This window comes from Pleurodeles waltl, chromosome 1_2, assembly GCF_031143425.1.
Source record: "Pleurodeles waltl isolate 20211129_DDA chromosome 1_2, aPleWal1.hap1.20221129, whole genome shotgun sequence".
Classification (NCBI taxonomy): Eukaryota; Metazoa; Chordata; class Amphibia; order Caudata; family Salamandridae; genus Pleurodeles; species Pleurodeles waltl.
In genome coordinates this window covers 1,294,056,463-1,294,326,663 of record NC_090437.1, presented here as the reverse complement: position 1 = coordinate 1,294,326,663, position 270,201 = coordinate 1,294,056,463, and the positions used below count along the sequence as shown (strand labels likewise).

At 45.6% G+C, this 270,201-nt stretch overlaps 1 protein-coding gene across 5 annotated transcripts; it reads left to right on the top strand.

Annotated features, from left to right (window-relative positions):
- The first annotated feature begins 127,849 nt into the window (after positions 1-127,849).
- ADAM33 (ADAM metallopeptidase domain 33) lies at positions 127,850-236,902 on the top strand. 5 transcript variants are annotated; one of them, XM_069205138.1, is made up of 14 exons: positions 127,850-127,930; positions 133,343-133,449; positions 150,348-150,424; positions 181,174-181,252; positions 182,762-182,838; positions 186,186-186,345; positions 194,946-194,999; positions 195,075-195,146; positions 199,472-199,641; positions 203,912-203,996; positions 225,177-225,313; positions 226,741-226,846; positions 227,501-227,546; positions 227,972-236,902. In XM_069205138.1, exons 2-14 carry the CDS (start codon positions 133,357-133,359, stop codon positions 228,142-228,144), a joined length of 1,329 nt encoding a protein of 442 aa, XP_069061239.1. In that variant the 5' UTR covers positions 127,850-127,930; positions 133,343-133,356; the 3' UTR covers positions 228,145-236,902. The 5 variants fall into 5 exon arrangements, with proteins under 5 accessions (XP_069061239.1, XP_069061258.1, XP_069061233.1 ...); XM_069205132.1 differs by lacking the exon at positions 127,850-127,930 and adding an exon at positions 128,232-128,486; XM_069205147.1 differs by lacking the exon at positions 127,850-127,930 and adding an exon at positions 128,233-128,486 and having other exon boundaries at positions 236,715-236,902.
- The last annotated feature ends 33,299 nt before the right edge of the window (positions 236,903-270,201 follow it).

Genomic DNA, 270,201 nt, shown 5'->3' with positions numbered 1-270,201 from the left:
TTCCTGCTGGTAGCAGCTTGTGTAACTGGTGTCGGGTGTGAGACAGGTGTCTGGGCTGGTAGCAGCCTGTGTGACTGCTGTTGGTGTGAGACAGGTGTCTGGGTTGGTAGCAGCCTGTGTGACTGCTGTCGGGTGTGAGACAGGTGTCCGGGCTAGTAGCAGCCTGTGTGACTGGTGTTGGGTGTGAGTCAGGTGTCTGGGTTGGTAGCAGCCTGTGTGACTGGTGTCAGGTGTGAGACAGGTGTCGGGCTGGTAGCAGCCTGTGTGACTGGTGTCAGGTGTGAGACAGGTGTCGGGCTGGTAGCAGCCTGTGTGACTGGTGTCGGGTGTGAGACAGGTGTCTGGGCCGGTAGCAGCCTGTGTGACTGTTGTCGGGGGTGAGATAGGTGCCCGGGTTGGTAGCAGCCTGTGTGACTGGTGTCAGGTGTGAGACAGGTGTCGGGCTGGTAGCAGCCTATGTGACTGGTGTCGGGTGTGAGACAGGTGTCTGGGCTGGTAGCAGCCTGTGTGACTGCTGTCAGGTGTGAGACAGGTGTCGGGCTGCTAGCAGCCTGTGTGACTGGTGTCGGGTGTGAGACAGGTGTCTGGGCCGGTAGCAGCCTGTGTGACTGTTGTCAGGGGTGAGGTAGGTGCCTGGGCTGGTAGCAGCCTGTGTGACTGGTGTCGGTGTGAGCTAGGTGTCCGGACTGGTAGCAGCCTGTGTGACTGGTGTCGGTGTGAGATAGGTGTCCGTGCTGGTAGCAGCCTGTGTAACTGGTGTCGGGTGTGAGACAGGTGTCCGGGCTAGTATCAGCCTGTGTGACTGGTGTTGGGTGTGAGTCAGGTGCTGGGGCCGGTAGCAGCCTGTGTGACTGTTGTCAGGGGTGAGACAGGTGTCCGGGCTCGTAGCAGCCTGTGTGACTACTGTCGGTGTGAGGCGCGTGTCCGGGCTGGTAGCAGCCTGTGTGACTGGTGTCAGGTGTGAGTGAGGTGCTGGGGTCGGTAGCAGCCTGTGTGACTGTTGTCAGGGGTGAGATAGGTGCCCGGGCCGGTAGCAGCCTGTGTGACTGGTGTCATGTGTGAGACAGGTGTCCGGGCTGGTAGCAGCCTGTGTGACTGCTGTTGGGTGTGAGACAGGTGTCCAGGCTGGTAGCAGCCTGTGTAACTGGTGTCGGTTGTGTGAGACAGGTGGCTGGGCTGGTAGCAGCCTGTGTGACTGGTGTCGGGTGTGAGACAGGTGGCTGGGCCGGTAGCAGCCTGTGTGACTGGTGTCATGTGTGAGACAGGTGTCCAGGCTGGTAGCAGCCTGTGTAACTGGTGTCGGGTGTGAGACAGGTGTTCCTGCTGGTAGCAGCTTGTGTAACTGGTGTCGGGTGTGAGACAGGTGTCTGGGCTGGTAGCAGCCTGTGTGACTGCTGTTGGTGTGAGACAGGTGTCTGGGTTGGTAGCAGCCTGTGTGACTGCTGTCGGGTGTGAGACAGGTGTCCGGGCTAGTAGCAGCCTGTGTGACTGGTGTTGGGTGTGAGTCAGGTGTCTGGGTTGGTAGCAGCCTGTGTGACTGGTGTCAGGTGTGAGACAGGTGTCGGGCTGGTAGCAGCCTGTGTGACTGGTGTCAGGTGTGAGACAGGTGTCCGGCTGGTAGCAGCCTGTGTGACTGGTGTCGGGTGTGAGACAGGTGTCCGGGCCCGAAGCAGCCTATGTGACTGATGTCGGGTGTGAGACAGGTATCCAGCCCGGTAGCAACCTGTGTGATTGATGCCTGGTGTGAGACAGGTGTCCGTGCAGGTAGCAGCCTATGTGACTGGTGTCAGGTGTGAGACAGGTGTCTGGGCTGGTAGCAGCCTGTGTGACTGCTGTCAGGTGTGAGATAGGTGTCAGGCTGGTAATAGCCTGTGTGACTGCTGTCGGGTGTGAGACAGGTGTCCGGGCTGGTAGCAGCCTGTTTGAGTGCTGTCGGTGTGAGACAGGTGTCGGGGCTGGTAGCAGCCTGTGAGACTGGTGTCAGTGTGAGATAGGTGCCCGGGCTGGTAGCAGCCTGTTTGACTGCTGTCGGTGTGAGACAGGTGTCGGGGCTGGTGGCAGCCTGTGTGACTGGTGTCGGTGTGAGATAGGTGCCCGGGCTGGTAGCAGCCTGTTTGACTGCTGTCGGTGTGAGACAGGTGTCGGGGCTGGTAGCAACCTGTGTGACTGGTGTCAGTGTGAGACAGGTGTCCGGGCTGGTAGCAGCCTGTGTAACTGGTGTTGGGTGTGAGATAGGTGTCTGGGCTGGTAGCAGCCTGTGTGACTGCTTTCGAGTGTGAGAAAGGTGTCTGGGCTGGTAGTCGCCTGTGTAACTGTGTTGGGTGTGAGACAGGTGTCTGGCCTGGTAGTAGCCTATATGACTGGTGTCGGGTGTGAGAAAGGTGTCCGGGCTGGTAGCACCCTGTGTGACTGGTGTCAGGTGTGAGATAGGTGTCGGGGCTGGCAGCACCCTGTGTGACTGGTGTCAGGTGTGAGAAAGGTGTCCGGGCTGGTACCAGCCTGTGTGACTGGTGTCAGGTGTGAGACAGGTGTCGGGCTGGTAGCAGCCTGTGTGACTGGTGTCGGGTGTGAGACAGGTGTCTGGGCCAGTAGCAGCCTGTGTGACTGTTGTCAGGGGTGAGATAGGTGCCCGGGCTGGTAGCAGCCTGTGTGACTGGTGTCGGTGTGAGCTAGGTGCCCGGGCTGGTAGCAACCTGTGTGACTGCTGTCAGGTGTGAGACAGGTGTCGGGCTGGTAGCAGCCTGTGTGACTGGTGTCGGGTGTGAGACAGGTGTCTGGGCTAGTAGCAGCCTGTGTGACTGCTGTCAGGTGTGAGACAGGTGTCGGGCTGGTAGCAGCCAGTGTGACTGGTGTCGGGTGTGAGACAGGTGTCTGGGCCGGTAGCAGCCTGTGTGACTGTTGTCAGGGGTGAGGTAGGTGCCTGGGCTGGTAGCAGCCTGTGTGACTGGTGTCGGTGTGAGCTAGGTGTCCGGACTGGTAGCAGCCTGTGTGACTGGTGTCGGTGTGAGATAGGTGTCCGTGCTGGTAGCAGCCTGTGTAACTGGTGTCGGGTGTGAAACAGGTGTCCGGGCTAGTATCAGCCTGTGTGACTGGTGTTGGGTGTGAGTCAGGTGCTGGGGCCGGTAGCAGCCTGTGTGACTGTTGTCAGGGGTGAGACAGGTGTCCGGGCTCGTAGCAGCCTGTGTGACTACTGTCGGTGTGAGGCGCGTGTCCGGGCTGGTAGCAGCCTGTGTGACTGGTGTCAGGTGTGAGTGAGGTGCTGGGGTCGGTAGCAGCCTGTGTGACTGTTGTCAGGGGTGAGATAGGTGCCCGGGCCGGTAGCAGCCTGTGTGACTGGTGTCATGTGTGAGACAGGTGTCCGGGCTGGTAGCAGCCTGTGTGACTGCTGTTGGGTGTGAGACAGGTGTCCAGGCTGGTAGCAGCCTGTGTAACTGGTGTCGGTTGTGTGAGACAGGTGGCTGGGCTGGTAGCAGCCTGTGTGACTGGTGTCGGGTGTGAGACAGGTGGCTGAGCCGGTAGCAGCCTGTGTGACTGGTGTCATGTGTGAGACAGGTGTCCAGGCTGGTAGCAGCCTGTGTAACTGGTGTCGGGTGTGAGACAGGTGTTCCTGCTGGTAGCAGCTTGTGTAACTGGTGTCGGGTGTGAGACAGGTGTCTGGGCTGGTAGCAGCCTGTGTGACTGCTGTTGGTGTGAGACAGGTGTCTGGGTTGGTAGCAGCCTGTGTGACTGCTGTCGGGTGTGAGACAGGTGTCCGGGCTAGTAGCAGCCTGTGTGACTGGTGTTGGGTTTGAGTCAGGTGTCTGGGTTGGTAGCAGCCTGTGTGACTGGTGTCAGGTGTGAGACAGGTGTCGGGCTGGTAGCAGCCTGTGTGACTGGTGTCAGGTGTGAGACAGGTGTCGGGCTGGTAGCAGCCTGTGTGACTGGTGTCGGGTGTGAGACAGGTGTCTGGGCCGGTAGCAGCCTGTGTGACTGTTGTCGGGGGTGAGATAGGTGCCCGGGTTGGTAGCAGCCTGTGTGACTGGTGTCAGGTGTGAGACAGGTGTCGGGCTGGTAGCAGCCTGTGTGACTGGTGTCGGGTGTGAGACAGGTGTCTGGGCTGGTAGCAGCCTGTGTGACTGCTGTCAGGTGTGAGACAGGTGTCGGGCTGGTAGCAGCCTGTGTGACTGGTGTCGGGTGTGAGACAGGTGTCTGGGCCGGTAGCAGCCTGTGTGACTGTTGTCAGGGGTGAGGTAGGTGCCTGGGCTGGTAGCAGCCTGTGTGACTGGTGTCGGTGTGAGCTAGGTGTCCGGACTGGTAGCAGCCTGTGTGACTGGTGTCGGTGTGAGATAGGTGTCCGTGCTGGTAGCAGCCTGTGTAACTGGTGTCGGGTGTGAGACAGGTGTCCGGGCTAGTATCAGCCTGTGTGACTGGTGTTGGGTGTGAGTCAGGTGCTGGGGCCGGTAGCAGCCTGTGTGACTGTTGTCAGGGGTGAGACAGGTGTCCGGGCTCGTAGCAGCCTGTGTGACTACTGTCGGTGTGAGGCGCGTGTCCGGGCTGGTAGCAGCCTGTGTGACTGGTGTCAGGTGTGAGTGAGGTGCTGGGGTCGGTAGCAGCCTGTGTGACTGTTGTCAGGGGTGAGATAGGTGCCCGGGCCGGTAGCAGCCTGTGTGACTGGTGTCATGTGTGAGACAGGTGTCCGGGCTGGTAGCAGCCTGTGTGACTGCTGTTGGGTGTGAGACAGGTGTCCAGGCTGGTAGCAGCCTGTGTAACTGGTGTCGGTTGTGTGAGACAGGTGGCTGGGCTGGTAGCAGCCTGTGTGACTGGTGTCGGGTGTGAGACAGGTGGCTGGGCCGGTAGCAGCCTGTGTGACTGGTGTCATGTGTGAGACAGGTGTCCAGGCTGGTAGCAGCCTGTGTAACTGGTGTCGGGTGTGAGACAGGTGTTCCTGCTGGTAGCAGCTTGTGTAACTGGTGTCGGTGTGAGACAGGTGTCTGGGCTGGTAGCAGCCTGTGTGACTGCTGTTGGTGTGAGACAGGTGTCTGGGTTGGTAGCAGCCTGTGTGACTGCTGTCGGGTGTGAGACAGGTGTCCGGGCTAGTAGCAGCCTGTGTGACTGGTGTTGGGTGTGAGTCAGGTGTCTGGGTTGGTAGCAGCCTGTGTGACTGGTGTCAGGTGTGAGACAGGTGTCGGGCTGGTAGCAGCCTGTGTGACTGGTGTCAGGTGTGAGACAGGTGTCGGGCTGGTAGCAGCCTGTGTGACTGGTGTCGGGTGTGAGACAGGTGTCTGGGCCGGTAGCAGCCTGTGTGACTGTTGTCGGGGGTGAGATAGGTGCCCGGGTTGGTAGCAGCCTGTGTGACTGGTGTCAGGTGTGAGACAGGTGTCGGGCTGGTAGCAGCCTGTGTGACTGGTGTCGGGTGTGAGACAGGTGTCCGGGCTAGTATCAGCCTGTGTGACTGGTGTTGGGTGTGAGTCAGGTGCTGGGGCCGGTAGCAGCCTGTGTGACTGTTGTCAGGGGTGAGACAGGTGTCCGGGCTCGTAGCAGCCTGTGTGACTACTGTCGGTGTGAGGCGCGTGTCCGGGCTGGTAGCAGCCTGTGTGACTGGTGTCAGGTGTGAGTGAGGTGCTGGGGTCGGTAGCAGCCTGTGTGACTGTTGTCAGGGGTGAGATAGGTGCCCGGGCCCGTAGCAGCCTGTGTGACTGGTGTCATGTGTGAGACAGGTGTCCGGGCTGGTAGCAGCCTGTGTGACTGCTGTTGGGTGTGAGACAGGTGTCCAGGCTGGTAGCAGCCTGTGTAACTGGTGTCGGTTGTGTGAGACAGGTGGCTGGGCTGGTAGCAGCCTGTGTGACTGGTGTCGGGTGTGAGACAGGTGGCTGGGCCGGTAGCAGCCTGTGTGACTGGTGTCATGTGTGAGACAGGTGTCCAGGCTGGTAGCAGCCTGTGTAACTGGTGTCGGGTGTGAGACAGGTGTTCCTGCTGGTAGCAGCTTGTGTAACTGGTGTCGGGTGTGAGACAGGTGTCTGGGCTGGTAGCAGCCTGTGTGACTGCTGTTGGTGTGAGACAGGTGTCTGGGTTGGTAGCAGCCTGTGTGACTGCTGTCGGGTGTGAGACAGGTGTCCGGGCTAGTAGCAGCCTGTGTGACTGGTGTTGGGTGTGAGTCAGGTGTCTGGGTTGGTAGCAGCCTGTGTGACTGGTGTCAGGTGTGAGACAGGTGTCGGGCTGGTAGCAGCCTGTGTGACTGGTGTCAGGTGTGAGACAGGTGTCGGGCTGGTAGCAGCCTGTGTGACTGGTGTCGGGTGTGAGACAGGTGTCTGGGCCGGTAGCAGCCTGTGTGACTGTTGTCGGGGGTGAGATAGGTGCCCGGGTTGGTAGCAGCCTGTGTGACTGGTGTCAGGTGTGAGACAGGTGTCGGGCTGGTAGCAGCCTGTGTGACTGGTGTCGGGTGTGAGACAGGTGTCCGGGCTGGTAGCAGCCTGTGTGAATGCTGTCAGGTGTGAGACAGGTGTCGGGCTGGGAGCAGCCTGTGTGACTGGTGTCAGGTGTGAGACAGGTGTCTGGGCCGGTAGCAGCCTGTGTGACTGTTGTCAGGGGTGAGATAGGTGCCCGGGCTGGTAGCTGTCGGTGTGAGCTAGGTGTCCGGACTGGTAGCAGCCTGTGTGACTGCTGTCGGGTGTGAGACAGGTGTCCGGGCTAGTAGCAGCCTGTGTGACTGGTGTTGGGTGTGAGTCAGGTGTCTGCGTTGGTAGCAGGTTGTGTGACCTGTGTCAGGTGTGAGACAGGTGTCCAGACAATGTAGGGAATGTGTGCCCTACTCTTTCTGTCTGTTGGAATAAAGGTGTGACTGTAGCAGGGACGGTGAGTGACAGGAAGGCGTGGCTTGGGTATAACTTTCATTTGGGCTTCATCCCATTTTGGATCTGTGGGAGGTCCTGTATAGGAGAACCTCTGACCTTTGCCCTTTCCTTTTTTCCCCTGCAGGGTAATCAACGAAGCCACAAAACTAAGACCTTCCTCTTGTTTGTAAATTTGAATATTGATGACTTACCACTGTGTTCGGCCATTTGTTTATTACGCTCTAAGCTACCTCAAATGTGCTGAAGGAAATTCCTTCCTAACAGGCTTTCAAAAAACAGTTTTTTCATCCTCAGTATCTGAATTTTCTCTCTTGCTTCCTTGTACACATTTGGAGATGTTTGGGTGATACATTCCTCGATTGATCCGCTTATTTCCACATCAGACCAAAAGAAACATTAGTGTATTCCCAGTACTTTGTGTCAAAACATCAGTAATCATGGAATCGATAATAATAAGCATTACATATGTTTCCCCAAATCAATCTATCTATCTATCTATCTATCTATCTATCTATCTATCTATCTATCTAAACACATAGATGAAAAATAGGAGGCAAGGAAATCTGGGTAGTTCTCAAGTTTAGGTGGAGAGCAGCTCCTGTATAGAGCACCCTACAACACCAGCGACACTCTGAATCTGTTCACCTCAAATGTCAGTTTTTCTAGCAAAGTTTTAGGCATAGGATTAGCCCAGTGTCATCCACACCAGCTAGAAGGTGACAAAGTATTTTTCAATTTTTACGGAAGAGTCAAAAAGGAATTTCTAGGTTTTTTTTAACGTTAAGTAATATTTTACCACCATAGCCAATTCCCCCACCGTGCACAGCCTTTCGTCATGCTTGGCAGGGGGTTGGCCACAGTGTCTGGCCACACAGAGACAGTAAACCCCACTCCAGGTACAGCCTTTGGCCATGCGTGGCATGGGTTGCCCGCAGGAACTGTCAGGCCCTACGTGCAGCCCCACCACCACAGGCAGCCAACCACATGCTCACAGGGCCTTCGGGCTTGCACAGCATTGGGATGGTCACAGGGCCTGGCCTGCAGCTAGGATCTGTAGACAACCCGCCCGCAGACAGACAGCCCCTCACTGTGCACGGTCTTTGGCGTGCGTGAGATAGGGTTGGCCTTCCCCCGGAGCATTTCTTTTTAAAGGGAAGGACATTGTATGGTTCCCCCTCCCCGAACCACTTCAGGCTCTGGGGGATACATTCCTTGGGGCCGAATTCTAATAAAGAGAGTACGGGTGCCACGCACCTCCCCCTCCTCAATCCGATTGTAGTAGGGTGATCAGATGTCCCAGATTTTGAGAGACAATCTCGGTTTTCAGTGGACTGTCCTGGTCTCCAGATACATTTCTTCATTTTAAATACATGTCCCCATTTTTGGAACAAAGGTCAGGTAATTGTAATTGAAAAAGAGAATTGAAAGGTATTCTCTCCTTACACAGGCACCTCAGAAGACTGAAAAAAGTTAAGTAATTTATTGAGTTTCTGTCATGCAGCACCGGAGACGTTAGGCTGCATCCTCCCAGCAGAGGGGAGACAGGGTGGAGAGAAGGGCAAGGGGCTCAGGGTGGAGGTCCTGCTATCCCAGGTGGAGGTCCTGCTATCCCGCCATAGGTAATGTTAAGTAAATGTAGCCTAGCAATTGTGTGCTTTTTTATGTAAATATGCACATATTATAAGGCTATATAAAAACTGCGACAGCCCAGACAAAGAAGTAAGACCAAAGGCTTTAATCCTACTTTTATTTCTGGCCTGGACTGTTTTTTTGTTCCCAAACGTAGTAACCCTATATTATGGGCCCCCGGATCCCATCTCCTGGGGCTGCATGTTAATATAAAGGGGAGTACCACACTGGGGGCCGTGGAGGGAACCCAAGGGTCCCCGTGGCCCAGGTCGGCTCCCCGCATGGTGAGGGAGCCGGTATTGCTCCAGTCCAGAGCAAGCAGCTGTTTTTTGTATGCTTCCTGCAGGCAATATCTCACACCGGACAGGAGCATGTTTAAAGCTCCCGCCGGGTGGGAGCAGACATGCCTTCCCTGGCTGCACTCCTGCAGGCAGGGAAGGCATGCTTGTTCCCACCTGGCAGGAAATTTAAAAATACTCCTGCCTGGCAGGAGCAAACATATGTTTTCCTGCCTGCGTTGGTGCGGGCAGAGAAACTACTTTGTCCCAGGGCTGGGCTCCCCGAGACACAGTAACTGGGCTTTCCCTGGTGGATGGGGTCCCCTGGGCCTTTAGAGGGCTACGGTGGGAAGCTGTGTCCCCTCTCTCCCTTATAAGTTTTGTTCTGGCATGGGGGATAGGGTCCCCAAGGCCTTTTTAGCCCAGGGCCCCATACCTTTTTTTTTTAAATCATTTTGCTGCTCCCTCCATTTTGTACCTTAGTCATGGGGGATGGGGACCCTGGGGCATCACTGAGGCTCGGGGAGGGGGCCACATGCCTCCTTCCCCAAAGTAAACATTCCGCAGAACCCATGCCCAGCCCACCCTGGAGTGGAGGTATTATTTGGTAAAAAGAAGTGTGGAAGACACACTTAAAAAAAAAAAAGTAAAAAAAAAGTTTGCAGGGGACTTGCGGATCCTCCACAAAATCACTGCAAAATTATTTTTTTTTACTTCAGGCAGGGTCCCTCCGTGAGTCCACCAGGAGCACTAGGTGTCAGGTTATCTCTACCCTTATGTATGTTTTTTGCTTTTTAGGACTCTGGACTGATCCGTGATATTGTGGTTGCAGGCCAATCAGATCTGAGCAGGACATCTTTTGGATCTGCAGAGACTTGTGAAATATACAATGTTTTTGAGCATTAACTGCTCAAAAACTACTAAACGGATTTACACCATATCACAAAAGCATTCTTTTAGGGCCAAGATCTAGCTTTCTGCCAAATTTGGTGTAAATCCGTTCAGCAGTTTGCGCTGTAGCTGTGTCTAAAGTTCCTATGAAAAAAATGAAGAGGGAAAACATGTTTTTTCACTCAGCCCTCACTTGACGGAACCCCCAAGATGTTCCAGGAAGGACCCGAGGTGAAAAAAAAATTCTAGAAAGTTTTACAAAGATTTGTCAAATGGTACCAAAGATATAAGCAAACCAAAAAATTGATTTCCTACGGAAATAGGATCCTAACTCTAACGAGCCAATGGCAACCTCTAATATTGTGCTTGGAATGGTAAAATGCCTTTGTAATTTTTCAGCTTGGTGTGTATAGCACCAGATAATACTATGATTACGGACTTTGCTGAAGAAATTACAAAATGCTTTGTTACTTTCCTGGCTCAGTGTGGGTAGCATTGTGCTATTCCAAAGGTTAAAATGGTGGCCAGAAAATCAAACATTTGAGGTGGGCAGATTTAGAGTGCTGCTGGTGTTGTAGATGTGCTGCGTAAACACAAGAAGCTCTCCACCTAAATCCAGAAAGCACCCAGGGTCCCTGACTTTAATTTCCATATACATACATATGTATGTTGCACAATGAATGTTGCAATTGCGTAATTATACTTCAGCCACATTCTATTAAAAGTGCATTGCTTGATTTGCCTAGAATTCTGGTACCCTTACATAGATCTGCACTAGACTTATCAATTCGTTAGGGCATGCAGCTATGGTCTGGCATTCCCATTTCAGGCAGTTCCGTGCAGGCGAAAAAAAAGTTATGGTGGGGTCTCTCAAAAATAATGCATTTTTAATATTTCTCATGAGTTTTAAACTGATTTTCACTAAAACTGTTTTAAGTGAAAATATATTGCATTGAAAATGCATTTTATTTTTCAGATCAGGTTGTTTGAAATATTACCAGTGATATCACATGCGAGGTCGTGATACACAGCAGGGCCCCAAGTTATAATTGTTGTGTTTCAGGGCTATTAAGGTTTTGGCAATGAAAATTGAACCATGGCATCACTTTAGATATGTTTCAGCCAATGTGTAGTTAGAGGTAGGTCAGAATTTCCACTGAAAAGTTGTTGTTTGCTTTGTTAATATCTTGAGGGCGCTTGAGAGATCTGCATGGAATCTTCTTAAAGAGCAGTTTAGCATTCCACGTTGGGTTCAAATTTGTCCAAGGGGGGAGGGGTTTGAAACTAAAGGATAAGTGAGAGGTGAAAAGCTTTATTTAACTTCCTTAGGATTCTTTGCTCTCCACTGCAGAAGAAAACACTGAACAGAAATAACCCAAATCTGCTGTGAATTCAGAACTTAGCTTGGTTTGGTGCAAGTCTGCCCAGTATTTATTTTAGAAATTAGCTTTACAAAAGGTGTGTTGGGTTTGCATCAAAGGGTTAAAAAAGTTTGAGCTATCTTGGCAGTTAAAAAGATTTATTTTTATTTGCCTATAAGTTTAGCACTGTTTGATGAATTGGCAGGAAATTTGACAGATGCTTAGCATGTTCAGCTTATTCTTGGTATGCTTAAATTTGTGCAGATTCGTTAAAAGGGGGTCAAAAGCATTCACTTGCTGTAGAGTAATTTCACAAATCCACTTGAAACGTGGCAGACACTTACCATGTTTAGGTTTGGCATGTTTTGTGCAGATCCATCAGGGGAGGGCAACATTAAAAGGCAGGAGAGAACATTTTTATGGGCTAATAAAATTGGTGTTGTTTAATATATGTCCTGGATTTTGACAGGCTTTTAGTAAATTAAGCCCACTGTGCGAATCTCAGGTTTTAAGAAGGGGGCAAAGTTAAAGGGAGGGTAAAAAAATAATAATTAGTTAATAGCTTTAGCACAACACTTGGTAGACACCATATTGAGCTATGCCTTCATATTTTGAATTTCATACGTACGCATCTTGGGGGAGGGGGTGGTACTCCTAAACGTGTGGTCCTACAATTCAGTGTTTCTCATTTCGACTCCTACAGGAATATTTGCTCTCTACTGTATTAAAAAGACTGAATGGATTTATAGAAAACTTGGCATGAACCTAGGCTGTTCTTCTAATGTTGCTCGGCATGTTTGTTGTAGAGCAGTGGTTATTAACCTTTTGCATTCTGTGGACCCCCATTTAATTATTACTGGAACCTAGCGACCCCCACTTTACCATTATTGGAATCCAGGGATCCCCAAGGACTCGTGACTCGAAGCCGAAGACCTCATCCTAAGCATTTTTGATGATTTGAACAGGAAAAACAATACACACAAAAAAATACAGAAACAGGCATTCATCAAACAAATACACAATAGTGAGACAATTTACCTAATTCACAAACAAATAAAAAAATAAAAATAATGGGAAGGTTGGAGCTTTTCTAAACTCATTGTCCATACTATGTTACGTATGATGCACGTCCACTGCTCCCACAAATAAACCTGAGGAAATTAAGCAAATTTTTAGCCTTCGAATTTCTTCACTTTTACAGGACATTTCAAAAGGTTAAATTTTACGTTTTGCTTCTTTATACACATTGTATTATTATATTAATATTATTTAACTTTCCTAACCAGTCGCGGACCCCCTTACAAGACTTTGCACACCCCCAAGATCCCCGGACCACATGTTGAGAACCACTGTCCTATACAAATGCCATAGACAGACATACATACATACTCATGGATGTGTCTTTGCTTGGTTTTGTGTAAATCCATTCAGTATTTTTCAAGAAATTAGCATTACAATAATGTAACCTGGGTTTGTAGACTATCTGGGGACATAAATGTAAAAAATAAAAGGCCCCTACTGCATGACGGCTCCTGTCACCCATTTTGCGTCGGCAGTGCCACATTTGGGTCCACTGAACCGAAGACTCTGGCTGGTTGGCTGTAACAGAAAATGTTTTAATTGCAACTGTAATTACAGGATGTAGGACTCGGTCCCTGTGTCCTGGAAATAGAAATGAGAGGCTAAAGGATACACAGTTTACACCTTATGACTCAAGTGGGTCATGTGTGGGATGATGTTCCAAAGGACAAGCCCTGTGGCCCTGCGGCCCATGCTGAGCATGAACATAGGCTGTGTGTGGTGGGAGGTAGCCATCCGCAGGGGTTGGGCACAGGGCATGACTGCAGGCAATGCCCTACGGCCAACCCCAAACCATGCACGGCTGAAGGCTGTGAGCCACCTTACTTTGCATTAAAAACACCCTAGATATTTACTGAACAAAACAAAAAGTGAAATGATGTTATAGCTGGGTATGGCAATAATATTTTACTCTACATTAAGAAAACCTTAAAAAAAATACTGAAACAAACAAAGGTTGTTATAGTTGGGTGAAAGTGTCAGTTTAAACAGAATATTTTAATCTAAAGATATTGAAATTTAGCAGTTCTACCTAACTGACGTAGCTGTAACTCGCACCCTCACCATGCACTGCTTATGAGCTCACATATTACATTACCTATGACATATTCTGTGACATCATTGATAATATCACTGACGGCATCTGAAATTACATAGTTGATGAGAACACTGCGCATGGCAATGGTGGGAGGTATAATTTTAAGTTTTCTCGTCTCGTGCTGGGCGGGAGCAGACCTCGGTTTCCTGCTCACAAGGTCATGGGCAGGGAGTTCAGGTTCTCTCTGCCCACGACCTTGTGGGCAGGAAACAGCAGGGAGTATCACCGAGGACACTGCATGGTGCACCTCTCCCCACAAAAATGTATTTGGACCTGGGAATAGGATGCCCGGTGCCTTCTGGGGGCCCAATGCCCCCTCCCCACAAAATATTCAATGGCCCAGGGTTATGGAGCTCTCCAGAAGGCTTGGGACTGGGCCCCTTTCCATTAAAAGAATACCAACCCTGAAGGATAAGGTCCCAGAGGCCTTGAAGAGCCTCAGGGAGGAGGACTTCTCGCCCCTCCTTAAAATGTTATCAGGCCCCATGAGATGGGGTTCCCAGGGATATGGGGAGGGAGGGCGCATTCCCCGCTCCTGATAATAAAAAATAATAAAAAACAGTGAATGTGAAATGAGCAGAGTTGTCACATTCAATGCTCCAGCTGGGGCGCGCCACATAATGCCTTGCAAAGGCTTTTTGGAAATATTTTTTTATTCTGATGGTGTCCTAAGAAGGGGCGGGGGAACCAACTAGCTTTTGTTTTTAAATACTGTGAGGGGCAGCAGTTCCCCTAACAATATTTAAAAAATGCAAGAAGTCTCTAGGGTCATTGAACCCATGACCCCAGGCGAGTCTACCAAAAGTTTTAAAGCACCATAAGCGGAGCTGTATACTCTTTAGCTGGCGTGTGGGGACTCCTTGTGGTAGGTTCTGTGGCTGCGTCAAAAAAGATTAAAAACCACTCAAAATCATGGTAATGTCTTTTAAAATGCTTTATTGAAAATAAATTGTGACAACCACTATTATTAAACATTGCAATGTATGAATTTATAAAATATACATTTGAATATATTTATTGTGACTTTTAGACAAAGACAAAAGGCCTGCTTTATATATGTTATTGTGCTGACAACTTAATAAAGCCAATAGATCACCTGTGGAGGGTTGGGTGCTGGAGGGGTTGGCGGTCCACGAGGGGTTGGTGGCCAGGCCCTGTACCCCTCACCAAAGGCCATGCGTGGCACCGTGCGCCAAACCCCTCGCCATAAACAGCAATGAATATTTTACTTTACATTGAAGAGATGAAAGTGACATTATATTTAGGATTTGTAAGAATATCTTACTTTACATAAAAATCCTAGAAATTCACTGAAAAAACAAACAGCATTAATTTTAAGAGCAAGTAAAAAGCCACCTTTTGAGCACTCAAGGTATCTCTACACTTTCATTTTTCGATGCCCATACAACACAGTTTTCAAACACTAACATCTAATATAAGTTAGTGAAGAGACTTATAACAAAACAAACACACCAACAGCAATTATTTGAAGAAAGTTCTAATTTCATGTCAAGTTTGTTGTAATTTATTTCAGAGGTTTTTTGCTGTAGGGGAAAGCAAAGGTTTCTATGTGAGCTGCAATGGGAAATACATCTTTTTTACACCACCTTAAGGATTTGTGCAGATTCATCAATTAGTGCCAATGTTATTAGCAATCAAAAATGCATATAATGTAATATACATATTAACTCAAAAAAGTAGGAAAAGTGAAATCACTGTTATAACACATATAAAATGCTACAGCTTAGTGTATGGGTTTCTGACAATACGTTTGTGTCTGTACAGTGGAGTCGATGCTGTGTGTGTCAGAAGTTGATGAGGCTAATATGCTACTTGTTCCTGCTTGGTCTGCTTTTACTAAATGAAGAATTTTGGTTTAAGGGTTTTATTTCATAAAGGTGATTTCTCTTCTGATCCAGGTCATCTGTTATGTTACATGAGTGTGTTTTTATTTGACGGTGTATCAGCGCCTTGAGACCCTCACGGGTGAGTAGTGTGCTTTACAAATACTCTGATTGATTGATTGATTGACGGTAGGGTATGCTTTATTATGCTGATTGTTTCATGTTTAATCTTCAGTAGAGAACTAGTTAGTTTCATACAATTCTTGGACCATGTTTTGGAAAATGCTGTAGTCTGTCTGTTTCAGGGGGTTTGCCCCATGCCCTGTGCTAGGCTAGGAATCAGCTGTTGAGGCTTCTCCACTTTTTAGGGTCGAGCCTGCGTTGCATGCGCTCGCGCATGCGTATCGCAGCAAGACACTTTTGTATTTAGAAAAGGGCTCTGAACCCTGTCAACTTCACGTCAGTGTTTTTTATTGGTTCGTGGGCTTGCCTAATAAAATCTGCTTGCTTTCATTAGTCGAAGGCACGCATACGTTATGCTTTTTCCTGTGGCTAGCCCTCCTCGAGCGCAGCGACCAAGTACAGAAAACATGCGAGGCTCGCTGTTTTCCATCGGGCCCGTGGACTTCTTTTTCTCTAATTTACGAGCGCGATCTCGCTTGGCAGAAGTCGAGCGCTTTACATAGTTAATTTCACTTTTTCGGGTTATGTACATAAATGCACTTTTGCCCGATAGGTGAAAAGTCGGGTTAGGAGTTTACAATGCGATCAGCTCTAACATGAGCAAACGCGAGACCCGTTGCATTGTAATTGCTTGTTACTCATTGTATTTAGATAACTCTTGTAAATGCAGATAGCGTAGCAGCTATCTTAAATTACATGAATTGAGTATTTTTTTAAATTTGTATTTCAGTGACCTATTGTGCAGTTCTGCCCTTCCACTGTGACTAGCGTGCTTTTAGTCTCTGTTTATAGGGCCAGCAGAGTAAAACAAGGTTGTATGACGGAACCCCGCACACATTTACCCAGCATGGCTTTACAACGCATTCACTACCACGACTACGACGTTACCATGCAAGTCGCTACAACTCTAGACTTGGGAATAGTATAAATTACTATTACAACTCCAGTCTAGGCAACCCTAGGAAAGGTGTTGGACTTAAAAATCCAACACCAGTCCGACTTGCGTGGTAAAGTAATTTGTGGTAATGTTGCAGTCGTGGTAGTGACTGAGTTGTAATTCTGTCTGTGGGGTAAAACAAATTAATTCATTGGCTGATTTTAATTTCTTAGTTTCATACTCAGCATTTAATGTAACATGGTTATTGCGCCTGTGTGTTTTTTCCTGGTCATTTCCTAGGGCCTCATTTAGACTATGGCGGGCAGTCGTCGGTCCATCAATGTGATAGAAGTAATTACCTCTGCCTCCGTAGCTCAACTACTGCTCACTATACATAGATATCCTGATACCCTAAGGAGATGTCTGTTTTCAGAGGAGGAGCTTCACGGCGTAGATTTAGCGATAGTGGAGCCAGCAGGGCACCGCCATTGGAAAATGATGGTCCGCCCCACTCAAAATAGGGTGGGTGGATCTTCAGTTTGGTGGAAAGGACAGTGTGCCATGTTTGTTGTAGAGTACCTTGTCTGCTAAACTCTAAATCAGGCTCTTAGTACAATGGGGACAGCCGCTCAGACATCAGCTTTCCAGCCTTCTTGGCTTTTCCCCCTTGGCTCAAGGCAGGCTGTGGCGAGGGTCTGTGCGCACATCGTCTCAATTTCTGCGCATTATCAATAATATGTAGTTCTAATTATATATTGTTCATCGAAATTCTCAGAACTGCTTCCATTCCAGTAATGTTTTTTTAATAGTAAAACTTTTGAAATATTAAATATAATCGTAATCAAATTTATTTTGAGAACCGAATTACTTCCTAGTATGTTAATCACATTCTTAGGTCAAGAGAACCGAGTAGTCATGCATGAGCTGAGCCAGCTTCTTCGTAAGACTCATTGGGTATTGAACTAAATAATCCATCAATGGTTTGCGATTTTGGTTTATGTAAAGATTATGTAAAGACAGAAATTAAAATGGGCCTGGCTTGCAGAATGTATTTAAATTGTTGGAAATCTACTAATGGTAAGTTTACTCCTAGGACTTTAGTAGTCTTCTGACTGTTTGGGGATTCAGAAAACTCCTTAGGTGTTGTAAGGAAACTCTACACATGTCCCACTATGCTTTCATTCAAGAAATTCGAATAGGGAGTCCTTCTGTCTCCACCAGGAAATATTTTGTTAATTTCCCTGCACCCCATGAACTGACCCAGTGAATTGGACCTTTTCACCCTATTTGCTCATTATCTATAATATTTTCTTATTGAATATAAGATTACAAAAGGAGAGGAAAACCATTTGGAAAATTTGTTAAAACGTCCAAAGAGACACCTTTGTGGATGTCTACGCCCTTCCAAAACACTCACCAGCCCGCACCTGGGAACACCCATGCCCCCCAGCCCTAAACCTCCCACTGCAGAAGATGCAGAGGAGTGACGTATTTTCTCTCACATTAAGGGGGTCATTACAACCCTGGCGGACGGTGTTAAAGCGGCGGTAAGACCGCCAACAGCCCGACGGTAACATTTTTGCAATTACAACCGTGGCAGAAACCGCCAACAAAGACAGCCACTTTAACACTCAGACCGCCACAGCGGTACAGACAAACAGCTTGGCGGTCACCGCCAACAGACAGGCAGAAGCCAATGTACTGCCCACAGTATCACAACCTACCAATCCGCCACCTTTTCCGGGGCGGATTCCCCGCGGATAAAAACAAGGCGGAAACAGCCATTGCAAAAGGAAAACGCTCACCTCTACACACCCCACGAGGAAAGCTGACACCATGGAACCGGAACTCCAAATACTTCCTGCGATAGTCTTCCTGCTCCTATACGACCATCATCAACGCCGGCGGCGAAGACAACGATGAGTACTGCACCTACGACATAGGGGAGGGGGAGGCAAAAGTCAGGGACACACACACGCAACACCCCCACCCCCACCCCGACCCTCACCCACTACAACACACACACCAATGCATATCCAAACATTACAGTAACAACCCCCAACCCCCCCGGAAGAATGCAAACACAAAAGGAAATGAGTTCAACCAATGTAATATATCAAAATACAGTAACCAAATATATACAGATATAATTACACATTCAACAAAATATACATCACGAGTAGTAGTGCAGGTAATGCACCATTCATTGTCCGTGGACTACTGGGCCCAAAATGCATGGGCGAGGCTCACATCAGATACCTGATCAAAACGGAGAGAACACTGCCGGGGCATCAGATAGAAATACAACAGGCACCTCAGGGGAAAGGGAAGGGGGGGCACCTCAGCCGGATGAGTGCACCACGCCAGATCCACGACGGGGCTCCATGCCCATTGATGTATCCTTGGGAGTGCAAAGCCACAGTCTCTCAAGTCTCTACAGTGGGTGGTTTGCCCACTGTTCCATCCTGGGGAGTGCAAAGCCACAGTCTCTCAAGTCTCTACAGTGGGTGGTTTGCCCACTGTTACATCCTGGGGAGTGCAAAGCCACAGTCTCTCAAGTCTCTACAGTGGGTGGTTTGCCCACTATTACATCCTGGGGAGTGCAAAGCCACAGTCTCTCAAGTCTCTACAGTGGGTGGTTTGCCCACTGTTCCATCCTGGGGAGTGCAAAGCCACAGTCTCTCAAGTGGATAACAGTCTCCACTGGTTCTGGTGGGGGACTGGTGCCCAGAGTGCTTCATCCTGTTAAGGACAGACTGAGTGGATGCATGTCTCCACTGGTTCTGGAGGGGGACTGGTGCCCAGAGTGCTTCATCCTGTTAAGGACAGACTGAGTGGATGCATGTCTCCACTGGTTCTGGAGGGGGACTGGTGCCCAGAGTGCTTCATCCTGTTAAGGACAGACTGAGTGGATGCATGTCTCCACTGGTTCTGGAGGGGGACTGGTGCCCAGAGTGCATCACTCTTTCCGTGATGGTCCCAGTTGTGTCACTGCCCCTGCCGCTCATGGGCTAGAGGTGCTTGAGTTGGTGGTGCTTGCCCTGTTCAGCGGTGCTTGCCCTGTTCAGCGGTGCTTGAGTTTGCAGTTTCTGACCTGTTCAGCGGTCTTTGCCCTGTTCAGCAGCGCTTGCCATGTCGGTCTTTGCCCTGGTCAGCGGTACTTGCCATGGCGGTCTTTGCTTTGTTCAGCGGTGCTTGAGTTTGCAGTTTCTGACCTGTTCAGCGGTCTTTGCCCTGTTCAGCGGTGCTTGCCATGGCGGTCTTTGCCCTGTTCAGCGGTGCTTGAGTTTGCAGTTTCTGACCTGTTCAGCGGTCTTTGCCCTGTTCAGCGGTGCTTGCCATGGCGGTCTTTGCCCTGTTCAGCTGTGCTTGCCATAGCAGTGTTTGCCCTGTTCAGCGGTGCTTGAGTTTGCAGTTTCTGACCTGTTCAGCAGTCTTTGCCCTGTTCAGCGGTGCTTGCCATGGCGGTCCTTCATTGCCCAGCTGGGCTGGGGCTGGCGGTCCTTCATTGTGCAGCTGGGCTGGGGCTGCCGGGGCCCTCCTGGGCAGCTGGGCTGTGGCTGGTGGTGGCCTCCTGGCCAGTGACGATGGGGCTGGCGGGGGCCTCCTGGGCAGCGGGGATGATGGCGGTCTGCTCCGCCGTGCTGCTCCTTCCAGACTTTGGTGATTTCTTCTGCCGCTTCCCCACCTTGGGTGAAGTCACAGCTGAGTGTACACTCCCCCCGGGACCCTTGTGAGCGGCTTTGCTGGCTGGAGTCTTCCCCCACTCCCGCCGGGCACTGTCCAACTTCTGGTGCTTCACAAGGGGGGGGGACTGGCTGTGCTGTGGCTCCGTGTCACACTGGCTGCCCTGGTGCCCGGTGCACTCCACATACCTCTAACAACAGACACCACTGGTCCCGGAGATTTTTTGGCTGAGGTGCTAGTACGGGACCTATGAATTGGAGGGGGGGGGGAAGAGGTCCAGTTTGGTCAGGAAAAGTTTCTTAGGAACACTGGGACGGGTAGCTGGAGGGGGTCTGGGAATGGAGGAAGAGGAGGTGGTTGTAGGAGGTGTAACTTTTGTGGCTTTGGGTGCAGGTGCATGCGCTGGAGGCTGTTGTGATGTGGATGTATGTTGTGTGGGTGTGTGCCTGCGTTTGTGTACTTTGGGAGGGGGCGTCACAGACACACTGGGAGAGGACACAGGGGACGTGTAAATGGTAGTGGGGGTGGTGAGTGCAGGTGAGCGGGGTGTGGTGGTGGGTGTGCTGGTGCGGGACCTAGTGGCTGTAGTGGTAGTGCATGCAGGTGAGAGTGTAGACGAGACTGGGAGGGAGGAGCGAGACGACGAGGAGGGGGACACAGTGGAGGCAGTGGATGTTGCTGTGTCTGTATGTGTGTGATGCTTGCATGAGTGCCTGTGGGATGTGTGGTGCTTATGTTTGCCTGAGCTTCCCTTGTGTGTTGACGTGTGTGCATGCTGGTCTGATGGTGTGCTTGGGATAGGCTGGGGTACAGGGGATTGAGTCTGGGTGGAGGATGTTGGAGGGGGAGGCTAGACACAGGGACAATGGCTGCCATCAGTGCTGAGGCCAGAGTTTGCAGGGTTCGATGAAGGGCAGCCTGACCAGAATGAATGCCCTCCAGGAATGCATTTGTGTGTTGCAACTCCCTTTCTACACCCTGGATGGCATTCAAAATGGTAGACTGCCCAACAGTGAGTGACCTGAGGAGGTCAATGGCCTCCTCACTGAGGGCAGCAGAGGTGACAGGGGCAGGGGCTGAGGTGCCTGGGGCGAAGGTGATGCCCACTCTCCTGGGTGAGCGGGCACGGGGCGAACACTGAGGGGCTGCTGGGAGGGCGGTGCTGGTAGGGGGGTGGCGGCTGTACCTGTAGAAGTGGGGGGCACAGATTTTGCCGCCACCACAAGGGAACTTCCATCGGAGGACGAGTCAGTGTCGCTGGTTGCAGATCCTGTGACCGCCGTGAAGCTCCCCTCGCCCTCTGTCCCACTGGTGTATTCAGAGTCCGTGGTGTGGCCCTCCATGGCCATGTGGGATGCAGCTCCCTTGTGCTCCGGTGCCACTGTACCTCCGCCTGATGATGCTGATGCACACAAGAACAGGGTGACCAAAAAAAGGGGGGGGGGACAGAAGAAAGACAGGTTGAGTGCATGGCTTACCGCTACTGTTGGCGGACAATACAGACACAGCAGCCCCCTGCACTACGCCGCGCTCTTGGGCTCTACAGATGCAGTACCTGGGATATGGCCTACATGGCTATGGTGGACATCTGCACACATAGATGACACAGGGGCATGTATACCTGTACTTGGCACTCTACAGAGGTGGGGTGGAGTGCCACATGGCCTGCATTGCGGAGGGGCCTAGCCTACGGAACTCGCCCTGGCCTAGGGGAACCCACAGCCCTCCTCCCCCACCCAGACACCTTCACTGCGCGCAAAGTCCGCAGAATGATGTTGTACTCACCCCCTTGTGTCTGCTGTGATGCCCTCAAGCTCCCATCCAACTCAGGGTAGGCCCACGCCAGGATCCTGAACATCAGGGGGGTCATGGTTCGACGGGCACCCCTCCCACGTTGGGAGGCCATCCCCAGCTGAGCCTCCGCCGTCTTCTTGCTCCAGCGGTGAATGTCCTCCCATCTTTTCCGGCAGTGGGTGCTCCGTCTGTGGTGGACCCCCAGGGTCCGGACGTCCTTGGCGATGGCACACCAAATATCCTTCTTCTGGTGGGCACTGACCTACATGAAATGTACAGGGGAAGAAGAGAAGTCATTAGCAACTGCACCGTCGAAGTGAGTGGCCCACATCCCTAGCCTTGCCATGTGGCACATGCAGTCACAGTCCTTCATGCACGCAGAACTGTGTCCCCTTCCTTCTTACAACCAGCCCTCTACACTCAGGCATAGCCCATACAACGTGCTCCCTGTGTACTTACATGTTGGTCTGGAGGACCGTAGAGTAGGGTGTACTGGGGAGGACCCCGTCCATGAGCTTCTCCAACTCCTGTGCAGTGAAGGCAGGGGCCCTTTCCCCAGACGCACGAGCCATTGTCTCTTCCAGACCGAGGTCACAGCAGCACTTGCAATGTAGGTCCTCTCCTGTCGAAGGTCAGGTATCGAGTGATTCAACAGATAGAAAATGGCGGTCACGTCCGCGGCGGTGACGTCCGTGGCGGAGCGTATCATCACCTTCGGCGCACTTCGTCATTGGCTCCTGGGACCCATAGGGTCCACTGTTAACCAATGCAGCATTGCGCCGCGGTCTTCGTCCGCCTACCGCGATGGTGTACAACGCCAGCGCAGTTACCTCACATCTCATTGTCCCACTTTAGAGGTCAGGCAGCCGCCATTTCAGGGTCCCACATGGCTTCATTTTCAACTGCGTCACACATACCTAGGCCTAGACTCAACACACATACAGGCAACCTTTTGGATTATGTTTTGTGTTCTTTGTAGACTGTGGGTACATACCTCTGAGTTGTTTGACTCTGTGGTCGCTGTTGTCCTTCCTAGGCACCGTCCGCTGGGACATGTGAGGAGATGGCGGAATCCTCCGGTGTACCGACCGCTGGTGGACCTGTTGACAATGGAGGAGCGACATTTAATCATCACCTACAGGTTTGACCGTGCCACAATCCAGGAACTGTGTACCCAGTTGGAGCCTGACCTGATGTCAGCAATCCGCCATCCCACAGGGATCCCCCCTCAAGTGCAGGTGCTATCAGTGCTCCATTTCCTTGCAAGTGGGTCATTTCAAACAACAGTGGCTATGGCATCAGGGATGTCCCAGCCTATGTTTTCCAACGTGTTGTCCAGAGTGTTGTCTGCCCTGCTGAAATACATGCGGAGCTACATCGTTTTCCCTCAGGTGGAGGATTTGGCTACAGTTAAAGGTGACTTCTATGCCCTTGGACATATCCCTAACATCATAGGTGGCATTGATGGGACCCATGTAGCTCTGGTCCCCCCCCACAGGAGTGAACAGGTGTACAGGAACCGTAAGAGTTATACATTTATGAATGTACAGATGGTCTGTTTGGCAGACCAGTACATCTCCCAGGTAAATGCTATGTTCCCTGGCTCTGTGCATGACGCCTACATCCTGCGGAATAGCAGCATCCCTTATGTGATGGGTCAACTCGAGAGGCACCGGGTGTGGCTATTAGGGGACTCTGGTTACCCCAACCTGTCATGACTACTGACCCCAGTGAGGAATCCCAGGACCAGGGCAGAGGAACGCTACAATGAGGCCCATGGGCGGACTAGGAGGGTGATCGAACGCACCTTCGGCCTCCTGAAGGCCAGGTTCAGGTGCCTCCATATGACAGGCGGTTCCCTATTCTACTCACCAAGGAAGGTGTGCCAGATCATCGTGGCCTGCTGTATGCTGCACAATCTAGCTTTGCGACGACAGGTGCCTTTTCTGCAGGAGGATGGTTCAGATGACGCTGTTGTGGCAGCTGTGGAGCCTGTGGACAGTGATGAGGAGGAAGCAGAGGAAGAAGACATTGACAACGGGGACTCAGTTATCCAGCAATATTTCCAGTGACACACAGGTGAGAACACATTCCTGCCTACTACAAGTACTTTCACACTTCTACCTCTATCCTGTCTGTCGATTTCAACCAGTATATGGTAACTGAGTTGTACATTTCCATTACGGTTTCACAGGTGTGGTTACCAACGTGTGTCATCTGCTTAGATTCCTCATGGACGTGAGATGTGTGACATAGGTATGTTGACATTACATTTGAGGACAGATTTTTTCACTGTCATTGCTAATACACATTTTCATAATCACAGACTGTTTTGTGCTTCAAGGGTGTTTATTGAAGTGGAATATTGGAGGGGGGTTGTAAAATGGTGATGGGTGATGGTGGAGGAATGTCCATGGCAGAGTCCAGTCTATTAGTCTCACAGGGGCACTGCCCATATGGGCGTAGGAAGTGGAGCTGGGGCAGTTCCAATATGGACAGGGTTACAAAGTGGGACAGTGGGATGACAATCAGGGTGGTCTCATTTCTTGGCGGGGGTCTTGGCATCGTGCTCTGTCCTGTTCCTGGATCTCTGGGACCGCTTGCGGGGTGGTTCTCCGTCTGCAGGGGGTGGGGTGCTGGTGTGGTGGTCCTGTGGCGGTGCCTCCTGTCCACTAGCGCCGGCGGAGGTGGTGGGCAGTTCTTCGTCCATGCTAGTGTCAGGGGCCCCTTGGAGTGCCACGGTGTCCCTCCTGGTGTTAAGCATCTCCTTCAGCACCCCTACGATGGTGCCCAGGGCGGAGCTGATGGTTCTGAGTTCCTCCCTGAAGCCCAAATACTGTTCCTCCTGCAGGCGCTGGGTCTCGTGAAACTTGGCCAGTACCGTTGCCATCGTCTCCTGGGAGTGGTGGTAGGCTCCCATGATGGAGAAGAGGGCCTCGTGGAGAGTGGGTTCCCTCGGCCTGTCCGCCCCCTGTCGCACAGCAGCCCTCCCATTTCTCCTGTGTTCCTGGGCCTCCGTCCCCTGGACCGTGTGCCCACTACCACTGCCTCAGGTCCCTGTTGTTGTTGGGGTGGTGGGTTATCCTGGGTTCCCTGTAGTGGTGGACACACAGCTGATTGACGTGTCCTGGGTACGGAGGTATGGGCCCGCTGGGTGGGTGCTGTGCTGGTGTTACCAGAGGGTGGAAGATCTGTGGTGGCCTGTGACTGGGTGTGGGGAACCGACTGTCCCGAGGCCCACGATGGTCCGAGCTGGTCATCTGGATCCAGTTGGATAGAGCTGCTGTCATCACTGTGGGCCTCTTCTGTGGGTGGGGTGGAGATGTCTGGACCCTCCTGTCTGGTGACGTTGGGTAGTGGTCCTACAGGGGTATAAAAGCATGATTATTGCATCTGTGTGTGTCATGATGTGAAATAGGTGGGTGACCGTGTACCCCAGTGCTAGCATTCCTGTGTGGGAGCTTGTGTGATGATTGTTGAGGGGGGTGTATGGGTATGTGCAGTGAGCATGCTTTAGTGATGGGTGTCCATGCTTTGTTGCTGCATGCAGGGCTTGGTGTTGGGATGTGTGGTTTGTGTTATTAGTACATTAGTGAGGAGTTGGAGTGATAGGGGAAGGGTGAGGGTGGGGGTCTGTGATAGCATGCAGGTAGGGTGGGGGATATGATAGTTAAGCTTTGACTTACCAGAGTCCATTCCGCCACCGACTCCTCCGAGGCCCTCAGGATGCATAATAGTCAAGACCTGCTCCTCCCATGTTGTTAGTTGTGGGGGAGAAGGTGGGGGTCCGCCGCCAGTCCGCTGTACCGCGATGTTGTGCCTGGAGACCAAGGAATGCACCTTCCCCCGTAGGTCGTTCCACCTCTTCCTGATGTCGTCCCAATTTCTTGGGTGCTGTCCCACTGCGTTGACCCTGTCGACTATTCTTCGCCATAGCTCCATCTTCCTAGCTATGGAGGTGTGCTGCACCTGTGATCCAAATAGCTGTGGCTCTACCCGTACGATTTCCTCCACCATGACCCTGAGCTCCTCCTCCGAGAACCTGGGGTGTCTTTGCCGTGCCATGGGGTGGTGTAGGTGATGTGTGGGGTGGTGTATGGGGTGATGAGTGTGGTGATATGTAGTGGTGTGTGGTGTTTTGTGCGCGGAAGTAGTGTGGGTGATGGTGTTGTGTGCCTCTGTATGGTGTGGTTGTCTATGCTGTGCTGTTTCTCTGGCCTTCGTCTAAATTTTGGGTTGTAGGGGTTTGTGGGTGATGTGGGTGTGTGTTTTATATAGTATTGATTGTGTGGGAGTGGTGTGTGTATGTGTATCAGGTGTGTGTATTTGGAATTGTCCAATGTGGCGGTGTTTTGGAGATGTGTGTGTATTTTGAGCACGGCAGTGTGTACCGCCAATGGAATACTGCGTTTGAAAGACCGCCGCGTGGATTCGTGGGTCGTGATAGCATGGGCGTGTTTCTGTTGGCGTGACGGTGGAGGTTTTGTTTTCGCCAGTTTATCACTGACCTTTGGTGTGGCGGACTTGTGTGTGTGTCTGAATTTTGGCGGATTCCGAGATGTGGGTCATAATAGCTGTGGCGGAATTCCGCGGCGGTGTGTTGGCGGTCTTCTGCACAGCGGTAAGCGGCTTTTACCGCCAATGTTGTAATGACCCCCTAAGTACCAGCTGCAGGCATAAATGTGCGATGCTCTCATTTTTATCATCAGGGTGTACATATTACACCCGCAGATGGCTTTCTGTGTGCACCTAAATTGAACTTACATAGGTAAAGAAATGTGGGAGACAGGGCCAGTGACTCCAGTTGTACCAGACATCAGTCTCAGTCCTCCTTAGAATTGTTTTTCAAAGTCCCTGTTTTGAAAATGTTTGAATGATAGATTTTTCATTGAATTCTTTTGTGTTTTTCTTCAATGCTACAAACATGTAAAGTCGTGGGGACCAACTAACAAAGGCATTTATGAGTATGTGATGTAGTACTGCAGGGTGGAGGTGGGCGACCAACCAGAGCCACTGAAAGCTGAAGCCAGGCTCAACCCAGATGCTGCCTCAGGCTAAGCTCGAGGTCATCCTGGAACTTCGAGCCCTGAAGATGCTGAGCTTTTAGAGGAAGTGATGTGGCCTAGTAGTTACAAACCCTGCCCATATGATGCGGGGAACCAGCTTCTAAATCCCAGCGGCTCTGCACCCTGTAAATCCTGGCAAACCTCCCCCTGTCATAAAACAATGTGCAAAGTAGTCTGTGTCTACTATGAAGTGTTGATGGGCAGCTGTTAAAACTACACTTTGAATTCTGCCTGTCACCTACCTGCTAATCTCTTCCAAGAATGAAAGCCACGCCATTAATCGTTGATGCCAGAAAGGGATATTGATCTAGTGGCTGAACTGTGCAGCATAAAACTGTTAAAATCTGGGCTCAGTCCCAGCTTCTGTACATAACAAAACTGTGTGATCCTAGACAAATATTTTGTCACTGAGCCTCCTTCTTGTTGATTAATACACATCACATCACCTTCAAATGCACAAGCCCAGGATGTGCACTTCACAAATATCTCACATGTGTTTGATTTAATTAACTATAATGCTGCTCAGTGTATAAGACTCTAGGCCACATATAGGGTACCCATGACAACTGACGTGCCTCTTAGTTCAATAATAGCATTGTAGGCATGGTGGGGGCAGGAGTGTTTCTTCAACTATCACTTTTAATAAATCCTTCATCCACTATGGTGAAAAGGTTCTTTGTGTTAAATAAATATACTTTTTATGGATTTTAAGTACACTTTAGCATCTTCTAACATGATGTTTGTTGAATAATGTACATGCTAAATATTTTCAGGCTCGGCTTGTGCACAGGATTTTAGAGCCAGAGCTGACTCTTGCTTCGACTCCGGCTTGGCTCTCCATTTTAATTTGTTGGCTCACCCACCTCTACTACAGGACTACTATTTCACATCCTCATAATTGCCTTTGTGATTGGCCCTGCAATGTCCATCTTTGTATTAGTGAAAGTGCAAAGTGTAGTGGAATGTTGCTTGCACCTCCTGGGGACTCCAAGCCACAGAATCCACAAGTGCCACGAGGCGCCAACGTGAGACGGGGGAGGAGCCCTTATTGCTGGAAAGTGCCTCAAAGCTTCCGCAGCGCGAGACGAAAGAACTGCTGTCGGCACCTCCTGGGGACTCCACCCTCCAGAATCCCTCAGCACCAACAGGTGCCGCCTGAGAGGCAGGGGGAGGAGCCCTTAGCGCTGAAAAGCGCCTCAGCGCTCCTGTAGCTTGGGACGTGCCTGAGTGAAGCCAGGGCCAAGGGCAGGCGTGTCCACACCCGTCAGAGCCCAGAGGAGGTTGGGCTGGGCCATCCCTCTTTGGCCTTGATTCTGGAGGCATCATTTTATATTCTTTTCCTTTGTAATGTGATCATTAACATTTGTAGGAGTTGGCAGGTGAAAAGCTGAAGGAGGCCTCTCTATCTCTACCCCACCTGCGAAAAGTACCTTGATAGACTGGATGCTACAGAGAGTCCTGGGGTTATAAGTACTGAAATTGAACTAACAAAAAGGAGACCTTCTCTTTGCTCTGGCCCTACTCCAGGTGTTAATGTGGGTCTCTTTTCAACTAGTACACTAGGGCAGTGGTTCCCAACCTGTGGTCCGGGGACCCCTGGGGGTCCACGAAGTCTTCTCAGGGGGTCCGTGACTGCTTAGAAAATAAAAAAATATTAATAAATATTGACAAATTAGGTCCCAAGCTTCCAGTAATGATTCAGTGGGGGGTCCCCGGATTCAAATGATGATTCAGTGGGGGTCCCTGGGGTCCATTAATGATCAAGTGGGGGTCCACAGAAGTCAAAAGGTTGGGAACCACTGCACTAGGGCCAACACCCATGGCCTCTCCCTTTGTGAAGAGTGGGTCTGAGCCAGCTGATAATGCGCCCTTTGCTGTTGAGACCTTGAGCCTTCTGTGACTGATAAACGGCCCAGGCGGGTGCCCTGGAACCAAACTGCAGAGGTTGCTAGCTAAACTAGTCTCTTTTCCACGCTATCCACCTTGGTGCAGCCATCATTATCGCTCATGGAGGGTTTTGAGGGAGTATCTGTGCACAAACCTCCCTGGATAGTTCAATTGATGGAGGACTGTATTGCTAAAGGTTTTTTCTAGCAGAATTATCTTCCACACTGCTCGTCTGACAGCTATTGAGCATGCATTGATTCCCATATGTCACTTGCAGATTCCAGCTGCTGCATATGTATGGCCCCAAGAGTAAATCAGGACCAGGTGGATAGTCAAAGTAACCTTTCCTGTGCAGCAGGGTCTGTGCTACCCATGGGATCCTTACTGGATCGCCCCTGCCCTGACACAACATGTCCGATTTCAGATAGGAAATGTTCTCGTCTGCCTTTTCCTTCACCACAAGGTGGAAGTACGAGCCATTTTGAGGGGTACATATCACATAAATTCACTTGTTTGGGATAGTCGGGCCAGTAGAATTTCATGGAGCTCTAGTCAACCTGTGGTGAATCTTCCTCCTGACTGCCGTCCCTATGTGACAATATCACCTGGAGCCCCTTCCTTGCGTATGGACCAGAGGGAATTGAATGAAGAACTTTTTAACAAAACTTTGAACTGGCTGGTACACTACAGGGGTATTCCTTTCTCTCTGGCAAGCAACATTATTGACTCATAGAGTGGGTTGGATCAGGCCAGGGCCTGTGGATCCTTCTGGCAACAATGTCAACTGTGTCGTCAACAGGCAACTGACCTACCACCTGGAGGAAAACAACACTCTGGACCCGACCCAATCTGGCTTTCGCAGCAATCACTGCACCGAGACCGCCCTCAACGCTGCCACCGACGACTTCAGGACCTTCCTGGACAAAGGCGAAACCGCAGCCCTCATCCTCCTTGACCTCTCGGCTGCCTTTGACACCGCTGCCACCACACCCAGCGCACACGCCTACACGACGCAGGGATCCTGGACTGACTCACATCCTTCCTCTCCGACAGAACACAGAGAGTCCGCCTCCCTCCATTCTGATCTGAACCCACCCAGACCATCTGCGGGGTACCACAGGGCTCCTCCCTCAGCCCGACACTCTTTAACATCTACATGGCACCGCCTGTCAAAATCATCCGATCTCACAAACTCAACATCGTCTCATATGCCGACGACACCCAGCTGATCCTCTCCCTCACCAAGGACCCCGCCACCGCCAAAACCAACCTCCACGAAGGTATGAAGGCCGTCGCCAACTGGATGAAGGACTCAGATAAGACAGAGGTCCTCATCCTCGGCCCCACCCCCTTCGCCTGGAACATCTACTGGTGGCCCCCCACGCTGGGAGCCGCACCAACGCCCACCAACCACGCCCACAACGTGGGTTTCATCCTTGACTCATCGCTCTCCATGACCCAACAAGTCAACGCCGTCTCATCCTCCTGCTTCAACACCCTCCGCATGCTCCACAAACTCTACAGGTGGATCCCTACCGCAACCAGAAAGATGGTCACCGAGGCCCTCGTCAGCAGCAGACTAGACTACGGCAACGCTCTCTACATGGGAACCACTGCCGCTCTCTGTAAAAGAGTACAACGGATACAGAACGCCTCCGCACGCCTCATCCTCGACATTCCCTGCCACATCACAGCCTACCTGAGAGACCTACACTGGCTCCCCGTCAACAAAAGGATCACATTCAAACTCCTAACCCACACCCACAAAGCACTCCACAACGCCGGACCAGTATACCTCAATGATCGTCTCACCTTCTACACCCCAAACCGTCAGCTCCCTTCCGCCTTCACCCTCGCCACTGTCCCATGCATCCACAGGTCAACAACCGGCAGCAGATCATTCTCCTACCTCGCTGCCAAAACCTGGAACACCCTCCCTATCCACCTACGTCAGACTAAGGACCTACTGACCTTCAGGAGACTCTTCAAAACCTGGCTGTTCGAGCAGTAGCAGCTCCCCCCCCACCCCCACCAAGCACCTTGAGACCCTCATGGGTGCGTAGCACGCTCTACAAATGCAATGATTGATTGATTATTCATTTTAAATCTCCACTGCTGGTGCAGAGCCTGCTTTTCGGACACCTGAGTAAACAGAAAGCCAGGAGCAATATTGCATTATTGCCATTAGGTTACTTTTATAAACCCAGTCAACATCTCCAAGCGGCCCCTCTTAGGCAGAAACAAGGGGTCTGTATGCCAACAGTGCCTGCCTGTAATAACCCCTCTCCCATGTGTAACCCTGATGTCTTTAAACTCTCCACCTTTGATGTTTTAGAAGGGGTGGACTGACTAATGCCATCCAGTCTCCCCCCCCCAGTGGTAGTATAATGGGAAGAGGCACTAGGGGTGCTCCTCTCATGGGCCCTGGGAGGGGGCATCTGACCACCACTATCCACCGTGACCATAGCATAAGGCACAATCCCAGTAATTGGTGCCAGACTAGGTAGGAAGATGTTATTTGTCAAGGACCAGTTGAGCCAGAGACCCCTGGTATTAATGCTCCCCTAATCATGCCAGAAAATGGCCCTAGAACATCCACGATGGGTGGGGAAGCAAATCCAACATGAATTATTTAATCAAAAGGTAACAGCAGAGCCTAGGTCTGATCTTGCTAATAGAAAGGTGTCCAGATCTACCAGGAATAGCGGCAGCCTTTCCTTGCTATCTGAAGCAATAGAGAGTGGGGGTTTACCTCCCTGTTCTGGTACGGATGAGGATCCTGTTACCAGCTACAAAGCTTGCTCCACTAAGTTAGTATCGTGGAACATAGCAGGGCTATCTTCTAAATTAATCTGCTCACAATGGGGTCAATTTATTGACAAGCGCGACCCCTGTCTTTGCGAAGAGATTAAGGGCCTGATTTAGAGTTTGGCGGACGAGTTACTCCATTACAAACGTGACAGATATTCCATCCGCTGTATTACGACTAACATAGGATATAATGGGATCGTAATAAGGCAGACGGGATATCTGTCATGTTTGTGGCAGAGTAACCCCCTCCACCAAACTCTGCATCAGACCCTTGGTCTTTGAAGCCCCTGTTTCACTTAGGTTTTGTCAACTTTAGCCAGGAAGCTGCAACAACTGGGAGGGGTTGGCCTTCGGGGGGCTCTCGATCTGGGTAAGCACTACCTTAACCTGTTTGGCCAAGGTGATTAAGATGGACTCTCCTGATATTCTGTGCATCAGCTCGACCTTCCCGAAGAACATAGTCTACAGCGTATATATAATGTGTATTGCAGACCAGTGGGAAACAAAACCTAGTCCCCGGTTATAGAGCTTTTGAACTCCCGTCTGACAGTACTACACATTGGGTTAATAAAAATCATGGGAGGGACCTTTAACTGCCAATATGAACCACTAGATGAATCACTAGATGCCAAAAGTGAGACCTTCGCCCTTGAGGAAGATAGTTCATGCTCAATTCTGGGACTAGTAATCCCACCTATTAAGAAATGGTTGCTACTGGCAGTCCAGTTGAATGCGTTTACACTTAATCAGGGTTTACGAGCCTGTAATGGCAGAGCAATCTCTTATAGATTGGGAAAACCACACATTTAATCATATATAAAGTGCTAGCCTCATAGATTATATATTGCTTGATGTAAGGATGTGACCCCACTTAATTGATATGACCGCAGTGCCCCATCACGATAGCGACCACAATGCTCTTGCTCTCAGGCCTAGCCATATTAACCGTGCAAAGTCAGGCCATTCGATAGAAGGCTGAGAATGACTAATAATCGGTGGCATGACACAGTCTAAGGAGCTAATTGCTAAGATGTATGAGTTATTGGCTGACAGTATTGGGGGCTTACTCCTGGTGGATCTGTCGCTGAACCAAGGGGAGACGCTGGGCAATATTAACATTATACATAATTGGATGCTCCTGGGATTAATGAAACTTTTCTATGTGGAGACCAAACAGTAGGAAGGGTAAGTCCCCTCACCTGGTACAATATGCAGTGTAGAAGTGCCAGGGCAGCACTTACTGATGCCATGAAGCAGCAAAATAGATAACTGATACAAGCCACTAGGGGACATATACAAATACTATTTTAGTAACAAAAAGAGACTGGGAGCTAGGGAGATGGAAAGGCCTGTTGATCGCAGCAAGAGGTGTCGTAGTTTGGACTCATGCTCTGGGCAAGACTGCTGGTTCAAGGATGACAGTACTTATGTTTGTAGGTGACTATGCCTATCCTACAACAAGTCGCAACTGTAGTCCCAACCCTTCCTGCTCACTAGCAGTACCTCACCAACAACCCAAACAGTTAAAGGTGATTTGTGGCAGCCTTCACGCATGGAGTGTTGTGGTTAAACGGAGATCACCCCTTTCTCCCAGATATATTATGTCTCAACCAAACACAGGTAATAACGAAGATGCAGTAATGTTTCAATAGTTTTTATTTAATACAATGCAGTAAATCATATTAGCTGCAATGATCAGGATAATGAACAGTACAAGAGATAGAATTGTAAAGATGAGGGTCATGATTATGAAGAGCCCCCCATGTTGTATTAGAATAGAAAGACAAAGTGTATCATATGTCCGTGTACCCTATCATACTAGGTCTAACCTTCTACCTAGAGGAGAGCTGGGTATGTTAAACCTAATCTGCCAATGCCATGTCCCTAGAAGGAGCCCCCAACCCTGGTGCCCTTGAATGAGGTCTTGAGCTCAGACTTCGCCAGAACACGAAGTCCGGGTCAGAGTCAAGGCGACATGCAGCATCGATAGCAGTGATGGGATCTGGTCGGAATCCCTCTGATTATCTGCCTAAACTGTGATGTATTTATACAGATCTACTTGGACCCCTGACGTAGGTTGTTCCAAAACAATAGATAACGCTGCATGGTTGGGACAGTAATTTCTAATGTGAGCACCTACAGTTTGTTTATCTTTGTTGCATGAGTTGACGCCTTAGCGCGGTGACACTGATAACATAACTCTAAACAAAAGGCCTAACTATAAACACGGCAGCCATCTTAGAAGATTTAATTAAATAAATGGTCTAAGACAGAGCAAGCTAAGTAGGTTAAAAGTCACTAGGTGATGGGGGCACGAGTCTGCAAGCCAAAGGCTAAGCTAACTCCCGTTATCCCATTAAAACAAACTAGGATTCACTACAGAGGCGGGGACCATCGATCCTTCTGGAATATTGTGTCCACGGGTAGCCAAGATGGCTTCTACCCCATCGAAAACCATATTGCAGCGTCCGACTATGTGGCTCACTTCTGTTGCTTGTGTTCCTCGCTGGGAGAACTCAAGGAGCCCAAAGCGACCTGGCAGGTTTAAAGGCATCAAGGCGGCCTTGTAGAGGCTTACCAGTAGGGATGACTTGAACAAGCAGATCCATTGAGTTGGGCGTATGTCTAGAGACACACTATATTTCATCTATGGAAATAAGTAAGGTCATCAAGAAAATTGCCTCTAACAAAGTGCCAAGTTTAGACAATATCCCTGGGGACCTATTTCTTGATGAGATTGACATCTGGAGTAGTTCATATTTTGTGCTGATTTTTAATGCTATCATAAAAGAGGCACCCATCCCTCCGTCCTGGGCCGGGATTTAAATAATACCTATTTTTAAAAAGGGCTCCTGAGCGCTTTCAAATAATTATAGATCTATAAGCCTCACAGATAGCGCCCAAAAGCTATTTAGTAGGATTATTTTGGACAATTTGCTGGAACGGATAATCACAAAAGAGATTTTGACTCCCCTGCAAGCTGTTTTTTGGGAACGCACTATTACCCTTGACCAGGTGTTTTGACTCCAGCTCTGATACTGAAAAACGGTCTTTTAGGGGGTGGTCGCCTATATGGGGTATTCGTGGACTTACTTTCTGCATTTAATTTAGTACCCAGATCTTCTCTCTGGCGGGTATGAGCTGAAATGAGGATCCCTCAGTACCTTCTGGACATCATCATCAGGACACATGAAAACAATTATGTAAAGTTAGATGTGGCCAATAGGGTGAATTGTCTGATCCGCTCCCAAATAATAGAGGGGTAGGACAGGGCTGTGTCCTCGCCCCCACCTTATTTACATTGTATATCAACGATCTAGTAGCCTACCTGGAACAATGTGAGAATGATGCACCAAGTCTGGAATACATTGGGTTTCCTGCTCTAATGATCTCAGATGATAATCTTTTGCACTCTAAATCACCAATGGGGCTGCAAGAAATATTAGATCACTTTGAATGTTTTTGCAGACAAAGGGGCCTGGAGATTAACGTAGAAAAACTAAGTATATAGTTCTTAATCCATGGAATTCCACAAGACCTAATCTTACACTAAGAATATGGGCTGCCCTTGGGGATGCTTGTGTGACCTCTAAACTATTGGCAATATAGAAATGGGAATCCTGCAGAGGCAGACTAATTTGGGTCCCCTTACAGACGCCTTCCTTATGTTGAAAGAGTTTTGTGGAAGAACAGCTCCTGGATGAGACTGAACCTGTAGTTGGCAGCAAGTTGTTTCAGAAATTTTGGTATGGGACTATGCAGCTCCATTCCTTCACTTCTAATTGGGCACCCTATCCCAGGGCAGCACATTGGCAGTGCCCTTCCTGCAGAGAAACAAACAAAATGGCTGAGCACTTATTCTTCTGCCCCGCCTATCAGAGCAGCAGGAAGAAATGGGTGTTATCGCTGTGCAGTGCTTAATTTGTGAATAAAAGCACGGCGGTGCCCAAAGCTTTTCTTTGAAACACGTGGCTGCTGCAATTAAATGTGTGAGCACAGAATACTGAGGCAGTGTAATCCTGAAGCCATCTCAGGCCTCTTTAAGCCATTTACAGCCACTCCCTGCCCCTGCATCTCACTCTTGCAGCTTTCTGCTTTCTCCTTTGTGACACCTTTTCTTTTATCTCTTCCTTAATCTTTCCCATATGTGTCTTTTAATCGCAGTAAATGCCTGATGCAGAAAACTAAGTGCTGGCCCTTAAAAATAAGTGCTGATGCCCACACCGGAAACCACCGGCTCAAATTAAGCACTGCCACTGTGCCATAATCTGGGTGTCACAGAACACAAAGGAGCACTAAGGATTCTAAAATCAGATACAAGGCAATGTACAGTCTTAGTAGTTTCTCGATTTCTGATGTCAATGTGGAGAGTTAAATAGAAGCTGAGTACCCCACAAGTAAAATAAAGCATGTATGTTGTTCTAATATTGTGCTGTATGCTTTATTGCCATTGAACACATCACTTTATTGAGTGCGGATATATTCATGCACACTATAGCAGTGGGGGCTCCTCCACTATGGCAGAGGAGCGTTGCCCCGCCGGCAGCAGCAGCAGCTGCAAAAGCTTTACAATAAAACGATAATAAACTGAGTTTATTATCGTTTTATTGTAAAAAGGTGCGGGCCACGGGCTATGACGAGCATGTATGTTTGGTTGGCCACCACGGGCCGGTCTAACACACACGCGCACTCTGCTCTCTCCAGGCTTTGTTGCATCAATGTTTGGATTGGCCGCAGGGCAGGCTGGGAGCCGGGGCCTGCTACTGCAGTGGAGGCCGACGGGCGGCGTGGTGGAGGTGGCAGCGGCGGGGAATCAGATAAGTGTTTTTTTTTTAATACATTTTTCTAGATTTCCCCCCCCCACCACGCGCCACCCCGCCCCTTCAACGCACCGCAAGCCGCTCCTGCCCTGTAGCCCAATTATGAATTTTGCATAGATTTTACAGCTGTTGGAGTTGCCTATAGCTGCATTTTGTGGTTCTATTTTTATATAATTATTCTAGATCCATTCTATTTATTGCTCAGTTTTTATTATTATGCATGGGTGTGATTTTATAAGTACTTTTATGGCAAACTGCCGAAATAAAGTATGAATTGTTGTTGCAAAGAATGCTCAGTGCGTTATATTCCACCGAATATTCCCATTTTTAATGTTCGGGATCAATTTACAAAGACATTTATGAGTACTTGAAGAAGTACTACAGGAGTACTATTTCAGGTACTCACACATGCCTTTGTTAACCGGCCATGCAGTGTCCTGCGGGGCACGCATTTGTGTTTTTGATAGTTTCCTAATCTAGTTTATTTCTTTGGCTGGTATAAGGGAATTTACTGTAGCCTTAAGTGCCTTCGCATAAATTACTTACAGTGCATACGTGTACGTGTTTCTTAAATGCATAAAGCTGGAACGTTTGGAGCATGCTTGCAAATGATAAATGGTTTGACATTCCACGAGCCCCTGATGGTTCACCGGCGAGATAGGAATCTTGGAGTTTTTCTGACGTCATCTCCTTAGAAGTGGAATGGCTCGTGCAGCCCTGTTTTGGAGAATATCCAGTCTGTTTTGCCGTCCACCCTTGGGGGGGAATGTGAGTGGAATGAACAGGTCTTGCTGCAGGCATCCCACAGATGCCTGCCTCGTGGGAGGGTTGATTGACAGTGTTGTGCGAGGGCGGCTCAGTGATTGTGTGTCCTTCCCTCTCTCCATCACCACAGGTCCTGGATAGGACAGATCCCGCACGCAGTTTAATTCATTTGTCGGATGCCTCCTGTACAAGGAAAACATCTCCCTCTTGATTGTTTACTGCGAGTAGAGCCTGATTTCGAGCAATACGGTTGGCCAAAAACTAGGAGAAAGACCACCCGTGCCTCCCTCCACCAGTATAAGCATCCCACAGACGCATGGCGGTGAGCATCACCTGGAAGAAGCACCTCTGGCTCGGCCAAGATCCGGATTGGACTCCCACGGACCTGATGGCAGAACTGCTGCCCAATCAAAGGTGACTGGTCCTCCAACTCAGACTGCTTGAAATAGTCACGCTCTCGTGACGTATTGATGCTGTCGATCCGGTTTGTTGTCATTGGTGTACTGGGGCAGGACCACATCTGATTTGCAAACGGCTTGTCCTTTGTCTGTAGTGGCACAGTGAGCGAAAAAATGATGGATTGGAATGAGGTTTAGCGTGATTACCAGTTACTGAGATCAATTTAAACACTACACCCACAACTTTTTTATTCTTTGCTTGCCATCGCTATCATACACCCCGGCCTGAAGACGTCTGCAAAACATTTTTTTATTCAAGATCAGATAAGCTAGAATGGATCGACTACTGGGCCTGCACCATTTAGTATTAGAGACTGTAGCACATGGATTAGCACAATTGGTACTATTTGGAAAACCAAAACTACAAGTAAAAAATGTAATAATATAGAAAATAAAAGTTCATAATTCCGAACACGTTATCCCAACAGGCTGCTGATGTCATGCCTTCCTATAGCACCAGTTAATTATCTGCAAACCCACCAGAGACCCCAGTACAGCCAATGTAGCCATCAAAGTGTCATTTTTGGCGCTACTTGTTTGTTGTTGGAAGATCTGGTGTGTACAACACCAATACTTACAGTGGAATATGGGCAGCTCATTACTTATCATTGGATGGCTTTCTTGTCAATCTCATTTGCTTTCTTCTTATTCAGTGGCTATACTTTCCTGAAGCATAGTCTCTCTAACATCCTTTTGATTGGATGAACTGTATCCTTCCACTGCTTCTACTCAGGGAACTACTATGTTTCTGTACTTTAACCACTCCAGGTGCTTGCCTACTCTCTTCCGTACATGCTGCTTGTCCTTTCACAGACCCCTCCCCATCCTTTCCTGCCTCCAATTTATTTGTTGCTTCTCCCGTCCCTTCCGGTTCCTTGCAATTCTTTCTATACCCCCTCACCTCCCAGGCTCCTCTATCGGTCACTGCTCCTCCTTGGTTACTGCTGCTTGTCGACAGCACTGGAATGCTTCCCCCCCACACTGCTGACAATGTTCGGCATCTGCAATATGCATTGGCGAAGGCAAAAGGGGATCTACCACCTTTCAAAGGTGAGACCTATTGGCTTTGCCAATTCGTTCAAACTTGTGATACAGTTAATTACTCACTGAAATGAGTGCAGAGCTTTGAGCCAAATTTACATTTAGGGATGGTCGTCGAAGGAAATGTGTGTGTGTTTTTTTAAAATTTGTCGGTGAAATGAGGGTTTGACATAACTTAGGGCCATATGTACGAACACTTTTTCCCTTAGACACAGAATGGGTAAAAACCTTTGCTACATCTGGCCCTTATTGAGGGAGCTACATTGTTCTACTTCATTACATATTACATTTGCCCTTTTCAGATGGTCTGCAGCACAACTTTTAATCTCCTCTCAGATGGAACAGATAGTTTGGCCTTCCACTTGATCTTGCGTGCCCTGCCTTTAGGTGGTGTCTGGTGTTGTCCGCACCTGTTCTAGTGGTGGTCACTTTGCTGGTGAAAACTCCACTTTCGCTCTTTTGAACTGTCCTTCTGGTGGTACTTTCTTCAGGTGCAGCCTTCATCCATGTGGTCTCCTGCACTTGCTCTTCAGATGCTCCTTGCTGGGGCCAATTTTACCAATACATCTTCTCTACATGAGATCCACATACATTTCTGACCCATCTCACAGGTGTCCGCAACCTCCCCTGGCATATGGCCCTCAGTGTTTTTATGGCCTGTCCTGCCAGTGGCTCCTCCCATATGTGGTCCATTAAGCTTCCCTGAGTTGCCCAGCCAATGACTATTTGCTCCAGTGTGTCCTCCTTCGCCGACTCCCCGGGAGACCCGTCCATGCATGCGGTCATGCTGCTCTTCTGACCAATTCTGCCAGCAGCCTACTGTCTCTAGCTCCATATTGCAGCAAGGAGTAACCAAGTTCCCTCATTGTCTCAACAAGAATGCAGAGCACCACTCACACACATCCCAAAACAACAGGAAAAATCACCCGGATTACCCCAGGGTAGCAAAGGGGTTGCTTCTTGTCAACTACTTTGAAATAAAACAAAAAGTATGGATTAAAATGGGAGAAGTTAATAGTTTAGCTAAGGTTTATGGCAACAATGGGGAAATCTCAGGTTTGGGCTCAAACCCAGCAATCTTGGGTTTTAAATGGGACCCACATAGGCAATCACAGGCCCAGGAGATATACGTTTGAGAGCAGACGTTGTTCCAACTGCAGCTACCATTAACATTAAGTGGCACCTAAATTATAAGCGCAATTATTTATTTGTAATCACAAAGTCAAAAATATTATATTGCACAATATTGGAACTAGTGACCTTGAATGTGGTACTGAGAGTCTACAATGCCCTTGAATGTGCAGATGATTAGGAGAGTCTGACATTATTGTCAAACATTTGAGATCCCTTGTTGCAAAATACTACAAGGATTTAGATCACACTGTTTCACACTTGAGAATATAGATTGCAGAGGTTTTCAAACTTTTTTCAAGGGGTGGCAACAGATTTGGATGATTCACACACAGAGATACTTATATTCTTGGAGTCTTTTTCAGCCAGAGGTTTGACAGATATTAGGATGATAGCTTTTACCTAATTCCATATAAGGAATGTGGTATCATTGGGCTTATCCAGGCATGATTCTCGTCTGAGGCTTTAATTGTGCTTGACGTCCTACTTCCACACAAATACTATATAACACCGAAGAACAGAGATTGGCAGAGGCGGTTCTCATTTACCCTTGATCTCTAAGATGTGCAGGGGTATCTTTCAGCAAAAGGAAAGTAGATCAGGAAATGTATCTAAACACACACTTGGAGGCCTATTTATGAGAAGATGAGACAGTATGCAGCACAGTATGTCTCCTTGCTACGCTGTCCTTCATCACAGGGAAAGGGCAGGAATGTGGCTCATCCATGCAGTACAGCTCATCCATGTCCTTTCCCACTGCACTGGTGCCATTTTGGCTGCCTAGCACCAACACGCACCCATGAACCATGCTGCAAGGGTGTCTGTGCTGTTGGCAGGGTTGCTTTTGTGCAGGAAGCACCACCTTCCTGCACAAAAACAATCCTGGGATGCTTTTTCCTCTTTCTATGTGTGCTGCTGAAATGAAGTATTAACATTCAGTACTATGGCTGGCACAGGTGGACACCTGGGGCTTATGGCAATATCTTTTCAGGAACATCCCCTACTGTCATAACCTGGCTGGATCAGATATGTGCTCTTCTTCAGTTGAACATATATTTGCATAATAATTTTCATGTGCAGGTTTCGCTGCCATTCTCACTGTAGTTTACTGTGGTACCTTCTTCGAGGAAATCTTGGATCATACTTTGTCCCCCCTTGTATTGCTGAACAAAATCCTCCTAATGGGTAAATATAACTTTTGGATGGAGAGCTAAAGCATTAAGCAAGCCATTGTGTGAAGACATAATCCTGGATTCCTATTGCTTTAATGCCAATATCACCTTACATCGGTATATCACAATATGCATGGATATATTTTATAATTAAATATTAATGTTATTTTCTTAATAAGTTGAAGCACCATTTATTTTCCATGTACTTGTTAAGTTTCATGACTTTAGTAGGCCTATAAGCCATTTTATTTACAGTAGTGCGTTTGCACATTTCCTGCATCTTGTAGTAAAGCCTAGCCTTGCTTTCGATGTTGGCAACTGGAAGCAGGATTTAAAGAAATTAATGAATTCAGGAATCTGTCCATGTACTGTACCTCTGCTTCATGGACTTCTCACATTTTTTCAGTGAGAAGATCCTGCCACCTGCTCTTTAGATAACGTTACCTGAAAGTAACAGGTGTCTGTCATCTTTGCGCCCCATAGATGCACTTTGAGGGAAAAAATGTATATAAACCATCCAAATGTGAGTGCATTTTAGCATTATATGCTCCAGCTGGCCATTTTGAGCAAGAGCTCTGTACGCTGGAAATGACAATTTCCTCTTGATTATTTGCTGTGTTGCTCGCTCTTTTTCCATGAAACGCATATTGGAGAGCTCAGGGCCTTTACTGGCTGGTAAAAGCCCGGAGCGTCAACACTCCAATGTTCTTTGTTCACAGCAACAGCTGTGAACAGAGGCCTCACATAGCCCAACGGGATTGGGGATTGTAATCCCCTGAGGCTCCGTGAGGAATTTGTTTTAGTTATTAGAACATTCTGCCCTCTAGTGCCAGAATGTTCTAATAGCCTTGTAGCCCTTCCTAGCTGGACTGTACCTACAATTAAAGTCCCGCTCCCTTGTTAAAGGCTGTCACCTTCGTCTCGGGCCTTTAATGCTGGAGCAGGCCTTTAATGGCCAGTATAGCATGCCACTGCGGGCTCTAAGGCTATATTAGAACATTGGAATGTTGGGAGCTCCATTGAAGACAATGGAGTAGCCCTGGGCTTTTAATGGCTGATAAAAGCCCGGAGCTCCAACATTCCAATGTTTGTCTTTCACACCTGTTGCTGTAAAGAAAGACCTCACGGAACCCGAGGGGATTTCTACCCCATCGGCCTCCATGAGGACTTTATTTTACTAATTAGAACATTCTGCCTTAATGAGGTGATATGTTCTAATAGCTTTATAGCGCACTGTAGCTGGGCTATACTGGTCATTAAAGGCCCTCTCCCTTGTTAAAGGCCTTTGTCTTCGGCTCGGGGCTGTAACTCTGACGCGGGCTTTTAATGGCTGGAATAGCCCGACACGGCAGGCTATAAAGCTATATCAGAGTTTTGGCTTCCAGACGTGTTGTGTTCTAGTTTAGCACAGTGGAAGTAGGTGACAGCCCAGAAACCACTATGACTCATCCAACTGCTTTTAGTGCCAACCATTACAGCAGATTCAAGTCTGCTTAGGTGTCCCCAAGGGTGTGATGGGCCTTATGGATACACGAGTACATAAATACAGTCATCCTGTAAATAAAGATGAGTGGGAAAATGACAACATTATTGCTAGTCAAGCAACTTTAACAAACATTAACTCCATTTGAGGAAAGAGAAGAATTGTTGCAAAACTGCTTAAGTGGCAGCAGACGCATGAATATATGTTTCTAAAGTATTCTCAAAATATTATATTATAGTTATAATAAGGATATGAGTATAATGCTGTGGGGTAGAATCTGTCACCAATCCCCACTCTCCAGGTGTTGCCTGTTCCATTAGCCCTGGAGTGCGTGACATGTTGAAACTTTGAATTTTGCTCATTTATAACACTGACTTTCCCTCACAGCCTCTGTTCAGCAGAGCTTTAAATTGTTTACACAGGTATAATTTACTTAGCATGCTCAGAGATGTTTTAAGGCATGGGCAAAGTGGTCTCTGGCCCAGGGCCCCAGCCTTTATGGGGGCCCTGATAGAGCCAGTTCTGTTCTACAGAGTCCTTCCCTGATCACTTTAAATAATTCTTAAACAGATTGTTTTAAATACCATTTTCCTTTGAGGTTTTTTTAATGTAGGTGATGTGTGAGTCTATTACAGACATTTTGGAGAGAAAGGTTGTGTTTATGCAACATCCATAAAAAAGTTTATTTTTGATCAAAACATGACCTCACCTATGAGAAATGGGAGATTGTCACAGAGGTTATTTGCAGTCATATTAGTGAGCTGCTGCACGAGTTGCAATTTGAAAACACACATCACTATCCTTGAATATTAGATGTAAACATTTTTAGAATTTTGACTGGTGTGCCTATGCACTGTCAGTGATCTGGCCAAAGAGGGCATGAAAGGCTGAAATTGGACCATAAATTCAAAACTGTTGCGAACAGGGGCCCCCAAAAGTCTAAAGATGTCCCTGAACATACCCCATACTCCTCAGCATTCTGCCTGTAACAACCTCTCACAATGCCAGGAGACTCTTCATGGAATATCTCATAGCTACTTAAAATTATTTATGGGCCTGATTTAGAAGTCGCAGAGGGAATACTCCATCACAAACATGACGACATCCCGTCTGTCGTATTACAATCCCCATAGGGCGGACAGGTTGTGACGGAGTATTCCCCCCGCCAACTTCTAGATCAGGCCCAATGTGTGCAAGGTACCAACGTACAGCAGTGGTTCTGCTTTCCTCCATGAAGAACAAATAGATAATGCTCACTCTGTTGTGGGTCCGTGGTCCGAGGGCGTATATGATGCTCTCACAGTGGCCGCATTGCACCCTATATGAAGCCCCCATAGTGTCCGGATTTCACCCCGCGTGGCCTGAATACACCCTGCATGAAGCTTTTACAACGGCCACATTGCACCCTATATGAAGCTCTTGCAGTGGCCATAGTGTTCCCTGTGTGAAGCTCTCACAGTGTCCGGGTTGTATCCTATATGAATCTCTCACAATGGCTCCATTGCACCCTATATGAAGCTCCCGTAGTGGGCGGATTGCATCCTGTATAAAACTCTCACAGTGGCCTGATTGCATCCTATGTGAAGCTCTCACAGTGTCTGAGTTGCATCCTATATGAATCTTTCACAACGGCTCCATTGCATCCTATATGAAGCTCTGAGAGTGGCCACATTGCACCCTATATGAAGCTCTTGCATTGGCCATAGTGTACCCTATGTGAAGCTCTCACAGTGTCTGAGTTGCATCCTATATGAATCTCTCACAATGGCTCCATTGCACCCTATATGAAGCTCCCGTAGTGGGCGGATTGCATTCTGTATAAAACTCTCACAGTGGCCTGATTGCATCCTATGTGAAGCTCTCACGGTGTCTGAATTTCACCCTACAGTGTCCTGATTGCTTTGTCTGTGAAACGTTCACAGTGGTCGCAATGCGCCCTATTTGTCCGGGTTGCATCCTTGAGTGGCTTGATTACCGTGGCCACAGTGCACCCTATGTGAAGCTCTGCCATCACTGGCCTGAGTGCAACCTATAGGAATCTGTCACAGTGGCTGGATTGCACACTATGAGATGCTCCTATAGTGGCCGGGTTGCATCCTATATGAAGCTCTCACAGTGGCCTCACTGCATCCTATATGAAACACTCATAGTGTCCGGATTCCACCCTGCAGTGGCCTGATTGCACCCTTTATGAAGCTTTGCCAACGGCCACATTGCATCCTATATGAAGCTCTCACAGTGCCCTCACTGCATCCTATATGAAGCTCTCACAGTGGCTGCATTGCACCCTATATGAAGCTCTTGCAGTGGCCACAGTGTAGCCTATATGAAGCTCTCACAGTGGCCGGGTTGCACCCCTTATGAAACTCTCACAGTGGCCTCATGCATCCTATGTGAAGGTCTCACAGTTACCGTGGTGCACCCTATATGAAGCTTTCACAGTGGCCTCATTGTATCCTATGTCAAACTCTCACAGTTGTCGGGTGGGACCCTATATGAAGCTTCCATTGTGGCCGGGTTGCACCCTATATGACTCTCTCACAGTGGCTGCATTGCACCCTACAAGAAACTCTCACAGTGGCCTCATGCATCCTATGTGAAGGTCTCACAGTTACCGTGGTGCACCCTATATGAAGCTTTCACAGTGTCCAGATGGCACCCCGTAGTGGCCTCTCTGTTGTTGTAAGGAATAACAGATTATCACATGGGTGGACATGTGTGTGCAGAGGAATGAATAACAAGTTGACTGGGTGGAATGTTGGGTACATAACTGAGGGTGTAAGGATGCATGCGCGGAGAAAGCCATTTCCAAATACATTTGTCTGCTATTGAGTCACTCATTATAAAATGACATGCATATGGGGGGAAATGGGTCCCACCACCTCCAGAATGTGCCACACCACTTTGTCCTGGCCAGCGAACCGATGATCTAGCAAATCAGCCCCAATCTGCCACCAGAAGGTGTGCCAGACAAAATATGATGTAAGGCCATTAGGGACCTATGGAAAGTGATGAAACTAGCACTCAAAATCCAAACAAACTACCAGACTCAGGACAGACCTAAAGGCTGCATGTTTTGAAAATATCTTCGACCACAAAAGCTGATGACACAACATCCTCTATCTAACCACAAAGGACTAAGCCCACCGAGCGAGCAGAACACATACAACAGGTCCAAAACATGAAGCCATGACACTGAAGAATTACATGTCATTCAAAATGATTGCCACTTAATGCTGGTGGGCGGATGATTGTGTTCAGGAGGTGTAGCTTTGGAGATTGTGGCAATAGGATGTGTTGTGGATTCTTGTATCACAGACTATTCAGGTGTGTGGGTGCATCAGAGGTAATGTACAAGGAGGAATGCTCAGAAGTGTTGAGGTTTTTGTCTGTGGCGCGGTGTTTGCGAGTAGATATGTTGCACAAGGTGTAACTGGGGGCTACGAGAGTAGTCCCTGAGAGGAGGGCGCTTTCAGAGATAAAGAGAGAGACAGGGAGAGAGATGGAGAATGATTTTGATGACTTTCTCTCATCTGAAGCCAACAGTTATGGTTTTGTGCCAAGCAGTTCATTTTGGGAGGTGTAAAACAGGTTTGTTCTCTGGTCAGTAGTGAGTGGCTGCCATCAAGTATGTAGTAAGTAGACACACCGAGGAAGTGGCTTCCAGGAGGGCTCTGTGTTTGCTCCTTGATAGTATTTTAGTCTGTGCAGATGTTGGGGTAGCTTTGTTCCAATTTACAGTTCTGACTACCTTGATTTATGATGTCATTGTGCTGTCTGATGTCATTTGCTAGGGGTGTGTGTGGCTATGAGGAGATGGTATGAGTGGAGGGTGAGTTAGAGGTGTTATAGTCAGAGGTAGTAGGAATGACATCTTTGTTAAAGTCCCTAGCCATGGTGGAGTCTTTTAGGGTCTTGTAGGTAGCACACAACGTGGTGAAGATGAGGAGGTTGGCTTAGAAGGACTGGATGATATTCTTTCCATTTTAATACAGGCTGATGTGTAGCTGATGTTTCTGATTATGGTAATATGAGAAAGTTAAATATTTGCTATAGTGCTGTTTTGTGTTCATTGAGACTAGAGTAAAAAAGTATAGTCTGTCTGTCCAGAAAAGTGTGCCAATGAGAAAAGAAAACGTGTATGCCAGTTTTAATGGTCTGATATCTGAGAATATGGGATTTGTCACTGGTTAAGATTTTTGAATTGACCATCAGGGCTTGTCAGTGGAGGTAGTTGGGGTGAGTTTTAGAGAGGCTTGGGGTGACTAGACTCTCTGTTGTGTTGTTACCTGCATTCTAAAGTCTGATCTGAAGCTCTCTGTGATTTAGGTTTGGTGGCGATAATAGGATCACGCAAAGCCTGTGTAGTATTGATACTGAGACGCATCATTATACAACAACAACAATGTGCAGCCATTGTGCCCCACACAGCACAGAGGACATGCTGTAGTAAGATGTCTCATTAGAAGGGATGGTTGTGCATCAGCATGACATCTCATCTTGTTGACATCACAATGAGAAGCAAAATGGCCATTGGAGCATCATTGTTATGTGTGTGGCGCCATTTTAGAACACAACTCACATTCATGCGTAAAATCACTTTTACACCTAAAGTCAGGCTTGCAGTAAAGTAAGCAGGTACCACATTTATGAGCTACACCACATTGAGTTGCAAAGTGAAATTTATGTTCAAAGTCAACGGAAGTTTGGGAACACTTTTTGGAGTGAAAATCACATTTATGTACAAAAACATTTAGCTAAAAAACACCTTTGGACAAAGTCAGTGGAACATCTTTTAAAACCACAAATCCAATTAGACACAAAAAATACACTTAGGTGCAAGATCAGTGGTATGTGCAAATCAATATTACGTGAAAAATCACTTTTAGCTACAGAGTCACCCTTAGTGGAAAATCAGATTTAAGTGTAACACAAAGAAAGACCTGTCACTTACACAAAAAAATGAAACATTTGTATCATTTGTGCACTCTTTTGTGCTCTTGTTATACATTGCCTTCAATTCAATTGTAAAGAGCTTGAAGGAAACAGTTCTCGGGACAGAAAACATTACAAGTTTGATCCCTGATCAACAAAAATCATATAGGAATGTTTTGAGGTAATACTTTGCAAAAACATATTGTTAAACACCAAGCTGATCACACAATAATTATGAGTTACTAGTTCTCTTGTATGTGAGATAAGGTTCCCCCAAGTGTCTATTATATGGATATTGTAACTCTCTATGGTGTTCCATTGCCAAATACAGTTATGAAGGCACAAGCTGAGCTCCTTTATAAAGGCATACCCTGGAGGCTTTCCTCACGTTTGTGTGCATCTAGAAGCAGGAAATAGCACAGGACACAAAACTCTGCATCATTGGTCCTAACCTTGTGTTCCAATAGGGGGAGTGAGCAGAGACTGGGAATTATAAGTTACAGAGCTGTGGATGACTCTGGGTACTATAAGGAGCCAATGGGTGGGATGATTCCTGGATGAGGGATTGGTGGATGGCTGCACACCTGGTGAGGAGGTGATGCAGGTTCAATCCTTAGCTTCTCTGCAGAGGATATTGAAGTGAGCTAGACATAGGAGTGAAGTACAATCGTGTGATTAATTCTAGATCACCCTGGATAAAACACTCTCTGAATTTCTGGTGCAATACTGAAGTCTCCCAGCCCATCTCTACTACACACGTTTGGAATGAGAAGCTGTAGTCAGCATACAGTGCATTCCACATACTCATTCGTTCCTTGACATTGTAGGTATAATTTTACACATGCAGAACTTCCCTGGTGCTAACATGTTTCCTGAGGGACGAAGGAACAAATATGAGGAACAGTATCACACATATAAATGTGGAAAGAATATTTAAATGTAATTTTCACCCATCTTAAATCACATTCCTCTCTGTTGTAGTTTATGCAATAATCATGGTAGGAACTCACTCAAAGTGAAAACATCTTAAAACTAGGATGTTTCCTTGGCTAGAACATTTAAAACGTATACTGATCTCTGTCACTGAGTTAGTAAAAAACTCCAGGAATGAGGCGGCTGCCACTTCCTGAGGCTTCGGAGGAGGGTGAATGGAGGAGGAGAAAAAGGGAAGATGTAGTAGGCAATGCCCGCACAATCGAGGGCTCACGCATTATGCTTGCAGACACACAGGCAACTGGTCAGCAGTGTCCGATTGGACTATTTCCCACACAAATGGGCAATATTTTCCCATTTGTGCAGGGTAAAAACACTCCAGGCGGCTGGTCTGATTTAAGCTCTGTGTGGCCCTTTGTGCGTAAAATTTGTGAATGCGTCATCGTCTGATGCTCAATGTGTTCTAGGCACACTATGATGATCTGCTCAGCCCACTGACATGCTTGGCAGATTTTGAGACCCACCCCAAGCTTAATGCTGTCCAAGTCCAAGTCCAAATTCAGTCCAACACAGACTGGTTTCAGCCCAGAGATCATCCCAAAGCCGCAACCCTCAATATATGCAAAACAGCCTTCAGGAAACATTTTAAGCAGAATTCTAACTTCTGTTCAATATGCCTATAGTGGGAGGAGGTTCCATGGGCACCTATGCACTTCTGCAATCATGTCCCAGTTCTATTAGTAACTACTGATTCTGAAGATTGGTTCCCACTATGACCTAACTTTTACTTCGGTCACCACAAATCCAGACCTGAACCTGCCACTGATGAACAAAAGCAACCCATGTTAATGAATCCCAAGTGCAGAAACACTGAAACTCTTTAAGTAATGTCCCTCCTCAAAAAGGACATTTAATGCATTTCATGGATCTTACAGGATTAACACTACACAATGAAACACATATGAAGTAACCACCTTGGGTTAAAGCAATTCCAGCACAACTTGTTTGGCAAGTTGCATCTAAGGGCCCCCTCCTGCCCGTTGAAATGTACACGAAGGCCAAAAAAGGAGATAGTTACTTACCCTGAATATTCCCCAGCCCGCCAATCCAAAGTCCTTCACCATGGCCCCCCCTACTGTGACACTAAAAGATACACAGGATTAATGTCATTGCCTTTGTGTTTCAGAAAAAGCTAGACTAAAACTCCCAGTTTTGCCAAGAAGTGGATGGGTTTGTTTGGGGACCAAATGAAAAATGTTGAAGCAGAAAAGAAAAATACCCCTTTCAAAAACCTTAGGTGATACCGTACCCCAACATCTCAATATTAACATTCCTTCAAGTCTGATGACACCCTCATCACTCCCCTTACCCCATTCAATTCCATTCTCCTTCATCATTGGCACTGTGGGGGTCATTCTGATCCCGGCGGTAGGGTCGGCGGGAGCACCGCCGACAGGCCGGCGGTGCCCCGCAGGGCATTCTGACCGCGGCGGTTCAGCCGCGGCCAGAAAGGGTAAACCGGCGGTCTCCCGCCGGTTTACCGCTGCCCTTAGAATCCCCCATGGCGGCGCAGCTTGCTGCGCCGCCATGGGGGATTCTGACACCCCCTACCGCCATCCTGTTCCTGGCGGTTCGCCCGCCAGGAACAGGATGGCGGTAGGGGGTGCCGCGGGGCCCCTGGGGGCCCCTGCCGTGCCCATGCCAATGGCATGGGCACGGCAGAGGCCCCCGTAAGAGGGCCCCACAAAGTATTTCAGTGTCTGCCTAGCAGACACTGAAATACGCGACGGGTGCAACTGCACCCGTCGCACCTTCCCACTCCGCCGGCTCAATTCTGAGCCGGCATCCTAGTGGGAAGGTTGATTTGCCCTGGGCTGGCGGGCAGCCTTTTGGCGGCCGCCCGCCAGCCCAGGGCAAATGTCAGAATCACCGCAGCGGTCTTTCGACCGCGGTGCGGTGTTCTGACGGCGGTACCTTGGCGGACGGCCTCCGCCGTCCGCCAAGGTTAGAATTAGGGCCTGTGTGTCTCTCATATCACCACTGACCAGTGCAATCTCTTTAGGCTGTGTAGCCCTTTTACACCCATCACGTACCCACGGCGTTAGGTGGAGCAGGTCCCAACATTGACTTTCAGATGGGTCACTAAAGGGCCCTATATTCATGTCCTGAAAATTCCATGTCAAAACCATTGATCAATTTCTCAGTAATGACTGTAAGAAACCCTAAGGTAATCCATACTAGCAACACAGTTCCTGTTTACATTTTTCCTTCATTTTCATTTCACCCTCCTTCACCTAAGAGTATTTTCTTTTTCCAGGTGTGTTTCTGCAGTTTTGTTTTCGTGCAGTGTATGGCATTTGTAGGTGTATATTGTGAAATGAGTCCCCTCCAGGTGTCTGGGTGAGTTCAGGGTGCGGGTGAATGTGTATGGTGGGATACGATAAAAAGTCCTGAGGCTGAAAGCAGTGTGTGTTTCTCAGTGCTAGCCAGTGGGTCATTAAGAGGTTTAGACTATGTCCAAATCCAAACCTTGTCCTCTCTGCAGAGCACAAAGAATGATGGGCACATGTAAAGTGAACCCGTGCAGCCGGAATCTGGGTTAAAATCAGTTTCATATGCCCATCTGGGCAAGGTGTGGCCCGGGCAATGGGGCCCTTTTTCTCAACCACCTCTTTCTAAAATCTTCTATCTACATTTCTCACATATCATCACTTTCCTCCTCAGCACCAGGCATTCACTCTCTCCTTGTTTATGTATTCGCTTTCAACAGTGCAGGATTTGATGGGGACCCAGCAACAGTAAGTAGCATTTATTGAGCCTGGTCTAGGACAGGGATAGTGAAATATGTTGAATTTTTCCTGGTGTAATTTGCAGGCACTAGGGCTGATTCAGCAGCAATTGTAACTTACCTGCTTACCTTTCAGAGCAGCAATCTCTAGACTATAAGAGGGGCGGGTCTTATTTTCACTTCCAGCTGGAACCAACACAAAGACCTGACTTAAGCAGCCACCAGCCCTCCTATTGATGATGTCTCATCCCTGCTGGGAGCTATTTGGACTTTGCAGGGAGAAAAAGTACACATTTTGTTATTACTTCACAAGTGCTTACAGAGACTACGATTTGGAGGCAGGACTTTGTTTTTTTTTAACCCTTGTATGAGAGGTATGCAGGCGCTATACGAATGTCCAATGTGTCTCTCTGAATCAGTAATTACTTTAGTAATAACTTAAATTGTACTTTTTATGTAATTTATTTTGTAACGCTACTCATCACAGGACAATGGTACAGTGTCAGAGCATTTTATATCACACACATATTACAAAATGGATTATAGAAAAGTGTAAACCAACTTACAGGGAACATTACATAAGAGAATGAGGGTTACAAGCTGTATGAGTCACATATCATCAGCACGATTGTAACTTAAAAACCTGAAGTTACAAGATGTGTGCTCTGCAGTAGGCACATTATTTCTCTGTGCTACTTTATAGTGAATCAAACCTGTTATTAGACAAAAAACACATTTTTGCACAAGTTGGATCAACCAACAGATTTATCTAACTGCTATTATTAATCTTCTTTCATCTCATACTCGGCCTCAAGCACGGCGTGTGACATAAAAGAGGAGAAGGAGAAGAGACTTTCTATTTCAGGCCCAGTGGGTGTGAGGTTTGACTCTCTTCCTAAGCACAAGTCACACTGTTACTGGTGGATAGGGTCGTCATCATCAGCGTTTTCATGCACTGAATGAGAATGACAGCCCTGCCATGAAACACCACTGGTGGGCGGTGCCAATGATGACACAATTATTTACATTAAGGTGCATGATGTGCCCTAGTGCCTTAATGTTACTATTTGTGCAATTATTGTATGTGCACCCATGATAGGCTCCTGCTGCCTCGGAGTTTGGGATCTAGGAGGGAGTTGGCCTGAGAGTATGGAGGGCAAGCAGAGGAGGGCTTGGAGAGAGAGAAAAGCAGCATACTGAGCTCAGGAGGCAGTGTGTATATTAAGAGCACTGTGCAATTACTTTAAGACAAGGGCTATTTCTTAATAATTGTATCATTGTGTGGTGTAAATCTACAAGATCCACTCAATGTTATTTTTGGGGCCCTAGTACTGAAATGGCTTTGATGTTCCCGTTCTTAGATTTCATTAAGGTGGATTATAATTTTCTCTTATAGAGTTAACTCAGGAATGCCAGGTTTGAGTTTGAATCTGTGGCAAGGGAAGTGCGAATTAGAAGGCCACAGTGTTCACTGATCTTGAAAATGAATAACTATTAAGAGAATTTGAGCATAAGTGCAGAAGTGTATAGGTGCCCAATTAACCTCCTTCCATACAATGTATATTAAATAGAATTTCGAATTTTCCTTAAACATTTTCTGAAACCTATCTTTGCATAGTAAAAGATTTGTGACCTTTGGGGCTTGTACTGGGATGAGTTGGATTGAATTTGGGTTTGGACTTGGGACAGGTCTCAAAATCTTGCAATAATGCAACTGGTTACCCAAGCCCAGCACCGCGTGGAGTTTAAGGCGTGACCCCGTTTGTACAGGATGCAGGTGTTTGCAGGCCTTATCAGAAGGAGGCAATCGAGGCATGGAGGGTCCTCTGAGCTTTAGAGACGGCTTTGCTACTGACACCCCCAGGGACAACAGGGAACCCTCAAGAAGTAAGGCAGAAGGCCTTTCCAAGGACAGTTTCTGCAAAGTGAGTGTGGAGATGGCTTGTACGGCAAGCTGCCTAAGAAAACATGAGAGGGAAATGGTCACAGTGTCTCCCTTTTCACATACATGGATGTATTTGGGGAGGCAAGCACTAGTTTTAGGGGACTACCTGGCTGTGCTATGATGAAGAGTTCAGTTTGTTAAATGGGAAATACAGCAGTTTTGTTTGGGGGAGATGGACCCTAACTTGTGGCTACACCTGGTGGCACTCACAAGAGGCGGTAGTGATGGCAAGTGGTCATTTGGCCACTGTCTTTATGCCCTTTCCAGGAAGTACCACTCAGGGAGGAGTGTGTTTGGCTACAAACAGGATTGCAGTCCACTGGGGCTTGCTAGTCATACCACTATAGTGTACGTGTGAGGCATAGGTTCTGCTATGGGAGGAAGCATACAGTGCTGAGGTGCATTAACGTGGCAAGAGGTGCTCACACTGGAGACAGGGGAACAAGGGGGTGAGCTGGGATCTTTCAGAAAAGACTCCTACACTTATTAAATTGGATGTCCTTTACTGCCCCGTAAGGGAAGGAGCAGCATATTTGGCTGTAGGGTTTTTCTGTGGCCACAGGATACCCGGGTCCATCAAAGGGCTGAGAATTCTGTGTCACTGTTCATAAACGAGAGCTTAGGATTGTTTACATTAAAGGTGGGTGAGCTAGAAAATGTATGAGAAGACCCGAACAAGAGCCAAGCCAGGGATCCGACTTGTCTCTAAGAGCCTTAGTACGAGCTGACCCCGCAAAACAAAAACAATCTGGAAAGAAATCAGGATTTTTTTGCAAATCACAGAAAATATGTACAAAAAAGTCAAGAGTCCTTAACATATTGAAAATAAATGTTTATTCGCTGAGCATTTGTGTTTCAGTGTTGTTCAACAAATGCTGCAGCTTGCTTGTATCGAGGTAATCTCTTCAACATGTGAAGGTTTTAGGCATTTTGCAAGTATACGTATGTATATGGTATTTCTATAGCGCAAACCTAGCCAACATGAGCGGAGCGCTATACAGGGTCAAAGAGAAGCACAGAGTCAACAAGTAAGAGGAGACCAATTTTTTAATTTCTGTGAAATGATTAGAACTATTACGTACAAGTTTGCTTCATGTCATGGCTCAGGACAAACATGGTGGGTTAAATGAAATTTACAAATGGTCTCCTGCCTGGGTGTTGGTGCGGAGCTGCCTATCACTCATGAAATGGAGAGAAGTCAATATCGAGAGAGTTGCATAGCTCTCCACCTGGTGTCTGCTGTGTTTGCTCTGCTGAGCCCTATACAAATGGGCATGTCTCTTGGTGGCTGGCTGCAATGACTGACATGCATTATTGTCCTTCTGTGTCACCGTGATCATGAGTAATTCATCAGCTTTTGTCTTGGTGTGATGGTTCAGCTGCCGCCCACTTCCTGCCTACACAGTACTCGATGATCCAGTTGTATCATTGGTGAAGACCCTTGGCGCGACGTTAGGCATTATCAGGCCACTATTACTGTCTCACGTCTTGTCTCAGGTAGTTTTGTAGTTCTTCTGCGTACAATTCTGAACTGCAGATGTGCATTTAACATCACGAAATTGACGATCATCCTATACATTGAAAGTCTATGTTGTATCTAAATTAAGTCTAAAAACGTATCCTCCTGTATTTCCACTTGCACTTGCTACCATAATCATTCCGGATTCACCACCAGACAGATCTTTTCTCCCCTGTTTTGTAATTATTCATGTAGATAAACAAACAAATTCTGAATTCACCAATGTGCTTGCACAACTAGCGTGAACAAGCAGTCTAATGTTTTGGGATTCCCATGCTCTAAAGGGTCATCCAGTTTCGGGTTTGTTGTGTTGCGAGGCACCGACATCCTAAACTTAGGGAGTAAAAAAACATCTGCCCTACATGCTTGGGGAATAAAACCAGGGTACAGGCAAACTAGACACAGAAAAATACAGTTTTACAGATTTTTGAGCGTATACCAAGAAAAAAAATCCAAAAATCAGACAATGTCATATTTATAAAATGCTTAATCACAAAAGGAATTCCAGGCATTCTATAAAATAACTAATGTTTTGTCAACATTTCATAGGTGTAATTAGGATTTTATAATGTGCCCCCTAGTAACAATTATTTACACACCCAGACCTGCCAACTCACACGGCGCCACCCTAGGTCACAGGCACTTATTTTGGGGGACTGGTACTTTTTGGGAATTTTTGCGTTGGCCTGGTCCCAGTCTGCAGAGCAGCAAGAGACGGCAGATGATCAGTCTCTCTCTCATTTCTATTAAAATCATGGACACAGAAGACGGGCAACCAGTACAGTGACCATCCACAGATCACACGGTGGCAGGGACGATGGGTTAGCAACCACTGCAGAGAGTGGCTTTCCAGCTTGTCTTTGGAGGCTGTAAGCGGTCGTTGCCCATTTAATTATGCTAAAACACCCCAGGATAACGGGGCCAGCCTCAGTGACACTTTTTTTGGGGGGGGAGAGGAGAACAAGGGGGTTGGTGCTGTGCAGACTGCCTTTAAGTATTTCTTGGCATTAGGCTCTACCCATTCAAGGCCAAACCCTCATCACACAGTGAAATGTATTTTCAAGTTGGTAGGTCCAAACACCCCAAACACCCAGTTATTTATCTGCCCTTTAGAAGGTCATATACTGTAGAAGGCCTGTCAATCATGCTATCTTACTGATTTGGACAAAGCTTCAAAAAATGAATGAATAAATAAATAAATACATAAAAATTGTAAACAGCACAGTCGTTACCCAAGTTGGGAGTCCTTGTACTCGCCGAAGTACAGGATAGAGAAACACAGATGCAGTAGACATACAAAGGTGAATTAAAGACAGTGCTTAATTTGAGCCGGCGGTTTCCGGTGCGGGCACCAGCACTTATTTTGGATGGCCGGCACTTATTTTTCTGCCTCAAGCATTTCCGGTGAGCAAAAGATACATACGGGAAAGATGGAAGAAGATGGAAGAAGAATAAAACGAAAAAACGTCACAAAGGGAGAAAGCATAAAGTTGCAAGAGTGACCTGAAAGGGCAGGGAGTGGCTGTAAGTGGATTAAAGAGGCCCGAGATGGCTTCAGGATTGCGCTGCCTCAGTATTACGGGCACGCACATTTAATTGCAGCAGCCACGTGTTTAGGAGGAGGGCTTTGGGCACCGGCACGTTTTTATTTACAAATTAAGCATTGCATAAAGAGCGGTTTTAACGTTGTTCCTGAAAAAGGATTCCGTCCTCATGTGGCAGAAATGAAAAGTGAGTACCAGAGAGAAGACGCCAAGAAACCAAAAGGACCTACCTAACCCAAATTCTAGATTCAGCTCAGAACACTGACAGAATAAGACATGGAAGTTCTCAACTCTCAAGCTACGGGAAGGTACATAATGCAGAAAGAGTTTTTGAATATAAGACGAGCCTTGAAAACACAACAGAAAGACTTAGGGTCATATTTATACTCTGTTTGCGCTGAATGTGCGTCATACATTTTGACGCACATTCGGTGCAAACCGTGCACCATATTTAAACTTTGACGCCCGAGCCCGCGGATGTCAAAATTCCTCTGTGTGCGTAATTTTTTGGATGCGGGAAACTGCCTTGCGTTAATGAAATGCATGGTAGGTGTTCCCGCCGAAAAAATGACTTTAAGGCATGTGCGCCTTATTTATACTCCAGCGTAATTTTGACGCACGGGAGGGGGCGGGCCTTAAAAAACGGCGCACAGCCTGATGTGCACCGTTTTTTAACGCCTGGGTCAGGGCAGGCGTTAAGGGACCTGTTGGCTCACTTACAGGGTCTCTGACCATGGAAGGAGCCCAGAGGTGCCCTTCCCTGCCCCCAGGGACACCCCCTGCCACCCTCACCCACCCCTGGAGGACACCCATGGATGGGGGAGACCCATCCCAGGTAAGTACAGGTAAGTTGAGGTAAGTATTTTTTATTTATTTTTTCAAGTGGCATGGGGGGACTAATTTGGGCCCCCTTGCATGCCACTTTGCCCAATGGCCATGCCCAAGGGACAGATGTCCCCTGGGCATGGCCATTGGGCAAGGGGGTATGACTCCTGTCTTTGCTAAGACAGGATTCATTTCAATGGGGGTTATGCGTAAAAAAATGGCGCAAGTCCGGTTTGAGGCATGATTTTTGCCTCAAACCTGACTTGCACCATTTTTTGACGCACAACCCCTATTTTCCCCTATGCCGGCGCTGCCTGGTTGGAGTCATTTTTTTTTTACTCTGGCCATTCCTTAAATAAGGCACCCGTATGGTGCGTAGGAATGGCGTTAGCCGGCGGTAAAGTTTTTGACGCAAACCAGCGCCGGCGCTGGTTTGCGTCAAAAAGTATAAATATGGGCCATAGACCCGTATTTATGCTGTTTTAGCGCTGCATTTGGGCCGCTTTTTGATGCAAAAGCGGCGCAAACGTACAAAATACAATTGTATTTCGTAAGTTTGCACTGCTTTTGCGTCAAAAAGCGGCGCAAATGCGGCGCTATTAAAAGTATAAATATGGGCCTTAAAGACTTACAAGAAGCCAGTGAAGTCCATGCGCAAACAACCTTATCTCACTGACGTTCCCTTTCGCTTAAAACAACACTTGGTAGCATTTACCGTGGTGGAAATATCAATATTCTTCTTCGACAGCCTCTCAAACTGGAGTGGGGACCCGCCCTTCAGTTCTGTGGCCCAAACAGCCCCTTGGACATCCGTCTGGTAGATGGTTAACATTCCATAATTCAAGTGGAATAGCTATTGTCTGTGCAGCAGGTGCAGTGGCACCAATGCCCAGTGGTGTGCGGGCCTTGGACAGGAATTCTTACTATAAGGAGAAACTCGCCGCCACTACTGAATTACTTGTTTGCAGCTGGGACAGGTGTGCTATATTGAGTTCAAAATGTAGGGCATAATTTGTGCTGGTGGTTGCCAGTAGCACCACAGGCACATATGTTGGTGGGGGTACTTTTTGGCACCTTCTGCATTGCAGTGGTCCCTAGCAGCAGACCAGCAACAGACAGCAGACCGTCAGTCTCTTTTCCATTCATGTTAAAGTCATGGAAACAGAAGAAGGGCCACCAACACAGTGGTGGCGGAGAATTCCGCATATGGTAGCCCTTCCCCATACAAGCCAACAGAGGTGATTCAGGCGGGAGATTCCCGATTTCTAAAACCAAAAATGGCTGTAATTTTGTTTTCTCCTGACTGAAGTTGCCCCTCCTTCAATGTAAGCAAACGGCGCAAATAATTTCCCCATCCTGGTTTTTATTTTTAAATCTTCCCCCTTTCTTTCATCCTTGACATGTATTCAATAACCTATAATGGAAATAAAAGAATGATTTCCCCTCCCTAGAATGCATGATAGGCGACCTCATTTGACAAAATACACGCTGTAGAATAGCACTACTTAAACTCTGCCTCCCGACACGCAGTGGTGGACTCAACATACCCAACTTTGAACACTACTGCCTGGCTTCCAATGGGTATCACGCTGGTTTGTGGGTGAAAACCTTGTAGGCGCTGCCATGTTACTCCCCTCCTGGGACCTGGAGAGCGTATCACACTTATTTCACCCGTTGACCAAGGCTCCACTACCACACATTCCTCTTCTTAATGTTGCACGAACATGCTATCGCAGGGCATCATTTCTTACCCAGTCAGTCACGCCATGTGCCCCTGTACTGCCCATCTTTGGCATGCCATGCGGCCAAGTATATACTACCCTCACAGAACTGACAGCATGGCACGCGGTGGGCTTTCACAGTGTAGGTGACCTTTACAGTGACGGTTCTTTCCTGTCCATGGACAAATTGATGGCTAGCACTGAACTCCCATCGGGCGGGTGTTTATTGCATGCCTCCATCATTGACGTTTTGACTCAGTCATGGCAGTGAAATGCATTAGGAACTTCTGCAACACTTAGGCCCTCATTAGGAGTTCAGTGGGTGGAAAAGGCCGACGGCCAAACTCCTGCAGGTCAGGAGACCGCCTGCGCGGTCTCCTTCCCGCTGGCCCTATTACAAGCTTCCCGTTGGGCCAGCGGGAAATGCACAACAACATTGACGCCAACTCGTCAATGCTGTTATGCGTCGTGTGCACCAGCACCTGTCGCACAAATCACTGTCTGCTTGCTCAACGGGGCTGGCCTGGGGGGCCCCCGCACTGTCCATGCCAAGTGCATGGGCAGTGCGGGGTCCCCACATCTCTGCTGGCATTTACATGGCAGTGAAACCACCATTTAAACACCAGCGGAGGGGGGACTCATAATCCCCAGTGTAGCGCTGCCCTGCTGGATTAAAACCGCCGGCACCGCCAGGATGTCAGCTGGCAAAAAAGTGGCAGTACTGGCGGTCCGGTCATAATGTGAAGGTCAGACCGCCACATTTGCGGCGGTCCGACCGCCACCGCAAGTCTGGTGGTCCTAAGACCACCTGACTTGTATTGAGGGCCTTAGTCATGCAATACTTCATATATATTACATATATACATATATTGGGCACGGGCGGACATCAGACCTGGTGGATCAGCGGCTCTCTGCGCTCTCACACAGCTTAACCCTCTACACACAAGCGGAGGGCGCAATACTGAACAGAGAGGATGTCAAGGGACTCCGCAAATACCCTGTCTCAGAGGCATGGGAAGCCCTCCTGGAGAAATTCTTTGACGGGGTTCCGACCACAACACCCACTCCTTTACCATATATGCAGACCGTGCCCCTTCCCACCGCCTTCTATCCTCTTCCGGCCTGCTTGCCCCCCCCACCTCCCCTCCCCACCTGTTGTTCCCCTGCTTTGCCACACGTGTGTTGTACTCTCTCAAGCGCCCTGAACTAGTGCATTCACTGTTCCAGGTTCCTTTGTTCTTTTTCTTATTGGGGGGGGGGGGGAGGGTTCTCTTGTTTTTTTTCTCACACATTTCAGTTATTGTATTGAACTATTCACCCCTATTGACACCCTTTAATATTACTTTGACTCTTATTTTCACAGCGAACAACCACAAGAGTGAAATGCTCCTTGCCACCTCAGTTGGTCTTGGCCATGCACAGGTGGCCCACATGCTTGCACTGCAGTGTTACATGCTGTTCTGCTGGCTTTCCATTCAATTCTCATGGAAACATGATCAGTACACAGACTGTATGACACTGTGCTTATTATACTGTACCGACTGCATCAATAAAAGGATGACTGTTATACCCTGGGACATCTTGCATGCTGATCCCACTGGCTGGCAGCTATCAGGTGTGGTAAGGGCCACAGGCAGTAGTAGTACTGGACCTTACCAGCCAGAAAATGAGGAAGGTAGGGCCTGCCTCCCTACTTTTCGGGATCAGCATTTACCTTTTTACAAATTAAACACTGGGTATATTTGTGCATGCAGCCCAGGAAGGCATGATTCCTGGTTTCTATGCAAAAGAAACCAGGAATCATTCCTTCAAATACCACTTTGTGCTTAGTTTACGGTGCACATGCAAGCACGCCAAGCCTACAAGCATCTCCATGGTAGATCTAGGAACAGGGAGTCCTTCTTTACAGCACTCTTCCGTAGGTTGGTGAACCTCACCTGGTGGTTACGGAGTAACTACCACATGAGACGGAGGGATGAAGACAGTTAGGTAGAATTCCTAGTACGGAAACCGAAAATAAGGTGTTAGTAACATAAATAACCACAAAGAATTAATTATGCAATACAACACAGTAATCCCTAATCATGTGAACGAATACATCTTGGCAGTGGAATGTAAACAACAAACATTCTACTGGGACATCCTGCTGCCAGGCTGAGGTGAGTCCTAACTCCACCCCCTAGCCTGATTGGCTACTCTAGCCCCTCCCTATCCTGACTGAGTCCTCTACTCCCCTCAGGAAGCTGGAAACTGTAGGCCCTGCCCCGTGGCATGCCTCCCTTCCGGAGGAAGCACAAATGCCAAATTTTCAGATCGCTCATGTGAGAGGTTTCTGTGAATTCTGTCTGGCTTTCAGTGACTTTGTACTGTCCAGTGTTTGACACTTAAAGTGACACTTTCTCACAAGTAAACCAAAGCAACTACTAGTATTTAAGTATCTCTCTGTAAGTTTTCAGTCACTGTATCCAGATATATATAACACAGCAATGAACATATGCACAAACCCAGCCAGACCTAGACGGGTCATCAATGCTTATTAGAACAGTCAGATCAATGTGTAGAAACAATGATTTTTGTTAATAATTAGAATCGAAAATGTTTCAATTCTGAAAATATTGGACTGTAGATTGATCAATCCTACGTCTGTGAAAGGGGAAATGGTATTTAGAGTGTCACAATCAAACCTGGTCTTCCTTTCTCACCATTTACCTCTGCAGTTTCTCACTTTGTTAACCACTTACCGAGCTGCACCCTACTGTGCTGATTGCAGGGAGGCTGACGCCATTACCACCGCCAAGACAGCCAAGGTCAAAGAACATATCAAAAGAGCAAGCTGGTTCATGGAGGAACTGCACTCCTCCAAATGGAACTGCAAACAACTTGAAAGGAAGTGGTGCATCAACGAAAAAACAACCGCACCTCCTTTAGGACCAGTACCACTGCCTCCTGAAAGAGACCAAGAATGCACTACCAGACCGCATCAAAGCCAGCACAAACCACAGCAAAGAACTCTTCGCCATCGTGAAGGAGTTCACCAATCTCGTAGCCACCGAGAACGCCCTCCCAGGAACTGTGACAACCTTGCGGGCTATCTACGAAAACTTCGAACACCAACCCTCCGCTGCAGCTCACATGCACAAACACGACCCCAGAACACCTTCTCACCCACTGGAAACTCCTCACTACGCAGGACACTATCTCCATCATGAACTCCGTACACGCTGGAGCACCCACGGACCCTTGGCCTACCACGACCTCAACCTCAGAAGCAAGACAATCAGGGACGAGCTCAGGAAGGTCCTGAATACCTCCATCACTGCGGTCTCCTTCCCGGAGGTCTGGAAACACACTGAAGTGAAGCCCATCCTGAAAAAACATCAGCCGATTCAGCTTTACTGAAGAACTACCGGTCCATCTCTCAGGCTTCCCTATCCAGCAAAAGTCCTCAAGAAAGCGATCAACCAGCAACTCACCCAACACCTACAAGACCACAACCTCATGGGCCCCTCCAAATTGGGATTTCGAGCTAACCACAGTCAGGAGACAACCCTGATTGCAGCTACAGATGACATCAGAGCCTTCCTGGACCATGGGGAAACAGCAGCCCTTATCCTCCTGGACCTGTCTGCCATGTTTTACACCGTCTCCCACCACATCCTGATTAAGAGACTCCAGCACATCGGGATTCAAGGAAACATCCTTAAATAGATCACTTCGTACCTCACTGGCAGAACCCAAAGGATCAGTCTCCCACCGTTAACCTCAGAGCCCAAGACGATCATCTTTGTAGTCCCCCAAGAATCGTCCCTTAGTCCGACCATCTTTGACACCTGCATGACCCCGTCGGCCGTCACAGTCACATCACATGGACTCAACATCATCTCGTACGCTGATGACACACAGCTGAACCTCTTACTGTCTGAAGATCCCTCCACCACAAAAGCTAACTTCCACAGATGCATGATGAACATAGCGGGCTGGATGAAGGACAACTGTCTCCAACCCAACACCGCAAAAAATGGAAGTCCTCATCTTTGGGAACAACACCTCGCCATGAACTGACACATGGTGGTGGATACAGAGCTCGGCAACACCCCCCACCCCCCAACCAGACCAAGCTTGCAATCTCAGCATCATCCTGGATAGCAAACTATTCTTGAAGAAACAAGTTGACACAGTCTAATCGGCCTGCTACCAGAACATTCACATGCTGCTCAAGATCTGTCACACAGGCCCTCATAAGCAGCAGACTGGACTATGGTCTTTCACAGCACGCCTCCTGAAGACTTCAGACAATACAAAACTCAGCTGCAAGACTCGTACTTGACTGCCCCAGAAGCCCCAGAAGCACCCATATCACACACCAGCTCAAAAAACGACACTGGCTCCCATTTCAGAAGAAATGCCAGTTCAAGAAGCTGACCCACGCCTAACAAGGCCCTGCACAACGAAGGCCAAGCATACAGCACTTCTAACAGCCGTTGACGACATACGCGCCACATTAGACCATGGAGGCACGGCCGCACTCATCCTCTTCGACCTCTCTGCCACATTCAACACCGTACCCCCCTCCATGCTCTGCACTTGACTCTACTACGCCGGCATCCGCAATGAAGCACTGGAATGGATCAGGTCCTTCCTCACCGGAAGAACACAGAGTGTCAGACTACCACTGTTCACATCAGAACCCAAATAAACATGCTGCTGCATGCCCCAAGGATCATCACTCAGCCTGATCTTTTCAACATCCACATGGCCCCTCTCACTAAGATCATCAAACAACACGGGCTAAACATCGTCTCCTATGCCAACGATATCCAACTGATCCTCTCCCTGTCTGATGACCCTGAAAAAGGCCAAGAGAAATTTCCACAATGGGATGAGAGCAGTCACTGCCTGGATGGAAGCCAGCTACCTCAAACTCAACTCAGACAAGATGGAGATCCTTGTAAATGGCTCCAACCCTTCCACCTCGAATGACTTCTGGTGGCCTACCACACTGGGAAATGCCCCTGCTCCCACAGACCATGCACGCAATCTGGGCATCATCCTAGACTCCTCTCTGTCCATGACCCACTAAGTCAACGCCGTCTCGTTGTCATGTTTCCACACCCTCTGACTCCTTGGAAAGATCTTCAAGTGGATCCCCTTTGACATGAAGGAGACAATCACCCACTCACTCATCACTAGCAACTGGACTACGGCAATGCACTGTGTGCCGGCATCACCAAGAAACTGCAACCAAGACTACAAAGAATCCAGAATGCAGCAACCAGGCTCATCCTGGACATCCCCCTACACAGCCACCTCAGAGACCTACACTGGCTCCCAGTCAACAAGTGAATCACATACAAACTTCTGATCCACACCTACAAGGCACTTGACAACATAGGACCGGCATAGCTCAATCACCGCCTCACCTTCTACGTACCCAACATCCGTAAAAGCACAGTAGGAGGAAGATCCTTCTTCTACCTCGCAGCGCGGACATGGAACACGCCACCTCTCAAGCTCAGGCAGACGCATCACTGAGGCAGTTCAGGCAGGACCTCAAGACCTGGATTTTCAATTGAGCAGCACTCCCACACACAGTGGCTTGAGACTCTATGGGTGATTAGCTGCGCTTTAGAAATATTGATTGTATTGTTGTTGTATCAACAAATGCCTGACCTTCCACAAACCAACCAGACACCTATGATAAGCATCAGCTTCACTGCCTCGTGACCCTCACGGGTGACTTGCCACACTTTGATTGATTGATTGATTCATGTCAGCAAGTTCATCAGTCTCAAGCGGCTGAAATGATATCTTTAGGGTTGCCATTGGGGCAGGAGGGACAGTAGATCGGACTCACTTGAGCAAGGGGAAAAATACATCCTGCCAGCATGACCTTCTCCACAGCAAGAAGCACAGTGAGGGCTGTGAGTGGCACGGCCACTTCTCTAGCAGGCATGCAGCTGGCTGTGCAGAAGAAAGAGCTGTCACCTCCTCTGAGCCAATCATCTGCTTCATGTGTGGTGGGGCAAGGTGCCTTGCTGGAAAACGTCAGAAGACAAGATGTCACCAGACCAACCCACGTGGGGCTGAAGTGCCGTCCATCTCATCTGCACGGCCGTAGTCAGTTACTAATTCAGTAGCACTAGTCACCATTCCTTGCTGACCAGGACATCTGCCCAGAGAAACTTAGGCAGGCTGGGCTTTATCGAAAGTCGAAGCCGAGCCTTTTGCCTCTTACTGTTAAAAAACAAAAACAGTGCAGTGCTCACAACCCCTAAACTAGCCCAGGTCAGGGTCAATGAGACAATTCATTTGCTCTGGCCAGGCTACTGCAACAGCCCAGCACTGACAGCAAGCCAATTTAAAGCGTGCTGGCTGCTTTTGTTATGCAGCCTCGTTAGCGCCTCAACTGGGTCCAGGAGCTATAATGCGTGACTAAAGCATTTTAGTGCAGTGATGCAGACACCAGAACTAAAAGGTATTAGTCCCACCCTTGATGTGTGGTATTTGGAAGGGCTACAGAAATCACATCGTCGGCACCATAATACTTGCTTGAGCCCATGTAAACTTCTAATCTTTGTGAAGCCAAGCACCATTGTTAGCATTTAGAGAGAATGGATTTCAATCTAAGAAGATTTGTGTATTAGTGCTAACAAATACTTTCTATGCCTTCTCTATTGAAATGTGAAGCAACTGTAGGAAAGTACCATCTTGCCTGGCATGTTACCCCCATTTTTCACTGTATATATGTTGTTTTAGTTGTATGTGTCACTGGGACCCTGCCAGCCAGGGCCCCAGTGCTCATAAGTGTTCCCTGAATGTGTTACCTGTGTTATGGCTAACTGTCTCACTGAGGCTCTGCTATCCAGAACCTCAGTGGTTATGCTCTCTCATTTCTTTCAAATTGTCACTAACAGGCTAGTGACCAATTTCACCAATTTACATTGGCATACTGGAACACCCTTATAATTCCCTAGTATATGGTACTCAGGTACCCAGGATATTGGGGTTCCAGGAGATCCCTATGGGCTGCAGCATTTCTTTTGCCACCCATAGGGAGCTCTGACAATTCTTACACAGGCCTGCCACTGCAGCCTGAGTGAAATAATGTCCACGTTATTTCACAGCCATTTTACACTGCACTTAAGTAACTTACAAGTCACCTATATGTCTAACCTTTACCTGGTAAAGGTTGGGTGCTAAGTTACTTAGTGTGTGGGCACCCTGGCACTAGCCAAGGTGCCCCCACATTGTTCAGGGCAAATTCCCCGGACTTTGCGAGTGCCGGGACACCATTACACGCGTGCACTACACATAGGTCACTACCTATGTGTAGCTTCACAATGGTAACTCCGAATATGGCCATGTAACATGTCTATGATCATGGAATTGCCCCCTCTATGCCATCCTGGCATAGTTGGCACAATCCCATGATCCCACAGGTCTGTAGCTCAGACCTGGGTACTGCCAAACTGCCTTTTCCGGGGTTTCACTGCAGCTGCTGCTGCTGCCAACCCCTCAGACAGGTTTCTGCCCTCCTGGGGTCCAGCCAGGCTTGGCCCAGGAAGGCAGAACAAAGGACTTCCTCAGAGAGAGGGTGTTACACCCTCTCCCTTTGGAAAATGGTGTTAGGGCTTGGGAGGAGTAGCCTCCCCCAGCCTCTGGAAATGCTTTCATGGGCACAGATGGTACCCATTTCTGCATAAGCCAGTCTACACCGGTTCAGGGACCCCTCAGCCCTGCTCTGGCGCGAAACTGGACAAAGGAAAGGGGAGTGACCACTCCCCTGACCTGCACCTCCCCTGGGAGGTGCCCAGAGCTCCTCCAGTGTGCTCCAGACCTCTGCCATCTTGGAAACAGAGGTGCTGCTGGCACACTGGACTGCTCTGAGTGGCCAGGGCCAGCAGGTGACGTCAGAGACTCCTTCTGATAGGCTCCTTCAGGTGTTGCTAGCCTATCTTCTCTCCTAAGTAGCCAAACCCTCTTTTCTGGCTATTTAGGCTCTCTGCTTTGGGGATTTCCTTAGATAACGAATGCAAGAGCTCATCAGAGTTCCTCTGCATCTCTCTCTTCACCTTCTGCCAAGGAATCGACTGCTGACTGCGCTGGAAGCCTGCAAAACTGCAACAAAGTAGCGAAGACGACTACTGCAACTCTGTAACGCTGATCCTGCCGCCTTCTCGACTGTTTTCCTGGTGGTGCATGCTGTGGGGGTAGTCTGCCTCCTCTCTGCACTAGAAGCTCCGAAGAAATCTCCTGTGGGCACCAAAGAACTGCATCACCGGTACCCTGGGTCTCCTCTCAGCATGACGAGCGAGGTCCCTTGAATCCAGCAACTCTGTCCAAGTGACTCCCACAGTCCAGTGACTCTTCAGTCCAAGTTTGGTGGAGGTAAGTCCTTGCCTCCCCACGCCAGACTGCATTGCTGGGAACCGCGACTTTTGCAGCTACTCCGGCCCCTGTGTACTTCCGGCGGAAATCCTTTGTGCACAGCCAAGCCTGGGTCCACGGCACTCTAACCTGCATTGCACGACTTTCTAAGTTGTCCTCCGGCGACGTGGGACTCCTTTGTGCGACTTCGGGTGAGCACCGTTTCACTCCTCTTCGTAGTGCCTGTTCCGGCACTTCTGCAGGTGCTGCTTGCTTCTGAGAGGGCTCCTTGTCTTGCTGGGCGCCCCCTCTGTCCCCTGACGCAATTGGCGACATCCTGGTCCCTCCTGGGCCACAGCAGCATCCAAAAACGCTAACCACACAACTTGCAGCTAGCAAGGCTTGTTGGCGGTCTTTCTTCAGGAAAACACTTCTGCACGACTCTCCACGGCGTGGGGAATCCATCATCCAAAGGGGAAGTCTCTAGCCCTTGTTGGTTCTGCAGAATCCTCAGCTTCTACTGTCCAGTAGCAGCTTCTTTGCACCCACAGCTGGCATTTTCTGGGCATCTGCCCATCTCCGACTTGCTTGTGACTTTTGGACTTGGTCCCCTTGTTCCACAGGTACCCTCGACTGGAAATCCATCGTTGTTGCATTACTGGTTTGTATCTTTCCTGCAGAATTCCCCTATCACGACTTCTATGTCCTTTGGGGAACTTTAGTGCACTTTGCACTCACTTTTCAGGGTCTTGGGGTGGGCTATTTTTCTAACCCTAACTGTTTTCTTACAGTCCCAGCGACCCTCTACAAGGTCACATAGGTTTGGGGTCCATTCGTGGTTCGCATTCCACTTTTGGAGTATATGGTTTGTGTTGCCCCTATCCCTATGTGTCCCCATTGCATCCTATTGTAACTATACATTGTTTGCACTGTTTTCTAATACTATACTGCATATTTTTGGTATTGTGTACATATATCTTGTGTATATTTGCTATCCTCATACTGAGGGTACTCACTGAGATACTTTTGGCATATTGTATTGTCATAAAAATAAAGTACCTTTATTTTTAGTAGATCTGTGTATTGTGTTTTCTTATGATATTGTGCATATGACACTAGTGGTACTGTAGGAGCTTCACTCGTCTCCTAGCTCAGCCTAAGCTGCTCTGCTAAGCTACCATTATCTATCAGCCTAAGTTGCTAGACACCCTATACACTAATAAGGGATAACTGGGCCTGGTGCAAGGTGTAAGTACCCCTTGGTTCTCACTACAAGCTAGTCCAGACTCCTACATTGGTTGTGCAGTGGTGGGATAAGTGCTCTGTAACAACTTACCACTTTTGTCATTGTACTTTTCATAAGAGACAAATATACAAAACAAGTTCAATGTATGTTCACCTAACCAAAAAGTTTTGCATTTCTTTTCTCACTTCTTTTCTAAAGTGCTGAAAAGTACCTCTAACTTTCTAAAAAGTTCTTAAAAAGTTTTTAAAGTTTTTTTCTGTCTTTCCAAAAGTTCTGAAAAACTTTTTCTTCCTTTTTCTATCACTTAAACACTTTCTAAAATGTTTGGCACAGGCCAAACTGTTGATCTGTCCAAACTTGCTTATGATAACCTTAGCTGGAAAGATGCAAGGAGTCTCTGCATAGAAAGAGGTTTAAGTGTAAGGAAGAATCCCTCTAGAGAACTGTTGGTAAATATGCTGGTTGAACAGGATAAGGCCAGAGCTGGCACCCCTGTTGAAAAGTTAGCTGATGGTTCCCACTCCTATTCTGGGGCACCCCTAGCAAAAGAGGTGGGAGGGAAACTTCCAAGCCTGCCCCTTAGCAAGCCACCTAGCATGGCTGGTACTGACGTAGAGTCACACCATACTGATAGTGTTGTCTCACATCACAGTAAGAGTATCCCTTCTCATCATAGTAGAAGTGCTGTTTCTGTTAGTCAAGCTATTAGGGTGCCTTCTGTTAGGGCCAGGTCTCCTTCTGTTCTATCTCAGCATACTTCTGTCTCTAGACATGCCTCACCCACCCACCCTGATGACAGAGTGTTAGAAAGGGAACTCAATAGATTGAGAGTGGAACAAACCAGACTGAAGCTCAAGAAGCAACAGCTGGATTTGGATAGGCAGTCCTTAGAGGTGGAAAGGGAAAGACAGAAATTGGGTTTAGAAACCCATGGTGGCAGCAGCAGTATTCCCAATAGTCATCCTGCAAGAGAGCATGATTCTAGGAATCTGCACAAGATAGTTCCCCCTTATAAGGAGGGGGATGACATTAACAAGTGGTTTGCTGCACTTGAGAGGGCCTGTGTTGTACAGGATGTCCCTCAAAGGCAGTGGGCTGCTATCCTATGGCTATCATTTAGTGGAAAGGGTAGAGATAGGCTCCTTACTGTGAAAGAAAGTGATGCCAATAATTTTGCAGTTCTTAAGAATGCACTCCTAGATGGTTATGGCTTAACCACTGAACAGTACAGGATGAAGTTCAGAGAAACCAAAAAGGAGTCTTCACAAGACTGGGTAGACTTTGTTGACCATTCAGTGAAGGCCTTGGAGGGGTGGTTACATGGCAGTAAAGTTACTGATTATGAAAGCCTGTATAACTTAATCCTGAGAGAGCATATACTTAATAACTGTGTGTCTGATTTGTTGCACCAGTACCTGGTGGACTCTGATCTGACCTCTCCCCAAGAATTGGGAAAGAAGGCAGACAAATGGGTCAGAACAAGGGTGAACAGAAATGTTCATACAGGGGGTGACAAAGATGGCAACAAGAAGAAGGATGGTAAGTCTTCTGACAAGGGTGGGGACAAATCTAAAAATGAGTCTTCATCAGGCCCACAAAAACACTCTGGTGGGGGTGGTGGGTCCAAATCCTCTTCAAATCAAAACAAAGAAAAGAAACCATGGTGCTATTTATGTAAAATAAAAGGCCATTGGACAACAGATCCCAGTTGTCCAAAGAAAAGCACCAAGCCTCCTACCACTACAACCCCTACTGCTACACCTAGTGTCCCTACTAATAGCAGTGGTGGTGGGAGCAAACCTACTAATAGCCAATCCAAGGGAGTAGCTGGGCTCACTTTTGGTAACTTAGTTGGGGTTGGTCTTGTTAGGGAGACCACAGAGGCTGTGTTAGTCTGTGAGGGGGCTATTGATTTAGCCACCTTAGTTGCTTGTCCCCTTAACATGGATAAGTACAAGCAACTACCCCTAATAAATGGTGTTGAGGTTCAGGCCTACAGGGACACTGGTGCCAGTGTTACAATGGTAATAGAGAAACTGGTCCACCCTGAACAACACCTACTTGGTCACCAGTACCAAGTAACCGATGCTCACAACAACACACTTAGCCACCCCATGGCTGTTGTAAATCTCAACTGGGGGGGGTTACTGGTCCAAAGAAAGTTGTGGTTGCCTCAGATTTACCTGTAGACTGTCTACTTGGAAATGATTTAGAGACATCAGCTTGGTCAGATGTGGAGTTCGAGGCCCATGCAGCAATGCTGGGCATCCCAGGGCATATTTTTGCTTTAACCAGGGCTCAGGCCAAAAAACAAAAAGGACAGGGTGACTCGGATCCTGGATGAATGGACCAAGTGCTCCCTAAAACTAGGGCTAGTAGAAGTAAAGCACTACCTACTATCTCTCCCTCTACAGTGGATTCTTCTCTGAGGAAGAAGAATTTCCACCCTGTGCAGAACCTACACCAGAGGAGCTAGAAGCAGACACTGCTGAGCTTTTGGGTGAAGGGGGGCCTGCCAGGGAGGAGCTGAGTGTGGCACAGCAAACCTGTCCCACACTAGAGGGTCTAAGGCAGCAAGCTGTCAAACAAGCTAATGGGGATGTCAGTGACTCTCACAGAGTTTACTGGGAGGACAACCTCTTGTACACTGAAGCAAGGGATCCAAAACCTGGAGCTGCCAGGAGATTGGTGATTCCTCAGGAGTACAGAAAGTTCCTCCTAACTCTAGCCCACGACATTCCCCTAGCTGGACATTTGGGGCAAATGAAAACTTGGGACAGGCTTGTTCCCTTGTTTCATTGGCCTAGAATGTCAGAGGACACAAAGGAATTTTGTAAGTCCTGTGAAACCTGTCAAGCCAGTGGCAAGACAGGTGGCACTCCAAAGGCACCCCTTATCCCACTGCCTGTGGTTGGGGTTCCCTTTGAAAGGGTAGGGGTTGACATAGTTGGCCCCCTTGACCCTCCTACTGCTTCAGGCAATAGGTTTATCTTGGTGGTAGTGGACCATGCCACCAGATATCCTGAAGCAATTCCTCTAAGGACCACTACAGCTCCTGCAGTGGCAAAGGCCCTCCTGGGAATCTTTTCCAGGGTGGGCTTCCCAAAAGAGGTGGTATCAGACAGGGGAAGCTATTTCATGTCTGCTTACTTAAAGGCCATGTGGAAGGAGTGTGGTGTGACATACAAGTTCACCACACCCTATCATCCACAAACAAATGGACTGGTGGAGAGATTTAACAAAACTCTCAAAGGCATGATTATGGGACTCCCTGAAAAACTCCGCAGGAGATGGGATATCCTTTTACCATGCCTCCTTTTTGCTTACAGGGAGGTACCCCAGAAAGGAGTGGGCTTCAGCCCTTTTGAACTCCTATTTGGGCACCCTGTGAGAGGTCCTCTAACACTTGTTAAGGAGGGTTGGGAACAACCTTTAAAAGCTCCAAAGCAAGACATAGTGGACTATGTACTTGGCCTCAGATCAAGGATGGCTGAGTACATGAAAAATGCCAGTAAAAACCTTCAGGCCAGCCAAGAGCTCCAAAAGCAATGGCATGACCAGAAGGCTGTTTTGGTTCAGTACTAACCAGGGCAGAAAGTGTGGGTCTTGGAGCCTGTGGCCCCAAGAGCACTCCAAGATAAATGGAGTGGACCCCACACAATTGTTGAGAAAAAGGGTGAAGTCACCTACTTAGTTGACTTAGGCACTGCCAGGAGTCCCCTTAGTGGGCTCCATGTCAATCGCCTGAAACCCTACTATGACAGGGCTGATCTCACCCTGCTCATGGCAACAGATGAGGGACAGGAAGAAGGGAGTGACCCTCTCCCTGATCTCTTCTCTTCCACAGAACAAGATGCTCTGGTGGAAGGGGTTGTACTGGCAGATTGTCTTACTGCTGAGCAGAAAGACCACTGCATAAAAAGTTTTAAAAGTTTTTTTCTGTCTTTCTAAAAGTTCTGAAAAACTTTTTCTTCCTTTTTCTATCAATTAAACACTTTCTAAAATGTCTGGCACAGGCCAAACTGTTGATCTGTCCAAACATGCTTATGATAACCTTAGCTGGAAAGATGCAAGGAGTCTCTGCATAGAAAGAGGTTTAAGTGTAAGGAAGAATCCCTCTAGAGAACTGTTGGTAAATATGCTTGTTGAACAGGATAAGGCCAGAGCTGGCACCCCTGTTGAAAAGTTAGCTGATGGTTCCCACTCTGATTCTGGGGCACCCCTAGCAAAAGAGGTGGGAGGGAAACTTCCAAGCCTGCCCCCTAGCGAGCCACCTAGCATAGCTGGTACTGATGTAGAGTCCCACCATAATGATAGTGTTATCTCACATCACAGTAAGAGTATCCCTTCTCATCATAGTAGAAGTGCTGTTTCTGTTAGTTAAGCTATTAGGGTGCCTTCTGTTAGGGCCAGGTCTCCTTCTGTTCTATCTCAGCATACTTCTGTCTCTAGACATGCCTCACCCACCCACCCTGATGACAGAGTGTTAGAAAGGGAGCTCAATAGATTGAGAGTGGAACAAACCAGACTGAAGCTCAAGAAGCAACAGCTGGATTTGGATAGGCAGTCCTTAGAGGTGGAAAGGGAAAGACAGAAATTGGGTTTAGAAACCCATGGTGGCAGCAGCAGTATTCCCAATAGTCATCCTGCAAGAGAGCATGATTCTAGGAATCTGCACAAGATAGTTCCCCCTTATAAGGAGGGGGATGACATTAACAAGTGGTTTGCTGCACTTGAGAGGGCCTGTGTTGTACAGGATGTCCCTCAAAGGCAGTGGGCTGCTATCCTATGGCTATCATTTAGTGGAAAGGGTAGAGATAGGCTCCTTACTGTGAAAGAAAGTGATGCCAATAATTTTGCAGTTCTTAAGAATGCACTCCTAGATGGTTATGGCTTAACCACTGAACAGTACAGGATGAAGTTCAGAGAAACCAAAAAGGAGTCTTCACAAGACTGGGTAGACTTTGTTGACCATTCAGTGAAGGCCTTGGAGGGGTGGTTACATGGCAGTAAAGTTACTGATTATGAAAGCCTGTATAACTTAATCCTGAGAGAGCATATACTTAATAACTGTGTGTCTGATTTGTTGCACCAGTACCTGGTGGACTCTGATCTGACCTCTCCCCAAGAATTGGGAAAGAAGGCAGACAAATGGGTCAGAACAAGGGTGAACAGAAAAGTTCATACAGGGGGTGACAAAGATGGAAACAAGAAGAAGGATGGTAAGTCTTCTGACAAGGGTGGGGACAAATCTAAAAATGAGTCTTCATCAGGCCCACAAAAACACTCTGGTGGGGGTGGTGGGTCCAAATCCTCTTCAAATCAAAACAAAGAAAAGAAACCATGGTGCTATTTATGTAAAATAAAAGGCCATTGGACAACAGATCCCAGTTGTCCAAAGAAAAGCACCAAGCCTCCTACCACTACAACCCCTACTGCTACACCTAGTGTCCCTACTAATAGCAGTGGTGGTGGGAGCAAACCTACTAATAGCCAATCCAAGGGAGTAGCTGGGCTCACTTTTGGTAACTTAGTTGGGGTTGGTCTTGTTAGGGAGACCACAGAGGCTGTGTTAGTCTGTGAGGGGGCTATTGATTTAGCCACCTTAGTTGCTTGTCCCTTAACATGGATAAGTACAAGCAACTACCCCTAATAAATGGTGTTGAGGTTCAGGCCTACAGGGACACTGGTGCCAGTGTTACAATGGTAATAGAGAAACTGGTCCACCCTGAACAACACCTACTTGGTCACCAGTACCAAGTAACCAATGCTCACAACAACACACTTAGCCACCCCATGGCTGTTGTAAATCTCAACTGGGGGGGGTTACTGGTCCAAAGAAAGTTGTGGTTGCCTCAGATTTACCTGTAGACTGTCTACTTGGAAATGATTTAGAGACATCAGCTTGGTCAGATGTGGAGTTGGAGGCCCATGCAGCAATGCTGGGCATCCCAGGGCATATTTTTGCTTTAACCAGGGCTCAGGCCAAAAAGCAAAAAGGACAGGGTGACTTGGATCCTGGAAGAATGGACCAAGTGCTCCCTAAAGCTAGGGCTAGTAGAAGTAAAGCACTACCTACTATCCCTCCCTCTACAGTGGATTCTTCTTCTGAGGAAGAAGAATTTCCACCATGTGCAGAACCTACACCAGAGGAGCTGTAAGCAGACACTGCTGAGCTTTTGGGTGAAGGGGGGCCTGCCAGGGAGGAGCTGAGTGTGGCACAGCAAACCTGTCCCACACTAGAGGGTCTAAGGCAGCAAGCTGTCAAACAAGCTAATGGGGATGTCAGTGACTCTCACAGAGTTTACTGGGAGGACAACCTCTTGTACACTGAAGCAAGGGATCCAAAACCTGGAGCTACCAGGAGATTGGTGATTCCTCAGGAGTACAGAAAGTTCCTCCTAACTCTAGCCCACGACATTCCCCTAGCTGGACATTTGGGGCAAATGAAAACTTGGGACAGGCTTGTTCCCTTGTTTCATTGGCCTAGAATGTCAGAGGACACAAAGGAATTTTGTAAGTCCTGTGAAACCTGTCAAGCCAGTGGCAAGACAGGTGGCACTCCAAAGGCACCCCTTATCCCACTGCCTGTGGTTGGGGTTCCCTTTGAAAGGGTAGGGGTTGACATAGTTGGCCCCCTTGACCCTCCTACTGCTTCAGGCAATAGGTTTATCTTGGTGGTAGTGGACCATGCCACCAGATATCCTGAAGCAATTCCTCTAAGGACCACTACAGCTCCTGCAGTGGCAAAGGCCCTCCTGGGAATCTTTTCCAGGGTGGGCTTCCCAAAAGAGGTGGTATCAGACAGGGGAAGCAATTTCATGTCTGCTTACTTAAAGGCCATGTGGAAGGAGTGTGGTGTGACATACAAGTTCACCACACCCTATCATCCACAAACAAATGGACTGGTGGAGAGATTTAACAAAACTCTCAAAGGCATGATTATGGGACTCCCTGAAAAACTCCGCAGGAGAGGGGATATCCTTTTACAATGCCTCCTTTTTGCTTACAGGGAGGTACCCCAGAAAGGAATGGGCTTCAGCCCCTTTGAACTCCTATTTGGGCACCCTGTGAGAGGTCCTCTAACACTTGTTAAGGAGGGTTGGGAACAACCTTTAAAAGCTCCAAAGCACTTCTTGGTGTGAGCACACTATAGATACTGGAGACAGCTTGCCTGTCAAAAGTAAGATCTATAGGCAGTCTGACCATGTCAGAGACTGCATAAAGCAAGAGGTGCAGAAAATGCTCGAACTGGGAGTGGTTGAGCACTCTGAAAGTCCATGGGCCTCTCCTGTGGTACTTGTACCAAAACCTCATTCCAAGGATGGAAAAAAGGAAATGCGGTTTTGTGTAGACTATAGAGGTCTCAACCAAGTAACCAAAACTGATGCTCACCCTATACCCAGGGCAGATGAGCTCATAGATACACTGGCATTTGCCAAGTATCTAAGCACTTTTGACTTGACTGCAGGGTATTGGCAGATCAAATTATCAGAAGATGCAAAAGCAAAAACTGCATTTTCAACCATTGGAGGCCATTACCAATTCACAATAATGCCTTTTGGATTGAAAAATGCACCTGCCACTTTTCAGAGGTTGGTGAACACAGTCCTGCAAGGGCTGGAAGCTTTTAGTGCAGCATATCTGGACGATATAGCTGTCTTTAGCTCCAGCTGGGATGATCACCTGGTCCACCTATGGAAAGTTTTGGAGGCCCTGCAAAAGGCAGGCCTCACTATCAAGGCTTCAAAGTGCCAGATAGGGCAGGGGAAGGTGGTTTATCTGGGACACCTTGTTGGTGGGGAACAGATTGCACCACTTCTGGGGAAAATCCAAACTATTATAGATTGGGTTCCCCCTACTACTCAGACTCAGGTGAGAGCCTTTTTAGGCCTCACTGGGTATTATAGGAGGTTCATAAAGAACTATGGCTCCATTGCAGCCCCTCGTAATGACCTAACTTCAAAGAAAATGCCTAAGAAGGTATTATGGACAGCAAACTGTCAGAAAGCTTTTGAGGAGCTGAAGTAGGCCATGTGCTCTGCACCTGTCCTGAAAAGCCCTTGTTACTCTAAAAAATTCTATGTCCAAACTGATGCATCTGAATTAGGAGTAGGGGCAGTCCTATCACAACTTAATTCTGAGGGCCAGGATCAACCTGTTGCTTTTATTAGTAGGAGGTTGACCCCTAGAGAAAAGCGTTGGTCTGCCATAGAGAGGGAGGCCTTTGCTGTGGTCTGGGCACTGAAGAAGTTGAGGCCATACCTGTTTGGCACTCACTTCATTGTTCAGACAGACCACAAACCTCTACTTTGGCTAAAACAAATGAAAGGTGAAAATCCTAAATTGTTGAGGTGGTCCATATCCCTACAGGGAATGGACTATACAGTGGAACATAGACCTGGGAGTAGCCACTCCAATGCAGATGGACTCTCCAGATATTTCCACTTAGACAATGAAGACCCATCAGGTAATGACTAGTCTTATTGTCCTTCGTTTGGGGGGGGGGTTGTGTAGGAAAGTACCATCTTGCCTGGCATGTTACCCCCATTTTTCATTGTATATATGTTGTTTTAGGTGTATGTGTCACTGGGACCCTGCCAGCCAGGGCCCCAGTGCTCATAAGTGTTCCCTGAATGTGTTACCTGTGTTATAGCTAACTGTCTCACTGAGGCTCTGCTATCCAGAACCTCAGTGGTTATGCTCTCTCATTTCTTTCAAATTGTCACTAACAGGCTAGTGACCAATTTCACCAATTTACATTGGCATACTGGAACACCCTTATAATTCCCTAGTATATGGTACTGAGGTACCCAGGGTATTGGGGTTCCAGGAGATCCCTATGGGCTGCAGCATTTCTTTTGCCACCCATAGGGAGCTCTGACAATTCTTACACAGGCCTGCCACTGCAGCCTGAGTGAAATAACGTCCACGTTATTTCACAGCCATTTTACACTGCACTTAAGTAACTTATAAGTCACCTATATGTCTAACCTTTACCTGGTAAAGGTTGGGTGCTAAGTTACTTAGTGTGTGGGCACCCTGGCACTAGCCAAGGTGCCCCCACATTGTTCAGGGCAAATTCCCCGGACTTTGTGAGTGCAGGGACACCATTACACGCGTGCACTACACATAGGTCACTACCTATGTGTAGCTTCACAATGGTAACTCCGAATATGGCCATGTAACATGTCTATGATCATGGAATTGCCCCCTCTATGCCATCCTGGCATAGTTGGCACAATCCCATGATCCCACAGGTCTGTAGCTCAGACCTGGGTACTGCCAAACTGCCTTTCCCTGGGTTTTACTGCAGCTGCTGCTGCTGCCAACCCCTCAGACAGGTTTCTGCCCTCCTGGGGTCCAGCCAGGCTTGGCCCAGGAAGGCAGAACAAAGGACTTCCTCAGAGAGAGGGTGTTACACCCTCTCCCTTTGGAAAATGGTGTTAGGGCTGGGGAAGAGTAGCCTCCCCCAGCCTCTGGAAATGCTTTCATGGGCACATAAGCCAGTCTACACCGGTTCAGGGACCCCTCAGCCCTGCTCTGGCGCGAAACTGGACAAAGGAAAGGGGAGTGACCACTCCCCTGACCTGCACCTCCCCTGGGAGGTGCCCAGAGCTCCTCCAGTGTGCTCCAGACCTCTGCCATCTTGGAAACAGAGGTGCTGCTGGCACACTGGACTGCTCTGAGTGGCCAGGGCCAGCAGGTGACGTCAGAGACTCCTTCTGATAGGCTCCTTCAGGTGTTGCTAGCCTATCTTCTCTCCTAAGTAGCCAAACCCTCTTTTCTGGCTATTTAGGCTCTCTGCTTTGGGGATTTTCTTAGATAACGAATGCAAGAGCTCATCAGAGTTCCTCTGCATCTCTCTCTTCACCTTCTGCCAAGGAATCGACTGCTGACTGCGCTGGAAGCCTGCAAAACTGCAACAAAGTAGCGAAGACGACTACTGCAACTCTGTAACGCTGATCCTGCCGCCTTCTCGACAGTTTTTCTGGTGGTGCATGCTGTGGGGGTAGTCTGCCTCCTCTCTGCACTAGAAGCTCCGAAGAAATCTCCCGTGGGTCGACGGAATCTTCCCCCTGCAACCGCAGGCACCAAAGAACTGCATCACCGGTACCCTGGGGTCTCCTCTCAGCACGACGAGCGAGGTCCCTTGAATCCAGCAACTCTGTCCAAGTGACTCCCACAGTCCAGTGACTCTTCAGTCCAAGTTTGGTGGAGGTAAGTCCTTGCCTCCCCACGCCAGACTGCATTGCTGGGAACTGCGACTTTTGCAGGTACTCCGGCCCCTGTGCACTTCCGGCGGAAATCCTTTGTGCACAGCCAAGCCTGGGTCCACGGCACTCTAACCTGCATTGCACGACTTTCTAAGTTGTCCTCCGGCGACGTGGGACTCCTTTGTGCAACTTCGGGGGAGCACTGTTTCACTCCTCTTTGTAGTGCCTGTTCCGGCACTTCTGCGGGTGCTGCTTGCTTCTGAGAGGGCTCCTTGTCTTGCTGAGTGCCCCTTCTGTCCCCTGACGCAATTGGTGATATCCTGATCCCTCCTGGGCCACAGCAGCATCCAAAAACGCTAACCGCATGACTTGCAGCTAGCAAGGCTTGTTGGCAGTCTTTCTTCAGGAAAACACTTCTGCACAACTCTCCACGGCGTGGGGGATCCATCCTCCAAAGGGGAAGTCTCTAGCCCTTGTCGTTCCTGCAGAATCCTCTGCTTCTACTGTCTAGTAGCAGCTTCTTTGCACCCACAGCTGGCATTTCCTGGGCATCTGCCCATCTCCAACTTGCTTGTGACTTCTGGACTTGGTCCCCTTGTTCCACAGGTACCCTCGACTGGAAATCCATTGTTGTTGCATTGCTGGTTTGTGTCTTTCCTGCAGATTTCCCCTATCACGACTTCTATGTCCTTTGGGGAACTTTAGTGCACTTTGCACTCACTTTTCAGGGTCTTGGGGTGGGCTATTTTTCTAACCCTAACTGTTTTCTTACAATCCCAGCGACCCTCTACAAGGTCACATAGGTTTGGGGTCCATTCGTGGTTCGCATTCCACTTTTGGAGTATATGGTTTGTGTTGCCCCTATCCCTATGTGTCCCCATTGCATCCTATTGTAACTATACATTGTTTGCACTGTTTTCCAATACTATACTGCATATTTTTGGTATTGTGTACATATATCTTGTGTATATTTGCTATCCTCATACTGAGGGTACTCACTGAGATACTTTTGGCATATTGTCATAAAAATAAAGTACCTTTATTTTTAGTATATCTGTGTATTGTGTTTTCTTATGATATTGTGCATATGACACTAGTGGTACTGTAGGAGCTTCACTCGTCTCCTAGTTCAGCCTAAGCTGCTCTGCTAAGCTACCATTATCTATCAGCCTAAGCTGCTAGACACCCTATACACTAATAAGGGATAACTGGGCCTGGTGGAAGGTGGAAGTACCCCTTGGTACTCACTACAAGCCAGTCCATCCTCCTACAGCAACTCCCCCACAAAATATTTATTAGTGTACATTCCTTATTCATCCTGCTTCCTGGAGCTTTGCAATCTTTGCTGGCAATCCAGTACAGCCCCTAACACTTGGAAGCATACTGCAGTTATAACACATCTACACCAGCCCACCATCCTAGGCAGTTTCCATTCCAACTCCCTCCTCCCAATTCCATCTAAGATATTGGCGAGTAATGTAAACAAATAACTTTCCTCTTACCACTAGTCCAAACATCTAATTCACCAGTCATGGCCGAGGGTCCGACTGCAGCACAATACAGTATATGCCCATTGCACAGTGACAGAAAATCTCAGGTATGTTCTGATCAAGGAGGTTCTGCCACCCTGATACTGTAGATCTGTCGACTGCCGTTGACACAGTATCACACACCACTCTCATCTCCCATCTCCATGGCATTGAAATCTACAAGCAAGCCCTCAGATGACTCGTCTCCTTCCTTACTGGCAGAACACTATGCATATTTCTTTCTCTATTGACCTCTTCTCTATTTCCCATTCCTTTCACCTTTCTCTCAATGGACCTTTCGTACCCAAACTCTATGCAACATATACATCACATCTTTGAGATTTCAAATGATATCATATGTAAATGACATGCACATGATTGTAGCTAGCTCTGAAAATCTTTCATCTACACAGGATAGATTTCCTTTGCTACATCCCTGTGGTGCACTGAAGCCAAGTGTGTGTGTGAGACTGCAGTGAGGCAGGAATTCATTTTAGAACTCTTTTGTGCAAGAGTCCAACACGATGGAGGTCAGAGCTCAGCCTCCTCAGGCTAACATGTGGTAGATGGAGCCTCCAGAACATTCCTGAGGTCCATGTAAAGTAGACTAGCCTCTTCTAAAGGATGGGCAGGGATCACCAGGCTAGCTTACGCAGGAAGTGACTGTGGTTGTGAGGCCTGCGTACACAGATGCAGGAGATCCAATCCCTTATATCATTAGGACTACTCCACTACTGTTAGCCACAGACTTCTGATAGACCAGCTAGCTCTAGATGTACCTTGAGTGATTACATGTGTAGTGTTTCGCTATTGTAGGAAAGTACCATCTTGCCTGGCATGTTACCCCCATATTTCACTGTATATATGTTGTTTTAGTTGTATGTGTCACTGGGACCCTGCCAGCCAGGGCCCCAATGCTCATAAGTGTGCCCTGTATGTGTTCCCTGTGTGATGCCTAACTGTCTCACTGAGGCTCTGCTAACCAGAACCTCAGTGGTTATGCCCTCTCTTTACAAATTGTCACTAACAGGCTAGTGACCAAGTTTACCAATTTACATTGGCATACTGGAACACCCTTATAATTCCCTAGTATATGGTACTGAGGTACCCAGGGTATTGGGGTTCCAGGAGATCCCTATGGGCTGCAGCATTTCTTTTGCCACCCATAGGGAGCTCTGACAATTCTTACACAGGCCTGCCACTGCAGCCTGAGTGAAATAACGTCCACGTTATTTCACAGCCATTTTACACTGCACTTAAGTAACTTATAAGTCACCTATATGTCTAACCTTTACCTGGTAAAGGTTGGGTGCTAAGTTACTTAGTGTGTGGGCACCCTGGCACTAGCCAAGGTGCCCCCACATTGTTCAGGGCCAATTCCCCGGATTTTGTGAGTGCGGGGACACCATTACATGCGTGCACTACATATAGGTCACTACCTATGTGTAGCTTCCCAATGGTAACTCCGAATATGGCCATGTAACATGTCTAAGATCATGGAATTGCCCCCTCTATGCCATCCAGGCATTGTTGGTACAATCCCATGATCCCACGGGTCTGTAGCACAGACCCGGGTACTGCCAAACTGCCTTTTCAGGGGTTTCACTGCAGCTGCTGCTGCTGCCAACCCCTCAGACAGGTTTCTGCCCTCCTGGGGTCCAGCCAGGCTTGGCCCAGGAAGGCAGAACAAAGGACTTCCTCAGAGAGAGGGTGTTACACCCTCTCCCTTTGGAGAATGGTGTGAAGGCAGGGGAGGAGTAGCCTCCCCCAGCCTCTGGAAATGCTTTCATGGGCACACATGGTGCCCATTTCTGCATAAGCCAGTCTACACCGGTTCAGGGACCCCTCAGCCCTGCTCTGGTGCGAAACTGCACAAAGGAAAGGGGAGTGACCACTCCCCTGACCTGCACCTCCCCTGGGAGGTGCCCAGAGCTCCTCCAGTGTGCTCCAGACCTCTGCCATCTTGGAAACAGAGGTGCTGCTGGCACACTGGACTGCTCTGAGTGGCCAGTGCCAGCAGGTGACGTCAGAGACTCCTTCTGATAGGCTCCTTCAGGTGTTGCTAGCCTATCTTCTCTCCTACGTAGCCAAACCCTCTTTTCTGGCTATTTAGGGTCTCTGCTTTGGGGATTTCCTTAGATAACGAATGCAAGAGCTCATCAGAGTTCCTCTGCATCTCTCTCTTCACCTTCTGCCAAGGAATCGACTGCTGACCGCGCTGGAAGCCTGCAAAACTGCAACAAAGTAGCGAAGACGACTACTGCAACTCTGTAACGCTGATCCTGCCGCCTTCTCGACTGTTTTCCTGGTGGTGCATGCTGTGGGGGTAGTCTGCCTCCTCTCTGCACTAGAAGCTCCGAAGAAATCTCCCGTGGGTCGACGGAATCTTCCCCCTGCAACCGCAGGCACCAAAGAACTGCATCACCGGTACCCTGGGTCTCCTCTCAGCACGACGAGCGAGGTCCCTTGAATCCAGCAACTCTGTCCAAGTGACTCCCACAGTCCAGTGACTCTTCAGTCCAAGTTTCATGGAGGTAAGTCCTTGCCTCCCCACGCCAGACTGCATTGCTGGGAACAGCGTCTTTTGCAGCTACTCCGGCCTCTGTGCACTTCCGGCGGAAATCCTTTATGCACAGCCAAGCCTGGGTCCACGGCACTCTAACCTGCATTGCACGACCTCCTGAGTTGTCCTCTGGCGACGTGGGACTCCTTTGTGTAACTTCGGGTGAGCACCATTTCACTCCTCTTCGTAGTGCCTGGTTCGGCACTTCTGCGGGTGCTGCCTGCTTCTGAGAGGGCTCCTCGTCCTGCTGGGCGCCCCCTCTGTCCCCTGACGCAATTGGCGACATCCTGGTCCCTCCTGGGCCACAGCAGCATCCAAAAACCCTAACTGCATGACTTGCAGCTAGCAAGGCTTGTTTGCGGTCTTTCTTCAGGAAAACACTTATGCACAACTCTCCACGGCGTGGGGCATCCATCCTCCAAAGGGGAAGTTTCTAGCCCTTGTCGTTCCTGCAGAATCTTCAGCTTCTACTGTCCAGTAGCAGCTTCTTTGCACCCACAGCTGGCATTTCCTGGGCATCTGCCCATCTCCGACTTGCTTGTGACTTTTGGACTTGGTCCCCTTGTTCCACAGGTACCCTCGTTTGGAAATCCATCGTTGTTGCATTGCTGATTTGTGTCTTTCCTGCAGAATTCCCCTATCACGACTTCTTTGCTCTTTGGGGAACTTTAGTGCACTTTGCACTCGCTTTTCAGGGTCTTGGGGTGGGCTATTTTTCTAACCCTCACTGTTTCCTTACAGCCCCAGCAACCCTCTACTAGGTCACATAGGTTTGGGGTCCATTCGTGGTTCGCATTCCACTTTTGGAGTATATGGTTTGTGTTGCCCCTATCCCTATGTGTCCCCATTGCATCCTATTGTAACTATACATTGTGTGCACTGTTTTCCAATACTATACTGCATATTTTTGGTATTGTGTACATATATCTTGTGTATATTTGCTATCCTCATACTGAGGGTACTCACTGAGATACTTTTGGCATATTGTCATAAAAATAAAGTACCTTTATTTTTAGTAGATCTGTGTATTGTGTTTTCTTATGATATGGTGCATATGACACTAGTGGTACTGTAGGAGCTTCACTCGTCTCCTAGTTCAGCCTAAGCTGCTCTGCTAAGCTACCATTATCTATCAGCCTAAGCTGCTAGACACCCTATACACTAATAAGGGATACCTGGGCCTGGTGCAAGGTGTAAGTACCCCTTGGTACTCACTACAAGCCAGTCCAGCCTCCTACAGCTATGAAGTAGAACAAAGCACTTTTCTTTGTATAAGACAAAGCACTAGTTGAACATTGATGTATTACATATTATAGCCTTATAGCCGGCTGTGGAGGGCTATACCGGTTGTTAAAGGCCCTGAACCTGAGTTATAGGCCTGAGTCACAGACAAGGGCCTATTACGATGTGCACAGGCCTTTAATAACCAGTATAGCACAAGGCAGAAGGGCTATAAGGCTAATAGCACATTCCACCCCTGTGGCTCGGGCCTTTACAGAGGGGGAGGGCCTTCAGCACCCGCTATAGCTTGAGGCAAAATGTCTAAAGGAGGCACAGAAAGACAACTATTAGAATGTTGGAGCAGAAGGCTTACGCCAGCCATTATAAGCCAGGAGTGACTCCATCGTCTCCAATGGAGCCCTCAACATTCCATATTTGTTCCCTACAGAGTTCTGAGTCTCTGTTCCCATGCGTCCTCCCTGGGCAAGCCTTGGGGTGCTCTGCTTTGCTATCCTGAGAGTCAAGCGCTGAACAGGAATAGGTAGTCGTCGGTCATCGCTTCAGCAGTAGATGAGACCCTCTGATAGCCAAGGCAAACAATGCTGAGGCAAACAACTCCGGGGCAATCAACTCCAGTTGACACAATGGGAACCCAGCAGCCACTGGGTGGTATGGCACCCCCGAACTACTACCAACACCTTGTATATTTGGTTTTGTGGATTAGCAAAGGAAAGAACAGTTGTATATTGGCATGACAATCATGAATGCTTATACAATAGCAGAAAGAACAAAAAACAGCCTAACTACACATTAGGCTAAAGCTAAGCAGGGGCAGCTAGGTCTTTTAATCCTCTCAGAGGTATACCAACCTCATACTTATTACAGAAAAAAATACGCTTCCCGGGTCATAACGTGTTCCTGTCCTCATGACCAGGGTTTAAGTACTCCAGCCCACTTTCTTATAACTAAGCAAGAAAATTGCAGAGCAGAATGTGTAAAAAAGGGATTTATAGCTCATTAAATGAACCGCCCTCTCAGCCCTGGAGGCATAATAATAAGCCATGCTTGCACTTAGCTACCGTTTCAGTGCAATACTAATACATTGGTTTATAGAGTGCTATATGCAAGTGTTTTTGTTGCTTTCCAGGGATATAAAGAACAGGATTTACCGTTGCCCAATTTAATGATACTCAGTTTACCAACCTTGGAAGGATGAAAGGCTGAATTGGTTTTGTGTCTGAGTTTATGACATGCGGTTGTCAGCCAATATCTGCAGCATGCTTTGAACTGAGTAAGCCACCTCGCTGCCTGTCACATGACAAAGTAACACACTTAATCACATACACACCAAAAGGTGATCTGAAGGTTGCTCTGGTTTCCAAAGGTCATCTCTTTAGATGATGCAGAGGACATTCAAGGCAAGAATGGGCGGCTGGCATTAATATGTGGGGGATGAGATACACATTTAAGACTGAGGGCCTGATTTAGATATTGGCGAAAGAGTTAGTCCGTCACAATGGTAACGGGTAACCCGTCCACCGAAATATAAATCACATTATATCCTATGGAATTCAGATTTTGGCAGACAGGATATCTGTAACCGTTGTGACGGAGTAACGCCTCCACGTAGATCTAAATCAGTCCCTGAATCTTAACAGTGGAGTCCTGAAAGACAACCATGTTGTCTTAACACTGAGCTGCTCCTGACAGCTGCAGAGGTACCACTGTGGTAGTCTTGGCCTCTTCCGGCCTCCTTTTTCCAGCTTACGCAGCAGGAGTGCTAACGCCGCGTATAGATCCCATTCAGGACAGAAGTGGAGCAGACCTCAATGTGAGCCACACCAGTGAGTGACAAGGAATGGTTGCACAGGAGTGGGTATGTGGACCCAGTACTCTTTGATCACACCCTGTTTCTTCACTAGCCTGTGAGTGTAGAGCTTGATAGGCCTGATTCACGAAGCGACTTACGACTTGTAAAGTTATGAGAGCAGAGTATACGCACTCTTGGTAAAATCTCCGTGCTGGAGATTCTGCCACAAGTGCAGAGATTCTGCCACAAGTGCAGAGGCTGCACACGTAACTTTATGAGTCGCAAGTCCCTTTGTGAATGGGGCCCGATAACATTAGTAATTATTAGTAATATTCGCAAAGAGCCACCTATGCCCATGGACAACTGACTGCTTCATTTGAAATAAGAAATATTGCAGCCTGTTCAGAGACTAACTATAACAACAATATCTATGGGTAACATAGTGTTGGAAATGGCCCTTTCTGCAGGGTTACCTCCCACATTTTTGCCTTTCTCCTCCTATTTTTCTGTTCCTCTTTTTGTTGGCTTTAGAACCCAGGGCACTTAACCACTGCTAAACAGTGCTAAAGTGCACGTGCTCTCTTTCCTAAAACTTGGTATGATTGCTTTAAACCTGTTTGGCATATTCAATTTACCTCTAAGACCTTTGCAACATGGTATTTCATATACCCAGGGACAGTAAATTAAATACTACTAGTGGGCCTGCAGCGCTGATTGCACCACCCAGAGAAGTAGCGTTTCAAACTTGTCTCAGGCCTGCCACTGCAGTGCCTGCGTGTGCAGTTTACTGTCACGTTGACTTGGAAATTCAAACTATTTGCCAAAGCCTAAACTCCCTTTTTACTACACCTAAGCCATCCCTAAGGTAGGCCCTTGAGAGCCCTATGGGCAGGGGGCTCTCTATGTAAAATGTAGGACATGTACTTATATGTTTTACATGTCCTAGTAGAGACAAACTGCCTATTTCATTTTTCACTACTGTGAGGGCTGCTCCTCTCAAAGGTTGGCATCAGGTATTCCCTTATATATTTTGTAAGTGGTAATTTCTGATCTGGGAGGGGTAGGGTGGGCATGTTTGGTATGTTTGGGTTTGGAATGGTAGTCAGAAATCCTGCTTACTGGTGTAGTTGAATTTCACATTACTATTTTAGAAATGCCACTTTTAGAAAGTGGGCATTTCTCTGTGCTTACAACTCTATGTGGTTTGCAGCCTGACTCCAATCCACATCTAGGGCAGAGTCACAGCTACACTTTGTGCATACTTTCCAGACAGCCACAACACAGGAGAGGCTGGGTGTGACAGAAGAGGCTTCTGCATCCATCTGCATACTGATAGTCATCCTGGGATGGGGAGAGGAGGGTCGTTCACACCTTACATATCAATAGGCTGTGCCCTGCCTTCACCAGTGCTTAATTTGAGCCGTTGGTTTCCGGTGCGGGCACCGCCACCTATTTTTGAGGACCAGGACTTTTTTTTCTGCATCAAAAAATTACTGCAAGCAAAAGACTCTAATGGGAAAGACGGAGGAAGAGAAAAACAAAAATGTGTCACAAAGGGAAAAATCTGAAAGCTGCAAGAGTGAGCGGAAGGGGCTAGAAGTGGCTGTAAATGAAATAAAGAAGCACAAGATGGCTTTAGGATTACACTGCCTCAGTATTCTGTGCTCGCACATTAATTGCAGCAGCCGCTTGTTTCTGTGGAGAGCTTTGGGCACTGGCACATTTTTATTTACAAATTAGGTACTGGCCCGCACGCAATAATCTGATTACTCCCTTCTGAGCCGGGGGGGGTGGGGGGGGTTGAAAGGCGATTGTGTTTCACTTGAAAGGGTTCTTGTAAAGTCAACCCTTTCTTCAAAGACATTTTTGAGTATAAGTACAGGGGCTCTGACCCCATGATTTTTAGAGCACTTTTGGAACTGGGACTGAACCTCTGTCACAAGGACTGTTGAACTGCACCAAGGACTCATGTGGACTGCTCTTCTGTTGTTGCCCTGCTGCCTGCTGGGTGGCATAAAGGACTCACTGGATTGTTTTCTGCTTGTTACCCTGCTTCCCGCTGCTCCATGACTCTAGATGACCGAGGCACTACAAGGACTGCCAGGAGAAACTGCCATTCTTGGTGTTAATGTGCTGGACTGCCTGACCTTGGGTGCCCCAAGTGTTCTCCTGGGGCTGGTCTGCCCAGAAGTGGCCGTAGCACTCTAAGTCTGGCCAAACCAAGCCATTCCCTTTCATTATTTTATATGGGCGTGGTGAGCGCTTTGTGTGCAGCGCTTCTTGAGCACTCTACACTCTTGCAGCATGTGGGGAGTGCTGGCCATTGCCCCCGACCTCTGTGAAAACAATAGCGTGTGGTAAGCACCCTGGTTTGTCCCAGTGCATAAATCGTGCTTTATTGGGCCTGCCCACTGGTGTTTGAAGAGCATCTCTCTTTGAGGGCCAGCCCCTGTCCTTCCTCCCCAGTGAGCCTTCTGGATCTGATATGAGCTTGCAGTAGTCGACGATTGTCAGCATAGTGTAAGATGCTCACCACCTTGCCCGCAACAACCAGGTTCCTGTGGCACCAGCTAGCCCCACCTCCAAGGTTACCGGCGGAGTCTGCTAGGCACTTGGAGAACGAAAGCTGGTGCTGGAACTCCTCCAGCAGCCGTGCCTGCAATGAGCTCACTGCCCCACAGCCACAGGCAGTGTGGGGGCTCCGTAGGGCATACCGCCATGCTCCTGTGTGGGTGGGCTGGCTGTAGTAAAGGAAAACTGAACTGAGTTCTTGATGACTGCCCCACACGCTCACAGGCAGTTGCTGCAGATATCCTCACATGCAGGGGTGGCCCAAGGAGGGTCTTCTCGTGATTTGTTACCAGGCATGTGCCCCACCCCTTCGCTCCTTACTAGGGGCATGGTGGCCGAGGTTTCAGGGGTACATCAGCAGTCCCCAAGTGAGGCAAAGGGTCACCCCTGTGAAAAGCTATCCAAAATTACCACCATACCTGTAGTAGGCGTGCAGTGGGTCCTGCAGCTTACACTTTGGGCACAAACATGCTTCTTGTAACTGGGCCATTGTGATAACCATACTCCTGCTAATAGGTGGGCAGGTGTCTTTGGATCCATGTTCCCTCAGAGTTACTGAGGTGTTTATGGTGACATGGTGATTCATGTATTTTGTTCCTGCCCAACATTGTTGCATTCTCAGGTCATGCTAGAATGTTGTATAATGCTTTGTTCTTTGCAATACTTGGATTCTGAATTTCATTGCAATAAGAGTTACATCTGCACAATACCTGTGATCTAAGATGTTTCTGATCTAGGATATATACTCATAATATCATATGATGTTGTGCCTTTCCTTACCAGGATAATGAGTAACAGTTCAGCAACTGCGTAAAGTGCACGATGTTTATTATGTATTACATTTTATAAGAAGAATATTTGTATACAATCCTGTGTGGAGGAGTCTCTTTTGTGGTGTATTTATTGTGTCACTGGTGTGAGTGTGTTGCTCAAATGATTTACACATGGTCTCTGGGGATAAACCTGACTGCTCTGCGCCAAGCTACCAGTGGGTGAGAGGAACCAGTGTTGTTCTGGAAGGCAGGTTAGAATTACTGACGTTAGAGCAGTGCTTCTCAAGTCAGAGACTAGGATGAGCATGTTACGTTTATTAGAAGATAGGGTTGGAATGAAACACTAGACAGAACATGTGGACATCAAATAGACATAATGGTGGATGGTAAATCTGATATATTAGGTGGTGGGAGAATGGGGGGTGTTGGAGATAGCGCGCTTGCTGGACTTACACACCATGTTTGCTCTAGCGGCGGTGAGTTACCAGACTAAAAGGATGGAATAGTTAGTTTTTGATGGAGTTGGTCCAAGAGTTAGAGGGAGTGCATTTCACTAGTTCAGGGACAAGGACAATCTTTGACCACCAATGCGCGACTTTCAGACGGACAGCTGCACAAGCTGATCTGAGCACGCAACTGGGGGCATAAAGAATAAGGTGGTTCCCAATGAAGGTTGGAGGAGAATCACGCAGCACGCAGTTTACAAATAGCTTAGGGACCTCAACGCGAGCTAGGGAGGTGCTATAGAAATGCTGCAATATATTACGTTACCTGACGGACCAGACACAAAACCTTAAATAAGATATGGTCCTTAAAAAGAGCCCTTGAAGGTTAATCAGTAAAAGTGTCAAACGGAAGCATGAGAAGTGAATAATCCTTGCAGTACTTGATTTTGAAGCACATGTGCAGTCTTTAAATTTGATACTTGGGAAATTCCAAGCACATCAAGTTGGCACAGTCTTGGCCTGATCTTATAAGATCAGAAATGGATAATCACTTGTCATCATTGTGAGAAGGTAGCCTCTTTCTAGCCTTGTTACCCCCACTTTTGGCCTGTTTGTGAGTGTATGTCAGGGTGTTTGTCACTGTTTTCACTGTCTCACTGGGATCCTGATAGCCAGGCCTCAGTGCTCATAGTGAAAACACCATGTTTTCAGTATGGTTGTTATGTGTCACTGGGATCCTGCTAGTCAGGACCCCAGTGCTCATAGGTTTGTGGCCTATATGTATGTGTCACTGGGACCCTGTCACACAGGGCCCCAGTGCTCATAGGTGTGCATGTATATGTTCCCTGTGTGGTGCCTAACTGTCTCACTGAGGCTCTGCTAACCAGAACCTCAGTGGTTATGCTCTCTCATTACTTTTAAATTGTCACTAACAGGCTAGTGACCATTTTTACCAATTTACATTGGCTTACTGGAACACCCTTATAATTCCCTAGTATATGGTACTGAGGTACCCAGGGTATTGGGGTTCCAGGAAATCCCTATGGGCTGCAGCATTTCTTTTGCCACCCATAGGGAGCTCTGACAATATTTACACAGGCCTGCCACTTCAGCCTGAGTGAAATAACGTCCACGTTATTTCACAGCCATTTTACACTGCATTTAAGTAACTTATAAGTCACCTATATGTCTAACCTTTACCTGGTAAAGGTTGGGTGCAAAGTTACTTAGTGTGAGGGCACCCTGGCACTAGCCAAGGTGCCCCCACATTGTTCAGAGCCAATTCCCTGAACTTTGTGAGTGCGGGGACACCATTACACGCGTGCACTACATATAGGTCACTACCTATATGTAGCTTCACCATGGTAACTCCGAATATGGCCATGTAACATGTCTATGATCATGGAATTGCCCCCTCTATGCCATCCTGGCATTGTTGGTACAATTCCATGATCCCAGTGGTCTGTAGCACAGACCCTGGTACTGCCAGACTGCCCTTCCTGGGGTTTCTCTGCAGCTGCTGCTGCTGCCAACCCCTCAGACAGGCATCTGCCCTCCTGGGGTCCAGCCAGGCCTGGCCCAGGATGGCAGAACAAAGAACTTCCTCTGAGAGAGGGTGTGACACCCTCTCCCTTTGGAAAATGGTGTGAAGGCAGGGGAGGAGTAGCCTCCCCCAGCCTCTGGAAATGCTTTGTTGGGCACAGAGGTGCCCAATTCTGCATAAGCCAGTCTACACCGGTTCAGGGACCCCTTAGCCCCTGCTCTGGCGCGAAACTGGACAAAGGAAAGGGGAGTGACCACTCCCCTGACCTGCACCTCCCCTGGGAGGTGTCCAGAGCTCCTCCAGTGTGCTCCAGACCTCTGCCATCTTGGAAACAGAGGTGCTGCTGGCACACTGGACTGCTCTGAGTGGCCAGTGCCACCAGGTGACGTCAGAGACTCCTTGTGATAGGCTCCTTCAGGTGTTAGTAGCCTTTCCTCTCTCCTAGGTAGCCAAACCCTCTTTTCTGGCTATTTAGGGTCTCTGTCTCTGGGGAAACTTTAGATAACGAATGCATGAGCTCAGCCGAGTTCCTCTGCATCTCCCTCTTCACCTTCTGATAAGGAATCGACCGCTGACCGCGCTGGAAGCCTGCAAACCTGCAACATAGTAGCAAAGACGACTACTGCAACTCTGTAACGCTGATCCTGCCGCCTTCTCGACTGTTTTCCTGCTTGTGCATGCTGTGGGGGTAGTCTGCCTCCTCTCTGCACCAGAAGCTCCGAAGAAATCTCCCGTGGGTCGACGGAATCTTCCCCCTGCAACCGCAGGCACCAAAAAGCTGCATCTCCGGTCCCTTGGGTCTCCTCTCAGCACGACGAGCGAGGTCCCTCGAATCCAGCGACACCGTCCAAGTGACCCCCACAGTCCAGTGACTCTTCAGCCCAAGTTTGGTGGAGGTAAGTCCTTGCCTCACCTCGCTGGGCTGCATTGCTGGGAACCGCGACTTTGCAAGCTTCTCCGGCCCCTGTGCACTTCCGGCGGAAATCCTGTGTGCACAGCCAAGCCTGGGTCCACGGCACTCTAACCTGCATTGCACGACTTTCTAAGTTGGTCTCCGGCGACGTGGGACTCCTTTGTGCAACTTCGGCGAGCACCGTTTCACGCATCCTCGTAGTGCCTGTTTCTGGCACTTCTCCGGGTGCTACCTGCTTCAGTGAGGGCTCCTTGTCTTGCTCGACGTCCCCTCTCTGTGCAGGTCCAATTTGCGACCTCCTGGTCCCTCCTGGGCCCCAGCAGCGTCCAAAAACGCCAAACGCACGATTTGCGTGTAGCAAGGCTTGTTGGCGTCCATCCGGCGGGAAAACACTTCTGCACGACTCTCCAAGGCGTGGGGGATCCATCCTCCAAAGGGGAAGTCTCTAGCCCTTGTCGTTCCTGCAGTATTCACAGTTCTTCAGCCTAGTAAGAGCTTCTTTGCACCAACCGCTGGCATTTCTTGGGCATCTGCCCATCTCCGAGCTGCTTGTGACTTTTGGACTTGGTCCCCTTGTTCCACAGGTACCTTCAGACAGGAATCCATCGTTGTTGCATTGCTGATTTGTGTTTTCCTTGCATTCTCCCTCTAACACGACTATTTTGTCCTTAGGGGAACTTTGGTGCACTTTGCACTCACTTTTCAGGGTCTTGGGGAGGGTTATTTTTCTAACTCTCACTATTTTCTGATAGTCCCAGCGACCCTCTACAAGGTCACATAGGTTTGGGGTCCATTCGTGGTTCACATTCCACTTTTGGAGTATATGGTTTGTGTTGCCCCTATCCCTATGTTTCCCCATTGCATCCTATTGTAACTATACATTGTTTGCACTGTTTTCTAAGACTATACTGCATATTTTTGCTATTGTGTATATATATCTTGTGTATATTTCCTATCCTCTCACTGAGGGTACACTCTAAGATACTTTGGCATATTGTCATAAAAATAAAGTACCTTTATTTTTAGTATAACTGTGTATTGTGTTTTCTTGTGATATTGTGCATATGACACTAAGTGGTACTGTAGTAGCTTCACACGTCTCCTAGTTCAGCCTAAGCTGCTCTGCTAAGCTACCATTATCTATCAGCCTAAGCTGCTAGACACCCTATACACTAATAAGGGATAACTGGGCCTGGTGCAAGGTGCAAGTACCCCTTGGTACTCACTACAAACCAGTCCAGCCTCCTACATTGGTTGTGCAGTGGTGGGATAAGTGCTTGAGACTACTTACCACTCTTGTCATTGTACTTTTCATAAGAGAAAAATATACAAAACAAGGTCAGTGTATATACACATAGCCAAAAAGTTTTGCATTTCCTCTTTTCACTCTTTTCTAAGTGCTGAAAAGTACTTCTAAACTTTCAAAAAGTTCTTAAAAGTTTAAAAAGTTTTTTTTTTCTGTCTTTCCAAAAAGTTCTGAAAACTTTTTTCTCTTTTGCTATCACTTTAACTCTCTCTAAAAAATGTCTGGCACAGGCCAAAAAGTTGAACTGTCCAAACTTGCATATGATCACCTTAGCTGGAAAGGAGCAAGGAGTCTCTGCATAGAGAGAGGTTTGAGTGTAGGGAAGAATCCTTCTTTAGAACTGTTAATTAATATGCTTAGAGTACAGGATAAGGCCATAAGTGACCAATCTGTAGAAAAAGTAGCTAATGGTTCTCAATCTGATCCAGGGACTCCCCCAGGAAAAGGTTCAGGAAAGAAACTTCTCAGCCTGCCCATTACTAGACAGTCTAGCATAGTTGGTACAGAGGTTGAATCACATCATACTGATGATGTGCTCTCACATTATACTGGTAGCCAAGCTGTTAGGGTGCCCTCTGTAAGGGACAGGTCTCCTTCTGTTCATTCCCATCATACCTCTGTATCTAGAAATGTCCCTCCCACCCACCCTGATGACAGATTGTTGGAAAGGGAGCTCAATAGATTGAGAGTGGAGCAAACCAGACTGAAGCTCAAGAAGCAACAGCTGGATTTGGATAGACAATCTTTAGAAATAGAGAGGGAAAGACAGAAGTTGGGTTTAGATACCCATGGTGGCAGCAGCAGTATTCCCCATAGTCATCCTGCAAAAGAGCATGATTCCAGGAATCTGCACAAGATAGTTCCCCCTTATAAGGAGGGGGATGACATTAACAAGTGGTTTGCTGCACTTGAGAGGGCCTGTGCTGTACAGGATGTCCCTCAAAGGCAGTGGGCTGCTATCCTATGGCTATCATTTAGTGGAAAAGGTAGGGATAGGCTCCTTACTGTGAAAGAAAATGATGCCAATAATTTTACAGTTCTTAAGAATGCACTCCTGGATGGTTATGGCTTAACCACTGAACAGTACAGGATAAAGTTCAGAGAGACCAAAAAGGAGTCTTCACAAGACTGGGTTGATTTCATTGACCATTCAGTGAAGGCCTTGGAGGGGTGGTTACATGGCAGTAAAGTTACTGATTATGAAAGCCTGTATAACACAATCCTGAGAGAGCATATACTTAATAATTGTGTGTCTGATTTGTTGCACCAGTACCTGGTAGACTCTGATCTGACCTCTCCCCAAGAATTGGGAAAGAAGGCAGACAAATGGGTCAGAACAAGGGTGAACAGAAAAGTTCATACAGGGGGTGACAAAGATGGCAATAAGAAGAAAGATGGTGAAAAATCTCAAGATAAGCATGGGGATAAGGGTAAAACCAAAGATCCCACTTCAAATCTTAAACACTCTTCAGAGGGTGGGGATAAAACAAATTCTTCCTCTTCTTCCCAACCTGCACACATTAAAAAGCCTTGGTGCTTTGTGTGTAAAAATAGAGGCCATAGGCCAGGGGATAAGTCCTGTCCAGGTAAACCCCCTGAGCCTACCACCACTAATACATCAAGCTCTAGTGCCCCTAGCAGTAGTGGTACTAGTGGTGGGACTGCTGGCAACAGTCAAGCAAAGGGTGTAGTTGGGTTCACTTATGGGTCCATAGTGGAAACTGATGTAATCAGTCCCAAGACAGTTTCTGTCACACCTAGTGGCATTGGCCTTGCCACACTGGCTGCTTGTCCCCTTACAATGGATAAGTACAGGCAGACAGTTTCAATAAATGGTGTTGAGGCCTTGGCCTACAGGGACACAGGTGCCAGTTTCACTTTGGTGACTGAAAACCTAGTGCCTCCTGAACAACACATCATTGGACAACAATATAAGATTATTGATGTCCATAACTCCACTAAGTTTCTTCCCTTAGCTATAATTCAGTTTAGTTGGGGTGGAGTTACTGGCCCTAAGCAGGTGGTGGTATCACCTAGCTTACCTGTAGACTGTCTCTTAGGTAATGACCTAGAGGCCTCAGGTTGGGCTGATGTAGAGTTTTATGCCCATGCAGCCATGCTGGGCATCCCTGAGGAATTGTTCCCTCTCATTTCAAGTGAAATGAAAAAGCAAAGGAGAGAAGGCCTGAAAACTCAGGATCCCTCTCCATCAACAGGTAAAAAGGGTATCACAGTATCCCCTAACCACCCTACCATTCAGGATACTATTCCTGTGGTGGGAGAAACCTCTCCTGGGGTGGCACCTGTTCCAAGGGAATCATCAGCTGGCAAAGCTAGACTCCCTGAGGTGGAAGTACCTCTCGGTGGGATAACTAACATTGGTGAGAAAAACAGCACCATTTTAGTTAACATGGAGCATCCCTCCAACCCTCCCAGAGAAACTTTAGTGCAGAAACCCTGCACTACCTCACAACACTTAGGACAGCATCCCTGCCCTAGTGTGGAGCTCATAGGACAGCATCCCTGCCCTGCTCCAACTCAAGAGAAACAGCATCCCTGTTCTCTCTTCCAGCCAGATGGACAAAGTTTTTGCCCAGCTATGGCTTTTCTGAGACAGCATCCCTGTCTGGCATTTCCATCACTACAAATAGGTTCAGTGGACAATTCCCACTGCTCTAAACTAAAACTTACTGATAGAAACTCTGAAAATACATCTTCACATTGTTGCTTAGCTAAAAAACTTCAAACAGGGTGGTTTACATCCCCACAGGGAAGTAACCATATAGTGGATGATAAAGGGAGTAACCAGTCTATTGCAGAGCTACTCTCTACTTATCACCACTTAGACAATAAAGTCTCAACTGGCCAAGGTTAGCCTTATTGTCCTTCGTTTGGGGGGGGGTTGTGTGAGAAGGTAGCCTCTTTCTAGCCTTGTTACCCCCACTTTTGGCCTGTTTGTGAGTGTATGTCAGGGTGTTTGTCACTGTTTTCACTGTCTCACTGGGATCCTGATAGCCAGGCCTCAGTGCTCATAGTGAAAACACCATGTTTTCAGTATGGTTGTTATGTGTCACTGGGATCCTGCTAGTCAGGACCCCAGTGCTCATAGGTTTGTGGCCTATATGTATGTGTCACTGGGACCCTGTCACACAGGGCCCCAGTGCTCATAGGTGTGCATGTATATGTTCCCTGTGTGGTGCCTAACTGTCTCACTGAGGCTCTGCTAACCAGAACCTCAGTGGTTATGCTCTCTCATTACTTTTAAATTGTCACTAACAGGCTAGTGACCATTTTTACCAATTTACATTGGCTTACTGGAACACCCTTATAATTCCCTAGTATATGGTACTGAGGTACCCAGGGTATTGGGGTTCCAGGAAATCCCTATGGGCTGCAGCATTTCTTTTGCCACCCATAGGGAGCTCTGACAATATTTACACAGGCCTGCCACTTCAGCCTGAGTGAAATAACGTCCACGTTATTTCACAGCCATTTTACACTGCATTTAAGTAACTTATAAGTCACCTATATGTCTAACCTTTACCTGGTAAAGGTTGGGTGCAAAGTTACTTAGTGTGAGGGCACCCTGGCACTAGCCAAGGTGCCCCCACATTGTTCAGAGCCAATTCCCTGAACTTTGTGAGTGCGGGGACACCATTACACGCGTGCACTACATATAGGTCACTACCTATATGTAGCTTCACCATGGTAACTCCGAATATGGCCATGTAACATGTCTATGATCATGGAATTGCCCCCTCTATGCCATCCTGGCATTGTTGGTACAATTCCATGATCCCAGTGGTCTGTAGCACAGACCCTGGTACTGCCAGACTGCCCTTCCTGGGGTTTCTCTGCAGCTGCTGCTGCTGCCAACCCCTCAGACAGGCATCTGCCCTCCTGGGGTCCAGCCAGGCCTGGCCCAGGATGGCAGAACAAAGAACTTCCTCTGAGAGAGGGTGTGACACCCTCTCCCTTTGGAAAATGGTGTGAAGGCAGGGGAGGAGTAGCCTCCCCCAGCCTCTGGAAATGCTTTGTTGGGCACAGAGGTGCCCAATTCTGCATAAGCCAGTCTACACCGGTTCAGGGACCCCTTAGCCCCTGCTCTGGCGCGAAACTGGACAAAGGAAAGGGGAGTGACCACTCCCCTGACCTGCACCTCCCCTGGGAGGTGTCCAGAGCTCCTCCAGTGTGCTCCAGACCTCTGCCATCTTGGAAACAGAGGTGCTGCTGGCACACTGGACTGCTCTGAGTGGCCAGTGCCACCAGGTGACGTCAGAGACTCCTTGTGATAGGCTCCTTCAGGTGTTAGTAGCCTTTCCTCTCTCCTAGGTAGCCAAACCCTCTTTTCTGGCTATTTAGGGTCTCTGTCTCTGGGGAAACTTTAGATAACGAATGCATGAGCTCAGCCGAGTTCCTCTGCATCTCCCTCTTCACCTTCTGATAAGGAATCGACCGCTGACCGCGCTGGAAGCCTGCAAACCTGCAACATAGTAGCAAAGACGACTACTGCAACTCTGTAACGCTGATCCTGCCGCCTTCTCGACTGTTTTCCTGCTTGTGCATGCTGTGGGGGTAGTCTGCCTCCTCTCTGCACCAGAAGCTCCGAAGAAATCTCCCGTGGGTCGACGGAATCTTCCCCCTGCAACCGCAGGCACCAAAAAGCTGCATCTCCGGTCCCTTGGGTCTCCTCTCAGCACGACGAGCGAGGTCCCTCGAATCCAGCGACACCGTCCAAGTGACCCCCACAGTCCAGTGACTCTTCAGCCCAAGTTTGGTGGAGGTAAGTCCTTGCCTCACCTCGCTGGGCTGCATTGCTGGGAACCGCGACTTTGCAAGCTTCTCCGGCCCCTGTGCACTTCCGGCGGAAATCCTGTGTGCACAGCCAAGCCTGGGTCCACGGCACTCTAACCTGCATTGCACGACTTTCTAAGTTGGTCTCCGGCGACGTGGGACTCCTTTGTGCAACTTCGGCGAGCACCGTTTCACGCATCCTCGTAGTGCCTGTTTCTGGCACTTCTCCGGGTGCTACCTGCTTCAGTGAGGGCTCCTTGTCTTGCTCGACGTCCCCTCTCTGTGCAGGTCCAATTTGCGACCTCCTGGTCCCTCCTGGGCCCCAGCAGCGTCCAAAAACGCCAAACGCACGATTTGCGTGTAGCAAGGCTTGTTGGCGTCCATCCGGCGGGAAAACACTTCTGCACGACTCTCCAAGGCGTGGGGGATCCATCCTCCAAAGGGGAAGTCTCTAGCCCTTGTCGTTCCTGCAGTATTCACAGTTCTTCAGCCTAGTAAGAGCTTCTTTGCACCAACCGCTGGCATTTCTTGGGCATCTGCCCATCTCCGAGCTGCTTGTGACTTTTGGACTTGGTCCCCTTGTTCCACAGGTACCTTCAGACAGGAATCCATCGTTGTTGCATTGCTGATTTGTGTTTTCCTTGCATTCTCCCTCTAACACGACTATTTTGTCCTTAGGGGAACTTTGGTGCACTTTGCACTCACTTTTCAGGGTCTTGGGGAGGGTTATTTTTCTAACTCTCACTATTTTCTGATAGTCCCAGCGACCCTCTACAAGGTCACATAGGTTTGGGGTCCATTCGTGGTTCACATTCCACTTTTGGAGTATATGGTTTGTGTTGCCCCTATCCCTATGTTTCCCCATTGCATCCTATTGTAACTATACATTGTTTGCACTGTTTTCTAAGACTATACTGCATATTTTTGCTATTGTGTATATATATCTTGTGTATATTTCCTATCCTCTCACTGAGGGTACACTCTAAGATACTTTGGCATATTGTCATAAAAATAAAGTACCTTTATTTTTAGTATAACTGTGTATTGTGTTTTCTTGTGATATTGTGCATATGACACTAAGTGGTACTGTAGTAGCTTCACACGTCTCCTAGTTCAGCCTAAGCTGCTCTGCTAAGCTACCATTATCTATCAGCCTAAGCTGCTAGACACCCTATACACTAATAAGGGATAACTGGGCCTGGTGCAAGGTGCAAGTACCCCTTGGTACTCACTACAAACCAGTCCAGCCTCCTACAATCATAATTTAAAATATGCATAACTTTCCCTAGTCTGCAGAGGTAGAATGTTCAGCTAGATACCACCAAATAAATCTATGAAGAAAAGGAAAGCATTTAATTCATCACCTAACTTGTGGGGGATAATGGCCCAGTTCATTAGGCCAAACAAGGTCTATGCTAGATTCTTAGGGTCTGATAGATTATGAGCAATAACTGTCTCCTTTATGCCCTCTTTCACTGGCAAAGGCATGCAACACTTCCCCACCAAGCGGGTGACCGGTTGAAAGTCGCTAGCCTCCATGTAGAAAGCATTCCTGGTAACTAGCCATTTTCCCGCTTGTGAGAGGTACTTCTTTGTGGGAGGTCTCAGTAGATTAGGCACATCAGCCCAGGTTGTTCCGGTGCCACTGTTGGATGGATCACGTAGAGCGCTTCCGGCACCCTGTCACAACATCCAACACTTCCCAATTAGAGTGGACCACAATCCAACTCTACCAGCCAAGGACATGCATCTTGATAGCTTCTTACCCAATCGCTTGAGGATGTTAAATCTGGTGCACGCAAAATGTTTCCATAAAGGTCATTCTATAAGCTCATGCTCTATCAGCCATGCATAATAAACAGAGAAGACCTTTCCTTCAAGAGTCAATCACATTACTTCGCTCCATGCGTAAGTGCAGCAGCACATTTACTATGTCATGACTGGCGCACTCCTCGAACACTTCGCGGGAGACACAGAAACCATTTTCACATTTGCAACTCTACATGCCAAAACTGTACCAACCTTGTACAACAACTGGAGAATCCTGTTCCTCAGTAACTCAGAAACAATGTGGGGACTCATCAAGGGTATGAGGCACTATACAAATGGAATAATATGACACAATACAAGAAGGGGGATGTGGGGAACAATAGAAAGAGATCTTAATTTAACCTCATTAAGTGAGACTAATGGGGCAGGGTCTACCACACGAGGTTGAACACACTTTTTCTCACAGTCTTTGTTCTTACAGAGTAGCACTGCATGAAATGGAAAGCAATGGTCTAGGTTTCTTGGCAACATATGAAGTGAGGGACTTCTCTCACTCATCCTTCTTGAGTGTTGGGCAATGTCAAGGGCAATACAAAGAGTGTTGGCTCTTTAGTTTACTACTTTTTAATTTAGGACTCAAAATCTGCACCAATAGCAAGGTCAGTTTTCCTTATCTGTGTATCTAGCCCTGAAACTTCCGGCCTGTGCAATACCCGGAGAGGGTGGGACTGAATTGTTGGCATGCGCATCAGAAAACTGCACGCCAATTCTGATGGAGAGAGTGCCCGCCTTACAACTGTGAGTCTGGGCCACTTCTGTTTCTTCAGGAGACCTGCATCCTGCTACAATACCTAGCTCATGGAGACCGTCACCCACAAACCTTCACCATAATGGAGGCTCCTCCTGAGTTTAATAAAATATGATTAATGAATATTTGTAATGTTTTGTTCCATTGTCCTTTCTCTAACTTTTCATTGTGATTTAGTTAATAGATTTAGGTAATGGAAAGTTATTTATGTACCTCGCAAATCGGCTTCTATCACCTTTTGACCATTGGTGAGTCAAAGACCATCTCTCTAAAGAGATCTTCTAACTTGTCTTTGTTGGAGAACCCTTGTATGGGGGCCGTGTGCGAGTTCACACTCGTTTCTCTGCTGTACCTTTATTGGTACCATTCCTTTTTTATTTATTTGGATTTTTATAGAGAGTACCAGTTCATTACTCAATGAACCGGTTCCTCTGGTATTATAATGTACCAGGCGATTTGTGAAGTTCTGTGTAAAGTGCCCTAGGATGCCTCAATATATTTTGTGTACGTGCATTACTAACTCAATTATTAAATAAATACTTAATAAATTGTTTGAACCACATTCCAGATGTTGCTTCTTTCCTTCCTTCAGCTCTTCTGCTGTTTCTGTCATGTTTAACATATGTAGGATGTTTCTATGACTCTTGCCCGGTGGCCCTGGAAGATCAGTGGAAGGTCAGCAGAAGGTATGCCCAAAGCCCTCAAATCTGGAGCCCCTGCTGCTCCGTGCACCCCACATATCTTGTGCCGCTCCCAAGAAGCTATTTACTCCTGTAGGAAAGTACCATCTTTCTTGGCATGTTACCCCCCAATTTCTGCCTGATTGTCGGTGTGTTTTGACTGTGTCATTAGGATCCTGCTAGTCAGGACCTCTGTGGTTATGGTTTGTGGCCTATATGTCAGTATGTTTTACTGTTTTGTCAGTGTGCTTGACTGTGTCACTAGAGTCCTGCTAATCAGAACTCCAGTGCTTATGCTCTCTCTGTTTCCAAAGTTGTCACTATAGTCTAGTGACTACTAATTTCACTCCAGATTGGCATACTGGGCCCCCCCTTATAAGTCTCTAGTATATGGTGCCTAGATGCCCAAGGCATTGGGGTTCCAGGAGACCCTTATGGACTGTAGCATTGCTTTTGCCACCCATAAGGAGCTCATACAAATACTCCTTCAGGACTGCCACTGCAGCCTGAGTAAAATAGTGTAATCACTATTTCACAGCCACTTTCACTGCATCAGTTCAATTATAAGTCACCTACATATCTAACCTTCAGACCCTGAAGGCTAGGTGCCTAGTACCTGTGTGTGAGGGCACCCCTGCACTAGCAGAGGTGCCCCAACGTTGTCCAGGCCAATTTTCCCGGGTGAGTACAGGGACGCCATTATAAGTGTGCACTACATATAGGTCAATACATATATGTAGCTTCACAATGGTAACCCCGAGTATGGCCATGTGAGGTGTCAAGGAACTGGAAATTGTACCCCAATCCAATTGTGGTATTGAGGGACCAATTCCATGCACCCTGGGGGCTCCACCATGAACCCCCAGTACTGCCAAACCAGCTCTCTGAGGTTTCCACTGCAGCCCCTGCTGCTGACACCTTACAGACAGGCTTCTGCCCTCCTGGGGCTGGAGCAGCTCAATCCCAGGAAGGCAGAACACTGCATTTCCTTTAGGAGAGGGGTGTTACACCCTCTCCCTTTGGAAATAGGTGTTACAGGCATGGGAGGGGTATCCTCCCATAGCCTCTGGAAATGCTTTGAAGGGCACAGATGGTGCCCTCCTTGCATAATCCAGTCTACACCGGTTCAGGGACCCCCAGTCTCTGTTCTGGCACGAAACTGGACAAAGGAAAGGGAAGTGACCACTCCCTTGTCCATCACCATCCATGCCCAGAGCTCCTCCAGACTGTCTCTGGGTTCTGCCATCTTGTTTTCAGGATGGTCAAGGAACTCTGGGAGCATCTGAGTGGCCAGTGCAAGCAGGTGACGTCAGAGACAACTCCTGATAGGTTGAGAGGTGCTTACCTGGTTAGGTGACCAATCCCCCTCTCAGGACTATTTAGGGTCTCTCCTCTGGGTGTCTCCTCAGATTCAGTTTTGCAAGAATCCAGCAGGAATCCTCTGCAACCTCTGCTTCACCTTCTACCGTCGGATCAACCGCAGAACTGCTTCAGGAACTCTACATTGCAATAAAGTATCCAAGAAGGCTACTGCAACTCTGTAACTTCAGCTCCTGCCAGCAACTGCAACAGTTTCCAGGTCATGCACACTCCGAGGACTGCCTGTCTTCATCCTGCACCAAAAGGATCAAAGGAATCTCTCGTGGAATGACGGAGTTACTTCCCTGCTTCAGTAGGCACCTCTTTGCAGTGACGACCAGTACTCTGGGTCCCCTCTCCTGATGATGAGCATGGATCCTGGAACACAGGTGGTAGACTGAAGTCACTCAGACTGTCCAAAGGTCCAACTGTCCAAATTTGGTGGAGGTAACAGCTTGCCTCCCCGAGCCAGACAGTACCCCTGTGCAACTCGTGTTTTGCAGCTCCTAGGGTTTCTGTGCACTTTTACAAGGAATCCTTCATGCACAATGTAGCTCAGGTCCCCAGCACTCTATACTGCGACGCTCAGCTCCCTGAGATGCTCTCCGACCGTGTGGGATCCCTTTGTGTAGTGCTGCAATGACCGCGATTTCCAACTCCTTTGTCCCCATGTCCTGGGACTCCTGTGGGTGCTGCCTGGTCTTCTGATGGCTCTCTGAAGTGCTGAGAGCCCCCTCTGTCTCCTCAGTCCAAGTTAAGACCCCCCTGGCCCCTCCTGGGTCCAGTTAGCGCATTTTCCCACCAAACATGTCTCTTGTGCGAGCCAAGGCTTGTTGGTGGAATCTAACGATGAAAAACAGCCTTCATTCTTCTACTCAATGTGGGACATCTCTTGCACCAAGCAGGAACCCGCAGCTGTCTTCTTTGGTGCATCTCTGACTTTTTCTTCCAACCGGAGAATCCACTTTTGCACCTTCATCTGGGTTAGCAGGGGCCCCTGTTCTTCCTGGACTCTTCAGCTGTTCTTGGACATGGTCTCCTCTCTCCGCAGGTCTTCAGGTCCAGGAATCCAACATTGGTGTCTTGCAGGCTTGCTTGGTTTTGGCATCCTTTATCACGACGTCTAGTGTGGCAGCAGCAACAGCGGCAGTTTCAGAAGTTACAATGTCAGAGAAAACACATTTGATTCTAGAAACTTGCATAAAATTGTTCCCCCTTACAAGGAGGGGGATGACATCTACAAGTGGTTATTGGAGCCTGTGGCACTAAGAGCACTCCAAGACAAATGGAGTGGTCCACATTACCCATAGTGGGAAAGAAGGGTGAGGTTACCTATCTGGTGGACCTAGGCACTCCAAGAAGTCCCCTAAGGGTACTTCATGTGAACAGCCTGAAACCCTACTATGATAGGGCAGACTTGACCCTACTCATGGCCACTGACGAGGGGCAGGAAGAAGAAAGTGACCCTCTCCCTGACCTCTTCTCCAACACTACAGCTGATGGCTCAGTGGAGGGGGATGTCCTTGCAGACTTCCTTACAACAGAGCAAAAGGAGGACTGCAAGAACCTCCTAGGCCAATTGTCTGAACTCATTTCACTCACACCTGGTCAGACTACTTGGTGTGAATATACTATTAATACTGGAGACAGTTTGCCTGTCAAAAGTAAGATTTATAGGCAGCCTGACTATGTCCGAGACTGGTTAAAATCCAAGGTTCAGAAGATGTTGGACCTAGGTGTCATTGAGCACTCAGACAGCACCTGGGCCAGTCCAGTGGTGCTTGTCCCCGAACCTCATAGTCAAAATGGAAATAGGGAAATGAGGGTTTGTGTCGACTATAGAGTGCTCAATACAGTTACAAAAACAGATGCTTATCCTATACCCAGGGCAGATGGGCTGATAGATACACTGGCATCTGCCAAGTATCTGAGCACTTTTGACTTCAGGGTATTGGCACATCAAGCTGTCAGAGGATGCTAAACCAAAAACTGCATTTTCAACCATTGGAGGGCATTATCAATTTACAGTTATGCCCTTTGGTCTGAAAAATGCACCCGTCACTTTCCAAAGGCTGGTGAATACAGTCCTCCAAGGCCTAGAAGAATTCAGTGCAGCATATCTAGATGATATTGCTGTATTTAGCTCCACCTGGGATGACCACCTGGTCCACCTGTGGAAATTTTGGAGGCCCTGCAAAAGGCAGACCTCACTATCAAGGCTTCTAAATGCCAGATAGTGCAGGGGAAAGTGGTTTATCTGGGACACCTAGTTTGTGGGGAACAGATTGAATCACTACAGGGGAAGATCCATACTATTGTAGACTGGGCTCCCCCTACTACGCAGACCCAGGTCAGAGCCTTTCTTGGTCTCACTGGGTATTACAGGAGGTGCATTAGGAACTATGGCTCCATTGTTGCCCCTCTTAATGACTTCACGTCTAAGAAAATGCCCAAAAAGGTATTGTGGACAAACAGCTGTCAAATGCTTTTGAGGAGCTTAAGCAGGCTATGTGTACTGCACCTGTCCTAAAAAAACCAAATTTCTCTAAAAGGTTCATTGTCCAGACAGATGCTTCTGAACTGGGGGTTGGGGCAGTGTAATCACAACTAAACTCAGAGGGCCAGGATCAACTTGTTACTTTTATCAGTAGGAGGTTGACCCCTAGAGAAAAGAGAGGGAGGCCTTTGCTGTGGTCCGGGCCATAAAGAAGCTGAGACCATACTTATTTGGGATTCACTTCATAGTTCAGACAGACCACAAACCTCTCTTATCGTTAAAACAGATGAAAGGAGAAAACCCTAAATTAGTGAGGTGGTCCTTTTCACTACAGGGGATGGACTTTATAGTGGAACATAGACCTGGGAGTAACCACTCCAATGCAGATGGACTCTCCAGATATTTCCACTTAGACAATGAAGACTCATCTGGGCAAGGTTCGCCTTATTACCCCTCGTTTGGGGGGGGTTGTGTAGGAAAGTACCATCTTTCTTGGCATGTTACCCCCAATTTCTGCCTCATTGTCGGTGTGTTTTGACTGTGTCACAAGGATCCTGCTAGTGAGGACCCCAGTGCTTATGGTTTGTGGCCTACATGTCAGTATGTTTTACTGTTTTGTCAGTATGCTTGACTGTGTCACTGGAGTCCTGTTAATCAGAACTCCAGTGTTTATGCTCTCTCTGTTTCTAAATTTGTCACTATAGTCTAGTGACTACTTATTTCACTCCAGATTGGCATATTGGACCCCCTTTGTAAGTCCCTAGTATATGGTACCTGGGTACCCAGGGCATTGGGGTTCCAGGAGATCCTTATGGGCTGCAACATTTCTTTTGCCACCCATAAGGAGCTCATACAAACACTCCTTCAGGACTGCCATTGCAGCCTGAGTGAAATAGTGTAAGCACTATTTCAAAGCCACTTTCAGTGCACCAGGTCACTAATAAGTCACCTACATATCTAACCTTCAGACCCTGAAGGCTAGGTGCATAGCACCTGTATGTGAGGGCACCCCTGGACTAGCAGAGGTTCCCCCACATCATCCAGGCCCATTTTCCCAGATTTCGTGAGTGCGGGGATGCCATTATAAGTGTGCACTACATATAGGTCAATACATATATGACGCTTCACAACGGTAACCCCGAGTATGGCCATGTGAGGTGTCTAGGAACTGGAAATTGTACCCCCAATCCAATTCTGGTTTTGGGGGCCAATTCCATGCACCCTGGGGGCTCCACCGTGGACCCCCAGTACTGCCAAACCAGGTCTCTGAGGTTTCCACTGCAGCCCCAGGTGCTGTCACCTCACAGACAAACTTCTGCTCTCCTGGGGCTTGAGCAGCTCAATCCAAGGAAGGCAGAACAATGCATTTCCTTTAGGAGACTGGTGTTACGCCCTATCCCTTTGGAAATAGGTGTTACAGATGTGGGAGGGGTATCCTCCCAGAGCCTCTGGAAATGCTTTGAAGGGCACAGATGGTGTCCTCCTTGCATAATCCAGTCTACACCTGTTCAAGGACTCCCAGTCCCTGCTCTGGCGCGAAACTGGACAAAGGAAAGGGGAGTGACCACTCCCCCGTATATCACCACCCAGGGGTGGTGCCCAGAGCTCCTCCAGAGTGTCCCTGGGTTCTGCCATCTTGTTTTCAGGATGGTCAGGGAACTCTGGAAGCATCTGAGTGGCCAGTGCCAGCAGGTGACGTCAGAGACTCTGATAGGTGCTTACCTGGTTAGGTGACCAATCACCCTCTCATGGCTATTTAGGGTCTCTCTTCTGGGTGTTTCTTCAGATCTGGTTTTGCGAGATTCCAGAAGGAATCCTCTGCAACTTCTGCTTCAAATTCTACCATCAGATCAACCGTAGAACTGCTCCAGGAACTCTACAACTGCAACAAAGTATCCAAAAAGGCTACTGCAGCTCTATAACTTCAGCTCCTGCCAGCAACTGCAACAGTTTCCAGGTCGTGCACGCTCCAAGGACTGCCTGTCTTCATCCTGCACCAGAAGGCCCGAAGGAATCTCCCGTGGAGTGACGGAGTCACTTCCTTGCTTCCTTGATGGAGGTAAGAGCTTGCCTTCCCTAGCCAGGAAGTACCCCTTTACATCTCGTGTTTTGCAGCTCCTAGGGCTTGTGTGCGCTTCGCCAAGGAATCCTTCATGCACAATGTAGCTCAGGTCCCCAGCACTCTATCCTGCTACACTCAGCTCCCTGAGTTGCTCTCCGGTGGCGTGGGATCCCTTTGTGTAGTGCTGGGATGACTGCGATTTGCAACTCCTTTGTCCCCGAGTCCTGGGACTCCTGTGGGTGCTGCCTGGTCATTTGAGGGCTCTCTGAAGTGCTGGGAGCCCCTTCTGTCTCCTCAGTCCGAGTTGAGACCCCCAGGTCCCTCCTGGGTCCAGGTAGTGCCTTTTCCTGCCAAACGTGTCTCTTGCGTGACCCAAGGCTTGTTGGCGGAATCCAATGACGAAAACCAGCCTTCATTCTTCTACTCGACGAGGGGTAATAAAGCGAACCTTGCCCAGATGAGTTTTCATTGTCTAAGTGGAAATATCTGTAGAGTCCATCTGCATTGGAGTGGTTACTCCCAGGTCTATGTTCCACTGTAAAGTCCATCCCCTGTAGGGAAATGGACCACCTCACCAATTTAGGGCTTTCTCCTTTCATGTGTTTTAACAATAAGAGAGGTTTGTGGTCTGTCTGAACTATAAAGTGAATCCCAAATAAGTATGGCCTCAGCTTCTTTATGGCCCAGACCACAGCAAAGGCCTCCCTCTCTTTTCTCTAGGGGGTCAACCTCCTACTGATAAAAGTAATAAGTTGATCCTGGCCCTCTGAGTTTAGTTGTGATTACACTGCCCCAACCCCCAGTTCAGAAGCATCTGTCTGGATAATAAACTCTTTAGAGAAATTTGTTTTTTTTAGGACAGGTGCAGTACACATAGCCTGCTTAAGCTCTTGCACCAAGCAGGAACCCGCAGCTATCTTCTTTGGTGCATCTCTGACTTTTTCTTCCAACCTGAGAATCCACTTTTCCACCTTTATCCGGGTTAGCAGGGGCTCCTGTTCTTCCTGGACTCTTCAGCTGTTCTTGGACTTTGCCTCCTCTCTCTGCAGGTCTTCAGGTCCAGGAATCCATCGTTGGTGTCTTGCAGTCTTGCTTGGTTTTTGCATAATCCTTTATCACAACTTCTATCGTGTTCTGAGGAAACTTGCTGTACTTTACTCCTGCTTTCCTGGGCTCTGGGGTGGGGTACTTTACTTACCTTTCGTGTTTTCTTACATTCCCAGCACTCCTTTACACACTACTCTTGCCTAGGTGGGAAACCGACATTCGCATTCCACTATTTTAGTATATGCTTTGTGTTCCCCCTAAGCCCATTGTAACCTATTGTGATTTTCACTATTTGTACTATTTTATGACTGTTTACTTACCTGATTTTGGTTACTAGTGTATATTTTATGTGTATTACTTACCTCCTAAGGGAGTATAGCCTCTAAGATACTTTTGGCCTTGTGTCACTAAAAAAAGTACCTTTATTTTTGGTAACACTGAGTATTGTCTTTCTTGTGTGTAAGTACTGTGTGACTACAGTGGTATTGCAAGAGCTTTGCATGTCTCCTAGTTCAGCCTTGGTTGCTCTGCCTACAGGTACCTCTAGACAGCCTGGCTTCTAGACACTGACTGCATTTCACTAATAAGGGATAAGTACCGGTGGTACCCACTACAAACCAGGCCAGCCTCCTACAACCCCTTCTTTGCGAAGCTCTACAGCAAATTCTTTGAGTCTGTAGAAGTTTCCCTGAAAGGGGAAAAAGTATTTGCTCGTTCCCAATCCTCAAAAAACACAAATGGTAGGTCAAGTCTGTTGTTCTAGTTAATTTCTGCTGTATTCCTTTAATCTTTCTCTCTTCAGAAATTATTGAGAGGTTGGTTAACACCCAACTTTCTTTGAACCTCAAATATCAGTCCCCCTCATGCCAGTCAATCTAGATCCGGCCTTGTACACAGTACAGAACCAGCTGTCCTGTCTGACACCGATGATTGTCACCTCATACTGAATGGGTGGGCAGGAGGCTCTGCGGTCCTGATCCTTCTCGACTTGCTCTGCTTGAGACTCTCTCCCATTCTATTCTTCTTCATCGCCTCAGAACATGTGGTGTCACGGGACAAGCTCTTCAATCGCTATATTCAGCCTCCAGCTTGGTGAGATCAATTTCTCCATCTCTGTCTGTAGACCTATGGACCAGAAACCAGAAATGGAGATGTGGTGTGGCGGAAAGACACTACTATCCTCTCCCACCAAACATAACATATGGGGCCTTAGTGTACAAAGATTGGCTAACTATAAATTCCTCAAGCATCTGTGGCAGGTCCTGTCCTGATCTATGGTAGTAGACAGTCACTAGGACAGGGGTCTCCAAACTATGGCCCATGGACCACATCTGCCCTCTACAAGATTTTATTCGTCCCTCTGTTGTTATCTACAGTAATTGATTATTTTGTTAGAGCATTTGCTAATGTTTTACATTTTTACTCTTTGTATGTCATTTCTCAATTTAGGCTTGGCATTGTTTCATGTGTTTGCCACATTTCTCTATTGTTCTGAATCATATCAGGCTAATTACAAAAAATATCATAGTGAACCTAATTAATTAATTTAAATTGTATTCATTCATTTATCAAACTGATTTTTTTCGTCCCAGGAATATTTGTATAATTTACGGTGTGGCTTTCATACTGAAAAACGTGGAGACATCTGGCCTAGTACAATGGACTTCAGGATGTAACAAAATCATAGTTATTGCAACCAGAGATTCAGGCACCCTGAGGGCATGGCTTCATGATGATCGTAAGGTCTTTGCAAGTGAAGAACTCCGATCACTGCTGGAAAATGCTCCAGAACCTTCAATTTAAATTCGCTACGTTATAAAGATCTCTTGCAAACTTTATAAATGTACATTTTATGTTTACACAGTAAGTGTAAAGGTACTTTCTTAAATAAATACATCAGCCAATAATGTCTAATTTAAAACCTAGTCCTTCTTAAAGTTGGATATAAACCGAAATAAGAAGGGCTAATATTTATTAGACTAATTAACTGAGGATGCGCGCTATTATACCCAAATATTCCAACCTCTCCTACTCCCTTTTGCAACTTAGCTTAGAATACTGCTCTTCACAACCACTGAAATCTTTTATTTTTTCAAAACCTAATGAACATTCCTTGAGTGTTTGACACAATAGTAGAAGTAGATACTTCACTAGGAACGTTCCTGTTATGATATATTTCCGGTCATTATTCAATTAATTTGCTTGGTATTTGCTGACAATTAAAGCCAGCTTCTTAAATGAGCATTTAAATCCTCCACAGCCAAAGATACAATTATCTTAATTCAATAAAGTACTTTCTCCTCTGAGGACTGACATGACTCTCAGTACAGGAAGTAAATATACTACATCGAGTAACTCGCTAGCCCAGCTACCCCTTGTAGCCAGAGAGCTCTGTCCCTATTTCAAGTATGATGACAAAGGAAGCCACACAGGGCAGTATGCGTTCAACATACCTAAACAAAGATACACTTATCAGCAGTGCATGAAATGGAAAAAATAAAGTGCAGGTACTCTCTGCCAGAGTACCTGCTTGTTTCTGAGAAGTGCCTGTACTCTCCCTCTTAAAATAAAAAAGTGCCAGTACTCAGTCCCGGACAGTACCGGTCCATTTAAAGCACTGCTTATCAGCAAAAGACAAACAAAGGCGCAACCACAGTGTTGTTAGGTGGCGGTAGGGGGACGCGAAAAAATTGGTGCATCAGGACCGAAGCGCTAGTTTCTTATAAATCTGCTGCTTGGTTTTAGCCCCAGTGTCACCTCAACATCTTGTGATTCTGGGTAACTGCATCACCTCCTCCTGCCTGAAAAAATACAATACAAATCTGCCTTTGGCACATGTTTTCGAAATAAAAACTGCAAAAACATATCTGCTAGCAATTCCGGACAACCTGTGCTAAGCAAGAAACAGTGGTATTCAGTTCCCTGCACAGCCGGAGAGGGAGTGTTTGAAGATTCTGATTTTTAAGTGAGGTACATGCACCTTTTGCTGGCAATACAGAAAGCCGATGCTTCAGTCCTAGCATTGATTATTTCTGACTTCTCTTTCTGCATACAGGGGTACAACATAAATTGAAAACCATTGTTTCAAAGACTCATGAGGGAAGATATTAAGAGCAAAGCAGCTCTAGGCACAGATATCTGAGTTCAAAAGGCTACAGTGCTTAATTTGAGCCGGTGGTTTCCAGTGCTCGGCACCGGCACTTAATTGTCAACACCGGTGTAAAACCTTTCCAGAAGGTGGCGCTGTCAGGCTAATTTAGAGATGACCACAACAGCAGTTAATCAATAATTTAATATACATTAAAAAAATACTATTTCCTGCCTCCCAAGCCATTCCTATAGCTTTGGGGGCCTGAAATATTCTGAACTGTCACACTTATAGGAATGTGAGTGTTAGTAGTTGTGTTGTTACTGTCATTGGCAGCCTGGCAGGGACTGTATGTACTGCAAGCTGTAGTGGCCTCTTGACGACAGCCCTGGCACTGATTATTTTATTTTTATTTTTTACAAATTAAGCACTGAGAAGGCAGCTTCCATTGGTGAATGCTCAGCATGCACTGGCGTACCAGCGTGCAAGTCTCCATTTTAAAGGTAAGTGGGCTTCTGACCATCCCGTGAAACCTGCAACCCAGGTGCACAAAGTAACCTGGTTGCAGACTACAGCTGACCTGGAAATATTCTCTGCTTTAGTCGTCACACAAAGAGATGGTCACTCGTCCAGGCTCTCAAGAGAAGTACAACGACTTCATGGGACAAGACGGGCTCCCAAAAATGACAAAATATTGAGATATTCTGAATGAGTTGGCTACATTAGATTTGTTTAAAGTGGTATATGAGTGGATTAATTTGCTACATGCAGGAATCTCAGCTATTGGTAGCCATTAGTACTGAAATCGACTATGTACTTCAGTGAGAAATCTGTCAAAAGATAAAACTTTCCAATATATTAAGGCCACCACAAACCCCCCTCCTAAAAGTAACCATTACAAACCATCAATCACATTTATAAGGGTCCACTCATGACAATAAATACATTTACATATATATTGCTAGCAGTGGATTTATGCAGCAGTCTTATGTGGGTGTGGCCACATCAGGTCATGCCTTCCACAGTTGGAAGCAGAGCTTCTGGAATTATGTCACTGTGCGGTTGCGACGATTTTCGCATAATTATAGATTTGCCGCATTTGCCACATAATAGATCATCTGACACATTATCTGCAGATTTTAACAAAAGACAAATTTTGTTTCTTGCTCAGACGGTTCAGAAGTTGCTAAAAATGTGATGACAGGTGAGCGACCCTTGACCCAAGGGTAGGTCGCTCCCCCTGCATCTCCTCCAGCTCCTCCAGGTTCCTGAGTTCCTGAGACCCAACTCACAGTAAGTACCCCCCACCTCCCAGCCCCTCGCCCTGCCCCGCGCTACTCACCCTCTCTCCTGCTTCTTTTCCTCCTCTCTGTCTCTTCCTCCTCGCTCCTCCTCTGCAATCTTCTTCTGTACTCTTCTTTTCCCCGTCTTCTCTCTTCTTCTGTTTGCTCCTCAGCCTCTCCTGTCGCCTCTCTTCTTCCTCATCTTGCTCTGTGGTCTTCTGCCTTCTGCTCTTCGTCTTCTCTATCTTCTTTGTTGATCTTCTGTTCGTCTGCTCTTCTGCTTCTTCGTCCCCTGCATCTTCCTCTGTGTCCCTCTGTTCTTCTGTGTTCTTCTCTTCGGTTCTTCTGTGTTCTTCTGTTCCTCGGTGTTCTTCTCTTCTGTTCTTCTGTGTTCTTCTGTTCTTCTGTGTTCTTCCGGTCTTCTGTGTTCTTCTCTGCTGTTCTTCTGTGTTCTTCTGTTCTTCTGTGTTCATCTCTTCGGTTCTTCTGTGTTCTTCTGTGTTCTTCTGTTCCTCGGTGTTCTTCTCTTCTGTTCTTCTGTGTTCTTCGCTTCTTCTGCTCTTCGGTCTTCTCCGACCCCTGTCTCTTCCCGCCCCTGTCTCTGCCCTCCTGCTCCTGCCTCACCCCCCTCTATCTCTCCACCTATCTTTCACTATCACCCACATCTACCCTTTCGCTACCTGCCTCCCTCACTCCTCTACCTATCTCTCCATCTAACTCCCGCACTGACCCCCTCCTCCTATCTACCTATTTTTCTATCTCTCCACCTATCTCTCATCTATCTATTTCCCTATCTCTCCCCCCCTTCCCAGAACTCCCTCTGTTACCTATCTTCCTATCCTCTCACTCTACCTCTCACCCTCACCCACCTCTACCACCCCCCTCCCCTATCTTTTCAACCCTACTCCTATCTATCTCCCTATTCTCCTAAATCTCTAACACTCACCCCCTCCACCCTTAAATCCCCCTCCCCCAGCTCTTCTCACTCTACCTGTCCCCCCTCTCCCTCACGCTTTCCCGCCGCGACCTCCTGCACGCCCCCGCCCCCCAGCTCCCATTCGCCCCCAGCTGACCCCTCCCCCCCCTCCTCCCTCTTATGGCGGCCGCTGCGCGACAGTGGTAGCGACCCTTGACCCAAGGGTAGGTCGCTCCCCCTGCCGCTGCAGCTCCTCCAGCTCCTCCAGGTTCCTGAGTTCCTGAGACCCACCTCACAGTAAGTACCCCCCACCTCCCAGCCCCTCGCCCTGCCCCGCGCTACTCACCCTCTCTCCTGCTTCTTTTCCTCCTCTCTGTCTCTTCCTCCTCGCTCCTCCTCTGCAATCTTCTTCTGTACTCTTCTTTTCCCCGTCTTCTCTCTTCTTCTGTGTGCTCCTCAGCCTCTCCTGTCGCCTCTCTTCTTCCTCATCTTGCTCTGTGGTCTTCTGCCTTCTGCTCTTCGTCTTCTCTATCTTCTTTGTTGATCTTCTGTTCGTCTGCTCTTCTGCTTCTTCGTCCCCTGCATCTTCCTCTGTGTCCCTCTGTTCTTCTGTGTTCTTCTCTTCGGTTCTTCTGTGTTCTTCTGTTCCTCAGTGTTCTTCTCTTCTGTTCTTCTGTGTTCTTCTGTTCTTCTGTGTTCTTCCGGTCTTCTGTGTTCTTCCGGTCTTCTGTGTTCTTCTCTGCTGTTCTTCTGTGTTCTGTTCTTCTGTGTTCTTCCGGTCTTCTGTGTTCTTCTCTTCTGTTCTTCTGTGTTCTTCCGATCTTCTGTGTTCTTCTCTTCTGTTCTTCTGTGTTCTTCCGGTCTTCTGTGTTCTTCGCTTCTTCTGTTCTTCGGTCTTCTCTGACCCCTGTCTCTTCCCTGTCTCTGCCCTCCTGCCTCACCCCCCTCTATCTCTCCACCTATCTCTCACTATCACCCACATCTACCCTTTCGCTACCTGCCTCCCTCACTCCTCTACCTATCTCTCCATCTAACTCCCTCACTGACCCCCTCCTCCTATCTACCTATTTTTTTATCTCTCCACCTATCTCTCCATCTATCTATTTCCCTATCTCTCCCCCCATCCCGACACCCCCTCTGTTACCTATCTTCCTACCCTCTCACTCTACCTCTCACCCTCACCCACCTCTACCACCCCCCCTCCCCTATCTTTCCAACCCTACTCCTATCTATCTCCCTATTCTCCTAAAACTCTAACACTCACCCCCCTCCACCCTTAAACCCCCCCTCCCCCAGCTCTTCTCACTCTACCTGTCCCCCCCTCCCTCGCGCTTTCCCGCCGCGACCTCCTGCACGCCCCCGCCCCCAGCTCCCATTCGCCCCCAGCTGACCCCTCCCCCCCCTCCCTCTTATGGCGGCCGCTGGCATGCCGAAGGCGCACCAGAGGCAAGCCCATCTGCGCCTGTCCGCGCCTGGCCCGCGCCCAGCGCCACGACCCCTGGTCCCCAGCCCTCCCCTACCCCGCTGACCCGCTACGACCCCACCACCCTCCACGCCCTCAACCCCGGGCGCTCCAACACCTGCTTCCAAGCCCACCCCAAGCGCACCCATGGACCCTTCGCCTGTAACTCCTGCAAACGTATCTTCCACCACGCAACTACCACGACCACCAGCCCACGCGCCATCAACCACCTCAAGTGCATCCTGGTCAACGCGCGCTCTGTCCAGAAGCACGCCGTTGAACTCTGGGACCTCCTGGACTCCACAGCTCCGGACGTCGCCTTCATCACGGAAACCTGGATGAACGCCTCATCAGCTCCAGACATCGCCACTGCCATCCCCGAAGGCTACAAGATCTCCAGAAAAGACCGCACCAACCAAGTAGGAGGAGGTATTGCCATCGTCTTCAAAGACTCCATCAGCGTCACCACCTCCACCGAAGACACCCCTCTCGCCGCTGAACATCTGCATTTTCAAATTCGCACCGACCCCAAGACCACCCTTTAGAGGATCCCTCGTCTACCGTCCCCCCAGACCTCGCGCCCCTTTCAGCGACGCCATTGCCGACTTCATCTCCCCGCACGCCCTCGCCTCGCCGGACTACATCCTCCTAGGCGACCTCAACTTCCATCTGGAACAGAACAACGACCCCAACACCACCACCCTGCTCGACAACCTCGCCAACCTCGGCCTCAAGCAACTGGTGAACACCGCCACCCACATCGCCGGACACACTCTTGACCCTATCTTCTCCGCCAGCAAACACATCTTCTTCAGCCACACCTCCGCTCTACACTGGACCGACCACAGCTGTGTCCACTTCACATTCCGACGCGAGACCCGCCACCTCCGCACTCAACCCATCCCTCGTCGACAGTGGAACAAGATCCCTGAAGAGCAACTCCTCTCCGCACTCACCGCCAACCAACCCACCCTCACCACCGACCCCAACGACGCAGCCCTCAGCCTCACAAACTGGATCTCCAACTGCGCAGACAACCATGCTCCCCTCAAACGCACGCATCGACAGACCAACACCAAAAAACCTCTCTGGTTCTCTGACACCCTCAAAGAATCAAAGAAAAGTTGTCGCGCCCTCGAGAAGGCCTGGCGTAAGGACCACACCGCTGACAACATGACCGCCCTCAAGAACGCTACCCGCGAACACCACCACCTGATCCGCGCTGCCAAAAGGAACTTTTTCACCAACAGACTGGACAAAAACAGCCACAACAGCAGAGAACTCTTCAGCATCGTCAAGGAGTTCTCCAACCCCAACGCCAACGCCGTCACGCCCTCACAGGATTTGTGCGAATCCCTCACCACCTTCTTCCATCGTAAGATCAGCGACCTCTACGACAGCTTCGGACACCAGACCCAACCAAACACCATCGAACCCGCACCCCCGGCCATCGCCCTCAACAACTGGACCCACATCAACACTGAAGAAACCAAATCCATTGTGAACTCTATCCACTCCAGCGCCCCTTCGGACCCCTGCCCTCACTTCATCTTTAATAAAGCCGACGACATCATCGCCCCGCACCTCGAGGCCGTCATCAACTCTTCTTTTTCTTCTGCTACCTTCCCCGAATGCTGGAAACACGCCGAAGTCAACGCCCTACTAAAGAAACCTACGGTTGACCCGAGGGACCTGAAAAACTTCTGCCCCATCTCTCTCCTGCCTTTCCCAGCCAAGGTAATAGAGAAGACCGTCAACAAACAGCTGACCACCTTCCTGGAAAACAACAACCTGCTCAACCCTTCACAAACCGGATTCCGAACCAACCACAGCACGGAAACTGCCCTCATCTTAGTCACAGACGACATCAGAACCCTGATGGACATCGGTGAAACAGTCGCCCTCATCCTCCTCGACCTCTCGGCTGACTTCGACACCGTCTGTCACCGCACCCTAATCACCGCCTCCGCTCCACCGGGATCCAAGGCCAGGCCCTGGACTGGATCGCCTCCTTCCTCTCAAACCGTTCCCAAAGAGTTTACCTCCCTCCGTTTCACTCAGACCCCACCGAGATCATCTGCGGCGTACCTCAAGGCTCATCGCTCAGCCCGACACTCTTCAATGTCTACATGAGCCCCCTCGCCAACATCGTACGCAAGCACATCATCATCACCTCCTACGCCGACGACACCCAACTTATACTCTCCCTCACCAAGGACCCCGCCAGCGCCAAGACCAACCTACAAGAGGGCATGAAGGACGTCGCAGATTGGATGAGGCTCAGCCGCCTAAAGCTGAACTCTGAAAAAACGGAAGTCCTCATCCTCGGCAACACCCCGTCCGCCTGGGACGACTCCTGGTGGCACACGGCCCTCGGCACCGCACCGACCCCCACAGACCACGCCCGCAACCTCGGCTTCATCTTGGACCCTCTTCTCACCATGACCAAGCAAGTCAACGCCGTGTCCTCCGCCTGCTTCCTCACCCTCCGCATGCTCCGCAAGATCTTCCGCTGGATCCCCGCCGACACTAGAAAAACCGTGACCCACGCCCTCGTCACGAGCCGCCTGGACTACGGCAACACCCTCTACGCTGGGACCACAGCCAAACTCCAAAATCGCCTGCAACGCATTCAAAACGCCTCGGCCTGCCTCATCCTCGACGTACCCCGCAACAGCCACATCTCCGCACACCTGAGACACCTGCATTGGCTCCCAGTCAGCAAAAGGATCACCTTTCGACTTCTCACCCACGCACACAAAGCCCTCCACAACAAGGGACCGGAATACCTCAACCGACACCTCAGCTTCTACGTCCCCACCCGCCTCCTCCGTTCCTCTGGCCTCGCGCTCGCTGCCATCCCTCGCATCCGCCGCTCCACGGCGGGTGGGATATCCTTCTCCTTCCTGGCGGCCAAGACCTGGAACTCCCTCCCCACCAGCCTCAGGACCACCCAGGACCACTCCGCATTCCAGAGACTCCTAAAAACCTGGCTTTTCGAGCAGCAGTAACCCCCCCCCTTTTTCCCCTAGCGCCTTGAGACCTGCACGGGTGAGTAGCGCGCTTTATAAATGTTAATGATTTGATTTGATTAGGTGTTGCCGTGCAGTGGAAGGCCCTTTCCAAAGGCTGATTGGTCACCTTTCTGTTACCTATTGCTATATTTGAGTGTTAAGCTGGTACTAATGAGGTGCAACCAATTCCCAGAGAGTGTTACCAAGTTTAATAATAACAAAATAATGAGGTAATACTATTACAAAATGTGCTGCATTACGCTGCATAGTTTGCCTTTTCTTGCTGCATAATTTAATCAACCCTGCTGCACAATTTGGCCCTCTCCTGCTGCATAATTCCAGCGGACTGCATACCGTTCACTCAGATCAAGGAGCAGCTTTTATCTACAAGAGAAGGTACTATCACAGAATGTGCTGCAATCAAACACCCTTCAAATGAAGAACAATTTGGTTCGAGCGCAGATGAATGAGAGATAAGCAGAACAATGTTTGAAAAAACACTTAAGACCCCATCTGCCACATTGCTAACACTTGTCTCAGGTTACATTGGAAACCTATGAACCTCGGCCTTCCTGACTATCTGACGCATCGCCTTCAAGTTGTGCAAAATGCCGCGATTCGGTTATTGTTCAAACTCTCAAAACGGTTGCCTGTAACAGTTTTTGCCAAGAAGCTGCACTGGGTTCCTGTTAAAAAAAGAGTTAGCTTCAAAGCACTAAGCATTGCTCACCATGCGCTTCATGAGTCAGATACGAAATACCAGACAGTTGCGGCTCGCGCTAAGCATAAGAGGCGGGGCGGCGTGGGTAAGAATTAAATGAAGTAACAAATAATTCAAAATACGAAAAGAAAAAAAATTATCTTACTGCCGCTCGCCGCTCCGCTCCTCCGTGTCCTCGCTTCAGGGAGGCACAAACTCCCAGCCTGCCCTGCGCCAATCCTGATGCTGCTTAGAGCAGCGTTAGGATTGACTGGGAGCGCCCACCCAGGGCGCTCCCATGCAGACTGGGAGCCTGTGCAGGCTCTCTCCAGCCCGGCAACTGGCCAAACACACATGCGCACTGAGAGGAGTGTACGCACTCCCCTCATTGCTCGTAACCCCCGTGGCCCCGTCCCTTTTCCCAAAAAACGATCATAAACAGAGTTTATGATAGTTTTTTGGGAAAAGGTACGTAGCTGCCGCTGCTGGCGGGGGCGACGCTCCTCCGCCCTCATGGAGGAGCCGCCCCTGATACCAGAACTTGAGAATCTGTGAATACTTTCCCCGAGGGCACTCCTTGAAGTGCTAGACTCCTGAGTGTTCCGCTCTTTTCTTGTAGCCTCTCTCTGGAACCTGCTCCCTCTTCAATTAAGAAACATTACGAATGAGACTGCCTTCAGAAAACTGTTAAAAACACATCTATTTAGTGATCAATGCTCTCTGTACCTGATCTGCTGTGTTTAGCGCCTGACATTCTTGAGTAGCTGCGCGCTTTAGAAGTGCTCTCATTCATTCATTCATCATATCACCAGGGTCTTTTGCCAGTGACTGAGGTAGGAACACCAAGAACAACTTTCTTGCTGACTTACAACCTCATGCAGCAATATATGATGCTGAGCCTCATCTCACTGTAGATATCCACAGATACTTGTACTGTTATAATCAATAGGCTGATTTGTGTTTACATCTTTCAAATATCGTTAGGATGGTGCTTCAGCATCATCAGTGGGAATACCGCGCTAGTGGCATCATGCAGGTTCGGACTGGCCTATAGGGCAATCTGGCAGTGCCCGAAGGGCTGGTCTGACTGGTTTGTATGTGGGCTGGGGTTTTTGGCTGTCTGTGGGCTGGTTTTATGGTCTGGTGGATCTGTTTTTTCTCTTGTATAACCACAGTCACTGTCTGCAGCAAGCACAAATGATGCAGTCACCCAAATATTGCAAAAACCATATACAGCCTGTCTTCACAAGTTGAAAACTGCCCATATTTGTATATGTGGGCCCCGTTTTTAACAATCTGATTTGCTAATGGGTGGAGGCTCTTATTTGGTGCCTGGCCCTGCTTTCTGCACTTGACTTTGGCTCTAATTTCTACAATCAGAAGTATAGAAACCTGATTCATGTGTTTGCTGATAGACAGAAAATGATTTGTTCTTGTTAGACCTGACAGCCTTGAGGGTCGTCACCCCTAACTTTTTGCCTGCCTCCCTCCACTTTCTGGACACTGTTTTTGCTGGTTTCAGGACTCTGCGCACTTTACCACTGCTAACCAGTGCTAAAGTGCACATGCTCTCTCCCTTAAAACATGGTGACATTGGTTCATACCCAATTGGCTTTTTTAATCTACTTGTAAGATCCCAGTAAAGTGCACAACAGGTGCCCAGGGCCTGTAGATTAAATGTTACTAGTGGGCTTGCAGCACTGATTGTGACACCCACATAAGTAGCCCCTTAACCACGTCTCAGGCCTACCATTGCAAGGCCTGTGTGTGCAGTTTCACTGCCAATCCGACTTGGCATTTAAAAGTACTTGCCAAGCTTTAAACTCCCCTTTTTCTACATATAAGTCACCCTTAAGGTAGGCCCCAGGTAACCCATAGGGCAGGGTGCTGTGTAGGGAAAAGGCAGGAATTGTACCTTTGTAACTTATATGTCCTGGTAGTGTAAAACTCCTAAATTCATTTTCCACTACTGTGAAGCCTGTTCCTTTCATAGGCTAACATTAGATCTACCCTCATATACTGCTTGAGTGGTAGATTTTGTTCTGAAAGGAGTAACAAGGTCATATTTAGTATGGCCAGAATGGTAATACAAAATCCTGCTGACTGGTGAAGTTGGATTTAATATTACTATTTTAGAAATGCCACTTTTAGAAAGTGAGCATTTCTCTGCACTTAAATCCTTCTGTGCCTTACAATCCACGTCTGACTAGGTTAGTTGACAGCTCCCTTGTGCATTTCACTCAGACAACCCGAAACACAGGATGCTCAGTCACACCTGCACACATCTGCATACTGAATGGGTCTTCCTGGGCTGGGAGGGTGGAGGGCCTGACACTTACATGTCAAAGGACAGTGGCCTGCCCTTACACAATGGACTGCCAAACCACCTACTGGGACCCTGGCAGACAGGATGGATCTAAAAGGGGACCTTGTGCACTTCTAAGCCACTCTTTGAAGTCTCCCCCACTTCAAAGGCACATTTGGGTATTTAAACAGGGCTTCTGACCCTGCCAACTCTGACACTTCTGGACAAGATACCACTGGTGAAGAAACTCTGAACCGGAACCTGCATCCTGCCAAGAGAAACTACCTGGCTGCCCAAAGGACTCATCTGACTGCATTTCTGCAAAGGACTGCTGCCCTGCTGTTGTCCTGCTGCCTTGCTGCCCTCTGGCTCTGCTGAGAAGTGCTCTCCAAGGGCTTGGATAGAGCTTGCCTCCTGTTCCTTGAAGTCTCACGGCCAAAAAGACTTCATCCTTCAAAGAACTCCTTGTGCTGTGAAAAGCCTGCCAGAAACGACGCACAGCCTGCATCGTGGTGATAAAATCACTGCACGCCGAACCTGTACGACGCAGCCAGACTCCCCTAGTAGATATCGATGCAGCGCCAGCATTGGGATCGGAACTTTGAAGCACGACCCACTGGATCGACACATAGCCGAACCGGAACAACGCAGGCTGACTTCCTGCAAGAAGAATCGACGCAGTGTCTGCTACGCAACAGAAATTTTCCTGTATCGCCCACCGGATCGACGCAGCTCCTGTGACTTCGTCCTGCACTTCCAGGATTACTCCGCATCATCACCAGGGCGTCCAAATACCCCGCAACCCGAAGAGGATCCAAGTCTTCATGCCGGAAATCGACCCACGGACCTGGCCGTGTGAAAAATATTGGCGCATCGTCTGTGTGCGCCCTGAAAAACCGACGCACACCCCCCTGTTTTCCACGCATCTCCCCCTCTGCGGTCCCTTGCGGATAATTTAGATGCAAACCAGGGACTTCGTGCTTGCAAGAGACACTTGTTGCTTTTAAAGACTCTTTCTATCATTCTCTAAAGGGATATTTCAACGTGTACTTATCAAATCTTGATCGTTTTGACCTGCATTTAACCAGATAAATATTCTATACTTTTCTAAACACTGTGTGGAATATTTTTGTGGTGTTACACTGTGTTATTTCATGATTTATTGCACACATACTTTAGACATTGCCTTCTAAGTTAAGCCTGACAGCTCAATGACAAGCCACCAGAGGGTGGGCACAGCATAATTTGGATTGTTTGTGACTTTTCCTGACTAGAGAGCGGGTCCTTGCTTGGACAGGGGGTAACCTGACTGTCAACCAAAGACCCCATTTCTAACAGTTCTCCTATATATCTCAGTCAATTTATGAACAGAGATTTGTAGTGTGGAACAGAATAGCTATTTCGAAGGGAGTGTAAGGATTTAAGGGATGGCAAAGTCAGAGAAAAGATAGCATTATTTGTGAATGTTACTATCCTAAAGATTAGGCCTGTGGTGAAAATGAAATTTCGCTGGCATTATTTGAATAACTGTGGGAATTTCAAGTTACGCCAGTAACGCAAACTTTTGACATTATGCCACACTGCGTAATTATGTCGCTGATCGCAGCAAAAATATAGCCTCGGAGCACAGGAATTAAGCACACAAACAGAACATGAGTAGCTGCTGTTTCCAGCAATTGTGTTTTTGCACTATTTGTGTAGTGTGAAATGCATCCCAGTGTAAAGCATTGAAGCGACAACACATTTTGCGCTGAAATATAGCGCTAAATTACAGATTCACATTTTGTGTAATTTTGCTTAATTTTCCCAACGTTTTACATAATTTACATGAAAGCAAATTACATAAATTTTGCAAACTCCCTCCAAAGATCTCAGTTACACTGTTTAACAAAGAATGTTTCACAGATATCAGTAAATTATTAGTTCCTAAAGTCCTTAGCCAAAATCACTGGTACTTTTCTAACTGGAAGTGGAGAATGGTATTATATAGAGATTAAATTAATGCTTTGACTGCACCTGGTACTTTTAAGAAAGTAATAGATGAATATCATGGAGCATTTGGAACCTGCACAGAAATAATGAAATCAGTAAAGAGGTTTTGGGACCGGTATCTAAAAAGGTAGATCCTGGGTGTTGTAAGGTTCATGTCAGCACTCATAGAGCTGGAAAACTTTATCAAGTATGGTCTAAGGTATAGCCTTTGGTTAGGAGTTGGAGTGTGACAGCCGAATGGCAAAAAAAACCTCCTCTAGACCAATCAGATTGTTCCATTGTATGACGTTGTATGCCCGTGGGACACATGCAGAAGTCCTGCATACCTGACCATCCAGATATCTACACATTTTTTACCTTAATTTCTCAAAAACTACTGAACGGATTTACATCAAATCACAAAAGCGTGCATTCTGTGAAAAGATCTGGCTTTCTGCAAAGTTTAGTGTAATTGTGTTCAACTGTTAGGGCCGTAGCGTGTCTAAAGTTCCAATGAGAAAATGCATGAGGAAATTAAATCTTGGGACACCCAGTTTTCTTGCCCCCCCCCCCCCCCCCCCCCCCCCCCCTTTGAAGGATCACCCTGAAACTTTCAAGTTAGGAGATGAGGTGGATAAACGGTTTTGAAAAGTTTGTTGAAGATTCACCACACAGAGCCAAAGTGAGTAGCAAAACAAAAACTCTCTTCCTGTGGAACGTTTGATCCAACTATAACTACCACGAGCAACAGATAGATGAGTAGAGTGTAACAAGTGTTATTTATTTCTCTTGGTGAGTGTAGGGAGGGTGCCATGACCCGAGGTGAAGTCTCAGGTGGTTCATGATGACTCTCCCCTTCCAAAACAATGGTAAAAAGTAATATATTAAGTGGAACTGCATATGTGATGTATGACGTGCTATTTTCATTTGTATTATTCGGTATAAAAAAGAGGTATTTGAAGAAATGGTACATAGGGTTAAATTTGTGAAGTGACATAAAATGGTAAGCTGAGGCCTGTTAACTAGAGTTGTTTTCCTTTCTTAAGTCATAGCACCAAGCAATCTGTATGTCAGTAAAGAAGGATTTCTCACACTGCCTCCTCTGTACTATTTAAGTTAACTAGAATTTGACCTACATTAATCAATGTGTGTTTATTAGTACATTTGTTCCATACACACTTTGTTATTAGCACTGATTTTCATTGGCATAGCAGGAATAAACTTGCATCATGCAGGTCAAAATAAGTAGGACCCAATAAAACATGTTATTTGGAGCACAAATATATGTGTAACCAGTGTTGAGTAATGGGAGAGAGAACACGATGCAGGCTCTATATAGGGTTGGTTCTTATAGTGCTCATTCACCATGAGGTGCCTGACACAGAATCAAAAGATACAAATGCAAATAGCCAAACAGATGCAGAAAACAAATGAAGACAGCAGTTAAAACAGGTTTGTGAAAAAGAATCTTAACTTAACTGGTGGTCGTGCCAGAGTCATCCAGGTGTGTGTGGAACAGGAGTGTCAGGTTGACTTAATGCGATATGTATATATTTATTAAACATTGTGTACTAATTTAACACAAAATCATTAACCACATATTCACAAATGTGTTTACCTCCTTTATGCTTCCGGGAATTCACAAAAGGATTCTTGGCAGATTTCTTTGCCACGAGTGTAGAGAAACTCCCAGTAGTAAAAACCCTCTCAAGTGGTGGGAAGTAAATGTTACAAGGTGTGGTGGCCTTGTTTATGAATGCCATTCACTTGTACATTTGTGGGCATTCACAAACTCGGATCTAACTCCCTCCCACTGTGGAAATACTCAAAAAGTTACTCAAGGCCAAGGGGAAACTAACTCACTTTCCAGGTAGATGTAGATTTCTAGAGAGGGGATGTAAAAGCCAATAGGAGATGTCCCAAGGCATTCCTAGTGGTACTCCCCGGGGACGAGCCTGCAGGAGAAGCCGAGAAAGAGCCCGGATGCTGGACATCCTACCGGGCCAATCCTGGTGCACCTGGACGCTGCTTTCAATACTGGCAACCATTTCATCTTACTTGACCGGTTGGCAACAGCTGGTCTTGGTCACACCACTCTTTTTGGTTCTTTTCATTTATTTCACATTCATTTTACATTTTATTTCTCTGTCCTCGTCCTCCTTTCGGTCCACATGTGCTCCAGGTATGTGCAGGGTTCCTCAAGAATCTTCTCTGTCTCCCATCCTCTCTAACATATACATGAGCTCACTGATCCACATCATTTGAGCCTTTGGCCTGGGCGGCATGTCTTATGCTGATGACACTCAGTTAATCTTTCAACTCAACTAAAGCCTGTGAAAGATCCAGTCTACGCTTTGGTCTGGCCCTGGATGAGCCCTTGTGCGGAAAGGGAACGTTGATCAAGCCAAGGTGTTGATCTGTGGTCCTGACAGTCTGCAGAGGGCCGGCTTTGGCCAATGCAGATAGATGCCCCGCTTCATTTGGCATGCACCGTCAAAATTGTGAGTTTTGATTGTACAACAATCTCATTTTAGAAAGTCAAGTCAACTCAGTTGTCTTTGTTTGTACTTTCCAACATGAGCCCCAAAGATCCTCCCCGTTATCCTTTTACAGGTGAGAGCCGTAGTTGTAGGTGTGGTTTCCTGTGTAGGTTTGACTTTCAAAGTTCATCTCTTCCAGAACCTGGCTTTAAGGTTGGTTTTTGGGTTGGAGGAAGTTGAACTTGTGATGGAAGCCTGATGGAAACTTCACTGGCACCCCGTGAACAGTTGAATGTAAAGCGCTATGCCTGGTACCTGGTGCTTTCTGTAGCATTGGTGGACCTGCCATCCAAACCTTGTGCAGTATCTATCTTCTCACTCTCTCCACTTCTCAGTTTCTTGGAATAGTTCACTGTTTTTTTAAGTCAGGTAAAATCATTCCTCTTTCCAGAAATCCTAGAAGACACATCTTTTTGTTTAAGTTCGCTTGCTTTGTAACTAGCATTATCAGATCACACTTGATGCCAAGATGCCGTTATTAGAAATATGCACTTACAAGTAATTCACTCATTCATTCAAACGTATGCCTGGTGCACCTACACATGTTCACTTCTCGAAGTGTTTGTGAATTTTAAAAAAATCATAAATACAGCGTTTTGATAAAGATATACATCTGCACCCATACTTTTACATTTTTTTGTGAGTTGGACTTAAATCCTTGTCCTGTGGTTTACACTGAAAAAAGGAGGAAATATGTCCATCCACTCCCTCTCTGCACGAGGTGAAACTGGTAAACCTGGGTCCAAATCCCGGCTTCCCTGGATAAACAAATTTTGTGATCCTATCAAATCATTTTATTTCACTGTCCACCAGTTTCCTCGACCTCCTCGAACTGCCGGTCTCGTACTGTGAAGTAATTCAGTTCAGCGGGGTTCTACCTAAAAACAGATCTACTACATGATGGTGTAACATACAGTGATATCGCCCCGCATATAACAGCATTGGTCATATAGTTACAGTCCATGTGACAAACTGACTTCATGATTCTTTCATCACAATGTATTCTATAGCCAGTTCAAGATGCTTACTCACGCCTACGAAGCCCTACACAACGCAGGCCCAGCATACATCAACAAACGCCTGACCTTCCACCAACTGACCAGACACCTCCGATCAGCTTCCCTCCCTCTCGCAGGCACCCCAAGGATCCGTCGAGCCAACAGCGGAGGATGCTCCTTCTCGCACCTGTCAGCCAAGGCCCATCAACAAACGCCTGACCTTCCACCAACCGACCAGACACCTCCGATCAGCTTCCCTCTCCCTGCAGACACCCCACGGATCCGTCAAGCCAACAGTGGAGGATGTTCCTTCTCGCGCCTGACAGCCAAGGCTTGGAACAACTTCCCCCTGCAACTCAGGACCGCACCGTCACTCCAGCGATTCAGAAGAGAACTGAAGACCTAGATGTTTCAATGATCATACCTCCATGCAGCAGTTTTCAACTCCAGCGCCTTGAAACCCTCACAGTAGATTTGTCACCCAATATAAATGTTTGAGTGATTGATTTATTCTTGAATGTTTCTACCTTCATGTTCAGAAACTGTTACTTTTACTATCAGTCATGCATGGAGTGATATAATCTAATGCACTAAACTGAAACACAATTGTTGAAGAGATAACTTTTTTTGAACTTTAAAGAGTCTGTGCCATGTTTTTGCAGGACATTTGGTGTATCATAGGGGTGCTGGATCATGCAAAGGCTTAGTACACACATCTGTATTTACAGCCAAACCAGAAACCTGGCTTTGCTCTCTCTGTTAATCTGCTGACTTGATAACCTTAAGCATTTTCCGTTTTAATATTTGTAATATGACAAAACGTATTTATGATTGGATAACTATAGAGTGTTTCACTTTCTATCGCATGCAGACCACGCTAGCTGGTTTCTCCTCCCAGCTCTATGAGACGACCTAGCTTCTTAACTGCAATTATACGAACTTTCCATGAAAGCCTCACAATATCACCTGCTGCCACATGTTGAAAGTGCCCCGACGGCCCCAAAGGCGCCCAACAAAAAGCAAGTGACGTTTGAGGCGCCGAGGTAGCTAAGGGGGTTTATTGGGGCACATCAAAAATCTGGAACGGTCGCGCGGTGTATCCAGTCCTGGACGTCCATTTAATAACCCAAGTGCATTGTGGGACTTGTAGTCTTGTTTCTCTTCAAAGAGGCAAATCCACGCCTGAGAGCGAGGTGTATCTGGTAAACCTGCCGCATAGTCAGGGTCACTAGAATTATGCGATTGTGCGCCCGCGGCGATTTTGCCATAATTATAGATTTGCCGCATTTGTTATATAATCTATCTGCCACATAATCTGTTGATTTAACAAACAAACAAAAATCTAGCTCAAACGGTTCAAAAGTTACTAAGAATGCAGTGACGTTTTGCCGCACACTTTGTAAAGCTCGATTGGTCACCTTTCTGTTGCTTACCACTATATTTGAATGTCAAACTGATACTAATGCGGTACAGCCAGTGCTCATACAGTGTTACCAAGGTTATAGATTCTCGAAATAATGGCGTAATACTGTTATAAAATGTGCCGCATAAATTGGCCGTTCCTGTCGCATAATTTACTCAAACCTGTCGCATAATTTGACCCTCCCCTGCCGCATAATTCCAGGGGCCCTGCGCATAGTCTAACAAAGACCTATATGGGGAGCAAGAAGCTGGCAGGGCGGTTACGGGAGCTAAACACTCGCAGCTGACGCTTGCTCGTGATCTACCGATTACAAGGTAAAGTTTAGGCAGGGCCAACATAGCCTTTCCTCCTTCTGATGTTGATTGGATGAAAGACAATAATTTAGGTTACCCAGAACGGCAAAAAAAAAGCCGGTAAAAATACGTATGAAAATAACGTAATTTTCATTATCTTGAAGTTAGCAGCAGGCAGGGGCACAAAATTTGGAAGATTAAATTTATTTTTTAAAAGTATTTAATGGTCAAGGCATATATTGAAGTTCATGAAAATAACGCGGTAGCTTCGGGAGACTTTGAGGTCAGTTTTTGGAGGCACCGGGAAAGGTCTTGGCAGTTCACGTGGTATTCGTGCGGCTCCCGGGGGTATTTTTGCTTGCAGAAGGTGTCTGTTTGCAGTGTTTGTGAAGGGCTTGCCTTTGCTTGCCCTCCTCTCTCCAGCCCCTCCCCCACTCCTCCCCATCCACGGCGCGGCTCAGGGGGGACCAGAGATGACTTCCAGCCCTGGGACCCGTCCCCTCGCCTACCATGAGAGCTCTATGTCTCCTGGCCCTGGGGGTCCTGTGCTGGCCACAGCTGCTGAGCACGGTGGAAGGTAAGTGGGCCCCCTAGATTGTGCCTGGTCCCCCCTAACACCAGCGCACAGTACCGATTTGTTTACCCTATACCTTTCAGGCTGCCTCCTCTAGCTCACACGGAGAACCCTGATTTTATTGATTTGTATCGCTGTGCATGCAGTTATACTTTCCCCGTTCTAAATACAGGACTGCAAGTACCAGAATGCAACGCAAACACCGAGAGTAAATTACAGTTCGCAAGTTCCTTCCTTCTATGCACGAGTTGCTCATCCAATCCTGTCTTTCTTATATTCTGAAATTTGTAGTCCAGTTAAACCCATTAACGACTAGGACTATAAATACCACAATGCAGAGGAAAAGCCTGGACTGTTCAGCGCCGAGAGGACAGGTGTGGGTAGTTGTGCGCTATACAAGCAACTTTCAATTGAATTGTCCGGGATCTGGGATGCTCGAGAGTTCTGGCCTGGGGTAGCTTGAAGTTTGTGTTCCGTTCTCTTCTTTTATTCATTAATTTACTACACACCTCGCATCCCGCTTATGTATCTCTCATGTGTGTTGCTTAGCAACGTGTTTTCATTTATCCTATAAGCTCCCTGTTGTCACAGCCTCTCTGCTCCATACTTCAGGGCACTTGGTTGCTCTGTGTATGCAGCAGTCGGTGAGTGGAATGAATTATCTACAGTGTCTCGTTAATATTTTACTTTTAATCTGCAAAGGCACATCTGTCAAGCGGCTCTGTGTCAAGTGTGACACGTCCACACAGCCTTCGTCTTTTTTCCAACAGCCCTTGCCTGCTGGAGTCTTTTTTTTTGAGCCCATACGTATAGTGCAAAATGCTAAACTACAAGTTCCAGCATGCTGTTTGTTGGTAGTTTTTACGTGTGTCACCCGTGGAACGCTCTACTGTAGTCCATTCGCATCACGTCAGTGCCTTATATCTATTAGAAGACTGGTGAAAATCCATCCATTCTGGTCTTGATGTCCCTGATCAGCTTGTAACCAGCGCTTAGATACCCAGCAATGGATAAGTAGCGCCGTTCAAGAATTATGGTGATGACGAGTTCAGTACTTTGGCTACAAAATTAAGAGCGGTTCAGGGTGCAACACCTGGGATAGGGCTAGTTGACAGATGTGAGGTGACCATTCTACCTCAGTGTTTCACACATTCACGTGTTTAAAAAAAAAAATATTTAACTTTCCTCGAAAATGTGTTTTGTGGTGATGGCCTCTCACTTGCACCGAGCATCTCTGGGCTGCTTGCTTTTACCGTGGCAACACCTGGAAACCTGCACTTATATAGACAAAAAAGAAAATGAACAGATTTAGTGGATGCTGATAGCTTAAACGAACCGCAGCAAACCAACTTCAAAGCCGGACAAACTGAATCTACTCAATTTGTGTAACGCAAAATGAATGGAACTGATACTATTGTGGCAAAATCAGTGCGGTGCACTTGTTTAATGAAAAGTCACACGTATATTGAGGGATTTCAAAACTTGACTACACATACAAAATTTGGTTTTTCGTTTCATAGACCGTTTTTACCCTTTATTATCAAATGTACGAAATAGAGAGGAACCGAGCCTTCAGTGCGAATTAGCACCAGTTCAACAAAGTTGTTTTAGAAAGGCTTTTGTCAAAATAAGAACATGTTCAATTAAACACGCCGCGATTAAATAATCGAATTCCAAACAGGAGCGCTTAGAAGAGGTTACGGATCTGTTGCCTCTTCTAAACGCTCCTAATCTTGGTCAGTTTCAGAAACTGAGGGACCGAGAGTGAAGTGAATGATCGCACAATGTGGCCAATTTGAGGTGTCGTGTTGAGATCCCTACAAACCTCATTGAGCACCCTAACACACGGGGGTTCCTCCCATGGCAGGCACCAATACTGCTGGAATCAAGTTACTCCAGTGTCACACACACACACTGTGTGCCAAGGTGTCAATAAAAGTTGACTTTAACCAGCCATTAGCTGCGAGAAGCAATGCGTTCCCCAGAGGCGGGGATGAGGGTGGCGTGAGTGTCTGCAAAACAGCAGGGGACCAACATGCAGCCCTACTGTACCCCATTGGGCTCCCGCACCTCTCCTGCTATTGCCCCCCGCCCCTCCCCTCCCCCCCGTGTTCTAATGTCTATCCAAAAAGCACCACCGTAGACCACACGATCCCAATGCGTTATCCGCCTTTGTGTTAATTGACTAGGATGACACATTGAACCACTTTGGGGGGGGGGTCCTCCCCTTCGGACCCAATCCTGAGACACCCCTAACCTCCATTGCACCGTCAAGGCTGCCTGAGGTTCCTTTAATGGTTGTTTGCTAGCATCACTCCGTTAGTGTATGGAGTATGACATCAGTGAGCCACTGAAGTCCCGGAGGCACTGATGGGCACAATATCAATGCACTAATATCATGGAGTTACCGGTGGGCACAGTGCCAAACCATGGATGATACTGAGTCCCTGGTGCCACATTAATAATAATCTTCTGGTGTTAGGGGGTCTCTGGTAGGCATAATACCAATCCACTGATATTAGTGAGCCTCGGTAGAGTACAGTATCAATCCACCAATGATAGTGAGCCTCTAAAAAAGACACTGTGTCACCGCTGGGCAGAGAACTAACCCCTTGATAATAGTGAGTCACTGGTGCCACAGTACCAATCCACTGCTTATAGTGAGGCACTGGGGAGCACAATACCTATTCACCGAGGGCTCTGGGGCACAATACCTTTTCACTGAGGACACTAGGGTACGCACTGGAGGGCACAATATCTATTCACTAAGGACACTGGGGTACATACTGGTGAGCACAATATCTATTCACTGAGGACACTGGGGTACATACTGGTGAGCACAATATCTATTCACTGAGGACACTGGCGTACGCACTGGTGAGCACAATACCTTTTCACTGAGGACACTAGGGTACGCACTGGTGAGCACAATATCTATTCACTGAGGACACTGGGGTACATACTGGTGAGCACAATACCTATTCACTGAGGACACTGACGTACGCACTGGTGAGCACAATACCTTTTCACTGAGGACACTGACGTACGCACTGGTGAGCACAATACCTTTTCACTGAGGACACTGGGGTACATACTGGTGAGCACAATACCTTTTCACTGAGGACACTGGCGTACGCACTGGAGGGCACAATATCTATTCACTGAGGACACTAGGGTACATACTGGTGAGCACAATACCTTTTCACTGAGGACACTGGCGTACGCACTGGTGAGCACAATACCTTTTCACTGAGGACACTAGGGTACGCACTGGTGAGCACAATACCTTTTCACTGAGGGCATTGGGGTACACAATATAAATATAATGCAGACTCACTAGTGCGCACAATGCCAATCCAATGATGCTATAGAGACACTGGTTGGCACAATATCAACCCACCAGTGTCACAGCGGGAACTGCCAACCTGCAACCATGTGGCCCCAGGAAGACCGCACCCGCCGTCGACATTAATTGAAGTAAGAAACCTCGGAGTGATCATGGACTCTGACCTCCCACTGAGCTGAGGAGAAAATTGTCATAAGAAGTGTCTTTTACACCACTCAAGCTCTTCCACACATCTTCCCTCCATTCTAGTCTTACCTCAGATCCTGCAGGCCGCGCTCACCCTTTGCAGCCTCCAAAAGTCAGAAACTGACTTTATCTTGGTGTCCCCACTCTTTGTACTCCAACAAATTCAAAGGATCTAAAACTTGACACAAAGCAGTTCCTACACCTTGCACCAGGGGACCCCATAAGACTAGAGCTCTATGCGCTTCACTGCTCCCTCTGGTCAAACACTCTGCCTTCAAGGCACTCTGCATTACCCACAAGGCTATCAATTGCCACAGCTGCAAAAAACCATGGATGGTAGCTCATGTGCAGTCATTGCTTTCTCTCTGCTTCGTTTCCCTCCAGGCACTAGCATAGCTACACTTTGACAGCATCAGGAGGAGTGCATCCCGCTGTTCATCATGTGTGACCCCAAAACCCTCCCACACACACCCAGGCCATGCCCACCAGACAGAAGGTACCCCTAAGACAGAATAGTAAACACATGGGCTTTATCCCTCACTTGTTTTCTCTCCGCCACTTGCCTAACTAGGCAAGCTTCATGTGGCACGCTAGCGATACTGTGTGCCGCGACTAAGAGTGACGTACTAGTGGCATGAAGTATGCAAAAAAGTGATGGATAGAATGCTTGAATTAATCTCCGCCTCTGGTAATTACTCGGTGACGCATCCCAGTGCATCGTTATTTTGCACATTGTGCCACCTCAGTTTGGATCCAGCCATATGCAAATCAGTCTTGACCCTGCTTCAGTAGGAACAGTCCAGCCCAAACTGCCAGGCCGGATTCTCCCTGAACTGGACACCAGCAATCCAACCCATTTCACCCTGGTTGGGTCTCGCCAGTCGGGTGCAGCTTGTTTCCAGTGGCATAGTGAGTAACAGTGGATCCTTATTGGCTGCTGATGTTAAGAAAGTCCCCTGATAACTAACCAAGCAGGGTTTCTCAAAAGGGGTGATCCTTGAAAGTGGGCCACTGTTTTTTGGGATGCTGAGACTATTTCTGATCCTAATCCTGCTCTGACATTTCTGCATGTCTTTGAGTCTGGTTCCAGTAGATTGTTTATAGACTGTTAGGAAACTTCAAATCATTAAGAGAAGCCCATGTTCTTGTTTTCCATTTTTTAACATTTAAAAAAAACAAAAAAACGATGAGTTACAGATTTGTTCGTTACTTAAAAGCAAACCATTGAGTTTGAAACAAAAATTGTAAAATTAAATCCCATTAATGTACACATAGTCCCCACCATTCTTTTCTGTTGTGTACATAATGTATTTTTTGTTTTTCTCAGCTATCACATGTTCCATGGACAGAACTAGAAATTTCCCAAAATTGGGTTTACCCGCTCACCCCATAATTCAACAAACGTCAGATGGAACACTGAAGACCTTAACAAAGGCAAGTGCATGGTAGTGTATGACTTTGTATATGCAGTAATGTCTTATGATGGGGGTTTACACTGTGGGTAAGTGTTACTACTACACTCCCCAAAGGCAATGATACGTAAAGCGAATGCGTAAACCGTAATTTAGTGACATGGCTGCTTACTGCCATCAATGGGATCTCCACTGATATCATAAACCACCATGACGCCAAAATCAGATTGCTTTGTAAATGTCACCATCAGGGGGCGGTTCCTGCACTAGGGCAGAGGAGAGTTAACCCCCCCCCCCCCCCCCCAGCCAGCAGCAGGATCTGAAAAACTTTTATAGTAAAAACATAATAAACTCAGTTCATTATGCTTTTACTATAAAAGTGGGCGGGGCCATGGGCATGATTGGGATGGAGGGGGAGTGCACAGCACTCCCCCCTCAAAGCACATGTATGTTTGGCCGGCTGTCTCGGGCCGGCCAAACATACGTGCGCAGTAGGGTCTCTCCAAGCCGGCACTGCGTTGCTGGTTTGGAGAGACCAGGCAGAGGCTCCCAGCCAATCCTGGCGCTGCTTTGAACAGCTTTAGGAATGGACGCAGGGCAAGCTAGGAGCCTGTGCCTGCAACTACGGAGGAGAACCGAGCGGATGGATCAGTGTGGAAAAAAGGTAAGGTTTTTTTTTTTTTTTGGTCCTCCCCCCCCCCCCCCCCCCCCCCTACTCACCACGCCGCCTCACCCCTTTATCCTCCTGCGAGTCAGACCTGGTCACCATAACCAAAATATGGCGATATAGGAACATATTACACAAGTGATCCATTATGTAATTTATATATTAGATGTTTCTTTCAGTTCAGTTAGCAATAAAACAATGCTTTTTGAAATGGGCGGGGTGGCGTTAATGAAAACAGTACATGAGATACTGGATTGTACTGTTTAATTGTCTGACTGATTGCATTTTTCAATGTTCATGTTTTACTTGGCTTTGACAAATGGACCTAACAAACAATGGGCGATGGCTAAGTGGGTAAGCTCAGAGAACTTCAAGGCTGCTCCTTCAGTGTTCAGCTATCAAAGAGCAATACTTGCAATTTGAATGTTATGATCCTGCAGTCGCTTTCTTGAAGAGGTTACTTATTAAACGAAGTGCAACGGTGAAGCTTTGCTGATGTGGTCATTAAGATGTCCTTGATATGGAATATAATTTTTATCATCTGTGTAAAATATGAGCTTTTATATGCATAGCATTTTGTTAAAAAAAAATCAAACAATTTATCCTTAATTGATCTTCGTCTTGAGAGCCTGTCTTATTGGATTGTCCAAAATGAAGGTCTGATTCTTCATGGTGAGCGTCATTTTTCTTGCCATTGATAAACCCCTTGGGGAATTCTTCCTGAAGGAGGCACTTGGAGAAGGCTTCCCTGTACAGTTACCTTATCAGGTTGTTCTCGGAGGAGGCTCTTGGCGAAACCATTGTCAGGAAATGTGTGTGTGTTGTGTGTGTGTGTGTGGGGAGGGGTCTATCAATGGGCAAATTATTGAATGCTAGAATTGAGTGAGCGGGTGAGTAAATGTGTATTATAGAAGTGTAAATGTGAGTGTCTGAATGCTTAATAGACGCCTTTTGGGTCATTTTGAGTAAAGATTAATTGATGTTTGTAAAAGACCAAACTAAGCCTTCCCTTCATCTGCATCCTGATCAATGGGCACATGGTTGTGGTATAAGTTCTACAAGGAGCACAGTGTCTTGTCTCAAATGCAAATTATAACTACAGTGACCAACCTTTGCAAGGGAGGTCCAGTGGCATGCTCTGGTCTCCCGATGAGGTCTGTAAAGCTCTCATACTCTTCAACAAGAGCCTATAGCACCTCATCTTCATCCTAAATGGTGTCAGTAGGAGGTAGTTGTGAGTTTGCTTGCTTGCATCCTGAGCCTAAATGAACAACACATCTTCTCCCTGCAGAGAGAAAGTCAAGGGGTCCTTAGCAGGAAGCTGCAAACAGTACAGTGGCCCATCATAAGGGGAATAGGTGGAAGGACATGATGAAGCCTGGAATGATAAAGCCTGGCATGATGAAGCCTGGCATGATAAAGCCTGGTGCACCAATTCTCTCAAACATCCACCTCCTCTTCTGTGCCAAAAAACACCTAGCGTGTACTCGAAGTACAGGCAGCGTGGTGCTTGGTGTGGGTGGGTGCCACTGGAAGCACCCATCTGAATGCACTGCTGCTGATTTAATAATACCATGGTTCAGATGTGAAGGATGTCTGCTGTGCTTGAGCTCCCCAGACCTCTCTGACTCCTGGCCGTCCCTGGTGGGATGATGGTTGCAAAGCTTGCCATGTACAGATTGCATGTTGTACCCCTTGGCAGCTTGCCCTTTACATGGTTATGTCAGCCTCCAGAAGCCCTGGTTGTGCCCAGGACTGGGCAAGAATACACAGCGTCAGCATCAAGGAATTGTCTACGGATATGGACTCCTTCGCTTAGTGATTTTCTGACGCAGTGAAGAACCAAAACACCAGATGCAATGACTGACATTTCCAACACCGACTGACTGTAATGTGGGAAGATCCAAAATGTGAATGACACTCATGACCAGGAATGTCTAAGAGGGAGTTGAGCCTCAACACTTCCCTCCATGAAATACTATGATATCTAAAGAGCTGAACCGGATGGAAAAATGGAGATTTGGTTTAATGTCAGGGGCCTAGATTATGATCTTGACTTTTAAATCTGACAACCCTTTCTACAATATTACCAATCTGGAGAGCAAAAAATGGGCAATGACTGGTGATAACACATTCATCTCCAGTGGTTTTGAACTCTGTCAGTCAGCAAAAAGCTGCCAGGGATAGCTCACAAAATGTCTTGGAGATCGATGGCGCCACTGTATAATTTACCGGTGGGCACTGCAAGTCCTGGTAATAGCAGAGATGTTCATATAGTAACTCACAGTACAAAAATATATCATAACCAGATTACCCAGCATCTTTTTAAACTCTGCAGAGTTACTGTCATGTAAAGTCAAGCGACCAAAATCAAGATATTCTGCAGAAGTCTGTGTGAGAAACTGGGCTAATGGTTAAGTGGGTAAAACATTTCCCACGCAGCTACCACAGTCCTCGTCAGAGTGAGGCATAAGTAAACCCCAAATTAACTTTTGCTTAACCCTCTGATACCTTGGCACAGAGAAGTAGGGTTTTACTTAGAAGCAATGCGTAAAGTATTTATGCAGCGCTTCAAATAGTAATGAAGTGGAAACACAACACATGAAAAATCTCGCACCAATTTAGAAAAATTTTGTCCAATTCTAAAATTGCAAAAAATCCTATCAGTAGAACTGGAGATATGCAATTTAAAAGATTTCAGAGAAAGTAGCACCACAAAGCACCAGCCGTGGATATCTGGTCTCACTGGCTACAGGGACCCCGTTAGGCCTGCTGGTCAAGAGTACCTTGAATCCTGGTTGCAGGGCATTGTCAGGTCTTGCGTCGAATATGCATTGCACAGCCGAGACGATGCATTGGTTCCGAAGAGCTATGTACCTGCGATGCAAGGTCCAGCGTCATCGGCGGTTCCGTCAACGACGGCTTGCTATGGGAAGTCCAATGTCTAGAATGCGTTGCACAGTCGAGGTGATGTGTTGGTTCCAAAGAGTTGCAAGGCTGCAATGCAAGAATGTGGGTAATCGTCAAGGTTGAAGTCGATGAAAGATTTACGATGCGTGGGCCTGTGCTGGTGAAGCTATGCACAGTGGTAGTTTTAATGCAGGCTGCGAGGTCTATGCAGAGTCCTTGCACTGGGAGATCCCACGCAGCAGAAGCAATGCGTCAGTTTTGCTCAGGATTGCGCTGCACAGCAAAAGTGATGCATTGCTTTCACAGATGGATCCACAGATGGGCTGGCATAACACCTTCAGGTCAACGATCCAGGACTAGAGTGGCAACGCTTGGTAGGACTCACAGATGGCAGACTCCAGGTTCTGGGTCCATGGTTGTTGGAGCCTTCTGTCCCTGAGGCTCTAGTCAGGAAGCCAACTAACTAGCCTTGGAGTCACTCTAGGGATCGGGGTCAACAGATGCAGGTCCAGTCCTTCTCATCCAGGCACAAGCGCAGCAGGCAGCAGTCCTTCAGAGCAGTAGTCCTTCACAGCAGCAGTCCAGCAAAGTGGCAGCCCTTTCAGCAGCATAGCAGTCCTTCTTCCTGGCAGAGTATCCACAGGTCTAGAAGTGTACTGAAGAGTTGGCGTCTGTGGTCCAATATTTATACCTGTGCCTTCCTTAGAAGTGGCAGAAGCTTCTAGGTATTTCCTTTTGATGTTCACAGGCATCCTGCCTTTCCTGTCCTGTCTCCAGACTAACTACAGGGGGTTTGCAGCCCATTGTGTGGAGGCAAGACACAGCCTGTTCAATTAAGTAGGGCTGTGCACAGTTCCACCCTCCCATTCTACCAATGAAGGCCCATCCCAGCACACCTTAGCTCTCTGTTGTGTGTGTGTCTATGCAGAAGGAATGCACAAATCCCAGCTGTCAGCTACACCCAGTCATGTGACCCAGAGGCAGGCTGCAGGCACTAAATGGCTAAGGCAGGAAATGCAACTTTCTAAAAGTGGCATTTTCAGAATTGTAATTAAAATTCTACTCCACCACTAGAGATGATTTTTCATTACAATTCCAAAGACATCAAACATGATCTGACTATCTGCTCCCATTTAGAAATGATCACTTATTAAATGTAATAAGGTAACTCCAATGTTAACCTATGGAAGAGGTAAGCTTTGCAGCAGTGAAAACAAATGGAAGAGTTTTTCACCAACAGGACATTTAAAACTAAGAAGTACATGTCTCACTTTTTACATACACTGTACCCTGCCCTCTGGGCTGTCCAGGACCTACCTTATGGGTAACATATGTATGTATGTATGTATGTATATATATATATATATATATATTATTAAAAAGCGCGATTTGAGCCTAGCAAAAAAGGTTTATTTTGGCAGGTCAAAATGTCAGTTTAAAACTGTACAAACAGGCTGCAATGGCAGACCTGAGACATTTTTAAAGTGCTACTTAAGTGGGTGGCACAATCAATCCTGCAAGCTCATAGTAGCCTTTTATTTACAGGCCCAGGGCAAAGGTAGTGACAGTTTACCAGGGACTCACAAGTACATCAAATGTGTCAATTGGGTATAAGCTAATTCTACCATGTTTTAAGAAGAGAGAGAACAAGCACTTTAGCTCTGGTTAGCAGTGGTAAAGAGTGCAGCGTCCTACAGCCGGCAACGTGGAGCAAACCAGGAGAGTTGACGCAAAAAGTTAGGGGGGAAACCACACCAAGAATGCCAGATCCAACAGTCTGGTTATCCCTTTGTGTTTCAAACTGTATATTTCTGCAGTGATTAAACATGTGTAATAAAAATTAGTGGCACTACAAAAATTGCATTTCAGATGTACATCTTAATATTACCTAGTGGTTTCTCTGATGTAGTTTAAAGCATCCCTGCATGTGACCCAGTTCTATGTACAGCAGCTCCTGCTTGAGGTGATGCAGTATTGAAGTTTTGCTGTAAAACATACTGGTATCGCTTAGACTCAATGTTGCATAATACATTGAAATTAAATAAATATATAATGTAGCTCATCAGCATTTACACTAGGCGGTCTCCTAACTTTTCTGGGATAAGAGCTACTTGTGTTTAATGAAAATCATCCTGAGCTATTAATATTAGTGGTGTAATATTGGCTACATCAGACAAGATTACATTAGTGGCCAGCCCATGTAAGATTGTCAGCAGTGATCACCTTAGTGCATCAGGTAGGGTTGCCAACAGAAATGTAAACGAGCATTTGCAATGCAATGGGTCTTGCGTTTGCTCGAGTTAGAGCTATTAGCATTGTAAATTCCTAACTGGACTTTTCTTGCCACATAAATTGAAAATGAAAAGTAAAACAGTTGACATAAATGAGCCAATTCAAAGTGCCACAGTGGCCATGAGTGCGAAGGAGAGACACTAAAGGAAAAAGAAGTTTGCTCGCAGTCAGACATATCGGCAAACATGCAATTATCCATGTAACGGGGTCGATGGCCAAGGCGGTAACAAAACTGCCCCAAGGAGGGACAAACTTAAAGCATCTACCAATGATGATAAAGGATTTTTGAAAGGCAAGCCCATGAACAAGTTATAATGGTGGGTGTGATTAAAAGCCCACAGATAGAGTACAACACGTCAGAGCGCTTGTACGCTCGACTTGAAAAGGTTTATCAATTTGGGACGCCTCTACAAGGGTAATACATTATAGCCATAGCTGCAATCTCCCTGCCACTAACCTAATAATATTAGCAGTAAATCTCCCCAGCGCCACATGACTTATCAATAAAATATCAGCTTTAAAATTTGTTGGGAAATTCAGTGTTTTTTTTCCCAAAAAAAAATCAGCTTTATGAGTTCTGAAAATAAACACATTTGAATCTGAAACACACGCTTTACAATTTTGGTATACATATCTTAATCCAACCAAGCAGAAACATGTATATCAGCAGGGTATGTTGGACACAGGAGAGGTACTTACAAGTAGCTGGAAAGTTAACAGTAGCTCACGAGCTACTCGTTGGCGGAGACAGATCTACACCAAAAGGAATGTGGACTTTTTTTAGGTTTACAGCGAAATGAGGCAATTGTTGGCAGTAATACAATAGAATTTACTGTGAATAGCACAAAAACTGCTGTACGATTGTCAGTTTCATTACAAAGGATGATATTTAAAAAGGGAACAAATCATAAATGACAGTATTGTCCACATGTCGTTGTAAGTCAGAACAACTCAGGCATTTACCACGCCTGCCTCAACAACGAGCCCCGAACCAAAAATTTTTCTACAGCGCATTCCTTTACCACGCAAGTCATTACAACGACTTGCCTTTGGGAAGGCGCTGGACTTTGGAATAGTATAATTTACTATTCCAACTCCAGTCTGCACCACAAAAGACAAAAGTGTTGGACTTAAAGTCCAACATCAGTCCAACAACGCTTTCCCTTAGGCAAGTCGCATTTGTGGTTCGGGCCGCGTTGCAATTGCACAGCATGGTTCGAGCCGTGTTGTTAAGGCTGTTTCCCTCCATGTGTCTCTCGAAGTAAAAACAAACATGCCTTGGTTTGTGTATTTAGACCAAGCTTTACATGTGTATTCCTGTCACACCCAACTTTAAGAAACAATGGGCCTGATTTAGAGTTTGGCCGAGGGGTTACTCTGTTGCAACGGTGACGGATATCCCATCCGCCAAAATCTAAATCCCATAGGCTGTAATGGGATTTCTATTTCGGCGGACAGGATATCCATCAGCGGTGTAGCAGAGTAACCGCTCCGCCAGTCTCTAAATCAGGCCCTATGCATCTTTAACACTTCGGTTTGCAATAAAATATTGTTACATGACTGAACTATTAAAAAAAAATATATATATATATATATATATTTTAGATTTTGGGGGGTTGGTAACCTTTCTCAGTCTTCTTGAAGTTAGTAACCAATACATAAGGTTCTGAATTTGCAGACAGGTTATTCTAATCTAGAAAGTAATAATAAAAGAAAACACTTCTCTTCTGACTCAGTTACATGCAATATTTCAATCTTTTTAAACATTAGCAAAACACTCCAAGAAAAAGATTCTTAAATGTTTAATTACTGCCAGTGGCACTGGAATTTATGTGATTCTGCTGACAGCAGCTTTTTGCACACAATTAAGGATTTGCTGTATAATCTATCATCTACTGCATAAATTGTAGATTTTAACAAACACAAGTGTTTCAAGCTCAAACGGATCAAACGTTACTAAAAATTTGGTGTTATGTGTTTGGGCGCTTTGAAAGACACTTCACAAAAGTTAACTTGTCAGTGCTCAATTTGTAAATAAAAACGTGCTGGTGCCCAAATCTCTCTCTCAAAAACACGGCTGCTGCAATTAAATATTCAAACACAGAATACTGAGGCAGCGTAATCCTGAAGCCATCTCAGACCTCTTTAATCCATTTCCAGCCGCTCCCTGCCCCTTCAGCTTACTCTTGCAGCTTTCTCCCTTTGTGACGCTTTTCGCTTTCTCTTCCACCGTCTTTCCCAGATGTGTCTTTTGATAGCAGTAAATACTTGAAGCAGAGAAATAAGTGGCGGCCCTCAAAAGTAAGTGCCGGTGCTCCGCAATTGAAACAACAAGCACAAATTAAGCACTGTAACTTGTAATCTTTCAGTTGCTTATTTATGTATTTGGTTGTTAAACTGGTACTACTGAGGTGAAATCTTTGTCCAGACAGAATTACCATGTGTAAAAATCACAAAATAGTGAAGTAATCCTATCAAAAATGTGCGGCATTAAGATGCATGATTCAAATTTTCTTGCCGCATAATTTAGAAAACCTTGCTGCGTAATTTGGTGCTCCTCTGCCGCATAATTCCAGTGGCCCTGATTGCTACCTATTGTGCACATAAAATGACTTCACCTTTCCCGGGTGCTGCAGCGCCCCCTTCTTCCAGTGCCACTTCCTAGGGCACCACTTTCACAGCTTCGATCCCCGTTGCCTCCCAGAGTTCTCTGTATGACGTGGTCTGGGTTGTACCCGTTGAGGGGGAAGTGCTGTGGTAAAGCTACCCTAGACTTCTAGTGAGTTTGTGCACCCCTGTACCAAAAACGTTTCTGAAACCCCAAAAAGCCACGTCCCATCCGTGACTCTGCATGAATACATGAAACTGTGTTCATGCAACCTGCCCTGACACGGGATGAATCCATCACTCTTTCGACATGAACTTTGACCTTGTAGTTATTCACTGTACGTAATTAACATAAGGTTTTAAGGAATTCCAGAATTGTTCTCCCTAGAGCATCCCACAAAAATGCCATCCCAGTTTTGTGTAAGATTGTGAAATCGCTGACCTTTCGTGAACTCTGACTGATTGCCAATCTGCCCGAAGGAGTGAGTTACAGAATATTGAAAGGGTCGAATGAGTTCAGTAAAGATGCCGACCCAGGAGGCTGGCCTCAAACACTACCCTGCCTTGGGCGCAAATTGAAATGTTTACATGGATGCTTTTATGAACTGTGGGTGTAGAAATATTCTACCTAACCTGAAAATTCAAATTGTGCAAATCCATGCAAAGTCACTAAGTCCCATGTGTACAAAACCTCCTAATGATTTCCTAAATAGCGAACCCTAAGAAATCGCTATCTAGGAAATGCAAACTGGAATGTACTACAATGCCCATTTTCCAAATAGCGATTCTTATGGAGTCGCAAGTGCTATTTTGGAAATGCAAAACCATTCCTCCCTATGGGTTTAAGGTCCCCCCCACCCTCCCCTTGAATTTAAGGGAAGGAAAAGTGGTGCTCTTGTAAAGAGTTCTTATTTCTTCGGCGCGAGTGTGTGTTTCTTCAAGTCACTGCAAAAAGTGCATTTTTTTTGTGTGCCTTTTTTGGTTTTCCACATGGTTACCATCAAATTGGATTCAATTGTAATATAATTTCCTAAATGCCCATTTCACATTTCGGAAATGCTATCTACAAGGGGTTTGGAAATTGCAAATAGGAACATCCCTATTTGCGATTTCCTAGTTTGGTATTTGCAAAATACTATTTCTGCCAGGTAGAAATCGCAATTAGAAGGCCACAGAGCCCTTTGTACATTGGAAAAGGCTGTTTTGCATTTCTTAACGGGCCGAAATTGTGATTTGGCTAGTTAAGAAATGCAAAAAGTTTTTAAACACATGGCCTAAATTTATTTTTGGATATATGGTAGAAACTTAAATTTACTGCTAGTCCAGTTCACATTACTAGGTTGCAAGCTATGAGTAGCTCATTGAAACGTCCCTCGAGCTGTATTGAGCAATGTATAGATCTGTTATAAACCAGTAGGCCTGGGTGTTTAATGAGCGAAAGTGCTTCTTCACTTATTGGTGAGATTTGTGTTCATGTGGAAATTCCTGAGCAACTCCAAATGCTTTTTTCTTCACAAAGAAAATAAACCAATTCTCTTACATCCTCACCAGTTTTGTTGGTGTTCCTAACAAGACCCACTCCAGAGAAGTACTAATTCCATTTATTGTGGATGTGCAAAGCATTTCACAGCATTGCCACCCTTGAACACTCAACTCATTTCTCACAGGAGTAAATTTACTCATACAAAAACCTTCGCTTTTGTAAGTCTATCAGAGCAAAAACACTTTTGTAAATTTCAAAGGTGGTTTATACTTTATACTTTAAAAAAGGCTATTGACATTTGTGAGCAAAAATCCACATGCATGCAGATTTGTGAATTTTTAATTCCCCTGTAAGGATATCAATTCCAGGTCCTAACAAAGGAGTACCGAGACTATACAATTGAGGTTACAGAATCTCCTGTACTTTAAAACTAGCTTGTTTGAAAAGTTAACAAACAAATCCATCTTATTTAATTTGTAAAAGAGCAAATAACAAACTAATAATTTGTTTGTATTTTGCTTAAGAGCATTGTCTTGTGCGGCCTTTGAATCGGTCCTTCAAGTTTCCGCCCCAACCCCAGAAATTGAGTACCCATTCCCTTCCCCTGATGAATATTTTATTGATATTTTAATGTGTTTTCTAGAGCGCATCCATCCTCCCAGGGGTGTCACCTTGGTATCAACAGACAGAAGTACCTCCAGCAGCACATCTTGTGCCGTTGGGCTTAATAAAGATTAGAAAGTTTTCTGAGTGTATCTAAAAGTGCACCGAGCATTGTAAATATACCCCTTATCCCTGAAACGGTTACTGTTAAATTTAGGTACTATAAGAAGGTGGAGACCGCATGGTATTGGAGAGACTTTTTTTTTGTTGTGTTTTTAATGAATGGAGGACCAGTACTTAGAAATGCCCCAAGGAACTATACATGGCGAACTTAACATGTTAGTTGATTAGTAACCAGTGTAGGGCACAGAAAGTTGGGCGTATCCGATCACAATGTCAAAGCTTGCTTAAGACTTTAGCTGTTGAATTTTGAAGGTGCTAAAGGTTTTCAATCAAATATTTGGAAATCAAAATTGTTCACATAATTAACCCTATATCAACCTTACATAGTGCTGCAGCAATTATAGCCTGCATTCTCTGCGCCAGAAGGAAATATCACAACACTCTTTCTAAGGAACTAAGCCATAATCTCCCACATTTTAACTCTTCAGAGTCATGGACAACTAGTTATTTAGAGTTATCCCTAGATTCTTGAACTTGTGTCCTTAATTAAGACTCTAGTCTAGATATCGATAGGTGATATAATACCACAATATTGAGTTTTTTTTGTCTATCCAGCAGCTCTTACATAGACTACTCAAAACCAAGTACTGCATATCATCAAGGTAAGTAGATACAGGCTTAAGAACTTTCCAATGTATGCGTACGTTGACAATGTTAGTTGAGTTTCTGGAGTCTATAGAAGTGTAGGTTGACCTTGTTAACTTTGATATTTCGACATACAACAGTGCTGGCCAGCTTTGTTCCAGACTGTGGAAAACAGGTTTTCTGTTTTGGAGGGATTTAATTCAGTTAGTTTTGGTACATTCAACTACTTACTGTTAATAAACATCTCAAGAAACTCTTCTGATCCTTCTTCAGTAGTGAAGCAAACCTAAGAGCCGTTTGGGGCCGTGTGTATAGTGAAGGCACAAATATTGCTGAATCGACCACAACCCATTTTCAACCATATATATATTCCAAAAGATATTCACCACACTCCAGAAGTCCAATTAAAATGTCTTTATTTAAAGTTTAACAGTCACAAACGCATTTCAACTCCTATGGAGTCTTGCGCACGGTCAGTGAGTCCTTCTATCCTTTCGCTGATATACAAACACTCCATACCGCTAGCAATGAGGCCTTCTGGATGTTTTACTATTGAAATAAGTATGAATGGAAAACAAACATAAATTCTAAACATCAATTCTGTGGTTCATAATCAACTGATAATGGCAAAATGTGATTTGCATATAATTAATGTGTTTTCATTAGATGCGAGTGGCGTGAAAACGAAACATTTCTTGATAAATTACAGCTAAGTGCTAATCAATCATTTTCAAAAAGACTTATATCAATTCAAATTAACCTGTATGTATTGAGCTCAGTGCTCACAATTCAGAATTTGTCATATAAATCTATTATAATCACTTCATCACATTTTCCATTATTACTACTTGTCTAGTGCAACTCATTACTGGAAATCATATATGTGAAATACCTTTGTGCTATTAAAATTCAAATACTAATTACAAAGTCTATATATATTGCTGATACACACCTCTAAAATACTTACATTTGCATGGCAAAGGCATATGTGTTGTAAAAAAATAATAATTGAAAAACACTTTTGTTGTAATAGCATGTTCGTTGTAAAAACAGCATTGTAAAACCATCCGTTGTAATGGCTTTCGTGTTTCCAGCATACATCCAGATTTAGAGGTGGAACATTAGTCACTCATTTTAGCCTCCACGATAGCATCTGTGATCTGTTGTGATCCATACATTACATGTTTGAATGTTAGAAGAGCTCACCACACCTTTCACCCACCAAGGGATTTTAAATGGGTAAAAAATACCTGCTACCTATATGGTGCCTTGAAATAGCAAAAATGTAGTATCTAACACTATATAAAAACAGAATATTATTAGCCCAATTATTACTATTGCCATTGTTTGGAAAAACGCCTCTTTGTATTATTTTTAATCTTTTTTAGGAATTTACATCCATGTGGGGGAGATAAATTTCCTAAATCAAGCTCAAATATTGTGTACCCTGTGTACTTTTTCAGATTTTGGTGACTTCTAAATATATGGTAAAGTCACAGAACACAGGTATGGATCGGGTCATCTAGCCAATACCCTACTTAGTTTCAAGTACAACTGCAATATCTGCATATTCACAATTTCCCCAGACTATTGGATATATTGATGTTGGATGAAGCTACTGTCCTGTTGTTCAGTGAATTACCACGAGTTGCCTATCACATATGAAACCATTCTAGAGATGTATTTATTAAGATTAAACTTGTGAAGAGTAAACATTTGTACCTCCCTGAATGATTGAGTGCAGAAAATACTTTACATTCACAGCAGTAAAAGGAACATAATGTTGCTTGAATATGATATTGGTGTTGCCTCATACATTTATATTCAGTGCAATTGCCAAATGTTGGCAAATCACCTAGGAAAACAAAAATAATTTTGGGGCACAAGTCAAAAATCAAATTGTTCTTCGGTTGTTGTTCCAAAATTACATGCAGGTAACCAGATGTGTTTGTAGATTACTTACCAACTCCCATAATGATACACTTGTGTTTACATCCCCATAAGACAGCATTACAGACTGCAACTAGCGTGGTTACGTATGTAAATTACTTTATGTTATTTGCATTAAACTTAATTGATAATTGTGATAAATGCACGATGTTCAGTTGTGCAGGTGGTGTTATTTAGACCATTGTCAAAATATGACATCTAACACTCTTAAGTGATTGTTAATTTAGTGTATTTGAATCATAAAACGTGACATACAGATTTTTTTCTGGAATAGCTGTATGATTTAATTTTGGTATAGGTTTTTCCAAATAGTAAGACTTTTTTTGATTATGCATATCCCACTTTTTCCTGAAATACTTTTTACAACTGCTAATCAATCAAGAAGAGATGATGCATATAAAGATGATCATCTGTTCTTTTTGTATAAAGATGGTGGTCATCTTCGCCAGTATCTCACATACGGATAATTAATTGACTTATCAAATGTGCATTTTTAGCATCCTATTTTGGTGCAGAATGGCTTCCACTCTACCAGTCTCAGTTCTTATAGTAGTCACAAAAGCTAACAGAGGTGAAGCCAATAGATCTAGTATTTAAATTGTTAAAACCTTTTGTGTGTTGAGGATTAAAGATGTCAAAACAACTAGTGCAGGGAGCAATATTGAAATCCACAATAGCGAATGCCTCTAGATGTGAAGGTAAGTATATGTAGAGTTAAGAATAGTAAATTTATACATTTCTATCTATACATGAGAATATAGTGATAGTCGATATATTGTTGCATGTCAATATTGTTGGTCTTGCTAATGTGACATACTAACATTTAGGAAAAACTAATGCTAACAAAGTATTGAAATGCATTGCATGTGTGTGCATGGTACACTGCGGTACCCCCTTAACCTTTGGTCATGTATGATTTTCATCACAGAATTAGCTGTTATGGTAAAGGTAAACTACATTTCCTAATACAATTCTTTAGTTGGATTTTTATGCATTTACAGCTAAAGCTCTATTCAGCAGGAACTAAAGTCTAGCACCAACACCACCACCTACATTTCTAGTTCTTGCAGCCCTGTATATATTTATTAGCTTAGATTTATTTTTGTTGTACATACATTATGATGACACCATGACCTAAAGCTAACTTCAGGAAGCACAAAAAACAGACTAGTCGCCTATACTGCTATTGTAATATGGGCCCACAAGGCATTTTGTTGTCTAAATGTCTTGTTTACTTTCGAAGAGAAGGTGCCCCCCACTTCTTTGCCAGAGAACGAGTCCCCCCGATAAGCCTGGGAAAAGTTACAATGCTGGTGGATTAAGTGAAAACCTTTGAGGGAAGGTTGCTTTAGACAAAAACTTGGGTTAAGATCAAGGTAGGGGATGGGAGTCACCTGTCCAGAGAAACCAATACCTCCCTAGGTTTGAAGAGGGGACGTGTGTTAGCGCCACTCTTGTTCAACCTGTTCATCTCCGCTCTGTCACTGTCCCTTGACAAGTAGGTGTCTCATGCCCAGAGTCTTGGCAGCCAGCAACTGTGTAACTTTTTATACGCAGATGATCTGCTCCTGCTAAGTAATACCCGAGTGGGCCTACAAAGATTGATTAATCAGCTTGCTGAGTACTCGGCCAACAATCAATTGGGAATTTACCTAAATAAAATCAAAGAAATCCCTTTAAATCAACAAACAGGGGAAATAGTATCTTAATAGGTCCACAATCGAAGAAACCGCAACCTCTACATATCTTGGCTTTAAATTGGACTCAAGGGCTTCCCACCTTGCACAAAAAAAAGCCATTGGTGGGAAAGCAAATGTGTTAAATTTTGCTTTCTCCGCTCTAACAAAAAGCTTGTGGGGGCACCACTTAAAAGCATTGATTATGGTGATAAAGTCAAAACTGATACCAACCGTATCCTATGGCGGTGAGATAATGCTAGGTGAACCTGTTGGAAAATCTCATAATACAAACATATAAATGGGTGTTTCCGCTAACGGAGTCTGCCTCCCCTGCTCAAGTAAGACTTGAATTTTCCGTGGTAAAGCAGTCTCTAGCCAGACAAGGGACCCTTGTTAGATGCTACTATTGACTAAGGAGTGCCCCTCAAGATTCATTAGTGCACCTCGTTTGGGCAGAAATTAATCTTCAAAGTGGGAAAGGTCACTATGCCAAGTCCCTACAGGACACCATTGAGAATCTTGACCCTTCAGATGTATGGTAACTGAGCACGAGCGAGCTCATTTTCAAGAAAACACTGAATAAATGTATCCAGCTGACAAGTCGCCTGGAGGACAATAGACACTAGCCAATCAAGCGCTTGGGTGGCTGGTGATAAACTCTTTTGATACCCAGCGGGAACAGCCCTATTTTGAAGCAGCATTCTCTCTGACCATTAAGAAAGAATTTATGAAAATGCGATTTGGCCTCCTCCTGTCCTCGGATTTTATATCTAAATGGCAAGAGAAGGGACAATCGGAGAAAATGATGTGTCGCCTGTACCACCAGGCAAAGGAAACATTTTTTTGTGTGTACTGCCTTTTCTTATTTTATTAGCGCACCGGAGGGCCTTGTTACACAAAGAGTTTTTGGCCCTGGGAGTAAGAACTTGTAGGTCGGTGGCCATTGAGGCCCTAAATCTATCCACTTTTATCTGGAATAATACTACTGGTGCAGTTTTTAGCAATTCTTAAGGGCGAGGTTAGGGCATAGGAACTCCTGTAAATACTTCATGGTTCAAACAAGGGCATGGGTCCACTTCAACTTGGGACCCTTGTGGTGGGTTGCTGGGGATGAGCGTGAGGAATATTGCCCTCCCATCCCGATGTTCTCATTTTATATTATATTGGCGGGTTGCTCGTGGGAGAGTACAAGGAACACTGCCTCCCATCCCATCCCATTTTATTTTGTTTTTTCTTTAGCTTTTTGTCAGCATTTTCTAACTCTCATGGATTATCTTATATTATGCCTTATGGATATATTGACGGCTTCTGTTTACACTCATGCGTGTGTTATCTCCCATGCTCGTTTGCACAAGGTATCTTCTTTGCAGGGTCTTTTCGCTTTTTTTGGTAGAGTCTGCCAATTGGTTGTAAGTCCATTTACATTTTGTTCTATGTAAATATTGAATCACTGGTTCAGGTTCATGTGTCTATCCTGTCCCCTGATTGGTTGTACAATGCATTTTTTGCGCATTGCTCTTTCCAGCACACATGGTTTTGTCATAGACTATTTGTTCATATCCACGCGTGTACTATGTCTTTTGACTTTTGCACAAAGCACTTGTGCACAATATTCTTGTGTTTAGCCAGGCCAAAGTAGGCATGATCCATTGATTTCAAATAAATTTGATCCAGGTATGTTTTGATTCTTTACACATGAGAGTGTGATATTATGGTTTATTGAACTAAGTATGTTTATGGTTTTTGTTAACTAATAAACTTCTCATTACTCGACTCCTAGCTATGGCATTTTTTTTAATGAATTGAGTTTTGAAGAGTAAGGCTCTTCTCAATGCTGATATTTTTCTATTGTTGGTTCTCATGGGACATTGTCGAAAATAAATGCTTAATCTGGGGAACTTTTCGAAAAGTAACTATACCCTTGCATTGATGCCATTATGAAATGTGCACATTCTTCGCAGATGCAGTATGAAGATCAGATCCAACACAAGGTTTACATAGGAGGTAGAAGTCATGTCCTTCACTTAAAGAAAGCACAGTGAGTATATCAGTGAGCATATATTGTTTAGTATTTTAGATATCTGCAAATACACGTGCAGCTGCGTGATGGCCAGTTAAACAAGAAATAACTGTACCAATAAGTGTGGTGCATCTCTTGCATTTTTAATGGTAAAGAAAATGTAAAGTATTGCTTTCATCAAAAAACCTAAGTTATGGACATAAGGGTTCAACTAAATTGACAAACCGACTGCGAAGAAAGGGGATTTGTGAATAGGTGCACTCTGAGGAAAGGAGGGTGATTTGAAGTTGGTTCTCCACGTAGACCAGGCCTGTAGTCCACTAACATCAGTGCCAGATGGGATGGAAATACATGTCGCCTTGGTTTTATCGCCCAGGAAGGAATGGTTTGAGGATTTGGCTTCGGGATCACTTCCTGTTCTCTCAAGAAAGCCTCTTGGAACAATTTGGCGCTAAGCATTAGGTGGTGCTAATCTTGTCTTACAGAAGCGCCAGCCAAGCTTCCAAATGAACTGGGCTGAGGAGGAAGATTTTGGAATAGGAAACCCTGCTTTGTGAGATTGGGGAAAAAGTTAAGTATAAACTGCAAAGACAAATATTTGGGATTCAACAACTTAGGGAGCAAGATGGTGGTGAAGTTCTGTGACAAATGGGTTCCATCCATTTAATCCCCCCTTTTTTACCTTCCTTTTTATACTACCAGGATTACAGACTTCTTCTGTTGGTGAGTCTCTACCTGAGTCCAACTCATTCGAGGCTGTGTTGTAATGTATTGGCATAGTAAATGCCAGTATGTGCCCCTTAAGATAAGGTTGCGTGATAGGCTCTGGGCTGGTTACACGTCAACGCAAACACACTTCTAAACACATGGATACATGTTTGTGCAAATGTGTATGGGCTGAGTGTGAGACTACCATCTAACTCAGCCCGGTACCTGCACACATGTATTCTGCCACACAAGGAACTCTTGAAGGATTAGTAATGACCGGGGTGTGCCTTATAATGTGAATAGTAATTAACAATGGGAGTCTGTACATCTTTAAAGATTACTGAAAAGTGTGTGTGCTTCAATATGTTATACACTATGGTCGAAATCTGCACAAACCTACAGTTTCCACATAGTTAGGTCTAGAGACGTTAACACATCAACATTGTGGTAAATTACAATACGGAATGCAGGTCTGACAATAGTTCCCACCTATGCGCACTCTTTGTGACACTTCAGGATTCATAATTTTTCTCTGACTCGGATCCTTAGAAGATGTGGGTCTATAGATCACCCTGCTGGGTTAAGCTTGTTACTCTGCTGGCCAGCCGGAGCATCAAATACCTCCGCACACAGTAGGTCCATCAGCCAGTAGTTAGTCCTGCTCCTGATAGAGGAGTATTTTCCAGGGCCAGTGGCACTGGCCATTTACACATTCTGGGGGACGGTAAAGAAATAGCCCTTTTGGGGGGTCCTTGGTGGGCTTCTCTGCAGTGATGTGATCCCCAGAAAGAGAGGGACCCTGACTTCTGCTGACACAGATGCTGTGCAGGTGGTCAAAGTATGCTGTGGGACATGGAGGTATTCTGTTTTGAGGGCTTTGGGGTGCTGCTGTAGGTGACCCCCGACTGAGAACACCAGGTGCTGGACAGAAGGCAGGTCCTTAGTGTAGGAGGCTGGCCTGGCTTGTAGTGGGTACCAAGGGGTACTTACACTCTGTGCCAGGTCCAGTTATCCCTTATTAGTGTAGTAGAGGTGTTTCTAGCAGCTTCGACTGATAGAAGGTAGCTATGGAAGAGCAGCTTAGGCTGAAATAGGAGACATGTAAAGCTCCTACTATACCACTGGTGTCATATGCACAATATCATAAGAAAACACAATACACAGATATACTAAAAATAAAGGTACTTTATTTTTATGACAATATGCCAAAAGTATCTCAGTGAGTACCCTCCGTATGAGGATAAGTTATATACACAAGATATATGTACACAAACCAAAATTATGCAGTAAATAGCAAAAGGAAGTAATACAAGCAATGTAAAGTTACAGTAGATTGCAATAGGAGCACATAGGTATAGGGGCAACACAAACCATATACTCCAAAAGTGGAATGCGAACCTCAAATAGACCCCAAACCTATGTGAGCTTGTAGAGGGTCGCTGGGACTGTAAGAAAACAGTGAGGGTTAGAACATAGCCCACCCCAAGACCCTGAAAGGTAGGTGTAAAGTGCACCTACTACCCCCAGAGAGCACAGAAGTCGTGATAGGGGGATTCTGCAAGGAGAACAAACACCAGCAATGCAACAACAGTGGATTTCCGGACCTGGGTACCTGTAAGAGAAGGGGACCAAGTCCAAGAGTCGCGACAGTGTCGAGAGTGGGCAGGAGCCCAAGAAATGCCAGCTGAAGGTGCAAGGAAGCTGCCACCTGTTGGAAGAAGCTTGGTGTTCTGCAAGAACGAAGAGGACTAGGAACTTCCCCTTTGGAGGATGGATGTCCCACGTCATGAAGAAGCTTGCAGAGGTGTTCCCTTGCAGAAAGACCGCAAACAAGCCTTGATAACTGCAAGGGTTGCGGTTAGGGTTTTTGGATGCTGCTGTGGCCCGGGAGGGACCAGGATGTCGCCCCTTGGATGAGGAGACAGAGGGGGTCGCCCAGCAAGTCATGGAGCCCTCACAGAAGCAGGCAGCACCCGCAGAAGTACCCGGATAGGCACTTAGAAGAGGAGTGAACCGGAGTCCACCTGAAGTCACAAAAGGGAGTCCCACAACGCCGGAGGACAACTCACAAGGTTGTGCACTGCAGGTTAGAGTGTCGGGGACCCAGGCTTGGCTGTGCACGAAGGAAATCCTGAAAGAGTGCACAGGATCCGGAGCAGCTGCAAATCACGCGGTACCCAGCAATTCAGTCTAACGTGGGGAGGCAAGGACTTACCTCCACCAGACTTTGACTGAAGAGTCACTGGACTGTGGGAGCCACTTGGACAGGGTTGCAGTGTTCCAGGGACCACGCTCGTCGTGCTGAGAGCGGACCGAGAGGACCGGTGATGCAGTCTTTTGTTGCCTGCGGTTGCAGGGGGAAGATTCCGTCGACCCACAGGAGATTTCTTCAGAGCTCCTGGTGCAAGAAGGAGGCAGGCTACCCCCAGAGCATGCACCACCTGGAAACAGTCAAGAAAGCCGGCAGGATGAAGCGATACAAGGTTGCTAGTAGTCGTTTGGCTACTTTGTTGCGGTTTTGCAGGCGTCCTGAGCAGTCAGCGGTCGATCCTTTGGCAGAAGGTGAAGAGGAAGATGCAGAGGAACTCTGATGAGCTCTTGCATTCGTTATCTGAAGAATTCCCCAAAGCAGAGACCCTAAATAGCCAGAAAAGGAGGTTTGGCTACCTAGGAAGAAGGATAGGCTAGTAAGAAAGGTAAGAGCCTATCAGAAGGAGTCTCTGACGTCACCTGCTGGCACTGGCCACTCAGAGCAGTCCAGTGTGCCAGCAACACCTCTGAATCTAAGATGGCAGAGGTCTGGGGCACACTGGAGGAGCTCTGGGCACCTGGGAGGTGCAGGTCAGGGGAGTGGTCACTCCCCTTCCCTTTGTCCAATTTCGCGCCAGAGCAGGGCTGGGGGATCCCTGAACTGGTGTAGACTGGCTTATGCAAAGATGGGCAGCATCTGTGCCCATCAAAGCATTTCCAGAGGCTGGGGGAGGCTGCTCCTCCCCAGCCATCACACCTATTTCCAAAGGGAGAGGGTGTTACTCCCTCTCTCTGAGGAAGTCCTTTGTTCTGCCTTCCTGGGCCAGGGCTGCCTGGACCCCAGGGGGGCAGAAACCTGACTGTGGTGTTGGCAGCAGCAGCAGCTGCAGTGAAAACCCCGGAAAGGCAGTTTGGCAGTACCCGGGTTCTGTGCTAGAGACCCGGGGGATCATGGAATTGTCTCCCCAATGCCAGAATGTCATTGCGGTGACAATTCCATGATCTTAGACATGTTACATGGCCATGTTCGGAGTTACCATTGTGACGCTACACATAGGTGGTGCCCTATGTGTAGGGCACGCGTGTAATGGTGTCCCCGCACTCACAAAGTCCGGGGAAATTGCCCTGAACAATGTGGGGGCACCTTGGCTAGTGCCAGGGTGCCCACACACTAAGTAACTTGGCACCCAACCTTCACCAGGTTAAGGTTAGACATATAGGTGACTTATAAGTTACTTATGTGCAGTGAAAATGGCTGTGAAATAATGTGGGCATTATTTCACTCAGGCTGCAGTGGCAGGCCTGTGTACAAATTGTCTGAGCTCCCTATGGGTGGCAAAAGAAATGCTGCAACCCATAGGGATCTCCTGGAACCCCAATACCCTGGGTACCTCAGTACCATATACTAGGGAATTATATGGGTGTACCAGTATGCCAATGTAAATTGGTAAATTTAGTCACTAGCCTGTTAGTGACAAATTTGTGAGTAAAGAGAGAGCATAACCACTGAGGTTCTGGTTAGCAGTGCCTCAGTGAGACAGTTAGGCATCACACAGGGAACACATACATATAGGCCACAAACTTATGAGCACTGGGGTCCTGGCTAGCAGGATCCCAGTGACACATAACAACCACACTTACAACATAGGGTTTTCACTATGAGCACTGGGCCCTGGCTAGCAGGATCCCAGTGAGACAGTGAAAACACCCTGACATATACTCACAAACAGGCTAAAAGTGGGGGTAACAAGGCTAGAAAGATGCTACTTTCTCACACTTAGGATTTAGCAAAAGTAAACTCCCAGACCCACACAACAAATTAGAGGACGTGGTCGGAAAACAAAAGTCCTGGAAGATGGAGGTGGCCACCAAGCACAATATGACTTCAAACGTGTTCAGATTGGCATAACAAGACTTTGAAAAAAGCACTCTCCCTGGGGGAACTGAGTTTGTGAGGTGGTTTGGTGCCCACCTTTTTGAAAACTCCTTGAGGGAGGCTAAGGCCCTGGGGAAGAAGGAGATTGCTGTTGGGAAGCGGGCTTTTTGTGTCTGTAAGGAGCCCCTGGTGCCACGGAGACATACGTAAGTTCAGGATCCCGGATTCTGCGTTGGCACTGAGCACAAAAGGCTAAAACATGGCAGTGGGGCAGGGGATCACCACAGTAGACCCCACGGCCGATCAGCTGGCAGAAGGAGCTATGGTGACACCCAAAAAATTGCAAATATTTTCTTTGTTGTGCCACAGAGATGGCAGGAAAGCCAGGAACACCAAAACATCTGATCAATGAAACTGTCTCATTTTTTCTTGCCAATTTCGCCCTAAATCGCCCAGGGGTTGGAGTTGATCGACATGGATGAGGTTGTCCATCTTTTAAGCACTACGTGAGGTTGGGCCTTTGCCCAAAAGAGACTGGAGTGTAGGGACTCTAGTTGGTGGGTTCTAAGCCATCTCTACAGCGTGGAAAAAAGTGAAAGAAAAATTAATGCACACTAATATTTGAAATTTATTGAAATGCTTTATTGACAATGAAAAGGTTAACAGTATATCAATACAGGTATTAATGAAAGCCATGGAAATTCTTTATTAATAATCGCACAGTTAATAGTGAATTATTACATGTTTAATAATGATCATTAAAATGCTTTAAAATTATGTATTGACAATCACAAGGTTACCTGTGAGTCGTCACATGCCCCACTGAATGGCATTATAAAATGGTACCATCCTTAGTTATGTAATAATGTTGCAATAATTGATCATGCTATATTTCTGCTTTTATTAGTATGGTGACATCCTTACAAAGCCAGTAGGAATGTCTTTTGATACCTACAACCCCTTATGCAGGGTTGGGAATATGTGGGGGTTACTGTGGTTGTAGGGTCAGGGCTTGCTTCGGGTGTTCAATGTTAGGATGGGGTCACCATAGTTATTTTCCACCTGTTATCAGATTTACCTTGGTAAATTCATGCCTAATATTAAATGGTGTGTGTGTGATGGTGTATTTTTCTTTTTTCATATAATTAAATGCACTGGCTGGACAAGGCTTGATAAGGAGTTGTTCCTTGCCCGCCTGTGGTCTGGGGGTGCTAGTCAATACCACCTCCCCTGAATAGGCCTTGGGATGCTCTGCCTCGCTACCCTGAGGGTTGAATACTACACTGCGGTACCTGGTTCTCAGTAAACAGAAGATTGCAGTATTATTACTTGGGAAAGGCCCACAACCTTCCCAACTAATGAACCACTTTCTTACAGTTTGTAGTTGTGACTGAGCCAAACATGCATACATGAGTTCTTCTAATGGTGGACCTGAGGCCTAACAGTGGGACAGGTGATTGGCGCATGCGCATAAAGTGTTCTGCAACACTGATGACCTCTCATCAGGACCATCATGAGCCCTTGGGTTTTAAATACTCGAGCAACTCCTAGAAAGCGGAATGTAAGATATATAGAAGTACCTCGAGTGATCACAGAACTCCTATTATGAGCTGGGTTGCTGAAGGAGTCTGTAGTTAGAACCTGTAAACAATGAATGTATGGATTGTGTACTGCCAGTGCTTATGGTCCCAATAACTCTTTTACTATAGGACTCAAAGGCAAACAGCAGAAAAACACACGCCCTCTTCCAAGCCCAGACCTTAACCTTTTCAGAATGCTTCTTGCTGGCTAACCAATATGTTTAAAACCCTGCAGTAAATCTTTTCTACATGAAAAGGTTGAGCATGAGTACATCATTTGTTGGTAAAAATACGTAAACATACATCAATATTTGTCTTTAAGAAAATTAAAGCAACACGAGCAACTTTTTTTCTGATAAAGATCTTGAAGAAATAGTCTTTGGACACTTCTGGCATTTGAAGAATTTTAACTCACATTTCCTTCTGCATAAGTGACAGGTTCATTGGGACTTTACTGCACCTGTTAGATTTACGAGACATTTGCAGTCAAGAAGCTTTAGCCTCAAACCAATAAAGCCTCCCTCTGTTCTTCCCCGTTGCAGGAAGCGTTTTATGGTCCTGGGCATCTCCAGCGCTGCTGATGCAGACTGACATTCCAGGTTTACAAGGCTGGTTACTTATTACCTGTCAGCTCCCTTGTGCAATGCAGGTGCTTTTCTAAGAAATCTCTTTGGAACCCAGTCTTGGAATAATTTCTGCGCATAAAACTGTTTTAGCTGCTTAAAAATTAAAATACTTTGCCCGCAAAATCCAATACTGGAGTCCCGGTCAGCACTTTTGTGTGTGAAGAAGCCATTCACACATACTGGGATCTAACAAAAGTGGTGGGGAAGCGTGCAGGGATGGGGGGGTAATAATAATGTAAAAAAAATAAAAGCATTTATGTGCCACTCGGTGCTCCTCTGCTGCTAGTGCAGAGGCTCCCAGACTCCCTTACGCCAATCCAGAATCTTCTCTCATGGTGGTAATACTAGTACCCAGAATGAGAGAAGCGCAGGGATTGGTGCAGAGGCATAAAATGTTCTGCAACACTGATGACCTGTCATCAGGACCATCATGAGCCCTTGGCTTTTAAATACTCGAGCAACTCCTAGAAGGCGTTATGTAAGATATATAGAAGTACCTCAAGTGATCACAGAACTCATGTTATGAGCAGGGATTGGTCTGAGCGGGCTGGTTATGCACTCCCATGGGGACCGGGACCCTGTGACTGCTGTTTTCAACCTGGCAACGCAGCTTGGGTTGGAGAGAACTCAGTGCGCATGTCAGTTCGGATGTCCTCAGACAGCTGCACTTGCAGCCATACCCACCTCTCCTCCCTCAGTGCTGTCATCATCATGGCCCTGCCCCAAAACTCGTCTCGTGAAGAAAAATAAAATGATAGTAAAATAATTTTATTTTACGTGTTTGCATCTGCTGGCAGGGCGGCGACACTCCTCGGACATAATCGAGGAGATGCCGCTGCATTTACAAGTTCGAAGTGTTCGTATGTTGTACATGATTAGCACCTGGTGGATGCTCCTAGGTGAGTGACTGGACAGTGGTCCATGCAAATGACGTTAACACCCACAGAGCCATCACTTTGTGAACACTCCCTTAGATTGGGAGGCCATGCATAGGGCTTCAAGGAGGAATCCCAGTGCCCCGGGCACCTAAAGAGTTTTGTTACAAAGGAGCCAAGGCTCAATGAGGAAATGCTCTTTATTTCAGCCCCTGGCTGGTGACTCATAACCAAGGGTTCAACATCAGAATCTTCAGGAATGAGGACTCGCTGAGGGCACGGGGACAAGAGGGAGAAACACTGGGAACATACACCACAGAGGGAGCCAGTGAAGATGCACATGTGAATACAAGCAGCAATAATAACAAACATGGAAGAACTAAAGTGAGCAATACACTGAAGTAGTACACTATAGCATTGATGCTATTAGGAGAATTACTAAATAACTAACGAAAAGTACATAAGAAAAGTGTATGCGTATATATGTATACATGCAACTCATCTCTTCCCTCAACAAAAGTAAAATTAAGCTTAAAACAGTCTTCGAGATGTGCAGGTGTCTTACAATATCTAGAACTACCTCTCACAGAGACCTATGATGCTGCAGTAGAATTAGTTACCATAACCTCTTTGACAGGCATTATCCTGCCTCATAAAACCTCATCATAGATGTTCAAGGAAAGATCAGAGGTGTTCTGAATCATATCCTTCCTTTGTGAACACGGGAATCCCAAACATATCAGCAGCACAGAAATCTGCACTCTCTCCTTGATGTGCAAATTTGGCAACCATACCAATGTTCACCGACACCCATCATCCAACGCGACGGAAGGGGGTGTCTTACAACTTTTTTCAGAGTATGAACATTTTGAGAAACCCTTAGTGCATGGCCTTGTTTTTTTAATTTTTACTATGACCACACCTCCAGCTAAATTGTTACTGTCCTTAACCTCAGCCTTTTTGTCATACAAATGCCTCGTGATTTGTCTGTCTCATTTGAACATTGTTGCATGCAATATCATGCATACCTTCAGTAATATTCCTTTGTTTGATTCTTATCAGCCGTAATGGGTACAACTCAGAACATGGATTGAGCTTCCGTAACGTATCAAAATGAGAAAACTTTATGGTACCGTGTGGTGTGTATTGATAAAACCACAAATATTCTTGTACAAGTTCATTTACATCTCTTCTGCAGTGGCAAGTTGAATTCCCTCAGTCCAAAATTCTATTTTGGCTAAAACTGTACTTTGTGGAGGATATAATGGTTTGCATCTCTGCATTTTCACCAACCCAGGGAGAAACTTCCTCACCTTATGCAAGATAATAGCACACTATTGTCTGTGGTGATAGAAAGGGAAATGCATCCCTAGAGAAGCTGCCTTTAATAAAACTAATAACTGTGTCAGTATCAATTGATTTTATGAATTTACATTCAACCTACTTGGCGTAGTAATCCATCACAATGATAAGGTCTTGTCACTCATGAACATTTGAAAAGAGCCCACAAGATCAAGACCTAAATGCACCAAGGAGCTTCTGAAAAAGCCAAAAGATTCAGTGCAGGTTTGCAACATAAAAAATATTTATCAGCTGCTGCATACTCAGGATAATTCTTAACAAAACAATGAATCATATTGTTCATTTATGGCCATCAATATAAATCTCTAATCAACTTCCTAGTAAAACGTTCACCTAAGTAAGAGTTGTGTGCAGGTTCTATGATCCTATGTCATACATTAATATACTTGTCCTTATCACCCCCTCATTGTCACTTAATAAATCATCTGTAATTTGCCAAAAACACTGTAACCCTAAATGCTGGAGCTCTGGAGCACTGGGGACTTCTTGCTGAACATTTTATAAATCCCAACACGGAATGGGACCTAGTAGTTTTTTGGAAGGTCCTGGGAAAATTTGTGCAGGTCAAAGCTGAAATTCAGTCTGACTCTATGGAACTACCACTCAGATATTTTCTCCTACAGGTCGCCCTGAAATTTTTGAGGAAAGGTTTTAAAAAGTTTCACTAAGCTTCCAAGGTACCCAGGACCTTAGGGGAGACACTTAGAGACTCTTTTGGTGTCAGGCAGAGACCAACAGTAACGTCCACCTCCGGTCCAGTTGCCACTGGTCATCTGGGTACTTCAGGGAAAAGTCCTCTTGCTGTATGTTGTCATTGCAGCCACACAGGAGGTCCACCAACTAACCCTTGGAATCCACTTCCTTGTCCTGGGTACATATCAGGTCACAGACAGGAGGTCCAGTCTACTTCTGATCTTCTGCGGGTCCAGTAAGTGTCCTAAAGATGGTGCCTTAGGATGCTACATTTATGCCTGGAACCAGCTAATGGGTGGCGGGGACTTCTGGGAGCTCCTAGCCAATGGGGTAAAAGTTCCTTGGACAATCCTACTAATCTTTTCAGCAGTTCATGTTTGCACTACTGCAAACAATCGCACAGTGCCCCTCATCTTCACAATCCAAGATGGAGGAATCTGTATGCCCACCCAAAAGTGCCCCTTCTCTGTAGGCACTCAAAACCAGTTCTGAGAGTAGCTTTCTTCCCACTGGGTTTGGTGCCAACCTGAGTAGGGGTGTCAAAAGTTTGGGCTTTCCAAGTGTCACCTAACATTTGCTTATGACAGGGCATGCCTCTTTGAAGTTAATTAAGTTCCTAGGCCTACCCCAGCTGGTCTTCCTGTCAGGGGGAGAAAACACCTCCCCGCTCCTAGGCCAGTGCCTCGGCCCTGGAAGCGGTTCTCCTACCTCTTTCACACCTTATCCAGGTGAAGTACAGGCTGAGCAGTTTCCAATAAGCTAATACAAATTAGCCTCCAGTAGCTTCAGGCAGGGTAAAGGTAACATCCTAAAAGTTACATTTCCAATATATTTAATAAAAATCTGAATTCACCATTAGATAGTTCTTTTTATATTTAATAAAAATCCAATTTGAATGCACTTTATCTGGTGCAGGTCAGAAAGTATGGATTATTGTGTATAGACTATATGATGAGTTTTCCTGTGCGCCAGCTACTGGATGACAAGTGACAATTATGTTTTGGGCCTTGTCACTAGGGGATTATGCCATTCCTAATGTCACACATGTTCTGCTCTTAAATATTATACACCCTACCTTCTGGGCAGCAAGGTGCACTTAGGGTTGACGTTGACAGGTCAGTACAGCAGGGTTCAAACCACTGCCATCAGGCTATACAGGTTAAGTTTAAACTATATTTTCACTGCCACTATAAGGAATGTCTCAATATGTGCTGCAGTCCACAAGTGGCATTTAATTTTCCATGTCATGAGTGTATTTCTGCATATCCTATGGCCATAAAGGACAGCTAATGTGCAGATCAGGTTTTAAGCCACTTTCAACATGCTTTAGGGGCTGAACACATGCATTTGACTCTGGATAGCAGTGTCCTGGTAGTAGATTACCAGCAGGGGAGTCCCCCAAAAAATGAAAAAACTGGAGTATCCACCAAACAAGAGATCACTTTTATACCAAGAATTATGTAATATCCTATCATCACAATTATATTGGAAGAAATACGGTATAAGGAGACACAGAATCTGCCAAAACATCAACACTGTCTAATGAAATGCAATACATTGGAGCAACATGTGATTCTTCATCAATACCATCCTGGTTGCCAAATGTTGCAAAAGAGCCAAGGCTCAATGTGTAAATGCTCATTATTTCAGCCTCCACCCGGTGAGATTGATGTGGGGTAACAATGCTGAAAGAAAGACTAGGAAAATAGACCATGAAGGGAATGAGTGAAGATACACATGTGAAAACAAGGTGCAATAACAATAAACCTAAAAGAACGAAAATGAGCAATAAACCAAAGTAGTTCTGAACAGTATTGATAATGTTAAGATAATTTAAATGTAATAAAATGTGTGTGTGTATGTATATATGTGTGTGTGTGTATGTATGTGTGTATGTGTGTGTGTGTGTGTGTGTGTGTGTGTGTGTATATATATATATATATCTCCAAAGAAACACGTCAGTTGGAAAACGCATAACCACCTTTGCGTTCAACACCACAACGTACCGAGACGTATTTAGCACCAACGTATTTATTTTGAGAAAACCTTATGCGTTTCGGAGCTGGTGCTCCTTGATCACAGGTTGTTACACAGACCCAATTCAATTACTTATTTAAAGACCACCACCATCTTTTTTCACTCAAGTTACAAAATAAACAAAGGACTATCAAAACACATACTTTCCCAGAAAAAATGTCAGCCATCTTTGAATGTGCTTTCTGCTACTTCAATTATACTGCATGTTCTATATCAAGCTCTATATTCCCCTGCACACAAGATATATATTTCCCTTCTTAGAATATAAGCATTAATCAAATAACCTAAAATAATTCATTCAAAAAAAAAATTTGGTACAAAATACATTTGTCAAACTAATAATATGAATCTAACTCGATTATAGCAACACAAAAGGATGATGAATGGAGTGCTGACAATGCAAACACTCACCCCCAGTCAAAGATCTGGGTTAAATCCATCATTCTTTTGCTCACCATGCCACCCCAGTTTGGACCCAGCCATATGCAAATCAGTCTTGACCCTGTTCTCATGGGAACAGTCCAGCCCGAAGTGCCAGGCCAGGTCCTCCCTGGACCGCAAACAAGCATCCTGGGACCGGTTTCAGGGTATCACCCTTCTTCAGCCAGGCTAGCTTGATTCCAGTGGCACAGTGAGCAAGGGACTCAATTATACCATATCACAGCTACCTACATACATTTTTAACCTTCATGCAATATATCCCTTATCAGCATGCACTCTAAATCCACAGTGGTAATGAAAGTATAACAATATTAGAAGAAGAACTTAATTGTACATCACAGTTAATTATTTTCTGTTCTCCTTCTGGCCTTGATGTAATAGCTCTTTTGCATCAGTTATACCTAAATAAAATAAATCAACAAATATTGTTGTATACATGTGCCTACTTGTAACAATTACCCTATTAATAAAAACAAAACAATATTGCTTTGCATTGTACATATTATGACAGCTTGAATCATCCTAAATGTACCGATATTTCCTCATCAAGGCTGAAGCCCTCAGGGGACGTTGTTCTGTATTTAATAATGTATTTCAACTCCAATCTTCGTAATTCTTGTACTCTATTTCCTCCCCGTATATTTTGAGGAACATTATCAAGTACACAAAATTGCAGAAGGCGGCTATTTTTCCATGACCTTGTGCAAAATGTCTAGCTATGGGATATGTTCTATCTTCCTTAGATGTAGCCCTCTTACGTTCTAATAATGGTTTCTAGGGTTTATGGATTGTACTGCCAATGTAACATTTAGCACATGGGCATAGTAATAAATAAACACAAAATTCAGTATTGCAATTCCAATGTTTCTTTATCACAAAGGGTTGAGTAGATTGTGATAATTGTATTTGTTTGCAACTTTTACTACCTTTGCATGCCTTACAAGAGCCACAAACGAAAAAGCCCTGTATCAATGACTGTTTCTGACTCTTGATAGATTCAAAAAGACTAGAACATAATTTATCTTTAAGAGATGCACATCTTCTAAAGGTAATCTGAGGTCTTTCTCCAATTACCTTTACCAATTTTTCATCCAACTATAATATATCCCAATATTTATTCAAGATACATCTTACTTCTCTAGCTTGATCATTATAGGTTGTGATAAACTAAATGGGTTGAGTACCTTCCACACTGTCCTTAACCTTTGGAACTAGTAACTTGTCACGATCCATCATCATCACTTTCCTCAACGTATTATTAATAAGATTTCTGGGATAAACTCGCTCTTGAAACCTTATACTCCTTACCTGTGCCTCATACTAAAAATCTTGATTATCAGTACAGTTCCTTTTAGCTCTCAATAATTCTCCATATGGAATACTCCATATGAGATTCTTTGGATGATAACTATTAGCATGAAGTAAACTATTTCCTGCTGTCTTTTTGCGATGCAAGCAGCTTGTTAATCTCATGTTAGTAACCTGCAATTTGAGATCCAAAAATTCTGTTTTGGAACGGTGTATATGAGCTGTGAATTTTAAATGTAACTGGTTTTCATTCAAGGATCTTACAAAATCCAATGCCTCTTTTTCACTGATGTTCCAAATACAAAAAATATCATCAATATATCGAGTCCATAAGACTGCATGCTCTTCAAATAAATCCACATTGTACACTACCTGTTCCTCCCACCAACCCAAGAACAGGCCCGCGTAACTAGGGGCGAAGCATGTTCCCATCGCTGTTCCCTGGGTTTGACGATAGATCTGATTATTAAAGATGACAAAATTATTCGTTAAACATGTTCTAATCATGTGCACTAACATGTCAGTATGTTGTAAGCAGGAGATGGATCTTGCTCTTAAGAAATGTCTAATTGCTGTAATGCCCAGTTCATGCGGAATACTAGTGTATAAACTTTTGACATCTATGCTGAGCATCTGGAATTGTTCATCACAGACAATACCTTCAATCCGTCTAAGGAAATCGCCAGTGTCCGTGATGTAAGAGGGTAAAGCTTCAACAATCGGTCGTAGAAAAACATCAACATATTTAGATGTATTCTCTAGAATACTTCCTCTAGAAGAAACAATAGGTCTACCTGGTGGATTCATTGGGTCCTTGTGTAATTTTGGAAGTAGATAAAGTCCTGGGAGTTAAGGGAAATCACATTTTAAATATAGATATTCATTTTCTGTGAAGAGTTTTTCATCATACCAATCTTGTCATTTTTCAAAAAAGTATTATTTGATCCAAGATATATTTGTCTGGTAGATCTTTCATATTGTTTTTTATCATTTAATTGTCTTAACCCCTCCTCCAAGTACTTTTCTACTGGCCACACAACCACATTACCTCCTTTATCAGATTGTTTAATAACTATGGTGTCGTTTTTCTGTAACTTAACCATTGCTTTCAATTGCTCTTTGTTTAAATTTCACCAATTAAATTTCTTATGTCTTTCCATCTTTTGAAATTCCTTAACCATGCATTTTTCAAATATCTCTATAGATGCGTTGGATACCTGTGGACAAAATATGGATTTAGGTTTAAAAATGTTCGCCATTCCACTGTCCCAATTAGTCTCTGCACCTTCTACCTGTATATTCCGCACAGGTTCTTTTACCCAACTTTCATCATCCATAAGATATCCCATAGTTTGTAATGTCTCTAAATCACCTATTTGAAGAGTAGAAGGAGCCTCTCTGGCATTCATAATGTTGCTTTCACTCCTGATTTTTGTGGCATGCCAATATCTTAACCTAAGTTTTCTAGTAAAATGAAACAAGACAATCCTACTTGATGTATAATCAAAATGCGAAGTTGGGCAAAAAGAAAGTCCCAAAGATAAAACTTCTTCTTGAGCCTTAGTCCGCACAGTGGTAGATAAATTCACCACTGTTTTGTTCGATATTCTGATGTCCTTTGCCTTCTTGTACGGATGCCCCAAGAGATTTCGATATCTTTTTGGCATGTACCATTTTATATATTTTTATTTATATTTATATATATATATATATATATATATATATATATATATATTCACTCACTAAAACAAACAAAGGTTAAAGCAACCTTATAGTTAGGTGTGATTAAAAAGATCTGTTTTTGTTAAAAAGAAAGGTATAAATTCACTGGAAAAATCCCAAAGATAACCCCATCCACTGGGGCATTTTAAAGGCTCAGTGTGGGGGGGCCGCTCCCACTCCCCTAAATAATAAAATTGGGGACGGGGTTCTGTCCCAAATACATGCATGCCCCCTCTCCTAAATAATGAATTTGGCATGAGGCAATAGGGGTCACCGGGGCCAAATACAGCTCAGGGAGGGGGGCTGTGGTCCCCTCCTCATAGTAAAAGCATTGGGCCCCAGGTGATACAATTTTGTTTGTTTTTCTGAGATTCCGCAGGAGTCCTGCAGGATTGTAGCGAAAACTGCTGTTTTTTTAAATTTTGGCATTGAAGGGGGGTCCCTCTGGGGCCCCCATCAATGAGTCTGCACATGGGGGCCTAGAGGGGCAAGTTATCCCTACCCTGATCCATTATATCATTTTCTTCTACAACTACAGGACAGAGGGCTAAGGGGTTCATAATAAGTTTGATGGTATGACAAGCCGACTGCCCAACTCAAAGGGATGAGGAGGCTATCAACTAGGCTGCCTCACCCCTGCCGTAGTATGATGTTCCCACTGGGCTGACCGGTGGGAACATCTTCGGGAACAGTGCTAAGGTATTGGCCTCGGCGTAGCACACCAGCACCTTCAATATGCACAATGGCATTGGCAGACTTGTAATGAGGCCTTAAGTCTCAGAGGCCTGTAGCCGCTGCCAGCAACATTTTTCTGTGTTGCTGTCAGCCAGTCAGAGCGCTTGCTCCTGTGGGTGTGAAGTGGCCCAAGGGGAAAAAACATTCACTCAATCAATCAGAACCCTTTGTTTTTAAATTGGTGCTCCCGCAAGATTCTTGCAGGAACTGTCCAGATAATACATTTTTGTACCATAATTTCTCAAAAACTACTCAACAGATTCATACCAAATCACAAAAAGCACAACCTACAGACAAAGATCTAGCTTTCTGTCAAATCTGGCGCAAATCCGTTCCGCAGACTTTGCAAGTGGAGCTTCTTAAAGAAGTCTATGCAAAATGCATGGGGATTTAGCATTTCGCAATCCCCCTTTTTTCTTGGCCCCCGCTTGACAGATCACCCCAAAACCTTCCAAGCACAAACTAGACAAAAACGAGCACCTTATTGAAAAGGTCTGTGGAGATTTGTCCAACAGCACCAAAGTTATTAGCAACACACACAAATAATTTCCTTTGGAAACACTGACCAAAAGATAACTACCCATATGCACAATAAAATCTTCCACACGTAGTTATGTTACTATGTCACCAGCTGCCAGTTACACTGTCCAGTGCAGCTTATTCCTTCTAGGAGGAAGGTGGTATTATGGTCTTATTAATCAGGGACCTGTGTGTGTGCAACAAATGCACAACTGCTCAATGGTTTGCTCCTGTGATTCTTTTGAAGATCTCTTGGTGGAAATGACTAGAGATCATTACACAGAACACAACAAACGTATATCTGGAGTCCTTCACAGATCAGTTTTGCGAGACCTGTATATATGCATGATATGAACCATTCTCCCTCTTGAAAACATAATAAATTCAAAGGTTTGACACCACTCTGGTGTTTACGAAACTCTTGCCCGTTAATAGTAATTTTCCATGACAATAAAAAATTTACTCATAGGAATTCATTTAAAGATTGGCATTGACATGAACTATAATGCATTCAAATTTAACATTTAGAACCCAGTTTGATGAAGACAGGAGGTCATATCCAGCCCGACTGGCACCTATTATATGACTACATGCACACTCAAACCAAGTGTTACTAATCGCTGATAGTTAAAGTATGTACCATGGTAAGATACCGTGCACATTTACCCTGGCTATCTTTTAATGTGTTGAAACTTTCCAAGTAGTAAGAAATCACATGCCTTGTGTACTAATATTCAAATACAATGGGAATGATATTGTGTACAATACCACAAAACACTTGTTACATACTCGGGTCCACTTGCAGCTCAGCCCTTTGACTCCTTTAATCTCAATATCCTCCTACTGGAGTGCCATCCTAACCTTAAATTCAAGATCCCATATCTTAGTTTTCAACAACTCTGTGAGTTAAGTAATAGGCAAACCCGTCAACTGCAATGTGTAGGAAAAATACTTTCCTCTTGAAAATGTAGTCATTGTGCTTCCCTCTACAATTTCCTTCTTAAGGTTCTCAAGGATAAACTAAGGCAAATCAGTTTGTAAATTCTTCATAGGAGAAGAGCTTCCATGAGTCCGAACAAATACTTTGTAGAAAATTATGATAAGTAAATAGCATCTCTTAATTTATGGGTTTTTCATCCAAAGATAGACATCTACCAAATACTTTTTTAATCTACTGTATTCTATTTAGGATATCCGAATTTCGGTTAGAACCGGCAAATCACCAAATAAAGCCCACAGGCGGCATTATTCACTTTTTCATTGAAAACCTGAAAACACTGAAATTCCCCGTTTTTATTTCTTTAACACAATCTTATGGTAATACATTATAAGTGTAGTGCAGGGACCAAGAACTTTGTAAAGCAATTTGCTATTCACATGTATTCTTTCGCTGCGTACTCCTGAGATCGTGAGTCACAACCAACATTTAGGTTGACCACTTTGGGCAATGTGGTGGAGGGCGGTGCTGCATTCATAGTAGCCTGCAGCCAGCAAATAATTTCAAAGGTGTTTTCCTGACAAAGCCCCTGTTGCACCCAAGCAGCAAACAAAGAATCCATGTTACAATTACGCAAAAGCACACCTGAGCAGAAGCTTTAACTAGAATCAAAGATCAAGGCTGTGGATTTTCTCTGTCTCATAAAAGGATTTGCTGCAGGTGGCCTAGGTCTGAAATAAGCTCCATGTTGTGTTTATATTTCGTGTTATCGCTTCATCTTCAGTGGGTAATTTTCATTTGAACACTGTGATAGATGTACTAAAAAAAAAATATGTATGAAAAAGTGTCTTTCTGTATGTATATCCAAGACTGCCAGGTGAGAGGGCCCTAGCGCTCAGCTCTCGTGGTTTATCTTTGGAAATGTGGGTGATCTTATCTTGTGCCAAAACCTTTGCACGAAAATAAGTAAAGATAGATAATTCAACTCTAGTCAAACCAAATAATTCACTTCTATTTTTAACAACAATTTCTGAAACTCAAGAATTGTTTCCATCAACCCTTGGGACTACAGTTTTCATTTTTTTTTGGGAACTACAATGGAGATAAATTCTGAAAACAATTACTCTGTCGACTCCTATGTTTTTATTTTTTATTTTTATTTTTTCTCTGTATGCCTCACTTTCCTTGAAGCTGTGAAGCTTTGAAAGTATTCAAAATGCCACCTAATGATTGCTTTGTTCCTCAAAAAATGAGTTTCTGGTACGCATACTCGCATGAGTAAAGTTAGGGTGATGCAAGGGATCTGAAAACTAAAAATAATAGGTTTCTCTTGAAGTCATAACTTTAGAAATGTTGTTTGTCTCGTAGGATAAGGTCTGCCTGAGTCAATGTGCCCTGGGCTTCTCCCCTGAAAACTCTATTGACCCTGGTTCCCAATGCCCCTCTCACCCCGACTCAAGCACAAAATGGCGACCCAAAAATAAGATTAGAAAGTCTGTGACACACTCACTGCTGATGTACTAATCAATGTATTTCCTACAAGAAACTTTCCAAATCCAGTTACATTCGTCATCTGCTGAACGTGGAAGTTTTCAGTGCCTCTTTGCATTTTCATTGGAGGATTTGGATTTTTTTTTTTTTTTTTTTAATTGGCCTCTTGAGGAGACTTGTGAAAGGCTAAAATTCTTTATTACAGAGAGCAGCCGAGCTGTGTACCTCCTTCCTAATTTTGCTTTCCAAAGCCTGTCTAATTTTGAAAAGCCTGGATTGTCTGCCCAGTTCAGTGTGTTTTTTTTTGTGTTTTTTTTACAAAACAAAGTGCTTGGCACATGGACCCCTCTATTGCACCTTCGTTTTGCCTAGTTTTGAAGACTTTGTCAGCTTTAAAAGCCCCTTTTTGTTTCAACAAATGTTTGAGGCCTAAAGTTGTCTACCCTGATCCTTCATATTAATCACTCATTTTGACATTGCTCTACCCTTATTTTCCGCTGATCTTTTTCTGTCACTCATTGAGCCCAATGCACAAAGCATTTTTGGGCAGTTGGTTGAACTCAGATGGTTAAAATGCCTACTTTTGACACGTAAATTCCTAATCCTGATCCACAAAATCAGGAGTCAAAATAAAACTGTGACGGGAGTTCCTAAAGTTTTGGATTTGTAAAATGAGGGTTAGGGTTTCTCGGTTTTCCTACCCAAACATTTAGGTGTAAACTCACAAACCTGTTGGTTTGTGGGTATTGACGTAACTTCCTGCATTTAGTTTCCCCACCAGTTTAATGCATGCAAATGTACTCCGATCAAGAGCAGAGGTAAGTTTGTTCTAGTTAAGAACAGGCAGGAAATACCGTTAAATTTATTGAGGATTTTTGTGTAATGTGTTTTTGTGTGGGGAAAACACATTTTCTAGGTGGGGAAACAAAATTAAATTTAAATATGAAAATGCCCATTTGTGTCAGATTTACGCATTGCAATTTTCCAACCTAGTCCAAGTGTCCGCATTTGTTTATTAAAGCAAATCTGTGACAAAATTCTTGTTGGGTTTTGTCTAAATCTCATAAGAGTCAGAACTTTGTTCTAAACATAGGAGTAGTCCCATACTAAGAAATGTCCTATTTGCAGAGTACTCACAAACGCAAGCGTATATTTTTGAGTTAACGCATCAGGTCTTTTTGGCCAGAGGTAGCAATCTGCTACCTTTTTGTCTAGATTAATGCTATAGAAATTATGTATACATACATGCACAAATGTACCCAATTTTAGAATTAGTAAGATTTTTTTTTTTTTGGTTTCTATAAGCTAAGATGAAAATATATTTATTGTTCCATTTCCCATACTCCATCAGGAGTTTGACACCAGTGTTTTCAGTTTCCAATCTCGAGACAATGCATTACTCTGCCCTCGACAGCAGGAAATACCTGACTGTTTTTCAAAAGTTGGCAATAACCACGAGCCTGAATACTCAAACTTTGCCCCAGGATCTGGTTTACTCACAAGTAAAATTCTGCTACATTGGTGTAATTTTATTTGTGCACAAATCAGTTTAAAAGGAATGCTGTAATTGCTGCTGTTTGTGCACGTGAGTTGTACTGAGGTGCACAGATGTGACTGGCACTCAATGAAGTCCCATTCTGTGCACAGATAAAAGGAGAGTAATGTGGTGATTTGGTAACATACTATAAAGGCCGTCACCCATCACACACCCCTTCTTTGTCACAAAAACCTTTCTGTATCTGTTGCTATCCGTGTCACTTTTCACCTCAAACTCTTGCCTGATCCTGGGCACAGATAGTGCTGCAAAGCACGTTAAGTGAAAAGCAATTGCCAAGTGTGACATGTACTTTATGACATCCTACATGTGTGACTAGGTAAGCCATTTGCTGTCGCTTGTATTGCTGTAGTGGTCTGTGAACTTGAGTTCACTCTTTTCAGATAAGACTTGTGGTCATTTTCCTCTCCTCCCTGATATTAAGTGCTTAGATCAAGTTTCTTTACATCTTACAAGCAGAAGTGTCCCCTGTTAATTTAGAAACCTAGGGCATCATTACTAGTTTAGTGGACAGTTTATGACGTCCACTGAAGTTCCAATAGGGAGATTGCCGCCACAGTGGCTACCTCCCTCCAGGGCCCATTAAGAGTTTCCCGCCAGGTCAGCGGGCAGAAACCTGAGCTTCTGCCCACTGGCCTAGCGGGAAACACCCTACAGCATTGTCTCCAGCTTGTAATTGAACCGACGGCAATCCTGTAGGATGCAGTGTGCACCAGCACCCCTACAATGTTCACTGTCTGCATGGGCAGAGCAGGGGCCCCCCTGCCAGCCTTTTCATGGCGGTACTACTGCTATGAAATCGCTGGCGGAGAGCGAGGTCGTAATCCCCTGGGGCCCCCTGCACCCGTTCTCCACCAGCCTTTTCATGGCGGTGCTACCGCCATGAAATCTCTGGCAGAGAACGAGGTCATAATCCCCAGGGCAGTGCTGCTTGCCAATAACAAAAAGAGCCAATAACAAAGTAAACATAACTTAGAAGGCCTGATTAACGAAGAGCCGCCGCAGTAGTGTCGGAGGCACCACACTCATAGCGGCATCTCTGCAACGAGAAGCTGCAGTGAAGAGCTTCCACCACGACTGCGGAGCTTCTGCCATGAGTGCGGAGCCTCCACCATGACCGCGGAGGCTTTTGTGAATCGGGCCTACAATGAACATTTCAAAACTTGTATGTCAAACCCGTAACCAGGCCCGCTCACCTGCTCCACCACCACCTCCAACACATCCATTTAGAAACAGGACACCACATTAGAAATTAGACCGGGATGTTTCACAGATGTTTTGTGCACATAAGCATTAAATTATCTTCACACAAAAAAAATGTCTTTCATATTTCCATGGGGATTAACAGACTTTATACAAGTAGTTTCCTTCCCCCTCAACTGCAGGTGAATCTAAAACTTATAGAAGTAAAGGCCTTCCAGGGTGGAAAAGGGAAGACACATATATTTTATAGGGATATAGAGGAGGAAATTTCTTAAAACGTAAAATAGTTCCCCTATGGAAAGGGAGAAGTGAAATCTGTAAATTGATATTTCCGCACGGCTTGCCTAGTTCAGGATGTCCATCATAAGTGCAGTTGGTCTCATCCCTGTAACCTGTAACTGTGTAAATTAGGGCCATTGCATTTCATTGACTGCAGTCCAGAATACTGAGTAAGGAATATAGAATTACAAGAATATCGTAGTCAAACTATTGATTCAAAGATGTACTATTCTTTGAAGATTAGGACTAGGGAGTGGACAACTGGAGAGCGGAATCTAGCATTTCACAGTGATGGGACTGGGTTATCCTAGGACTAATGACTGACTATACTTTATCCTCTATCCTACGGGATGCTGGTCTGGGAGATTGTTGGGCCCAGTCTGGAGCGGTGGGATGGAAGGATGGATCCTCCTGGACACTGCGGAAGGGACTGTCATGCACACTGAGCACATGAACCATATGATGTTTTCTTATGTTCTCTTTTGTCTGTTACAATGGAAAAAAGAACAAAAAGATGTAAAACAAAATAAAAAATATCATGTAACTATGTCTGTTATCACACGAAGGTGGGGCTGTTTTAACAGCAGGACCAATACAAATAAAAAAATAAAAAATAAAAAGATGTCCTATTCTTAACCCAATATCAACAAACCTTGAAGACTCTATATACTGTTGCGATAAATACATGTGTAGTTATGTATAGCAAACATTCTCAACTCTATATACTTGCCAGAATGTGGGTCTGATTTAGAACTCGGGCATGGGTTATTTCTTCACATCGGTGACTGATATCCTGTCCGCCGACATCTAACTCCCATTCTATCTTATAAGATTTAAATTTCAGCAGACGGAATATCTGTCACCGTTGTGATGGAGTAACCCGTCCTCCGAGTTCTAAATCCCATTCTATCCTATGGGATTTAGATTTTGGCGGACGGGGTATCCGCCACCGTTGTGATGGAGTAACCCGTCCTCCGAGTTCTAAATCCCATTCTATCCTATGGGATTTAGATTTTGGCGGACGGGGTATTCGTCACCATTGTGATGGAGTAACCCGTCCTCTGAGTTCCAAATCAGGCCCTATATTTTTTTCCTCTGCGTTTTGGCTATGAGATTCTGCTAATTTGATGTAGCCCTCCTGATATTTCGTACCTCCACCCATTGCCACGCCTCGCCAGGGGTAGTAAGCACTATATAAATGCAATTTACAATTTCATTGTGTCCAAAAGTACATTATTGTGACATTCTGAAACCCTGGCGTGGGCCCGGCCCTCCTAACCTACACTGGACACATTAAATGTTGGAAGTGGGAGCACACCTGTAATTGTACGACTCTGATAAATGTCACGACATGCTCGAACTGTTCATTGTGAATCCCCCAACAATTGAAAATGGACCCTAAATGTGAGTGGCAGCGAACACGAATGGATTTGTGGGTGCTCGGTTTTCACGAGCTGGCCCAGGAGTAGAAGCTGGCTCTGTGGCCCATCACTTCTGCTCGCAGACACAGCCAGGGTGTGTGTGTGGGAGTACAGTCCCTGAACAGGGAGGATGAAAGCGGTCATAGTGAAAGCAGAGTATCACCTTCGTGCCCTTTGACCCCAAAGTCTTCATTCTTCGCATTCTCTGCACAGAGAAACTACTTTAAAGATGCCATCTTTGCAGGTCTCAGAGAGATGGATGGACTGCAAGGTGATTGCCCCCAGGGAGGCATGCGTGACGCCCACCCAGCAGTCACTTCAGCTGTCACTTCAGAGACACTGCCACTCAGGGTTCGGGACAAATTCATCACAATGAGCCAGTGGCGGGGCGCAAAGTGCTGGGGCCCCATGGAGAAGGTGTAGAGGGGCCCCTGGGAATGCCATATATCACAAGCATTGATAGTCCAGAGGGCGAATTGGACCCTCACTGACGGGGGGGGCTGTTACTCCCTTTCAATGAGCAAATAATCCTAGTCACCTGCCTGGAAGGGAGCTCGCGGAGGGGGGCATTACATTGCAGAGCCTGGTGGGGCCCCAGAGCACCTTTCATGTGCCCTCATGGGGAACCTGCCCCTTGTTTATAAATGTATATTCTCTCTCTCTCTCACATACACACACACCGACACACACGCACCCCCCCCCCCCCCCACACACACACACACACACACACACTCTCTCTCTCTCTTCATCTGAGAGGTGCTGTGAGATTGTGACACGTGTTACTTTCACAAAGCCTTTCAGCTTCTAAAAAGCTGGGTCTGTGAGTATCATTGAGACCTACTTCGGGCCCACTGGTGGGACTGGGTGCGGGGGGGGGGGGGTAGGCATTGGGAAGGCACACCCTGGTGAAGGTATTCGCAACCCTATAGCATAATGTTTCACGTTTCACACCCACTTTCCACTCTGAAGTTAGGCCCGACAAAGGCCGGCTTGAGTGTGTAAAGTGAGGGTGTAGTTCAAGGCTGGTCTCCATCTGCAGGAGTGTATCCCACGCGCAGGAACAACAAAACAGGACATGTGTACCTTAAAGGAACCGCACAGCAGCAGATTTCCACCAGTGGAAATCCTTCCAGTTTGGAGATGCGCGTGAACACATAAATACGCACCTTTCATAAGTGTTCACACGTTTTGACCGTGGAATTTGTGTGAATTGCATGATCAGACTAATTTCATGAAACTCGTAGTCATTAACTACTACTCATAGCTACTTTGAATTGAAGCAGTGGGCGTGGCAGCCAATTTTTGGATTAGTAAAATATTAGATGACAATGACAGAAGCGCATTGAAAACGTGTCGTTTTGAAAAAAGTGTCGTATTCGATACATATTTACTCTACATGAATATGTTCATTTAACGCAAGAACAATATCCATAAATGAAATTTCTTTACCATCAAATCTGCAAAGAGGCCTTCGGCACATGCAGCGGCCTCCCAGCAGCCGGTCCCACGAGCAGGCTCTCAGCAGGACTGCGTTTCTATGAAGGGCGCGCGCATCACTGACATACCTGGCTGCTGGTGACGCCGCGGGTGCGCTCAGTCAGTACCTGTGCGCTACTGAGGGTCTCATGAGAGCACATGATGGACCGTGCAAGCCGCAGACAGGAGCCTTGCACACCTGAGGGAAGATGCCACAGAATCCGGTGTGAACTACATATAAACATTAATGTGAGACTAAACACGCATTCCAAGTCTTTCACAAGGAGCTACGTGTTTTAGTTTTCTGCCACAATACCATCTAGCTGTACATTTAAAAAAATTGTAAAATTCTATATTCTAACCACAACGATCGTTTCAGTAGATAAAACACCTTCATTAAAAAGTAGATGCATTTAATTTGATTTCAAAATATTAAATTCTATAATTTTGATATGTAACGCCTATGATTCTGAAAGGACGCTATTGAAATATTCCACTACTTTTCTGATGTGCTAAGCACCTTGATGGCGTCCAGGAGTGGCGCAGATTCACCGGCCGAAAAAACCTCTTGGGTTAATGGAGGCATATTTCAGTACAATCCCCCCACATTTTTTTAAATCCATAGGCCGTACAAGCAATTGAGAAAATATAATGTCACTTGGACTATCATTTTTAAAGTATCCAACAGCACTTATAAATTTCAATTTCTTTCCCTTTTCCATACCCCCAAGTAGACCCTCATTCATTCATAAATTACACCTGAGAACCTCCTTGGACGCATGAGGGTTGCAGAATACAAAATAACACAATCTCTGTCAGTATAGAGCAGATCTAAACATATTTTGCACCTTATCTATGTAGGAAAGTACCATCTTTCTTGGCATGTTACCCCCACTTTCTACCTGTATGGCCGTATGTTTTGCCTGTCTCACTGGGACCCTGTTGGTACAATACCTCATCAGCCTAAATTGCTAGAACACTGCTAGATTTCACTAATAAGGGATAACTGGACCTGGATTAAGGTGTCAGTACCTAAGGTACCCACTACAAACCAGGCCAGCCTCCTACAGGCCACCAGTGTTGCCGCTCAGGTTAGGGGCGTTGTACAGATTACACTACTTTTACAGAGCATAGCGAAGGTCATTCGAATATCAGCTTCAAATATATAGTTAAAAATTCATTTTATAGTTATTACATTTGATATTGTGCAACATTTCTGGAATACAGTGAAGCTTCGAGGTGCAAAAATATACAAAACAGTAGAATGAATGAAACACTCTATAAAATCCAGTATTACAGATGAACACAAGCCTAAGAATGCTGATAACGTATTAACTTCTAAATGTCACACAGTATAATAAAAATATTAACCAGCGATACAATACAAAAGAGGTTGATCGATACCTACGGACGGGTGCCTTCCACTGATTTTGGTTTTCAATTGAAATTTAAAATTTCTAAATCCACATCAATGGTGTTAATCTGGAGGAATTTGTGACCAGAGTTTCAGCCTTCCTGGAATCAGTAGCTTGCCTCCTGCAACATTTTAGCATCATTTAGGCAGAACCAATTTAGAGTCCTATGAGAAATGTAAGGCCTACGAGTGCTGAAGGAAGTGAAACTGATTGGAATAGTAAGGCGCATAGATCTTTCACTTTAATGTGTTCCTCAATTTTTAGCCCATCTGAATCGAATATCTGGTAATATGATCAAATTTCCCCAGTGCAAATATAGGCCCTCATTATGACAACTGCGGTATTGACCACCTACCGCCGTGGCGACGGGCGCCAAAATACCAGCGCCGCTGCTACCTGCCGTCCGCCATATTATGACCGTACAACAGAAGGATGGTGGAATTCCGGCTGCGGCCATGGCGGCGGACGGAGGTAAGGTGGCGCTGCTGCCAGCAGCAGCGCCACACCAGTAGACCGCCGCAGACCGTATCATGACCCATGATACATCATGGTGGTGTTCTGCTGGTGGACGCTGCTGCTGGCAGCAGCACCACATCCCGTCTCCTGCCAGAGGACCCCTTCACAAAATGTAAGTCGGGTGCTCTGACAGGGGAGGGGGTGTTGTGTGTGGGGGTGTTGGTGTATGTTTGTGTGTGCGTGCATGCGGGTGTGCGGCGTGTGGAATGCATGTGTGCATGCATTGTTGGTAGTGTGCGTATATGTTGTGTTGTGTGAATGCGTGGGTGCCTGTATGTATGTAAGTGGATGTGTGTGTGAATGAATGTATGCATGCGTGGGTGGATGTGGGTATGTGTGTGTATGCATGTGTATGATGGTGCGTGAATGTGCGTGTATGTTGCGGGTGCTGGAGCGGGAGGGTGTGGGAGGACTCGGGGGAGTGGGGCGGGGAAGACCCCTACCAGTGAAAGGGAAGGGATTCCCTGTCACTGATAGTGCCTACCACCATAGTTTTCATGGCGGTAAGGAAGCCATGAAAACCATGGCGGTAGGCGGGATCATAATCCCACGGGTGAGACCGTGATGGGCGCCTGGCTGGAGACTGAAGTCTCCAGCCTGGCGGCTGTTACTACCCTGGCGGACGGAGTGGTGCTTTGGCAGTTTGGCTTGAGCCATACTGCCAATGTCATATTTTGGGGAAAGGTACCGCCAGCCTGTTGGGCCATAATCTTGAGATCCAATTTTTTACCTCTGGCATAACCTCTGTGTATTTCTAGGGAACATTCATTTACACCCCTGAGAAGAAAAAAAGCCTAGAAAGTGTTACACCTTGAACATATTTGGTCAATGCTCCAGTGCTAAAAAAAGGCCCAGTCTTGGAGATGTTACAAAGGTAGACATGTGCAGGTTTTAGCGACCGAAGGAACCGGAGGATCGAAGCAAAGTTTAGAGTCAAGAACAATCCAAAGCTTCCAAACAGACAAGACTGCTCTGGGGGAAGGACCTAAGTTGGAGTGCCAGTCAAACCAAGAAAAGTAGGCTGAGAGCTGTCTAGCAAAAGTGTTTCAGTTTGTCCATGATTTAAGCATAAGTAGTTGATTGTTATCAATGCTTTTAAATCTTGCAAGCATACCATGAAGGAATTCTGATCTGAAGCATTGTCGGATAAGTCTACCAGAATCTTGGTGTTGCCTCTGTGCATTTGATGCTGAAGACCACGGGCCGAAGATATAAGGACAGTGGGAACCACATAGGCTTTGAATATCACGGTGAAAAGCACAGATCCCTGGGGGATTCTACACACCAACCCTCATGGGAAAGGTAACAAATGCTCCATCTGTATCCGGTGGGTGGACCTCTCGAGAAATGAGTAAAGCCAGTCCAGGGCCTTTCTTATTTGTTCCAGTTGATGCCCAAACTAAAACAAACCATGATTTGGTATCAAAAGCTGGAAATAGATCTAATAAATTCAGAGCAGCAGGATACTTCAGATTCTAGTGGTGGAGAGCTTGTTCCAAAACGACCAACGCTGCAAGAGCAGAAACCTGATTGGAAATCTGCAAATAGGAACTTAATATACAAAATGTGTGTCTTTCTCTGTCTTTGTGTCTCAACCACATTTGATGGGTCTGTGCCTCTCTCTCTCCCTTTCTGTCCCCCTTTCTCTGTGCATCTCCTCTGTCTGCCTTCTCTACATCGATTGATGTCTTAATTTTTTCCTATGTGCATTCATCTTCCTACTCCCACTGCCGCTCCTCTCCTGGATCAGAATGCTTCTCTCTCGCTTCTGATCCTTTCCACTTTGCCATGGGACAGTTTCTCTCTGATTCACCTGTTTCCCATCTCTTTCCTCTCTTTGAGCCTCATTCCTTGCCTCATCTCTGTTCGTTGCGGTGTCTGAGAGTCTCTCCTCTTTGTATCTGTCTTTGGCTCCCACTTTGTGGAATTGTCGAGAAGAGCATCCGTACACCAGGGCCAGTGGTGAGCAAAGCACACACTCGCGCATGCGCACAAGCACACTTTCTCAGGCACACTCTGTCTCACACAGACTTAGGGCGAGACACACACACCCACAAAAGTCACACAAGCACACACACAAATCATTCAAGACAAGTTTTTAATACTTACCCTTCCGCTAGTGTCTTGACTCTTGTTGTGGCCTAGCTGCTTAATCTTGGCAAACATTTCCCACAAACACAGAATCACAGCAGGCAGCGCATATCTAGCATCACATATAGCAGACCCTGCACTGTCAATCATAATGTGAGTTTGAACCTCCTAACCCACTGATAGCCTGAGACAATGCAAATAAATCAGGAGTGGCTCAGCACAGGGCTGTCAGAGTGGCGCCCACAGGCTGCTCTGAAAGACTTGCTATTCCCCAAATCACAGCTGAGCCTGCCTGTCTGTCCCTGTCCAAGGCAACAACATGGTTCCCAAGCAGAGAACATTCTAAAGTACTGCTATTCGGTACCTGTGAGCACCGGCCCATTTGAAGCAGCACTCCCTGTAAGGTTTCTTAAACCTCACAGTGCTGCTGCAGATCATGCTCAAAGATGTTCAATGCCCCTGAAACAAATAAGTTATAAACAGTTTGTGGAAGTGGTTGGCTGTATCACAAAGCATGAAAATTAGGCTGTTTCAAGACTATGGACCCAATGGGAAGCCACACATCCCAACTTCTCAATGCAGATTCAGATGGAGAAGCGAGAGACGTCTTTGATTGACCAAGCTGATGGTGTGAAATTTTGATCTCAGATTGGACAGTGGGTGCTTCAGCAAACAATTTTGAGTTTCAAACAATTCTATATAGATGTTTGTGGGGCCATTGAGAGACATCATCAGCAAACACGCCTCTCCGGGTGGACCAGAGCACAACCCAGGAAAGTGGAAAATGCCACTAAAAAACTGATTTGGATGGCTTAATCTGTGCAATGGTTGGCTAGCGTTCAATGCTTAGAGCGACCTTAAAAATGTTGTTGGACCTAAAGGTAGAACTATTTTTAGCTACCAAAGATTTGCCGCTGCAGAATGTATTCAGAATGACATGAGTAGCTACGTTGGGTACAGGTTTAGCTTTTGGCCATGCCAGTGCCTGTTCTCATATTGACAGTACTTGCATAGTATGTCTACATCCAAGCTATATGACCTGTGCTCATGGCCTCTTGTTACTAGAAACAGGGTCTGGCCTTCTGCCAGGCCCTGAACCAAAGACCTATGCCTGCAGTATCCACAGAGTAAATCCTGTAGCTTTGTCATGCCAATACTCAAAACAGATCAAGGCCTTCAGCCGTGCCGGTAAGTCACCATGGCTGCCTTATCACCAGTGCATTGGCAGTGTGAGGCACAGAGGTATAGCGATGCGGCTTTCTTAAATTTGGAATTTCTTGTTTATTGGTTTTGATTATAACAAATGTGTCTCTATAAATTTAGGTAGGAGTTAAGGCTTAGTCACCTCCTTGACCTTTCTGTTGTAGCTGTATCCGCCCTCTCAATCTTAACTAAACTTTAACTAAACTCTTCTTCTCTGGTGAATAGGCATATATAATGGCCAATCAAGCACTGTAGAGCAGGTGATGTCACTATCCTTAAAATCCCTTTAGAGGTGGTAAAATGAAGTGTCCTGTGATGCCACCTTCAGTGTACCCTTTGAAGTGAACATGTGGTTCTTCTAAGCAGGCCGAGGGGTATAATGCCATTAATGAACTATCATTACTCACGGGTGCTCACGGATGCTGGTATGTTTTCTACCTGTTTGTAGGGAGCTGCTCACCAGAGATTTCACCGAATCGCATTATCTGGAAGATGGGACACTGATCACCCAGCCACGTCATCACAAGGTAGGTGTGTCACATACAAGAATATGCAATATACGCCCATGGGCATTTGCAGACATTTTTCAGGGGGGTGGGCGACCCAGACTGTTTTTGGCGGTGGCCACAGCCGTATTAGTGCAGGCAGCGTAACATTACTGCAGCCCTAGTGTTACGCTGCACTGTGAGCCTACACACCAGGCTCTACCTAAATCCGGTGGGGTGGATTCCAGCTAGATGACCACGACTGCATGCTGACTGCTGCACGTCTTCGCTACAGCTGCTTGCTTAGACTGCCGAATCCCAGGCCTAATTTGGGGACGGTTTCTTCTTAGACTACAGGCTTCCTTGCTCAGGTATGGGGGATGATGTCTTCCCAAAGGGAAACCTGAAGGGTGGATTAGGGCTTATCACGGCATGCTCTAACATAGCTTAGGTAGGAAATAAATCGTTATTATTCCTAGTGACACTATGGTGGGATTGTTTTTGTGTTTCACTCTTCTTGTCACAATTTTGCTTCTAGTGCGTTTCATCATCCTAGTTATTGCGATACATGACATTTTATCTAAGATGCAGTTGTTTCGGTAAACCTTATTGGACTGTACTCTGCTTCTGTTTGTCTTTCCCTGTGTGAGCCTAATGTAACTGAGAGAAAGGGATGAGTTCTGATCGACCACGATTTCCCTGAGGAGTCCTCTCTGTCATGCGCCCGGTTGCCACAACCATCCCCGGTCTCTGGTGGAAATGAGTTACTGCTAGTTAGGTGGAAAACCCAGATTGGGACGACAGGTGTCACATAGTGTGGAATTGTACTCAGTACCCCACAATTCACGTGATTCTGCCACCCAAATCCAGTAGTTTTATTAGGATAGTGAGACCACCCCCCCACAGATGCCCATGTATACACAGTTGGCTTCTGAATCACGCACACACCCAATTCTGTTGCTATCTAAATGTTGTATTTGTATTGTTATTATCATATAAACCAGGATAGCAACATCTAAATATGTACAATAAATATTTTACAAAGGGTTAACATGTGACATAATTATAAAATAACGTTTTTGACAGATAATAATAAGGAAAACGAGTCGTAGAAATACAATGTAGCAAAAATTATCCATCCAGGAAAAATAGTTTGTTGCTGTAGGTGGCGTGTTCAGAGGAATGGATAACAGTGTGTCAGCCCTGTCTATTGAGCTTCGAGAGGCGACCACAGCTGCCTGGACCTTGTTCCCTCCATCCCTGCAGCTGAGGCTGAACTTGGTTAGAATTCCAGGGATGTGGGCCCGTGAAGCACATGTTAGGGTGGTCCACTGATGCACACGCATCTGGTAGTTCAGCTGGGTGAAGATGTTTTTTTTTCCGATGAACACTTCAGGGTTCTTTTAGGGTTCCATAGCGTGTCTTTGAAAAAATAGTGCCTTATCCCTTTAAAAAAGTGTGATCAAGTACACACGTGTAACTAAAGGCTAAATATCCACATGTCCTGTGTTCTTTTTTTTCTTGACTTACTCGTTTCTTGTCTCTTTGTAGGATCATTGCTGCTACACTGGTTATGTGGAAGGGATTGCAGATTCCTTTGTTTCTGTCTGCACTTGCCAAGGCCTCGGGTAAGAATGTTGACTCTGTGTCAAAAACACATCCACATATTTTTTTCCTTCTCTTTCTCCCCCGGTATCAACAAACAAGCAGAGGAGGTGGCCTGATTCAAAGTTCCTTCAATTTTCAGAGGCAATACTCGACGTAGATAAAAATCCATGTTGAGCTTTTGGAAACCCATGGACATCATGATGAAGGAAATTTAGCTGCACTTTCAGAAGTTCTTCATGAAACTGGAGGATTTTAATTCACCGCCAAACGTCAGGCTTTTCCACTGTGTTAATATTTCACCTCACCTGCTTCGGCCACACACCGTGGAGTTAGAGTTGCAGGTCAGTTGCTGATGCTAGGATTTTTGATGTTTCAGCAAAATGACATTTTGCTGCTTACCCTCTTGGAATCCGGCCGACGTTTGTGTCGTTTTGGGCCAATATGGTCATCCCATTAAGTGGTGCTAGAAGTGTCTGTCTTCAATTGCCTTGTTGGCCTGGACAAACCAAACTGGGTTGAACTTAAGTCACCATCTTCTGATTAATGGAGATTTGTGGAAGGTGATACAGAATTCTATTCTTTTACGCATATTAAAACTATTAAGTAAGAAGGAGGGGGTCAATTCATTAATAAGTTATCTTTTAAACAGTGCTATGTTTATGGGCACACTACAGTCATACAAATTATTCTACAGAACATTTACATGCGTTCTTTTAAGACGGGCGTAGCAGCTTCGGTTGTCGCAAGGTTGTTAATTGGAACTATTGACTAACAATGTAGCTGAAATTAGTTATTGGCAACCAGAGCCCAAGTTACAAAAAGAGGGCCAGGTGCAAACGGGGACAGTGCACCCTATTGCAATGAATTTACTGCGCCCAGAGCAGCAGTAAAATACATAGCGGCTATTTACAAGCCGCCTTGTGTTTCTCTGTGCAGACAGCAACCCACCTGTACTTTAAAGAGGGGACAGAGATCCACCTGCAGGAAGGTGCAGAGAGTGACTGCACGGGCCTGCGGAGGGATGTCTGGGGGTGGGGTCCATGGGACCCCTTTCACCCCTTGGTAAGGGCTGCCCTCAGGGGACAGGCTGATGGTGGGCCACCTAAGGGCATGATTGCCTCCGCACCCGTGTCAGTAATAAGGCGCAGGAGCCAAGGTAAAGTGATTCCCTCATTTGCATGGATCTAAGCCATAGGCAAAAGCGGCAGTGCCCTCTCAGGCTACCACTGGTACTGCATGTGCATTTGTGGTCCCCTCTGTAGTACCACAGTGGCCTGGGGGGTGCAAAATATGTGCACGCTCATGTTGCGCCCCTGAGGCACTATATATAATATGGCCCAGATGGCTATAAAATTCCAGTTATGTGGGGCTAACAGCATAAATACAAATGTGAGCTTCGCCTGCCTTTGTCATTTTATTTCTCATAATAAAAGTTTATATTTTTAAGGAACTTTACTTCTCAGTAGCTAATTAATGTTTCAATCTAACCCCTATTTAGCAGAAGACTAAGGGTTGCACAAGGCTTATTAATTTTACATCCCTCATTCACTTATGAGTTTGAAAAACAATGGAACCTATGTGTTGTGGTTTTGGTAAAAAAAAAAAAAAATACGTACAAAATATTCCCCTTATTTATGGCCTAACTGATTAAATGCTCTCCTTCTCAGAGCCATCATGGGAAGGTTTTTAAATGCAAGCCGGTCCTAAATGGTTTCTCTTAACAGTAGAAGAGTGGTTTGTGTTCATGGACGTCAATTCATCAAAATGTGAGGTAGTGGACATGTCATCAGGCACCGTTCAACCATGATGACATCACAGGGCTGACCCCTTGTCACACACTTAGCCTCTCCACATTGCCCTATTTGCTGTGGGTGTCTAGAAAAGAAATTGATTGTGGCGTTTGAACCTTGCGTACTTTCTAACCCTTCAATTGACTCTTGAGACCAGAAAAAAGGGATGGGTGGAATGCTTGAATTAACTAAACTACTGGTGTTCACTCAGGGCCCCATTCCCTGTCATTATTATTTACTGACCATGCCAACTGAATCAATCAGGAATTCAATCCGTCAGAATCTATTTAGCACTGCTAATCACCCAATAGCGCATCCAGGCGCTTGCAGGTCCTGGAAGGCTCAAACAGCCAGGTTTTATTGGCCCAGACACCTCTGACATGAACCAGCAAAATCAGCTTTGTTCCTGATATAATAGGAATAGTACAACAAGACCTGTCAGGCCAGGTCTTCTCTGAACAACAACTCAAGCAACTCCAGACCGATTTAGGCCTTCTAGAGTCTCGCAAGCAGGGTTCAGCTTGAGTGCTGTGGGACAAGGGGCACAGGACTAACTTTTCGGCTTATCAGTCACATTTAGTCAATTGCACTGAGCAAAACAAAAAAGTGATGGGTAGTTTACTTGATTCAGTGTTAGCCACTTGTAATTACTTTGGGGCTGCAATCTATTCCATTGTTTTTTTGCCCAGTATGTCATTTCAGTTTTCAGAATGGAAACAGCCATATGCAAATCAGCGTTGGCCCTGACCCAGTAGGGTCAGTCCAGCCTGAACTGCCATGGCAGTTCATTACAAGCTTCAAAAGATATGAGAATAGTTTCAAAGTCAGGATAACAAAAGATGGACAATGTAGATTCAACTCATTAAAAACGATTTAATGTTAGGTGAGAGATGACCGGATGAACCACTGAAGAAATGAAGATTTAGTTCTGATTCCAAGGAGAGTGGGATACCCAGACACAGGCAGGCAGACGGTGAACCCCAATAGTGTCACATTCTAATGCTAACATTCCAACTGGGTAAAGGGAACGATATACTCTGAGCATTCTACATGCTATAATTCCATGGAAAAGCAGCTCGAATGAACGTTATGACAGAGGGGGCTGATGGTTGAGCGAGAAGATTCACCATAGCAGAGCCTATGAGACAATGAACTTTTTCTTTGTGGTACAGTTTTTAATAAAATGTGTTAAATCCATTCAGTTTGTCTTTTTTAAAAGCATAAATGTAAGGCTTTATGTCTACTGTGAATTTTTAACTATGTTCTTTGTCATTTACGAGTAAAGTAGGCCCACTTGGGAACAATATTCAGGTGACATCATGCATATATATTTCAGTTTTGAATATTGTGCAGATGATGTGTGCATGCTGTACGGTATTCTGTCAAATCATAATCTTAATACACACCAGCAAATTCCCCTTCCAATTACATAAGATAGAGTTTTTAGGGTGATTGCTAGGTTAGTGGCGGTCCCGGTGCCGGAGAGGTGGTACTTACAATTGTTAAGTCTAGTGTTTCTGATCAGCTGTGTCAAGAAAACAACAAGCAGATAAGGAGTGCTTTGTTTGATATTTCAGTGGTTATGTAATGCTTAGAGAGGAGACATACACCATTGACACCTACTCGTCAGAAGACAGCCAGGAGAAGGTCTTTAACCTCGCCTTCCGAAGGTCCGAAACGCATACACATGATGGTAGTAAGAGGAAGCTTCTGTCTGCTGGTCAATCCAGTGATGTGGTAAGATATATGTAAGAGTTTGTAGTAAATCTACTACTGATTTACCAATGGCATGAAAAAAACTGACAGTAATATCATTTGCAAGAATGTTGACTCAAAAACAGACTGCCAAAACCTTGCACACATTTATCATAGCAAAAATGCCAAAGTTATTGAATTAAAAAAAATCCAGACAAATTTACTTCTTACATATTTTAGCATTGGCATTGGGTTACATTAGTCAGCTACCTCCAGTTGTTGCATATTTGGGGGGGGAAGTACTTTGCATGTAGTATAAGGTGCAGATAAAGATTACTGTTAGGAAATGTTTGTCTGATCAAGGTGTTGGAAGCCTATGTTTTGTAGTCTGTGTTTTTGTAATTGATGGTTTGTTTTTGTTGCATATGTGTTCTCAAGGTACCCTCCCAAGAACCAGACACTCAAACATGTAGTTCTGGCACAGTGGTACAGTGATGCCTGTATTAAACAACCAACTACAAGGGGCATTCAGGCATGTTCCCAGCATGGCAGAAGTTGGGGGTGAACTATATACACATACCTGGTGCTTTTCAGGGAGAGGGGTTATTCGGACTTCAGTTGTTGGGGTGCAGGTGAGATGTGAAGGTGCACATGGACCCTGCTCTGTGCACTTTGTTCGGATTTTGTGGTTCTGAGGAGGAGGGATGGCAGGATGAAGGGCTAAGCTGCCCTCTCAGGCAAAATGTGCTAATAGTCATTCACCCAAGCATAGCACCGCCCGCTGTAGATTGGCATTGTGATCTTTTGGCACAGTCCTGTCCTGCCCATCAGCATCAAATCTCTGAAGGCTCAGAAAGAGCTCAGAAAGAGCTTGGTGACTTGCACTGTATTCAAACCCCTGCTGCTTGTGGGGGGGGGGGCATAGGACACAAAAGACCCATGCCCAGTGCATTTTATTTTGTGGTTCTGGGTTTCATAAGGGCTACTTGCCACTCTGTTAGGCAACAAGTGCTCTGCCATTCACTTGGCAAGTCCTCCCTGGCGAGAGATTGACCCTGTTTAATTTTTGCCCCCCCCCCCCCACTACTTCCTACCCCCACCCCCCCACCCCATACTGCTCATTGGTGTCAAAGCTTTGAATGCGGTCTTTGGCAGAATCAAAAATAATGACCATTGGCAATCAGTCTAATTTTCCTGCTAGGAAATTGGTTTTAAACCAAACTCTCTTTGCGTGGCCTTAAAGAAAAGGGCAAGACAATAAGTGCTTATCAAGTGATTTCGAAAAAACAGGACTAAACAGCAGATGGTCAAATTCTGCATTTCAGTCCATGCCATGGAGTTCCATAATTTACTTCCACAACCTTTGAAAGTGCTATTTTGTCATCTGGCTAGTAGTACCTTCAGGGTTAGGAAGAGAAGATTTTTGGAAGAGCACAATTTGTTCCTTGGCTTGAAAATGGCTAGCGGGGTTCACAGGAAGTTATGAACAAGAAGAATACACAAGGAATTAAACATAATCCTTTTCCTTACAGGGCGTCAATGGATTTGATTCAGATGATTTGAAATTGAGTCAAATTTCTTTAACCAGAGTAAGACCCCAACAACAGCATTTTCTATAACATGTAAACAATCTAGTATTTTTGTGGACAACCCAAAATAGACAGAATTGCAAAAACCCAAACATGCATGTATAAACTTGTTCAGCAGGATAAATTTGTGAGAGGCGAGGGTGCTCAGAGAAGAAAAACAGCTTTTTGAGACAGTAGCAACTTGGTTAGCCAAAGAAAGATTAGCATAAATAAATACTCACAACTTTTTAACTCTCCTATGTTGGGTAGGAAAAGTTCCCATGGAGCTCATCCAAAGATTTACATCCCAATTATTTGATCTGATTTCAAGGGCTTCAACTTCAAGCATTCCCTGCCCCCTCCCTAATGTCCAACAAAATCTGGGTATCATCTGTAGTCATGAAAAAGGACAAACCTACTCCACACACCTGACAAGCGCATTGTGTTGTGTAAGTGTTGACCTGAAGGTTGAGAGTGTACCCGGAGGGTACTCCCCAAAGGACTGGTCGGTACTTCGAGATGGAGTCTACTTGTACAAACTGTAATCTCTCTTGCAAAAAGGAGTGGATCCATTGCAGAGCTGTGCACCTCTCACACCCCAAGTTATAGTAGGACAGCCACTGCCATAGTATCCGAACTAGATCCGATGGTCAAGGGTGTCAAAAGAATTAGTGCTTCACCGCGGCTGCCATGCTCAACTGGTCCAATGCAGAGGTGACAATCCGTTCAGTTCCTAGGCCTGGCTGAAAACCTTCTTGGAGAGGATCCAGCAATTATTATGTGCAAATTCTCAAACTTCCCAGGTAGAGTTCTGCTCAAGCAAATTAGCCAGATATAGCAGTAACGAATGTGATGAAATTATTTTGTTTAGGGAAGTCTTATTTTTAACGATGGACGTACAGTAGTGTTTTTTTTGTAAAATTCAACAGGCCCTTTCTTCATGTTGCTAATATTAAACTTGTATAATGCAGATTCTTTTCTTATCTACTGATAACTGTGTACTGGGATAAGAGTTGAGTGGAGAACCAGTTGCTTCACTGGATTAAAAATGTTTTTGTACTTCTTTGGTTAACTAGTTTGAAATTCTATAATATAGATTTTCTCAGCTTTCTTCAAAATATTTGTCATGCTAGGAGGTTGAGAAATATTCTTCTGAAGAATTTAATCCTTTTAGGACTTTGCGTTGGAAGAAACAAAATACTTCCGGGATTGTAGCTGGAAGACCTGAAGGAATAATCTCAGATTTTTAACCTAATGGATTAAGGAACAAGTCCACTGTTAAGGATAGTTTTCTGAGTTTGTAATATGGAAGGAGTATTACCCCTGTTTGCCTTCATTAAAAGCTTCTTGTATGTCCTATATTGGGTTAAGTAAAGAGTTGTGAACTGCAGCTCTTCAATTAACCTTTGCTCTATCAGGGCAGTATTTCCCCTTCAGGTTTGGGTGGTAAACATTTATGTTTGTAATGTTTCATTTTTAATACTTTTTACTCCAATGGTTCTCTCTCATACAAGGAGAACGTAAATGCCTCACTCAACATTGCAGATCTTCTGAGGGATCTGCAAGAAGGGATACATCAATTGAGGCCATAAGATATTTTTGGAACAGATTTCAAATCTTGCATAAACACTTTTCCCAAAGGATTCCTAAAATCAAAAGTGATAAAAAAAAAAGTCTGACCAAGCAAAAGGGCCTGAGATGGGTTAGCTGGCAAGGTCTATGGTTCAAAAGCAAGTGACCTGCTTTTTCAGAAGCGTCTGGAACAATTTGTTTTATATTAAAGGATCCTCATGATCCAAAAGCGGGCATCAACAGCTTCTGTAGCCACCTAAACTAAAAAATGTAATGGAGAGGGAGAGCATTTAAAAAAAGAGCAAAGTCTAATTTCAAAGAATTTGTTTTCTTGTGTATGTTATCACCGGCTCACTGGCTTTAGTAACGTGGATATGTATCTATGAGGATTCTGCTTTGAGAAATAATGCATTGCCACTGCCCCTCTAATTATGGATCTTGTTGGAGGATACTGCAGCCATCTGGCACACAATCTTGAAGAATGGAACCACAGGCAGCAGATGACCAAGTTCCGGCAATTGGAAAATTCACAAACCTATATTGTGAAAACAGACTCTTAAGTGAGTGTACTGCTTACTGCAGGGGGGCATTAAGCTGACACGCCGGCGGGCAATTCTCATAACAGACTTGGAAAATGTTTGGAGAAAGTGGGAAGAGAAATTAAGCATTGGATAAGGGTTTTATACGTTTTCAACTTACATTCTTTGAAATTCCTGCTCCACACCCGGTGCCATAGCGGGCTTAGTCGAAAGACCTCTGTTAGGTAAAGTAAAGCGGTGATTCATCACCACAGCGGACATTAGTGCGTCATCTGCAAAGAGTTAGCCTAGATTTGGCGTAGCTCCTGAGTTCTAAGTGTGAAAAGTCAGGGTTAGCACGCTCAGCCGTATGTTTGGGTTGTGTGTGGGCGGTGTCGGTGGGTAAGTCATAGACGCTTTATATTGTCACCTGTTGCCAGTACTCTGAGAAGATTGTGGTGGATTGAAAAGAGAATTGTACCCCTTGCCAAGCTCCACGAGGGAGCCACAGTAAGTGCTGGAGTGGAATGCTAGAGTACGTTTGCTCCACCTGTACGTTTGCTCCACCTGAATCCAGATTCTACGGCCTGGATTACGGTTCCAGTCTAAGGCTGGCCAGATTTGGGCTGTACACATGAGCGTATGTCTGGCAAGCCCAACCTCCCTCAGCAGTGGGGTGCATTAAGGTTGTTTTGGAGATCCTAGTTTTTTCCATTTCCATATAAATTTCATCCATTTATTATGAATATGGCTCAGGGTCAAAGCTGACAACCACAATGGTAGGAACTGTGTGACATAATAAACATGGAAGAGAGTTCATTTTTATGCATGCTAGTCTTACCATCTATGAGAACTCAAGCTAGCCCCATCAATATAAACCCTTAAAGGACATCTGGAAGGGTATTACAGACATATAAGGCCTTGGCGCTTCATGAGAGGTATGTGCCCAAGTATTTTATAGGGGGAGTCAGACCAAACAGAGACCCCCGTATACTTGGTCTGCTCAATATGGAGAGGAGTGAGTGAGGGTTCTGGCTTTGTGTAAAAGCACAAGATGTTGTCCGCAAAGATTGTCAATTGTGCTCCACATGATCTGGCTTGACGCCCTCAATATTCGGATGTCATTGTGTCCGCTGAACTCGTGGCGCCATGGAGAGCAAGAACATCATTGGGGGTAGTGGGCAGCCCGATCGCATGCCTCTGTTTATGGGAATAGGGTCCAAGAGCTCTCCATTTGTTTTAATTTTAGCGGAGGAGCTGATATAAAGTGTGTGAAAGAAAGTTTTGCCTTATCCAGGACTTCAGACAAGGAACAACCAGTCGACTCTGTCGAAAGCCTTCTCCGCGTCAAGCAAGAGAAGGACTGTCGTCATTTTGATATGTCTACTGTCACAGCCATCAAGCATAGATAGGCCAAAGTGAACCCCACTCTAACGTGCTGTGCCCCAGAATGTTTTTATCCAGTCCATTATATAAATTATCACTTCTTTCAATTATACTTTAAACTAATACTTGTCTGGTAGGGTTTCCTACTCAAATTATTTACAAGATATCATTTATGTTTTTCGAAAAGAGAAATGAAGAAAACATTCTACTAAACATAGCATTCGCCCATATGAATTAAATGACACCTTCAATTTTGCAAGGACATTTCTGAATAAATCTCTGGTGAAAACCCACAACTACCTCATAATCTGTATTTAAAATCTGCATTATTAGGAAACTATACCAGCCAGGTATAGCTTTGAAGAAGTAAGTAAAGACAGTGAGGGGCGTAGTTTATACCCAACAAACTGGGTAAGTTCCAGGATCACCAATGGCAGAAGCATCCGACCCAAGGATGTCGCTGACCTCTGGGAATTGACAACCCAAGGGGACTGGGTAGATGTCTGGTATCAGAGCAAGGATGATGGAAGGCAGCAAGAAAGTGAAAAAACAGGGCTCTGGCCAGATGGGACAAGGAGTGGGGAGAGTGGAAGGGGGAGAGGAGGCAAAGGAACTGGTAAGGTAAAGGAGAAATAGCAAGAACATAAGGTGTTATTGTGCATTCCAACAATTACTTGCACAATGGCTGGTGTGAGGGGCCTCTTTTTGGTGAACAAATAAAATCCATAACTCCAACTCTTTCTGGCTCTACAGACTCTCAGAAAAGCACAAAAGGCCACAGGCATGAAATGTGGGTGAGGGGGCAGGAACTCTTCATTAAAAGCACTGAACGTAACGTGTAGGGGTCTTGTGGGAATGGAGGAGCCAATGCAGCAGGAAGTGGACTGGTAAAGCGAGGGGTGGACAGGGAGTCGGGGCTCAAAGGGGCTTCACCTGGGTTCCAAAGGCAGGGGGACATTAGAACCCCATGGCTATCCTCCAGGTGCACAAGCCACCAGTGTGTGCATCAGATGCTGTGGGGGCCAGAGGAGGAGAGGATGGACATCCTCCTTACACCATTGTGTGCCGTAAAGGCTTGTGTTGTGACACACACCACACTTTTTATACCTGAAAACATACAAAACACCTCAAAATTCAACCCTAACTGCTCCACTAACATAGGTAGTCCATCTTGGGATTAAAGGAATCCATAGGTTAAATTGCCATCCTTTTTCTGTCCCCTATATAATGATTTTAAACTACTCTATGCCTGTGTAGGAAGTAGTTAACCACCTTTTCTCTGCACCATCCATTGTATGTGGGCACGTGCAAGCGGTGTCTTAGTGAATATGTACAGATTTCACTTTCCAGTTCTCTAGTCTAACATTTCACAAGAGCTAAAATACAGGAATTTTGAGTAATAGAATCTCAGTAGCTTCAGGACTGTTTAACTTTTCAAGCTTGTTACATGATCTGGGTTGCTCATTGGGGGTGGGGTGGTGCGGTGAGGGGCGGGTGTTTACTATTTTTTCCATCGCTCACAAGCCTAGGAAACATATATTTTTTAACAGTTTCAATCAATCAATCAGGAATTTGTAAAGTGCACTACTCACCCGTGAGGGTCTCAAGGGGCTGAGGAGGGAGGGGATGCAGAGGCAAGGGGGGGGGGGGTTCTCTGCATGGGGTGACTGGCCAAGTTAAGCCAGAGATGTTTTCTCTTTTTCACAATGCACTATTGTAAACATGGAGTTTCTTGACACTTGCATAGCATCCAAAGGTGATATATAAAAGTTTTTTTTTCAAAAACCCTGGGCTTTCTATTTGTGTAAGCACCATATGCATCTTTGGGCGCAATGATAAATTATAATGTATGTCTGCATAGTGCGAACTTTGCCAAAGGCGGCGAAGTGCTGTACAGGCCAAAGGCAAGTATACAGTCAACGAGTAATAGGAAAAGTAGTTGGGTTCTGGGGTGCAGAAGTGGGCTGTTACTGCATTGTGATGTAGTGTTCTTTAAAGAGGTGCGTCTTCAACTCTTTCCTCGAATGTAGCAAGGTTGGGGTGGTCCTGAGGGATACAGGGATGTTGTCCCACATCCTGGGTGCATAGATAGAAAAGAGACTTGACAGATGCCGGCAAGTACCTTGAATGGTGTAAATATAACGAAGACAGTAAAATATGTCCTTTGGGACTTTGTGCACCTCAAGGAATTCATAAGTAGACTCGTACAAAAAAGCATAACATCTTTTGGATACAATATGTATGTATATACCCCTCACCTGTTAGTGGCACAGAGATCGCAGGTAACACAGTGACCATATCTGAACAGGTCTGCCACAGGCGATTCCATGACACTTCCTTGCTCTGTGGGGTACAGAGTACCACATATTTCAAGAGATCGTGAGAAAGACTTTTGTGCCTTTCAATTTCTCAAAGGTATTGATTAGAAGTTTTATTTTCTACAAAAAACATGAAGGGCCAGATGTACAAAGATAAGTGTTTGCGATTACCAAATAGCAGGTTTTTGTGGTTCGCTATTTGGTAATCGCAAACCGCAATATGAATATTAATGAGGTAGGTCTTGGTTTGCAACCCATTGGGAATCGCAAACATCAAAGGGATGGTGGCCTGCTGGGGTCAGAAGACCACCATATCTATGTTTGCATTTTAATAAAGCATGTTTTTAATGCAGCCTGTTTTACTTAAAGGGAAATAGGATACAAGGTTTCAAAAAGAAAAATGAAAAGAAAACTGTTTTTTTTTTCCGTGGTTTCACTGCCTGCTCTTAAAAAATATTTTTCCATCCATTCTCAAAGGGGAAGGGGCTCCCTTGGACTTGAAGTTGGTGCAAATGTTTTGCTACAGCATTTCCATCATAAAACATTCATACATACCACTGCGATTCGGTATTAGGAAAGGACGCCCTAAACATGTCCCTTCCTAACACCGAATCGCAAACCCAAATTGCGATTCAGTAACCGGTTACTGAATTTCAATTGAGGATTGGTAAAACAGAAATGCCTTTTTGTATTCGAAAATGGCCCATTTCTGTGAATTGGGCCATTTGCAAATGTAAAAACACTTCGTACATGTGGCCCAAAATGTCTGAAACATTGCTAAAAAAGGCTGCAACTAAACATTTGCGGTCGCGCATGGTATCTCACAAGATGTTTTCACCAGAGATGACATTTTTTGTTATTGTCTATCTTCCAACCTTGCAATAGAGCTCTCCTACATTATCAGAATATTAAAATGTGTTGCCCCACCCCCATTTAAAATGCATTTTATAAACAGATTACCAAGATAATACTGGCCTTTAAGAACACTTGTAAAGTGGCGTAGATCAACGTCTCGGCCAATCCCTCTCACTTCACAATATACCGTTCCACGCCCCTCCACGGGTAGTCCAATCCACACTTCCAACACCACTGTTATATGTTGAGGTGTGTTCCTGATTGCGTACCCCCCAGAAAGGGATGCCCATTCGCCCTGTGCAAAAACAAGCAATTGGAGTTATAAACACTTAACAACTTGTGTCATAAAACACCTAGGAATAGTCTGTTTCATAAATAATTATATTAACATGTTTTTTTCTAAACTTGCTCTCATTTTTTTTTAGAGCCTTCTAGATATGTACAGCATTGAGCTCTTCCTGGTAGCTGACAAACAGGAGGTGAGTGCAGAAAGCACTAGCAATTATTTGCCTTCAAGTCTCTGACATCTATAACTTTTCCTGGTTCCCTTGCAGTTCCGCCGACATGGTGAGGACTTAGAGAAAATAAAGCATCACCTCATCACAGTGGCACATCATATCAGTCAGGTAAAATATCCCAGGCTTGATAGACTTTGCCCAAACGTCATATGTGCTCTGACATTTGCAAGTGTGGGGATGGGAGGTTGACCAACAATATATCCCTGTCTTCAATGACGCTTGTTCATAAGTCTTGCAGATTCATAAAACCATACGAAACAGCTGTCTCAAAGTGTCTCATTTTATTGACTTCAGAAGGATGGACGGTCAATGCAGTCAAGTGAGATAGGAAGCTACAGGGGCGTGAACCTGCTAAGCCATGAAATCGGCTATAGTAAGTTGCATCCCGTGCTCCCTCCCCTTGGATTGGAAAAGGGGAACAACAGGAGTAACTGTGCATGGCAGTTGAAGGCAAGCTTCAATGTAAAGGATACTCCTTCTAAAAATAAAAAATACAACAGAAACCTTTACGTCTGTCATGGATGGATTAGAACTGGTGAGGGACAGTTTTCTTTTCAAATGTCTTTCCAGGCTGCTGTCCACACACATCCTTTGTGCAGTGGTGCCCCTCACAGCAATCAGTCTCCAGCCTTCAGGCGCACAGCAGAGGCACAAGGAGGTGTAAAGTCTCCGCACTGAAGTGTGATCAAGGTAGACAAAAGGCTTAACCTCACCTAACGTGCACCCTTCAACCTGCAGCTCCAACCTTATCCAACTCATGGCATCTACATGAATGGCCGTGCTTCAGGAAGTCTAATCAGCAGCCATTTGCTAACAATGTGCTGATAACATTTATAAAGGGAGCCCTTTCACCATTCCCAGGCTCACACCAGTGTGTGCATGTTCCGCCCTCCAGCCACTGGAATGCATGTAATCCACTTCCACTGCCTGGGAAGCCGTCCTCACCTTCCATCTGTTGCCATTGCAAACCAGAGGCATTCTTATTGATCCCACACTACTTTGTAATTAATCGTGTGAACCAAACGTGAGGATGAACATCAGAGGACATCCTCTCCAACATCTGCCAAATCTCCTTTTCAATGTGTGCATCATTTCCCAAGTACATTATCAAACTGCTATGATTTTGTTTCCTCCAAGAGTACGCTTAAACCCTCAATATTTGTGTTGGGACATTATTTTTCACTTTCAACACTTGAGCTGATCAAATGACCTGGCTAGATCGGTGGTCTAGCAGTAGCCTAGCAGTGAAAAGATGGTTTACCTGATTCTAGTGCCTATCATAAATACACAATATAGCACCATCTTCACTAATAAATAACTTTGTTTCTTTCTACATTCTTGCATCCATCCTCAAACTGCATGCTGTCTCAAAAATATTCTCTACATTATTTAAATCCAGCATTAAAAACTGACCTTTAATTAAATCTTCTGTTTGTCACCTCTGCTTTTTTAAGTCTCGCCTTGGCAGTGCATGTGCTGTCTCTTTAAGACATGCTGTTTCTATTCTGTGGGCTTTCATCACACTCATCGCTTTTCATTCGTTCCTTCGTGTGGCTTTCTAAATTCCTTTCTTTTCATTGGTTAAACATTGCAGTTTGTCCCACCTTTGGGTGTATTTTTCACTCTCATGGCTACTATGTTTATTTATGGTATGTTTGGCGCATTCTTTTTTCTTTGAATTAGTCCCGCACAGTCGAAAGGATGCGTTCACCTGATCCTCTATGCGTGCACCTATTGGGAGTTCAACCATTGCCAGTATGGTTTGGCATTTGTAATTTTGTTTCTGTTCCATATTTTGTTTCGATCCTCCAGTGTTTAATTTGATTTATTCTGATCAGCATGCTTTTTGTTTTAATTATATTTGTTCCAGTCAGCATGGTTTTTGCAGGCACGGGGAAAGCCGACGCCGAGACTCGAACCCTGTTCCCCAGTCCTGAAGTCAGCAGTTCTGTATGTTACGCCACAGCCTCTCAGACCGCAAACTTGTTTAGCATTCTCAGTGCTTACACGCCACATGCGGACTTAACAGCCAATAGGCACCTCCCAATTCTGTGCAGCGCACATGGGTTGGCTGTGGTGATTCCAGTGCTGCAATCCTAAGTCGCCGAACACATTACGAGTCCGTCTCACTCTTAACTCCTAGCGGTCCTGCGCCGTTGAAAGGACATGTTCACCCGATCTTGTACTTGTACACCTGAAGGGAGTTCAACCATTGCCAGTATGGATCGCCATTTGTAATTTTGTTTCTGTTTCATATTTTGTTTCGATCCTCCAGTGTTTAATTTTATTTATTCCGATCGGCATGCTGTTTGTTTTAATTGTATTTGTTTCGATTAGCGTGTTTTTTGTTTTAATTGTATTTGGTCCGATAGGCATTTCTTTTGTTTTAATTTTGTTTGTTCCGATCAGCATGGTTTTTGTAGACACAGGGAAAGCTGACACTGAGACTCAAACCCTGTTTCCCAGTCCTAAAGTCAGCAGTTCTTTATGTTACGCCACAGTCTCTCAGACTGCTAACTTGTTTAGCTTTCTCAGTGCTTACACGCCACATGCGGACTTAACAGCCAATAGGCACGTCCCAGTTCTGTGCAGTGCACATGGGTTGGCTGTGGTGACTCTAGTGCTCCAATACTAAACAGCCAAAAACGACTAGTTTCTGTTCAGCCATCAGAATGGCTACAAAAGCTCCTGTGTGACTCGGAACTTGCTGCTACGAGCACTTGCTCATTACAGTTGTGATTGAGTGAGTGCCTGGATAATGTGCTGCATGGCTAAACACTTACAAGGTCCAAAAGGTGAGACCTGTTAACTATGCCAATGCTTGTCTTCTCTTTCAATTGTCCCTCCCCTTCCCTTCCATGTTCTACATGCATCCTCTCTCTGAGCACAACCTCCTCTGACGTGCATGTTTGTCTAGTCTCTATTATTGTATTTCTACAAATTGTTCGTGGCTCATTTAAAAAAAATCACAAACTCTCCTCCGTCCTCTGAAAGTCACACCTATGCAGCAGAACATTACCCAATCTCCTCCAACTCATCTACTAATGCCACCAACCATGTGCATGAGCTCACACAGCCCCAACCAATGATCGCAATTTAAACATCCACTATTAATTTAGTCGACCATAAAGAAACTAGAAAGACTGCATGGAATGGTTTCTGTGAGTGCACAAGACCAATCCCAATAACTACCAGTAACCTGTAACATTGGACTAAACCCTTACCTTGGGCTCCCGAGCAGCATGCTGCCCGGTGTGAAGCGCTTCAACACCTCATCAGCAGTAGCAGGCGCTATGTAATCACAATTACATTTATAATTGTGATATTAACATTAGATGCAGGTCTTTTGATGTTTTACCCGCTAATTCTTTTTGGCAAAAAAGATGGATTCGAAATGCCTTTCTGACGACCACAGGGAAGTGAATCTCCTAGCTGCTGAGCTAGAAAACCAATGAACAAAAATTTATGACAAAAAATGATCATGATTTATGTTAAACAAAAGCACCACGCAGAGCATGGACGCACTTTAAAACCTGACATTTCTAAAAATATTAGTAATTGCGGCAATAATCTTTTTTTAAAAAGAAAAAAAGACCAGCCGGAGGGTTTAGCAAAGAAAAGAAGCACAGATATTGATAGTCTGTCATTTATGTCTACTACACAAAAAAGTGCAGGGTACACTAGAGCTCCTATGTAAAAGGAAAAACGAATTGGGATCTTTCAAACAAAGAGGCCGTGTAAAGACACTTGCAGAGACAAGTCTTTCACCAAAGTAGATTGAACTCATTTTTAAAAATTTATGGAAATGTGTTACTACAGGCCCATTCTTTAAAACACGCAGTTGGTGTAGCCCATTTTATGAAATAATTCTCACTTAGGTTATGACACGTGACTGTCATGCTTTCCACTCATTCACTCTTGGGGTGGGCGGGAGAGGTGTCTGTGTGTGCCCCAGTAAGACAAGAAAGTGGGAATTATTTTAATATTTCATAATGTACCTGTTAGTATTACCTCATTAGTATGGCTGTAACAGGGCTCATAAAAGGGGTCTCATGGTCCAAATGTGTTTTAGGAAGGGTTTAACAATTATCTTTTTTACTCTGGAGTTTCCTAGCCAGGTCAGCGGCTACGCCACGTTTCCTACCCCTTTAACTCTATTCTTTTTTTTCAAGATCTGTTGTATATTTTTTTATTTGATATTTTATCTGTAGTCTTAACAAATTATTATGTTATTGTTGATGGTATTTATATGTTTTAAATATTACTTGTATGATCAAGTGCCACAACACCGCTTCAGAAGTCCGCTTTCACTTAAGCAAATGGCTATTTTAAAATAATAATAAAAAATCAATTCAAAAATCAGAATTCCTCTTTATTGCATGGCTTTAGAACTAGATAATCAGTCACTCAATATTGTTATCTCTTTTCTCTAGATATTTTCGAAAATTAACTTTCAGATCTTTCTGGTGGGACTTGAAATCTGGTCGCAAGAGAACAAAGTGAACATTTCAGACACGGCGCCTTCCACGCTCAAGACTTTCTTGCAATGGAGGAAAACTGAGCTGCTGCCTCGAAAGCACCACGATAATATTCAGCTTATAAGGTACCAGTCCCTCCTGCAGACAGAGAACCTGCCTTCCCTTCTAACTCACAAGTTTATTGTTCATTTAGCTCCACTTCAAATGCACTTAGAAAATACTTAATTGATGTCAAGTGCTTTTTCTAACATTATTATTTACTTAAAAGTACTACCTAAGGCACCTTAAGCAGCCTGTATTTCTATATCATGTCCACTTCAAAGCATGTATGAAAACAAACAAGAACCCTATTCACAGAACTTTCTTCCAAACTAAGTAAAACTTAGTTGCACAAATTGTGTCATTGATGCCTCAAAATGGTGGCTAGGGAGTTGCAGAATAAGGACTTATGGATATTTAGGGTACACACAGTTCCAGCTAGAATTCACCAGCTAGATGCCCATCACCTGTGTAAGTGTGTGCGAGGAGCCCTGAAATTGGCTACTCGCTGACTCTTGCAGTTGTTTGGCCCCCAGGTCCAAGTTACAACAGTTATGTTTTTCCCCCCAAATTTTATGTTGGTGCAGAATCTGCAGATGCTACACTGGGGGTCTCCAGCCTTTTTTTGTAACAAGAACTACTTATGTTCAATAAAAATCATTGCGAGCTACTAATAATATTGGTAATGTAATAGTAGTCACGTCAGACAAGATTATATTAGTATCCACCTTATCCAAAATTATTAGCAGTGACCACCTCGCTGCATCGGATAGAGTTGCCACAGTTAATGTAAAAAGGGCTTTGTCAACTTGGAATGCTTTTAGATAGGTGATACATAACAGCCATAGGTGCAATGCTTTTGGCACCAAGGTAATAATAATATTAAGTTTCCACAATGTCACATGATTTAGCACTCAAATATCAGCTTTAAAAATATTTTTTTAAATCAGCCATTGTTCTCCAAATATTATCTTATGAGTTCCGAAAATGCACACATTTTCATCTGCAATATACAATTTAGATTTTTTGTAAAAATATTTTATTTCAGCCAATCAAAAGCTTCTAATTCAGTAAGCTGGGCAGCACCGAGAGAGCTACTAACGGGTTGCTGGAGAGCTACTAATTGCTCACAAGCTATTTGTTGGAGAAGCTTGAGTTAGACCAAAGCCAAACCAGGCCAGGACGGTAGCCTCCACTTGGCCCTCTCGCTCTGACTCTCTATCCAGGGACTTGTTTTCCATTGTGGCACAGCTGTCTATCTGATGCACACTTTAGGAGTCTTTTAAGGTGCGGCGGGTGGCGCACCAGTCTGCCGCTCTGGCAGAGTGCCGCCCACCAGATTACAGATCCGCATTACATTGACATTTTTACGCCTGGCTAGAAATGTATTTCTGCAAACAAAAGCAGTGCCCCGATGTGCTGGAAGTTGCCTCCCTGCATGGAGGGGTGATTGCTAATTTTCCTACCCAAGTCTGCATTGCTTTACATGCATAGCTGCTAAGTTTCCCAGGTCCATGTGTGATGAGATCCTCCAGTCTAAGTTTTTTTAATTTTTAATAATGGGCCTTGTGGTTATTTTTTATAATGGAATAAACAAAACTACAAGTCCCAGAATTCAAAGGGAAAAAAAACTGGACTGGAGCGGCACATCACTCATGAACTCTGGAAACTTGTCAGGGCTGTACATGGTGGACCTGTTTAGAAAAAATGGGCATATTTATATTTATATACAAGAGTACACTGTTCCAGAACAAAGAAAACATAAGTCCACAAGTTACTCCTAAACTAGAAGCAAATGCCCTCACACATCCAATCAGATGTCATACTTCATCATAGGGCTTGCTCCTCGTCAGACCGGCGCTGCAATCTCAGACGGGCACCCCATAGAGGGGGCACTTTGCCGGAGATCTTTTATCAAGATTATGTGCCGTGATGTAAGCTATGGGGCAGAAATTCCACCTAAGTACAAGCAGACAATGGGAGAGCGGGAAAAGGAATAAAATAGGCTCAAAACCCCATACACGAACAACAATTTATTGTAGAGGAAAGGGTCTTGGTCAAGATTAAAAACTCGTATGGGAGTGAAAAGGAGATAATGCTCAATCACTCTCTCAACGCTTATCGAATACGGGTGACCTTCACCCCCTATACTAGGTCAACATGTTTCGCGTGTAAGGGGTCCATACGGATCCAGTGACTCTTCATCAGGACCAACTAACAAACAAAACACTTCTCCTCAATATTACAAAAAAGCACAATATGTCTAAAATGGTAAGTCAAAACACTCCAGACACCTACCGAAAACAACCATACACGATAATCTAGTCGTGTATGGAGGGAGACTTGTGGAGAAGGAGAAGAACACACAGAATAAAATGCAATTGAAAAAATCAATACAATATGTGTAAAAAAAAAAAAAAGGTGATATGACAATCAGTGTCCAAAGTGCTATCATGCTCAGTGGCGATGTGGGATACTAAGATATGCTTGCTTACCCTCCCACATTAAGGACCTGGCTCCATGGGAAGCTGCGTACCATAGGATTGGCGTAATATCTATGATGTTATGGGGAAAATTAATATAAGTCAGATTATGGTTCAACAGGTGTTTATTTAACTAAATGAGTGATCCACCTTACACGAGACACACAAGGACACCATTTCTCTGTTATGTCCGTGGTGTCATAAATTATGATCACAATATATAGTCAATCCTTATCGAGATAGTTTAGAGGCCAAATCATCCAGTATCCGTTTCAAGGTGAGAGCAGCAAAAGTTATCCGAGATAATACATGTACTCAATAATCAGGCCTCACGTCATGTACACAACATGTGAAGGCTCAAAAAGCAGAACAAATGTGCAACAAATGTGCATAGGGTGCACTTTCAACAATCACAGAGCCCGGTGGATGTTTTGCTGGTCACAGGTTTTCTGGCAGCCAGATCTTAGTTTGTAAAATAAATACCGGTGCTGCTCAGACTCCCGTGGCCACTGTTATTAAATGTCAGCATCCCGAATATATCAGGGCTGCGTGGTCCTGAATCCACCTCAGGCCTCTGCACTCCACTCCCAGACACTCCCTGCCACTTTACTTCACTACTGCAGGGCTGTGCTTTCTCCCTTGGTGATATTTTTCTGTCTTTCTTTTCCTCCTTCATGCCCCTTTGTGTGTTTTTCCTTCTCTTTCACTTGGTAAATGTCTGATGAGGGAAAACTAAGGGCTGGTGGCACCGGCTCAAATTAAGCAGTGCTGATAGGCTGTCATCTGAGGCGTAACCTACATTCCCCAACCGCTGAATAGGGTGGTAAAGCTGTAGGCTTGGCAGGGTGATAGGCCTGCTGGTTTATAGTGGAGTTCTCTCTTTTCTAAACCCTACATGACTCCCTAATATTTCTTCTGTTTTTAATATTGAAACGTTACCATGCTGTAAGATAGTGTCTCACTTTGAAGGATTTGACCCAGTGTGGAACATCTGAGCCTTCTCTAGTCAATTATATTTCAGAATTAACTATACAAATGTGTTTCCACTGAAAGGGTTGTCCAAGCATGGAGCACAATTGTATGTAAACACAAAATTGTAAATACTTTAAAAAAGAAACCAGGGTCCAATGCTGAATAAATATTAAACCATGTTCTTTACCTTCCACATTAAGGAGGGCATGCTCGTTTGTGCCCCTGCTGGCTTTATCTACTGTAAAATGTACACGTATCTATCGACCATGCTCAGGGCTGGCTTTTGCGCTGGTGGCACCCGATGCGGCAATCTTTTTTTGGTGCCTTCCTCACCCCATGACCTCCTCCTTGGATTGTCTCACTACCACCTAGCAAAAGTGCCCCTCATCTCCCCATAGCCCCTCTCACATAGATTTAAAAAAAAAATTTAAATCACTGGTAAAGGCTGCCTTTACTAATCCACTCATCTATCCACATAAAATACATATTTATTTGCAGTAGGCACATTAACCCTCTGCACTACTTTAGCCACTAGAAAAAAACTCTATGGTCTCTCTCTAGCAGGAATATTAATCACAAGTTTTATCTTAGCATTTTAATTACTGCCTGAAAGCTGGATCCACAAGGAACTCTGTAGAATGTGCTATTAACTTGTAAGTTATTGTTAAACACAGCGCCCCCTGAGGTCCGTGCCCCTTCCAGGTCAGCGCCCCGTGCAGCCGCACCGGGCACACCGCCCTAAAGCCGGCCCTGACCACGTTGCTCATTAATCTCATTGTTGAATCGTCGTGATCCGCAGATGCAACAATTTTCACCTCAGGCTTTCCCAACCTGCCTTTCTGCTTTTTTAGCGTGGTATGCAGGGTCCTTCAACAGTTCTTTTTTTTTTTTTTTTTCTCAGTGGTGTGGATTTTAAAAACTATGCCCTCGGAGAAGCGTTTGTGTCAAAAATGTGCACCCCTCACCAGAGCGGAGGCGTCGTTAAGGTAAAGTGTCTCCTCAAATGGGGCGTTTAGCGTTTTTACTTTGTCTTAGCCAATGTAATGGATGAAGATATGAATTTGTGTGGTAGGCACGCGCCCTCCAGTGGTAAAACATGAAATGAACTAGGTTTAATATTTGTGTGTTTTCGTGCCAAGCAGTTTGCAAAGCTTGTTAGGCAGGATGTATTGTTTTACTCTGTTATTTAGTGGCCTAGCTTTTCTCTCCACTGCAGCGCTCGTCTGAGCACCGATGCTCTCACTGGCCCAGCCTTTTATTAATGCACCTTCCCCTCCCTATCTCGTCTTTCTTTTACCCGCCCATGCACATCTTCCATGCAGATGTTTCTCCATTGCTTCCAAGCTACAGAATGTCACAAATTCCGGCCGATTCTCAAGTCTTAACCAAGAGCGCTTTGTATTCTGGGACTTGTAGTTTTGATTTACCCATTATAAGGCCTCACAGATCCCAGCCTGGGAAGACCGTGCGGCTAAAAAGGCAGGCCTCATGGAATGATTTGGCAGCTATGGCTCTCACATCAGCACCCATCTCTTAGTGCTTAATTTGTAAATAAATAAGTATAATGAAAGAAGGGGGAAGGGACCGGGAGATTGATTGGTCCAATGTACACTCTCCCTACAATAGTACAAAACAACCAAGGTACACTGTTCCATGAAAAGAGAAAGAAACTAGGGTGACCTGAGATATCAGGAGCAAGGACCCTCAAGCATCACAATGGATGACTGGCATCATCATTGGGTAATGCTCCTCGCCAGGCCGGCAGTGCAACGCCTGACGGGCTCCCCACACGGAGGAGCACTGAACCGTATTGTTCTGATAGTTACTGGTGAGTACTAACTATCTAAACGGGCATGCCTACATTCAAGCACCAGTACACAAAGGAGAGAAAAAAAAGAAATAAGGGTAAAATTGGTTAATCATCACTGCATAGATCATCATTTTAATCAATAGTCAGGGATGAAACCAAGATTAAAAACAAGAGAAAGTAATATATTGAGTGTCAATGCTCAATTATTTTCAATGAGCAATAAACTCGGAGGAATAACACCCTAGGAATCCTCCTTAACCAGGGTCAACATGTTTCGCGTTGTGTAGTCCCCACGGATCCAATGACGCTTCATCAGGACCAAAATGTTAATAAGCTCTTCTCCAATTAAACAAAAATTAATAATATCACAATCCAGAACTACATAAGCCGGTCACTTACATTGAGGAATACTAGGCTAAGTCACAGTCAGGTCGCCCTAGAAAACAAAATTAGAAACAAAGCACCGAATTGTGCCCAAAAGTGGTCATAAGTATAATCATGCAAACATTGTGCAATAAATCACAAAAGGAAAGGAAATACGATGACAGTAAAGTAGGCTTACCACCCCCAAGTCGGGAACAGGCTCCTTGGTAAGCACGTCCCAAAGACTCGGCTATCAGCTAAACATAGTAAGCATGAATCATCAATAGATTTCAATACACTGACTGGACTACATAGGTTCTGTGATATCTTTGTAATATTCGAATATCACATATTAGCACACCAGTCCCCCCTTGATGGCTTTTTGGAGTGACAGATTTTCACATACTATTTCTTAGTAATTATGTGTACTGATTTAACATCTCTTTTTAATGGTGCTCTGCCTATGATTTTGAGCAGTAAAGATACTCTTTTACCTATTGTTTATATGGTTATAATGTCACGACTGGGCTGTCCATTGATTTTCACTGTTTGGTCTATTTTTAGGTTCCTCATTAAAGATGGCCGATAGCTTTTGGCCTTCCTTTATTTTTATTACACCTCCACCACTTTTGGAATACCTTCTCTCTTTCTTTTAATCCCGAGACGTGCCTGGACCTGGATTGATTACTCACTTCCGGGTCCTTGCCGTCCTTAAATGCTCCGAGAACGTTTTACCGCGTTTACATGCGGTTTCACGTCCCGGAGGGTAGGTCCACAGTTCGGACCGGCGCCTCTCGCAGTGAGTATACTGAGATATCTCTCTCTCGTATCTTTAACAAATTACTGGGCAGTACCTATATCACGTTTATGGGCTGATTTACGCTCTCGGCAATCCGATTGAGCGTCTCGTGCATTTTATAAGCCATCTGCACTTCGACTTACCAGGAATTTCAGTGCCATTGCCAACACTAGGCACTGTACTCAATACCATTTTAGTGCTATTACGTGTTTATCCCACTGTTGACCGTTTTACCATTGTAATGACCTAGCTACTGGACGATGGTTTTCATACTCCCCGTTCTATACATCGCCATACTAGCAATTCCAACGCTATTGCTAGCATTATGCATTGTGTTAAATTACCACTTTAGTGTCATTCCGTACCTTTCTCCCTATTATTGACCTTTTGACCATTTTAATGACCTTGATATTGGACAATGATCCCTATATTTCTCTTTTTCTATACATTGTTTGAAGAGATCTTTGTTACATATCTTTACCACTATGTTGACTACCAAATGAGGACATTGATTAATACTCTTATAACAGACAATTTGTATTGAAATCTATTGATGATTCATGCTTACTATGTTTAGCTGATAGCCGAGTCTTTGGGACGTGCTTACCAAGGAGCCTGTTCCCGACTTGGGGGTGGTAAGCCTACTTTACTGTCATCGTATTTCCTTTCCTTTTGTGATTTATTGCACAATGTTTGCATGATTATACTTATGACCACTTTTGGGCACAATTCGGTGCTTTGTTTCTAATTTTGTTTTCTAGGGCGACCTGACTGTGACTTAGCCTAGTATTCCTCAATGTAAGTGACCGGCTTATGTAGTTCTGGATTGTGATATTATTAATTTTTGTTTAATTGGAGAAGAGCTTATTAACATTTTGGTCCTGATGAAGCGTCATTGGATCCGTGGGGACCACACGACACGAAACATGTTGACCCTGGTTAAGGAGGATTCCTAGGGTGTTATTCCTCCGAGTTTATTGCTCATTGAAAATAATTGAGCATTGACACTCAATATATTACTTTCTCTTGTTTTTAATCTTGGTTTCATCCCTGACTATTGATTAAAATGATGATATATGCAGTGATGATTAACCAATTTTACCCTTATTTCTTTTTTTTCTCTCCTTTGTGTACTGGTGCTTGAATGTAGGCATGCCCGTTTAGATAGTTAGTACTCACCAGTAACTATCAGAACAATACGGTTCAGTGCTCCTCCGTGTGGGGAGCCCGTCGGGCGTTGCACTGCCGGCCTGGCGAGGAGCATTAGCCAATGATGATGCCAGTCATCCATTGTGATGCTTGAGGGTCCTTGCTCCTGATATCTCAGGTCACCCTAGTTTCTTTCTCTTTTCATGGAACAATGTACCTTGGTTGTTTTGTAAATAAATAAGTGCCAGGGTCCTCGTCAGGAGGTCACTGCAGCTTGCACCACCCATTGCCCCTACCAGCGCTGCCAGTGACCGTACCAGCATACACCTACATGTTTGACAAGTTTCACTACTCTAGCCCCTCAAAGCTTCAAGAATGGCTTGGGCGGCCAGTTTAATTTATATTGAATAAATAAACAACAGTGGTTGTGCTGATCTCTAGATTAGACAAACATTGCCACCATGTGGTAGACTGTCACAAGTACCAGTGTTGACAATTAAGACCTGGTGCTGAACACCGGAAAACACTGACCCAAATTAAGCACTGCCCTCTCCTCTGTGCCAGTGCTTAATTTGTGCTCGTTGTTTCCGGTGCAGAGCACTGGCACTTCTTTTTGAGGGCCCGGCGCTTATTCTTCTGCCCCAAGCATTTACTGCGAGCAAAAGACACATATGGGAAAGACAGAGGAGGAGAAAAACGTAAAAGCGTCACTAAGTGAGAAAGCAGAAAGCTGCAACAGTGAGCTGAAGGGGCAGGGAGTAGCACTAAATGGATTAAAGAGGCCCGAGATGGCTTCAAGATTGCGCTGCCTCAGTATTCCGTGTTCAAACATTTCAGCTGCATGTTTGTTAGGGGTTTGGGAATCTTTTTATTTACAAACTAAGCACTGCTCTGTGAGTGTCCTCATTTAATCTGTGAACTAGCTTTTTTCCCCACACATACTTATCCGTTCATAGACTATTGATACACTTTGCCGTCAGTCGTCCCCTGCCACAATTTTCTAGGCCTCTTTCCTCCAGCTCTGACTTTCCGCTCATGCTCAGTAGGTGATTTAAAAGCCATTATGCTGTGTTCGAATACTACTCCTTGAGGGCTGTGTGTAACAGTGCATGGGGATTCACAGATTTCACACTAGCAGGCAAGGGCACAAAGCGATTGTACCGATGTAACACACACTGACACTCATGCCTCTCTGTCTCCGCTCTGCCCAGTCACGACCTGACCTTGCTATTCAGTGCTTAATTTGTAAGTAAAAACGTGCCGGTGCCCAAAGCCCTCCTCTTAAACATGTGGCTGCTGCATTTAAATATGGGAACACCGGATACTGCGGCAGCGCAATCATGAAGCCAACTCGGGCCTCTTTAATTCATTTACAACCACTCCCTGTCCCTTCAACTCACTGTTGCAGCTTTCTGCTTTCTCACTTTGTGACGCTTTTTCGTTTTTCTCTTGGTCCGTCTGTCCCATATGTGTCTTTTGCTCGCAGCAAATGCTTGAGGAAGAAGAATAAGCCCCGGCCCTCAAAAATAAGTGCCGGTGCTCAGCACCAAAAATAACAAGCACAAATTAAGCACTGATGCTATTCATTAATGATTTGTCTTCCGCTCATTAGATTGTATGTGCATGAGAGCGGAGCCCTGCAAAGCACAGTCCCTGGGAAAGTCATTCACAGCTGCCCCTTCTAATCGCTCTAACAAAGGACATTGCAAGAGGTCTGAAAAGCGCAAGTGCATTCCTGAAAGTTATTTGCCTCTCTTGGTCATCCCTCCCCCTGCGCATGTCTGGACCTTGCACCGGCCACAGGAAGCACAACGTAAATTCATGCCATTGGTGGACGGCACGGCCGCTTACACCAACGTGCAGGACATAGTATATTGGTGCACGAGATTTAAAAGTTGACGACATTAAATACATTCTCCCGTAGTCCTCGTCACCGGAGACAAGGTCTGGGAGGCCAATGATGTAAGCCCTCCTCCCACGGTATAATGTGTTGTGGATGCACCAACGGGGCCATTATTGGCTGCTGGCCCAGGCCTCTCTCCCCACCAGTCCGGTTTGTGAACACAAAGCCTGGCTGCTGAGGAAGGCAGGTCTGGGATGGAAGGGCCGCTGTTGAATCCAGCCTATCAGGTTTAGGGTCGTCACACCATGACGTCAGTTGTTGGGATTAGTACCCTTACATCAAGATGATGTAATGTAACATAACCCAAGTCACGAACCCACTCACTTAACTGAAGATGCCTGAAAACAGTTCTCCTATAAAACCTATGAATTTATATTGGTTGTTCCACCATGCACTATTTATATTGCCTCTCTTATTTACAATTTCCATACCTCCCTGACTCAGATTTTCATCATCACATTTATGCAGAGATCACTACTCTGAAGGGCCTATTCTTATAATTTATGAGGTGCATATGAGAAATTGGGATGGTGGTTTAGCCAGCACATATACAAATGTGCAGGTTATACTAACTTTTTTAAACTATTTTTTTGTGTGTACCAATACAAAGTCTCATAGATCTGTGTAGACCCACAAACATTCCACGTTAAAACATGTATCAAATTGTTGAAGAACATATGAAAAGGGGTCAAAGGGTAGATGACCAGCATCTACTTGTAGGAGAAAAACGTGTGCAACAATGAGGGAGAGAAAACGGTAAATGGCAGGCATAAAATCAATACATTCTGTGCAACCAACCCCCAGAGAGAAGGGGCAAGATGAGGACGAACGATTCACGGAAAGAAGATAAGAAAAGGAAAGATGCTGCTCAGAAGGTGTAACTAGCAGCACCTTTGAGTATCCAGTATCTGAAGTAGGGCCTTATACCCAGGAGGTGATGGTTGTGAAGATGTGCCCCATTTCATGGAAGGTTTACAAACTCTTCCTTGGCATTGTGCAGCGTGCAGACCCTGTACCAATTTTGGGATACTCCAGACTATGTTTAAAGGACGGTCCAAGGGTTGGCCCACAACAGATTATACTCAATGTTTAAGTGATGTGTACACTCGAACTTGCATGTTTTAAGATGCCTGCCACAGATATGGTTCTTACTATGTATAATGTTTTCTTTTTACAGTTAACATCCGCACATAGCATTCTGCCGCTTTCATCCATAGATTGCATGCTATCTTAGAAAGATGCCTTCTACTAGACTCCGAATACCCTGCTAAAAAAACTTAACTTGACTTAATTCCACTTTGTTCTTCTCCTTTGTTTCTTCAGAGTGACCCTCTTCTTACCTTCCAACCTCCGCATGCCTTCTATTTCTGAGCAGAGCGTTCTCTGCCTCATGCCCGTCTGCCTTATTCTTTCAGATTGCAATTGTGCAAAGGGCTGACACCTCATTTCATAGATCACAACTTCTGTGGATTTAAAACCCTGTCCCTAAAACCTAACATTACCTGCTCTCGGCCAGCCTGCCCTTCTCACCAACCATTCACCTGAAACCACATCGGACCCACTAACGATCACACCTAACTTGTATTATTATAATCTGTCATAGTAATTGGAGTAAATCCATGCAGTGTGTTATTCTTCAGACTACACGACTAACCCCAATAACCAACATTTAACCTCTGGATTAACCACTAATCTTGGGTTCCAGAGTAGTGTGCTTCTCACCATAAAGCACTTACCTCTGGATTAACCACTAATCTTGGGTTCCAGAGTAGGTGTGCTTCTCACCATAAAGCACTTACCTCTGGATTAACCACTAATTGGGTTCCAGAGTAGCGTGCTTCTCACCATAAAACACTTACCTCTGGATTAACCATTAATCTTGGGTTCCAGAGTAGCGTGCTTCTCACCATAAAGCATTTACCTCTGGATTAACCACTAATTGGGTTCCAGAGTAACGTGCTTCTCACCATAAAAACACTTACCTCTGGATTAACCATTAATCTTGGGTTCCAGAGTAGCGTGCTTCTCACCATAAAGCACTTACCTCTGGATTAACCACTAATTGGGTTCCAGAGTAGTGTGCTTCTCACCATAAAGCACTTACCCCTGGATTAACCACTAATCTTGGGTCCCAGAGTAGCGTGCTTCTCACCATTAAAACACTTACCTCTGGATTAACCATTAATCTTGGGTTCCAGAGTAGCGTGCTTCTCACCATAAAGCACTTACCTCTGGATTAACCACTAATCTTGGGTTCCAGAGAAGCGTGCTTCTCACCATAAAGCACTTTGATTCGGGTTGGGCCAGTTCTGATGGATAGGGGTGTCATTCTAGAACCTGGGTGCATAGAAGGAAAAAAGCCTTTATGTAATAAGGAAGGAGGCATCTAAAGGGAACATGGAGAGACACTTTGAGAATATTTTTAGCCACAGTGAGATTTATTGTGAGATATTCCTACCACAGGAAATCAGTGGCTTCCAAAGTAAATACGTCAGCACATCCAGTCAAGTTCTTTCAACCATGTTCATGAGGTTTTAGCGCAGCTTAGAGTGGAATTTACCACATTTTACCTTCCTTTTCCGTTTTTGCACATCTTTGTCTCCAGTCTGATGGTGATCTGGCTGCAGGTGTGCTCATTGACACCAGAGATGGAGAGCTTGTCAGTCAGACAGGCGGCGGTACTGGCCTTTATGGCTTTGCAGATGATCTAGCTGGCTTTGAAGGTGATGCGGGCAATCAAGGTCTTCCAGTGGAGTTGAATCAGTGTTTGGGTGGTGATGTGATAATATTTCTTTAGGTCCTTGATGAGTTAGGCTATGTGTTTAGGATGCTTTTAACGTGGGCCAGTGTGGAGGCTGTGGAGCAGGGCATTGCCGCCACCAAGATAGGACTTGAAAAACTGTTCTGATGTGTCTTTCTGGGAGGACAAATGTCACAGTCTCATGGTCCCTAGCGGACGTTTCAGTGGAGTGATACATATACTAAGGACACCTTTGTGTAGCTTGAAGGTCACAAGTTGGAGGCATATAATATTCACTCAGACTTTTATCCTTCAGAAGTCAATAAAATTAGTACAGTAGAGTGACTCATATTTATTTTAGAATCCTTCAGGGTCAATTTCTCATTTGTAGTAGCCACACAGCAGTCTACAGTGAGGTGTTCCTTTGAGTAAGTCGCCTTAAGTGATCAAATATGTACACAATGATGTGATAACAGCAAAACTAAAAACCTTCACTATTGAAGGCATCTACGTATGCTACTTCGAAATTAGGAAATGGGTGGATTTTTGATTTAGCTGGTGAAATTTGTAGCAATTGTACTTCACAACATATCACAGCTGCTCTTTAGTAACTGAGTTTTATGCAAAAAAAGTACAGGAGCATTTTCTTGCGAACCATTTTTAGAACACCCTCCTAGAAAGGCAGAGAAGCTTGCAAAAACCTGCTTGCAGAGAGTTTTGAATCTCAAATGTAGAAAAGTTTTGAAGTCTTCATTGGGAAGATGCAAGGCGAGATAGAATGACCAGGCGTCTCTGGATTGCCCTCTTATAGTGTTTAGGCAAAATAACCATCATAATCATTCTTGGGGTATCCCCCCCCCCCCCCGGAGCACTGCTTACCTAGGACTGATTATTAGGACTGACATTAGGACTGATTCAAAATGGATCTGTCAGAATTGTGGAAATGGTAACATGGTAAAGGAGCACAGGGTGAAACTGTCCTGAAACTGGCGATGGCCAGCAGTCCAGTCCACAGAGGTGATCAGGGTTCATTCGGGGTCGCTTCGGCTCATCTTTAAAAGCAGCAGATCAAACCTCAGAATGTGTTTGTAAGTGCACTGCTTATCAAACAACAACACAACAGTAGAAAAGTACCATAGGAAACTAAGAACTTCAATAGCAACAAATAGGTTAGATACTTAGATTGAAGTTCATCAAGCAAAATACGATAAGAACTAGTGAAAGGAAAAACAGGCTCGAAAGAAAGCGAAATGAATGAAAAACATCAGCAAATACTAAATGCCATCAAGCGTTGCAGCAGACCTCCAGTGGAAAGATAGAAATATTAAAACGTGTGACTTATAAAAATGAATCCTAAAACTAAACATTCAAAACTAAGGAAGGAGTTATAAACATTTCTAAGAGACGTACAACAGCATCCACATTACTAGAAATGAATATAAAAAAGATCGAAACTTATAGAATTTGAAGCTAATAAATAGGTTTGGTAAAAAAAAAAAAAAAATCTTTAGACGCATGTAGGAAGTTGGCTCTGTATGTGCTATTTCAAAGTAAGGAATAGCATGCACAGAGTCCAAGGGTTCCCCTTAGAGGTAAAATAGTGGTAAAAATAGATAATACTAATGCTCTATTTTGTGGTAGTGTGGTCGAGCAGTAGGCTTATCCAAGGAGTAGTGTTAAGCATTTGTTGTACATACACATAGACAATAAATGAGGTACACACACTCAGAGACAAATCCAGCCAATAGGTTTTGTTATAGAAAAATATCTTTTCTTAGTTTATTTTAAGAACCACAGGTTCAAATTTAACATGTAATATCTTGTTTGAAAGGTATTGCAGGTAAGTACATTAGGAACTTTGAATCATTTCAATTGCATGTATACTTTTCAAGTTATTCACAAATAGCTACTTTAAAAGTGGACACAGTGCAATTTTCACAGTTCCTGGGGGAGGTAAGTTTTTGTTAGTTTTACCAGGTAAGTAAGACACTTACAGGGTTCAGTTCTTGGTCCAAGGTAGCCCACCGTTGGGGGTTCAGAGCAACCCCAAAGTCACCACACCAGCAGCTCAGGGCCGGTCAGGTGCAGAGTTCAAAGTGGTGCCCAAAACGCATAGGCTATAATGGAGAGAAGGGGGTGCCCCGGTTCCGGTCTGCTTGCAGGTTAGTACCCACGTCTTCGGAGGGCAGACCAGGGGGGTTTTGTAGGGCACCGGGGGGGACACAAGCCCACACAGAAATTTCACCCTCAGCGGCGCGGGGGCGGCCGGGTGCAGTGTTAGAACAAGCGTCGGGTTCGCAATGTTAGTTAATGAGAGATCAAGGGATCTCTTCAGCGCTGCAGGCAGGCAAGGGGGGGGCTTCCTCGGGGAAACCTCCACTTGGGCAAGGGAGAGGGACTCCTGGGGGTCACTTCTGCAGTGAAAGTCCGGTCCTTCAGGTCCTGGGGGCTGCGGGTGCAGGGTCTTTTCCAGGCGTCGGGACTTAGGTTTCAGAGAGTCGCGGTCAGGGGAAGCCTCGGGATTCCCTCTGCAGGCGGCGCTGTGGGGGATCAGGGGGGACAGGTTTTGGTACTCACAGTCGTAGAGTAGTCCGGGGGTCCTCCCTGAGGTGTTGGTTCTCCACCAGCCAAGTCGGGGTCGCCGGGTGCAGTGTTGCAAGTCTCACGCTTCTTGCGGGGAGATTGCAGGGGTCTTTAAAGCTGCTCCTTTGGATAAAGTTGCAGTCTTTTTGGAGCAGGTCCGCTGTCCTCGGGAGTTTCTTGTCGTCGTCGAAGCAGGGCAGTCCTCAGAGGATTCAGAGGTCGCTGGTCCCTTTGGAAGGCGTCGCTGGAGCAGAGTTCTTTGGAGGGCAGGAGACAGGCCGGTGAGTTTCTGGAGCCAAGGCAGTTGTTGTCTTCTGGTCTTCCTCTGCAGGGGTTTTCAGCTAGGCAGTCCTTCTTCTTGTTGTTGCAGGAATCTAGTTTTCTAGGGTTCAGGGTAGCCCTTAAATACTAAATTTAAGGGCGTGTTTAGGTCTGGGGGGTTAGTAGCCAATGGCTACTAGCCCTGAGGGTGGGTACACCCTCTTTGTGCCTCCTCCCAAGGGGAGGGGATCACAATCCTAACCCTATTGGGGGAATCCTCCATCTGCAAGATGGAGGATTTCTAAAAGTTAGTCACCTCAGCTCAGGACACCTTAGGGGCTGTCCTGACTGGCCAGTGACTCCTCCTTGTTGTTCTCATTCTTTTCTCCGGCCTTGCCGCCAAAAGTGGTGGCCGGGGCCGGAGGAGGCGGGCAACTCCACTAGCTGGAGTGTCCTGCGGTGCTGTGACAAAGGGGTGAGCCTTTGAGGCTCACCGCCAGGTGTTACAGCTCCTGCCTGGGGGAGGTGTTAGCATCTCCACCCAGTGCAGGCTTTGTTACTGGCCTCAGAGTGACAAAGGCACTCTCCCCATGGGGCCAGCAACATGTCTCTAGTGTGGCAGGCTGCTGGAACTAGTCAGCCTACACAGATAGTCGGTTAAGTTTCAGGGGGCACCTCTAAGGTGCCCTCTGGGGTGTATTTTGCAATAAAATGTACACTGGCATCAGTGTGCATTTATTGTGCTGAGAAGTTTGATACCAAACTTCCCAGTTTTCAGTGTAGCCATTATGGTGCTGTGGAGTTCGTGTAAAACAGACTCCCAGACCATATACTCTTATGGCTACCCTGCACTTACAATGTCTAAGGTTTTGCTTAGACACTGTAGGGGTACAGTGCTCATGCACTGGTACCCTCACCTATGGTATAGTGCACCCTGCCTTAGGGCTGTAAGGCCTGCTAGAGGGGTGTCTTACCTATACTGCATAGGCAGTGAGAGGCTGGCATGGCACCCTGAGGGGAGTGCCATGTCGACTTACTCGTTTTGTCCTCACTAGCACACACAAGCTGGCAAGCAGTGTGTCTGTGCTGAGTGAGAGGTCTCCAGGGTGGCATAAGACATGCTGCAGCCCTTAGAGACCTTCCCTGGCATCAGGGCCCTTGGTACTAGAAGTACCAGTTACAAGGGACTTATCTGGATGCCAGGGTCTGCCAATTGTGGATACAAAAGTACAGGTTAGGGAAAGAACACTGGTGCTGGGGCCTGGTTAGCAGGCCTCAGCACACTTTCAATTGTAAACATAGCATCAGCAAAGGCAAAAAGTCAGGGGGCAACCATGCCAAGGAGGCATTTCCTTACACAACCCCCCCCCCCCCCAAATGAAAGAGGATGAGACTAACCTTTCCCAAGAGAGTCTTCATTTTCTAAGTGGAAGAACCTGGAAAGGCCATCTGCATTGGCATGGGCAGTCCCAGGTCTGTGTTCCACTATAAAGTCCATTCCCTGTAGGGAGATGGACCACCTCAACAGTTTAGGATTTTCACCTTTCATTTGCATCAGCCATTTGAGAGGTCTGTGGTCAGTTTGAACTAGGAAGTGAGTCCCAAAGAGGTATGGTCTCAGCTTCTTCAGGGACCAAACCACAGCAAAGGCCTCCCTCTCAATGGCACTCCAACGCTGCTCCCTGGGGAGTAACCTCCTGCTAATGAAAGCAACAGGCTGGTCAAGGCCATCATCATTTGTTTGGGACAAAACTGCCCCTATCCCATGTTCAGAGGCATCTGTCTGCACAATGAACTGCTTAGAATAATCTGGAGCTTTTAGAACTGGTGCTGAGCACATTGCTTGTTTCAGGGTGTCAAAGGCCTGTTGGCATTCTACAGTCCAGTTCACTTTCTTGGGCATTTTCTTGGAGGTGAGTTCAGTGAGGGCTGTCACAATGGATCCATATCCCTTCACAAACCTCCTGTAATACCCAGTCAAGCCAAGGAATGCCCTGACTTGAGTCTGGGTTTTTGGAGCTACCCAGTCCAGAATAGTCTGGATCTTGGGTTGGAGTGGCTGAACTTGGCCTCCACCTACAAGGTGGCCCAAGTAAACCACAGTTCCCTGCCCTATCTGGCATTTGGATGCCTTGATAGAGAGGCCTGCAGATTGCAGAGCCTTCAAAACCTTCTTCAGGTGGACCAGGTGATGCTAAAGACAGCAATATCATCAAGATAAGCTGTGCTAAAGGACTCCAGACCAGCAAGGACTTGATTCACCAACCTTTGGAAGGTGGCAGGGGCATTCTTTAAACCAAAGGGCATAACAGTAAACTGATAATGCCCATCAGGTGTGGAGAATGCTGTTTTCTCTTTTGCTCCAGGTGCCATTTTTATTTGCCAGTACCCTGCTGTCAAGTCAAAGGTACTTAAGAATTTGGCAGCACCTAATTTATCTATGAGCTCATCAGCTCTAGGAATTGGATGAGCATCTGTCTTGGTGACAGAGTTGAGCCCTCTGTAGTCCACACAAAACCTCATCTCTTTCTTTCCATCCTTGGTGTGAGGTTTGGGGACTAAGACCACTGGGCTAGCCCAGGGGCTGTCAGAGCGCTCAATTACTCCCAATTCCAGCATCTTGTGGACTTCCACCTTGATGCTTTCCTTAACATGGTCAGACTGTCTAAAAATTTTGTTTTTGACAGGCATGCTGTCTCCTGTGTCCACATCATGGGTACACAGGTGTGTCTGACCAGGGGTTAAGGAGAAGAGTTCAGGAAACTGTTGTAGGACTCTCCTACAATCAGCTTGCTGTTGGCCAGAGAGGGTGTCTGAGTAGATCACTCCATCTACTGAGCCATCTTTTGGGTCTGATGACAGAAGATCAGGGAGAGGTTCACTCTCTGCCTCCTGATCCTCATCTGTTACCATCAACAGATTTACATCAGCCCTGTCATGGAAGAGCTTAAGGCGGTTCACATGGATCACCCTCTTGGGGCTCCTGCTTGTGCCCAGGTCCACCAGGTAGGTGACCTGACTCTTCCTTTCTAGCACTGGGTAAGGGCCACTCCATTTGTCCTGGAGTGCCCTGGGAGCCACAGGCTCCAGAACCCAGACTTTCTGCCCTGGTTGGAACTCAACCATTGCAGCCTTTTGGTCATACCAAAACTTCTGGAGCTGTTGGCTGGCCTCAAGGTTTTTGGTTGCCTTTTCCATGTACTCTGCCATTCTAGAGCGAAGGCCAAGTACATAGTCCACTATGTCTTGTTTAGGCTCATGAAGAGGTCTCTCCCAGCCTTCTTTAGCAAGAGCAAGTGGTCCCCTTACAGGGTGACCAAACAGAAGTTCAAAGGGTGAGAATCCTACTCCCTTCTGTGGCACCTCTCTGTAAGCAAAAAGCAGACATGGCAAGAGGACATCCCATCTCCTTTTGAGTTTTTCTGGGAGCCCCATGATCATGCCTTTTAATGTCTTGTTTAATCTCTCAACTAAGCCATTAATTTGTGGATGGTATGGTGTAGTGAATTTGTAAGTCACTCCACACTCATTCCACATGTGTTTTAGGTAGGCTGACATGAAGTTGGTACCTCTGTCAGACACCACCTCCTTAGGGAAACCCACTCTGGTAAAGATACCAATGAGGGCCTTGGCTACTGCAGGGGCAGTAGTCGACCTAAGGGGAATAGCTTCAGGATACCTAGTAGCATGATCCACTACTACTAGGATGTACATATTTCCTGAGGCTGTGGGAGGTTCCAGTGGACCAACTATGTCCACACCCACTCTTTCAAAGGGGACCCCCACCACTGGAAGTGGAATGAGGGGGGCCTTTGGGTGCCCACCTGTCTTACCACTGGCTTGACAGGTGGGGCAGGAGAGGCAAAACTCCTTAACCTTCTGGGACATATTGGGCCAGTAGAAGTGGTTGACTAACCTCTCCCACGTCTTGGTTTGTCCCAAATGCCCAGCAAGGGGAATATCATGGGCTAAGGTCAGAATAAACTCTCTGAACGACTGAGGCACTACCACTCTCCTAGTGGCACCAGGTTTGGGGTCTCTGGCCTCAGTGTACAGGAGTCCATCTTCCCAATAGACCCTATGTGTTCCATTTTTCTTGCCCTTGGACTCTTCAGCAGCTTGCTGCCTAAGGCCTTCAAGAGAGGGACAGGTTTCTTGTCCCTTACACAGCTCTTCCCTTGAGGGTCCCCCTGGGCCTAAGAGCTCAACCTGATAAGGTTCAAGCTCCAAAGGCTCAGTTCCCTCAGAGGGCAGAACTTCTTCCTGAGAAGAGAGGTTCTCTTTTTCTGACTGTGTTGCAGTTGGTTTCCCAACTGACTTTCCTTTTCTCTTGGTAGGCTGGGCCATTTTTCCAGACTCCAGCTCTACTTTTTCACCCTGTGCCTTGCACTGTGCTCTTGTTTTTACACACACCAGTTCAGGGATACCCAGCATGGCTGCATGGGTTTTTAGTTCTACCTCAGCCCATGCTGAGGACTCCAGGTCATTTCCAAGCAGACAGTCTACTGGGATGTTTGAGGAGACCACCACCTGTTTCAGGCCATTGACCCCTCCCCATTCTAAAGTTACCATTGCCATGGGATGTGCTTTAGTCTGATTGTCAGCGTTGGTGACTGTATAAGTTTTTCCAGTCAGGTATTGGCCAGGGGAAACCAGTTTCTCTGTCACCATGGTGACACTGGCACCTGTATCCCTCAGGCCCTCTACACTTGTTCCATTAATAAAGAGCTGCTGCCTGTATTTTTGCATGTTAGGAGGCCAGGCAGCTAGTGTGGCTAAATCCACCCCACCCTCAGAGACTAGAGTAGCTTCAGTGTGGACCCTGATTTGCTCTGGGCACACTGTTGATCCCACTTGGAGACTAGCCATTCCAGTGTTACCTGGATTGGAGTTTGGAGTGGAACTTTTCTTGGGACAGGCCTTGTCTCCAGTTTGGTGTCCAGACTGACTACAGTTTCGACACCAGGCCTTTTTGGGATCAAAGTTTTTACCCTTGTACCCAGGATTGTTTTGTGAAGAGGCTCTGGGCCCACCCTCCTGTGCAGGTTTTTGGGGGCCTGTAGAAGACTCTTTACTATTTTTATTTTTGGCTGTCTCACCACCCTTCCCCTGGGGAGGTTTTGTGACCCCTTTCTTTTGGTCACCCCCTGTGGAAGTTTTGGACACCCTTGTCTTGACCCAATGGTCCGCCTTCTTTCCCAATTCTTGGGGAGAAATTTGTCCTAGGTCTACCAGATGCTGATGCAGTTTATCATTGAAACAATTACTTAACAGGTGTTCTTTCACAAATAAATTGTACAGCCCATCATAATTACTTACACCACTGCCTTGAATCCAACCATCTAGTGTTTTTACTGAGTAGTCTACAAAGTCAACCCAGGTCTGGCTCGAGGATTTTTGAGCCCCCCTGAATCTAATCCTATACTCCTCAGTGGAGAATCCAAAGCCCTCAATCAGGGTACCCTTCATGAGGTCATAAGATTCTGCATCTTTTCCAGAGAGTGTGAGGAGTCTATCCCTACACTTTCCTGTGAACATTTCCCAAAGGAGAGCACCCCAGTGAGATTTGTTCACTTTTCTGGTTACACAAGCCCTCTCAAAAGCTGTGAACCATTTGGTGATGTCATCACCATCTTCATATTTAGTTACAATCCCTTTGTGGATTTTCAACATGTCAGGTGAATCTCTGACCCTATTTATGTTGCTGCCACCATTGATGGGTCCTAGGCCCATCTCTTGTCTTTCCCTCTCTATGGCTAGGATCTGTCTTTCCAAAGCCAATCTTTTGGCCATCCTGGCTAACTGGATGTCCTCTTCACTGGGGTTATCCTCAGTGATTTCAGAGTTGTTGGTCCCTCCTGTGAGGGAACCAGCATCTCTGACTATTATTTGTGGAGTCAGGGCTTGAGAAGCCCTGCTCTCCCTAAGTAGGACTGGAGGGGGGGAATTTCCCTCCAAGTCACTATCTTCCTCCTCTGAGTTGCCATCCTCAGAGGGGTTGGCCTTTTCAAACTCTGCCAAAAGCTCCTGGAGCTGTACTTTGGTAGGTTTGGGGCCCATTGCTATTTTCTTTAGTTTACAGAGTGACCTTAGCTCTCTCATCTGTAGATGGAGGTAAGGTGTGGTGTCGAGTTCCACCACAGTCACATCTGTGCTAGACATTTTGCTTCTAAAAGTTGGAATACTTTTTAAGAATCTAAAACTGGTTCTAGAATCTAATTCAAACTTTTACAAACTTTTACACTCTAAAAGAAATGCTAAACAGGATCTAACACAAGGCCCTAGCAGGTCTTTTAAGAATTTAGAAAACTTTTCAAATTGCAAAAATCAATTTCTAATGGCAATTTTGGAATTTGTCGTGTGATCAGGTATTGGCTGAGTAGTCCAGCAAATGCAAAGTCTTGTACCCCACCGCTGATCCACCAATGTAGGAAGTTGGCTCTGTATGTGCTATTTCAAAGTAAGGAATAGCATGCACAGAGTCCAAGGGTTCCCCTTAGAGGTAAAATAGTGGTAAAAATAGATAATACTAATGCTCTATTTTGTGGTAGTGTGGTCGAGCAGTAGGCTTATCCAAGGAGTAGTGTTAAGCATTTGTTGTACATACACATAGACAATAAATGAGGTACACACACTCAGAGACAAATCCAGCCAATAGGTTTTGTTATAGAAAAATATATTTTCTTAGTTTATTTTAAGAACCACAGGTTCAAATTTAACATGTAATATCTTGTTTGAAAGGTATTGCAGGTAAGTACATTAGGAACTTTGAATCATTTCAATTGCATGTATACTTTTCAAGTTATTCACAAATAGCTACTTTAAAAGTGGACACAGTGCAATTTTCACAGTTCCTGGGGGAGGTAAGTTTTTGTTAGTTTTACCAGGTAAGTAAGACACTTACAGGGTTCAGTTCTTGGTCCAAGGTAGCCCACCGTTGGGGGTTCAGAGCAACCCCAAAGTCACCACACCAGCAGCTCAGGGCCGGTCAGGTGCAGAGTTCAAAGTGGTGCCCAAAACGCATAGGCTATAATGGAGAGAAGGGGGTGCCCCGGTTCCGGTCTGCTTGCAGGTTAGTACCCACGTCTTCGGAGGGCAGACCAGGGGGGTTTTGTAGGGCACCGGGGGGGACACAAGCCCACACAGAAATTTCACCCTCAGCGGCGCGGGGGCGGCCGGGTGCAGTGTTAGAACAAGCGTCGGGTTCGCAATGTTAGTTAATGAGAGATCAAGGGATCTCTTCAGCGCTGCAGGCAGGCAAGGGGGGGCTTCCTCGGGGAAACCTCCACTTGGGCAAGGGAGAGGGACTCCTGGGGGTCACTTCTGCAGTGAAAGTCCGGTCCTTCAGGTCCTGGGGGCTGCGGGTGCAGGGTCTTTTCCAGGCGTCGGGACTTAGGTTTCAGAGAGTCGCGGTCAGGGGAAGCCTCGGGATTCCCTCTGCAGGCGGCGCTGTGGGGGATCAGGGGGGACAGGTTTTGGTACTCACAGTCGTAGAGTAGTCCGGGGGTCCTCCCTGAGGTGTTGGTTCTCCACCAGCCAAGTCGGGGTCGCCGGGTGCAGTGTTGCAAGTCTCACGCTTCTTGCGGGGAGATTGCAGGGGTCTTTAAAGCTGCTCCTTTGGATAAAGTTGCAGTCTTTTTGGAGCAGGTCCGCTGTCCTCGGGAGTTTCTTGTCGTCGTCGAAGCAGGGCAGTCCTCCGAGGATTCAGAGGTCGCTGGTCCCTTTGGAAGGCGTCGCTGGAGCAGAGTTCTTTGGAGGGCAGGAGACAGGCCGGTGAGTTTCTGGAGCCAAGGCAGTTGTTGTCTTCTGGTCTTCCTCTGCAGGGGGTTTCAGCTAGGCAGTCCTTCTTCTTGTTGTTGCAGGAATCTAGTTTTCTAGGGTTCAGGGTAGCCCTTAAATACTAAATTTAAGGGCGTGTTTAGGTCTGGGGGGTTAGTAGCCAATGGCTACTAGCACTGAGGGTGGGTACACCCTCTTTGTGCCTCCTCCCAAGGGGAGGGGGTCACAATCCTAACCCTATTGGGGGAATCCTCCATCTGCAAGATGGAGGATTTCTAAAAGTTAGAGTCACCTCAGCTCAGGACACCTTAGGGGCTGTCCTGACTGGCCAGTGACTCCTCCTTGTTGTTCTCATTATTTTCTCCGGCCTTGCCGCCAAAAGTGGGGGCCGGGGCCGGAGGGGGCGGGCAACTCCACTAGCTGGAGTGTCCTGCGGTGCTGTGACAAAGGGGTGAGCCTTTGAGGCTCACCGCCAGGTGTTACAGCTCCTGCCTGGGGGAGGTGTTAGCATCTCCACCCAGTGCAGGCTTTGTTACTGGCCTCAGAGTGACAAAGGCACTCTCCCCATGGGGCCAGCAACATGTCTCTAGTGTGGCAGGCTGCTGGAACTAGTCAGCCTACACAGATAGTCGGTTAAGTTTCAGGGGGCACCTCTAAGGTGCCCTCTGGGGTGTATTTTGCAATAAAATGTACACTGGCATCAGTGTGCATTTATTGTGCTGAGAAGTTTGATACCAAACTTCCCAGTTTTCAGTGTAGCCATTATGGTGCTGTGGAGTTCGTGTAAAACAGACTCCCAGACCATATACTCTTATGGCTACCCTGCACTTACAATGTCTAAGGTTTTGCTTAGACACTGTAGGGGTACAGTGCTCATGCACTGGTACCCTCACCTATGGTATAGTGCACCCTGCCTTAGGGCTGTAAGGCCTGCTAGAGGGGTGTCTTACCTATACTGCATAGGCAGTGAGAGGCTGGCATGGCACCCTGAGGGGAGTGCCATGTCGACTTACTCGTTTTGTTCTCACTAGCACACACAAGCTGGCAAGCAGTGTGTCTGTGCTGAGTGAGAGGTCTCCAGGGTGGCATAAGACATGCTGCAGCCCTTAGAGACCTTCCCTGGCATCAGGGCCCTTGGTACTAGAAGTACCAGTTACAAGGGACTTATCTGGATGCCAGGGTCTGCCAATTGTGGATACAAAAGTACAGGTTAGGGAAAGAACACTGGTGCTGGGGCCTGGTTAGCAGGCCTCAGCACACTTTCAATTGTAAACATAGCATCAGCAAAGGCAAAAAGTCAGGGGGCAACCATGCCAAGGAGGCATTTCCTTACAACGCAATAATGAAATATACTCCCAATTAAAAATGTAAGAATAAATCCATTAACACCCAATGGCAAAAGTTGAAAACAGGAAATAATTCCAATTGTAATGTAGAACTTAAATTAAGTTGTCAGGGACCTACGCAGCCCCTGAGGCGGACTTTCAAATAGTTTGTGGGAGTTTGTCCTCGTGAAATAACTTTAAAAAGGTTATTGAAGTCAATGGCTTGACTTGGACCACTCGGGAGGCTGTATCTAGCCATACTCTGATCTTTTTTTTATTTTTATTTTTACGTGAAGCTTAGGGGGGTTCCCTGAGACACAGGTGAGCAAATTACAATAGGGTAAATTAATCCAAACCATGGGCCTTATGTAGAGTTTGGCAGGCAGGATACTCATCACAAGTGTGCCGGATGTCCCGTCTGCCGCATTACAAGTGTATCAGAGCCTATGGCACTTGAAATGTGGAATGCCTGCCACATTGTGGCAGAGTATCCCATCTGCCAACCTCTAAATGAGGCCCTCAGTTCATTAAACATCACAACTTAGAAGAACATCCAGTCCAATAGAAAGCAAGTTTGCTGCTGTCTGGACAACATTGCAGTCATCACTCTGGTCCATGTGGCTCATACAAAGCTACGTCTAACTTACTAAAACCTTTGCAAGCTAACAACCACAGACAGAGCATTCCCCATTAATCCAGGTCATTGAAATGTCTTTTTTCTGTCCAGCTGCAAAAAAGGAGTTCTAATTTGGAGGATACTGACCTCCCTTGAGCCCATGGGATGTATAGTTCACAACAGATATTTTTATGCTTTTTCACAAAAGCTTTGATGAGTATATTAAGTATGTAAGTTGTACTCCTCTGGTACTACTTCACATATTTAAGAATGCCTTTGTGAGGTGGCCCCATAATCTTTAGGCCAACCCAAAATTAATGTTTTGCTTTTCCTTGCTTCCTTTTTTAATGCTCACTCTCTTGACACACATGAATACATTTTCATTTTTTCTACTTTATATTCCAAACAATGTGGTCAGTTCTGGAGAACTTCTCCGCGCACTGACACATGACTCTGTGAATTGGCTCCTTTGTGTTTTTTGCATGTTGGCTGCTGCTTTGACCAGCGTGATAAGGATTTGGGGAGTGGATTCAAAAGTGACTTTTTAGGGTGTAGATCAGAGACACTAGGGAATAAGGTGAAGTACCAATGGTGTGCTGTAATGATAAAAGAAAATCAAGAACGATACGGCGCTATTTGACAACAGAATGAACAAATACCTGAATTTTGTGTTGTGTTTCCTGATGATGACTCAATAGACTTAATCTATATATGAAAGAGCTGAAACAGTGCTCAGCATTTATGCATTCATTCTAGTACAAGTGATTGGAAGTAAAACAAGTGCGATGACTTCTACACCAGAAAATGACAAGGTTGTGCATCTTTGTTTGTGCCCTAGGATTCTGGAGTCCGCGCCACTGATCTGGCAAAATACGTAGCTCACGAGATGGGCCACAATCTGGGAATGATTCACGACACGCGGGAATGCCACTGCCCTGTGTCTTATGGGCACTGCTTGTTGTCGAAGCACACTGGGTAAGAAACAATGTTTTCTGTATGTGATGATCTCTAGGTCTGTGTCCATGGACCCATATCCCTCTAGCAGGACAACACCTCATAGAGAATTAGGAACTATTTGTAACAATTAAAACTTCTGCTCTGCAGGAGTAGCTGTTTCAGTCACTCACTTGCTCTTTGCTCTCAGGAGTGGCCATAATTCAGAATGCCTCACCCACAAAATCATCCACTGCAAACACATGACCACTTTGTGGAAAGGATCGATCCTCTCTCCCAAAGACCAAAGTTTTCATCTCTTCTTAGTCCATCATTGAAAACTAGAAAGAACTGGAATCAGTGTCTGCAGCACCAACACTCGTCATCACCAGGATATTGCAAACTAGCATGACCACCCCCCTTCATAGAGACACTGCTCAAAGCTGGACTCAACACCAGTGCTCCTGCCTCTGAGCTGGTCTGTGGGTTGAGTTTCTGCACTGGAAGTCCATGATGAGTCAGTGGCATGCCTTCACCAATCCTGGCATAAGCCGTGATGGCTCTGCCATTAGGCACATTTGTGAATGAAGAAACTCTTTCGTGACGCTACACTCGTGTCTGGTAAAAGCATGCTGCCTTTTAAGGTTACATCTGCCCAATGGAACAACGGATCTTCTGAAAGCTGGCTTCTTCTCAAGATCTCGCTAAAGACAACATTTTAGGGGTTTCCGTGAGCATTTTTGGTCAAGATTATTTTAATCAGGTTCGGTGTGACATAAATGACTGACAGCTAATTTTGATTCCTTGCCTCTATCATTCCAGCCCTTCTCTCCAGGACAGAGGTCTTTCACCAGGTCTGCTACATTATTGCAGACTTCCCAGAACAAAATAGGGCTCTCCTTGATACCAGACTATGTTAAAAGCTTGGGTTAACGTCGCCATCCATTTCTGTCTTGTATGAAAGTGAGTGCCACAGTTGTATTTCCATGAGATAGTAAAACTTGTCCTGGAGATCATTCAATTCTTCGTGATGAGCTAACACATTCGATCCATCCATCCATTTCATGCATCCAAAGCAGGCGCATTTATACATCCGTCTGTCCATCCCGTCTTCGTTCCTTTGCCCTTCACTTCCTACCTTTTTTACCCTTAATTCCATACGCACACCCCTCTTTTCTCTTTCCTCTTTTCTCTTTTCTCTTCTTTCTTTCTTTTTTTCTTTTTTTTCCCCTTTTTTTCCCCTTTTTTTCTCTTTTCTCCGAAGCCAAAACTATAGCAGGATAAAGTTGTTGGCCCCATACTGGCGCCATTTCTTCCACACTTTACTCTTATACGTCCCACACTACGCTTATGGTGTTGTGGTTGGCAGTAGTTTCTAACTTCTTACAAACATCTGTAAATAGAGCCATGTGAAACTTTACTCCACACATGGATGTGGCCATTGATGATGCACACTCTGGCTCTTCCAGGCACAACATGAAGGCTGTGTTCAGTGACTGCAGTCATCGCTTTCTCACCATATTCCTCCAAGAGAAGAACGTCACCTGCCTAAAGGATCGACCCAAGACATACATTGTAAGTATCCTACGGCGTGGAAATGTTCGCATGGATGTCTCAATGTAAGGTCTTCAGGCCTGATGTACAGACATTTGGGTGCACTTAAGTTCAACGTAGGTGCACAAAAAGCATCTATGGGTGTAATGTCACAGTTCCTGATTTAAGGACGTTTCTGCATTTAAAAGCTAAGGATTAGCTAAGGAAGGGTGGCCATACAAGGGCAGCATAAAGTTGGAGAACACCCATAAACCTCAGTTTGGGATCATTTATTAAATCTCACATGGGTGCTCACAATGCGAAGATATAATTGTGCTCCAAAATAAATGTTTACATAAGAGAGATTAGTAAACTGTGATGTGAACTGAATATACCCAGATTTCCCGGAGGAATGTGGGAGGGGGTGTTACACCAAAGGTAAACATCTAAAAAAAAGTTTCTCTGCACTAACTCATAAATTTGCCATGTTTAATTCTGTTGATTGTTGCCTTGTAGACAATACATGGGATAAAGTAAAGAGACAGAGATGTACTCATAGAAACCTACGCAGATTGACACGAATTCAGTCAAAAATCAATTCATAGCAGTAAACCTAAGTGAATTGGATTTAAATCTTTTTCCAAAGTGTTTCTAAATTTGCTTCTATGCTTAATACTGTTTCTCATTCTTTTGCAGGATGTTTATCCGCCTTCTGAGGAGCACGCCAACATTCTTCCAATTGGTAATAGCTCATCCGACACTGTTTCATCCTTTAGACCAGACTTTTATCTTCATAAAGCAGAATCTTAATATAGTATTGTTTGTATTAAAACCAAACATTCATGAAACTTGGTTTAGATCATTCTCTACAGATTCAGAATCCACATACCACCACCACAGCAGTTACGGAACACAGGGCTTAATATCACCCCTGTTTTCTATTTATTATTTTAATGGGCTCTAGAATCAACTCTTGATGAGCAACAACTGGTAAACTAACATTAGCCAACTTGAACCATTCCATTAGCAAATATGTCTCCTAAAAATGATATCAATACAACAGGCTGCAGATCCTCTAGAGAGCCACATTAACAAATAAGCTTAATTGTAGAGTATACATTAAGTACAGTGTGATACAGAATATAACACAGTTTCGGTTTCTTGCAGTTGGGGTCATCTCCTTACACCTGAGTGTTCTGCTTCTGCTGACTCTAATCGCATGGGTGATTTGGAAAAGAAGGCGAACAAGTCAGAAAGCAGAGTTCTCAACAATGTTCAATAGAAGGAGCACATTCTCCTCAATCCAAAGTTGGGAGGACTGGTCTGGTGCTGCAGTGTGACTGATGGACCCTTCATCAGAGGGATGACCACTGTGTCCATGAGCTGAGTACCTCACTGCCATGCTCCATAAAGATGAGACCTCAATGTAAACAACAGAATATGTATCCAGGCAGTTCACCTTCTGGAGTTAGACCACTTCAGTGTTTGCAGATACATGGAATCTCTCCTGCAGATGAATGGATTATTAATTCAGAACAACCTCTATACCTCATTGACATTTCCTTGTTCTACCTCATCGACATTTCCTTGAGTTGATTATAAGCTTGAATGCTAGCTAGGTAGAACTGAAGCAACGAGGAATGCAGCCCGTGAAGGAAGATGTCCTCCGATAGCCTAAGAGATGCACGTCACTCAGTGGTCCTCAGTCTGAAAACAAGGTTCAGTCGGGTTTGATCTGATGAATGGTTTTATCACATAGCTTAGGGCACAATGGGGAATGGTACTGTGTTTTTTTAATTGGAATTTGTTGGACTTGGTCACAAATTGTGTAAGGATTTGCGCAGCTTTCTTATGAAAACCACCAGGAAATGCAATACCCAGATATTGACAAATAGAACATTGTTGAATTTGCTCATGGGTCTACTTCCTAAGGATCTTCGAGAGTTGCACAAACTTGCGTTTTCAGTGCAAATATTGAAAACACAAATAACTGCTAATTCGTACCATTCGCTGTAATTGTATTTGATGTATATTTATTACAGCATTCTTGGGGTTTGATAGCTAATCAAACAAAACAAGAAGGATCTTGTGTCTTCTATCATTTTAGTGCCCTGGAAGATATGACATCCACAGCTACAAGCACCTACGAAGATAGGGCCATAGGTATATGACCCCAACTTGTGGAGTAAGAGACATGAAACCATGCTCCCCAAAGGGAAGAAGGGGACCTTAGAAGTGAGTCAGAATCCTTGAACTTCTTGTTTATAGTGCCTTAATGCACCTATAAAATTGGATAAAAGGTATAAGGGAAGAATCGTACTTGCTTATAATCCGTAATCATATTGTAAACAAGGAGGTATCCAGAAGGGAAGGATATAAACTTGACTATCACAGTGAAAAACTCAATTATTCACTAGAAAATAGTTTCTTTTATTTCCAATTAACCAATTAAACTATAGTGTCCACAGGTACCTGTGCACCCAGGGAAATCTTATATACAACCAGGTAGAAAAATACAATATATACATATTATACAACACAAAAAACATCAAACAAAAATTCCATTAAAGCACCGTAAGAAAATAAACATGATCTGCAAAGCCATTCAATGACCAGCAGTCACAAAAGGAGGAGATGACGGTTATCCATGGAGCGTATCTTGCCTCAGTGGGAAAGAGCAATCACCGAGAAAAAAGTCTGATACAATCCGTAATTTCTTAGGTCATAGTTCATAAATTCCAAAAGTCACTCCTCGAAGAATACAGTCGACGCGTTTCGGCCTTAACAAATCTGGCCTCCTCAGGACAATAAATACAGTGCCTGGATAACGAAGGAAACGGGATAAATCATTAAAAATCATTAAATATCACGAACCGGCTAATTATCTTTAGCTAAGCAACATTGCCGAACTGGGTGTTTTCAGAAATAACAGCTGTTTTAATACGTAATCAGGCAGGCGATCATGGTCTGATACGAGGGATTTAGGAGAATAAATAATTCTTGCTAAAATATCTTGAACCCGAGCTAGGAATTATCATCTATGCTGTTTAGCAGTGAATGAATGGTCATATGAAACTGCAAAATTATGTATAATTCTCCACTAACATATATGAAATACACAGTTACATGCATTCAGTAGTGCATTGAGTGGTAGTGCTAAGCCTATAAAACTACTGTATCTTGTCTTGCTCTTATCGCTCCAGTCCTCGCTCCACACCTGTCCAGAGGAACAGAAGCCTCTTGCTGTGTCTCATTTGCAGTTTTCTGAAAAGGTTAGGTCACCTGGTTGGCTTCAGTCTGTTTTGATGCTGACATGCTGTGCAAGGGTGAATCGGTAATGGTTACCCTAGTTGGCATGGTGGAAGCTAGGTGTTTGAGTTGTGAGTAGACTGGCTATGTGTATGCACATTCCAAAGAGTATTAGAAGGTAGAAAAGTCCTGTGATATGGATCCCAAAGGTGTTATGTTGGAAATGGGAGCATTTTCCAAGGTATTAGATGTTAATAAAGATTGAGGCCCTCTTTACGAGTGTGGCGGTCTTAAGACCACCACGTTTGCGGTCGGTCCGCCGCCAAAGTGGCAGTCCGACTTCCACATTACGGCTATGGTGAAAGTGCTGCAGTCTTAATCTGCCGGGGCAGTGCTGCCTTGGGGATTACGACCCCGTGTCTGCCAGCTTTTGCATGGCAGTTCCACCGCCATTCAAAGTCTGGTGGTGACGGGGGCCCCATTGGTGCCCCTGTACTTCCCATGCACTTGGCATGGGCAGTGCAGGGACCCCCCCGGACAGCCTCATTGTGCTTTTCACTGCCTGAAGTGCAGGCAGTAAAAAGCGCGACAGGTGCATTATGATTACAAGCCAGCATCTATGTTGTGGTGAGTTTCCTGCTGGGCCAGCGGGAAACTCGTAATAGGGCCAGCGGGCAAAAAACCGGAGCGGCGGTTTTCCAGCCCAAAGAGTTTGCGGGGCGGCCTCCGCTTCCCGCCAAACTCATAATGAGGCCCTGAGTGTTTATAATCAAAGGTTAAACCAAAGGATTTGGCCGGCTAGTCAAGAGTGGAGAATTTACAGATAATGAATAACTGAGGCTGACCCTCTTTGGGTCAGAATATTATTTTGGGATCTGAGTGGTTGGAGACTGCTTTCTGAAGTGTTGAGTTTCCCTTTGTGCCTGGATATAAATGCTAGATAGGAAGGGCATACCTTGGTACAATGAAGGGCATGGTTGTTGCATGTCTTCACAGATTGCGGGGCGATGTCAGTGTATTAATGAATAGGGACCACCCACTCTCTTAAAGAGAGTACCTAACCACCACACAAACACATCAAAGACAGCAGTTGACAGGGTACATTCTTTTGGTGCAGCAAACAGCAGAATAATAGTGTAAGATTAACAATGTGAACTTGAGTGAATTGGAAGCAGACTGATAGAAAAGATGAAACCCAGATTTAGATTATTCTTAACTATCCATAAAAATGTACAAGGATTTGATTTTATGGCTCCGGTCAATGCTGTTAAATAGTTTCAGGAGGTAACAAAGTGTAGGAAAGTAAGCCTTTTAAGTGGCAATGATGTGCAGTGTATATAATTGTAATGCAAATGGCTGTGGATATGTGTTTTTGTTGCAAGATGGTGATGGGCACTTAGACTGTCAAAATGACCCCCATGCATAAATATCTCCATACATAAATGTTAACATGTACCTAAAGACAGCTACACCTATTAACAAGCTTTTGCTATCTGATCTGTAAGAACAAAGGTCGAATAGTTAAATAACTCATTTCTGTAGAAGGTGAGGAGAGGATGCCTGGAATTTATACCAGGTGGATTTGTTTTTATTGTATTATGTTTGTAGTCTGTGTTTATGCATTGAACTGATTTGGGTCGAGAGAGATTTCCACAAGGAGGTGTTCTTCACCATTTATTAGATGCTTTGGTTACATTGACAGTTTATGATTGAGTTACATGGGTAGTGCATTTTGTACTGGGGTTTGACCACGTTAGCTGGATAGTGGCAATAGAGTGGTTGGCAGTTTGCTTTGTGGCAGCGATTAGTTTCCTAGAACTGATTTTTGTTACATCAATCTGCAATTCACATTTTACGATTTGGCAAGGGCCATTCTCTCCCGGTGAATTCAAACTCATTGGTCTTTTTTAACTCTGCCTGATTGTGTCTATAATAAAGTTTCAGTCCACCAAGAGAGAGTTCGAATTTCACCTCCCTCATCACTTCGCTACCCTCTGTGTTATTTGTCATACCTCACCCATACCTCATAGGCCTGTCGCTTGTTGTAAACTCCAAAGAACTCACCTTTGGCCAGGGTAGTAGCCCACGCTGACATTCTGCCTTATGCCAGCGCGAAGAGGGTCACAATGATGACGCATGCCACCTCTGGGTGTGTGAGAACTTCCATACTAACAAGAAGGTCTCTTTCCTGGTGAAGAAACCTCACACTCCTTCTCTGCACACTTTAGGCAGGGGTATTTGTGTGGTTATGTACATGTTTGGAGTTGATACTTTGAGAGCATCATTGTCTTGTTCCATTGAATGTTGACTCTTATCCTTTGGTTAGCCATCGAGAATGAAGTGTTCAAGTATCAGCAATAAGCAAGGGGTATATAGTCTTCTAGGAAAAGTGTTTTTTCACAAAGGAATGGGGGTTTGATGGACATTAGAGCTACACGCTTATAGTGTGCGCCCGTTTTGGGCATGGGATTCCGTTCCGGTTTAACTCCGTTACAAACAAGTGTCAACCTGATCTGAATTTCTTACTCACCCAATGACTTTTGAGTCCGTGTTGTAATAAGCGTGTGGTGAAGAAGTATTACCCCATGGTATTCTTGCAGCGCCATGTGCTGAGTAATTCAAGCGATATGTGTTGTTAGACAAGAGTAGGACACATGCACTGTTGGAGGCATAGGGGTTGGACTGCCTTAGGCCATGTTTAATTAAGCCACAAACATTTGTGTGGAGGAAATAAGGGGTTGTGTATTGATAAATTAAGATTCTTGTTTGTCCGCAGAGGCTATTGTCACCAATCAGTTGTAAGCCCAGGCTAGTCCCAAAAAATTGATGGCCTTCCTTAATCCATAGTTACTCAAATTCTGCCTGATTCTCAAATTTCCAGACTTTTCTCTACTAAAAAGATTTTAACTTAGTCATTTGTTTCATTAAAGCACAGACAACCTCTTGTCGTGGGAGAGCACCCATCGAGCCTTGTTTTCCTTACTCAGTACATTATAATAGTTATTATATAGTCCATTCACTTGTTAAGATATTTTAGTCCACTCATTCCTCACTGGATAATCCTAGAAGATTGTTGGGTATGCTTTGATATGGCGCTCCAAGGTAGGCCTTCTTTGTTTTGATAAGTTAATAATTGTCTCTTTCAGGATACTAGAGAATTGCAGATGGTCTTTGCTCTCATTGCTGTATTGCAGTCTTTAGTGCTCAATCCTTATTTTCATCTTCCCAAGATATCACTCCTCCATGTGCTAATATAGCATTATAGCCTGCAGCCTATGCTATAACCATTCTTAATGGCCCTGAACCTGGGTTGCGGGCCTGAGCTACAGGTGAGACCCTTTGACGAGGCAGAGGGTATATTTTTTTTTAACAAAGGTATAATCTGAGGCAGAATGCCTTTAAAGGTGTTAGAATATTCCAGCCAATGAGGGTAGAACGTTCTACATTAAAAACAGCTAAACAGAAAGACAAAAAATGGAATGTTTGTGCAGGAAGGATTAACCAGCCATTATTGGCCCTGAGCACTCCATTGTCTTCAATTGCGCTCTCAATATTCCAATGTTCCAGTAGGTAAACATTTCATAGCAAAGGGATTTTGACTTCTGGAAGCATTTCACATGGGCATCTGCACCAAGGCAAATCATTGCCCCTGGAATAGAATTGAAGAGGTACACATTTTCCTAATTTCTCTTCACCCACCATGAAACACCAATAACATAGATTACGATGCAGAATATGGCTCTTGCATTCTCTTGCACAAGTCACATAGACTATTTGTGCAAATGCTCATGTCAAATCATCACAAACATGAGAAAAAAGAATTCAACTTGATGGAAGCCAACTCTCTTAGATAGAGGTCAAACAGGGTGAACAATAGTGACTAAAACATGGCAATATGCAAAATGATACTTATCACTGTGAGTTTAAATCATAATTTATACTAAGTTATACATGGTAAATACAATTCATTGTTTATGTTAAGCTATACAATGTAAATGTAATTTGTATTGTGTACACAGTCATTGTAAATTTAGTTCACAATTCATACTGAAGTGTGTAAACACTGTGAATTTAAAGCTTGGCATATTAAGGTGCACAAGCACTGTAAATTTTATTTGGGGTTCATAACACGCTATGTGAAAACTGTATTGTATTTTTAATAAACTTTGCAAAAACTGTAAACTTTGCACTTGTATAGCGCACTACTCACCCATTAGGGTCTCAAGGCGCTGTACGCATACCGCTGCAGAACCCCTCCTGGCTTTTCCCTGTGAGGCACCCACTCCTGGACAGCACTAGGGTGAAGCCAGGCATCCAAGCGCTGTGAGGGCCGTTGTGGAGATTAAGAAGGCTATTGCCCAGAGTTACAGAGAGGGACCCATTAATTAGATTTGGCACCGAGGCGAGAATTATCTGGTCCAAGGGAATTGAGCCCAAGACCTGCCTAGGAGGGAATTGAAGCCTGGTCCCGGGCCAGATCTCTGCATCGGGGTCTGCCGCTCTGACCATTGTGCCACACTTCTCCACACTTCTTAATCATAATTCATACTAAAGTATACAAGCTCTTTAAATGTGATTCATACATAGTTCCTACTAAGCTACACAAATACTTTAGAGTATGGTAGATGTGAGATATTCTCCAAATACTCAGATTTCTCATCCAACCAGCTTGTCTTCCACATGCTCTTTTTTGAGTCGGGTACAGCCCAAGTTATCCCATAGTGAAGCCTCTTCCGCCTCCGTCAGCAGAAACCTTTCACTGATGGCCCATCCGATACTGGCCGTTGGACAGTGTCCGACACAATGGTTGTTCTATTTAGAGTGGTTGTTCCTTTGTAAAGTGTTCCTCTGTGGAACTGAAAGGAAAACCTTGTGGTCCCAACATACTGGGAAAACACTCCAGCATGTCCGGACCTGGTTATGTGTTTTTCAGTAGCAAACACCTGCTTTGGGACTTTCTTTTTTAAAACAAAATAGTTTGCTGAGTAGGGTCAATAAACACAGTACTGAAGCCTCAGTGCCTTCAATGGAGCCACCATGGTTGCAGCTTTGCTAAAGACTGAAATTCCTGGCTGCCTGGTGGAGATATCTAATTATGGCGGGTGACCCTGTGGACCAGAAGGTCGTTCCACATTCTCTAAATAAGCCTCTTTCAATTTAGTGCATAATTCATACTAAGCTACACAAAATATTTGAATTTTGTTCCTAATTTCCATTAAACTCAACAGTGAATTTAGTTCATCGGAACCTGTGAATATATTTAATAATTCATACTAAGCTATACAAAACCTTTGAATTTTGTTCCTGAAGCCCATTAAACTCAACAATGAATTTACTTAAGAGGAAACTGTGAATCCATTTAGTAGTTCATACTAAGCTAAACAAAACCTTTGAATTTTGTTCTTAATGCCCATTAAACTCAACCGTGAATTTAGCTTATAGGAAACTGTATTTAATAATTCATACTAAGCTACACAACCAATGTACATATGAGAGGGGTATTCCATACAAAGCTTTATAAACACTGTGATCAATTAGAGGCCGCAATTATAGACTACATTGTCCAGTAATTCTTTTCAAAATATCTGTTTTCAAGGCTTTCCAAGCATGAAAGACATATGATATATGTAACATCCTAAAGCATAATTTCAATGAACACAGATCACTATTTTTTTGATGAAAGATTGTTTCAATATCGGCACTTCTTAAAAAGAAAGATGAAATATTGTAAAATATGTATTTTGAAACAATGTTTTGGTGAGGAATGGGTTAAAATGGGTACTGCCCCATCACCGCCAATGCCCCAGCCCTTCGCATTCAGATGGATGGCCCAAATAGTACTGTAGAGTCTTGTTGTAGCTCCAGGAGCAAGGAGACAACTTCAGAAGCAGCATGCCAAACACTTGAAGGGTAGCTATTCCTTTCCCATGAGCAAAACATGAAAATCTGTCTTAAAAAAAAACAGTGAGTACTGGTGTGCTGGCAGAGTCTTGTAGTGCAATAAAGTTTTATGTGACTGTCACTTTCATTAACAACTGAAGTATTGGAATGAAAATCACTCTAAGAATTGTACACAAGAAGAGACCCTTAATCTCTGGGTTGTCAAGGTGGTGGGATTTAAAAATTATTCCTCAATACAAATGTGTGCTTCTTGCTGTAGGGTTGTGTTGTCTCCTCGCTCAGTTTTTTTATGCAAATTCACAAGCAGTGTGGGTGCACCTCAATTAATTGGCTCACAAGTTTAAAAAAGAAAGTAAGGTAATTTCAAGTAACAACTACACAAACTTTGGGTCAGATTGAAACCTTGGTGGATGGGATACTCAGTCACAAACGTGATGCATATCCCGCCCACCATATTACAAGTTCCATTGTATCCTAGGCAACTTATACAAGGACGGGCATGATATTTGTCACATTTGTGATGGAGTATCCCATCCGCCAAGGTCGTAATAAGGCCCTTTGTGTTGAGAAATAACTTATTTTGGCCAGGTGGTACCTTTACTGGCTAAACTGTCGATAAACCACCAGGATGGTACTAATAGGTTGATGTATTATCATAAAAAAAAAAAAGAATGAAAATAGAAGTGTCATGGTGATGTTGTGTTGGACAATTACAGCTCCATCTACAGTTTTGGATATGTGTAATTTGTAATTCATGCAGGACCCTACTCCAAGAATATGAAGTGTATAACTGAGGAAGACCCATAGGATTTACCCACGCCTTACAGTGGTAATGCTTTACTCCAGAATTGTGTGATGCACGGAGACAAATCCATAATCAGGAGATCTCAAGAAACTGTGACTGGGTATTTTATTAATACAATTTTTTTTTTATTTTTTTTTATTTAACATTCACATTGGAATCCAGATGTGTGCAGCCGCTATGTTATACTGAAATCGATATTAAAGTTCTCAAAATATGTGGCTCAATTTTTTTTATTGCTGCTGTTCTTATGTTCTACAGTATTGGTCGACTTTTAGAAATAAATATTTTTAAATCCATATTCGGTTGTCATTATGTGTTTAAATTGGATATAGAACCACAACAACCATCATACCTCTTCATCCAAACAGCCATGTGATTGCAGCTCTGCCTGCATGTAGGAAAGTGCCCTCTTTCTTGGCATGGGTACCACCACTCTTTGCCTGTTTGTCAGTGTGTTTGAGTGTGTTCACTGGGATCCTGCTAACCAGGACCCCAGCGATTATGCTCTCTCCCTTCTAACTTTGTAACTTGTACCATTTTCACCCCTCATTTGGATACTGGTGCCCCTATGTAAGTCCCTAGTATATGGTACCCAGGGCATTGGGGTATCAGGGGATCCCTGTGGGCTGGCTGCAGCAGTTATTCTGCCACCCATAGGGAGCCCATGGAAAGGGTTCTGCGGGCCTGCCATTGCAGTCTGAGTGAAACAGGTGCATGCACCCGTTTTCACTACAGGTCACTGCACCAGGTCACTGAGTCACCCCTATGGTAGGCCCCCTCAGCCCAGAGGGCAGGGTGCAGGTACCTGTGTGTGAGGGCACCCCTGCACTAGCAGAGGTGCCCCCATGAGCTCCAGCTCCATTTTTCTGGACTTCGTGAGTGCGGGGACGCCATTTTACGCGTGTACTGGACATAAGTCACTACCTATGTCCAGCTACATAATGGTAACTCCGAACCTGCTCATGTTTGGTATCAAATATGTCAGTATCATACCTCAATACTGTTGCAAGTATTGGAAGTATGATTCCATGCACTCTGGGGGCTCCTTAGAGGACCACCAGCATTGCTACCACCAGACTTACAGGGGTTTTTCCAGGCAGCCCAAGCTGCTGCCACCCCACAGACAGGTTTCTGCCCTTCTGCTGCTTGATCTGATCAAGCTCAGGAAGGCAGAGCAAAGGATTCCCTTTGGGAGAGGGAGGTAATACCCTCTTCCTTTGGAAATAGGTGTGACTGGCTTGGAGGGGTAGCCTCTCCAAGCCACTGGTTTTGCTTTGTAGGGCACATTTGGTGCCCTCTGTGCATAAACCAGTCCACACCGATTCAGTCCCTGCTCTGGTGCGAAACTGGACAATGGAAAGGGGAGTGACCACTCCCCTGTCCATCACCACCCCAAAGGTGGTGCTCAGAGCTCCTCCGAGGGTCCCTGGGTTCTGTCATCTTGAATCTAAGGTGGGTAGGGACCTCTGGGTTGCCAGGCCAGGCAGGTGATGTCAGAACCCCCTCCAGATAGGTGGTGACCTGGCTAGGTGACCAATCCCCCTTCCAGGGCTATTTAGGGTCTCCCTCTTGGGTGGATCCTCAGATTCGATATGCAAGACTCCAGCAGGACTCCTCTGCAACGTTTACTTCAACTTCTGACCACTGGAACTGCAACTGGACTTTACAGGAACCTACAATCTGCAGCTACAGTGACTGCAACATTGTTTCTCCGACACCTTCCAGCAACTGGAACATTTCCCCGGCTGTGCATCCTCTGAGGGTGGCAAGTCTTCAGTCTGCACCAAGAAGGAATCTCCCTTGGAGTGAAAGAGTCACTCCCTGGATTCCACAGGCACCAACTGCAATGACTACCAGCTGCGTGGATCTCCTCTCCTCCTGAGCTGAGTGGATCCTGCATTGAGGGTGGTGGTCTGAAATGGTCCTCTTGGTTCTCTCTACCAGCTGTCCAGCTTTGGTGGAGGTAAGTCCTTGCCTTCCCACACAGGACAGTACCCACATGCACCACATCTCTTGCATTTGCCTTGGCTTGTTGGCATCTCCTCCAAGGGATCTTCATGCGACTTGTAGCTCCAGCCCCCAGCACTCCTTTCTGTGACATACAGCTCTCTGCGTGGTTCTCCTGCAGCATGGGATTCCTTTCTGTAGTGCTGCATGGGCTACTTCTGTGTCCCCGTCCTATAGGACACCTGTGGGTGCTGCCTCTGCTTCTGTGGGCCATCTGTGTTGCTGAGGGTCCCCTGTGACTCCCCCTCCTGGGTTGAGTCGTCCTGGGCCTTGCTGGTCCCTGGCAGAACAATTTTTCCACTAACTGCAAATTTGCCTTTGCCAAAGCTTGTACGTGGAATACCCGCACCAACACCTGTCTGTAATCTTCATTCCAGCATGGGACATCTTCTGCATCCCTCAGGAACTCTTCTCCGGCTCCAGGGCTGCAGTGCTGGCCTTCTCTTCATCACAGTCGACCAACTCCTGCAAGTGCAGCTGGATGGGTAGTAGCTCCTACTCCTTCTGGATTCCACTGTGACTTTTGGACTTGGTCCCCTCTCTCCACAGGTCTTCCTCTCCAGGAATCCACCGCTGGTTTCTTGCAGTCTTGCCTGGGTGTCTTCTTTTCTTCATGTTTGTCCTTTTGGGTGGTTTGGGGAAATTCCAGTGATTTACTTCTGCTTTCCTGGTCGCTGGGGGGTATTGTGCTACTTACCTTTGGTGTTTTCTAGTTCTCCCAGCTCCCTTCTACACATTCCACTTACCTAGGTGGGAGTCCTGTGTTCGCATTCCAGTTTTTTTAATATATGGTTTGGGCTCCCCTAGGGTCACTGTTGCTTATTGCTATTTGCACAGTTTTTGAACCTTTTCTATGCCTATTACTGGTTACTAGTCTATATATTTAGTGTATTACTTACCTCCTATTGGAGGGTTGCCTGTCTAGTATTTTGTGGTATTGTGTGACCAAAAATAAAGTACCTTTATTTTTGTACCACTGAGTGTTTTCTTTCACGTGTGTAAGTGCTGTATAACTACAGTGGTATTGCAGAAGCTTTGCATGTCTCCTAGTTAGGCCTGGGCTGCTCATCCACAGCTACCTCTAGAGAGCCTGGCTTCTAGGCACTCATTACACTTCACTAAGAGGGGATACCTGTGTTGTTGTAGCCATTTTAGCTATAGCTTTACACACGTTACTTGCCTGCCATTGTACACTTTAAGCTAGATATGTTTTATTCTAGCTTCATTATATTATTTTTATAACAGCCACATTTGCGGTCTTGTTTTATTTTATTTTCTTATTTTTCTAGTTGTTCCTTGCCTAGGTCAGCACTATGTTCTTAAACAAGACATTTCTTTCACTCTGTGCTTTCTCAAGGCTACAGTGAGATCGGTTGCCGGCAAAAGTGGTATGCTTTGTCTCCAATGTTCACAGAAACATACAAACTCTAATGTAGGGATCCTTTCTTGGAACATCAGCTGTTTTATTATAAAAACACTACTTTGACCCATGTACGTTAGAGGGAGATTCCAGCCAGATGACCATGACTGTATGCTGTTTGCTGAATGCTTCGCTGCAGCTGCTTATGTAGACTACAGGCCTCTTGCTCAGGTATGAGGGATGATGTATTTCCAGGGGGAACCCGAAGGGCAGAATTAGAGCTTAACATGCTGTGCTCTAACATAGCCTAGGTAGGAACTATCTATACAAACCCTAGTCACAATATGGTAGCGCTCTTCTTGTGTTTTACTCTCCTTGTCACTTTTTTTTTAAATCCTGTTGTGCTTCATCGTCCTAGTTATTGCAATATATGCTTTACTATCTAAGATGCAATTACTTCAATAAAACCTTATTGAACTTTATCCTGCCTCGGATTGTGCTTGCATATGTGAGACTAATGTAACTGAGAGAAAAGGATGAGATCTGAGTGACCACATTTACCCTGAGGAGTCATTTATGTCATGCGCCCGGTTGCCCTATTCATCCCTGCTTTTGGGTGGAGATGAGGCACACTAGTTGGCCGGAACAAACCCAGATTAGGCTGACAGGCATCACCTGGAGCAGGTTCAGAGTCAGTCCCCCGCAGTCCAGGCGATCCTGCCACCCAAATCCTGTAGTCTCATTAGGATAATGAGAACCTACGCGACACCTGGACCTGGTATAAGGTGTAAGTAGCTTTGGTACCCACCACACACCACACTAGCTTCCCACACTGCATCACTCTGGAGAGTGAGAGTTCCATGATCCCACATCAATAGCAGTTGCATGCTCTGCAGATGTCAGATGTTGTTATTCATCAGATAACTAAGGTGTAGTCCTGTTAAACTAACATACAGTCAGAGGCAAGATGGCCTGGTCTGTATGAAAACCAGGCCACAGTCTTGCATCACTAACATTCAGCCTTCAGACAGCAGATTCCCAGATCCATCTGATGCCCAAGGCAAAGCCTCCTATTACTAAGATGAAACCATCAGACAGCAGTAAGTTAGATCCGTCTCATGATCTACGCAAACACCCCTAGCACGCACCAGATAGAAATAGATTCTTCTGTCTGAAAACAAATGGGTGTCCCATATCACTAACATGAAATCAGACCATCAATAGCCAGATTAATTTGACTCCAGTACGCTGGTCGATATCATTGATGCACTAGCTCTGCTCTCACAAATAAATCTGAAGATACCAACTTAAATCTTTAGCTTCCAATTTCTAGTTCTTTCTCATTTACAGAATGTTTTAAATGTTAAACCTTATATTTAGCTTCTTTATTAATGTGCATGTTAGTAAAGTTTTGATATTTAATTTTCTAAGCAGTCGTGGACTCCCTGAGCTGGCCTTGCGGACCTCCGGGGTCTCCGGGCCACAGGTTAGGAACTGGTGCTCTGGGGTGTTACCCAGTGTGGGAGTGGGACCCGCCACCTAGCCTGAGCCCGACTCCAGAGCACATGATGGATTGCTGCTTGTCCTGTGTGTGATGGGATTGTGCTAGTGATGAAGGATGCTGTAAGTTGCTAATAGCTCTTGAATACTTGTTCTTTACCTGTGTCTACAGCTGGCACACTGAGAGCCCCGACTTTGTTATATAGAGGATTATCTGCATTGTTTGGTTGGCTTCGGGTACTGAATCATCCTTGGGCAGTACTCTACATGGACCCTTGTCCCCGGTTCCCAGGTTACCATGTACTCATGTTCCCACTATATTCCAATGGCCTTGTTCTTATTCTCATATGGGTCTATCTAGTGGTGTGATTGGGTATTCATTGGTTTGTTGGATGGTGAGATGTAGAGGGCTGGTAGGGAGTATTTTTGGTGTTGTGGGAGGTGAAAAGTCAGAGGTGGGGACGCAAGATACGCAAGGTGTGCATGCAGAGCACATTTACAGTCAATAAGACCCAGACAAAGGAGATAAAGCAATCACACAAATAGAGAATGACAAAAAAGAAACTACTAATAAGTGTTCTGTATATTGAGATCCTTTGCAAAGAGGGCTACCTCAAGGAATAAACAAAGTAGAGGAAATGCAGATCACCAATCACCTAGAAACAGGACAAACAGCAGCAGTCTGACAACACGCAATGCATAAATAAATATTGCTACAAGGGAATGTGACATGTGAAACCAGATTGCATCACATCCCTGCATTTTTTAACTGCCCTGTCTCTGCAACTCCTCATCTATCTTCTGCAAGATATGTATATCCTGGGAGTTTAGCTGCCGACAAACTGGAAGAAATACTACTGAGGACAGAATGCAGGCATCTGGGTGTCCTAGGTCCATCTGACATACAGCACAACCAGTCAGGAGCATCCTACCATAAATCTGCCAGGGCCGTTTCCCACATAATTTGAATTTTCCACATTTAACACATGACCCATCATCTGCTGCATAATCTGCGTAGTTTATCCCAAAAAAAGTTTCAACCTCAAAAGGGTCAAAAGTTACTTAAAATGCAGTGACACGTGTTGCAGGGCAGTGACCAGCCCTTTGCAAAGGCTTAACTGGTCACATTTCATTTGCATATTGCTGTATTTCTGTGTTAAACGGGTATTCATGAGGTGAAACCTTTGCCCAGACAGTGTTGATGTGTACAAATGACAAAATAATGAAGTAATACTATAAAAAAGTGCTGCATTATACTGCATAATTTGCCTCTTCATGTCACATAATTCAGTCAGCCCTGATGCATAATTTCAGCAGCCCTGCCTATTGCTCTTCTACCATTCATTCACCCGTCACTCTCGCCCCTCTCATTTGCACTTCACTCGCTCATCTAATTCAACATCTCTCTTTCAGTCCTCCTCATCTTCACCATATACGTTTCCTTTCCTTACTCAAAACTCAGTTTGAATAATCACAGCTCTCAACTTATACCTCCTTCAGTCTTCTTTAACTAGCAGATGTTACTCCATAACTTTTCACTTGTACTCAGTTACTCACTTGCCCAACTCCTGCATACTGGTCACCCCTCTAAAAAGGCACACTGAGCTACCGGGCAATCAGACAGTGCCGGGTGGGATGTTTTTTGGCTGTTTGTGGGCCTGTTCTATTGTACAGTGGGTCATTTTGTTCTGTTGATTTCTATGTTATCCCTGCAAACATTGTCTGTAGCAAGCACAAATTCATGCAGTCTCTAATACCTTGCAAAACCACTTTAAAGGGTGTCTTTACAAGTTCAAAACTGCCCTGATTTTGTAAATGTGGGCCCCTTTTTTAGCTATCTGATTCGCTGAAGAGGGACACTTTTATTTTGGTTCCTGGGCCGTTGTTCTCTTTAGATGTCCCGTCCCGTCCACTTATCAATTTCAATTAACACTAAAGTAGATTCCATCCAGTCGCAGTCCACTTCTGGCTAGTGTGTGCTGAGGAGCTAAAGTCTCCAACATAGATTAGACACACATAAGAAAGAAAAATCTTGTTACTTCAGAAAAATCCCTATTTGTGAGTATTGAACTCAACATCTCCTGGTTTTTGATTCTGATAACCAAACCAACTAATTTAAAAACCAAAACATTTTCAACACAAATTACAAATAAGAACAGAACATCAAAATCACAGTGATCAAACCACCAATTGGACCCAAAATCGACATTGCATAACCAAAACCCTCACATGCAGCATAACAATCAATCACTCAGCACAAAGCACAACACTTCAATAACACATCGAAACACACTTCATCACCAGAATCGTTCTGCCCTATTCGTACTTACAATCTGTTTCACTGAACCACTCTGCAAGTCAGAATCCCAGCAAAGTTCAACCTAGAAATCCACTAACACTAGGGTCAGGGCAAAAAAGGAAATTGCTAACGGAGAGAGGAAGTTCTCTTTAATGTGCAACCATACTCTACTACCACAAATTTGTGGGTGTGAGGAACCCTGCAATTTTGACACCCTAAAACCAGACCTCAACAGAACGCCTACAGTTCGATGAACTGGAGGCCGCGTTAAGCCTCAATATCATGAGGCAACATTTTCCAGTGTTAAGGCACCCCTGAGCACCTCAAAATATCAGAAATACAATTAAGTAAAAGGGACTGCTCAGTCACTGAGTTCCAGAGCACTAAAATAGCTAAAGGGGTTTGTTAGAAAATTCAAAAGTAAGGCAGCTCAGAGACACTGCCATGAAGGCAAACATCAACTAGGGCATTACAAAATAATGCAACATGAAAAATATTCTAAGATCCAACTGGGCAGCAAAACCAAGAGAGAAATGTAGAGCATCCCTGGCAGTACCAGATTCTAAATATTCTGGAAAGTCTTCTGGTTCACCCCCAAAATCAAGGGCTCTTATACATTATTTTATCAAGAAAACAACAAAATTGCAGAATCGTTATAGTATGATCGAATGTGTTACATTCTCAGCTAATCAAGGCACAGTTTTATTAATATTCACATGGCCTTAGCATCTTAGCACTATGCCACTACATGGTCATCGATTCTGTCCACTCTATGCTAATGACATCCGGAGATGGTGTAACAAACTAGACACCAACAACAAACAACAGAAGCTATTATGAGTGGACAGTGAGCTAGCGGAAAAGCCTTGAAGTGAAATTACAATTTTGTGACTGTGCCAGGGAAGAGTCATTGAGAACAGCATGGACAATGACAATGGAAATAAGCAAACATGCTTTTTCGTGTGCTGCGGAAAACCACAAAATGTGTAATGTACATGGAAAAGCAAGACAGACATCCATCTTGTAAAACGTGGCTACTAGGCCTAGTTAAAGAGTCAGGAAAACACACTTCTACACATCAAAGGAAATTTGTTTTAAAGACAAAATGACTATATCAATGTGTAACTGAGTGTAAAACCACTTTCTGCTCTTGTCAGTGATGCACAAATTCACAAAAATCTTCTACAGTTTCAGTCTCCACCATCTTCTGAGGAAGAAACTAGCACCCCTGCTTCTCACCCAGTGGCATCCTGGGGAAATGGACTGGTAACACGATAACTACCATCAAAGTCAAAACCGATCCCCCGCCTGTCTAAAGCACTGATAACGAACAACTAGAAGTAGATCCAACCAGCCCAGCCTGGTTAATAGTGCCTCAGTCTGACCTGCTCTTAGCTGGGGCTAAACCCCAAATACCTCCTGTAACCCCTCTCCAACATGGCTATAATAGCCCTTTATCTAAGTCTGTTTCTTCATTGCTACATCCCAGAGGGATGTTGTTGCTAGCGTCAAATGTTATAAATCCCCCACTGTAAGTGCTCATCAACCACCCTTGTTGGTTGAAGGGATTCCCCGGCAATCATGTATCCAACACCCCCACAGATACCAAAAAGAATACAAATGATGGAGCATTCTCTTTATGCTCTTAACATGAAGTCAACAATCTTTTTGTCTTCTGAGGGATTAACCAGAAAGTTAGGTCACAAATCAATCATCAAATTATACAGTGTAACCAATTCGGCCACATAAAAAAAAACCAAATTGGGAATACATTTTAAGGGCTTTATTTCAAACTAGCACTCAGGTTGATATAAACAAATCTCAGAAATATACTATAAAGGTACAGAATAGCCAAAGGACAGCCAAACCTTCTGCAGACATGTAGATGAGTTAGCAGAAGACAAGCCAATAATTCTGTTACAGCGATACAAAGATTAACAGCAGAATTTGGTGCTCAGAGAAAAGATTTCTGTCTTTCCTCTCACACATGAGAGCAAATTAAAAAAATATCTACTACATTAATCTAGAGAATGTTAAATCTTGAATCAAAAAGCTAAGATAAAAGGAGAAATTCTAAAGGAAGGCATAAAGACAAAAATCAGAAATAGGAGGTGAAGGTGTCATCATTTGAGAAGCTCAGGTAAGAGTCTTATTTAAAAGAGTTAAGTATAAGCCACACTCAATGAAGCATGGGGACAAAGAATAAATTCAGAGGTCTATACCTCTCAAAGTCTAAGGAAACTGGGCTGTAATTATTCAGTGTAAGTCTTAGTTAATACTGCAAAAGTCCATAAGGTAACATCCCTTGATCACCTGATCACATGCTCCATTATTTTTGTGTTTCGCAGTGTAACTTGTACATCAGGCTTTGCTACCACAGCAGTCCTGGGAATGCTGCTTTCCTTGGTTTCCTGAACATCATTTGCAACATGGGTGAATAAGGGACAATCATCTTTTCTCTTGGTGTCTATGTGTACCTTTCAGTGTTGTTTTCCCAGTCTCTCTATGAATAAAACAATAATACATCTATTCCCGAATTAACATTTTCATGTGAATGCACCTGAAATGAAATGACACATTAGCAAAAATGAAGAACAGTTTCTCAGATTAAAGAAATTCAGGCCTAGAATGTCAAGCTTAGACATTATTCACTAATGTACATGATATTTCATGTTATACTGTATACATTAGTTTCTACATCCATATATCAGTTACATTAATTCAATTAAACTTCGTATTACAGTTTATATAAATAAAACACAATTATTAATAGATGCACTTCAGTAGGATGTAGAACTACATTTGTCAACGTTAAACATAACCATTAGTGCACACGTTGCATAAGCTGTCATCGTTTCTGAGACAAAAAGTTCTAAAACTACCTTTAATTATTATTTTTCTTTCAATAAGGTTAAAGACACTCAAGATACATCTTCTCCTAATACTACAGTGAATACACTTCATTATTGAACTCGAGTGCACCACTTTACATTAGTATAATACTAAATCACACGCTGTAAGGTATGTCATGGTCACACATGTATTGATAATTGTGACATCAGGGGTTACAGCAAATCCCCTCTGCACCAGGACCAATGAATCGACGCAGCAACCTTTTGTGGAACTATAAAGCGAGTGCAGTAGCATGACTGGAGACAAATCACATCACTTGCTGTTTTTGGTACCTGAACCCTCAGCCCTCTCCCACATTCGGAGAAAAGGCTGTACCTATGTGCCAGCTGACTAGAGTAATAGTTAAGGAGGTTAGTCTGTGGGATAACTTTCACTGCAGTTAAAAGGAAGTCTATACAGGAGCCTATCTGTAGCCTCATAGGTGACACCTTGTGGGCACATTTAGCAGGGCAGAGAGTCTACCGGTCATCAGGCTCCAAAGTTTGGCCCTTCTTCCTGAATCTCCAGAGTAGCCGATCCCTGGCATTCTTCTGACTCCTCTCAGCTTGGCTAGGGCATTCTTCTAGTTGCACATTGTTGCATTCGTAAAAATAGCTGTTCTACACAGATGCAGGTCCAACAATAGATCAGCTGCACCTATCAAGATCTTGTAAATAATATAACCCCACCAGGAGCTAGAGATGGTGATAGCTCAGTCACTGGGTCATCATTGACTCTTCAACTGACCAAGAGAGATTGAGCTGACCGCTCCCTTCCCTTCTCTTCTCTCCTCTCCTTTTTAGGTCGAGCATAGCAGTGCACAAGTGCTGCTTTTCTGGCGTGTTGGTATGTATCTAGGCTTTTAACCACGCCCACCTCACGCCCATCACTATCACTTGTTCATGGGCTTGCCTTTCAAAAATCCTTTATCATTGGTAAGTGCTTTACGTTTGTCCCTCCTGGGGACGGTTTTGTTACCACTTGGACATCGACCCTGCTACATGGATAATTGCACTTTTTCCGATAACTTTGACTGCGAGTGAACTTCTTTTTCCTTTAGTGTCTCTCTTTTGCACTCAGGGCAGCGTGGCGCTTTGAATCTGCTCACTTATGTCAACTATTTTACTTTTCAGTTTGAGTGCCAAGACAAGTCCAGTTAGGAATTTACAACGCTAATAGCTCTAACTCGAGGAAATGCAAAATCCATTGCATTGCAAATGCTTGTTCCTTTTCCTTTCTTCAACAGACACTCCAATGTGTAAGACCATCAGAAAGAAAACGGCAGGCACAGAAAGTACTCTACAACAACATTCTATAACTCCCAGCACATTTTGATCAACACCATCACTAACAAGCCATGTTGATGCTCTCCATCCCAAGGATAACACAAAGGAGCCTCCAAGAGAGGTTTAGAACTACCCACCCTTCCCTTCTACAACAATAACACCCCAGGTAAACTCATGTAGAAACTCAAATAACATCACAACAACTAGGGCATGAGTCCCAACTTCCAGAACAGTCCAATACTAAGACACACATGCCTTGCCTCCTAGGGCATGTGGGCTTAAATAACTCTTGCCTGCACACATACAAGCACACCATAACACAAACTAACACATAACAATTATGGGTGAACATTTTGATGGCCACTGTATTGAACCCTCCAACCTTTTTCAAATTGAGGGCTCACGATTGTGCAAAAAACACATTCAACTATTATATGGAGAGACTAAAGACTTCAACTCACCAGTACAAATTACATGCAAGCTCAAAATAGAACATTCTCTGCACACTGCATCACCACATAAAAACCACACCGTACATCCTTTCACATACACATCATTCTTTTCACCCAGCCATGCTTTCGCTTTTCCCCATCAATCCATTCTTCATTCTTCCGTCCATTGAACTTTTGACCTACTGATCCATGCATCATTGCATTCATCCTTCTATTCATCCTTTCACCCTTCCATTGGTTCATTCTGTCACCCTTCCACACTACCGTTCACCTTTTCTTTCCTCCTTCTTTCCTTTCACATTTCCACCTCTCACCCTGCCTTTCTCCTTCCAATTTTCTCTCCTCCATTTACCCCTCATTTGACATTTATTTCATGTGGATTTGTGGAGCGCGCATTTACCCAAGAAGGTACTCTGGCACTGAGCAGGTTAGAGTGTGGCCAGCCTAGGGCTTAGCAGGATTCCTCAAAGAGCCAAGTCTTCAGTTTCTTGCGGAATTCAAGAAGTCAGGAGGAGGCTCAGGTGTGTAGCAGCACGTCATTCCTAGCTCAAAGAGTGATGAAGAATGCTCACCTGCCGGATCTGGATTTCCATATGCGAAGGATGTGTGTGAGCGGGGGTCTGGCAGAGCAGAGGTGTCTGGGTGGTTTGTGAAAGTAGATATGTTTGTTGAGGTATCCAGGGCCCAAGTAGTGTAGTGACTTGAAATTGTGCGTCAGGAGTTTGAAATGTGCTCGCTTGTGTATGGGTAGCCAGTGTAGGTCCTTGAGGTGGGGTGAGGTGTGTGTGCGTTGTGGGAGGGTGAGAGTGAGTCTGGCTGCAGAGTTATTAATGGTCTGCAGCCTACTGATGAGGGCCTTGTTGATCCCGGCATAGAGCTGTTCCTGTCGTCCAGCTTGCTTGTGACATAGGAGACAGTGTTGATTGGGAGCCATTGTGAGATCTTTGTCCGCATTTTCAGGGTGTTGAAGCATGAGGCAATGACGGTGTTGACTTGGGCGGTCATGTCGCGGTTGGAGTCGTTGATCTTGAGATTCTTGGTGTGAGTGGTGAGAGTGGGTCCAAGCTCTGTGGGCCACCGGTGGAGTTCCATGGTGAGGAGCTTTTCCAGAGATCATGACTTCAGTCTTGTAAATGTTCAGCTTCAGACAGTTGGATTTCATCCAGTCAGCGGATATGGTCACGCAAGTTGTGAACATGATCTGTGTGCTGGAAGGCTTGTTTTTGCAGCAGAAGATAAGTTGCATGTCATCAGCATAGGAGACGATGTTATTGTTGTGGGAGCGGGTGTAGTAAGCCAGTGAGATTATGTAAGCGTTGAAAAGGGTGGGGTCAGGGGGAGCCTTGCAGGTCTTTACAGATGAGGTCATAGGGTAGGAGGTGAAAGATGCCAAGCTGACTGACTGTATCCTGCTGGTCAGGAAAGAACAGATCCAGCAAAGCGCAGGCTCTTGGATTGAATGTGGAGCAGGCATTGGATGGGGATGGGTAGCAGACTGAGTTGATGTCTGCAGGGAATGAAGGCTGTTGTGTCCCCCCGTTCATGATTGTCTGTTGCGGCGATGAGTGTGGTCTCAGTGCTGTGCTTAGGTCTGAATCCTGACTGGATGGTCTCAAGGAGTTGGTGGTTTTTGAGGTAATCGTGAGGTGTTTGTTGATGATCTTTTCTAATCATTCTTACTTTTTATTTATTTTCTGTCGCTCTCATGGTCACTTCTTAGGTTGCAGCCTCACAGACAGTCCACAAGTCATCATTAGGAAAGTGTGAAGGACACACTCCTGCACCACATGACAATTTCAAAGAATGTTTGGCCCAAAAAGTGTAGAGTCGCAAATAACTAAAGCATCTGGGAGAAATGTAAAATAAAGATCAGTACAGAGGAAGGCTCAGAGCTCACACAAGCACCAGCTGGAGGTTTACGGTAAGAAGAAAGCCACATTAAGGTTCAATTATTTGAAATAAAGAACCCTAGGCTTGAAAGAAGCATCTTTAGTAGCACTCAGGGCAAGGAAACTATCTCAGGATGGAAGAACCAGGTGATCCTAGGCCTAGACAATGCAAAACTATGGAGAAGATGGGAAGCAAAACCATTCGCTGTTCCCAAACCATCCCAGAGTTGCGTAAACACCCTAACAAAAGCCAACTGGGCGTGTAAGGAAGACACTAGTAACCAGTCCTTCAAAAAGTATAGGGCCTGCAGAGAGTCAAAGGAAAAAGGGGGAAAGGAACAGGCATTCTGGAAGTGCCAAAGGATCTCCAACGTTCAGGATAGAAATTAAGCAAAGCTGTTTGTCTACATTGTTGTAAAGCACCAGTTACCTCTCCAGGAATACCCAACCTTAGTGAAACGTGCCTTTCAACTCCAGTGCTATCACTTGCAATTGGCTCAACATCTGGATGATCTGAGAGAAGATGGAGACAGGAGAAGATGCTGCTCGGGAGCCACTGCACAATGCTAGAGCAAGGGATATTACACCTTCTGTGCCCAAAAAGGTGCAATCAGAATCACTAAGATGCTTTTCAACTTCATCTTGAGAAGAGGGGAAGTGTATAATAATAGACATTTCAGGAAAGTAGAGCGACACAGCATCCACCCCAAAACCATGTTTCCATCTGCATCGCAGAGAAAAGCAGGAAGCTGGAGGACGAGAAGTGGTCCAGCCGTAGAAGACCTCACCACTGCCCCAGTCTCTGGAAGATCTCCAGATGAAGTGCAAAGCCCATGGATGAGGGAAATGCTCTGCCAAGTACATTTGTTACATTACTGTCTGGAAAATAGGACACTTAGAACTTGTCAAAGCACAGTATCCAATGAACTGAAGCATTAGTAGAGGGCACAGGTGAAGTAATGTAAGAACTCGTTTTCATTGGAGTCAAGATATCTTAAATTCACTAACATGGGGACTTTTAGGCAACACAGGATAACATTGATAAAAAGCAAAGACGTTCTACGTGACCATCTGCCTTCCCATTGCACAACCCAACTGCACACACTACAGGCAGATCAGTCATTGGCAGACATTTATTTTTCTGCAAATGCTCTGGGTGAGTAAGGAAAAATAGCTAAGTGACTTCCCTGCCCTTTATCTCTCATAAACCCAGTGGTCGAAGTGGGCGGCATTGGAGGTGCACGACGTGCCCCAACTTTTCTAATTTATGAAAAAACGTTCCCCTACTTCTTATGAAAAGACAACCGTCCCAGAACGGTAAATTCCGATAGCGCAGCTTAAATTTCATTCACAGATTCTCCTATGCCATGAGAATGAGGGAGAGGCAGGCAGTTTAACAATGAATAGGCCTTCTTGCCAGGGTGCCTCCTCGCCTCAAAGTACTGCAAATGCGCACAACTGGTTAATCTACAAATGTAAAGGTGGCTTGGGAGCAGGTACTCGTTAAATTGATCGAATCTTATGAAGCTTTGTGATGACAAAGATTTATTCTTTTCCACTAGTCGTGCAAGGGAGTTACAGCTGAGGGTAGTTAAATAAAAATAAATCATTAAGTACATAGTCTGGTGATTACTAAAACCTATATTTTGGAAGCACCATTTTATCTCAAAGCTTGTGGCACATTTAGTGGCAGTCTGTCTTGTTCTGTGTGTAATGCAAGTTTAACATCACGCATACATGTTCTCAGTGCTTTCGGTCACAGGCTGGGCCCTGGTAGCACTAACAACACACAAGCCACAATCCTCCAGTGCACCAACCAAGATGTTATTCTAGGGCTTTCTTGTTACACCCAGATCACTCAGGGCATTAACTAACAGAGGTTTCATAATACACAATAGTGTGCTTACCACTGATCAAAAACTTTTTTTAAATTATTTTTCATTTAAGTTGTGAGTTATTGTATATGTAGCTACAAGAAGGAGAATATTTAGTTTTTTTAGCAACACCTTTGATCCCGCCCCCACACACATTGACCCCCACTCCCATTGCATGCGTCATCACAGTTCCCATACTTTTTTTAATGCACTTCGACTGCTGCAAAAACCCACTTCTAGCTTCACTTTCCATGAAGTTGGTGTAAACCCTGTCTCTGTGCACAGGGCATAGCTTTTGTGTTTTTTCACTGGAGACGAGCAGTTAATTTCAGAGGCCTCCTCAGGCCTCATGAAGAAATGTAGAAGACTGAAATCGGTAGGCAGCAGGGCAGCCAAAAAAGTGTTAGCCTACCGCCTAACTCATTGAGTACCGTTGAGTTGGGTAACAATAAACATCTGTTATTTGAGGGCCAAGCAACCTACGCTTTGGTTGAGAGCGCGCTTTACAAATATACATCTTATGTTACTTTTTATGCTATGGTTGGCACATAATTACATCCCATACATTCCTAATCTTCATTTATCATGTAAATATTATAGCTCATCATGTACTTTGGTAAAATATGTCTTGTTATGCTAGCAGAGTCATTGACTTTCTGCCTTTTGTTTCTCACTTTCACTGTACAGTGCTTTGAAAACCTCTAGGGTGGAATTGGTGCTTTTTTACAACAACAAATAAAGAAACATTGTCAAGAGGACTGGCAATGCCCACCAGCCTTTTGGCTTTGTCTTTGCTTGTTTTGTCATGCTTTTTGCAAAACCTTATTGCCGGGGAAACTTTTGGGCCCTCGTTGACTTTTAAAAAAATGGCTAACAGCAAATATTTTTGGGGATGTCAAGAAGCACACGTTGCCCGTGTCATTCATACGAGCTACATTATGTGTGGATGTGCTCCTTGTGAAAAGTCAGAATTCAGTTTTGCACTGAAGCTAGTCAATGGCTGAAGAGGGCTGACTCGTTGCCCCCATGCTGAATGCTTTAGTGAATGGAAGAAAAAGGTGAATGACACAACAACAGACCAATGGGTGAAGAGGTATGTCTGAAAGCTTCTGTACGGAAGTGTACTAGACATTTAATCTTAGTAAAATGAAAAGGTATTGGATAACACCAGACCTAACAAAATGAGCATCGCAAAAACCCAAAGGCTGGCAGCCAACGCCAGACCTATTGGCTTGACCAGTGCTTGTTTTTTCCTTGCCTTCTACCCCGGGTACATTGGGCGTTCTGCAAGGTGGCCGGCAGATGGCGGTAGTTGCTTTCTCTCTTCTCGGCCTGCCTGCTGTCTGCTTTCATTCAAGTTTATTTTTGTTGACGTCTTTCAAGTGACTTGTAGCGGTTTTAGTGACAACAGAAGAGCACGGGACGTGTTTATTTTACAACAGGGTCAGGCGCCTTCCTTAAGAGCCATTCATTAGACGTCATTATCCTTGACAGGGCGGTCTTTTTTGAAATGCAGACTCCAATTCAAGGTTTAAATCGATCCCTTGAACTCCTGTTGCTTGCGAGCTCAAACTATGAATCTGTTAAACAGGAATGTGCCTCTGATCCCAGTCAGCACAAGTTGTGCTCTCAGCTCAGGGCTTTTATTTCGTTCTTTCTATAAAAATCACACGAAGTCAGTAATCTGTACCTTGCAGTGCGGGATTAACAAATAGGCAAAGTAGGCACCGGCCTGTGGGCTCCCCTCCTTTTAGAGGCCCCGATACGATGGACCAAAGTAATATTGACTTGATCTTGAAAGAAAATTACAATCAAGCTTTCTTAAATTCTTTCTAAAACAAAGAAAAAAAAACAACTCAAATAAACGAAAACTTTGCATTAAAGACGCCATAGAGAAAATACTGCATTAATGTAATGTACCCGTTATTGTACATAAACCCGAGACATCAGATTCACATAACAGTTTTTGGCATATTTATGGAAAAGTGGCCCAACATTCATAATGTGCCACATTTTTAGCACCCCATTGCGCCCCCAATGACACCATGTGTGTGCCGTATTTCCAATATGGCGCACCATGGCGGCCGTGTCCTAAATTATGTCGCTGATGCAGCAAAGCACTGGAAGGCCCATTGTTTTCAATGGGAGCTTCATCTTAACGCCTCCCTCAGGAGGGCATTAATAATGACGCTAAAAATGGCACAAAGAAGTCTAGTAAATTTCACTGTGCCATTTTTCTGGGCCTCCCTATGTGGGCATGCCCCCCCCCCCCTTGCATACATTATACCTGGCACACACATAATGTGGCGCTAGGGTTTACGAAGTGGCGCAATGCAGGCACTGAACCACTTTGTAAATATGGCACGTGAAAAATGCCACCTTAATGCCACATTTACGTCAAAAAATTGGTGCAAGGTGGCGCCAGGGGCATCATAAATATCCCTATGTGTCCCTTAAAAGCTCATCCTCTGTCGGCTGTCAGATTGTAAAAACAAAAAGTGCAAACTACGTATGTGCAATGTTTAGTTTTGTGTAGTAAAATTAGTTTATTAAAATCGTTGGTTGGTAAAATTGAAAACGTATTAAGAGGTAATTTGTGAGGGGGGACCCGAAATTGCACCTGCGTAGGGGCCACCACCGGGCTTAGTCCGGCACTGGTACCTTGAAACCAAACCCTAGAATAAAGAATTTCAAATTGCTGCATTAGCTCTAAATTGACTGCCCAGTTCTAGTTTGATTCTCGTCCTGTGGCTTACTCATTAGGAATTCAGGACTACAAGTCCCAGAAAGCAAACAGGAGACTGATTGATCTGCTCTCTCATAGCTTAAAATCTCTGGTAGCGCTGCTGGAATGCAAAATAGATCACTGTTACAGCATGTAGTTAAGTCAAGGTATTAATAGAGGGGCATATGGGCTCCTTCCCCTCAGGGCGTGGAAGCGAAAGCTGTAATTATTATTTAAAAAAAAGAAAAACAGAAGAGGCTGGGTGAGGACAGTGTGATGAAAGAAGCATTCTTTGGCATGAGTAGGGCCAGTGTCTCCAAGGGACCTGTATATAGCCTGGAGGGTTGTTTCAGGCATCTCAACGCAATTGAATATTGTGTTTTGTCTGCATATTAACATTATTTTAGGCTGAAGTTCAAATTGCTTTACACAAGACACGTTCTGTTAAAATTCTCAACTTTTTCCAGGATATTACGTGAGTAGCTTATCCAGTCCACACTTTTTTATAATTATCGTTCTGTGATTGGTGGTACTTTTCACACCATTGTAACACTTTGACTACAAATCCCAGAATGCCTAGCAAAATCCTCGAGTGGCTGAGTGATTCACGTATGGAACTGGGACACTTGAGAGACCTGTTTGTGAGGTGCAACTAGCATTAAAGTTTCCTGCAGGAGTACATAACTTCCTTACGCAGATGGTCTTTGGCCGTGGCACAGGTTTTTAAGGCATGAACAGGCATAGCTGCCAAGTTACCCAGGTCTATGAGTGATCTGCTGCTCCGGTCCAGGTTTTTTCCTTTGAATTCTGGTACTGGGGTGGCTGTTTTTGTAATGGAGTAAACAAGACTACAAGTCCCAGAATTCAAAGAAAAAAAGTGGCTTGGAGTAGCACATCATGCATAGACCTGGGAAACTTGTCAGAGCTGAACAAGACTACGTTTGGGCCTATGCTGTTTTGGGCGTGCAGCCTGTACTGCAGCGCTGACAGGAGGTATACCCGGAGCCACTTAAGTTATGCGGCAGGGAAGCATCAAATTATGCGTCAGGGTTGATAAATTATGCAAGAAAAGGCAAATTATGTGTCATAATGCTGCACTTTTTTGTAGTCTTTCTTCATTATTGAGCCCTGCCAAGCTTCCCCTATCGCCTTCTCGGATGCCTGTGTGGCTGGCACCCCTTCCCTGTCATCATACATGGTGTCCCGATGCCGCCTCTGTTGGCTTTGTCGGTGAGTTTCATCAGGTGGTTTCCATTGGGCCGCTGTTGGAATCACATCAGTGACCGGCCTTTTGAACAGCAGGTTAGCCAGTGCATTGTTCGTGGAGCAATGTGGTGTCATCACTAGAAAATCGTGAATGGCCCTTTAAAGATTATCACTCTGCCTCATCCCTATTCTGATGGGTTTCTTGAAGGTTTGCACAAATCTCTCAACTTCCCCATTTGCCAGGGGCCATCAGGGGGTTATTGTCTGATGGCCAATACTGAGGTCTTGGAGGCGGGTTTTGAAGTCTGCCCCATAGAGTGGAGGCCCGGTGCCTGTTATTATGGCCTTTGGTATGCCATATGCAGGGCCACTGGAATTATGCGATTGTGCAGCCCCGGCGATTTTCACATTATTATAGATTTGCTGTATTTGCCACATAATTCATCATCTGCAGCATAATCTGCATATTTTAACAAAAAAAATAGTTTCTAGCTCAAATGGTTCAAAAGTTAATAAGAATGCAGTGACATGTTGCTGCACATTGGAAGACCCTTTGAAAAGCTGGACTGGTCATCTTTCTGTTGCTTAAAGCTATATTGGGTGTTAAGCTGGTACTAATGAGGTGCAACCAATGCCCGTAGAGTGTTACCAAGTTTAAAAATGATGAAATAATGACGTGATTTTACTACAAAACATGCCACATTATGCCGCATAATTTGGCTTTTCTTGCCACATAATGTACTCAACTCTGCCACATAATTTGGCTCTCTGCTGCCGCGCAGTTCCATATTGCTGGCCATATATTACTAGATTGTTCTCCCATTTTGGGTGCAGATGAGTATTTTGTGCTGTATCAATGACCACCAACAGCTGCCACCAGTTCAGGAGAACATAGGAGTCTGCCCTTAGATTGAACCACAGGGTTTCACATGCTTCTTCTGTGATGAGTGGCGCCAGTCGTTCGGGACTTCCTGTACCAGGACACAATAGTCAGTAATCATGTCTTCTACTTGGATGTCCATTTCGGGGTACCATGCATGCCCTTCAGTCTTCTTTGATTTTCTCTGTGCTTTGGTGACCTTGATAAGCAAGTTGTGTTACTCTTTCACACAGTGATATGATGCAACGAAAAATTAGAAACCTTCCATTTAGCTCCCTTCTGGTCCTCCAAAATGCCATTATTTTTTGGCTTGATGGGTCACAGTGTCTGGCACTGGGCAGAAACGTCTTCAGCTCATTTCTCCTTGGATCCTGCAGAGCCAGTTGTAGTCATGTGTGCTCTCCTCTGGTAGCTGCTATGACCTGCAGAATGATCGCTGCTGGGCATACTGTTCATGTAATCAGGTTCATGGTTTCCTCCACTTCATCCCTCATGGAAGATACCCGACTCCTGGGATGCAAAGACAGGTAGTCCGCTGGATTGTCACACCCAGGCCTACACCCCACGCTCAGCTGATAATCTTCTAGACCCACTTTTTTACTCTTGGTGGGGAGTTCACTGAAGAACCTATGAACTGACGTATAAGGTGCTTATGGTCTGTGATGACTTGAATGTTCTGGTTATATTAGAGAGTGTTTCTCTCTCTATTTGAGAATATCTTGTACGTGTATCAGACAGGACACAGCTCGAAAGTTACAGGTGGCCATACATCAGCACTTTGAGGTTGAAGGAGCACTGCCCGAGGGCCAATGGAGCTCGCATCTACTCCAAATTCTGGGGCATATTTACAAGCCCCTAGCGCCACTTTGCGATGTCATAGCATCATTTATTTGGCGCTAAGGTGTTTTTTTCCCCCTTTGTAGCCCCTTGTGTCACAATATGCCTGCGTCAGGCATAATGTATGCAAGGGGGGTGTTCTGACGCAGGAAGGCCCGAAAAAATGGCGCAGTGGAATTTACATTTCATTGCGCCATTCTTTCCGTCATTTTGAATGCCTGCTCAGAGCAGGAGTTAAAATAACGCACCCATTGTAATCAATGGACCTCCCTGTGCTTTGCTGCAACAGCGTCAAAATTTTTGACGCTAGTGCAGCGAAGTGCCACAATAGCGTAATTGTTTTTTATGCTATTGTCCTAGTGACAGCCATGGTGCACTGTAATGTAAATATGGCACTACCAGGATGTCGTTAGATGGGCCAGAGGTGACGCAAGAAAAGTGATGCATAGGACTGATGCGCAACTTTCTTGTAAATATGCCCCGAAGCCTTTTGACTGGGTTTGAAGTATTCCATAAGAACGTTATCTAACAGTGCTTCCTTTTTTTCTTGGATGCCCACTAATAGCATTATGTCCATAACCAGGGACATTTCCATTTTGTGAGTTGCCTCAGCATTTCTGTGATGCCCACTTGCTTCAGAGGAAGTGCCCTCAGTTAACCATTCCGAAGAAGCTCCAGGCTTTCATCGCATTCTCCGTGGCCCTCACCTCCTTAATGTCACTTGCCTTTCTGTGGGTGAACTTTCACACTGCGCCTTGAAAACACATAAACGTAGAAGTTTATGTTGTCAGGGAGGAACACACAATTTTGTTGCCGGAGTGTCAGCCTGCAATCAGATTTCCTCTGAAGGGTGACTCTTATCCCCTGAGGAGGTTCTCAGTAGTTCAGGCATGGTCAAGAAGTCATCGCTGAGATACAATCCCCTTTTTGCCCTTTTTAGCCCTGACCAGGCCTCCTTGATAGCATTTTGAAACACCTCTGATACTGATGAAACTCCAAGCTCAGATACTGGTACCACAGAATATGTTGTGATCTATCTACTTTTCTCACCTAGATACAGCTGGTGGTACCCCGAATTTAAGTCTAATTTTAGGAGATCATCACCTCACCACAACAACCAATGAGATCATCAGGGAATTGGGGTCCTAGGCATATTCACACTACTCAGGGTTGTGTCGTTTTCTCTATAACTACCATGGGACACCCGTGGTGTCGTCTCGGAGCCCTTCTCGATGATGTCTAAGCTCTTCAGCTTGTGCACATCGACCTCCACCAGAGGGTGGAGAGAGAAGGGAATACATCAGTGTCAGAAGGCGATGGTTTTGCAGATTGATCTATGCTCGTTGGGTCAGCTTCACTTTTAGGCATCCTTTGAAGATATACTGGCATTCTTCAGAGTGTCAACACTGCCAGTGTACAAAAGATCTACTTGCCAATGCCTGTTTTGGTTACGAAGAATTTGATGTATGTAGATACATTTCTATTTATTATTTACATCTAAAAAGTACCAACCAGTGAAATTGATCCAGTGCTGCTACATGCATAAATGTACGTGTTTGATGGAGCCAGAATGGGGTCTGGTTGCAGCTACTCAAATTAGTTAATGTCTGTGACATTAACCAAAGCTCTTGTGTCAATGAGGACTTTCTCGCTAGTCCTTGGATCTGTACCCTGCATGTCAGTTTTGCGGATGTCTTGGACTAGTTGTGGTCAGCAAAGGAAATGAGAAACATCCTCCTCTGACTAATGTGCTTTGGTGTCTTTTCATTCTGATCAGGGGTGACTGCATGTTGCATGCTGGTCCTGTGCTGTGTTTGGAAATGTTGCTGTTTTTGCAACCCTCTTCGCATACTCTGGTGGTTCAGGTTGCCACAACTGATCCAGCGAATGCAGCTTCCCCATTATATCCACAGTTGTATGGCTTTTTGCCACAGTTGCTGAGGGTGAGTGCTCCACCTCTCACAAATCGTCTTCCCTGGTTGCTTCCACCGTTTCTGTGTTGATCAAATACTTGTCTTCATGTTCTCCCTCATGGACATTTTGCTGAAGGCTGATTCCATCTGCTTTGACATTTGAGAGTTTGTGTCACCTCCCCTGGGTCAGTATTACCTTGAGCGTCATCCCTGGTTGTGTTAATAGCAGTCTTCTTAACACATCAACCCTGCACACATATGAGTTGTACACGCATTTGTTTAGTTGGATTCTCTTTTGTGCATGTGCTGACCATCACACAGCCAGGCACAGAAAGCATCAATAGACTCATCTTCATGTTGTTTTGCGTGTCGCAGTTTCAATCAATCAATCAAGGAATTTGTAAAGCGCACTACTCACCCGTGAGGGTCTCAAGGCATTGAGGGGGGGCGCTGCTACTGCTCGAACAGCCAGGTCTTTAGGAGTCTCCTGAAGGTAAGGAGGTCCTTGGTCTGACGCAGGTGGGTCAGATGAGTGTTCCACATTTTGGCGGCCAGGTGCAAGAATGATCTGCGCCGGTTGTAGTTCTGCGAATCGGTGGGACGGTTGCGAGGGCAAGGTTGGTGGAGCGGAGCTGTCGGATCGGGATGTAGAATGAGAGCCGTCTGTTGAGGTATCCTGGTCCGGTGTTGTGCAGTGCTTTGTGAGCGTGGGTGAGGAGTTTGAAGGTGATTCTCTTGTTGACGGGGAGCCAGGGCAGGTCTCCAAGGTGGCCTGTGATGTGGCAGTGGCGGGGGATGTTCCGGATGAGGCGTGCAGAGGTGTTCTGGATGCGTTGGAGCCTTTTCTGGAGTTTGGCCATGGTTCCTGTGGAGAGTAGTCCAGTTTGCTGTTTACGAGGGCTTGGGTGACTGTTCTTCTGGTTTCAGTGGGGATCCATTTGTAGATCTTTCAAAGCATGCGTAGGGTGTTGAAGCAGGAGGAGGAGATGGCGTTAACTTGCTGGGTCATGGGTAGTGAGGAGTCCAGGATGAATTCTAGGTTGCATGCGTGGTTCGTAGGGGTCGGAGCAGATCCGAGAGGTGGCAGGCCACCAGGAACCGTCCCATTCGGAGGGGGTGGAGCCAAAGATGAGGACCTCCATCTTGTCGGAGTTGAGTTTGAGGCAGATGTTCTTCATCCATTCGGTGATGGCCTTCATTCCTTCATGGAGGTTGGTCTTGGCAGAGTCCTTGGTGAGGGAGAGGATCAGCTGGGTGTCGTCGGCATATGAGACGATGTTGAGGTTGTGAGATCGGGTGATGTTAGCGAGCGGAGCCATGTAGATGTTGAAGAGGGTTGGGCTGAGGGATGAACCCTGGGGTACTCTGCAGATGATTTTGGTGGCTTCAGAGCGGAATGGAGGGAGGTGGACTCTCTGAGTTCTGCCGGTGAGAAAGGAGGTGACCCAGTCCAGGGCTCTGTCGCAGATTCCTGCATTGCTGAGGCGTGTGCGTAGGTTGTGGTGGCAGACGGTGTCAAACTTGGCCGAGAGGTCCAGGAGGATGAGGGTTGCGGTTTCGCCCTTGTCCAGTATGGTTCTGATGTCGTAGGTGGCAGCGATAAGGGCAGTTTCAGTGCTGTGGTGGCTGTGGAATCTGGATTGGGAAGGGTCCAGGGTGCAGTTCCCCTCGAGGAAGCAGGTTAGTTGTCTGTTGACGGCCTTCTCAGTGACCTTTGCCGGGCAGGGGAGCAGGAAGATAGGCCGGAAGTTCTTGAGGTCCTTTGGGTCAGTTTGAACCTTTCATATTCTGGGTTTAACTGTGGATTGGAATGCACTTCACAGTTGCTGCCACTCTGCCACAAACAGCTTGGGCACCTGTGTTGGGCATGTTTTTAGATAATTTGAATATTTCCTCACCAGCTCAGTGCAATAGTACGAATCTCTTTATTCTAGAATGAGTTTCTTTGGTGGCTTTGGAGTAGTTCTTTGGGTGTTCCATCCATATACGCTACCGTGGTGCTGCCGTTGCTGGGTCCACCAATTTGATGACTAGTAGCAGGATGTTGGTTGTAAACCCTTCCTGATATACCACTGCCAGCTGTCTGCTGGGTACCAAGCTGATCCTCCACTGGGTGTGTCAGGTGGATCAGGGTTTATTTCCTGCTCCTTGTCCACTGCTCACTCATTGTTCTTTGGTCTTATTGCTGCACTAGATGCCTTTTTGAGTACTTAGTTTACATAGCTTTGATGTTAATTGGCTTGCGGCCCTCTTGATGTGCTCTTGCACAGACACTAAGGGTCTGATTACGATATTGGCGGATGAGATACACCATCGCAAATCTAACAGATATCCTGTCCGCTGTATTGCAAGTTCCATTATGTACTATAGAACTTGCAGAACAGCGGGCAGGATATCCGTCATGTTTGTGACAGAGTAACCCATCTGCCAAGGTCATAATCAGGTCCTACGTTGTTGTGTCTCAATCTCAGCATGCTTTCTTCCTGAATTAATTTCTTCACTGTCTCTCTGCGCTTTAAGTGCTACTGCCATCTCAGTTCTTGATTTCTTTTCAACCTACTGTCAATGGTGCAGTTCATCTTTTGAGCCAATGGGTGGCGCCTGCCTGCTCTGACAAGCAAAGGTGCTTGTTGAGGCTGACACGTCTTCATTTGCAGGCACAGCTACAATACCTGGTGTCAGTCTCTTATCAGTGTCAGTGTAGGGGGAGGATGTCTATTTAGTCTTTGTGTATCCACTGGCCTCCATCCTTCATGATGGGACACTGTGAAGAGGGTCGCTTGCAGTTCTGGTGCAGATGCTTTGTAGTAGATGCCTGAGCAGTGTGCTCAGATGGTTGAGGGGCTGCAGTCTGATGTAAGGACAGGAAGTACATATTGTAGTTTTGCATGTGGCAATGAATCTCACAATTTGCTTCAATGCAGCTCTCAGTACATATTTTGCTGTGCTTGGAGTTTATCACAAGTGTGTAGCAGGTTAACGCCTTTGTGTCTTGTAGTATAAAGTAATGTGCCCCTGTGCATCTCCACCAGATCCTATGAAGCCAAAAGCATCAACCCCATACCTGTTTTTTGGGCAAACTCTACAAAGCTATCATTACTGTGTCTCAGGTGTGTACCTTAGTTTTGCTAGCCTTTTCCTCTGCACTGGCAACCCCAAAAATTGCAGATGAGTGCTGCAATCAACACAAATGATGTGCTATACCACAAAAAACTCCTTTGAACAACTTCTCAAGATGGTAGCTTTTTGCCTTCAGTTTTCTATGCAGATTAATATCCTTGAGAAACTTAAGGACATATTTACAAACCCCTTGTGCTACCTTAGCGGGACCATGCAGAATCTTTTTGATGCTAAGGTGCCTTTTCTGCAGCGCCATATTTATAAAGTGGTGCAATGCTCACATTGAGACACTTTGCAACCCCTTCCGCCACGTTATTCCTGTGCCAGGCATAATGAATGCAAGGGGGGCGTTCCGACGCAAAGAGGCCCGAAAAAATGGTGGAGTGAAATTTACAACATTTAACTGCACCATTTTTCCCGTCATTTTTAACACCTGCTCAGAGCGGGCATTAAAATGACACACTCGTTATATTCATTGGGCCTCCCTGTGCTTTGCTGCACTAGCATCAAAATATTTAATGCGAGTGTAGCAAAGCACCACAATAGCATCAAAAATTTGGATGATATTGTGCTACCAACCGCTATGGTACGCTTTACTGTAAATATGGTGCAACCTTGGTGTCGTTAGGTGCCGGTAGGGGAGCACAAGAAAAGTTGTGCATCATCTATAGTGAGCCACTTTCTTGTAAATATGCCTCTTATTTTTTAGTAATGTATATGAGTGTTGCAGAATGCACTTTGATCAGTGAGCTAGTGTGAGACTGATAAGGTGCACTAAACCCTGAATGATGTGGACTTTGGGCCATCTATGATAAAAATTAATCATCTGTGCTAACCTTTTTGAATGACTGACAAACCATGTGATATACTTTCATCCACTTTATACTTTCAGAATCATTCTCTTTGGAGTGAAGTGACATGATGATGTAATCCAACAAATGAATCAAGGAAAGAGTGAATGAATGAACGTCGGCCACCAATTATATCCACTTTTAAGATCATGTGAGGTGGGGGAAGCAAAGAGACAGTTATATAACCCCTCTGGTGGGGTCCTTATGATATCAGCAGAGACTCGCGGTTATTTTCAACCTCTTAGGATGAGAGGTGATCAAAGAAGCAGAGGTAAATGCTGTGCTCTTACTATGCATGCTGCAGGTTAGATCACTCTGGGATACACTGCATTGCATTGCAAAGCAGGAAATGTTTTTGCGTAAAACTTGGGGACAACTAGGGATGTGGGCCATAAGTTGAGGGAGCAAAACATGCAGCTTTTTGTCTTATACTTGAGAAACGCGCTCCATTGCCTGGTGTAAAATTCAACTACTCATACAAACTTCTTTGTGAACGAGATACATATATTTAGGTGTAGTTAACATCTAGGCCAGGAGTAAATTACAACTACTCATAGAAACAACTTTGTGAAAAGGGCCCCTATATGCTTCATATAGCACAAACCTAGCTGTAAAGTAGAGGCGCATTGAACAGCAGGAGGAGTAAAGCAACGGAGCATTGAACAGCAGGAGGACTTCACAGGAGTGAACTGGGAACATGGGTTTGCAGAGAGGGCAGTGGAAGTGGGGACTGAAGTCTTCATTCATTACCATAAGTATTTCTGGACATAGAAGCTATTTCAGGTTATGCGTATGCATGTAGATCACCCACTTATGGATTATTACAGATATAATCATTGAGCGGAGAGGGAGACCCCAGTTTCAGAAAATTAGCTCTAAAACAAGAAAACAAAACTCATTGTGAGGTTTGACCTGCCTGCCAGTCTGTAGGAAGCTGTGCCATCATATTTTGTTATGATATATGTTAGACCAGCATTGGGAGCTCCATCCGTTGTCAGTGGAGAGGCCGAGGGTTTATGGTGGATGGTGTGAGCCTTCTTCCACCAATAATCCATTATTTCTCCCCAGGGGTCTGCTTTTCTTCAGTAACAAAATGGCTGACAACATATTCTAATAGCATTATACGCCTTCTGCAGAGAGTAATACCAGCCATGTTCTCTTCCTCCTACGTCCATTACAGACTCTTGTCTGAGGCTGAAGTCGTAACACAGCCTGTTTACTTACAGGTCACCGGCTATAATGTTGCCACACAGCCTGTGTACTTCCAGGTCACCGGCTATAATGCTGCCACACAGCCGCTGTACTTCCAGGTCACCTGCTATAATGCTGCCACACAGCCGCTGTATTTCCAGGTCACCTGCTATAATGCTGCCACACAGCTGCTGTACTTCCAGGTCACCTGCTATAATGCTGCCACGCAGCCGCTGTACTTCCAGGTCACCTGCTATAATGCTGCCACACAGCCGCTGTATTTCCAGGTCACCTGCTATAATGCTGCCACACAGCTGCTGTACTTCCAGGTCACCTGCTATAATGCTGCCACGCAGCCGCTGTACTTCCAGGTCACCTGCTATTATGCTGCCACACAGCCCGTGTACTTCCAGGTCACCGGCTATAATGCTGCGACGCAGCTGCTGTACTTCCAGGTCACCTGCTATAATGCTGCCACACAGCCCGTGTACTTCCAGGTCACCGGCTATAATGCTGCCACACAGCCCGTGTACTTCCAGGTCACCGGCTATAATGCTGCCACGCAGCTGCTGTACTTCCAGGTCACCTGCTATAATGCTGCCACACAGCCCGTGTACTTCCAGGTCACCGGCTATAATGCTGCCACACAGCCGCTGTACTTCCAGGTCACCTGCTATAATGCTGCCACACAGCTGCTGTACTTCCAGGTCACCTGCTATAATGCTGCCACACAGCCGCTGTACTTCCAGGTCACCGGCTATAAAGCTGCCACACAGCCCGTGTACTTCCAGGTCACCGGCTATAATGGTGCCACGCAGCTTGTACTTCCAGGTCACCGGCTATAATGCTGCCACGCACTCCCTTGAAAAGGGATACCATTATTGAAAGCGCCTTGAAGACAGGACCTCACCCCGCTGTCACGATATTCACAACCACTTCTTGAGTTAAATAAAAACAATGCCACCTTTGCTTGAAATATTGAGTGAATTGGTGCACACGCATGTGGAAACAGCTCGTCTAACATCAGAAAAGGCTTTTCCATTCTTAAACAGGATATTTAGCTCCAGATTGTTCAGCATCCAGGTGTTCTTTCTTGGGCATAGACTGCGAAGTAGCTATCGATCCAGAAGCTGTTATCTGTCTGAGGCCAGGTGGGCTCCTTTAATTGGATACCAAATGTGCCCATTAGGCAGAGATAGGATTGTTTGACCTTGTGGTCAGGTGGCCTCAAGTGCAGAGCAGAAGACATAGAAACAAGACTAGGTTATATCAGAAAAGACAACACATGGATCTAATTAAGGCCACTGTTTGGCTCGGGGCTGGCTGCGCGGTGCTCCCCGAGTGCCCTGGTGTTTGCAGTCACCTCCTCCAGCATTTGCTCTTCTAGAAACTCTTTCCCGCCATTGTCATGGGTGCTGGGGCCCCAGCAGAGATGCAACGCGCCCTCAGAAATCCTGATTGCACAGAAGTGTCCTAATTACAGAGACGATAAGAGCAGGTTCCCACGCGCGGGCGCGCCCTTGCACGAGCGGTGCACGTCACAAGCGTCAAAGGAAAGCTTGCTTCTTGAGTGCAAATGCTGAATGATCCTGGTTATTAACTATGACAAATTCATTTTTCTCGGTCTATTGGTCTTATTAACTACTCCCATTTTAAGTTATGTTGTTTCGGATGTCGGTAGCCGTTATGTTGCGTTTATTTTGATTTGTGCGTTATATTTTCTTTAGTGTTATATTGTATTGTGTGCTATGGAGTGCACTGCGTTTTTGTGTGTTACGTTGTATTTCATGTGTTGTGTAATATGGTGTGAGTTAAAAAATATATGATATGCATATTATTTTATGTTATTATACATTTATTTTGCCATTGTATGTATGCTCCCGCTATACTGTGCTGTCATAATGTAAGCTGTGTTGTGTTTGTCAAGTATTGTTGTCATATGCACCGTATACCACGCTAGTGACTAACTTAGACCCACAAAAGACACAGTGGCTTATTTACATGCAGCTCGCGCCGCTTATGCGTCACTTTTTGTGGCCTGCAGACCCATATCTACAAGGCCACGCAAAGCCACTTTGCGTGGCTTTTCATGGCTTTGTCAATCTGCAAGTTGGTGCATTGCCTTACTTTGCATCAAGGAGGCGTTCCGTGGGTGTTGCGGTTTGTGTTCCCATGCAACATCCAAGGACTTTTTTTCGCATTCCCAGATTTACAAGGTTTTGTAAACCTGGGAATGAGCTAAAAGCCTACCCCACCCTAGGCTGGCGTAAGGGTGAAACAGAGAATATCTTTATTTGTCCCCGTTTTTTCCTCTTTCTCTGTGTGCTGCATTTTTCAGCACATATAGAAAGAGGAAAACGCCTCTCATGACTGTTTTTGTGCAGGAAGGTGTCTGTTCCTGCACACAAACAGTCATCTCCGCAACGCAGGCATCCTTGCACCGTGGTGCAAGGGAGCCAGCGTTGGAGCATGGCAGCAATTTGTGCGCCAGCACCGGGGAAAAGGACAGGAATGCGCTGTATCTTGCAGGTATGGGCAGCAAGATGGCTTGCGACGCTGCCCTGCGCCAAAACATTGTAAATGACGCCCCCTCTGTCCTATTTAGGCCCTGTTTATGAGTTACGCAGAATTCCATGTGGACATTCCCTGCGGCCAGAATTACCTTTAACAGATGATATCTCTGCATGGAATTCCACCTGTTAGGAGTTGAACCCCCTCTCATTGAGGGGAGATATTCTGCTCTGTATCCAGAATTCAGAGAGATTAAACCCATTGATTTGAGACCTCCTCTGAGCAGGTGTAAATGTGCGCAAGAGCTTCTGTGTGGGGGTGGAGGATGGAAGCAGGGAACAGGAGCATAACCAGCCCCCTCCAGCCCCTGGAGTGTGGGAGGGCCCCAACCCTCCAGGGGGCCTCCAAGTCTCCAAAGGGGTCCCTTTCAGTTCAAGGTCAAAGAAGGTCAATGAATATATGTGAGATATGGTAGACTCAGGGGCCCCTCATCACATTCTGCAGGGGGGGCCGCCATTTTGTGTCACGTCCCTGGGGGAAGTAAGGGGAGAGAAGGGGAGGTTTCGTACTGGCAGAGAAAAGGCTTGAGGTGGAGCTGGGGAGAAATCCTCATGCTGTTTTACCAGCTAGAACTGCCAACTGGTAAATTTGGATCTGGAGTTTCCACACCTGGGAAAACCGGATGTAGGTCTCGGGGCAAGTTGTGACCTGGCAGACTAGAATTCCATGCAGTGATTCCACTCCACCTGACTCATAATCAGGGCCTTATAGTCACGCAGAAAATTAGCCATTTTATTGTGGAACTGCTAGACCTTGGGAACAATCCACCAGCAAATGATAGCATTATATATATAATGATAGGGAGGGATTGCTGGGACAAGAGGAATCTACTCTACGAGCCAGTCGGGCTGCAGTCCTTTTCCCACAGGTAGGTTTTCATACTCCTCTGGAATGTCAGGAACACATGTTGGAGTGGGAAGTGTAGGAGAGTTCAAGGCTAGGAGCCTTTTACAAGAAGGTGTCTTTTGCAACCATTTACTATTAACCATGTGGATGGATCCAAGGCTGCAAGATGCCGTTCATGAGTGACCAGTTGGTTAGTTAAAAGTTCAGACTTATTAAAGTATTCAGGGCACATCTCGTACATAGGTTTGTGGACAGAGTCAGGGGTCTTAATGTGAACTTTCTCTAGTTGGGAAATAGTGCAAAGTCTTCACAAGGAATTGCACAGCCATAGCAACCCAATAATGAAAGATGATGCATGTGGGTAGTCAGCTTTACCTACGCATCTGCCCTAAACTAATTTAACCTGAAAGGGGGCATTAGACGAGGAAAGTAGAAAATAAGTTGAAATCATGCAGCATCACGAGACATAGTTTTACTTGGCTTGGTTTATTGCAGCAATTCAGTCAAGATATTACCAAGACGAGGATCTGGGCAACGTTATGATATACCTACAAAAGAGGTAAGGTCATATGCAGAAGATGGAGCTGCTGGTTCCCAGGCAGTACTTAATTTGCCACAAACATTGGCAAAGCCAATAGGTCTCGCCTATGAGCTATTGGCTTTGCCAATGTTTATTAGCCATGTTGTGCATCAGCGTGACTGCTGTTCAGCATGGCTAAAAGTTAGTGGCATAGAGGAGAGTGGCATGGAGTGTTGTAGAGTAGAATAGCATAGAGTGGAGTAGAGTGCTGTAGAATGGAGTGGCAGTGAGTGTTGCATATTGGAGTGGCATAGTGTGGAGTCTCGTAGAGTGGCATACACTGGAGTGGCATATAGTAGAGTGGACTGATTTAGAGTTCATTGGCATAGAGTGTTGCAGAGTATAGTGGTGTAGAGTCCAGTGGCATCCAATGCAGTGTCGCAGAATGCAGTCACATAGATTAGAGTGGTGCATAGTAAGTGCAGTGGTGCAGAGTGGAGGGGCACAAGGTGGAGTGGTGCAGGGTGGAGTGGCGCAGGGTGGAGTCATGCAGAGTAAAGTGGAGTGGTGTAGAGCACAGTGGCATAGAGTAGTGTGTCATAGAGTGGTGCAGAGTGGCGTAGAGTTGAGTGATGCAGAGGGCAGTGGCACAGAGTAGAGTTGAGTGGCATAGAGTGCAGTGACGTAGAGTGGTGCAGATTGGAGTAGCATAGACTGGTGCAGGGTAGAAAATAATGCCATAGAGTGCAGTAGCATAGTCTGCAGTGGCATAGAGTGCAGTAGTGCAGAATAGAGTGGCATAGAGTTCAGTAGCAGAGAGTTAAAAGTTGCAGAGTAGAGTATCAGAGTGATGTGGTGTAGACTGGAGTAGAGTGGTGTAGAGCGCAGTGGTGCAGAGTGAAGTGATGCAGAGTAGAGTGCAGTGTCATAGAGCGCAGTGACAAAGAGTGCAGTTGTGTAGAGTGCATTGGCATAGAGTGCAGTGGTTAAGAGTAGAATGGTGTAGAGTGAAGTGGCGTAGAGTGGAGTGCAGTTGCACAGAGTGGCATAGAGTGTAATGGCATGGAGTGGTGTAGAGCACAGTGGCATAGAGTGTTGTAGAGTGGTGCGGAGTGGCGTAGAGTTGAGTGTTGCAGAGTGCAGTGGTACAGAGTGCAGTTGAGTGGCATAGAGTGCTGTGGCATAGTGTAGTGCAGAGCAGAGTAGCATAGAGTGATGCAGAG

Coding starts and splice junctions, on each gene's coding strand:
- ADAM33 (XM_069205132.1), top strand. CDS start 128,420: ATGAGAGCTCTATGTCTCCTGGCCCTGGGGGTCCTGTGCTGGCCACAG. Junction 181,253..182,761: donor CCCAGCCACGTCATCACAAG/GTAGGTGTGTCA, acceptor GTCTCTTTGTAG/GATCATTGCTGCTACACTGG. Junction 195,000..195,074: donor TGGTAGCTGACAAACAGGAG/GTGAGTGCAGAA, acceptor GTTCCCTTGCAG/TTCCGCCGACATGGTGAGGA.